Genomic DNA, 288358 nt, shown 5'->3' with positions numbered 1-288358 from the left:
GTGAGGAATGTGGACTTGCAAGGGAAGAAAATAATCATCTCCTGCCTGCAAGATTGTTTGAAATGATGCCACCGGCATCCAATTCACTCTGCACCAGTGCTCCTTCTGTCAGCAGCCAGTGGAGGACAGTTGCTTTTTTTGTTTGTTTGTTATGAAAAGATAACGTTTCCTCAGATTTCGTGTAGTGTGTAGGTAGTTCAAGGGTCCCTCGTCACGTCACTTCTTCCTGATTTGGCTTAGGGTGTAAAATTGTAGATCTCTGAGGAAAAAAGCTGATCGGGTCTTTCTGAAGATAAGCACTTGCCTTTCTCCTGAACAGGTGTTTTTAGCTAACTGCAGAGATGTACATGCACTCAAGGCCTGGGTTCAGATGCTCACAGCAGCATTTCTCAGAGGAGCCCAAGCTTATAAACCGTTCATCGCGGCCTCTGAACAGCTTAACATTTCCTTCACAGGAGGGAGTACAAGTCGGCAATAAAGAGGAGTGCATTTCATGAGTGCTGGCAAACGCACATGGATCTCAGAGGCCCGGTGCTAAGAGAAAGAAGCCAGACAGAAGAGAACAAATGTGCGATTCTGTTTTACATGACATTCAAAAACAAGTCAAAATGAAAACAAGCACATTTGTTGTGACAGCTCTTTGGTTGCCTGGCTCTGAGGGTGGGGTTGACTGAAAGGAGCATACCAAAAAGCTTTGGGATAAAGCTTCCTAATTTTAGCTTTTACCTTTAGGTCTGTGGTCCACTATGAGTTAGAGTTTGTGCATGGGTATTCGGCTTTTTCCAGTAACAACGGTTCAAAAGGTTCTCCTCTTCCCTTCAAATTTCTTTACAACTTTATCAAACACCTCTAGGTTACGCGTATGTCTGATGGTTGTAATTATTTTTTTAATTATACATTTTATTTACTTCTGTAAATAAATTATTAATTTTTAAATTTCTTGTCCAGCTGTAGCTACCGGTTACATAACACAACACTGGTGTTTTTCTTTCTTTTTCTTTTGAGACAAAGTTTAGCTACTTATTTGAGGCGAGCCTCGAACTCATAATCTTCCTGTCTTTTTCCTCCATCCATAGTAAGGCTCTGTACCTGATCATCACAGCTTCTTTTTTTAAAAAAGAAAAATATTTATTTTATTTTTGAGTATGTGTGTGGATATGTACACAGGAGTATTCTCCCCCCACCCCCACCCCCGCAGAAGCCAGAAGAGGGCACTGGGCACATGGAACTGGAGTTAGAGGCAGTTGTGAGGCGCCCCACACAGGTGATGGGAAGGGAACTCAGGTCTGGAAGAGCAGTGTGTACTCATAACTGCCGAGAAGTTTTCTCCCCGTCACGCTTCTCACTGGACGTCTTAGGCGGTGTTCCACTGCTGTGAAGAGACGCCATGACCACGCGACTCTCATAAAGGAAAGCATTTAACTGTGTCTGCCTTACAGTTCCAGAGGTTGAGCCCACAGCCACCACACAGGGGGGGTGGCGGCGTGCAAGCAGGCCTGGTGGAGAAGGAGCTGGCAGTTTTATCTCTGGATCCAGGAGCAGCAGGAAGAGAAAGCAATGGGATTGGCTTGAGCTTTTGAAACATCAAAGCCCCGCCCCCAGTGACACACTTCTTCCAGCAAGGCCACACCTACTCCAACAAAGCCACACTTCCTGACCCTTTCTAACTAGTTCCAGTTCCTGATAACCAAGCATTTAAATATTCCACTGACTTTCCATGGCACTAAGATTCTACATTGCCGCCCCAACCAAATGCCCTTCAATTCAATTCCAGTCATTTCCCCCCATATTTTCCCCTCCTCATTCTTCCCCAACACCTGATAAAATACAAATAAATTTTAAAAATCCAACCTGTTTCTCTTATCCTGATTGCAGATGTTTGTGGCCTCTGTGTAGTAATATATGTGTGTGTATGTGTATCAGTGTGTGTGTGTGTATGTGTGTATGTGTCTGAGTGTGTGTATATGAATGTGTGTGTGTGCACATGTGTGTGTGTGTATGTGTGCATGTGTGTGTGTGCGTGTGTGTGTGTGTGCATATTCACCATAGCATGCATGTGGACGTCAGAAGACAACTTGTAGGACTTAGGTCTTGCCTTCCGTCATGTGGGTCACAGGGATCAAACTCCAGACTTGTCAGGTTTGGCAGCAGGTGCTTTTACCTACTATTATCTTGCTAGTCTGTTCCTGGAATTAATAAAGGATGAAACTTCTAAACTCAAGGTTCAATTCAGATGACACTTGCTCAGGAAAGTCTGTCTGGCACCCATGTCTGCAGGAGCTCCTTTATAGTGGAGCCTTTGCCTGCTTTGTCTTCTTAGTTTTAACACAATACTCTATGTTAAACATACCATATTGCATTGCATATATTTACTTACCCATGTTCCTCACCCAAATGCACACTCTTAATGGTGCACAGCAGATTGTCTGTTGAATGAATAAATAAGTGACCAAGTGAGGATCATGCCTGTTCCCAAAGCCTGGACAAAAGGTCCCTGCAATATGGCTATGTTTGCATGGAAATTCCATCAGAAATCCATGTGTCACTTACACCTTCTGGGGCCGTGTGACCACACCTCTCTGTGCATAGTTACTGGCTGAGCCAGGTATCGTCATGGAGACCTGCCATCCCAGTGTTAGAGAGGCTGAGGCAGGAGGACCCAAGATCTCAAGGCCAGCTTGGGCTATGAGACTCTACCTTAAAAACTAAATAAATAAGTAAGATCTGAGGCTCCCTGGATCTATGAGCCTGATAGGTCAAACTCTTTAGCTGAGAACTAAGGAGGAAGGAGGAGGCCTACACTGGGTAAAGGTTATGTGGCAGCAGGGCATGCGCCACACACCTCCATGACACAGGATATTTTTTCCCTTTTCTGAATTTTAAGGAGTCTTGGAATCAATAGCGAGTCACAGCTAGTCTGGGCCAGACGGCACTCAAGACTTATCGTCTTAGCCTGTCCTCATGACAGTTCCATGTTCACGAGGACAGACCAAGGTGCTTGTCAAAAGCATGTACAATTTAAACATCACTTGAGGAACTTCCTTTGATATTTTCTGATTGGTCCGCAAGATCACCAACATCAAACATTGCAGAATACATGTCTGTGGTTTGGGAGGAAGCCTGGAGACTGCGGAGAGATGCTTGCTTGGTGGCGCCTGCAGGAAGGCCTAGAGTGTGAGAGCACACGACAGTGGGGACGGCAGTGGTTCTGAGTGGAGGAGCCAGTTAGACTGCTAGACTTACTGTGTAGATGATTGAGAGACACCAGCAATGACTAGCACAGCATGTGTCCTCGCTTCCCTGCAGGTGCAAAGGCCACCCACCAGCCATTCAGTCCACCTGTCTAAGGAAGGCTGACATGTGTGCTCGCTTCCCTGCAGGTGCAAAGGCCCCCCATCAGCCATTCAGTCCACCTGTCTAAGGAAGGCCGGCAGAACTTGTTCTCTCTAATAAATGTAGGGCAGCCGTTCTGAACGTGTGGAAACTTCACTGGCTGAGATGCCTTGTTTTGTATGTTAAATAAAACAGCTGCATCACAGAATCCACGAGGCCTCAGATGTGAGACGAAGCTGTAAAACGTGCTTCAAGTTCTGAGAGAACAGAATGGGCTGGGTACTCGTAACCTGAAAACCCCAATCTGAAGCGTTCTGAAAGCAGGCAGGACTCCACGGCAGAAATGCCGCAGCAGATCTCACTGATGGCTCGCAGTTCAAACACAGACATGCCGTAGATATGCCTTCCGGGCTGTGTGTATAAGACCTACATTTCCTACTTAGATTTAGGTCCCACCCCAATACACCTTACTATGCATATCTAATTATGCCACAATATGAGTAAAGAATCCAAAACATTCTGGGTGCAAGCATTTCGGATAAAGGATGCTAGCCTCATCACAGATAAGATGAGAGGTGGGGATGATAAAGAGCAGTGACTGCAACCTAGTGCACCCTGGGAAGAGTTACAGTAGTCTCAGGCTGACCTAACAGCTGTTTGATTTTTCTGAGTCTCAGTGAACCTTCCTCTTAACAGCCCTCCACGCGGCTCAGGCATAGGAGTTGCCTTGCTCTGACACTGAGCAAAACCACATGGCACCGACACACAGCGCCTACTCTCCAAGTTACTCCAAATAAATAAATGAATAGAAAAATGTTATAGGCACTTTCGAGATACCGAGGAGAGAGAGAGGAAGGCAGCGGCCAGTCCAGTTCCATGGGCGGGGAGAGGAGAGGTCTGTTTGTCTCTCTAGGTCATTGAAGATTTGCAAGTGGTAAATGATTTGTTTTCTCATGAAAATGTCAGCTGAGAGTTTGAAGTGAGCAAAGCTTTTCTTACGACCTAAGAGGTGGAGGCTTTTTAATGTTGAGCCCTTGGGACAAAAGAGGCATTTTGTTCTTGCTCCATATCTGCAGTTTGCTGGCACCTTTCACATTGGCTCACACAGACCAGTATCCAGGTGGAAGGCAGTAGGTGCTGTCAGGCAGTGTAGGAACCAGCGACCTGTGGGACTCCTGGGAGGGGCTTCCGTGTGTGTTTGCCTGTTGCGCAGGTGAGGTCTGTGCAAATGATTTGCAAATGGTTTGCATTGCAAGGCCAGGGCATGAAAGGGATATGGGCTGCATAATTCTTGTTAAGAAGTGTCTAGGTTAGTTACCTCATGTTAGCTAATCTCTGAGTATGGCAGTTGTCAGAGTTTGGGCAGAAGGAGAGGATGAAAATGAACTTGTGGCTCTTGTTTGAATTCTTTGTTCTTCTCTCCCCATCCATCCTCCTTCCTTCTCCATCCATCTCCCCCTCCTCTTCCACCTTCCTCCTCCTATTTACTTTCTTCCTTCTCTTTTCTTCTTCCCCCTCTTCCTCTCCCAACCCTATCCTCCCCTCCTCCTCCTGTTCTTCTTGTCCTCCTCCACCCTTGTCTTCTTTTTTCCTTCTCCCCTTCTCCTCTCCCCCTTTCTCCTTCTCCTTTCTCTTCTTCCTCCTCTTTATTCTCCTCTGCGACCTCCCCTCTTTCTCCCCCATCCCTTCCTTTACTTCTCCCCTATTCATCTTCTTCCTTCTTTGCCTTCTCATTCCCCACTTTCCCCCTTTCTCCCCTAAACCTGTTTCTAAGAGCAGGACAGAGGCTTATTTACTTTTCTGGCAAGGGAAGGCCGTATCAACTCCACAGCTGCAAAGGATGCCAGATGTTCCAGAACATGCTTTGCAGAAGACTAAGAAGGTCATGAATGAAACCAAAAGGCATGCTGGGCAGGGCTCCCCTCAGACTCGTTTATAGGGACTTACTGTTAATTTTCATTCTCTATAAATGATTTCTGCCTCCGGCCTTGAGTAGAGAGAGTCTTTACAAGGTCTGAAATCTGCTGGTGCAGATCAAGAGTCTCATTTGCAGTAGAGGAAACTGCAGGCACAAGAGTGAAGGAAGGCGGCTGGTCCCAGGTCGCAGAGCTCCTTGGTGAAGGAGTATGGACAGGGATTCTTGTCCACTCCCACTGCACACTGTTGGGTCAGGAGCCCACAAATGGTCAGGAAGTGTTGAAATGAATAAACAACTCACAAGTCTCAGAAAGTCCCTAAAACTTACCAGATACAAAAGACTCTTCTCTCTCATTAGTTATATAAGCAATGAGGATTTCTGAGGAGACCCAGACCATCCCAACCGCCTTGAGGAAATTTGCTGATCTGGAGCATCCTGCACGTCACACGGAGTGCTCCAGAGTTGCGGTTTTAATGAGTTGTCACCCATGTTGGGGGTAGGATTTTGGTGATACAGCTGCCGTTTAGTTATATCCATGCTCTTGTTAGTAACCGCCCCCCCCCATATTCCTCTAAGTAACCCTAATAAACTCATTGCTTCACTAAGCTGGACTTCGGTGGTATCATTACTTTGATAGGTTGTCAATATGCTAGCTGGAGTAAGTAGATGTTTGCTCACAACTCCCCAGGAAAATTGTTGTGTAACAAATGTGTTATCTTGTACTGGGTATGTTAAATCAAGTCAAATTTATTGCCTTATTATACCAGAGGTCAGAAGTCTGAGCTGAAGGTGTTGGCTGATCCATGCTTCTGCAGAAGCCTCTGGAGGAGGAGCTTTCCTTGTCTCTCCAGCTTCTGCTATCCTGAGAAATTTCTTGGCTCGTGTCTTTGTATCTACAAAGTTATCTCCCCTCTGTGTTTGCTCTCTGTGTGTACAGTGCTCAGCTTTCCCTGCTCTTATGTGGATACCACTTGTACCGGATTAATAGCGCTCCCCCCTCTCCCTCCCCCCTCTCTCTTTCTCTCTCGCTCTTCTCTCTCTCTGTTCCAGGATGACCATATCATAACTACTTCTACATTTGCCTCATTTCTATGCAGAATCACTTTCTGAGGTACTTGGATAGCTCTTTTGGAGGGTAAAGCAAAGGTAGAAAGGCATTTCCCCCTAACTCAATTGGTCTGCTTCCACTTCCATATTTCCTCCCTAGCGGGCAGACCTTCCTCTGTTCTTGACAGGAATGGGGACTGTGTATTTATGCCTTTTCGTTCAGCACACAATGCGTCTCACATATGTTGAAGGTTTGCCTTAGCAGCGCTTGCCTTGACACTTTGGATCCAGCTGCGGGTGTCCAACTAACGGCCATTTTCTGGTCACCTACTAGAGGGTTTGTAACCTTGAACTGGACAGAGTCCTGCATGAGGAAGTTCTCAGGATGGAGGCTGAGGCTGTCAATACTTTTCCTTCAGGTTTACTATGACAATTGTACACGTTTGGCAAAGAACACAGACCACTGTATGTAAGGCGTATATAAGTGTATATAAAGCTGTTGAACAAACACTGTCTATGAACAGGCTTACACATGTGTGTGCAGATGTATATGAAGCTTAACCGAGGCCCAGAGTTCAAAGATCTTTGAACTAATCTTTTTTGTTTCTCTAAACTTGCTGGTAAAATGCAAGGAAACTCTTTTTAAGGCTGGAATGGAGACGGATGCAGGAGCCCTGACTAGATTCCTGAGGATTCCCCTGAGAGTCTTCAGCCCAGAAAAGGAGCTGCACATCGATGCTGGTGAAAGCGTTTGACAGAGCCTTACTGGACCGAAGCAAGTCATGTCATCTCCCTGCACCTCAGCTTCCTTGTTTGCAGAGTAAAGGAATGAGTGGCCTGCAAACTCCTTTTAATGTCCACATTCTGTTGATTAAAAACGATAAAGGAGAGAGATGGCTCAGCAGTTAAGAACACTGGCTGCTCTTCCAAGGGACCCTAAGTTCCATTCCCAGAATTGACATGGCAGCTTGCGCGCGCGCGCGCGCACACACACACACACACACACACACACACACACACACACACAGCTTCTATGAATCTGGAAAAGTTAAAACCTTCAGTTAAACTATATGAAATTCACATGTTTGTTTTTTCAGCACATAGGCCAGTCTAAACATTATTTTTCATTGGAACATATTGTCCGGAAATATCTTAAGCTACCCCTTCATGAAGGAACGGGGCCAAAATGCCTTTCTCCCTGTAAAGCAATTCTCTAAATCAAGACCGACTCTTTGATGACTCAGAGTCAAAATGGTATCCACACGTGAGAAAATGCCTCTCATTGACACTAATGAGGCCATGATAAAAAGCTGGGGAGCTCAGCAAAGAACACCGCCGCGGGGTCTCTGTGATAGAACTATTCCAATCAGGGTGTGCACACTGACAGTTCTATTCTAATCTCTCTCTCTCTCTCTCTCTCTCTCTCTCTCTCTCTCTCTCTCTCTCTCTCTCTCTTCCTCTCCTTGCTCCTCTCTCTCTCTTTTCCCTCTCTCTCTCTCTCTCCTTCTCCCTCTCTCTCTCTCTCTCTCACACACACACGCGCACACACAAATATCAGTGTTTTGCTTGAAATATTATATTGTCTTAAGTGTAAATTTATACAGGAGGTAGTGATTTGATCAGAACGTGTGCAGCCAGCTCGGGACTCAGGTGCAGGGTGGTTTAGAGGCAGATGGCAGTTAGCTGGTAGCTGTGGACCAGCATGGCTTGTGTGTTTGGAATTCATCTCTCTGCTCCCCATCCAAAGAGGCAACCAGAAGTTCTGCTGGGGGAAAGCCCCTGCCTGTGTTATGTGGGCTACCCTGGATTGTTTTATTTATTTATGTTACATCCTGATCATTCACAGCTTCCCCTCCCCCATCCCCTCCCAGTCCCTCCCCCCCCCAATCCCTCCTTTATTTCTTTTAGAAAAGGGGAGGCCTCCCATGGAGGTCAAGCAGCTTCTACATATCAAGTTGCAGCAAGAGTAGGCACATCTACTGAGGCTCCAGGAGGCAGCCCAGTTAGAGGAAAGGGATCCAAAGGCAGCAATGGAGTCAGAGACAGCCGGGCTCATGCTGTTAGGGGTCCCACAGGAAGACCTGGCTAGACAACTGTTACATATGTGCAGAGAGCCTAGGTCCGTCCCATGCATGCTCTCTGGTTGGCGGTTCAGTCTCTATGAGCCCCTGTGGGCCCAGGTTAGTTGACTTTGTAGGTTTTCTTGTGGTGGCTACCCTACATTTTGTTTTCAGCTCCAGCTCTGTTTAGCGTAAACAAGTCTAGAAAATTCCATCTCACTGGTATCGGCCAAGCGTCTGCTTGAATGCCTGTGTCCCTCACCTCCCCAGATTCATGTGTAGAAATAGCCTGATCCCTATCGACGGCAGTAGTATGAGGTAAGGCTTTTGGAGGATGGTCGATCTTAGGCCAATGAGGTCAGGAGGGTAGACGCCCCCTGTGAGTGGAATCAGGGTTCACGTGAAGACGAAGACGCAATGAGAGGCGCTTCCACTTCCCAAGTTGTGAGGGCGCAGGAGGAAGTAACCATCTTTGGGTCCTTATCAGAAATGTGGTTCTCTGCTTCCTTCTTCTTGCATTTCCCATCCCCCACTGTTTAGAGACTACAGCACTTTGTGATAGCAGCTTGAATGGGCTGAGACACAGCTATAGCCCAGCCTCAAGCACCGGAGCAGACACTCAGGCAGTATGAGAGGCAGTGCTATTGTGGGAAACTGGCAGGCATCAGGAACATTTGCTGTGACAAAATCCTCATTTCTGCGCTAGGTACCGGGTCCCCCATCCCATGGGAAGCAACACTGATAAGCACACAGATGGACAACCATGCCAATTACAGGGAAATTCTGTGGTAACAACAGCAGGCCAGAGTGGAAGCAGGGAGGGGACCCAAAGTCAACACAGACATAAACACATGAGGTTAGCTACAAAGGAATGAGCTGTGTGCTGCACGGGCCAGGACGAGAAGATGGGATCCTGCCTCCACTGCTGAAGCAGGCCAGGCTGGGCTACAGCTTAACCACCAACATCTGGGGCCCGAATAAGGGTTTGCCGTGAAGGAATCGTCCTTGTATTTTGGCAATACTAAAGACATATACCTTTCCTGGCTCCTGGTCCTGAAGACCCAGAGCAATGTCTGTCACACCTCAGTGGACCACAGTTTACAACATTTGTTTTCCAGTTTGCTGCAAAGGGATGCAAGAGTAAACGGAATCCCTCCCCCAGATGCCTCCTTTGGCCGCATTTGCTGGAAGAGAGGGAAGCGCTTTCACCTTGAAGCTCCTGCTCCACACAAAGGCCTGCCAAGGAATGCACCAGGAAATGAGACTGTCCACAGCTGTGAGGCGGGTGGTACAGCAACAGCCAGGCCCTGGATGATGATGTTGGCCCACAGGGAGGACCGGCCTTTGCAGGGAGGTCAAGGAAAACTAGAAAAAAAGGATGAAAGGAAAGAAGGCGAGGATGGAGAAGTATGAAAAGAATGTGGACAGTGTCTCCTCCAGGAGAGCTGTCTGGATGCAGATAGCGTCTATGCAGACCTCATCGTTAGCGCTCTCTTTCTGGGTCTCAGTTACTCATCCAAAATTATGAGCCGTGTAGCTGCTGTCCGCTCTCAGTTCTGTGATTCTAGGAATCACTTTTGGATATGCAAGGGAGTCTTTTAATACAAGCTCTTTTTATTTTATTTTATTTTTTAAATAATTGTTTCTGAACAAAAGAAGGAAAAATGAAGATTGAGGCAATACTTCTGGGTTTGAGAGTTCTTTCACTGCTAAGAGAAGACAGTAGGGCTGAGGACACCCCAGTTTCTAGGACATCATATATAAATATATATATATATATATATATATATATATATATATATATATATATATATATATATATATATATAGTTATTTTCCTGGGATGGAAAAATTCAAGGAATTCACTCCCTAACATGTAAAGTACATGAGTTGCATGGCTAATATATTAAAATGTAAACCATTAGGTCTTAAATACCCTGAAGAAGCCTTGGACTAGCAAGGAGATGTGGGGACTTGCTTTAGCATGCAGTGTCTAAAGCATTCTCAGTCCTGATCGTCGTTCATGGAGAAGAGAGACCTTGAAAACCAAATGGTAGACTCCATAACCCCTGGGTAAAAACACTCAGGAGCATTAGGTCTGTAGTTACTACTAAAATAATGCTCCAAGGTTTTTGTTTGTTTATTTCATGAGTCAGGGTCTCTCTAAGTAGCCCTAGCTGTCCTGGAGCTCAATATGCAGATCACGCTGGTTTTGAACTCACAGAGATCTGCCTGCCTCTGCCTTCCAAGTGCTGGGATTAAAGGTGTGTACCATTACACCTTGCTTAATGCTCTAAATTTTAAAAATACGCTAAGCAGAAGAAATGGGCCAGACCCTTTACTACCCAAGAAGCCCAAGTCTTAACTCCAGGGACCTGGGGTGTATGTTCATGGCTCACAAGCAATTTCAATGGGATAAACACTGGGAGAGGATCCTCGGATACCCATGTAATCTTTAAAGCATAAAATAGAAAGAAGGAAGGTCAAGAAAGGTACACAATGGTGGAAACAGGCTGAGTGATGTGGTCACTGGGAGGAGCACTAGCCGTGGAGCACAGAAGTCCCCTAGAACCCAGAGAAGGCACTAGAAGGAATCGCCCCTCAGTGCCTGGAAGCCACGTTGTCTGTCTGTCTGGCACTTTGATGACCCTGAGCACACACTTTAGACTCTTGGCCTCCGCCATCATGAAGTGATGTGTGCTTGCTGGTTGAAGCCACCGCCACCGATGAGGCTTGTTACAGAAGCAACGGCAAACTGAACCACGGAACACTTGAAAAATTGAAGGGGGTGTGGAGTGACAAGAGAAACAGGATCAAGCCAGGAGAGTTGAATTTACACAGAGATGACTATTGGTAGATCCTAAGCACACGGAGTGCTGATCTGCTGGAGCCTGCAGGAGAGGGGCAGAAGCGCAGGAGGGGAGAAGGGTTGGCCAAGACCGCAACATCTCCTTCATGGCACCTCAGCCTGCATTCCCTTCAAAGAAGAGGCTGGAGTGCTCATAAGAGTGACAGTGGTGGAACCAGAAAAGAGAGAGGGCTAGCCTCTGGAGACATCACTGAGGTGTCCACTGATGCACACGGCTGGTCGCTGACCAGCCCAGTCTGTAGCAGAGACAACGGGGCTCTTCTTGTGGCCTGAACACAGCTTCTACACAGTCTTCAACTCTTCACATCCATTTGCATCAAATTGATTATTCCAGGTGCCACCCACACTCAGTACCAACCACGTTCATCTAATCGTCACCGCAAATGGCGGCCACTCTGCTGTGCTGAGTGAAGAAGAAGAGTCTGACCTGGATGGATTATTGAGTTGAGAGGAGGGAACCTTGTTTGAGAAATCGCCTCCACCAGATTGGCCCGGAGGGCACTTTCTTGGTTCTTGATTGGTGGGAGAAGATCCTGTCCATTGTGGGTGGTGCTAGCCCTGGGCAGGTGGTCCTGGGTTGCATAAGAAAGCAGGATGAGCAAGCATTGGGAAACAAGCTAGTAAGCTGAACTCCTCCATGCCCCCTGATGCTTGGTTCCTGCCCCCAGCTCCTCCTGCCTTGGCTTCCCTAGATGATGGACTGTAAGCTGTTAGCCAATAAACCCTTTCCTGCCCAGGCTGGTTTTGAGCAGTGTTTTATCACAGCTTCTCTGTAGGAAAACTAGGGCAAGCTACGACGCACAGGTTGACTGGACAGTGGGAGGAAATAGACAGATTCACACAAAGGGAGGCTGTCCTCTAATGGCCACTTTGCCTGGGGACCACAGTGGCTGATGCCTAGCTCTGGACATTATATCTCTTCAGTGGAACTCTGCCCTCCCTGGGCCTTCTTCTAGAACCCTCCCTGGATGGCTTATGAGGCTCAGAAGAATGGAGCGATCTCAGATGTATACAGAGAGCTACTGGCTGCAGGAAGCACATGGGTGTTATGGGGGACAGTCATAATCACTCAAATTTAGTCACAGGGGGTGGCTTTGTTTCTTGCCCCCTGCTTATCACTGTGGCAGGCTCATAACTTCAAACCATTGCATTTGGTTGCTCTCCACAGCCTTATCCCTAGGGTCAGCAGGGGGTGCTATCTAGACAGAGACAGAGGGGAGACAGTTCAAATCATATATATAATGTGTGTGTGTGTGTGTGTGTGTGTGTGTGTATATATAATTTTAGTTATTTTCACTTCCATTCCTCTCCTCATCCCTCTCCTCTCTCACTAAACCCTTTTGCTCCAACAAGTCCCCACTCTGCTTTCATGTCTGTTTTGTGCATGTGTGTGTGTGGTATGTATGTGGATGGTGTGTGTGTGTACGGTGTATGTGTGTGTGGTATGTGTGGTGTGTGTGTGTACAGTGTATGTGTGTATGGTGTATGTGTGGTGTGTGTGTGTGGTGTGTGTGTGTGTGTGTGTGTGGTATGTGTGTGGTGTGTGTGTGTATGGTGTGTGTGTGTGTGTGTGTGGTGTATGTGTGTATGGTGTGTGTAGTGTGTGTGTGTGGTGTGTGTGTGTGGTGTGTATGTGTGGTGTGTGTGTGGTGTGTGTGTGTATGGTGTGTGGTGTGTGTGTGTGGTGTGTGTGTGTACGGTGTATGTGTGTGTGGTATGTGTGTGTGTGTATGGTGTGTGTATGGTGTATGTGTGGTATGTGTGTGTGGTGTGTGTGTCTGTGGTGTGTGTGTCTGTGGTGTGTGTGTATGGTATGTGTGTGTGGTGTGTGTGTGTGTGGTGTGTGTGTGTGGTGTGTGTGGTGTATGTGTGTATGGTGTGTGGTGTGTGTGTGTGTTTACTCCTGAGACTGTCTAATGACAGTTGCTTGCATGAACATGAGTGGAGCTTCATTACCAACTTCTCAGTGACTGCCCCACCTGGAGAAGTGTCCCCTCCCCCAGCAAGCATGAAGTAGACCCTCAGGGTCAGATGGGTCTCATGGGTTCCTCCTAGTTTTTAATTCTCACCACTACTCCATGTTGGTTATGCCAACATCCTGTTTCCCGTCTCTTTGAGCTCTGTCATTCCTCATTTTTACTTATATTTACCCCGATGTGCCTTAGAACACCAAATCCCTCCCTATTACCTAACTGTAGTGTTGTTCCTAAGGACTAGCCTAGTCTCGTCTCCCTGTTCCTCAACTCTCCCAGAGTCTGGTAAGCACCATTCTACTTCCTACTCCGGCAAGATCATCCATTTTAGATCACACAGATGAATTCAGTCACGGAGCAGTTCTCTTTCCATGCTGGCTAGCTCCACTTAACATCTTCCAGGCATACCGCCATTGTCAGGCATGACAGAATCCTATGCTTTTTAATGGCTGTATAATATTTTACTGTGCATACATACTGCATTTTTTCATCCTTTGCTTCGTTGGTGGACATTCAGGCTGATGCTGCATATGGAATCCTGCACTAGCCTTGAGGTTCTGGATCCGTCCCCTCTTCTTTTCTTTGCTTTCAACACATGTAAACACTTAGGTAGGGCCAAGAGTAGTAGTTGGAGTGGGAGAGATAATCCCTGGAAGGAAAACAGACACTAAGAGAGATAATGTTTTGCTGGACTGTTTCCAGGTTTGACAGCCTGTGAGTGTAAATGGCATAACTAGGGAATGACACAGACTTTGGTCAGATAATGCCTGTAGGAGGGCTGCCTAGGGCAGGGTGCGTTTAGGCTGCAAAGATGGCATTTCTGGTCACAGTGGCCCTCTTTCCTTTTAATAGCCTCTCTGCTGCCATGCTGTATAAAACAGCTCTTACTCACACCTGCCCTGTGTCTTTAGAGCAGAATGACAGAGAGTGGGCAAGGATTGTTTAGTTAATGTGTGGAGTGCTACAGGCTTGGGTTTTGGCATTCACTTTCAGGAGGATGTGTAAGCAAACTGTATTCTTCTCTTTCTCCCTCCCTCCCTCCAATTCTCCTCCTTCTACCCCTCTCTGACCTTCCCCTCCCCTTCTCTTCTAGGAGAGGGTCTCACTATGCAGTTCAAGGTGGTGTTAAATGTACTACATACCCAAGGCTGACCTTGAACTCCTGACCTCCAGTCTCAGCCTCCAGAATGCCAACCAGCTCCTCTCTTCTACTTTTCTCTGCTTCCCAGCAAGAGGGTCACTTTACCTCCTGCCCCTCCTCAGGATTTGCTGTGATAGTTTCCTCTATTTGTCCTTTCCGACTGCACTTCAAAGGCCTGTTTCTGGTAGCTTCCTTCCTCCCCACCCCCCACCCCTTCATTTTAAAGGCTTCAGTGCTTCCAAGAATTCAAAACACGAGCTCTCAGGAGACATTTAATATGCAGGAGGCTGCTTCCCTGTGCCCAGACTGTGGGACACACAGAAGGTGCTCAGTGACAATTCTGTTCCTCTTATGGCACAGTGGGAGGGACTACAGAGATCCTTTGCCATCACTGGTGATTTGAATGAAAGGCTCAGAGGTCTACACTTTATATCTAAAAGCCATTCTATTGAGGGACAAATGACACCCAGCCCTGTGCGTCTTTGGTGTGTGCAGCCTGTTGAGTTCGGGGCTATATGTGCACTGTGGAACTATCATCCCCATCAAGGCCCCAGTCATATCTACCATCTGCTAGAGTTTCCTCCCTCTCCATTATTAGTTTGTTAATTATTCTGGGAAGAGTATTTAACGTGAAGTCAAGACCCTCAGCAAATAATACATACACGATGTACATGTGAACCACAGTCGCCCCGCTGCCACACACTAGCCCCAGAGCTCTTTTGTCCTGCCTAAAGCTTTGTGCTTCTTGATTGATGCTCCCTGTTTCTCTCCCTCTCCATGCCCTGCCAGACACCGTTCTCCACTCTCGAGTGTGACTGTTTTGGATTCCACATGTCAGTGAGTCTACACAGTATTCCTTCCTGTGCCTGGCTTATTGCATTTAGCAGATTATGTTCCATGTTCAGCCATGCTGTCAAAGATAGTGAGACTTCCATTCGTTTTCAGGCTGATATCCTCTTGGGATAGGGATCACCTTCCCGCCTGTGTTAGGACATTTTGGTTCATTCCCATGTCTGGCCTATTGTGAAGAATGCTACAATGAATCTTGAAAAAAAATCTAATTAAGAAGCAAGCAATGTATAACTAAACAACTTTCAAGCCTTGGGAACGGTCGCTGCCCAGCCTGAAAGAAAATTGAAAATTCTCTTGTTATCTGGCTCCCAGAATAGCCGACTCCTCTTCACTTGAGCCCTCACAACTAATCTCTGGCCCCAGAGTGGGGCCTCTGGCTTGAGAGCTCTTGCATGGCCTTATCAGGGCACAGAGTCCTTCGCAGAGCCACTTTGCCTGCAGAAAGGACTGCGCCTCTGGCAAGAAAACATGGAGTGGACTGTGCTCCCACTTGCTCTCTGCTTCCTTGGGCTAAATTCTCACCACAGCGTACTTTTCCAGGGAAAATGCTCGCTTATGTAATTGAATATTTTCCTACCTCCTATTGGACATTGACAAGTTGACATTATTTTTTAGGGAGGAAGCCACTCAGCGTGGATGTAATCTGAATGGTGCTGTCTCTGTTGGTAGGTTGGCTTAACCAACTGGTTTTCCCTGTGTCAGAGCATGAACACATGCCAAGCCAAGATCAGCTCTGCTTCCATCTGGGTCCTTGGAGAAACCCTTGCTCTCCCAGCTAGGAAGGGTGTGTGTGGCGTCATCGGGCAATGACTGGCTTGCATTTACCACTCAGTTTGGATGGGTCTGGGAATGGAGTCTTTCGTCTGCATAGATATGAGTTACTGTAGGGGAGCAAATTCTGACAGAAGAACAAAATATGTATCTCTATCCATCTCTAATCTCTGTCCATCTCTAAAGGTAACCAACTAGCCATCATTTGAGTATCTATCATGATTCCATCATGCATCTGTGTATGTATTATTTATTTATCTATCCACCTACCTTATGTGACCACACACCATGCACATATTTACATATCACCCATTACCATCTATCATCATTTACCCACATATCAGCTGCTCATCACCTATCTATGTATGTACTGTACACTCATCCACTAAATTCACCAATATATTATGTATTTATGTATATACCTACCTATCCATTCATGACTGTGCTGGCTGGTTTTATGTCAATTTGACACCAACTAGAGTCATGTTGGAAGAGTGAACCTTAATTAAGAAAATGTCCCCATCAGATTTTCCTGTGAACCAACCCATAATGCGTTTTCTTGATTGATGATTGAGGTGGGCCCAGCTCACTATGGGTGGTACCACCTATGTACATGGGCACTGTATGAAAGCAGACTGAGCAAGCCTGTAAGTAGCATTCCTCCATAGTCTCTACACCAGGTTCCTGCCCTGTTTTAGTTCCTGCCCTGAATTCTCAGTGACGGACAGTGATGTGGAGCTGAAAGCTGAAATAAACTCTTTCATTCCCAAGTTGCTTTTGGACATTGTCTATCTAGCTGTCTGTCTGTTTGTCTGTCTATCTACCATCTACCTATTATCTATCTATCTATCTATCTATCTATCTATCTATCTATCTATCTATCTACTCACTCATGTTCCCACCCGTCTACCCATCCATCTATCCATCCATCCACCTGTCTATCTATCTATCTATCTATCTATCTATCTATCCATCCATCCATCCATCCATCTATCTACCATTAATTTATCCATTCCCACTCCATCCATTTATCTATCAGAGATGAGATTTGTCTGGAGAACTGGATCACATGATTATGCCACTGAGCACTTTTGTTCCCTTGTCCCCGTCACCATCTGCAGGCTGGAGAGCCAGAATGCATTCCAGTCTCAGAACCAGGAATAGGTCGCTGGAGGCTCCAGTCAACCTGGAAGGCAGAAGCTCATTCTCCATGGTTGTGGGGAAAGCAGAGACTGCCTCTGACATGAACTCTGGTGGCCCCAGAATGATTACTTCCCCTTGGTGGGGAGGCCTCCTGGTACACAGAGGAAGGGGAAGCAGTCTATCTGGATGAGACCTGACAGTCTTATAGTCGAGGAGGAGGTCTTCTTTTGTCAGAGGTCTAGGGGAGGGGAATAAGGTGGAAGTGGGAGGGACGGTGGGAATGAGAAGATACAAGTGAAAGGATAACAACCGGGATAGAATCTGAATAAAAATAAGTAAAATCTTGCCTTACCTATCAGAAAAAAAAAATCTGGATGTTGTAGCTTAGACAAAAAGACATTGCCTTTCTCTTCCCTTGCTTTTATCTGGACCATCAGTGCTCTGGGTGGTGCCTTCTTGTGATCAGTCTATACATTCAAAGCTGATGTCTTCCAGATACACCTCCACCCTGCCAGACACACCCGGAAGCTTCATTTCATCTTTCAGCACAGTTGATATGTGACGTTAACCACACCACTAAACATCTGCTGTGTTCAGGCCACGCTTATCAGGGAGTCAGGTTAGCAGCAGCAAGGTGTGTTGAGCAGAGCCTGGGTGGAGGGTCGGAACCCCTGGCTAGGGGCTTGGCCTCCTCGCTTTCTGTCCGTGCTCATCTTTAAGTGGAAAGAGGCCTCGCCTCCCTCCTGAGTCTTGGCTGTCTCCTTGATACCAGGCTCTAATGTGTATCTTCCTGAAGCTCAGCACATGCTCAGACGGTAGCAAGTGCAGAGAGGGTGCTCCTGTCGCCTTCTTGCAGGACCAGACAGAGGAGTGTGGGGGAATGAGAGGCCTCAGGCTCTCAGCTGCAGCAAGACGATGGGGGAGCCTTGTTGCGGCGACAGGCAGGAGATGTGGGAATGCTCTTTGTATCTATCCTAAGTGACAACAACCGGCCATGTGTCCTGGTCTCATTGCCTGGTGGCCCTTCACTGTTCATGCTTCATCTTGGGAAGTTGTTGTTTATTGCTCACTCATTGGCAGGTGGCCCTCTTATGTCCAAAGGGACATATTGGGCTCAGGTGAGGATTTAGAGTGTCCTGAAAGACCCATGTGTTGTGGTGTTGGCTTTGTTTCTTAACAATTAAACGGTATTATACAACCCAACTATCTTACACAAGAGGGAAAAAGGTTAAAGGGAAACAAGAGTGAACCTAGGTGTCTCTGGCCTGCATGCTGGTCCAGCCTGTTTGCAGATCCTTTTCCCGATCCATGTGCGCTCAAGCTCGGTCTGAGCCTGCTGCCCCTCTTGTCCTCTCTGCCTGTCTCTCTCTCACGTGCAAGGGCCGGGCTGGTCTCCTCCTCCCATGGAGGGTCGAGGGTCGATTAGAAACACAATAATCCAGGTGGAGTCCCTTGGTTGCTTCCCGAATTTCAGGCCACCCAGTCTATCTCAAGGTTAATCTCAGGGAGTATCTGAGGTGTGTCCAAGGGCAAAGCCCACTAAGACTGCTTTCACTTGTGACAAAGCTTACAATCCTTCTCACATTGTGGCATTGGCCCTCTATGTGATCTGGGGACTGTGAAATCTTGAGAGACGATTCTGAGAGATCCTTAGATTTGGGAGAATTCCCTTTAAGAAAACTGTGGGATCTTGGACTCGTCAGCTCTTTTTTGCTCCCTGGCTGTGAGGTTGGTAGTTTGTAGTGACACGTCTTCCTGCTGTGTTGTGGTTTGGTTCTGACTGTCCTTCAGAGGCTCATCTCCTTGGACACTTGGTCCCCAGGTGGTGGTGTTGTTTTGGGGTTTGTCAAACCTTTGGGGCATAGGGCCTTGCTGGAAGAAGTCGGGTACTGAGGGATGGCTCTTCGGGTTGTGTCTGGCCCTGCTTTCAGCTGAGCTTTCTGCTTCTTCCTCTGCTGAGATGTGAGGAGTACCAGTAATGCACTCTGCTGCTATGGATTCAGCTAAGCCATCTCAGTCATGATGCACTGCCTCCTCGGACACCGCAAGCCAGACGGCTTCTTCCTCCCTTAAGTTGCTTCTTGTCAAACATTTGGCTATAACAAGAAAAACATAATAACGTATGCCGCAGTGTCCTACCTCACACAAACCCAAAGCAATGGGCCAACTAACTGACCATGAACGGGAACCTCAAAATGGTGAGCCCCAAACCTCTTCTCTCTAAGTGATCCTCTCAGGCCCTTTGTTCAAGTGACAAAGAGCTGATCAACTCAGAGTGGAGCTGAGGTCCTCCCCTCGTTAACTTGATTCTTTCGTTTCTGAGTAGCAAAGCATTCACATAGGTGGGACATTTGCCCTTTTTTAACCATGTGGATCTGTGTTTCTAAGGTCATAGAAAACATGCACATGGTAGCATTGCTGTTCATGGTGTCTGGGTGCTGGTGACTTTGTTGACCTTTCAGGCTGATCACTGGCTGATGGGAAGGGTTTATGTCAGTGTGTGATGCTGGCTGGCTCTGCAACTTGGTCGGGATAGATGGACCACAGTTATAGAGGCGTCAGTGACCACAGTATGCTCACAGGTGGAGAGTGATGGGGCTGTAATGGGATGCCTGGTTTCCCTAGTGCAGCTCACAATGCTCTCCTCCCTGCCATGCAGCTGGGCACACACAGAAAGGAGAACCCGGTCTGTCTGTCTTTCTGGGATGGATCACAGTGACATCCACGTAACTGGGTTAATGTGTCCTAAAAGATTAGGGCTGTCAGGTACAAGACAGGGTGTTCAGTCCAATCAAGTCAGAGGCACACTTACGCTGAAAATTTATGTGTGTCTTATCTGGAATTTGGGCTGACCTGAGCATCCTGTGTTTTTATTTGCTCTAGCTGGTAGTTCTGTGGGAGATAAAAATTCTCCTGGAGCCACTGAACAAACTGAGTCACAGCAGTATAGACTTGTCCTGGCTCTCCACTGTCAAGCTGATTCCTGGTGCTTTCTGGGAGTTCTCAGGAGGGCCACAGTGCATCCACAGCACTGCGAGGTCTTGATACGAAGCCAGAGAAGTTCAATCACCTTTTCATAGCCTAGATGCTTGCACTGGGTAGACAAAATATCGGGCTTCTTGGCGGAATGGCTTGCCTGTCCTTTGGAAGTCTGGCATCTTGCCGCTGTGGCCCTGGATTCCTCATGTGAGGAGATAGCAGCTTGACCTTGCTCCCTGATCTGTGATGACCTTGTGGACCCTCTCCCATCCTTTTCCAATGTGGCCCAGGCCTTGCTACTAGAAGTTTCGAGGACTTGTCTGAAGTCTGAACGGGCTTTGCATTGTATTCATTTTTTGGCCCGAGGCTCTCATGCACGGGCAGGTCTCTTACTTCAGTCTGCTGATAAAGCTCAGACTTCTGCAGACTTCTTTTCCTTAGATTCCGTTCTGCAGGAAATCCAGCAAGAAAATCAACCCCCCCCCCCAAAGAGCACAATGAACTGAAATAAGTCCTGTGTGTGTTGTAACATTGCGACCCCGTTGAGATGGACGTGGGAGAGGGGGCTGATACTGAACAGCGTGAGGAACCCCCCAGCCACCCTGAGCTTCTTCAAGAGGTACTTTCATAAACTGATTCCGCCGCTCATTTGTCCATTCAGCCAACTTTGCTGGTTCTTTGTGGCCTTGAGAGACAAGAGCAGCCTCAGGAGCAATGGTGGAGGCAGAGGGCTCTCTCTGTCCCGGGCTGGCTCTGGCTTCCGTCACCTGTGACTTGTATAATCTTGGCCAGTTTCTTTGTGTCTCTGTACCTCGGTTTGTTTGTTCATCTGTTAAGAAGGGTTCATAACAGTTCCTACTTCATAGGGGTGTTGGGAGCCTTAAATGAGATTTCATGTAACTGCTTAGGAACAACGCCTGACATTTAGTGGGTACTTAGAAATGTTAGCTTTTGTGCTGGACGCAGAGCTGTGGTGTAGCTTTGATCTCAGAGACGTAGCATCCCACCCTAAAGGTAATTCAGGCTTATTATCTGGCAGAGCTTCCTCTGAGTCCCAGCCGAAGAGCTTTATCTGGGCCTTTAAGCTAATCGTCTCATTCCTCTCGATTCGCAATTAGTCTAGGAATGGCCCTGATCCCTAGGATAATGACACTATAAATAGAAACTTTTGGCTGGGACTTTGAAAAATAATTTTTTTTTTTGTTTTTGCTTTCTGATAAATAACAGGAAGGAAGAAAAGAAGAAAGAGAAAAAGAAAGAAATCAACAAGGAAAAAGTGGAGGGGAGAGAAAGAAGGAAAGAGAGGGTGAAGAGAGAGAAGAGAAGAGAGATGAGGAAGATAGATGGAGAGAGAGGGAGGAAAGAGAGGAGAGAGAGAGGAAGAAGAAGAAGATGATGATGATGAGAGAATGTCCTTTGGTCTGGATCACATGACACCTGGCTATCTAGCAGCCACTTTGTGGTCCTGGAGTCACAGCATATGAACAAAAGCTGAAAGAAGTGAAAAGGAAAAACAAGGCGCATAGGTGGCTAGGGACATGTTGAAACGCCCTGGTGACGCCCTGGTGATGCCCTGGTAGGACAGCCTGTCTTTAGAGTTAGTAAATGACGGGTGTTGACATCTATCTATTTTCCCAAGGCATTGTTACATTTTCTATCATCAGTGGCTAAAATAATTTTTTGGTATTGATTTAACTAAGTAAATAAAAAAGGTACTGTGTGTGTGTGTGTGTGTGTGTGTGTGGGTGTGTGTGTGTGTGTGTGTGTGTTGGAGGGGGCAACATTCCCCAGGTCAGCAAAGTGAACTAGGAAATTATGTGAAATGCTTTGTCCTCAGGGGAAAAGATTGAATTGAGGGAGGAAAGAGAGGAGAGAGCGAGAGGAAGAAGAAGAAGAAGAAGAAGAAGAAGAAGAAGAAGAAGAAGAAGAAGAAGAAGAAGAAGTGTTGTTGTCCGTTTGTAGAGAGACCCAGCTCCATTGCTTTAACACATGTCTCTTGTCTTCAGTGTCTGACTCTTCACCCCTGTCTGGCTCTCAGCCAGATTACTTTCCTCAGGATGGAGGAGTCCCCACCTCAGTCCAGTGCCGGGCCTGGTCCCTGAGGTCCCCTCACAGTGCCAACTCTGTCCTCTCTGACACAGAAGTTCCTACTGTGGCCGAATCTTGTTCCATGCCCATCCTTCTCTTTGCTGCTGCAATCTCTGGCCTGCAGGGCGTGAGACCGCTGCTCATGGCCTGTGTGTGTCATACAACAAAGTCCAGTGCTCATGGCCTGTGTGTGTCCCGGCTATACAGCAAAGTTCAGTCCGTCCATGGGGGAGGCCACAGTGCAAAGGAATCTAAGCATCGTTGAGGTGAGGATGCTCAGAAGAGGTGGGAGTGGATGGCGGGCAGTGGAGAAGGAAAGAGGGCGGAGCTGGGATGAGCCAGAGAAACGATGTAGCTTATTTCCGCCATGGCAGGACCAGCCGCTGGGATCCTGCCGGGTTCCAGAATTAACTGAGAATGCTCTGGATGTGAGAGAGTCCTTGGATGGCTGAGGCAGGCTAGCTTGAAATATTATCAACAGAAGAATTGAGAAAATTAGTCTAAAGCTTTACAGTAATGAAAATGGGCTTCTGGTAGCTATGCCTGAGTTGACTCAGACAGCAAGTCAATGGAGCAATAACGGGAGAGCTGCCGGGCCTCCTCCCCCTTCTCTCTCTGCTTGAATACTGAGTTGGGCCCAAGGGTTTAAGCACAGCCTGAGTCTCATTGCTGAGACAGTGAGTGACCTGGGGGACTTTGTGGGGCACTGAGAAGGACTTCGTCCCTGGGAAGCTGTCAAAGTCTGTGTGGAGGAACTTCCGATGGCTTAAACAGTACTTGCTAAACATTTGTTCCTCACACAACAAAAAGGCACGCTAAAATAGGATTGTGCTTAACTGTCTTGCCACTGAATGTAAGTCACCTTTAAGAAAGATGTGGAAGATGTCTAACTTGGCACTCAGGTGATCCTTGGAGTTGTTAGAGTCTATAGGTGTGTTCTGTGAAGCATATGGGACAGATCGTACGCTGAAGCGGATCATAGGCTGAGTCAGATAGAGTGGGAGGGAATGCAGTGCTGTGAGACGGCATCTTGGCACGAAAACAGTATCTCTTAGGTCTCTGAGTGCAAGCCGTGGCAGCAAAGGGCCAGACTGCAAGCTTACAATAGAGAGCCTGCTGTACAGAGTCACACTTTAAAGGACTCTGCAGCCATCTTTCTTCACTGTCTGAGTTCCTTTGTCACTGTTGCAATAGCCAACAGAGACTGATATTTTCTTTATAAACTACCCAGTCCCAGGCATTCCATTACAGTAACATGGAAATGTTTTGTGATTTCTAGAATTCTCTAGGATGGCTTGGAAACTTCTCTTTCTTTTCTTCCTCCTACCCTGAAAGTTGCAGATAATTAACTAATAAAGCTATCTGAAAGTCATCTAAAGTCTACCTGAAAACTATACAAAGTCTGTCTCAAGTCTATTGAAGGTCTTGCTGACAAATTTCCCCAAACTTTTTGAGATGAATTGCCTATTAAGGTCTTCTACATCTTTTAACATCAGAATGTTTGGTGTTTAAAATGAAAACATAACATCATTGATTTCATTGTGACTTCAGAACTAAGCAGCGTTGTACCTGCATTGTCTGTTCTTGTATACGTGTTTTTTTTCTTTTATCTTTAAGACAGCTAAGTGCTTTTTCCTTTTTTTTTTTTTGGTGAGTAGGCCTGCTATTTCTGTGATTTGCTTCACTCAGGAAATGGTCAGTCACTCCAGGTTTGTGAGGTATATATAATGTCTAAAAGCTCAGAAGTGATCTGGAAGGATCGGCAGATCTGCTGCCGTCAGAGCAGGTCTAGAGGAAGGAGGCATTTCTGTTCCTGACTCTTCTAGGCTCAAGTTGAAAAACTCTAGGAGAGGCAGCACAGAACTCTGGGAGAGGCAGCACAGAACTCTGGGAGAGGCAGCACACTGCTCTTGGCCCATACCTAACTGCCAGATTTGGTTTCTGCCGACTCTGAGTTTAGGGGTTACGTGTATTTTTGCACTGATTTGCTGACGAGAGTAGCTGTATTTGGATCTTGTAGCTGAAAAGCTAACCTAGAATGTGAAGTTTGTGTGGAACCTCAGGGTTGAGGCTCTCCCCTGCCTCCATATTTCAGGAATGTGGAAACTGAGGTGAGGTATCCTGGGAAACTTCTGAGACCTTGGGGAAAGCCAAAACTGAGGCCTGGTACTCTGGGAAACTTCCAAGGCCATGGGCAAAGCCGATGTTGACAGCCAGACCAACTCCAAGTTCTTTACTCCCAGTGCAGCTCTCCTTTCAGCTGCCGTGCTGCCCTCACGTTTGACCTAACAGATGCAGAAGCCACATAGATGGCCGGAGGAAAGGTGCCCCACAAGCAGCCCTTTGTAGCAAACGCCCAGGCTTTCTGTTGTTGGCCACAGAAGCACTCAGGTCAAATGTCTCATAAAGGAACTGACGGCTCAAGCCTCCATCAGCCACACTTTCCGAATCCCCACAGACAGCACAGGACCTTGGAGGGCTTGCTTTCTCTCCTCCATCTACTTCTGAAGTAATCCTGAACTTTCAGAGTGTGGCCAAGGGCTGGGATCCCCGCCAGTCCATACACACGCTGTCCATCTGTAAGGGATAGACCAGGACCCGGGCTAAATGGAGATTCCCTCTTTTGGCTGCTGTGTGCTGTCTCAGACTGTGTATCTTGAAGTGGGATCCACATTCTTGGCAGGTCAGCCGTGAAACGTGTTTGACGTTGGTGGAAAGGGCAGTTCTTGGATGTAGGAGGTTTGCTGCCGTGTTCACCCTCACTCCTGAGGAACCCAGTGGCAGAAGCCAAGTTTCTGAGAGTCTGTTTGGCTCTGTCGTTGACACTGACAGAGCAGGGTAGAGTGACTACAGGCTCTGAGAGGTCCTTGTGTAGACCGCTTACAACCTGCCTATGTGTAAAGAGTATATCTGTTGGAGTTCGTTGTTATAGAAAAAGGTGGCATAGGAAATGAAAAGGTAAGTTAAGCTTTCCCCATGGTTAGACCATGGGATGACAGCAGTTTAATGATGGGGTGGCTGTTTATTTTCTTCTTGACTCTAGGGCCCAGGATAATTGAGTTGTTCCCAACACACACACACACACACACACTTTATGTGGGAAATCAGCAGAGATGTTAGACCTGCACTTTGTGTTCCTGGTATTGAGCCCAAGCTGCATCTAGATACTTCCCCTGCCTTGTTTGTTTTTATGAATTCTTTGTTTTTAAAAGAAAGATTTGTTTGTATTTACATATATGTGAATAAGTCCGTGTGTGAGTTCCCAGAGTCTAGAGGCTTGAGATTTCCCGAGAGCTGGAGTCGTAGGGGTTAGTGAACCACCTGATGTGGGTGCTGAGAACTGGACTCTGAATCTCCCGCAGAGACATTGCTCCAGGCCTGTGATGTTATGACTTTGGAGGGCCCTTCTGAAGTTGTCTTAAAGGTCTGTTCTTAAGGTAAATAGCTGTCTTGGAGTAGAAGTCTCCAGGAAGCACAGATGCAAACCCAGAATAATCAAGGGAAAGTGGGAAGAGCAGTCCCCAGGTGTTGGCTATGTTCTGTTAGGTCTGTTTCCAGTCACTCCTGGGGACCTTCTTAAACCAGGTCACTATGTCTTCCTCTAGCCCTGGACAGACAGGTTAACCGATGGGGACCACTATTGTGTTGAGAGACACAAAACACAGGCAGAGGCTGTGCCATATCAAGAAAAGCCAAATTGGCATGCGTGGCTGGACATGCCTGTAATCCCAGCAACTGGAGAGGCTGAGAGGGATTGTGAGGGAAGGCAATCCCGAGATACACTAAAGGTCTAGCCCACTCCTCAAGCCACACAAACAAAACCAAAGAAAGGGCAACTCATCCAGCAAAGTTTATGTAAAGTCAAGTGAGGGGAGAGAGAAGCAGTGACTAAGACGCTTCTCTTGACAGACATTTGGTGCCATCACGATTAGTGATACACACTGAAGCGCTTCAACCCCATCTTCATCCTTCTCTGAGAGAGAGAGACACAGAGAGAGAGAGAGACAGAGAGAGAGAGAGAGATAGAGAGATATGATATGATGATGGTGATGATGGTAGCTTCCAGAAGAGATATGGCGAGGGAGGGACACTGTTGGTGAGGGACACTGAAAAACCTGAGAGGTGATTCTCCCAGAGTGCAGCTTTAGCTCTGTGAAAGCCCTCATCTGCTGTAAGAATAAGAAGGTCCCTTGTGCTGGCGGTGAGTGGTGGTGGCGGCGGCAGCTTGTGCAGCAGCATACTTATTCAACGAGTGCTTTGAAAAATCCGTAAGGGGTGCTATGTCAGTTGCCAAGGGAGAGTACATCGTGCAGGAGGAGGTGGGAGATGGTTTTAAGATCTAGAGGACAGTGAAGCTGCACATGTGCAATCTCAGCACTATGGCCCCATAAACAAGAGCTGAACAGCAGCAACGCTGGCTGTGGCTGCCATGTCAACATGAATGGGGGAAATCTCACAAGGCCACACCCTCTCACGAAGAGCTACAGGCAGCCGACAACTGCAGAGCAAGGGAGAATCAGTCTTCCCCAGGCATGAGCCCAGTGATTGGTCATCCAATATCAAGCGGTCAGCCCTAAGCACATATGCATATGAACAACAACAACAACAACAACAACAACAACAACAACACACACACACACACACACACACACAAAGAAAAAAAACAGTAAGGTTGTTTTAAAAAATATTCTTGTATCTTTCCATATTTTCATACTTTCTATAATTATTTATTCAGATCAAATGACTGATGAGAGATATATTCTTGTGTTTTAAGTAAAATGATTTAAGATGTGCTTCATCTTTTAGAGCAGTTTTCGATCACTGATTTCTTGACCTGTCAACTCAGAAAGGTTGGCTTTTCTTCCCACATCTTGGAAGAAAGCCACTTCTCAGTACAAGCTCTGTAAACTCATTTTTCTCTCGCTTTCCAAGTGAGAACCTGTCTCCATCATGCTGAGAGGCTTCAGCTGAGTAGTATTGGTACCCAGAATGTCCCTGGCACATCGCAGATGCTCAGCAAGTTCTTAGCTCTGTAGACATGGATGGCCACAGAGGCGATGAGGTGCGACAGTCCCTAATCAGCCTGACCCGTACTGCCATGTTCTCTAATGTCCTCCTGCAGTGTCTGTCCTATCAGAATGGTTGGCTTTAGCAAAGACCTTAGTAATGTCTTTAGTAAATAAAGTTATTAGTAAAGATGCTGGCTCATAAGTTTTACACTTCTAACCCCATCAAACACTCAGAGGAACACTGTATCACTTTATTTCTGTCAGTTCCTTTGGTTAGTGGCAAGGGACTTGTTACAGTTTAGCAAACTACTTACCTTTCCACAGTTAGCTTCAGCCTTAGGGAGAATCATTCACCTGGGTGAAACTCTAAAAAGAGCAAGCAGACAACATTTTCAGCTATCAATCATGAATTAGTGTAAATAAATATATCAGCAAAATGCGCATGTGTATTCATTGAGCTCAGTGGATCTCAGAAGACAGTATTTTGGGTATTTTGTTCCCTCTAATATGTCTTCCATCTTTCTCTCACCCTACTTTTCTATTCTTTCATGATTCTAAAGCATATATAAAGTTCTGCCCATGCACCGCTGTTAAAATTAACTGTAAGGATTTCTGTTTTGTCCTGAATGGGCTAATGAGAACCCAGAACAACTTTACCAGTTGAAACTACAAGACAAGATGGAATACATGAAACAATGAATTTTTTGGTAGCAGAGAGCAGGGGTTGTGGTGGAGGGACAAAGAACCGTAACGTTGTGGGTATCCTGGGGAGGCGGAAGCATGGGGTGAGAACTCAGAGAGTCGATGGACCATGAGTTTGAGCAGACACATGTACGGGGACTCGAGAACATCTGTTGTTAGCTGTGAAGCACATTGATGAGAACAGAAAGAACTCACAGAGAAAGATCTGGAGAGTTATGGTGAGTGACTCCTTTGTACCTAAGATGAGAGCTGGAAAGTTGGCATATATGAAAAAAAAATGTTCTCAATGCTGGAGAAAGAGCTACCCCAAAACGTTAGGGCTAATCGACTGCTATGCTTTGACACTGAGGGGAGTGTTAGGAATAAGCAGAAAGAATTAACAGGGGCAAGGAAGCAGTTGTGGAAGGCCAGTCTTGAGCACAGTGGACACTCTAAGTGTTCTTAACAGAAATGTGCACAGTCCCAATGTGATCTTCAGTAATTGTTACCGCTCTCTATAAAACTCAGGAAGAACCTAAAACCTGCATCTTTGTCTTGCCTATTTCCATCTGCTAGTCCCTGGAGTACCATCAGCCCACTGCGGCCACTACTACTACCTCCCCACTGCTAGTTCCGTCTCTTCTACCTCTACCACCACCTCCATCACCATCACCACTCTCACCACCATCTCCATGACCACTACCCACTCACCGCCACCTCTATCACAACCACCTTCACGCCTCCGCTCCACAGCATCTCCATCTCCACCTCCAACTCTACTACCACCTCCACCACCATCTCTATGCCCTTCATCACCACCGCTTCCACCCCCCCCACTACTTCTAACCACCTCTACAATCACCACCAACACCAACCACCTCTACTTCTGCCTCCTTCACCACCAACTCTTATTCTCTGATCCTTCTCCATGCTGTGTTGCCAAGCCAGTTATGAGCTCTGTGTCATGTGGCAGGTATGAAAACACTGGCTGTCTTGGAGGTGCTGCCTGATTCTTTGGAAAACCCTGTGTGGTCTTCCCCCACGGCCCAACTCCCTGGCTCTTGCCGAGCATTTACTCTCCATCCGTTCTGTAAGGAAGGTCTGGCTGCTAGTAGACAGTCAGTCCTCTTGATTGGGCACTGGGAAAATGGCTCAGGCCCAGCTACATTCCACAGTGTCTGCTTGACCCTGTGGGAAACTCTTGTATCCTGGCCATGCCAAACAGCTACGGCTACTCCAAAAGGCCCTGTGGGCTTCTGTCTCCTTCTGGTTCTTCTTCCTCTTGTTGGCAGGCCTGTGGGGACAAAGACCTGTCACTAAAGAATGCAGTGCTGGCCCCTTACTACAGACCCCCAAGTCATTACTGCAGTTATTATCCTGGTTACCTGAATTAATTACTTTTTGTTTTGTTTTGTTTGTTTGTTTGTTTTTGATAAAATACCATGACCTAAAGCAACTTGGAGAGGAAAGAGGGAAAACTTTTGCTTTAGCTTATAGGTCTGAGTCCACCATGAAGAGAACTCAAGGCAGGAACACGAAGTAGAAATCACAGAAGAGGGCTGCTTAGTGCGTGCTTATCCACAGCTGTGTGCATCCAGCTGCCCCTCATTGGTGCCTGACTCAGGGGTGTTAGAATGGCAAACTAGAGGCCAAAAGTATGACAGCCAGAGGGAAGACCTGGTTAGAGATATGGGCCCTGGGGTCGGTTGTGTGAATTTGAAAGCAGTGGCCAAGGCATGTCCTTTGCTGTGTCTATGAGTTAGCTGCCCGTGGAGGGTCCAATTCAGGGTCAGCATAGTCCCTACATACCAAAGCATCAGAAGCCAGAAATTTGGAAGCATGGCTAAGAAAGCCGCTTCTCACTCCTTAGCGCCAAAGGACGTTCCTGGTTGATTCTGTTTACAATAATACAAGCTATCCCTCCCCTTTTTTTTCACAACTTTGCATGCTGCCTGTCAGTTCTGTATAGATAGCCAAAAGGCTGATGGAGAAATGGTCTGGTTGTCAACTCTGAAAAACAAAACAAAACAAAAACCCAGGAAATATCCCATCCAACCACCTGCTAGTGATTAGAAATTAAAGTAACAGATGCCGAAATGGACTGCAATGTGCCCATGCACATGCATTTGTACATATGTGTGCGTATGCTTGTGAAGGCCCGTTCTGGTTGTCTTCCTCTATATAACTTTGTTCGTTTGTTTCCCAGTCAGAATCTCTCTGAGTGGATCCAGCCATCCTGGAACTTGATCTGTAGACCAGGCTGACCTTGAACTCCCAGAGATCCACCTGCCTCTGCCTCCTGAGTGATGGGATTAAAGGTGTGTGCCACCATGCCGGGCTCCCTATCACTCTTTGTTGCTTGAGAGTCTTTTCACTGAGCTGTTGGCTGAGCTGTACTGGGGGGACAGCAAGCTGTGGGATCCTCCTGTCTCTACTTCTCCTGCTGGGTTACGGTCTGTACCTCCATGGCTGGGTTTTTCATGAGTTTTAAGGCTCTGAAGTAAGATCCTTACGCTTAGTCAGCAGAAAACACTTTACCCACCAAGTCATTGCCTCAGGCCTGGAAGTGTGCTTTTGACTGAGGCTTCTGCACAGATAGATTCTTTGGCGTAAGCGGTAGAATCTGTCCAGATGATTTGAACAAAACCAGACTCTGTTGAGTGAAGTCAGAAAAGGTGGCTGCTGCTGCTGCCATCCGTCTGTCCCAGCATCCTTATTTTCTCTTTCTTCTTTGGACACAGGGTCTCATTATATAACTCAGGCTGGTCTTGAACTTGTGATTTTGCTCCCCCAGGTTCCTGAGTACTTAGGGGAATCACAAGCCTGAACCCTCACATCTGGCTTCCCTCAGAAACTTGTGCACCCGAGAGTCACAGCCTTGAATGGAAACCCCTTAGAGGGAGGTGTGGGGGAGGGGCTTTTAACTAGCATGCTCATCAAGAATGTTTCAAAAGAGGGGCCAGTGAGATGGCCTAGTATCTAAAGGCACTTGCCGCCAAGTCTGATGACCTACCTGAGCTTGATCCGCCGACCCACACGGTGGAAGGAGAGTTGCCCCCTACCCTCCCAAGTTGCCCTCTAACCTCCAACCATGTGCTATGGCATGTGCTTTCCCCCAACAAAATCAATCACCAATCAACCAATCAAACAATGTAATAAAAATAATAAGCAAAGAATTTTTCCAAAAGAATAGACATGGTTTCCTATGCTCCCAGAGTACAACAAGAGCTGGTACCAAAAGAAAGAACGAGAAATGTGTTGCAGCTAAAAATAACATCTGTTCACTACAGAATGATGATGGAGGATGAGGAACAGAAAGGTCTAGTTTCACCAAAAGCCGTGTTTGAGTTCCGCCTCTGCTGTTTATTGTTTTGGTCACAGTGGCTACATGTTCCTTGTCATCTCACCCATAACACACAGGGAAATGACACATGACACCCACCTTATCATCTTAGTGGGGACCTGCTAACACAAAAGGGCTGTAAGAACAGCATCTCACTATTGTTCACACACGTTGGTGCAGAGGGTGGTGTTCCTTCTGTTTCTGAGTCCCTGCTGTCTTTCATATGGCATATGGGTTACTGCATCCTACTGAACACGTGTGCGGACTCGTTAGAAAAACATGGAAACTTTAAGGATCCCAAAGAAACGCATCACACTCTAGTTTAAAACATGTCAGTGCCCACAGCCCTAAATGGAACGAATCGGACACAGTCCTCAGTATTTGTATCATTAACTGTAAAGTACTGCACACCCAAAAAAATTCCCTTTATTTACCTAGATCCTGTATTTATCTTGAAACAGACTGTCACTGAGTCAAGAGGGCTTCGTGCTTCTCAGCGTACGAAATGCCAAACAGATCTTATCTGACCCATTGTTGCCCCTGTGCGCAGGCCTGAGCCGCTCCAGACTCTGTGTTGACAATATCGAGACGTGTTCAGTTGATGTGCCAAAACCTTTTGAAAATCCGAGGCCTGGACTGTGCTAACAGCACCTTTTCAAGTCCTTGGAATCCAGGCGCATACTAAGAGGAAAGAGGCAGGCCTCCGCTGTGTCTCCCTGCTCTTGCAAGAAAGATGGATAAGTGGGGGATCCCAGCCTTGGCCATCGTTAGGTATGACCTTCGCTAAGGGATGAAAGATTGTGTCTGACTCTTGAGCTTTGTCCTGTAATAGAATGTGGGCCTTTCAGCGGGGTCTCTGCTTGAAAGTCTGCGACCTTGCAATGAGCAAACAGATTTTATCAGGGTCCAGAACATTCCTTATTGCTTTTAAAAAGACTTTGAAGGACAGGGTACTTTTAAGGGTAGTGTGGTTGTTTGTATTTATTTTGTAGCCCAGTTTCTCCATGGGTGAGTAGATGAAGGGTGCCAGGCATCTCTCATGGACTGTAGACATAAAATGCACGTGAGGTACCTGAAGTCTCAACCAAGCCAGGGAGCAGCAGATCTGTGGAGAAGAGCGAAGTGGCTTCCGTTCTTATGGCCATTCTATTCATAGGAGACACTTTCCTCCAGCCCTGTGGTCTTCTGACATTCCTGCAGCACCATCCACACTACCTATGCAAATAGCTTTTTCCTACACACACACACACACACACACACACATACACACCCCTTGTTATACATTGCACATAGCAGGAGACTGAAAATAACAAGTATAAAACAGAACAATGTTGTAACAGCATGCTTAGGTTACTTTACGTTTTGTTTTAGATCTATTTCTTTCTAGAATGTTAATATTATTAGACTGCCATTGTCTGCGGATAACCGAATCTGATGAAAGTGGAATCACGGGTGAGGGGTATTGTTCATGTTGCTGGGTGACACTATTTTACCAGTTCTCAAAGGTTTGTGGGTTGAGCAGTTAGGTAGGCTTTGATTGGGAGATCCTTTGATCTCAAATGACATGAATTGGGTCATTTGATAGCATCCAGTAGATGTTTTCTACTCAAGATGGCTTCAGAGCCCTGGCCCATTGCAGAGACAGCTGGCAGCCCTGGTTGTCACGGCTCCCACATGTGGTGTCACCAGCAGGCTAACCAGACTTCAGCGTGGCCTGTCAGTGCTCCTAGCGTCTGAGACAAGAGCAATGAGACGGTGTAAGGGGAGTCCACCTCGTGGTGAGATGAGGTCCTTCCTACTCTGGTGCAGGGATGGAGGAAAGAGACCTACCGTGGTTGGGCCAGACAGCTACCTGCAGTTTGTCAGGGGTGCCTCCTTTACCAGTGGGCAACTTGGGACAGCTACTACTCCGTGATGCTTGGGAAAGCACCAGCCTCACAGGAAGGAGGGCAGGGCAATGCCCAGCATGCAGCACAGTCCCCATCCTGATACAGTCCTGCAGTCAGGTAAAGTTAGAGAGCACATGAGAGTCCCAGGATCCCAAGAGCTGTTTGGGATCTTGTCCTTGCTTGGGTCCCCCACTGTGGACTCTCAGGAAAGAGAGGCCCCATCTGCCTTTTGATGTCACTTCCAACTTTACTCATGGGGTAGGAGAGGTGGTGTGTGGAAGGAAGGAGTATTTTCCAGCTGTCTGGTGTCTCCGTAACCAATCGCCTCATCCTCACTGTTGGTGGCACCCACTCTTTCTGGCCATGGTGGGTCCCCACTGGGAAACAGGTGTAGTCATGGATAAGAAATACTGTTTTTTTTTTTTTAAGGGTGTTCAACTCCAATGTGGCATGCCTATTGCTGTTTTCTGTCATGGTCACTTAAGCCAGTTTCACATCAGTTATATATATAGATGGACATGAGCTATTTCCTGTTTATAGTTTGGCCTCTTCCAGAAGACAGCTTGGAGGAATTCTACCTGCTGTTGTCTGGGATGTCCTAAAAAGGTTTAGTTGCCAGGGTGTCACAACTGAAAGGTGGTGGAGCCTTGAGGTGGGGCCTAGTAGGAGGTTTGGGTCACTGGGGAATGCTCTTGAAGAATAATATGGGAGCTCAGCCTCTTCTCTCTTCCTCACTCTTACTTCCTGGCCATGAGGTGAGCAGCTTTACCCTACCATGCCCCTTTCTTGTCATGACTTGCCACCTCACCACAGGCCCAAAGGAATGGGCCAGCCTATGAGCCAATTGGACCTTTGCTCTTTATATGCTAACGATCTCAGGTATTTTGTTATAGTGACAGAAAGCTGACTCACACTACTGAGCCCACTTGCGCTCACATCAGTACATCAATACCCTTCCTCTGTTACCTCCTTTTTGCACCTTTCCACTCACCTCACAATAAAAGAAAAAAAAAAAAAAAAGCCAGTATAGGGTGTGGATCCTTGCTTAACACTGAAATTGTGCTCCCATCACCTGCTCTTTGTGCAGCCAGCCTGACCTCCCACATCTGCCCCAGATTCATCTGGTTGTTTTTGCACAGCCTTGAGTGTGTGCCTCCTCTTTGAGAATCCTTGTGCATTTGCATGTGCTAAAGCCCCCAGGTTTTTTACAGAGCATCCTAAGCCCTTGCTGTCTCTACTCAGCTCACACCAGGGCAAATCAGGCAAATCACCTTCTCCCTGGGTACTGTCACCCTCTGAGTCTTGGCAGCAGATTACAATGTTTTCCCCTGACAAGTGTGGCTTGTAAAAGTATACTAACTTTCATAGACATGCACAGGGTTTTGTTTTCTAGGGGTGTCTGTCCCAGAATCTCTGATGCTATAAGCCTCACCTTCCTGGGGTCTCATAGAAGCACTTATCTGGGTAACTTTCTTACAGGCCTTCTTGTACTCTATGGGGGTGCTGCAGGGCTGGATTTGGGCATGTGCGTTGAGTAGGAACGGCCTCTTCTATGCAAGAATATTTAATTGATCACTGAAGTTCACAGAGTAATCTTTCTTACTGACCTTAAGAACTTCCTAAAACCAGAGTTACAAAAGACAATTGTAAATTATTGTATGTATGGAAAGACAGTTTTCAATTATTGTTTGAAAGCTTTATTTTGCTATTCAGAAGCAGCAGCTCTTTTTTTTTTTTTTTTTTTTTTATGTATATGTTGCCTGATCATCTGAGGCAAATTTGGTTTTATTTTTTTAATGTGACCAGGACATTTACCACTTGGTGGCAGTGTCCCCCAATGACAAGATGCCTAAGTGAATACTACAGTCTGATAAGTGCTCCAAGCACAAGCCAGAAGCTATTAAGTGGCAGTGCCGCCCCACATCTAGATTACTTTTTTGTAGTGGATATTTGCATATGTATATACCCCAATAAATACACTGTATACCCTAATACCAAAGGTAATCTCTTGGGGTGAGCCACTGCAGTGGTGACATGTCTTGGTTCGCTTTTTCCTGTGAGTCGAAGAATAGAAATGTGAGATCTTGTCACGGAAAGCCAGAAAGTGTTAGGAGTGAGAACGGATGCTCACACACAGCTAGGCAGGTTTTATTTCTCAGTGTGATCCTTGACATTTGTGTGGGAGGAAGAGTTTTAAGGCAATCAAGTACATCCAGGGTGGCTGCAGACGGAAGGAAGAGTTAGTTCCTTGTAAAATGTTCTGTTCTTCCCGAAGGTAATGCAAACATAATTCATTTCTGGAAAATCCTAAGCCCATGAGTCTAGAAAGCACTACAACAATTTCCTTACCTTTCCCCTGTTTTGGATGCCTCCATTGGCCCCATAATGTAGCTACTCAAACAGTGCTTCAGTTAGCGCTGATTTGCCGGTGTCTCTACAGTGTGGTCACTTGAGGTCCTTTTGGCAAATACCAAGGGGTGGCAATGCTGGGTCATAGACTCATCGATTTCCAGTTTTGTGTTTTGGTCTTTTGAGAAGCCACCATGCTGGCTGGCTAAGTTTCCATTCCCACCTCGCAGTGGCTAAGGGTTCCCCATTGCCCACATCCAGCACGGTTGTTACTCATTTTCAATGACCACTATTCTGCCTGGATACAGTGGACTCTTAAGGTAGTTTTTAACTTGCATTTCTCAGATGACTAGTGAGGCGGAATATTTTCTCTTGTCTACAGATCATTCCTATTCCTTTGATAATTGTCCATTCATTTCGTTAGCCCACCAGTTGACTGGAGTGTTTGATTTCTTGTTGCTTAGTATTTTTAGTTCTTTGTATAGTCTGACTTGCTTCTCTGATAGAGGTGGGGCTAGAAAGAATTTCCTCCCATTCTGGAGTTGTGTTTCTTCATGTGATTAACTGTTTGCTTTGCTGTACAGAAACTTTCTGACCTCATGGGGTCTTGTTGTCAATTGCTGACATTATTCCCTGAGCAACTGGAGCCCTATATCCTTTCTTTCTGCTAGCTCTGGAGTTTCAGGTCTTGCATTCAAATTTCTTGTTCCTTTGGAGTAGATTTGGGTACAGAGTGAGATATGGGGTTTATTTTTTTTCCTCAACATGCGAGTATCCTATTTTCCCAGTGCCATTTCTTGAAGAGGTTATTTTTTTCCCTCTGATGTGTATTTTTTATCCTAGGAAAGATCACAACCACACTAGACTATAAAAATCCATTCATGCTTGGGCCTGGTGACAAATGCCTACATATAGTCTCAGCTTCCTGGAGGTTGACGATCACTAATACAGCCTGGGCTACGTAATGAGTTCTCCAGCATTCTGGATGGCAACATCCTTATACAGCTTAGGCCCTGGAACCTGGACTAGGGGCAACAAGGGAATGAAGAAAAGATGGACGCGCAGACCAGACACGGGTACAGAGAAACTGAAGTCAGGTGATCTAGACCTTAAGTGAAGAAGTCTCAGTGCCTTAGAATCTCACCATGTTTATTGTGTAAAGTTCAACAAGGAGGCAGCAGTTTACGGTGTACAGATGGACAAGGAAGAGGCAGGGGTAGCTAACATTTGTAAAAGCGGTCACGATAGGGGAGTGATCTTCAGGCCTCCATATGTGGGTAAAGAAAGCTGCAGTGGACATTTTCTGTGTGCATTGTCAACATCCATACATAGGCTAGAGGAAGGCATTGCCGTCCCTCTGAGCCTTATCCATTGGGGAAGGCTTTGGCGTTCCCATGGAGCTGAGTCATTGGATCCTTTACATGGCCACGCCCACATCAACAATAGACATCACTCAGCACTTTATGCATGCTACACATTCATTCAAGGCTTCCTCAGCTCCCCACATTGAACTATATCTACAGTAAGACCTTGTCTTGAAATACCCACCAATCAACCATTCAACCATGGCCAGCCAACCAAGCAATCAACCAATAAACCACCACCGAAACAAAAACAAAAAACAAACAAACAAAAAAACAAAACAAAAAACCAAAACCAAAACCAAAACAAAACAAAACCCAAGATAAGACAACCACAAGAACCTTAAAAATAGACTCCTAATTAGCTATACCATCCAGTGCTCATTATTTAAATTGCCCTTGTCTGTTTCCTCATCTGTAAAGTAGAGGTAATAGTGGTAACAACTTCTTAATGTTATATGAGGACAAGTGGTATATGTATGTAAAAAGACAGAATGCCCAGCATACATCAAGTGCTTAATACATGTTCACAGTCCCCATCCTCATGACGTTGTGTCGTAATGATTATTTTTAGATAGAGTTGTGTTTTAGTTACTGCACTCAAGAGGCAAGAAGGAACACTGGACAGTAGAATAAGGCACAGTAACTGTGTATTTCTGCTCTTTGACATGCAAACAGGGAGGCTTTTCAGGAAACAGTAGGAGGAGGCCCTAAAGTGTTTCATAGTGTCCCCAGCACCATCCTTTTGTCCTAAGTTCAGGTGTACAATTTCCTGTCTTTTTGGCAGTACTCCATCACTGCCTGGGACCAGAAGCTGTGAGGCTGTCATACCAGCTTCCCTGTTGGGAAGTGTTGTGAGCATTTCCACCTGCAAGTCAGCTTGTCAGAAAGAAAAACCCCACCAGAAGCAGCTTTCCTCAGCTACCTGGAGCTCATTCGGGCACTGGCTTTGTTGCCATTTTCTTAGGCATGACATATAGCAAGAAAAAAAATCTATAGACCTGTCCTTCAGGAAGTCATAGGTCCAAAGGGAGAAAGATGCCAGTAGGTGATGAGGAAACAGCTCCTGTCAGCTATTGTGTAAGGAAGATGTGCACAGCAGGAGGTGATGGGTTTTACTCTGGCCTTTAAGTGGAAAACAAGCTTGCACTATGGTGCCATCTGTCATATCCCTGAAGAGTACAGGCTGCCCTTCCCACCAGCTTGCTGCCATGATGGTCCCCTGTTGGTCTTCAAAGGACCTACCATGAACCATAACCTTTGCAAGATCTTGGAATTTATAGAAGAGCCCTCCAGGACCTGGGTGTTAGGTCCCACATCCCAACCCCCCACAAATGGCAACGCCACTGAGAATGTTTTCAGTGACAGTCTGGGCCCAGCTCAGGCTGGACTCTAACAGAGTAAAACAGGAAAGGTACTGAAATCTGAGCTCTCAGGTTCTATCTTTTCAGTTTCACTGATCTGCATTATTGCTTTTGGAACTTAAAGAAAATCTAAACTGTATCACAGTACATATAACATAAACTGTATATTCTTTAACCATTTTAAGGGTCCAAATATATACCATAGACCTCTTTTTGGTGCTATTTATTTTCATTTTATTTTAATTATTAACATGTTAATATACATAGTGACTTTATTATATTTTCAAACTTGCATATAATGCATTTTCATCATATTTACTACTGTTAGCCTGTGTTAGTTAGGATTACTATTTCTGTGATGCAACATCATAACCAGAGCAACTTCGGGAGGATGTTACACATCCGTATCACTGTTCATCATAGAAGGAAGTTGGGAAAGGAACACAAATGGCACAGGAACCTGGAGCCGGGAGCTAATGCAGAAGCCATGGAGGGGTGCTGCTTACTGGCTTGTTTACTATGGCTTGCTCAGCCTGCTTTCTTATAGTATTGGGGGCCACCTGATCAGGGATGGTACCACCCACAATGGCCTGGGCCCTCCCCTATTGATCACAATTAAGAAAATGTCCACAGCTGGATCTTATGGAGACATTTTCTCTTATCACAGTTCCCTGCTTTCAGATGACTATAGCTTGTGTCAAATTGACATAAAACAAGCTCAGTGGGTAATGGTACCCCACCCAAGACCGTCGACAGGGTTTGATCCCCAAGAACCACAAGGTGGTAGGAGAGAAATGCCTCTCTCAAGCTGTCCTCTGACCTCCACCTGCATGCTGTGGCACGCGCTTCTCCAATTCACAAACAATAATGCAATACAATAATTAAAAAATATATACAAGTAAATGTCCCTTCCTCCTTTAGGATCCACTAACTGTGTCTAAATTCCCAGGGAGCAGTAGGGTCCCACGAGCCTCACCCAGTCTGTGATAGGATTTGGCAGACTCTTTTAAGAGGGGCCACTCACCTGTTGTGAATGAAGAATGCAACAGCATGTCCCTCCCCGGAGTTGCAGTTGGTGTTCCACACCACTTCCCTGTTCTCTGCCTTCTTCCTGTTCCTATAGTCTTTCCACCCTTTCTTCTAAAATGTCCTCTGGGCCTTGGTGATGTAGGTGACATAGATGAGCAGTAAGTGGTTGATCATCTGAGTATCGCTTATTCTCGGCACTATTGTGACAGGGCAAGACAGCGCAGAGATTCCTCCATCTTGTATTCTTTCTGTGGCCATTTCAAGTTTAATGAGAATTCGATCTCCTTGATGGAGAATACTATGGGAAATTACCCAACTCTATTCCAAGACATGGGACCATGGTGCCCTAGGTAGCTTATCTTAGCTTCTGTTAAACTGCTTGCTTGAGCAAACTTCTCCCTGCAGCTGCAGGATGTGGTTTTTGTTTGTTTTTTGTTTGCTTGTTTTTTTTTTTTTTTTTTACTTTAAAAGCCCCTTGGTATAAATGCTCCAGGCTATATTTAGGTCTGAATATCTGAGTGTACTCCCAGCCCGCTAGAATAAAGACTTTCAATTGGCTATATATCATGTGAATTGTCATCTCTGGTAGGCTTCCCATAACCTTATGAGCCACTGCAGTTACTTCTGCACACTGAAAAACAAAGCATCTCTGACTGAAGTTGACAGCAGCCATAATTTATAGGTGTAAACAGTTATTTTGAAGGCAATGTGATGAGCACATCATATCCTTTTAGCAAAATAACGGCTGTATCTCCCCTGACTAAAGCCTATGACTTCCCTAGTCGTGGCCTTTTGATAAAGCTTACAGTGCCAGACAAAGATTCCTTTCTGTAGAGTAGACCTCAAATTCAACCCAAGGGCAGCTGGTTACTCCACTGACAAACCTGCCATTACTGTACCAGGCATGATGCAACTTGCCTGGCATGTTGGTGGTGCTGCTTACAAGGCTGAACAAGACTGTTGATGATAGTTCTTTGCCAGAAGCCTGCACAGGACTCATCTCGTCTAGCGCTAGGAGACAAACCACCAAGGAAGAAGCTTTCATCCCAGTTCCAACTTCATTTCTCAATGTCCTCTGACCAGAGTGTATTGTGTCTTTAGCAACAGGGTTTTACTTTCTTGTTATGGTGGGCAATCAACAGCAGGCTAATCACTTGTATTGGTTTGGGGCCTCCTCCAGGGTGCCCTGAGTAAAAACTGGTAGAGACGTAGCCAACGCTGGCAGTAGGATTTTTAATTTACTAGCCTATGGCTTCTGAGAACAGTTTAATACATCCATGTAGGGTATCTGTATTCAAGTTATTAAAATACTTTTTAACCTCTTAAGCTTCATTTTTATTATGTTAAGTGTGTGTGTGTGTGTGTGTGTGTGTGTGTGTGTGTGTTGATCATATCTCCCTGAGCTGGAGTAACAGATAGTTGTGAACCACCCAGATGTAGGTCCTGGGACCCAAATTCAGGTCCCCTGCAAAAACAGTAAGTGTTCCTAACTTCTGAGCCATCTCTTCCCACCTCTTTAAAATTTTAAAATTAGCTTACCAAGTCTCAGATTTCCTTACACTCTGGTTGATCCTCACTTCCTCCTCTCTTCTCCCCGCTCACCCTGTCTACACACTCCCTTGAGCCTTCCACTCCCAGTATTTCCCTTCCTGCTCTCATATCTCATGAGCTTTACTGCTCCCCAGCAATGGGTCCCGCTTAGTTTTCTAAGACGCGCACTCCAACATAAATGCTACTTTTTGATGATTTTGTTTTTCTGAAGTGTGGCCTCATACCACATCCTAAGTGGGCTGAGACTGGTATTGAACTCATGGTAATTCTTCTGCCTCGTAGCTTCCCTCCTGAGCACCTCACTTGGAAAGTCTAGAAACCCCAGGGGCTCCCCAGGGCCTGGCACAACAGGTTTTGCATCAGGGGAGGCAGACTTAGCACTGAGGGTTTATTTTGAGGTCTGCTTGTAGCAGCCCTTGGGTGACTGAAGACTGTGCGGCAGAATTGGAGGACAAGCGGTCAGTTTGAAGAGTCTTCTGGAATTGGTAGTGGTGAAACTGATCCTCCATGCAGAAATGGATCAAGAACAAAAGAAAAGAGCAGGCAGTAGACCTCCAGCCAACAACCCAGCAGATGGATACGTGTAATCTTCTCAAGTCTCAATCTCTTTCACTTTCAAACAGAATTTGACTGTGTAGCCTAGGCTGGCTTTTAACTTGTGATGTTCCTTTTACTAGCCTTCTGCTTACCTACCAAGTCTTTGCTGGGAGTCTCCTCCACGCTCACTAAAATATGTTTTAAAGGATGACTCCATTTTTTGCGACTTTTCTTATTTAGAAGTAATAAAGTAATCACAGTCACTACAATCGAACTTGCAGAAGACAACAGTTGCCACAGCAGATCTGATTAATTCCACGTTGCTCAAACTCAGTGGCCTGAACTCAGATGTAATTCAGGAGGCCACCTGGATGAGGAAAACATGTTTTCAGAGGAATCCCTCTCTGTACAAGGATATTTTTTCTTAAAGACCCTGATGATTTCTCAACCAGGAAAAGGGTGAGGCGGGGGTGGGGGGAAGCACATTACAAGACTTGACTGCGTAACTGCAGTGCTGCTGTGACTGGGTCAGAGAGTTGACCTTAGAGCCTCTTGGGTTCTTTTGCACTTAAGGTTGTGTCGTCCCAGCAGACTGCAGTGTGTAGGTGCTGAATTTCAAACCTTCAGTGTAGCTGAGAAACCTCACCACACTGTTTTTTCTTCATCCAATTTGTGCATCAACAATTTTTATTTGCACCAGTCTCGTCTTTGAATAGTAATCCACTGGTCTTGAGGGGTCTGAGACACGAAGGGCTCCAGTAGTGATGCCTCCAGAGGGTTGGGCAACAGCTAAGAAGCAGAGTTCCTAGGGTGGAGACAAATGCACAGTGCGTGAAAGCCACGGCAGTCTCCATAGAGAACGAACAATGAAAGACTCTCAACAGAGATGAAAAGGAAGAAATTGAGATTAGTTTATTTATCTGATGCCTGGTAGGATAATTTAAATGAAAAAAATAAGAATGTGGCACTGAGGATGTGGCTCAGCGGTACCGGAACTTGCCTACCATGTACCAGGCTCTGTGTTCATCCCTGCAACTGAACAAAAGAAAGAGTGAAAGAAACAGGAAGGAAAAAGAAAGCATGCAACCTGGGTACCATATAGCAGAATTCTCCATGGGCTTCTGTGTTTTAAAACATGGGCCTCTGTTGGTGGCCATGTTTTGAAAGGGTTCGGAACCTAGAGGAGGTGGAGCCAAGCTGGAGGAAGTGAGTCACTGAGGGCAGGCCTTGAGCTTTGATTTCTTGGCTCCGTTTCCAGTCCCTTCTCTGATGCCTGACAGCACACAGGATGTGGAGCAGCCACCACCTGTTCCTGCTGCCATGCCTCTCTCTATGTCCTGGAACTGGAAGCCAAATAATCTCTTTTTCTCCTTAAGTTGCTTCTTAGGGTGTTAGGATGGTCTGATGGTCTAAGGTGCCTGATTCAAGCTCTGCTTGTTTATAGCAACAAGTAAGGTAATTAGTACACATAGTTAGGAAGCTCTCGAGTTCAAGGCAAGTACGGCCTTGTCTCAAAGATAAAATGAAATCAAATAAGATGAGACCAATAAAAATAATAAAAATAATGCTCCACCTCCTTCAGAAATGTCCCTTAAAGGGAAACAGGATGATCATATGTAAATGTCAAGGGAGGGATTAAGGTTATTGTTTTTCAGATGGATGAGAATAAGAGCTTCATAGTTAATAGAGATGGTGGAGTAGAGGAAAGTTACTAAAGGGAGAGATAGTGGAATTGTTAAGGCAGTAGCTGTGAAGCCGAGTCAAGTATCCAATGGGAGGATTAGCTGAAGGGCACAGTAGATCCATGAAAACAGGGAGGGGAGGCAAGAGGGACATCTGAAGTACTCATGCAACAAGTCTAGTTGACGAAACCCCTCTAAGAGGATCGAGAAAGGGTTTTGTTGCTTCTACTTATTCAGAAAAAAAAAAAATAAAGCCAAGTTCCTAGAAGATATTGGGAGGGGTGTTTGAATACAGAGGTGTAGTGTAGAACTTACTAGGTGCATGGAAAAATAACTGGAGTAGGGTTCTAGTGTAAGATGGCTAAGAAGCTCCAGGTACCAGCTTATAGTTGGTGGCCATGAGTTCCAAGTAACTGGTCATAGTAATGGGTGGTTTGTGCAGCCATCTTGGGTTGAACAGGTTCAAGGTCAGAGAGGGCAAGAAGTGCAGTCAATGAGAGAGGGGAAGGAAGGGAGTTGACAAATATATGGTTAACTGACTGTGTGAGGGGAAGGGAAGGGCAAATAAGGGCCAGATGTGAGAGATCAAAAGCTGATTGGGTGAGCACCCGAGGTCCTGGTGGAACTGAAAGGTTTCCATCAGAGAATATGCTGAGAAAGTGAGATAGTCATGGTAGCCACTGGACACAGGCATCTGGGACTGTGGAGTAGTGGATGATGGTGGGTGTGGGTTGAGTATATGACATCTCCACGAAGTGGGTGGCAGAAAGAAGGTGGAAGAGGCAATTAGAAGTAATTAGAGGCAGGGAGGAATGGGAGGATACAAGGGATGGGATAGCTATTGAGATGTAATATGAATGAATTAATAAAAAAAAAAAGTAGTAATTAGAGGCATAGAGGTTAGGACCTGGCAGGCTAGGTTTCTGGATGACCACTGACTGAATATTAGAGTAAGCAGAAAACTTAACAGAAGTATGTTTTTTTTTTTTTTTTTCAGAGAGAAATCAGAACCAAACCTTCAAGGACTAATGGAGAAGCTGCCGTGGGTGTCTGTGGAAAGGCACCTAGTAAAGACAAAAGCATGAGCTTTGTGGGTTGAGGATGCTGGGGCAGAGAGGGTAGTGGTTAGAATAGTCCAGTGCAGGGGCCTAAGGAATGGTATGGGGAGAAAGCTGTTAACATTGCAGAAAAGGGAAACTGAGTCCTCAGCAGTGATCTGGGTTCTAGTAGGGCATGGTGATGGGCCAAGGAGGGCACTGGACACAGTCTGCATTGGTTTGGAGAGCTCAGAAGCTTGAGCAGCAGGGTGGAGCTGTGCGATGCAAGTTGGCAGGGCGACAGGAGGTAGTGGGGAGTCTGACATCACCAGGGATGCAGGCCTCCACAGCCGACTAGAATCTTGAGGCTGCTGGAATGCTTCGGACCATGGACCGGAGTCTTGGGGGAGCAGATGGCTTTGAAATCTCAACTGCTACTCCACCTCTGTGGTCAGCAACCCGGAGGAGGTGGCTATCAGGGTCTCTAAGAGCTTCCTTCATATCCTCTGCTGGCTGAGTCATGGATGCCTAATTTTCTGCAGTTACAACGTGGAGTATCCAGGAGAAGGACGAAGCCCTTCCTTCTCAGTTTAAAATACTATGGCTCACTCAAAAGGAACACATGGCTAGGTCAGGAGGTGAGCTCACAGGCACCTCATCTCAGCCTGGTATTTAGTTATGAGCCATTGTAACCTGGCTTACGCTTTTGGGTCCGCTATCTGAATATATTCTAATTATCCAAACAAATTCATGATTTTGCTTCTCCGTGGAAAGATAAAAGACCATTTTTTCCCTACAATGATAAACAAAAAGATTGTTTTCTTAGCTGACTGAAAAGTTAAACTGCTGTTCACCAATGTTTTGTCTGAAGCTGAAGATAGAAGTGCCTTTAGTCCTTACCATTTATAGCTGTGGGAGAAAGGTAGCGTTCAGGGAAAGCATCGTTTCTGAAAAGGTCTTTTTGACAGTTGTGACTTGAGGAGAAACAAGAGAACAAGAAGCCTGATCCACAGAAGGGCTGAGAGCCTTTCTGGGGGTTTTTGTTGCTGCTGTTGCTTGTCTTTTAGTGACCTCAGAGAGAGGAGGTGCTGCACATCACCCGAGGAACAGGGGATGGGGAAGATCAGAAGGCGAATTCTGAACTGTGCCTTGCAGGGTGGGAGACACATAAGGCAGTTGGAGAGCTAGGAAGAGGAAATGTTTCACCAACTCTTGAAATAAGACACAGGGGCCTGGAGAGACGGCTCAGTGGTTAAGAGTATCAACTCTTCTTCTAGAGGACCCAGCTTGGATTCAAAGCACCCACGTGGCGGGTTCCAACTGTTTTTAACATCAGTTCCAGGGGACTCAACATTCTCTGATGGTCTCTGAGCACACGAGCACTTGCACATATGTGATGTACAGACAGATATGCAGACAAAGCATCCATAATACACAAAGAAATAAAGCCCAAAAAATCCTAGACACATATGAAATATATATGTGTATATACATATGAAATTCTTTCCTTAATAGAAAAACATTATGGAGATAGCTTCCCAGTCCAATTGCAGATCTAGTTGGCTTGAAAGAGATGTTCCTTTCTATAGAAGTGTGTGTGGGGGGGGGGGGGGGGGAGACCTAAAAGGTGTAGAGAGTGGTGAGTAAAAGAGAATAATGGGCAGGAGGGGATGAATAAATATTTCATTTTTCACTCATAGGAGAGATCCAGGCTCAGCAATATGTCTACTTCTACTTATATCTAGGTGAGACATGAAGGCTGAGGGGGACTATTCGAAAGAGAATAGACCAAGGGAGGGCAATGGGGTCAATTTGAGCAAAGTACAATGATATTTCTATATGAAAACGTCAAGAAGGAACATTACCCAACAAGAAAAATTATCTACTGGTACATACGTTCCACCCCCCCCCCCCATTCTATGGCATCTATTTCCTTACACGAACATAAAAACATGCTGTGTACATGATTGCAAATGGTATTTTTATAACCTTTGCTCAAGTTAAAAGAAAAAAAAAAGAGAGAGCCACAAAGTGACAGAAAATAAGGTGATTCTAAGGAGAATGGGAGGCCTTTGAGGCCCCAGGGTTGGGCGCTCCAGATCAGTGGACAGAGAATGTGGGGCTTGTACCTGCCTGGCATGAAGACTGAGCCACCAGAGGCTACTCTGGGCAAGTGTCATTAAGTCACCTGGAGACACTCAACTCCAGGCTTGGTGTGAGAAAATAAGTGAGAAATGAATGCAAGCAAGGAAGCCCTAGATCTGTAGTGTAGACCAGTCCATGACCACGCTATAAAGCTAGTTTCATAACACACAGCACACGGAGCGTGAATGAAAACCCACCTGTGAGAGGAGATGAACAGTCACTCTGCAAATAAATGCTTTCAGTGGCCATTTGAAAATGATCGTTTTTAACTATTATTATTGTGTATGTTTGCACATGTATACAGACACACATATGCTAAGGCACATACACCCACATGTGCATGCATGAGTGTGTGTGCATGTGTGTGTGTATGTCTGTGTGTGTGCATGTGTGTGTGTATGTGTTTGTAGGTGAGAGGACAGCTTTAAGAAGTTGGTTCTCTTGCTCTGTCATAGGTTCTAGATATCACACTTGAATCACTGGGCTTGTGAGGGAAGTGCTTTTCCTCACAAGTAATCTTGCTGGCCTTACAATCAACACTTTTAAAGACTTTGCTCACCCTGACATGTCATCCTCTAGTGCCATTTAAGGATGCCCATTCATGCTGCAGAGTTCAATGTTTACACTCAGGTCTGGACCCCTTCTCTTCCTTCCAGAGACTGCTCAGCTCTAGACTACCTTCAAAACATCTGCACCCGAGGAGTCTCGTGCTCCCTCAAGCATGTTGGCAGTAGCCAGTCCCTAGGATGACACCTAGGGGCCTCAGACTCCCCGCATCCACTCCCTGGTCAGGCTCTCCCACACTGAGTGAGGGTGGTCTGTACGGCTGAGGATCACGGTTGAAGCATTTGAAGAGACTACAGACATTCTAGGTTGGTGACAAAGACCTAACTACAAAACGAAAACTGGACAGAGTTATCGTGCAAATGAACATACACGGAGGCAACCTCTGTCAGAGATCAATAAATCAAGAAGACAACTCATGACATAGCCAGTAAACACACTGGTCTTTGACCACAGGCATTAAATAAAACATAATTTCTGTGGTTTGAATATGAAATGCTCCCCATGTGCTCAGGCTTGAGACACTTGGCCCTTAGCTGGCGGCACTGCTTTTGGTGGGGTCTAGCTGGATAAAATGGTTCACTGGGGACATGGCTCAGAAGGGACTAGCTGGTGTCCAGTCCCCTCCTCACTGCTCGTTACCTGCATGCCATGAGGTGAGTGGGCTTTTCCTTCACGTGCTCCTGCTGTCTGGATATTCTGCCCAAGCACATGAGGCAAAGTGACCATGCATGGAACTCCCAGACACCATGTGTCAGCTGTTAGCTTGTCTGCGGCAGGCCCTCTGTCAGAGGGAAACAGAAAGCTGGTCGACACAATACACGTTCTTGTAAAAGACACATGGGGAAGTAGAAGACATCACATCAGAACACATGAGGCATTCATAGAGAACCATGCAAGGATCATGGCCCTACAAGGGAGATGAAAACACACGACAGAAAAGACAATGGAGTGCTGAACGTAAAAGGGATGGGCTATGTGACTAACGGGGGACCTGGGCTCCTGGTATTTCTACATTGTGTGATTCCGCCACACTGGGCGAGGCTGGTCCGTTTGGTTGACGAGTTTGGAAGAAGCGTTCAAAAAGCAGTAGTAAAACGGAGAAGAAATTGAAATAAGAGAAACGGAAATACAGTAAAAAAAAAAAAAAATGAATGAAAGTGAACCCAACAATATATAGAAAGATAAAGTCACCGAGCACCGTCTGCACAATGGTCTGTGCTCCTCTCACTTCGTACACCCTCCTGTTCTGTAGAGGTGCGTCAGGGGCGTCAGAGGCGTCAGGGGCGTCAGGAGCGTCATGTGCGTCGGGGCGTCAGGTGCGTCAGGAGTATTGGGGCGTCAGGGGCGTCATGTGAGTCGGGTGTCAGGGGCATCATGTGCGTCAGGGGTGTCAGGGGCATCATGTGTGTCAGGTGCGTCAGGGTTGTCGGTGTGTCAGAGGCGTCAGAGGCGTCATGTGCGTCATGTGCGTCAGGTGCATCAGGAGTATCAGGTGCGTCAGGGGCGTCAGGGGCATCAGGGGCGTCTGGGGCATCGGGTGCATCAGGAGTATCAGATGTGTCAGGGGCGTCAGGGACGTCAGAGGCGCCAGGGGCGTCAGGGGCGTCAGGGGCGTCAGGGGCGTCAGGAGCGTCAGGAGCGTCAGGAGCGTCATGTGCGTCAGGGGCGTCGGGGAGTCGGGGTGTCAGGTGCGTCAGGAGTATTGGGGCATCAGAGGCGTCATGTGAGTCGGGTGTCAGGGGCATCATGTGTGTCAGGTGCGTCAGGAGTGTCGGGGTGTCAGAGGCGTCAGAGGCAGGGGCGTCAGGGGCATCAGGGGCGTCATGTGCGTCAGGTGCATCAGGAGTATCAGGTGCGTCAGAGGCGCCAGGGGCGTCAGGGGCATCAGGAGTATCAAGTGTGTCAGGGGTGTCAGGGGCGTCAGGGGCGTCATGGGCGTCAGGGGCGTCAGGGGCGTCAGGGGCGTCAGGGGGCATCATGTGCGTCAGGGCCGTCAGGGCCGTCAGAGGCGTCAGGGGCGTCATGTGTGTCAGGGGCGTCATGTGTGTCAGGGGCATCAGGGGCATCAGGTGTTAAGGCTGTAGCAGAGATGAACGCGGGGGCGGGGCGGGATGGCTGTGTCTTCTCATACACAAAGTCTGGATGATTGAGGCAGGGAACATGGCTTGTATGCAGCAACAGAGAGAAAGCACCAACTTGTGAGAGATGTGGACCCAGCATGTCACGAGCCAGCTAGGCTTTAAGTAGGCTGTGGAGAGCAGGCACAGGCTATCAGAGAACAGCCTGGGGACCCGAGGGAGCCTGTGCAGCTCAAATCAGGAGAACCAGGGAGAACACTGGCAGTGTGGAGAAATCAAGGCGCGAGGCCTTAAGATGAAATAGGCTTAAGGGAGAGTGGACACCAGGCAAAGCAGGCTAGTGGTGATGGATCTTTGTAGCACACCTGAAGTCTGTAAGAGACTGTCACAAGGAGGTGGGTTTTTTAGGGACGTGGAAGTGATCAGTTTAAACTATGCGCTTGAAGCTTGGGCAAGATGGTGAGGGAATGCTCTCTCCTGAAGCTCAATGGCCTTGATGAAGATGGAGCTGATGGGAGGAAGGCTCTCCTGTGCTTTCTAGGCTCTGAACACCTGCTGTCTCTTGTCTTCTCACTGAGAGCATCTCGTTTCGTTTGTTCATATAACTATGAGCTCCCGTCATCTCCCACCTCCTTTATCTGCAGGGAGCTACATTTCAAAACTCCCAGGGGATGCCTGCACCCTGAATACCGGCTCTCTGATACAGAAGCACTGGATCTGATAATCAAGGAGGTCGCTAAGTGACTGGCAGGTGGGTCACGTATATACAAAAGATACTGTGGACAAAGGGATGGCTCTTGTTCATGGAGGGGTGGCCTAGTCAGAGGAGGAGGGTGTAAGATTTCAACACACTGCTTCACTGAAAGCTTACGAACTGTTTATTTGTGGAATTTGCCATTGGTATTTGGGCCCCGTTTGACCACGATTGTCTAAAATTGTTGCTAAAATTTCTTCTGTGAGTTTTTCTGATGGGGTGGGGTGGGGGTGGGGCAAGGCTGCAGCCTGAGTCTGGTATTACACCTAGAGCTGGCAAAACAAAACAAAATAAAACAAAACAAAAACCACCTTGTCCTCATTTCCCCTAGACTACTGGGTCCGAGCTCTTCCCTCTGCTCGGCTACTTCATGAAACAGTTCTTATAGCTACTGATGAAAACCACCCATCATGCAAAACAGAGCAGGGTACATATAAGAAAAATGTTACATGAATAGGACAGAATGAAAATACATTGGTCCTTCTACCAACCATGGTGCCCATGTTTCCCCATCCTTTAAGTGGACTCTGACACCAGTGGGACAGACTTAAATCTTTCATTGTACACTCTGTGACTCCAGAAGGAGTCTTGTCCCTTACCTCAGAAACCACCTTTGATCAAAAGTTCATTTCTGTAACTCAAGACGACATGCCTGTGCTGTTTTACAGGTAACGGTTTCCCCCAGGGGCCTCCACACCCTTTGTATCACAAGTGCATTTGTTCCTCTCAGACTTTTGGCTGCCCTATAAACCTCGGGCCGAGAAGGAATGGTTGATTCTGGTTATCAAAGCTTTGTCTAAATAAACCAGGACCTCACTAGATTCCCTCTTGGCTCTGGGGCTAGGTAGAAGGACAGTCCATCTTGGAAGCATTCCAGAGTGGGGGTGGTTATTCAAACATACAGAAAACAGACCTCCTTATTAGGAAGCGTCACGTAGGAGGAGGGCCCCCAGCACAGGCTTTGTGAAGAGCATGACAGAGCAGCTCCAGAGTATTGGAGCCAAAGAAGAGTCTCTCTTCCCTCAAGCAAAGGCCCAGCTTTGGTTTTTATAGGCTAGACATAAATCTGAGAAAGTGTTTATGAAATAGACCGGGTCTATCTGGAAGGCTTAAGAAACAACTTTTATAGGTTAATTCTTAGGAAATCAATTTGAGGCTCTTTAGAGACATTGCTTTCCTGGAGAATGGGATTCTTCTCGCCCTGTCCATCTGGGACACATGGTTCATTCAGCGAAATAGCACCCTCACATGTAGGTTCTGCATACTCATTTGGGGCGGGGGTAGCTATCTCCTGGGCCCATTATGAAAGAGTTGGATGACACCTTAACGCCATGCATTTGTCACTGGCCCACAGACTGCTATGTTTGCTCTTATACCCTAGAACAGCATTTTGAGCCTGTGCCCTGACATGGGATTCCAGCCTCCAGTGGGAAGGCTTGACCCACAGAAGCTTTTCCTTGGGGAGACTCAGCAACAGAGTCAGCTGTCAGTCTAACAGAGGAGGGTGGTGTCCCAAGCAGTGCACTCTCTCTCTCTTCAGCAGATGTTACCATGAGCAAAGCACCATGCTTGGCCCCATTGTGAGACATTAAAAACAAACAAACAAACATATGGGTCATTTTTTTTTTTTTGTCCCCGTAGAGGATAACTCCTTACAAGGGAGGGAAAAGAGTATTGTAGGAGCGGTCGTGTAGGGTGGAAGGAGGGCTTATGGTGAAAGAAATAATGAAACGCCTTGTCCGGAGTCTAGATAGTTGGAAAGAAGTTAGTGTGTTTGGGAGGAGGTGGGGGGTGGACAAGAGAGAGGAAACAATGTGATAATTACCAGAACACTCTTGGTATGTAAGAGTAATTTTGGTGACTTGTAAAAATTTTGTCAATGGGACCAAAGAGTCACCCTGTTGTAATGGGAGTTCCCTTGGCATGGAAGGACACACTAAGCCAGAGAATAAGTTATAACAACGAAAAAAGTAATACCACTGGAGAGATGGACGGAGGCAAAGTTCTTAGGCCTTAAAGGTTACTTGGAATGAGCACTGTGAGCAGTTGAGAGCCAGTGCTGGACATGGTGCTGGGTGCTAAGTCGGAGGTGACATGACTGAGATAAGTTGGTAGTTGGGGCAATAATAACAAGGAAACAGGGTAGGAAGAGTCAAGGAAATGGAATAGAGGTGTGTGTGTGTGTGTGTGTGTGTGTGTGTGTGTGTGTGTGTGTGTGTGTGTGTGTGTGTGTGTGAAGTGTCAGTGAGAACCCTGGCTCAGAATGTTGCTGAGCACATGGAGACTGATGTGGGTGTTTTGATGGATAGTTTGAAGATAAGAACAAAGATAATGACAGTTCTGGGTAAAACAGGTTGGTAGGATCGATTAGAACTAGGGAAGAAATCCATTATAGCAACAAAAGCCAGAAGTATTTTGAAAGCTGCAAGCAATCTGCGTGAGAGTGGCCTCCATAACCTCATCTCAGCTACTGCTCCAGCAGTAGGCCTTTTTGTTTACTGCAAGACCCCGATTAAGTGCTTTCTTTTATTAGAACTGTCTTGGTCATGGTGTCTCTTTACAGGAATAGAACAATAACTGAGACAGAAACCTTGGGGGGAAATGGAGCTCCTGAACATGTCACTGCTTTGATAATTTTCTCGAACCCAGAACCCTCCAGACGAGGTTTCATCTTCTGTCTCCGTCAGGAATGTAGCATCTAGAAATAAGCCTTCATGGAGTCTAGCCTGGAGATGGGGACTTGTGGAGGCTGACAGGCTGATAAGACATCCAGTGGGTAGTCTCTCAGCCAGCCTCTGGGGACTCCCAAGCTGGAACCTGTGACATCAGACATTTATAAGCACTCATGGATAGGGCAGAGAGAGCCTTGAGCTACCCTGGCTATCCATGTCAGAGCCGAGAAGAATGAATCAGAGCGTTGTCTCTCTTTTCCCAAACATTTGATAAATGGGGCCATGTCTACCTGGAAAACTTAAAAATTCTATTGACAGTATTTTCAGTTTTGTAGAATTAAAACTAACCCATCTTTCACCTAATTGTTTTTGTCTAAATTTTTAAAAAGCTGGGTCATTGTGGGAAATTTAATCGGCCTGTTTACATTCATTTGGCCTCTAGTCTCCTCAAGTTTGTCTTTGGAAGCACGCGTTGCTGCCTGAGAAGCCTTTTAAGGTTCAAGAGTTTGAGAACCAGATAGTTATTTTGCTAGGTATGTCAAAAAACACATAGCGAAAAGTTCTTAAGAAATCTAAACTCAAGAATGTAGTCAGTCATTGAATGTAGCAAACTCTGGGTGCTCACGGCAGTGGCTGTGTAGGCTGGCAGCCTAAGTGTGGAGTGTGGCTTCCCCAGGCAGGGAGAGGAATCTGTGTCTACAGAACTGCCACCCTAGTGCTGCTCCAGGTGTCCAGAGACAGGTCCAGGAGCCTCACACCCATGCTCACACCCATGCTCACATCTAGTCTTACACCTGTGCTCACACACATGCCCACACCTTTTTCCACACTCATGGTCACACCCATGGTCACATCCATGCCTACACTTTTCTCACACCCATTCTTACACCCATGCCTACACCTTTTCTCACACCCATGCTCACAATCATGCCTATACTTTTTCTCACACCATGCTCACACCTTGCTCACACCCATGCTTACACCTATGCCTACACCTTTTCTCACACCTATGCTCACAGCCATACCTACACCTTTTCTCACACCCATGCTCACAGCCATACCTACACCTTTTCTCACACCCATGCTCACAGCCATGCTTGCACCCATGCTCACACTCATGCCTACAACTTTTCTCACACTCATGTCACACCTGTGCTCACATTTTTCTCACACCCATGCCTATACCTTTTCTCACACCCATGCTCACAGCCATGCTCGCACCCATGCCTATACCTTTTCTCACACCCATGCTCACACTTTCTGGTAGGCCCTAGTGGTTTTTAGAGCTTCTGATGACCAGCTCACTGGCACCACACAGAACATGCTGGATCATTCTCAGATAGTTCAACTTTTTTATTTTGTAGATAAACACTGAAGCTCACAACCATCAAAGGTCTTGCTCACGTGCTCTATCACTGGGGAAAAAATCTTCAAGTTGCTACACTCCTCTGCCTGTCCCTCCGTGTTCTTTCCCCCTAAGCTCCAGAAGCCAACACCTGTCTACAGCTCCTCATCTGGGGCCAGGCGCTTGTGACCCCTGTTTCCTTCATGCTGGAATGTTGACTGACTTGATCATGTTCAGGTCTTATGTGGGCAACTATAGCTGCTGTGACTTCACGAGTGCAATAGTCTTGGGTCGTGTCATGGCCTGAAGATGCTGTTTCAATCAAGTTTTCTTTGACTTCTGGCTCTTACTGGCCCCTTTTCTTCAAAAGTTCTTGATCTTGGTGTGTGTGTGTGTGTGTGTGTGTGTGTGTGTGTGTGTGTGTGTGTAGATTTCCCACTTGTGGGTTCACACTCCACTGACACTCTCTGTACTTTGACCAGTTGTGAGTTTTGGAATAACCCAAGACCCACTGCAGCTCCTGATGTGCTCTGGGAGGTAGAAATTTAGAAGTCTGGTACTATGTCCATGTAGCAGAGTAACAGTAGTAGGCTTGCCCCTGTGGTATGTGAGTTCCTTGGCCAAGGGTTCCGGAATGTATTTATAGTACCAGCTATGTGTCTGATCCTGTGGATTGGGACTTAAATCTTACCATGCTACGTCTTAATAGCAATGAGAAGAATCAATGATGGGAGCCAGGGTCACTACACTGGGACCAGAGGCCAGGAGTGGGCAGTTTGGTGGCACTAGGCTCTGGTGAGTGCTAAGAGAAGGAGTGCATTCCCCCTTGAAGACCTCTGCTTTATGGATTAGCTGTCTCTTGTCTCTTTGGAAGCAGGGTTTTTTTTTTTGAAGAAATGGAATCTTAAGGTCTGACCCCAAAAGCACTGTTCCCGTGAAAAAGTGGGACCCTGTGATACAAATGCCTCTTCCTACGATGGAATTCAATGCAGACCCTGGGGCTAAGCGGGTGGCTGTGTGAGCAGAAGCCTTCCTTGCTCAAGGGGACGCACATTTTCCTTTCCAGAGCACTAATTGCTGTTCCATGAGTCAATGAGTGATCATTCTAAGTATGTTGGATTGGCTCCCTCACTGCAGGGGGAAATCTATTGACCTTGGATACAAACTTTGGCCCAGAACAGCTACATTTGGTTATTTAGTTTAGTTGATAAAAGAAAAAGAAAAAAATACGTGGGAAAGAGATATGTATCAGCAAAGGTCTTGATCTTAGCGCTGCAGGGAAACCAGTGGTGAAATGTATGAAGGTTTTTATCAGGCTAAGGTCAGCAGAACATATTCACACACATGCCATTTAAAATTGGATATGTTTGTTTCACAAGTGATTATAAAAACTGCTATATGTTCATTATGGAAAACTTAAAAATGGGAAAATTATAGAGGCTAAAAATAAATCATTTATAATTCCACTATTTTAGGGAACAGATTTGTAATATTGACATTTGAGACTTTGCAGACTCTTTTAGATGCATTAAAAAATAAAAAAACGTATATACTTTCATAGGTTACAAACGGCCATGTTCTTTTATTTGTAAACCTTGAAAGAGAAAAGGATGTATCTTTGTTTATCTAGGGCCCAGGCTATGTGTCTTGGTCCACTTTTGGTTATGAAACATATGAGACAAGCTAGCTTACTTTAAAAAGATATTTATACAGCTCGCAGTTGTCAAAAGTAAAGAGAATCCAGGGCCTGAGGTGTGGTTGATGTCCCAGCGAGACTCCATTGGAGAAAACTGATTCTCGCTTTGACAGCAGGTATCAATGGCAGATAGTCCTTGGTTATCCACAGTCAGCACTGGGACAAATTCTCCCTGTGCACGCACCTCCATCTTATTGCTCGGTGGCATCTGTGGATACGAAAGCAGCTGCAGGTGGATCTATACCCTGCTGCCATCTCCTACCTACCTCAGTCCTTCTGCCCATCTGTCGTCCTGCTAATGTAGCCCTGCATTTCCTTACCTTGTGCTTCTCCTCACGGGCAGTTTCTCCTTTCTTATATTTTTTGACCTGCTGTGACTCCCAAACTTTGTCACTCTCCCTGGTGACCTCTTTCTGCATACCACCGTGTAACATTTTCCCAGTTCAAACTATTTAGGGAGAGAATCTGATTTATTCCACCCATAAATCTTATTTTTATTTGAGTACATATTTGTACAAGGGCTTTGCTGTAGAATGCTAGCCAGTTGGCTCATTTCCTTCTCTGGCCAATTTGGGGGGGGGGGATCAGGTAGCATTTAGAGAATAATGTGGGAGACACTAAGCATCACCCCAAATCCTGCAACTCTGGAACAGATCTGTCAGTAGCTTCATAAATGTTTGGATCATTTAAATAAGAAACTGTGCAGTACATACATGAAGGATACATGTGTGACTACGTGCCTTACAGCCTGACCATACCCTACTTTTCACTGAGTGCTGTATTTGGACATTTTGTTTACCTGTTTTTCTAAAACCTGATTGGTGCCAGTGTACAACAGTCCATCTTATGGACATGCCAATGCTTTGTCTCAGAATGCAGATATTATTGGGAACTTTTTGGTGTCTTCAGCAGGAAAAGTCTGTACCCAATAAGAGTCATATAATGGTGATGTTTTCCAATGATGGAAGGTGTACATTTGCTAATTGGTCAAAATATTGCAAAGTCTATTCTAAGATTATTTAGTCTTATGATAAAGGACACTTTCATTCTTCTACTTAAAAACAACTTTATTTCCTTAGACCTTATGAAATTTGTTTGTTTATTATTTTTGAAATAAGGTCCCATTCTAAGCCCTCGTCTGGCCTGGAACTCACTATGTAGTTCTCACTGGGTTCAAACTTGCGATATTCCTTTTACTTTAGCCTCCAGGGTCCTGGGAGTACAGGCATGCACCAGCATGCCTGATTGAAATCTGTTTGCTGTAGGTCCTGGGAGTACAGGCATGCACCACCATGCCTGGTTGAAATCTGTTTGCTGTAGGTCCTGGGAGTACAGGCATGCACCACCATGCCTGGTTGAAATCTGTTTGCTGTAGGTCCTGGGAGTACAGGCATGCACCACCATGCCTGATTGAAATCTGTTTGCTGTAGGTCATGGGAGTACAGGCATGCACCACCATGCCTGGTTGAAATCTGTTTGCTGTAGGTCCTGGGACACCACATGCCTGATTGAAATCTGTTTGCTGTAGGTCATGGGAGTACAGGCATGCACCACCATGCCTGGTTGAAATCTGTTTGCTGTAGGTCCTGGGAGTACAGGCATGCACCACCATGCCTGGTTGAAATCTGTTTGCTCTAAAGTATGAGGAAGGAATTTACCCCTCATTTTTTTTCTTAAAAAGGTAACCTGTAGTTCGAGAACCATTTATTTGTTAATCCATTTTCTCTCCACTGACTTGAAAAGTGGGATCTCTTTTCTCCATTCTCAGATGCAGCTGACTGTGGGCATCAACACTGATTTGGAAACCATAGCAACATGACATTTTTGTGTCATATCAAGATATCAGAAGTGTTACAATTAAGGAGATGAGATACTAAGTTACCACACATACTTGGCTATTTATGGGATTTTTTTCCCTCTCTCACACCCCATCTTTTAGAGCATATTATTTTAGTAATTGTGAGTTAAAATTTATGTTGTTAGCTGGTACTCTTTTCATTAAAATATTTTGCTTTAATCTTGACCTCACTGTGTAATTTTCAAAATACCCCTGTCCCCGTCACATTGTAGTCTTCAAAGGATTGCATTAAATTCACTCTGTTATTTTGTTGTTTTATTTCGTTTTGAGATAGAGTTTCATATAGGCCAGGATGGCCCCAACTCATGGCTGAAGATGGTGCTAACTTTTGATCTTGCCCTGCCTCCTGAGTGTTGGGATTATACGAATGTGCTGCCTGGCCCTTTTATGTGCTGCTGGGATCTCACTCAGCATTTTGCACATGATAACGAAGCCTCAATAGCTTTTCAAATAGTGTGATACAGTTGGAAGAATTTATGTAATTGCAATATCAAGTAGGTTTTTGTTTTTTTGGTTTGGTTTTGTTTTTTGCGTTATTTTGAGACAGAGTTTCACTATGAAGCACTGACTGGCCTGGAACTCACTATGTAGACCAGACTCAGAGAGATTCTCCTACCTCTGTTTCCTCAGTGCTGGGATTAAAGGTGTGTACCACACTACTCAGCGCAATACCACGGTATCAAGTGGTTTTATGTTTAGGGTAACTGCTGATTCTTCTTCTTCTCCTTCTTCTTCTTCTTCTTCTTTTTTTTTTTTTTTACATTTTTTAATTAATTTATTCATATTACATCTTGATTGTTAGCCCTTCCCCTGTTTCTTCCCATTCTTCCCTCCCTCCCACTTCCCCCCTTCTCCCCTCCCCTATGTCTGTGACCGAGGGAGACCGCCTCCCCCTATATATGCTCTTAGAATATCAAGTCTCTTCTTGGTAACTTGCTGTCCTTCCTCTGAGTGCCGCCAGGCCTCCCCATCCAGGGGACGTGGTCAGAAAACGGGCACCAGAGTTCCTGTGAGAGTCAGATCTCACTCTCCACTCAATGGTGGAGAATATCTTGTTCGTCGGCTAGGTCTTGGAAGGGGTTCGAAGCTTACTACCTATATTCTCCTTGGCTGGTTGGTACCTTAGTTTGAGGAGGACCCCAGGACCCAGATCTGCCTGTCATAAAGTTCTTCTTGTAGGTTTCCAGGACCCTGTGGGTCCTACTATTTCCTCTTTCTTCCATGCTATTCTTGCCTAAAGTCTCAATAGGATGTCCTCTCCTCTGACCCACTTTCTTGGTAAGTAAAGATTTTCATGGTACGTATCCCTTGGACTAGTGTTTTGATATAAGTGAGTATATACCATTTGTCTCTTTTTGCTTCTCAGTGAACTCACTCATTATGATAATTTCTAGATCAATTTATTTGTCCACAAATTTCGGGAATTCCTCGTTTTTAATAGCTGAGTAGTATTCCATAGTGTAAATGTACCACAGTTTCTTAGTCCATTCTTCTACTGAGGGACACTTAGGCTGTTTCCATGTTCTGGCTATTATGTATAGAGCAGCTATGAACATGGTTGAGCATATGTCCTGTTGTGTGGTAGGGCATTTTCTGGGTATATTCCAAGGAGTGGGATAGTTGGGTCTTGAGGAAGCCCTATTCCCATTTTTCTGAGAAAGCGCCAGATAGCTTTCCAAAGTGGTTGTAGTAGTTTGCATTCCCACCAGCAATGAAGGAGTGTTCCTCTCTCCCCACATCCTCGCCAGCATGTGGTGTCATTTGAGTTTTTGATCTTAGCCATTCTGATGGGTGTAAGATGGAATCTCAGTGTCGTTTTGATTTGCATTTCTCTGATGACTAACGAGGACAAGCATTTCTTTAAGAGTTTCTCGGCCATTTGATATTCCTCTGTTGAGAATTCTCTGTTTAGTCCCAAGCCCCATTTCTCAATTGGGTTATTTGGTTTGGTGGTGTTTGATTTCTTGAGTTCTTTATATATTTTGGATATTAGACCTTTGTCAGATGTAGGGTTGGTGAAGATCTTTTCCCAGTCTGTAGGCTGTCGCTTTGTTCTCTTGACAGTGTCTCCTGCCTTACAGAAGCTTCTCAGCCTCATGAGGTCCCATTTATTAATTGTTGACATTAAGGCCTGGGCCGTTGGTGTACTGTTCAGGAAGTTGTTTCCTGTGCCTATGTGTCCCAGGCTCTTCCCCACTTTTTCCTTTAACTGAATCAATGTCTCTGGTTTTAAGTTGAGGTCTTTAATCCACTTGGACTTGAGTTTTGTGCATGGTGACAAATAAGGGTCTAATTGCATTTTTCTACATGTAGACATCCAGTTAGACCAGCACCATTTGTTGAAGATGCTATCATTTTTCCATTGAATAGATTTGGCTTCTTTGTCAAAAATCAAGTGAGCAAATGTGTGTGGATTCATATATGGGTCTTCAATTCGATTCCATTGACTCACCAGCCTATTGCTTTGCCAGTACCATGCTGTTTTAATTACTGTTGCTCTGTAGTACAGCTTGAGATCAGGTATGGAGATTCCTCTGGAGGATCTTTTATTGTATAGGATTGTTTTTGCTATTCTGGGTTTTTTTATTTCTCCATATGAATTTGAGAATCGATCTTTCAATATCTTCAAAAATATTTTGTAGGTATTTTGATAGGGATTGCGTTGAATCTGTAAATGATTCTTCATATTTAAAAAAGGGTATATAAAATAGTAGAATTAATTCTAGTGTTTTCTTTTAAAAACTTTTATTTATGTGGCAATGCACATATGCGTGCAAACACACACACATACGCGCACACACACACACATACTCACAGAGGAGTGAGGTCAGAGGTCAGAGGTCAGAGGACAACCATTAGGAGTTAGTTCTCTCCTTCCATCATGTGATGTGAGCTCTGGGGATTGAACTCAGGTTGTGAGTCTTGTCAGGAGGCACCTTTACCTGCCAAGCCATCTCACTGACCCCACTGTATCATCTCTGTACACATTTATTTTTGTTGGTCCTCCTCCTCCTCCTCACATTATATGTATATATAAATTAAAAGCTGAGGCTTTATATATGAAACAAAATATTCAGTATTTGTCTTTCTTGGTCTGGATTACTTATTTAAGGCAGTAATTCTCAGTCTCATTTCATTGTTATCTCAGGGGTGGGATGCAGATCAGTGCTCCTCATATTGCTTAACTCCTTGATCCACGTTTGGGCTGGCATTGTTGTTGTGCTTTTTGCATGAATCTAACTGTGATGCTGAGTGTACCAATGCTAACTTGCTAATGGGAGTGCTTCTGGGATTTAGAATCATTTACTATGAGTCTATATTCTGTTAGAAGATACTAATTCCCCTAAGAGTTTTAATCAGGGTTGAATTTTGAAAAACTGTTTAATATTAAGTGTCAAGAGACACTTTCTTTTTCTTTTTGAGCTTGATGGATGGGCTATGAAGAACGCGTAACCACACTGTACATTCTACGTCGCCCACTTTGCTTTTGTGGATTATATTAATATTTATTAGTGTGATTTTCTCGTTTTTTTTTCCGTTTGTCCTCTAAATACTCTAGTGTGGTGAGAGCCACCAAGAACCTCAGTTTATGACATATTGTTTACTTTTTTATCATGTTTGTTTACCTCCACCTGTACTGTGGTCTCCTCCCATTCTCCTCTCTTCCACCTGCAATGAGAGCGACTTTCGCATTTTTAGAGCTTACTTAGCTTTTTGCAGCACTGGACTGACTCCAGGGCTTCCCATGTGCTAGGCAAGCCTTCTGCCGCTGCGCTGTGTCAAGCCTTCCTGCAGCACTCTAACCATGCTGGGTCCGCTTAAGCATGCATCACTGTGTGCTGCCGTCTGTCCTCTGAAGGGCTCCCTCTGTCCTTGCGGTAAGAACTCAGCCCCGTGTGTTACAAGCCAGGCCACCCTGTTGTGTCTCTGCCTGCTGTACAGCGTTTGTGTGATCATGCACTGAGTTTCTTCAGCTCTTTGTATTTTGTGTCATGGCTGTGCCAACTTCACCCCACACATTTTTAGATCTTTCACTTTTTAATTTTAATATGTTGAAAGGCTTCAATTTGTAAAGAATAACAACTTATTGAGAACTTGAAATTTTTTATCCGTAAAACTATTTACATATAGGTGTCAGAACTCACACACACATACATGCATGCAAATATAAATACATATACATATTCATATTCACACACTCGCATGTACTTACATACATACATATGTGCACACACATATACATACACATAGTCACACACACATAATTGCATATATATGTTCATAATAGATACATATATATACACCATATACACACATACACACATCCACACATATGCACTTATATACACATATGAATACACACATGCACACATGCATATATACATGTACACATGCATATATACATGCACACATGCGTACATACACACATGCACACACACACACACATCTCTATCATCAGTGACTTTTTGTTTTCACCTCTTATAGTAAAATTTATTAAATAATTTTTAGAAATTTATAGATGAGCAGTGTATTTACACCCCTTTCTCCCTCTTCAACTCCTGTGCCCTTTATTCCCTCTTCTTTAGTTATTAATGTTGTACACACACACGCACACGCACACACATGCGCGCACACACACACGCGCGCACACACACACGCGCACACACACGCACGCACACGCACACACACACATACGCACACACACACGCACACGCACACACACACACCCGCACACGCACACACACACGCACACGCACACACACGCACATTTACTGAGTCCACTTAGTGTTGCCCATCTGTCCATGTGTTTAGGGCTGACCACTTGAGATTGGATAACCTGTTAGTGATCCTGACACTGGAGAAAATGGATTATCTTTCTCTTAGAAGCCATTGATTATCTGTATATCCTCATCCAGGGTCTTTGTGAATTTTTTAAAAATTTAAATGTATTTAAAACTTATTCATTTTAAATCCCAATTATAGCCCCCTCTCTTGTCTCCTCCCAGTCCCATCCTCCCTCCCTCTTCCTCTCTATGCCCCTCCCCTAATCCACATAGAGGAGTAGCCCTTCTCCCCTAATTACTATTTTTTGAGAAAATTCAGAGTTTTCAAATGTATTAACATTTAGTTCTTAACATTTTCTAATAAATGCCGAACAATTTATTTCATACTGTGATGACATTACTTTTATATTTTAAATACTACATATTTTGTTTTCTCTTGACTATCTATTATCTATCTATCTATCTATCTATCTATCTATCTATCTATCTATCTATCTTGTTTTTTAGACAGAGTCTTGCTGTTGTTATCTTGCATGGCCCAGCCTGTCCTTGAACTCATGGCGAGTTGTGAGTCAGCCTTCTGAGAAATGGATTACAGGCATGTACTACCATACCTGGCTTTCTCCTCCTCCTCCTCCTCTTCTTCTTCTTTAATAACGTCCTCCTTTTTTCTTATATAAAATAATATATGCTAAGTTAGTAGGGGACTTTAGTGAGTTTTTTTTGTGCAATTACTCTTGCCTAGAAGCCATTCTGCTTTATTGTTGATGTTGTTTTTGTTATTATTATTATTATTATTTTAAAACAAGTTGTTTAAGTGGCTTTAGTTTTACTAAAGAAAAATCTAAAAGTAATTGTAGAGAAATGTTAATCTAGCAACATGACTGCTCTGGCAAGGGATCACATCCAAAGACCTTCTAGGTCTATGTGAGCTGGCTGGAGTGCAGACACACTCTGGATTACAGTTTGATCTGTCTGGAATACAGACATGCCTTTAGTACACACTTTAATCCTAAATAGTGAAGGTAAGGTTAGTTTATAGAAGGATGCAGCCATACTTGAAAGTGAGGTCTAGTTGAGGGCCAGACAAAGTGATGAATCAGAGAAAGATTTGACAGAATGAGTCAGAGATAGGATACGAGCAATTCTCATGAGAACAGGACAGGAAAGAGAGGCTTCTTAACTGAGAACTTTTGTTTTTGTTTTCATTTTTGCTTTTGTTTTAAACTGAGACTTTCTTTCCAGGACAGTTTTACAGAGACAGGTTGCAGAGAGAACATGTTAGACACAGGTGAAGACAGAATAAGCCAGAGAATGATAAGGAACTAGAAGATTAGAACATATTGCTAGAATTATTTTGAAGCCAGGCAGAACAATTCAGTCAGAAGTCATGAGAAGCCAGTTTGAATCAGTCAGCTTGGAGAGGAGTTTAGGCCAAAACAATTGAGTTGAGCCAGCTAGTGAGAGTTCAGAAAGCGCTAGAAAGGCGTGGGAAATGGCACCCATCTCATCCCCTCATCTGAGGAAATAAAAACAATTACAAATAATTTTACTTTTGTACAATAGAAAAATAGAAAATAAATCTATTTTTCTTAGTGTTTCCTTGGCTTGAGCCCCAGCATTTTATATTGTCACGATTTAAAATATAGACTATTTTGTGGTTTCTTCTATTTTTATTTCTTCTTTGTCTCAAGAGTCTTTAAAAGAGTTAGACATTGCTAGTGACTTAGAACTCTCTGTTATAAACTCCTGGGGTACCGTCAGAGAACTTGAGAATGACCCATATTGCTTCTACGCCTCAGAAAACATACAATTTCATTGCTGGATGAATAGGAATATTCCATAGCACACAAAAAGAATATGCCCCTCGGGATCGTGGTTCATAGCTGAAACTTCAGCACTCAGGAGACTGAGGCGGCAGGATTGCAAATTTGATGGAATCTCTCTCAAATAATCACAGCCTAGGAAACTCCACAAAATACCATGTACTTCCTGAGTGTCTCTGAGGTTTACACTACCTATTGAGTCAAGTAGAAGAATGTGTGCATGCCCTTGCTAGCCCTTTACTCTGCCTGCCTCTGTCAGCGTGTGCGCTTTGTCTGCACAAAGCATCAGCATCTGAATCTGTTGCCACAGTGACTGCTGCCGACTTGGCTGGTTTCTTCAGGCACCTGTACATTTCTTTCTGTCTCAGTATCATTAGTAGAGTTAGCGAAGCCCATCTCCGTGTTTCTTTGCTGTATTGTATAAGGGGAGGGGAGGAGGTATTGTCCAGAGCAGAACACAGCTTTATCATACTGCCTGGTTCTCCCAAGTCCTCAGTGTCCCGCCGTTCCTCCCAAAGCTTCAGGGTTGGGAGCGTCTGGGACTTAGGAATTTAAATTAGTGATGCTTGACCTGTACAGTCTCTTTTCCTTATGGTGTATGTAAGCCCCCGCGGCTGTTATATGGGCCATCTGCCGATTTCTGCATTTGTAGATGTCATCTGGGTGTTCTGCTGAGCTCCCGCATTCTTATCACTGTTGAATCATCCATTGGACTTCCTAGGCGTATGATCATAGATCTAAAATCATTGTTCCTTTGCAGTGATTTTATACATAAGTGTAAATAAATATATATTATATCTCATTTAATTGTCCAGATTTTTATAACAAACTTAATAAAAATGCCTTTTCCTGGTTTTAATAGGACAGTGTTTGACTTTTAGAATATGACTCATTTGTTTAGCACAAAAGTCTTTGCCTTTTTAAGAAGAATGTTCTCTGTGTCTTTTTAGTTTTCATTTGGGTATCTATAGCATTTTAACAAGGGTCTCAAAGTGACTACTAAGGTTACCACATGCCTAGTTATGATGTAGTTTGTTAATAGATTTCTTAATATGAAATGTTTTGTGTATTTCTGGGGGTGGTTCTGGATTATAATGGATGGTCCTTTAGTGCACAATTTCATTCAATTGTCTTATATTTTATTGAGCACTTTGGAATTTGTGTTCATAATTCATTAGTTCAACTACAATGTTTGTGTAGCTGGCTATCTTTGTGAGGCCTGGTATCAGGATTATTCACATAGCAAATACTTTAAATGTTCTTTCTTTCCTTTTCTTTCTTTCTTTTTACTGTTTGGAGACAGTTTATATTGCACGGAGATTATCTGTTCGTAAAATTTTGAAATGATAATAGAACTCCAAGCGAGCCTTTCCTCAGAAGGTGAGATTTCAGTGACTTCCCAGTTTTTATGTTTACTTCTGGAGTCAGCCTGAGAGCCTAGTCCAGCTTTGAGCCAGGCGTCAGCTCAGTTCCATCAGTGAAAGAAGTCTCCATCCACCTGACAAACAGCGCTGAATTCACTTCCAGAGTCAGGTGTTTGCCTTGAGTTAAAGCTCTGCATTTGGTGCTTATTAAATTCCCAGGGCAGAAAGCTGGCCCGTCGCCATTGGTATATATGGTCTTGCTTCTGGTCATTGGTGCCGACTTGATGGCTCTAGAATCTGACTTGAGATCAGCTTTCACATGATAAACAACAAGAAATGAGGTTGGTTGTGGGTAGAACAGACCTGATCGCTCTTCACTGCAGCTGGCTGGGGCTCACCAACAAGAATTCAGGAATTGTAAACAGCCAAATAGGCTTAAGCTGGTATTTTCTCAATAATCCTCTTGCTGTTCCTGAGTCGGTACAGGAGTATTCTGGCTGCCGTTGTTACTAACCAGAAGTGTCTGGCTTGTAGTGGTATCTTGACACGGTTATAGCAAAATAGTGCAGGCTGGGTGCTTTAAAACAACCGGTACTTACTGTGTAGAGTTCAGAAAGCTGGAAGTACAGATCAGAGAGCTGGAAAGTTGTGGCCTGAGGTCTGTGATGGGTTAGTCTTTATTGTCAGCTTGATACAACCAAGAGTCATGTGGGAAGAGGGTATCTCACTTGAGGAATTTCCAGCGTTACCGCCCAAGGCACCTGTCTGTTGTGATTTGTCTTGATTGCTGATCGACTTGGGAGAGCCCAGTCCACTGTGGGTGGTGCCATCCCTTGACAGGGAGTCCTGCACTGTGTAGGCCTCTCTGTGGCCAATCAGGAACCATAGGGAGTGAGCAAATAAGCAGCCTTCCTCCATGGTTTCTGTTCCAGATTCCTGCCTTGAGTGCCTGCCCTGACTTCCTTTGGTTCTGAACTATGACCTGGATGTGTAAGCAGAAACACACTTCACTGCCCTTCACTTGTGGGGTTTCAACACACCTTTACAGAGGGAACAGAATTCACCCACAGCACTAGCAATGGTGCCCATGGAGGAAAGTCGGGTGGCCTGTCCCCTGGTTGCCAGGATTGGTGACAGTCATTGTTTCATGAAACAAATATGGGTGTGTAGGCCACCGGCTGCCTTTCTTAATCTGGTTCATTGTCCATCTGAAGTGTGAGATAATCCTTTTGAAATTCTATTACCAGATTGCTCCAACCTTCCCCATATTAAGTTTCTGTAGTAATATCGTACTGGCTTGAGGAAACAGGGTATGTGAGGCCCTTCAGACAGAGCACTGGGGCATCACAAGGCTGTGTCTCTTGCTCTTTCGGCCTTTTTGCTTGTTCTCTGTCTGAGGACCAGCATGGTGCTACCTCCACATCACTAGTTTTAGGCATGGTCGTTGTGGCGGGACCCATCTGTAAGGGAACACGGTTCACATAGACTGCCAAGACAGACTTCCTCGTGGGGGGCCAGCAGCGGCGGAGAGGCCTTACCACCGATTACCTCTGTGTCAGCTCTTCAGGCATCCCTGCTGCCTCTATCGCTCACAACTTTATCTCCCAAAGGCTGGATGGAGGCTTATAAAATAGCTACTCTGGCCAAAGCTGTACAATAAAGAATCGTATTTGACTCTCACATTTCACCTTCTCTTCTCGCTAGCTAAATAATGTGACATTTCGAATTTGGAATCTTCGTGTTGAGCTTACATTTTGGGCTTTCCCTAACTTTATCAAGGTCTTACTGGGGTGCTCGTCGGTTTCCACAGTGCTTTCATATGATCTCATCTTAGTCTCACCATAAGTTGCCTCTTCTGCTCATTTTTCATGGCGATAACTCACAGAAGTTAGTGCAGGCACGGGAGTGACTTGGCCAGCGCCGTACAGATAGCAGGGGAGCCAGGCCTCCAGCTCAGGTTTGCTGCCTCTCTGCTCAGCAACTTGCATGAGGTCATTCTGCTCCATACCTCTCCTGGTCCAGCCAAGTTTCATGGTTCCCTCAAGACATCAGACCACAGCTACATCCTCCCCCAGAGCCTTCCCAAAGCCAGCAGAAGGCACAACCGACAATCTTCTGCCATGTTGCTCCATTTCTCTAGATCAGGAGCTGGCAACCTGCTTGCTCCCTGGCCTGTTTTTGCTAGTTTATGAATGCTCCCTCACTCTCTTTGTGTGTGTGTGTGTGTGTGTGTGTGTGTGACTTTTAAAAGAGTTATAGAAGAAGAAGAAAAAAAAGAATGATAATATTTTCACAGTGACATATATATATATATATATATATATATATATATATATATATATATATATATATCTAAATAACCTCAACAATTTACTATGAAGCCCTTCCCAGAAAACAAGTTCCAGCCCCTTCTAGAAAAAAGAACCTCCCACCGTCTTCTTTAAACCTAAGCACATTCACAACCACAGTTTGAATAGTCCATAAACTCAGGTTCAAACTTAATCCCACTGTGGTGAGCTGAGAGGGGCCCTTGCAGGAAGTGACTGAGTCATGAAGGCTCAGCCCTTAGGAAAGGAGTGATGCCTTATACAGAGATTCTCAACCCGTGGGTCGTGACTCCTCAGGCACACCTCTATACCTGTAACATTGCGATTCATAACAGTAGCAAAATTCCAGTTGTGAAATAGCAATGAAAATCATTTTGTGGTTGTGGTGGGAGTCACCACAGCGTGAGGAACTGTATTGAAGGGTCGCAGCATTAGGAAAGCTGAGAACCACTGTGTTAGAAGAAGGCTAAGGGTCTGGCTTAGCTCCTTTACTCCTCTGGCCCCCCTGCCATGTGAGAGGACCAGCAAGAAGTCACGGAGAATAGCCTTTGCCAGGCACAGAGCTTGCAATTTTTGCACTTCCCAAATTCTGGAACTGTAAGCTATGAAATGCCTCTTTTTTTTTTTTTCCAGGCTCAGGTATTTTTGTTATAGCAGCACAAATACACTACATATCTCTATTAAGTTATGTGGTTTCTGTGGCCAATTTGTTTATGTATAATGGGCCTCTGGTAGTTGCTTTGCAATATCCAGCACTCTGTCTTGTCAAATTGTAGAAATCCTGGATTAATAGAATTAGCTCAGGTGTTGTTTTCAGTGATTCCATCATATCCCCAGGTATAAAAGCCTACTCTGTATATGACCTCTTTTCTATTTAGCTTGATGCATTTTCCCTAGTTTTTAGCAAGTGTTTAGCTAAAAGAAACACTCAGATGTATATATATCATCTTATAAGTTGCTATTAAAAAGATTTTTGTTCTTAGGGTTGTAGTGTGGGAACAGATATGACTGCTGGTAAAACTTCATGATTGTATTACTTTAGCTTATTATATCAGGAGAAGTTTAAAACAAGCCATAAATAGAGTTTTCCCATTTTTATGTCAAACTTTTTTTTTTTTTTTTTTTTTTTTTTAACAAGCAGATTGACAATTTTCTGTTAAAACCCAAGGGACAATTCCTTTTTTTAAAAAAATTAATTCATCAACCCATTATTTAATCATATATTTATGCACCATCTATCCATCTGCCATCCAAGGTTGAATTGAACACCTTTTTTTTGTACCTAACAATATTTTAAAAAATAACAGAAGATGTTAGTAGAAGAGCCCACCGTGGAAGGCAGTGTAGTTAAAAACTGCTGGTTGGTTACAGTTGTCAACTTGACACAGCCAAAGTCATGTGGGGGAAAAAAAAATCCTTAATTAGGAATCACCTAGATCAGATTGACCTAAGGACCAACTGTCTTGCTAGTTGATAGAGGAAGACCCAGCTCATTGTGGAAGGCTCCATTCCCGAGGCTGAGCCCCGAATTGTGTAAGAGGAAGCTAACAAGCCAGTAGTCAGCACGTGTGAGTCCGTTTCTCTCTGCTCTTGGCTGTGGACCTGTTATGATCAGCTGTCTTAAGCTCCCACTTCAGTGACTCCCCCCAAACAAGGAATGATTTGCTGTCACCTGGAAGACAGGGCTGTTTAAAATCCTCCCTCTCCTACATTGCTGTTTGTCACAGCAGCAGAGATGAACGTAGAGCAAGCATCAAGCCTTACGCAGGACTAGATGTTAGCCGCAGCGACCGACAAAAGGTTGAATGAGATGTAAGCGCTAGGGTGCTTGGTCAACCTGTGCTGGCTTTTGCCCACCCCATGGCTGTGAGGACGTTGGCTCACTGCTCTGGCCCTCAGTTTCCTCATTGGCAGAAAAGCAGAACTGATTTGGACTATAAGTAAAACATCATGGACCTACTCAGTTCACCCTGCAACCATCTTCCTGAAAGCTACACAGTTTAATGATGTATTTATTATAAAAGTATGTAATTGGGGTAACTGCAGGAAGACCTTTTTAACATGTTATCTAAGTGCCAGTTACATGGGCTGAGGCTGAGTAATGGTTGCCTGCCTCAGACAAGAAGCCCGTTCTAGCTACCCCAGCTGCCATTTTTCCAAGGCTTTCCTCAGGAGGATGCCAGTGCTCAATCATCACTGTGCAGGGCAATCGACTTTTCCTTTGGTAAACTGACACGTCGCTTGTAAATGTGTCAAAAAATGGGACCATAAAACAGAACAAAACAAAACTAGTCAGAGGGTCACATGCCGAAAGAAAACAGGAGGCAATTGTCCTAGCAATGGAGAGGCTAAGGAACATTCTAGATGCTTCCTGAGCCAACAGATGCTCTCTGCCTCAAACTACACCTGAAATCCAAGGAAGGAGGTCCAGCCAGGACTACTGCCGAGTCTGAGTGGCAACTGGTCCCTCCCCCACTGTGTGGGCCCTGTCACTGCATGTTAGACACAGTACATCAAGCTACACCAGAGGAGAGCTTGTTTGGAGCCAGCTCTGTCCAGGAAAAGAAAGAAAGAAAGAAAAAAAAAAAAACCAGCAGAAGGAGAGCAGACCCTGCTATTCAAGGAAACGTCTTTGCTCCTGCAAAGACTGTTAGCAAGCTTGTGGCCTCAGATTTCTATATGGCTTTTGGCACATCGTTTTAATCAAAAGAAGAGGAAACACTAAAACGGCTTCAAACCCTAAACACAGTGATCTGGCAACGCGAGGCAAAGTTAAGTCATTCCAGTACTATGCCAGGCTTGGAACATCTGCTCCTGCAGGGCAGCCTGCAGAGGCTGAGACACAAGAAAGAAACCTTAGATTTTAACGCAAGAAGATTTACTGACCCGAGACTTCAAACGCCCGTCAGAGAGCTCAGAGCTGTTGTTGGGAGCATTTGGGTTCATGACTCCCAGCTGCATGGGTCTAGTCACAGTGGAGAGTCATAGAGTAATCTCTGATGTCCATGGTTGAAGATTTGTGTACAGAAATACTCTCGCACACCAGAAAGTGCCATATACTCTGGTACAGGCAAATTCTAAAAGACTTCCCTCACCTCTTATAGGAGGGGTTCTTATCTGCTTGGTAAGGCAATCCCAGAATGTTTGCCTGTAGTGTGAATATGGGGCATGACCTCAGAGTATTTCCTTTCTATTTTTTTAGTCCACCCAAGAGATTTCTCATCATGAGCACATAATTTTCTTCTGTAGAGCAAGCCAGAAAAATCAAATCTGCGGAAGTGGGAAGTTTGTAGGCATAAGGCCTGCACTCTCCAAGCCCCTTCTCCTCGTCAGCAGCGTACAGGGCAAAGAACCCTCAAAGACGGCAGCATCTGGGACAGGCTGTGTTTTACCTGTATGTGTATTTTGCCTGCATGTAAGTCTGAGTACTTCTTAAGAGCTTACTGTCCACAGGGAGCACCGGATCTCCTAGAACTGGAGTTACAGATGGTTGTAAGTTAACGTGTAGGTGCTGGGAGTTGTTATGAGCCCACATGCAGGTGGTGTTAGGAGTTAAACTCAGCCTTTGGAAAAGCAACTAGTGCTATTAGCCACTGTTCCATTGCCCAGACTCCAAGTCTGTGTTTTGATAGTTCTTCTAGATAGCTTTAACCATTAACCTGGTGCAGCCTAGAGTCACGTGGGAAGAGAATACCAGCTGAGGGATTACCTTGGTTCATGGGCATGCCTGTGGGGGATTGTCTTGATTGTTGACTGATGGAGGGGGTGCCCAGTCTACTATGGGCAACACCATTCCCTTGACAGATGGCTCTGGCTACATAAGAAAGCCAACATCCTTCTACATTCCTACATGGTTTCTGCTATGCTGCCTTGGCTCTGTGTTCCCTGTTAGAGGTGATGCTATGTGGAACAGCAAAGAGGCCTGCCTTTGGCTTTCTGCCTTGACTTCCCCCAATGGTAGACTGTGACCTGGAAGAGTAAGCCAAACAAAATCCTCCCCTCCCCGCAGTTGCTTGTGGCCAGGGGTTTTGTCACAGTAGTGGAAAAGGAAACTAGAACAACCGTCATCTCTTATGAAAACATTTATCCTCGATCCCACAGTTGCTCGCTTCTATCCACTGGTACATCCAAGGATCTAACCAACCCTGGATGGAAAATGATTTTAAAAAGTTTTACGTGTACCGAACACATAAACACATATACATTGTAATCATTGTTGCCTGAACAATAAGGTGCAACAATTTACGTAGTGTTTATAATGCCATAGGTATTGTAATCAGTCTGGAGATGGTTTACCACACGCAGTAGGGTGTATGGAGGTTACCCACAGGCACTATTGACATTTTATATGAAGGGCCTGTGCAGCTGTGTGTGTCCCGTGTAGGTTCTGACATCAACTTCCCTCGATGGGAAGGGACGCATATATTTCATTTGCAAGTGGTATTCCTTCAACCTGGGTCACCATTGCTCTTCATTCGTGCACTCCCTGCATGCTCATCCAACACCCTTGAGCGGCCCCAGGATAGGAACCCCTGTCTCAGCCACAGTGATGTCCTTCTGCCATGTCTCACCAAGGTACTGGCTGCACCTACGAGGACACCTGATGTCCACACCCATGGTGGATTCTCCCGACAGCTACTGTGGGAAGTGCTGCACATAGGCTAATTGGATAATTTGCTAAGCATTTATTTGGTGGCTTGCTTCCTGCCTTCCTTCCCTTTGCCCTTGGGTGTAAAGAACTGACTTCCTCTCTGCCCTTTACAGGTGAGTGAGCATAGCCCCACCTCCCATCATTAAGAGCACAGATACTTTGTTGCCAGGCAAAGCAGGAACCACAGTGCAGTAGAAGTAAACTCGTTTACCTAGTGATTCAGGACGCCTCCCTAATCTTGTCTGTAACATTAATACCTATTTCTTTTTCTTCCTCTGTTACCTGTAAGGCAAGAGAGTCCTAACCCTGTATAACCCCGAAAGTCTGACTTTTGATCACTCTTTTAATTGCTCCCCGTTTCTCATAAGGAAATTGTCCTTGCTTATGGTGGAAAAATTTCATTTCTGCTGTGTACATGTTGGCTAAAGCTTAAATTCACAGTACTCAGCTGAGTCCTCAAGTATGCTGTTTCATTTCCTGAATTGTAGGGCTTAAGCAAGCCTAGGTTTAATTTTGATGTAATAGTAGTTAATCAGGTGATCTTGAATGAGATTCCATAAGCCTATTTGCTCATTTGTTAAATGGGCATAATCCTAGTCCACCACAGTTCATAGCATTGCTCCAATATTCAAATAAAAGAAAAATCTTATATAATATCTAGCACAAAGGGAGTGCGTCACAAATGCTAGCTTTTCTATCAGCATTGGGACTTCCCACACCAACAACACTGACAGAGGCTTCACTGTTAGTATTAACGCACTAAAATATTTTATCACTAGTATTCTTGTGTATAAGAGCACAGTGTGTTTCATCATTAGCCAGTGAAGATTTTAATCCAACTTAATACTAGGCTTATCAAATAGTTACTTAAAATTATAGAATAGTAGGGCCAACTAACCTTGCTTAAATAATATGCAAGTCTAGGCCAGTCATACACTTGTGTGTCACTTAATGTTTTGGGTCCAGAGGCATGAAATTCACCTCACCTGGACGTCCCACTACTTCGTGACTTTCCTGGGCATGTGGATGCCTTTCTAGCCTTTTCTAAGAGACAGATCCACATGAATTTGGTAGGAGGCACTTTAGTCTGCCTGCTTAAGCTATCGAAAATTGTGGATCATCCCTGCTCATCAATAAACTTATTAATTTTCATCTCTGTCAGTGCTTCTCGACTGTGGGGTGCGACCCTTTTGGATGTCAATGACCCTTTCACAGGGGTCGCCTAAGAACATCAGAAAACACAGATGTTTACGTTACAATTGATAGCAGTAGCAAATTTACAATCATGAAGTAGCAATGAAATAATTTTATGGTGTGTGGAGGGGAGGCGGGGTCACCTCAGCATGAGGAACTATAGTAAAGGGCCGCAGCATTAGGTGGGCTGGGAACTGCTCGCTGCTCTAAGATGCGGTCGTAGCTGACTACAAAGTTGTGGTGAGAAGAGGACTAGGCACTCCTTTCCAGGCAGCAGCAGACTCTCCAGCAGATTCTTGACATTGCCTGCTTGGTTTGAGCTCGTTGTTGCACCCAACTCTTCCTCCATCACTTGCTAACTCCTGGCTTTAAAAAATGTATTAAAAGTACTGTGTATGTGTGTATGCGTGGTGTATGAGTGTAAGGAACTGCAGTGTCTAGGTAGGTGCAGCAAGTGCTTGCACCTCCTGAGTCAGCTCATCAGTCCCACACCTCTTAAGCAGTTAGGTAGCTTTCACCTTAAAACATAGGTTAACTTTAACCAATGGGGCTAGTGACTCAGTGGTTGAGAGCAATTGTTACTCCTGCAGGGGACCTGGCTTCACTTCCCAACACCCACATGGCAGCTCACAACCATTTGTAACTCCAGCTTTAGGGGATTCCCTCTTTTGGCCTCTGTGGGGATCAGGTGTGGCGCACGCACACACACACACACACACACACACACACACACACACAGAGAGAGAGAGAGAGGAGAGAGGAGGAGGATGAGAAGAGAGGGGAGAGAGAGAGAGAGAGAGAGAGAGAGAGAGAGAGAGAGAGAGAGAGAGAGAGAGGGAATCTACAAATTAAATGAAATTAAATAACCTTATTTTCCATCTTTCCAGCCCTTGCAGGCTTCTCATCCTTCTTCAGAGCTGGGACTTGAACCCTGGGAGTCATGAATTCATACAGTGTACAACCATGGAGTTATACCCCAGCCCACGACAAACTCTTGACGCACTCCACAGGCATTAGAGCATCATACTGACAGAAGGTAGTCGATATTATTATATTTACTTTACTTATTTGTTTGTGTGTGATGGTCAGAAGAAGTGTTGGTTTTCTTCTTCTACATGAGGGTTCTAGAACTTTCACTCAGTTGGCCTGCTTGGTGGCAAGGTCCTTTTTCCTCACTGAGCCAGCTCACTGGCCCTCTACGTTATTATTGAAAAAATAAGAATTTAGATATTTATGAAGATTGTACCAACAATGTTAAAGTATGACTTACAAGCTTAAAAATAACTAATAATAACGCAGACACATATTTTATGAGAAAATATCAGGATTTTTCATGTATTTAAAGGATTTCCGTTGAAGTAAAATAGGAAAGAAAATTCTCACTCACTCTCACCCAACCCTAATACCTACTAGCACCACCACCCCAGTTTATGTTGGCTGAATTATCTGTAACTCATTTACTGATTAAGTAAAATATTCTATCTCACACAGGTACACAAACATAGACTCTGAGGTAATACAGAAGTCAGGAGTAGCTGGTATAATTAAGTAGAACTTTACGGGACGGCTTCCTGTAAACAAGCTACTGAATTTTACGATGACAAGACACAGAATGATCTATAAATACAGCAATAAAGAACCCTCACAGCAACCGACTTCATGTTTAAATTCTTCATTGGTCAGGGTCAGTGTCCAGCCAGTGAGTCCCAGCGTCTGTGGCCGTCTGTCCAACAGTGTAGAATTGGGGTTTAAACCCTCATGTGAGCATTTGGTGACCATTGGCAGTTGAGTCCCAGCGTCTGTGGCCGTCTGTCCAACAGGGTAGAATTGGGTTTTAAACCCTCATGTGAGCATTTGGTGACCATTGGCAGTTGAGTCCCAGCGTCTGTGGCCGTCTGTCCAACAGGATAGAATTGCGTTTTAAACCCTCATGTGAGCATTTGGTGACCATTGGCAGTTGAGTCCCAGCGTCTGTGGCTGTCTGTCCAACAGGGTAGAATTGGGTTTTAAACCCTCATGTGAGCATTTGGTGACCATTGGCAGTTGAGTCCCAGCGTCTGTGGCCGTCTGTCCAACAAGGTAGAATTGGGTTTTAAACCCTCATGTGAGCATTTGGTGACCATTGGCAGTTGAGTCCCAGCGTCTGTGGCCGTCTGTCCAACAGGGTAGAATTGCGTTTTAAACCCTCATGTGAGCATTTGGTGACCATTGGCAGTTGAGTCCCAGCGTCTGTGGCCGTCTGTCCAACAGGGTAGAATTGGGTTTTAAACCCTCATGTGAGCATTTGGTGACCATTGGCATTCTGAAGTTTCGCGTGCTGTATGTTTTCGTCATAAAGAGTTTTTGATGAAGCCATTTCCAGTTGTGGCATCCTTCCCCTGTCCTCCTGCACCTGCCCAGGGGTAGCTTGACTGAAGCTCTCTAGACCAGTGGTTCTCAGCCTTCCTAATGCTGTGACACTTTAATGCAACTTCTCTTGCTGTAGTGACCTCCAGCACCATTTGTCGCTATGTCCTGACTGTGATTTTGCTGCTGCTATGCATCATAACGTAAATAGCTGCCTTGCTGGATGGCTGATATGTGAACTCCGGGAAAGGGGTGCTCAACCTCCAAAGGGGTCGCTACCCACATGCCGAGAATCACTGCCTTAGAAGAAGAGTCTGGGAGCTGAGTGGTTTTCACCTACACATTTGGAAGGGTCACGATTTCCTCCTTTTCTAGAAGTCACATTCCTCCAAGTGTCCATCTTGTGGCTCTTCTGCTTTTCACAAGGCTGGTCCTCATGAGGAAAAAAAATGTGTGTGAGAAAAGGGAGTCCCCTAAATAAACATGTCAAGGCCTTTTCCCAGGAAGCATGCCACCCCATCCCCAGAGCCACCATAGTGGCGCACGGTATTGCCCGGTGTTGGTCGGCAGTGTGCCTGGGCAGAGGACGCTGAAGTTCACAGATGCTAGCTATGCACATTGTCCAATATTAACACATAATTCAAATTCTTCCAGTCTGCATGGTACAGTAGCCAGGTGGATGGCCTCAGAGGCCACCAGACACATGTGAGCCTCTACCTCCTGTCTCCGAACCCCATTCTTCTCCCTTCTAGCTCTCTGAAGAAATTAGAGAGAGCAGGACACACTGCCCGAGAGGACTTTTTACATATACTTCGATCTATAGATTCCCTATCCTAGAAAAACATTGTATGTGTTATACTGTATGGAATAACTTACATCTTCAAATACCCTCAAAAATAAGCAACGGATGTGGTATGTCACTGGAACGATGAAGGGATTTAGCCACAGGCTGGACGCTTCTTCAGGTGAACTCCAAGGACCTAACTTGGTGACACTGTCAGACTCTAGAGGAACCTTTTCTGAGATTCTTAACTTACTGGTCTGACCACTGTCTGTTCTGTTCCTTCCCAGACTGCCCATAGTTTGAATTTTCCTAGGCATCACATCTCATTTTTCAGTAACCTGCTATTGTAGCAGCACTGCCTTCCTTAGCCAGCGAGCCTGGGAGTTTGCTTTTCCAAGTAGCCAATACTTTTGATCACAATCACAGATGCCTCCAGGGCTCTGATTGCAGTATTTTAAAATAGCCTCTCGGATTCCCGGGGGTAATTAACTTACAGTGTGATGGTCCAGGCACCCTGTAACCTCCATGCCTACATACATCTTTTTTCCAAAATTTTAATTTTCAAACATCTTTCCACAGGATTCTATTCTACAATGAGGCTGTAGACAGCCTTTTGGGCAGGCTGGGAAGGGCATGGTTGGGGTAATTGAGTTTAAAATGAGTGACTATTTTAAAAAATTGTACATACATATCCACCAAACACACATGTAATCTCTCTCCCTCCCTCCCCCCTCTCCTCTTAGGTGTGTGGCTACCTATTGAAACATGTTGGACATCTTTAAAGACAGTGAATTCTCACTCTCCTATTAGCTATATTGTGTCCAGAAAACACTGTTTCCTTGTAGTTCTCTATCTACTGCCGGTGCCTCTTAACAGTCTTCCCACTTTCTCTTCTGCATTGATCCCTGAGCCTTAGGAGGAGAGCAGCATGATACAGATTCCCACTTAGGGCCATAGCCATGTATTCTCTGCACCTTAGGGCCACAGCCACGTATTCTCTGCACCTTAGGGCCACAGCCATGTATTCTCTGTACCTTAGAGCCACAGCCATGTATTCTCTGCACCTTAGGGCCACAGCCACGTATTCTCTACACCTTAGGGCCACAGCCACGTATTCTCTGCACCTTAGGGCCACAGCCATGTATTCTCTGCACCTTAGGGCCACAGCCACGTATTCTCTGCACCTTAGGGCCACAGCCACGTATTCCCTGTACCTTAGGGCCACAGCCACGTATTCTCTGCACCCTAGGGCCACAGCCATGTATTCTGTACACCTTGACCAGTTGTGGATCTCTGTGTTAATCATTGTCTATAGCTAAAAGAGGCTTCTCTGGTGAGGCTTGAGAGAGAATCTGATCTATAGAAATAAGGAGGAGCCAGAGTAGCAATTAATTAAACACTGTGTCCCACGAGCAGAATAATAGCTAGGTTCTTCCCTATGGCCTCTGACTTTGTCTAGCCCCCCATAACTATGCCAGGTGTGGGATCCATGTTGTGGGGCAGGCATTAAATTCAAGCATGAACTGGTTGGTTGCTGCATGATACTCATGTGAATCTTGGGCCAATGCACACATGTGACCTGGCAGGCCTTTATTATTGCTTGCAAGGCTTCACAGATGGATAAAGTTATTGATGATAACTTTTCTCTGGGAGGATGCATAACATCTTCCAGCACTACTATAAAAGGTAGCTTAGTAGCTGAAACTTTCAGGTTAATGCCAGCTTGACTTCCTCATGTTCCATGAGTAAAACATGTTGCGGCTGCAGCAACAGAGTCTTAGTGTCAAGTTCTAGAGGTCATCCGAGAACAATGGCCATAGCTGTGATGTTTAGGGATTCATGGAACCTCATTGGTCAACAATTCTAATATGTCTGTTTAGAAACCAGACAAAAATAAATAAACAAATAAAGCCAAACTAACCAGAATAATAAATAAAGAAAAAGCATGAGAAACACACACATTCCATAAAAACACAAAACCAGAGACCATGCTGTCTACTTTTTTGATTGTTGCTTGTTATTGCTTTCCCAAAGCCGACATGTGCATCATTAAATTATTAATATGAGGTCTTTCACATTTTTTTGATGTAGGTACATACTGCTAAAAACTTTTCCTTGGTTGTATTATTTTACATTGGTCTACATGTCTGTCTTTGTGCAAGTACCACACTGTTTTTGTCACTATGGCTCTGTGGCGTAGCGTGCAGCAGGTAATGTGATGGCTCTAGCTGCATTACTTCTGCTTAGAATTACTTTGGCTATTTATGGTTTTGTTTTTCCACATGAGTTCTAAGATTTATTTATTTATTTATTCATTTTAGCTTTTTCTGAGACGGAGTTTCTCTGTGTAGCCTTGGCTATAATGGACTCGATTTGTAGACCAGGCTAGCCTCGAACTCAAAGCAATCCACGTGCCTTTACCTTTCCCTGGGTGCTGGGATCAAAGGCATGCACCACCATGCCTGGCTGGCTTTTTTTTTTTTTTAGTTTTGTGAAGAATATCTTTGGAATTCTGATGCAGAGTACATTGAATTTGTATGTTTCTTTGGATAATACAACTTTTTTTTTTTTTTGGTAATTATCTCAGTACAGCAGTGTGGAGGGTAATTCTATCATATAGTATTTTAATTTATTTTTCAGTGTCTTGAAGTTTTCTTTATAAAGGTCTTTGATCTTATTGGTTAGATTTATTTCTAGATTATTCTAGGCTGTTTTGCATAGCATATTTTTTCTTAATCTCTTTCTCTGTATGATTGTTACTAATGTTTGCAAAAGCTAATAGCTTTCATTTGTTGATTATGTGTTCTGCAAATACACTGACAGTGTTCTTTAGGTTGGAAGGTTTTCTGATAGAGCCCATAGGATAATTTAAGTACAAAACCATGCCATATACAAAAAGCACAACCAATACCTTCCTTTAAATGTTTTATCTCCTTTGTGCATTATCTTAGTTATTTCTCTAGCTGAGACTATATATGTAATGAGCACCCTGAACTCATTCAGGATTTTAGCAGAAATGGTCTTGAATTTTTTTCTGTTTAGTATAGTTTAATATATGTTTGTCACATATAGCATTTTTTTATGTTGAGATATGTTGTACATATTCCTGTTTTCTTTAGGATTTTTAATCTGAAATTCTATTGAACTTCAACACATTCCTTTTCTGCATTTGTCAAGATGAACATGTGATATCCGTCTCCAAATGTATTAATGCGGTGTACTCTGTTTATTAACTTGTATATGTTGACCCAGTTTCTGCAGGATAAAGCCACTTTCATCATTATATACCATAGTTGAATTCATTTTGTGTTTTATTATATATTTTTGCATGAATGATAATTAGGGAAATTGGTCTGTAGCATTCTTTTGTAAATTTATTTTGGAAATGTATTTTTTTGCAGAATGAGTTTGGTTGCGTTCCTTCCCTTTCCGCTTTGTGAAACAATTTGGTGAAAGTGTTACATCTAAACCTGGGGCTTTCTTTGTGGAGAATCAATTACAGGTTCTATATCAGTGTTTGTTATGGGTCTGGCTGATTAGGTTGCTGTCTGGCTTTAGTTTCTGTAAGTAGCATGCACTTAGACATTGATTCATTATGTCTAGATTTGTTGGGATGTAAGTTTTTATGGTTGTGAGCCTAGCCGTTAACAGCTGAGCCATCTCTCCAGCCCGGGATGTAAGTTTTTAAAGTATCCTCTGATAATCTGGGTATCATTAGAATATGTTCTAACCACTCTCTTTTCATCTTACATTTTATGCCTAGTTTTTTTTCTCTTTCTTTTGGCTAGTTTGTGTAGCTTGTGTTTGCTACTTATGGGTTCCTTTTTCTCACTTCCGCCATTCTCCACGCCTATATTTCTTTCCTTGCAATCCCCTAACACTAGATAGGAGAGAGAGAGAGAAAAAAAAAAAAAAAAAAAAAAAGACAGAGGGGAAAGGAGACACCGGTTTGGCTAGACTACTTCATGCTGGTTAGAGGCGTTGACCTACTTGGGGCAAGTTTGGTCTTCCCTATCAGGATTTCTAAGCTCTTCTTTGTGTGTGACTACTTGATAAACTGCAACAAACTGCAACCACTAGCACCCACCCACTAACTAGCCATCCAACAGCAGCAACCTCACCTCTGGGTCCTAGCACTTAGATATCCTCTGAAAAGTTCCCAGAATTCTAAACACACACTCAGAAACTATTTGCAGCTGGCAAAGCCACACCCCTGCTAGAGCATGAGGCAAATCATAGTCACCTGCTGTGAAGCAGCCTCTTATCCCTACAGCTGGGATTAAAACAGAAACATATTCACATAACATTTGTGTTCTTTAAAGAAACCAAAGTTACAAAATTCTCACTGCGAGTCTGTCTAAGAGCTTGTCATTAGTCTTAGTCTTTTCAAAGAACCAACGCCTTGATTACTTTTATGCATTTTTGTCTGTTATTAATTTCTGCCCTAACCGCTATTGCCTGTTGCTATCTGCTGCATTTGGGCTCTGCCTTTTGCTTTTCAAGGGCTTTGAGGTGTATCCTTGGGTCATTAGATAGCGCTCTGGGTGTTTAGTGTGAGCACATACAGCCTTCTTGTGACTACGGTGCTTTATCTCAGAAGTTCTTGTAGGCTGTGCTCTCATTTTCAACCAATTCAATGATTTTTTTTTTTAAGAACCACTGTTTGCTCAGTGTGTATTGTTTAGTTTTCAAATATTTGTGTGTTTTCTGAGGCTAGTCTTGCTATTAATTTCTCGTTTTATTTCACAATTAGCTAATAGAATGGAAGGAATTATTCTGATTTTAAAAATCTGTTAGGGCTTGCTTTTGTGGAGTGGGAGGTGGTCCATTTTGGAGAAGAGTCTGTGCACTGCTGAGAAGAATGAACAGTGGAATGTTCTGCAGATATCTGTTAAGTCCACTTGATCTATGGTGCAATTTAGCCTTGAGGTTTTCCTGCTGCTTTTTGCAGATGTGAGATGTAAGAGTGTGGTGTCAAAGTCTCCCATTATTATTGGGCCCAGACCTATGTGGTCTTCTGTGTCTCTTCGTATTTGTTTTATGAAATTGGGAGAACCAAGATTTCTTTATGAAATTGGGAGAACCAAGATTTGTGTGAAAAATTTTAAAATATTTCCAGTAGTTGCATCCTCTTGGTGAATTGTTCCTTTTATTAATACACGGTGGTCTTCTTTATTACTTCTGATGAGTTTGGGTTTGAAGTCTACTTTTATCATCTACAAGATTTTCCATGCCAGCTTTCTGTCTGTGGCTATTATTTGTATGGCAGATTGATTTCTAACCGTTGGCTTTCAGCTCATGGACAGCTTTCCTATCTATGCGAGCTTCTTAGAGACAGCAGAGAGTTGGGCCATGTTTTTTAATCCCATCCCCAAGTCTTTTCATTGGTGAATTAGAGCTATTTGCATCTGAGGAGGTAATTGGGAAGGAGTTGCTATTGTTTAGGTTATTGTTGTTTTGTTTTAGTAGGTTGGATCATTAAGGGCTCTTTCCTCTCTCTCTTGGTAGGGCTACGCATTTGCTGGTTTGCTGTATTGGATCTCCTCCCCTAGTTCTCTTTGCATTTGTTGCTTTAATGTAATGGATTTTTGAAAAGTGTGAAACTATCTTTTTTTCTTCCTCTTTGTATAATAGTCTTTACCATTTTTTTTTCCTGCAGTGCTGACTTAGCTGACATAAATGACCTTAACCTGTGTTTGTCTCAGAATAGTCTTATTTGTCCTTCTGTTTTTATAGGTAATTTTACTAGGCATAACAATCTTGGTTGACAGTTATTTATTTTCAAGGCTTGAAAAGTACCATCCCATGCTTGCTGCCTAGCTTTTTAGGATTGCTGACAACAGATCTGATGTTAGTGTGATGTCCCTTCCTCTGTATGTTAACTGGCACGTTTCCCTTGCAGCTTTTAGTATTCCTTCTTTGCTTTGAACTTTTGACATCTTGATTATGATATGCCATGGATAAGTTCTTCTCTGGTCATGTCCAGTTAGGGCTTTAAATGCTTTCTCTGTTTAGGTGTCTGTTTTCTTTCTCTTTGGGTAATTCTTGGCTACTATTTCATGGAATAGTTTGTCTAAGTCATCGGACAAAACCATTTAAATATCTCTCTCTCTCTCTCTCTCTCTCTCTCTCTCTCTCTCTCTCTCTCTCTCTCTCTCTGTGTGTGTGTGTGTGTGTGCATGGAAGTAGAGAACAAACCATGTTGGTCTTTGCCTTTCGTCATTTGAGACAGGATCTCTTGGTCTCTGTTGTGTGCTCCATGTTAGCTGGTCTGGGTGCCTCTGGCCATTCTCTTGTTTTCTCTTCCCACCCTACTATAAGATTTTTCTCTTCCCACCCCACTATAAGAGTTGTAGTATTATAGATGCACATGTTATATGAGACTTCCTACTAATTTGTGAAAAAATGTCTACACATCCCAGATAGGGCTCTGTGGACAGACCCAAGAAATGATCTCACCGAAGCCCAACTTGTAGAGCTAGTGAGCTCAAAGAGAGTTGCTTACAATAACATGAGTGAGAGATTACTTACCGACATAGGAGACAGAGGGAACTGTATCACCAAAGAGCCAACCCCGGGGCGGGTGATGACTCACAAAAGCTACAATCCCAGACTTCTCTGCACAAGCTAATCTGCTGGAAATTGGCAGAGACTTTTGCAAGGCTCTTGGTAGAGTCAGAGCCTTTTCGCCCCAGCAAGTGTTTGTGGTTTCTAGAACCTTAGTGAGGGGCCTTTGGAATCCTGTTAGTTTCTATTTTCCTGGGCCTGTCCCTCCAATTTGGAGAAGCTGCTACACAACAGTTTTATGTAGGTTCTGGGATTTGAACTCAGGTCTTTGGGCTTGCCTAGTGAGCACTTTACCTTCTGAGCCTTCTTCCCAGTTGCTTTCCAGATTTGATCTGAATTTCAGCCTCTTCCTCATTCTCATGGATTCTTAGGTTTTGTCTCTCGAGTGCATAACAAGCTCCTTGAAAGTTTTGGTCATCTTTATTGATATTTTTCTTTATGTTTTGTCTATGTGCGCTACCATGTCAACCTTGTGCCCCATTCCCGAGGTCTGTGCTTGTGTTTGCTCTTGCCCGTTGTGATGCTTTCTGGTATTTATTTGATTGATTCTTTTATTTTCATAATTTCTGTTTACATCCTTTTTTAGTATCTCTATTTTCTTTCTGAATTCTCCCTCACATTCTAAAACATTCCCTTTAAGTTCCTGAACCTTTCACCCATTTTGGTCTCGTTCTTGCTTACGTCTTGAGTCGAGCTTATGGGCTCCTTTTCTAGGTCTTAAATTAAATCTCCTATCTGTTTATTTGAGTTGTCTATCTGGTCCTTGAAACTTGTTAAAAATAGGACTCAAAAACTCTGCAATATTTTTCTGGCATTTCTGCTTTCTCATCTGTCTAGTGTTCTGAAGCTGTCTGACTGAGTGTTGTCATTTTCCTCTATATTTCTTTGCTGTGTTTTGCTCGTCTGTTGGGGTATATTTACTCACTTCATAGCTTCTCTTTCCTTCCCACTGGCTTTGTTTTTCTTTATTTTATGTGAATCCTCCTGGTGCCTTGTCTTCACTTGGATTTATATTCATGGGGTGAGCCAACCTCAATGACAACTATAATGGTTTGACAGAAGTCCCAGTGTTAGCTGCAGAAGATACTGTACTCTCAGCTCATGTCCCTTATAAGGTTTGGAGACAGGAGTATTAAGACCCCTAATTCTGTCTGTCAAGACACTGCACCAAGTTCCACCACAATCTTCCTGTAGTCTGTGGAGTTTCTCCCTGCTACAGTTGGTGTGTGTGTGTGTGTGTGTGTGTGTGTGTGTGTGTGTGTGTGTGTGTATGCTTGAGCATTTCTCACCTTCACACTTGCTCTGGTCTTTTTGCAACAAGTCCTTTCTTCTACTTCTGGTGCTCCCAAGGGTCGAAGTGTAACAAAGCTTCCCAACTTTAGTGTCCTTACCGTTTCCCTGTGGCAGTGGGTTGTTAAGCCATTCTTCATTGGTGGCCAATTCCTGTGGATTGTGGTGAGTCCCTGCAGAGCCCTGATCTCTCGCAGCCTGGTTCACTCATGTAGCCCTTCACTTGTTTTTCTGGTCTCTTGTGGAGGGGGCAGGGTAGAAATCCCCAGAGTCGGCTGGGGACAACTCATCCTCGAATTTGGGCTCTCAGAAGTGCTATGCCGGGTGTTGGAAGCCACAAGGCGCTTGCCTCTGTGGCTGCACACCGAGAGCCCCGTGCAGGTGTGGTGTCAGGCTTGAAGCAGTTGTACCCATGATTCCTCATACCACCAATGCCACGGACGAACAGGCTCTCTGCAATTGTGTGTCCTTCCCCCTGCCCTATTCAATTCTTTCATTTCTTTGTGGATTTAGGAAGCTTTCCACAAGTTCTCTCTTTTGAGTATAAAATGTATTAAAACGTACATAAATAGACGCTTTGACCTCAAGTTGGCCATCTTACCTGTTTGTTTATTTGTAACTCAGTTGAGTGTATCTTGTGTTTTTATGATGTGGTTCTAGCGGACTTTCTCCACAGGTGTTCCCAGGTGGGAGGAACTTTCTCACTGCTGGTGTTGATTGAAGCTGTTTTCCTCATTGTATTTTCTAATGTCTTGCCGCTTTTAAAATGGAAGACACAATATTAACAATTTTTTTTTTAACTATCATTGAATTTTCCTAATGTTATAATAGTTATCAAGTAAATCCCATCCATGTTTAGGCTTGCCCTGATGCTGTCAATAGAAGCCTTCCTTCCTTCTTTCCAAGCTCCGTAAGCTTCTCTTGCTCCAGGCTAGGCAATTAGTCAGGGCGTCTGTGTCAGAATTAAACAGGACGGTGACAGGCCTTATTACCCTTTCTCTAGTGCAGTCCTAGTGTTTCTCCATCCAGTGGGAGTGACATGTGTGTGGAGACAGACTTTATTTTTCACTTTTCTTATTGCTGTGCAAAAAAAGCCAGATAGAAGCAACTTAAGGAAGGTTGACTGTGTGTATGTGTGTGTGTGTATGTGTGTGTTTGTGTGTTTGATCTTTTTAGGGGGCTCAGACTTGAGGGTGCACGGGAGGGAAGTGATCCCAGCAGGAGTGAGGCACCTGGTCACCGTGCATCTACAGTCAGGAAGCAGAGAGACAGAGGTGAGTGCTGATGCTCAGCTCACTTGCTCTTTTCTATTCAGTTTCTAGCCTATGTAAAGGTGAATCCCATGTCTACAAACCTGATGTAGACCATCCCTCACAGGCATGCACAGGGGCCATCCTTGTCAGAGAATCTGCCAAGGGCTGACCCTTGTATACAGTGCAGCGCGATTGGTTCTCTTTGATCCAGTTGGCATCTTCTTCTTTTGTAAGCTCTCCGTTCATTCTGCTGCAGTCTGTCATGTGTATTTTTATTTCTTCTTGCTCTTTCAAAGGAAATAGGAAGAAGAGAAGCACACAGAAGAGTAGTCAGTGCGTTGCAGTGTAGCCCTGCACTGGCCTGCCTCACTCACCGATTCACGGCTACCCCCCTCCATGGGCCTGCCTCACTCACCGATTCACGGCTACCCCCCTCCACGGGCCTGCCTCACACGCAGGTTCACAGCTCTCCCCCTGCACGGGCCTGCCTCCTACGCAGATTCATGGCTGTCCCCCTGCACGGGCCTGCCTCACACGCAGATTCACGGCTCTCCCCCTGCACGGGCTTGCCTCACACGCAGGTTCACGGCTCTTCCCCTGCACGGGCCTGCCTCACACGCGGATTCACCGCTATCCCCTTGCTGTCTTCTAATTGTGGAGAAGTCTGTAGCTAGCTTAATGCTTTCTTCCTTTTACATATCTTGCTATCTTCTTCTGGCTGTCCTAGTGCTGTGTGTCCCGTCTGAGGTGTGGCATAAATTTTTAATATGTAAATTCAAGTCATCTTCTCTGAAATGTTTTCTTGAGTTATATCTTCCAATTTTCATTTTTTAGTGTTCTGCACTTATTTTCAGGGACACCAACTTTGAAGTGTCTGCCTCTTGTTAATTTTGCTTCCTTTTTCTTAGTGTTGTCCTTCATGTTTGCTGTAGCCCTGTCTTTCCACATGGTGCATTTGGGGTGGCCCGTGTCCTTTTGGTGACTCCTGCTTCATCTTCTGTTTTTTTATTGTGTTTCCAATGTCTCATTATATATTTTCTGGATCTGTGTAGTCTGTTTGTGTAAATAGTTTCATGATGGAAATGGGCTTATGCATGTGGTTAATAATTTCATGATATAACTTGGTTTATATATGTAGGTGATATTGTTGCTTAGGTTCATGCATGTAGTATATTTCAATGGCATCACCATCTAGTAATAATACATAATTATACATATCACTACATTATATTGCATATGAAATATATGACATTTAGTATATGTAAATATTAAATATATTGCTCTATTATAATAATGATAATTTAGTGAGTCATTTCCTCCCTGTTTTTCTAATGGGTTTCTCTTTCTCCAGATCTCACCATCGATCCTAGACTGGTTTCTTTCTCACGGTCTTCTTTTGATTATATTCTCAACAAGTAGAGATTATGTGTTGAATGCAAACCAGGGAAGGAGGGCTGCGGGAATCCCGCCTGATGAAGCTGATCATGCATTTTACCTTTAAAAGCTGTAACTTTGTTTTATATGATTATAAGCATTTGCTTCCTTATATTTCACCAAACTCTGGTATGCTTTTCAGTGCATGTGGTAGCCATTGCTTAAGGCATATGGCTCATACTGGCACTTACTAAGAACTGTAAAAGGTCTTAGCCCTCATCCTATTTGGGACATAACATTTCCTCCTGGATGTTGACAGAAGACACAGTGATTTCTGGGCACAAGGAACAGCATAAGCATCATATTTGCACCAATTCCTTGGTACCCAGAGCCATATTAGTGTTCCATGGAAAGGCCCAGGTGGATGCTGGGTGTGTTCTGGGTTTGTATTACAATGGAACCTCCAGGGAACTTCGAGGACCCAGGTTTTCTAATTGATAGGGTGTGTGTGTGCCCTATGCATCAGATGGAGACACTATTCTAATGTCCCAGGCTGTTTGCAGTGAAAACATACTATAAAAGATTGTCCATTTCATTGTCCAAAATATGTAGAAATATGAGAGACACAGATCATGATTCCAACTATGAATTTTATTGAAGTTAAAATTTATACTTTAGAATGATCTTCACTGACACTAGCTGTCCTGAGATGACCTTGCAGAGATGTCCTTAATTTTCCATGTTAAAGTTGTAGGTGGATCTGTAGAGTTGGCTCAGCTGGTTGGAGACCCTGCAGAGCACCTAGGTTCTGTCCTCAGCACCCACGTCCAGCAGCTTACACCTGCCTGTAACACTAGTTCCAGGGGCCCCAAGTCTTTCTTCTGACCTGCACAATAACCTGCTTTTACATAGTGCACATACATAGTTCAGGGACACCACATACTAGAAAGAACCAGAAGCTCTGTATTTAGTGCTGACATATATTGGCCATGCCTCTAGTTTATAAGCATGTTGAGGAGGAGCCTTCTTATCAGATAACCAAATGAGGAATTGTGTAATTTTTTTTTTAAATTAAGCCAGGAGCAGTGGTGCAGTCTTTTAATCCTGGTACTTGGGAAGCAGAGGCAGGTGGATTTCTGAGTTCGAGTCCAACTTGGTCTACAGAGCAAGTTCCAGAACTGCCAGGGCTATGTAGAGAAATCTTGCCTCAAAAACCAAAAAGTACGAAATACAACAATTAAAGATTAAAAACTTGTAAGTGGGGACTGCAGGTATGGTGGTGGAGTTCTTGTCTATATGTCTACACAACCCTGACATAAAATAAACAGCTACTCTCAAATTGGAAAGGCATACACCTTTCTTTGAACACACGCAGACAGGCACACAGTCAAATCATGTTTATAGTATGTTTGCGACTCATTGTACCATGTCTCTTTCATGTCTTTATTTTTTTAAATAAGGTTTAAAAATTTTACATTTATGGGTACTTTAAATTTACTTAATTCATTTGAAGTTTGTTGGACATTTTGATTGTTTCTAGTTTTATGTTTTTGTTTATATGCTATTACGAAGCAATGCTGTGATTATCTTAAATTCATATGTCTTTTTGACCAGATTTTATTGTTTTCCTTTAGAATAAGTTGTTAAATGTAGATTTTTCCACATCAAAGAACATGGAACATCTTAAGGATGTACATTTTTATTTTTGTTATCTGTAATTTTGCAGGTGTGTGTGTGTGTGTGTGTGTGTGTGTGTGTGTGTGTGTGTGTGTGTACAGGTGCCTATGGAGGCCCGGGGTATAAACTAGTGTTAACAGGCAGCTGGGAGCCATTCTAAGAGGGTATAGCGAAGTGAAATTGGGTCCTCTGCAGGATCAATGTGTGCTTAGAACTCCCGAGCCATCTCTCCAGCCCCATGCTAAGGACTGGGATAGACTCCGCTCAGTTGTCTTTCTGAATGCTTTACACCCACTTAGAAAGCACAATGTACCCATTGCATTTCCTTCCCGTTGACGCCTCTAGGATTAACTTCAGTCACCACGGACAGGTAATGGTGTTGTGCCGCAACTATTCATTTCTTTTACTGATTTTCATTTTCCACATCCTAATAAGCACTGCGAGCTCCATGAGCCCATGTTTACTGCTATGGCTCAGTGTTTGGCACTTGTTAAGTAAATGTTTATTGGTAGCATGCATTTATATTGTCTATTGATTATCTGCTCTGCCTGTTTACAAGCAGTCTGTCTGTCCCTTACTCCATCAGTCATCTTCTCTTTTCGTTATGTGTGGTATACAGAAGCTCCACCGTTCTCTTCCAGGCAGTCTTCATTATTACTGTCTTTGGAAACTTTCTCGTTGCTTTTGTGCTCAGTGTTGCTTCACACTGAAATCAGACGTGCACCTAGCAGTGTGTTTCCAGTTGTCCTGAAGTTTACTTGAAGGGCGTTGATTTGTCATTAGAATTCCCTTTTCTCTGTTTTGTTTTTTGAAAGCCTGTTCTGTGACAGCTGTGATGTGACTGTGAATTCATCTCTGCCCAGTTTTTTTTTTTAATTTTATATTTTTCAAAATACGTATTACAAAACAATTCCATTTTGTCACTGACAAAAACGCTGAACTGGAAGGTTTGGCGAAACTGTTGGGGAATATTTAGTAAAACATTGAAGTGGCCTTATCTTTAAATAGCCAATGAAAAACATAGAGCATAGGTTGTATTGGCAACAACCATGTAGATGAACCTTATTGACACAGGGGCAAAGCAAATGGGCCCATTTCAGCCCAGCAACCTTACATATGCTCTAAGCAGCCTAACCATTGTCATTTGACAGCTGAATGAAAACTAGGATGCTAAGTAAAGAATGCACTCACAGATCCTGCTGGATTATGGCTTTAATCATCCTTTAGTTTAGTTGTACTACATATGAGACGCGATGCCAAATACATGACTCCTTTTGAACCAAGGATTATAACCCAGAGAGTCAAAACAAAAAAAAAAACCCCAAAACTGCTCATAGTTAAAACCATCTCTCAAAGTTGTCTTGCGATGTTGCCATCAGGGTTGACAATGCTTTTCTTCTGGTGTCTTCCTTATGCTTTGGAAAAGAGTATATATTTTGGCAACAATTTAAAGAAATTTGAAGTTTTGGGACAATGTTTGAGGGCACAGATGATTAGTACAAAGTGAAAGTGGTATGCTTTATAGCACTGAGTGCAGTTGCAAGTCATACAAAAATGCCTAAAATGAGCGGGTTAGTATTTCTTATATACTAAGCCGACCAGCACTGCTGGCGCTTGTGAGGTTGATGGATGATGTCAGGGTTGGCTAGGTTGTAGTTCTTTGAGTCTGTTATCATGGTTACTGTCCTAGGCATCAGTGCAGCAAACACTGCCAGTACTTTCTCTAGTTATCAGGACTCACAGTAACTGCTCCAGAGCCATTGGTAAGGATGGACTCACAACGACATCCTATTGGGTATGATATTAGGAAAACAACAAATGGTCTTGACATGACAGCTTGGGCCAATCATATTGGAGCTTTGGTTTCTCAAATGAATTTGGGGATGAGGTGGGCAACCAGCTGTGTTCATTACAAGTATGGTTGGTGGTGGGCTGTGCTGACGGTCCTGTAAAAGCCAGGAAGTGAATGGTGGCAGCCTCATCATCTCAAAAAGCATCAGTTTGGACATCCATGCTCTAGGGCCACATTTTAAAATTACTAGTAGTATGCCCATATTTTTTGTTAGTGTTTGGTCTTGTGTTTTGTGTTAGATTTGGTTTCCCCTTAAGGTTAGAATTGTGTTTATACTTCTGTGTATTTTTGAGGCAATGTGTTTTCTGGGAACTAAGGCTGTATCTATTTACTTATTAAACTGGAATCAATTTAATTCCTCACTTTTTGAATCTCTGCAAAATGCAGTATGCTGTGACTGGCGTTTCACACATTCATGGACACTTAGTCATATAAGATGATTGCTGAATCATCTTATATGATCTAACAGAATCATGCCAGAGTATGCCAGGGTGTTCTTAGGAATAGAGGTTTTTCTTTTTTTAGAATAGCCTCCAAGTCAACTACAAAATCCTAAAATTATTGGGATCTTAGAACTACCAAAAAGATAACCTCATTCTTGTGTTTTGACTAAAGAGGCCCATTCAACTATGAGAGGCAGGGTCATCAGCTTTACATTAGTAAGGAGGTGCTACATGCTACTGATTTCAGATTTCTTTTTTTAAAAAATTGTGTGTGTGTGTGTGTGTGTGTGTGTGTGTGTACATTACATGAGTGCAGTACCCAAAGAATCCAGAAGAGAGCAACAGATCTTGGATTCTGGAGTTAGAGAGTGTTGTGAGCTGCTGATATAGGTACTAAGAACTGTATTCAGATCCTCTGAAAGAGCAGCGTGCACTTTTAACCCCCTGAGTCATTTTCTCAGCCCCTGACTTTTGACATGTAGTAGCACAGAGGACTGCATGCTTCTGTGTTAATCCAGGAGGCACGCAGATATGTTACGAGCATGGGTGTGTTCCTCTAGAGTCTAGACAGAGTAATGGAGTTAGGGTTAGGTAGTTTGTTAGGACGATAGAAGTTTCTGGGTTATGTTAATTACTGAGAGAATAAGCAAGGTAAGGAGATAGCATATAGGTAAAGAGATAGCATACTTACAAGCTTGAGTTACTACATATGAATTTAAGGCAATTACATTGATGGCCTCCTTTGACAACACTAAATAATAAGAGCACTAATAAACATTAGAATTTCTGAATCTTAAAAATCTAGAAATCTTAAACTTAAAAGTTCAATAAATAGATGTGTTATCCAATATTTTTTCCTCAAAATGGCACAGAACCCATCTGTGGTGGCTTGGATGTCATATGTGTATCATAGTGTCAGGGATTTGAAAACTCAGTCCCCAGATGGTGATGATGTTTCAGGGAGTTTAGGAGGTGTGGCCTTGCTGGAGTAAGGATGTCATTGGGGGAGGGTGGGCTTTGAGGGTTTCAAGATTCCCTTTGTTTCTAGTTTTCTCTCTCTATTTCATCCTTGTGGTTCAAGATGTGAAGCCTATGCCAGAATCTGTGCTTGCCTCCTGCTGCCTCTGTTCCACCAGACTCTAATCCAGAGAGGCTCCTTTTTAATTAAGTTGCCTTGCTTATAGTGTTTTATTATAGCAATAGAAAAGCAACCAACATAAATCCCACATCCTTTAATAGAAAAGGTAATTAACTGCTTGACATTAGCGGTAACATTGGGGTCTGGTTGATGTGACAATACGAACAATGGAATTGGATTCTCCTGGGCACTATGTGGATGTCTGAATTGCTATATATGTTTGCTGTTGCCCAGGTTGTGCTCACAGGGGCAGGACATGGTTGACTCAGATCTTTGTTTCATATCTGGGAGCAAATGGAATGTTTCTTTCTTGAGAATGGAGCCAAAGCTCAGTGGCATTTCTATACCAATTCCAGAGCTTAAGATGTAGGACAGGTCAAGGGTCACATTGGCTGGTTTTACCTTTCAGTGTTCACCCCAAACTCCAGAATCCCCAGTCACACTAGTGCATCCTGGACTGCACTCTACTTTTGTTCTATGAGTGAAACAGTGATGACAAAATGTGGCCCTTCAACCAGGGGTATCTGCTTTGGGCTGGCTGGCTGAAGACTGGGTGCCCCGATGATGCAGAGGAACTTGTGCCTGTCCTCATAGTTAGGTCTCTGTCCTGTCAATACTTTTGGAAGTTGCTTGCCTGCCCTTCCTTCATATTAGATAGTTTTCCCTTTTTGGGGCTCTGATGGGGTTGTAGACTAGATAGCCACAGTATTAATATAATTTTAGTGAAAAAAAAACTTTAGACATTAGGATAAGGATCAGTAGCATAGGACAGATAGTGGAATAATTTCTTAAAAATTGTTAATTACAAATGGACTGGTCCTTGTAAATGTGACTTAATGGATAATTCTTATAATTATTTTGTTGTATATAGCTTATTTTATTTAATAGAAAGGGAGATGTGAAGGAGAGGTAAACATATTTTTAGTTTAGATCACAAGTGGGGGATGAGAAAAAGACTTGTGAGAGAGCAGGTGATGTTTATCCCCTTAGAAGTCAAACCACCATGTAGGGGAGATTGGTTATTAAGCAGCTGAAAAACATCCTTGAACAAATGCTGAGAGGAGGTATAAATGTGAGCCAAAAACAAGAGGTGGGGCCTTTGGAGACTTGGGGTAATTTTGGCTGTTCATTGCTCTACTTCGAGAGGCTTCTATATGGGCTGGATTTCAAACAGACCTGTATGGCAGAAGCAGTGGCCCTTAATACTCTTAAAGAGAACCACTCAAGGGAAGGCTTCTGGGCTCTGGCTCCTGCTGTGGTTCCAGGTTCTGGTTACTCCAGGTTCCAGCAGAAGAAATCCTGCTGACTACACCAGGAGAATCATTCCTCAGAACTGATATCTGTATGGTTTCGTTACTGTATTCTTTTGTTTCCTATTGTTTAGGTTAGTCGGGTTATAAGTGAGGTACTCTTGGCTAATAAGTTCGGATTAAAATATATTTATTAAGAAAATTGACCCTACAGACATCTGTGTCACTTTGCTAGCCCCACAGGAGGGCTTTCAATTCAGAAACCCAAAAGATGGGATGGATATCCGTTTGACAAACTCCCTAGGTATTTCCACCATATAGTAACATTGGTGCAGAGGAACTGATGCCTCATGACAGCTGCGGGGAGGGTATTTTTTAAAAGAGCAATATTGGTAGTTTAGCCAAAGGTTGGGTTTGATGAACTTCTAGAATCCATCAAATGCCAGAAAAAAAGAGAGAAGAAAAATAACTGCAAGAGAGATTGTCGTGTGCTGTCTGAACATGGCTATTTTGACCCTGAAAGAATGCAAATGCATTTTTGTTCCGTTAGCACACACTCTGCAGTCCAGCAACAATGCATTGTAAACAGACCATATTAAAACAAACAGTTCCCTCTCAATCTTTTTTCAATATTTTCTCTAAATAGTGATTTGGTAATACACATTTTTTTTCTGTTTTGTGGAGTCCCTAAATAGCAGAGGTCTCAGTTTGGAGGAGCTAACTTATGCCTCAGAGTGCCAGAATGTTCATGGAGCTTTCGTTTTACTAAATAAAGAATTGGAGCTAATGTCAACCCGGTGGTGGCACTGGGCCTCGACCCAGTAGGAAAAATAGGGAACTCATAGTTCTCTTCCCTTCCTCTAACCAGGGTGAGTCTTAGACTAAATGGCGCCAAAGGGGAATCACATCTCTGGTTTTCTGTTTCCTCCTTTCTAGTTATTTATCCTCAGGATGTCCATTTTGATGGACTTTGTCACAACATTGGCTGCTAAGTCAGGTGGCAGGGCCTTCGTTTGTGACACACAGCCAACACATTCTCCAAGGCTTGAGCTTTCTGATATAATAGTTACCTGAAAAGACTAATCTGGAGGAAGGTGACTTTTCAGCCAGACGGGTGGGCAGAGCTGGTGATTGGCTCTTCAAGTTCACAGATTCAGTGCCTGTTACTGGGTCAGATTCCCTAGTGTTCCCAGGCCTCACTTCTCCCACCAGGCTTTCTCAGAGTCAGTGGCTTTGCACTTTGAGCCTCATTGAGTCACAGACTGGGAAGCAGCAGGGACGTTGGCAATTGATCGATTGTTAGTCTAGTACCATGTGAGTACTTCAGGACTCCCGCCCCCCTCTCGTGTGTGGGTTAGGTGCCTCTTACTACTCGCTTTTGTTTCCAGCACCCCTCAAAGGGCACTCTTCTCTCTTGAAACTAATCTTAAATCCATCCAACTTTATGTTCAGGCTTGCTTTCCATGGCTGTGATAAACACCCTAAGCAAAGACAACTGGGGGGGGGGCAGGGAAAGGGAGGGTAGGGAGGAAAAGAGAGGTAGGGGAAGGGGGAGAAAGGAAGGGAAGGGGCTTTCCTCTTAAAGTTCATAGTTCATCAGGAAGGGAAGTTAGTGCAGGAATTCAGGGCAGGATCTGAAACAGTTCTTGGAGGAACGCTGCTTACTGGCTTGCTCTCCATGGTTCGCTCAACTTGCCTTTCCATGCAACCCAGGACCCCCCTTCCCAGGGCTGGCACCATCCAAAGTAGGCTGCGCTCTCCCACATCAATCATCACTTAAGAAAAATGCTCCCCACAGATTTGCCTACAAGCCAATCTGATGGAGGCATTTTCTTAATTGGGGTTCCCTTTTTCCAGATGACTTTAGCTTGTGTCAAATTGATAAAACAAAAACAAAAACAAAACAACAACAACAAAAAAACTAACCATCGAAGCCTACCCCCAGCCAGAGTCACACGTTCTGTAAGAACTAGCACAGTGCTTCAGTGTGAGCTCTGGCAGCAGTAGGTATTCATGCCTGGGACCCGCTGTCTGCTTGCTTTGCCACGTGGGCAGGTAACTTAAGCTTTGGTCTTAGTTTTAAAATAAGCGTGAAAAGAGTAAAGGTGGCTGAAAGAAACAAATAGACGCCAGCTGCCTGTGCCCAGCTGCTTGTGCTCTTGTGGATTCACGGAGCACACTCAACTGAGTGTTGGTGGCTATTCGCAGCTTTGTCTGTGGGAACACCCTTCTCAGTCTCCTATTCCGAGTTAAAACCAGGATTCCTGCTCTCTTCCAGCGGGAAGGGTCTTCACGAGGGCAGGGCGCTATCGTCCATCAGTTAGCAGTGTCTTGGACTCAACAGAAACTCAAGAAATGGATTTTGAGTAGAACTAAAGTTATTTTACCCCAGTGAATTCTAAAGCAAGAGACACCGTGGTGGATGCTCCATTCTCTCTGCTGAAGTGAAGCGCCGTGCATAATCTTCAGTAGGATCACTGGCAGTGTTTAACTCTCTACATTCTGTCTGTAAAAGCATTCTTTCCACACCAGGGCTCCTGCTCACTTTCTTTCCCCCGGCTTCCGCCAACAGAAAACTTAAAACACTAACAATCCTTCATTTGGTCATCTGAGGAGAAGTCTTCCCAGTATGTTTAGGGATTTCAAGTTTTTAAGCTAGATGCATGGCTAATGTGCCAGGGCTGGCTGCAGGCTTCTGAGTGTTCTCGGCATGCCGTGGAGGCATTACCAGCAGAGCCTCCTCTCTCTTTATATGCTCAGCTCTCTCTGTCCACACTCCGCATCTCAGCCTCTCACCCAGCATCTAAGGAACAACCAGGATGATGAAGAATGTACTTCGTCACCCTCCCTGCTGCTCCCTGCCTTCACACAGTCTCCTCACAGTCTCCTCACAGTCTTTTGTCTCATTGTCTTTGAGCCCACCTTACTCCAGTGTGACACCACCCTGGCATGCCATGGCACTTCTTGATTATGTCTATTTATAATGGTGCGTTCATAGGTATGGAGAGTTTAGGATTTCAATGTCTCTGTGTTAGGGGCTAAAGCCAAACCCATCATAGAAGGCAAGAGACAGTCTGACATCATTCATGACACAGCTTTTGTATTCAGATGAAATCGAGTTTTGATATTCACACACATAACTGTTCTGTACAACTTGAAAGCACCGGAAGAAATTAGCCTTTGAGATGTGCTAGAGCATGCTCAGTGCTCCTCCTCACACAGGACACACTAACTTGTTGTGGAAACATAGAATCCAGGCTGCTCATAAATTCAGATTCCCACTTTCTTGGATAAGAGGACTATGGCCAGCAAAGTATAAACTCTGACATAGCTAGATTAATATATATATATTATATTATATTATATTATATTATATTATATTATATAAAAGACTGCTTGTATTTCCTCTGTTATAAATAGAAGAAACGATCTTTTAGGGTTCAGATTTTATAGGAGGTAGCTTCCAAGACTCATGCAAATGACAGACACTCAACAGAGAGAAAAGTTTCCTGAAACAAACAGTCCAGGGCTGGAGCTAAAAGCACTTAGATGCACTCAAGTCCGAGGTCTCAGGGCATCCCTGGGACCTGGTTTCCCACATAGTTCTACTTTCTCCATTGACTTTCTTTTCTGTCTTTGGACCATTTCTTCCTCAAATGTGACTGACACGCAATCCTGCTTTCAGTCTTCACTGACTCATTTGCCCTGGTGCATTTAAACGTCTGTTTTTGGGGAGATGGTATGTTTGGAAGATGAATGCCCCCCCCCCCAGGCTCCTCTGTTGAATACTTGGTTCCCACCCTGTTGTGCTCTTTTGGAAGGCCGTGGAAACTTTAGCAGATGGAGCCTGGCTGGAAGAAGTGGGTCACTAGGTCACTAGGGTATGCATTACAGCCGTCTCTGACACATGCTCTGGCCACCACAGGCTTCTACCCAAGCCCATGGGACCTAGGAACAATGAGCTCAGTTGTCTGAAAAATGAGGTTGAGTAAATCTCCCTTCCTTTAAGTTTTTCTCTCAGGAATGTTGATCACAGTTACGCACAGCTAATGTGCTGTGTTACATTTGTGACTGTCAACCCATGTCATTAGTTGTGATGATGGCCATTCAATTCCAGTGGTATTTCAATAGCCTAAGAATAGACCCAGACCATACCTGGTAGAAGAATGCACCACAGCTCACAATCTATTTCCATTATCATGGCAGAAATGGTTTTGAACGGTTTTTATAATTATCTCAGGGGCTGGAGAAGCAGCTCAGTGGTTAGAGCGTTAGCCGCTCTTCCAGACTCAGTTGTCAGCACCTGTAACTCCAGCTCCAGGAGATCTAACCCTCTCCTCTCACTTTCATGTACACACATGTGATACATAGGCTTACATGTGCATGGCAAAGTGCTTGTAACATAAAAAAATGTAAGTATATCCTACATACAATTGTTTTATATACAAACATATCTACAATTTTAAAACAATTATGTTTAGCTGTTCATATAAAGACCTGTTATCTTTCTGGAACATGTGTTATGTGTTATGAGAGATAGTGGTTTAATGCTTTATTTTGTACGGATACACAACATGATGCACCTTCTTCAAGACTGATTATGGTCTGGGTGTATTCTTACGCCAGCACCACACTGGTTAGTTATGGCAGCGTTATAGTGTCTCATACGCTGACACATGAACATGTTGTTCAAGGTGAACTTTAACATTAGAATCACCTCAGCACACACACACACACGTGCACAAATACGCATATACAAACACAAGCACATATGAACACATGCACACATGCATGTGCACACGCACCTACTGGAATAGTAAGTGGGACTCTGTTGAGTGCATAACAAAGCCTGGGAGAGTACATATACACCATATAAGTGCTGCTGATACAACTCTGTGGTTAGAACACACTTGCCTAGCATACACAAAGCTTGGGTTCGATCCGGGTGTGGCCAGAGATATGTTTGCAATATGAAGTAGCCAATGACTCATTCTACATACATGGTATATGTCTCTATTTATTGTTTAGATTATTTTGCTTCCTCAGTAATAATTTCTAATTTTACAGGAATACTGGCATTTCCCATCATCCATTTAGTTTATGCCTAAGTATTTAAAAATAAACTTTTAGTGCTGTTTTGTTACTGTTTTAGTACACCTTTTTTTTTATCATTTGTATTGCTTTTAAATAGTAGAACAATGTGATTTAACATACTGTCTTTATACTTAATTTTTCCAGGTTTACTTACTAATTATAATAAAATATCAGTTCCTTGGTATTTCCCATGCACACAATCCTTATATGCATAAATAAACAAATTTTCCTACTCTTTAAATCTCTTCCCTATCTGTGGCTAGAGTACTTGCTGCCAGGAGCCCACTTTGCCATGATATGTTATTTTTGTACTGTGGATTTTGACTCACTACCCCTTGTTTAAGAAATGTTCCAACAGTGCTCATGAGAGAGATTGGCTATGATTTTACCTCTTGTTATCTCTTATACACTTGCCAATTTCTGGTAATGAGATTGTACTGGCAAGAACATTAAATTGTTGGCAAGTGCTCCCTGTGAGTCCCCTTTGTCATTTCTTCCTTAAATATTTACTAGGTCTACTTCTTCCGTAAGTATTTACAAAGTTTTAGCAACTAAGCTCTCTGAAACTAAAAATTTATTCAGGAGGAAGTTATAAATTATGTATTTGAAGGCCAATTGTGGTGGTATACGCCTGGAATCCCAGCACTCAGGGAGGCAGAGGTAGTCAGATATCTGAGTTTGCCACCAGCTTGGTCTACAAGTGAGTCCAGGACAGCCAAGGCTACACAGAGAAACTCTGTCTCAAAAATCAAAATAAATAAATATAAAATTATTTGATTTCTTTATTACATTTAGGATTGTTTAAAAATTTCTTTTCTTATGTCAATTTTATAAGTTATATTTTTCTAGGACTACATGATATTATTTCAGATTTTAAATGCATCTACACAAATTTGTTAAAAAAAAAAACCTCTCTTGCTCTATAGCTATCTATAGGGGCTGTGGTGATGTTTTTCTTTTCAGGTTCACATTGGAAATGGCCCCCTCCTCCTGCTTCATAAGTTGTATTGGTTTTAAAATACCGTTCTTCTATTTTTTCCCTGAAAATGCTGACTTCTGACTTTTTACATTTGTTTTCTAGGTCACAAACACAGATTGTCTAGTCATAATTTCCTTCTTTTTCTTTCCTTGAATTTAATTTGCTTTTATCATCTGTATGATCTTGAGACAGACACCTAGAGATTTTTTTCACTTTTTAAGTATTTTATTAATTTATTCATATTACATCTTAATTGTTATCCCATCCCTTGTATCCTCCCATTCCTCCCTCCCTCCCATTTTCCCCTTACTCCCCTCCCCTATGACTGACTGAGGGGGACCTCCTCCCCCTGTCTATGCTCATAGGGTATCAAGTCTCTTCTTGGTAGCCTTCTATTCTTCCTCTGAGTGCCACCAGGTCTCCCCATCCAGGGGACGTCTGACATTCACAGGAACTCTGGTGCCCCATATTTGACCACCCAGAGCTTTTCAACCTCTTTCCCTTCCACATGTGTCCAACGCTTCAGGTTTCCTGCAAGCACCATGTGAGTGATGGCCCAAGGGTTTAATATGCTGTGATTCATCTTTTCTCTACCTAAAATGTTCTCTGATATTCAGTTTCACTTCTCCTTTCACACTGGTCATTTAGAAAAAAAGCTTGATAAGTTGTTAAACATTTGTAGAATCTATCATTATGTATTGATGGCGTGATGCAAAACCCACAGCTCTTATTTTAAAGGTAAAAAGGGATAGTTGATTTTAGAGCCATTTTGGGTGACCATGGCCCAGGAACACAGATTTAGGTTACCCCAAATCCCATATTCCACCATGTTTCGTGAAGCTTTGTAGATTCAGAGGACAATGAAAGTCGTAAGTCAAGGCAAGTTTAAAACACATTGGTGGGTTCACCAGAGAGGCAATTACAGCAAGATGAGGGAAGCTTTGCTGTGGGCTCAAATGTGATCCAATGACATTCTCAGCTTTTCAGTTGGTAGACGCTACGGATCTGACAAATTAATAGGTTCTAAAAGGTTTGTGTTTATTAGTCACAGGATGTGAATTCTGACACACAGGTGGGAAAGGAGGCCTACAGCTAGTCCAAGGTAAAACGATTGGCTTCCAGCATTCCATCCTCTTCAAAGCACTGCAGCCCCAATCAGCCAACCAACCTCTGCTGGCACAGCTTCTTCCTGGGAGTTCCCGTTCACAATTTATAATGTAATTCTTGTCATCTCAGAACATGCTCGGTATAGCTTCTTATGCGTACGTGTACACATGTGGTACACCTGCATGTGTGTAGGTGGGGTCGCATGTGTGTGAACACACATGTATGTGCAAGGGTGTGTTGAAGTCCAAAGTTGACTTCAGTAGTCTCTCTCAGTTGCTTTCCGCCATCGTTCCATTCGTCGGCTAGGAGTGGATGGCCTGGGTTTGGTCCAGGTGTTGTGTGCGTCCAGAGGAGAATGGATGGCCCTTGAGATCCAAGGTCCCAAGGTCCCTTTCCTCACTCAGGGGCAGCTTAGAGCCTTCATGGTGAGGCTTGCCAGGAGTGCAAGCAGTGGTACAGTTCCTCATTTACATGCGCTGGCACAGGATCCTATCACAAGAAGGAGAACACATCCCTTAATTACCCTATAGGCGAGGGAATAACTTCTAGGTCTAGTTAAAGATTATTTGCTGGAGGCTAGGATGTTCTCAGCACAGAGTGGAGTTTGCTAAACCGGTTTTCTTGTCAGGAAAGGATCTGATCTGTGATATTCCTTGAGGACTATGTGGTGCTCCTTACAAGATCAGGTGGAGTGGGAACCCCACTGAGAAAAGGGGGGTCCACCATCATAGAGCACAAACACCTATCTGGAGATGTTGGACTTCAGCCTTATCCAGCAGAGTTCCATGTTCCACCTTATTCGTTGAGACAGGTCTCCCAGCTGAATTGAACCTGGAGAGCATAGGTGGATACAATCTGTCTGAGTAGCTCGTTCAGGGTTTCTTTTGTCTCCACCTTCAGAATGCTGGAGTTGGAGCTGGCCCTCCAAACACACCTGATGTTTATGTGGGTCCTGGACATTTAATTCTGGTCCTCATGTCTCTGTGATAGTCATTTCAATAGGAGTCATCTCCTCACTCAGCAGACTCCTTAAATTCATTGAAATCTGTTTCATGGACTAGGGTATAGCCCATGGATTAGCTTTATGGTGCTCCATGTCAATTTGAGAATGCGTGTCCTCGGTAGATGCCGAGTTCGGTGTTTTATGTAAGCTCGTTGTATCATCTGTACACTTTTTTTTTTTGGTTTTTGGAGACAGGGTTTCTCTGTGTAACAGCCCTGGCTGTCTGTTATAGACTCACTTTGTAGACCAGGCTGACCTTGAACTCAGAGATCTACCTGCCTCTGCCTCCCGAGTGCTGGGATTAAAGGCATGTGTCACTACCATCTGGCTTGTTTTCCATATTTTAAGTAATATTTTATAGTCTCATCTTATCAGTTATTAAAAGAAATGAATTTAAATCTTTTATTTTCTTTATTTTTGAGCTCTGTGATGAACCAGCATTTTTATTAGTTTATATTTCCACTATAACTTGTTAGCTACTAGTCCTCTTACGTTCCTCCAGTGACAGTGACATGATCTCATTGTGCAGAAGAGTACAGACTGGCCTTACAGATCGAAATTAGAGCAACTCTATCTTCTCTGTTAGACTTTACCAGTGAGTTCTATTGCTGATCCTTTGAAAGAGAGATTTTAGCCCCCCCCCCTCTCTCTCTGTCTCTCTCTCTCTCCTCTTCTCCCCCTCCCTCCCTCCCTCCCTCTCATTTCTAGCAGGTCTATGAAGGTATAATTTGTTTCTTTTCTGATTGGACATCATTATATTTCTTGAGTCTGTGGCTTGATGATGTCAGCATGGAAAATTTCACCTCCACTTCTCCTTCTGAGATTTAACTATACACGTAATGTGCTCTCTATGGTCTGGGAGCACAGTTTTTCTTCCCATTGTCCTTTTTCTCTGTGCTCTTTGCCTGATGTTGAAACGACTGACTGAACTGTTAATGGCCTATACCAATTTTTCAGTTTTGTGTTTTACATTGGAATGTTCCTCACAGGTGTCACGTCTCTACTCTTCTTCCGACCTTTTTCCTGCTTCACCAAACATCTTTGTGTCAGTTGTTTTTGAGGCCGTAAAAGATGCCTTGTACTATCTGCATCAGTGTGGGTTTGTTTCTAATAACTGCCTCTTCCTTTCATGTTCCGGTTCTATATCCTTATATCTCTGACATTTTCTGACTGACTGTTGGACACTATGTATGAAAAATTACAAGCAGTCTCAGCCCCATTCTTTGGCAGGTTTTCCTCTGAACACATCAGCCCAGATGTGCTGATGAGGTAGCCTTGATTCACTTCTGTCTGTGGCCCTGAGTCATCTCCTGGCTGTTTCTTATCTCTCTGACTCCTTTAAACAGATGACATTTTTCCTTTATAAAATTGGTAGATTCTGTGTGGGAGATACAAGCTAATGTATCACAGCTAAAAGCAGAAAATCTCTAAGTCTTCAGACATGTGTTATATAACCCTTTCTGAGTATGGCAGGTTCCTGATACCATAGACCCAGTGTCATTAATCCTATTTCCTTGTGCTTAAACAAGACTACAGATTACATTTGACAGGAAAAAATTGAATTCCTCTTTCTTATTGTGCATTGGTTTTCTCTGAGGAGGCCACAAAAAATAAGCATATACCAAATTTCATATACATATATGTAACATAGATACACACATATGCACCCTTGTCACACAGTTATCCTACCTTAGGTCTTTTTAATTCTTCACACTAGTGAAATTGCTTACATTTACCAAATTCCACTGTAGTTTTTGAGATTTTTTGTTTAGAAATAACTCTTGTGGCTTTCATTAAGAAGGAACGCAGTTGTGGTTTTTTTTTTTTTTTTTTTTTTTTTTTTTTTTTTTTTTTACAATTTTTATTAAATATTTTTACATATACATTTATATTATTACATATATATACAAGAAATTATCTATAGAAAGAAGAACCATGAAACAAACAGGAATTATATATATGTTACGTATATAGTGTTTTGGCTATTTGTATTTGGTAGACTTAAAACATCTATCTTACCTTGGTGAGTCTAAAATTCTGAATGTAAGTCAATATCTATCATATCTCATCATTATCAACTTAATTTTTTATATTTATTTTTTTACATATACATTTATATTATTCCACATATATACAATAAACTATGTATGGCAAGAATAACCATGACACAATCAGAAATTATATAAATGTTACATTCTTAGTGTTTTGGGTATTTGTATTTGACAGCCTTGAAGAAAACATTTTTCCTACCTTGGTGCGTTTAAAATTCTGAATGTAAATCAGTCTCCATTACATTTTGTCATTATCAACTTAAAACATCTATCTAAACCTAAAAACATCCTAAACCCTAAACAACTAAGCTTCATTGTAAAAATAAGCTACCTTGTCTTCAACTCCATCAGAGACATGAGAAGGAATAAACTTGATTACCTGAGCATGCTGGGAGTACAGGTTAGTAGCTTTCCAGATGAGAAGATGACAGAGACAGTTTTTTACCTGAACAGTCACCCAAAACTCTCTATTATGTTGGAGCATCTTCTTCAGCCTTTTGGCCCAAGATATCTGACAGACATATTTGTGGGGCAGGAACTGTTGAGAACTTGTTTAACCTGTCTTGGCCGAGTTTGACCGTCGACTCTGCCTGCACCCAAGCTTACCCTTTTTAAAGGCAGAATTCTGTCTATGGTAGAAATGCGGACATTTTCCCCAGTGGCTTCTTTGCCACATTTGAAGCCATCTTCATTAATACAATACATTTTGATTCTTTTCCCTCCCCAGTTCCTCCCAGATCCTTCCTACCTCCCTATCCACATGACTTCCTGTCCTGCCCCACTTATCACAGAACAAAAGCATAGCACCCGTCAGCTAGTGATATGGAGAAGTGTTTGCACATGATTTTTGTAGCATGGTGGGCAGATAGATTCGTTTCTGAAGCTTGTCTTCTATAGAGTTTAGTCTTGAGTTGGGTTTCCAAGTGGGAATATGTTGGACTCCATAGTCTCCATGTCTCTATTCATGTAAATGGGGCTTTTCTTTTTATGGGATTATAATCTTTTGTTGACTAGTTTAGAAATAAAGGCGGCACGTCAGAGTTGTATTTAGGTGTCCCCTACTATTTGGCTGCTGGTGGGGACCCTGTGGTGTGGATGAAGAATAAAGAGAATTGCCACATCCTAAAGGCTGATTAACCAGAGAAGTCATTGAAAACTAGTAAGAGTGTTGTCTGAAATCTCCAACAAACTGCCTTTCTTAGCATGGTTGAGATGTCAGCTGGCAAGGATGCGCAGTGTGGCGTGCTTGTCAGGGAGAGAAGCTGGCTTGGCAAACAATGGCAAGAGCCCCAAACAAACACTAAAAACAAAACAAAGAAACCTAACAACAAAATCCCCTAAAAACAGAATAAAACTCCCAAGCTTGTATCCTGGGTCACTTCTCATGGGTAGATGCTGTGAATGCTTCATCATTCCCCAAGATGAGGAGGAGGGACCGGAAGGAACAGCATTCCCAAATGGATCTGAACTTTGTTAAATCCTAACCTTTTTGCTAGTTAAAACAAAACAAACCAACCCATGTTTGTTACACACATGGTGTAGATGCAGGAGTGAAGCTGAGGGAAGGCTGTTTAGCAAGGCAGCCCTTGTGAGAGGATGAATTTCTTTCTGCCAGTTCCCCTATTTTTGTTGTTGTTGCCATGTTTTAAAAAAATATTTCTTCTTGTGTGAATTTATATATTTATCATATATGCTAACAATCAAACTTTGACTGGAAACCTTCTATAGAAACTAAGCAGCCAGCCAACCAGAGTGCTCCAGAGTGACTTCCTTTGAGAGCCGCGTGTGGGTGTTGGGGAGACAGCAGAAGCATCTTCCTTGGGAATTGTCCTTGTCTAACACTGGATCCTTCTTCTACCCAGAATCCCATTGCCTTGCCTCCCCAGCAGTGAACACTGGAGGGGTTATAAGACCTCTGTGACACAGAACCGAGACAAGCTCTGCTCTAGAGAAGGGTTTCCATGGGTCAGCCATACCAACTATAGTTCACCCTTCCCCTTCAAGGGCAGTGACTGGGAAGACTCAGCCTGCGATGAGGAGTGGCTAGTTAGAATTAAATGTCTGAATTTTCATTTTTTGTTTTTGCGCTCTCTCTCTCTCTGTGTTCATAGACATGTGTATGTGGGTAGACATACACATGTGTGCATGAGTGTGGAGTCTTGAGGTCAGTGTTGAATATATTCCTTAATTAATCTCTACCTTAGTTTTTGAACTGGACCTGAGGCTCAGCAGTTAGGCTAACCTGCCTGGTCATCGAGCCCCAACGATCCTCCTGCCTTTACCGCTCACGTGGTGGGATTACAGTGTACACTGCTGTGGATAGCCTTTCCACACAGATGCTGGGGATCCAACCCAGTAACTCAAACTCACACAACATGTACTTTAGCAACCAAGCCACCTTCCCACCTTCCAATAAACCTCTCTGAAAAATATCTTTGAGCTCTTCTGCTTCTTTTGAGACTATGACATCTATAAAGTTATTAAGCATCCATTACTGGTAGTGTGTGTGTGTGTGTGTGTGTGTGTGTGTGTGTGTGTGTGTGTGTGTGTTGTAAGGGTGGGTGTATGTGGCTTAGATTTATTCCCCTTTGGTTCTGCATAGAATAACAGTTACTTGCTTTCATAGTGAAAGTCAGAGGAATTTTACAGCCCTGTGCCTTATGATGGCATTGCCACCTCTTTAAGGAGCTCCCACGTTTAGGTGCCTATTGGAATAAAGGGAAAGCTCAGAGAGTTAGAAAAAGACGTTACAGATAAAAACCAGTCCCTTCACAGCATTGTGGCACCCAGGTCTCCTCTCCAGTTGCTCTGAACGGAGTTACTCCAGTTAACTTTGGTAATGGTGGTGGCAGGGTTCGGGTGCTGTTATTTTCCTTGACTCTTCCAGAGAAATTTCACACATAGTTGGCTCAGTGTGTCAGCCTGTGCATCTGGGAAGTATAATGCGTTCTTGGCACCACAGCCCATGGTGACGTCTGTGGAGTGCCTCCTGCAGAAGGAGCAGGGGTTGAGTTTGTCTATTTAGAGTTTTGGATATTTTGGTGTCTATTATTTAGAAAGTTGTGATTGGGATCTCTCTTCAAGCTGAGATTATTTTTGTCTCCAAGTAATCAAAGCCAGACTCCCCACAGGAGGCTGCAGGCTAGTGGCTGGTGCCCTTGGTTAGAGCCGTGGTGCAGACCTCATCCCCACACTGGGAAGGAGAAGGGGATGGGAGAGGGTGATTGCCCCAGAGAGGTCTGCCCTTATGGTTTTGATGATGCATATGACAATGATGGGAAGGCAAATAAACTTTCTCTAGGACAAACAACAGAAAACTGCAGCTTCTTTGACAATGCTTTGCCTTTGTCCTGGAAAGGGAGATGACAAATTAGACAATAAGGGTTACAACCCCAGAAACCTAGTTTCTAACCCTTCCAACCCACTGAGAACATATGTAATTTTGAAAACAGGGAAAGAAAACAACCTATTATATGCTCCTTTAGACTTGAGGGTACCTAATCCAAACAGTATGAGGACATGTTTTGAAAAGTGAGTGCACTTCATGGTGACATTATTGTTTATCTCCCTTTTCCTGCTTCTCAAGATGATTTTAGTGTTCCTGGTCAGCTGCGCCATCGCCTAGGCAGCCTGTGACACTGGTGCCTGGCCACCAAGCCTTCACACCACCACTCAGGGTATGCACTATGCCTGCACCCACCTTGTGACAAGGCTCACTCCTGTCTTCCTCCATTGAGATGCTCAAAGTCTGTGCGGTCTAGATCCAGCCACTCTGTAGCGTGGTCACCTTGTACTGCTGGACGTGGAGCTGCCTCACTTTGCTTGCCACACACCCTCATAGCTGGCTCCTCAGATCTGGGAGCTCCAAATTCACAGATCCAACCTGGAGCAGAGTGAAAGCAACAATACAATCTGTACCGACCATATATGGACTTATTCCTTCTTGTCCTTAAACAATACAAAATAACAACCATCTACATAGAATGTGCCCTCCTCATGAGTTCTTTGTAGATAATTTAAAGTATTTAGTCAGTGATGAACACTTCTGCATTTTGGTATTCCTAGTGAGGTGTGTCCTGCAGTCCACCCTCTGTGGGTACACAGGGGCTGTGCTTGTCTTTGTCCAGAGTTCTTCTGCAGCAAACTGTTCTGTCTTTATGTAGACACAGACCATCCAACTTTTATGCTGGAGTTGAGATAAGACTGTCACCACCCTGGGGCAATGCCTTCCTCTTCAAGCTTCTGTGAAGACTTGTGAACAGGCTCCTTCATTGTTCATGGCATGTTTACCTTATAGTGTAGTTTACAGCATATGGCTTTCTCTTTAGTGGAGTTAGAATTTCTCTGGGAACACATCTCCATGTCCCATGCTTCCACTTTGTCCACTTGCTCACGTGAAGGAGAATTCCTGACAGGAAGCCGTGTCTGCCAAGGTGGACTGTCAGAGTGTGGCTGATCCAAAGCCTAATTCTAATTTACTTTGGGTGATTGTTAGCCATTTTCTGTACCTGCTCTGTTCAGATACTAGCAGACATAAAATCACAACAAACAGATAAAAAAATTGAAAATTCTTTTGGACTAACCCTTGCTTTCCAGCAATCTAAGTCCTAAGGGATTTTTTTTTGCCAGACAAAATCCAAGGCCTATAGCTGAGACTCTCTCCATCTTGTTGTAAGCCTCCTCTCTGATGTTTCCACTAATGGATTTTTATGAATGCCTTGATTTATAACTTTCTTTGTTCGGTCACCATAGAAATGCCATGAAACTGCCTCCAAATTGGAATGGTGGAGCTGGAGGTAACCTAAACCTGTGTTCCCTGGCCGCGTTCACTCCAAACAAAACAACAGTGGGGGGAGATGCTAATTCACTGCAATTAGTGGGCATCAGAATCTTTTGTCCCAAGTACAGGGTCACCTTCACATAGGCATAGCAGTTATAAAACCTGCCATTAAATTCTGAGGCACAAAATGGCAAAGGCTCACGAGGAGCCAAGAGTAAGAATTGTGGAGAGTGAGTCACAAGCCATGGAGAGTGGAAACCAAGTAAGTGGTCTGAGAGTGCACTGTGATGCATGGTATGTGCTCACAGGAGAGCTACAGGCAGAATTTGCAGGAACCAAGTCACCTCACCGGGGGTTCATGACAAGGCACAGCCAGCTATTGACTCTGTCTGAGTCTAAGAGACACCTCAAGATCAAACTGAATCATGAGTCCTGGCCACAGTAGCCTGTGCTCCAGAGAAATCCTCCCTATTTAACCTGAGCGATGACTTTAGGGTTTGGCTTTAAAGGGAAAGCAGGAGAAAACTCTGTCCAAATAAACAAGAAGAACACAAAGGAAGAGGCACGCATAAGGCCAACCTTTAATGGGCTTCTAGGAATGCAATAAATATGGTATGGGATGAGTACCCAAACACATAGACCGGCAGGAGCACAGGAGAATCTGCTCTATTTCACATATTCAGGGGGAGATGTCAGGGCATTTATGGCATTTATGTGGCTTAATTGATTGACATCAGATTGTAAAGCAAGTGAATTCCACATCGATGCAAGAGTTTAAAACAAAAATCACAAAAGATGCATTGCCGTGTGATGGAATCTGCAAGGATATGTTCCAGGCAGGTGAGGTGGCCTTGCCTAGCCCAGTGACCTCGATTTGGCTTCATGTGGCTTTCTACAACTGTCATCTTAAACATCTTAATAATTATTTAATGAGAACAGTAGCTTGAATGAATCCCTGCAAACTTCTTGTTTTGGAAACATAAATCTTTAGATTCACAGCTAGAAGTATTTGGAGGAAGTAGGGTTAAGATGAGATGAGGTGATGATGACCGGGGGTCTCCAACACATACATAATCAGCGCTTTTCTCCCCATGTAAGGCCCTTCTCTACGCTGGGGGGCTCTCACTGGAAGCCAAGGGGCGTGGGCATCAGGAGCCCAATAAACTTTCATTGGTTTTTAAAAGAAATATTTAATCTCTCTCCAACAATTTCTTATATGTACATAATGTATTTTGATGGCGCTCCCTTTCTACTCGCTTTTCCTGTCCCCCTCATACTTTCCATGCAACCCTTCACTTACTCTTGTTAAGCTACCCCCTCTTGGTGGTTTGGCATAGCCACATAGCATGGACTAAGACAACCATGCATTTTTATTTTGCAGCTCCATGCTGACACTATATAGCTGGCCCTGCCTGCTTGCAAAGATGGAGACCACAGCCTCCATATTGCAATTCAAATTAAGTAGGTCTGGGCTGGGGAAGATGGCTCAGCAGCTCAAGGTTCTAGCCAGGCAAAGATGACAAGCAGAGCTCACATCTCAGAACTCACATGAAAAAAAAAAAAAAAAAAAGGCTGATGGTCAAAGGACATGAGAAGGAGCTTCACATACTGGACACAGCTGACCCTTAGCCTCTTTGGCTACCACCCTTCCATCCCCACCACCACCACTACTTTGCTCCCCCAGTCTGTTACCCTCCATGCCAGTTTGCATCTGACCTTTAAGGAATGATGCATGAAGCAAAGATATTGGCATTTGGGAGGGAGATATCTGAGACCAGGGGGTCCTCAAGGCCAGCTGCGCTGGAAGGAAGGATCTGTTCTATGGAGCTCCTAGCTTCTCATGAGTCTCCAGTCCTTGCTTGGTGGAGGCCCATCTCCACTCCCCCTCATCCCTGCATCTTTCCTCTTCAGCTTCTTTCTGTCTGACATGTCCAAATTTACCATTGCCTTTTTTTTTTTTTTTTTAAATAAGGTCACAAGTCAACTGGATTACAACTTATCCTGACCACTTCATTTTAAACTTCATTACCTTGTTAAAGACCTTATCTCCAAATACGATCATATTCTTTGGCACTGGGGGTTAAGGTTGCAATATATCTTTTTTGGGGGGTGGTGATGGAACACCATTCAACCCCAAACAAAGGCCAGCTTGGGTTTTCCTGTCTATGGTTGATTTAGCCCTGCAGTGAAGTTTCCTGACATGGGAGTTGTTTCCCACACATCCAGAGTGAAGAGCAAAGGATGTATGTTTTATAGAGAAGGGTTCTCCGTTGTTTTTGGAGGTTGCTCAGATGTCCCTTCCAGCTCACCATGCCCTCGGGGCGGGGGGTGGGGTGGGCGGACTGGGAGGTACTCTGACTGTTCGGAGCTTCCAGGCTGCCTCTCATAGTTCAGATCACACTAGCTCAGAATCTCTGAAAGTCATTCTGAGAAACTGCAAATCTGAGAAACTGAGAACCATTTAAACCCAGAAACAGGAGCTAGGGGGTGGGTGGGATAGAAAACCTGCAGAGCCTGGGTGCAGGTGTTGTGCCAGTTGGAATCAGGGCTCCCAGCATCTGTTTCCCAGCTCAGAGCCTCCTGTATCACCAACCCTTCTTCCCCATGTCCAGCAGCTATGGCCTTGGCCTCAGCATGCCTGAAGAAACTATTTTAAAAAGTTTTTTTTTGATGGGGTAAATACAGGCACCAAAAGAATGAAAGATTGTCTCGGGGCTCATGTGAATTCTGATTGCAGAAGAGAAGGCTCCTGGCAGCTATCAGCCAGGGGCAAGGTCAGGGTACAAGGGAGTAGAGTGGGGAATATTCCATGGGTGAAGGTAGGGGAGTGCACATTTGATGTGAATCAAAGCAGAGGGCATGTGAGTAACAATGCCCTGATGAGAGCAAATCAGATGGCTCGGCAGTCTCTCACTTCTGGGTGCTCAGCTTTTCTGAAGCCCTTCATCTTTCTGCTCTTCTGCAAACTGGACCTCCTCACCACCTACCCTGTCTCTCTTACTTGTAGAAAGGACTCAGAGCCTTTCTCTCTAGTTCACCACTATCACTGACTAGAAAATGGCACCTCATATTTTTTTGGTGTACACAGTCGCTCATGTACGCAATCTTACTTTGTAAGTAGCTAAAGGGATCCGTTTTACAAGTGGATCTTTATGGATGGACTGGGATTTGAGGAAGAGAAGTGACACCTGAGATCATCCAAACTGTGAGATGGGCTTGGGAGATGTGGCTTAGAAGTAGAGTGCTTGCCCAGCATGTGCAAAGACTGGGGTACATTCCAGGCACCACAGGCATTCACATGCATACTTGGCTGTGGAACAGCAGCCTTCTTCTGTGGGCAAGATGTCTTCACCACAGAAAAACTGGGAGGTCCCAGGTGAAGATACGGTGCAAGTCCTTCCTCACACTTAATCAGTTATGCTCTTTTGGTGGCCAGTGGCTGCAGGGAAGTCATCTAAACATCTCTCAAGTGCCAGCAATGGCGTTAGTCTAAGAAATATGAAGCTGGATGGTTGTGCCATTGTGAGAACACTACAGAAACACACATACACACAACACACACACAAAGATGGAGGAGACACCACTGAGTGTTATGATTCCATGGGATAGCCTTGCATATACTGTCCATCATTAATGAAAACCTTGTTTTTTTGGAACAAGGCTTTGTTATAGAGCTGTGTTTTGGGGACATTGGAGACCAGACTAAAGTGCTGAACTACAAAAAGAAGCAAGGTGCAGAGTCTTCAGGGACTAGAGAGGACAGAAGATTCACCTTCCCAAAAGCTACAGAGCCACAATCAAGGCATCTCTGACTCATGAGAAATTTGTGGTCCCAAGACAGGCATGGCAAATGTACACATGTTGCCTGATGCCCAACCGATTGGAAAGGCTGAAAGCATATTACCTGGAAAAACAATTATTTGATATATATATATGTATATGTGTATATATATATATGTATCTGTATTATGAACAAAAGCTTCAGTCTGTTTTTAGGACCCTTTTCCTGCAGTATCTGGTCTGTTTGGCATCACTACCATGAAAAAATCGAGGTAGTCCACTTTATAAAGAGGCGCAATTTCAAGGTTGCTCAGGGTATCAAATGTTGAGAGCTAAGGAACATGTGTTTGTCTGCCTGTCTATCTGGTTTCTTATAGAAACCAGGTCCAATTACGAGGTCCACCTTGATGATTACCTTTATCTATCTAATTCTAATTACCTTGCAAGCGTCTTACCCCTAAGCATTGTCTTTGTGTTAGGTTCCCTCTGAGCACCTTCTTGAAGATTTACATTTCTGCTCATGAGCTCTTGGCGGAACATACTCAAATGTTATGCAAACCACACTCCCGGCTTGAGCATTTCTCTCTTGCTTCTGATGCTTCTTCTCAGCTCCTGTGACTTTGATGACTCCCGCTGCCATCAGACAAGCCATCATTCTTTTAGCTACTGTGTGGGTGGCCTGGACATGGGCACGGTGACTCGTGACTCCATCTCTTCCTGTCCTTCCCCTGGGGTGGTAGGAATGTCTCTTTTGCTAATCTTGGGGTCTTTTCTCTGTTCTCTTTGGCCTCTCACTTTTCTGTCTCCTGGGGAGACACAGTCTCTGTCTGCTGCAATATAGCCTCTTTAAAGGGTCAGATTCTTGTGCTTCCTGGTCAGATGCTGAGAGATAAATCCTCCCCAAAAAGGAAGAGCCAAACTCCTAGTGCACAGTTTCCAGAAGACTCTCTGGTCTGTATGTCCCTACTCAAGTGCTGCCCCCACCAGAGGGGTGAGGGCCCCTAGCTCAAGGAAGCCTTTTCTTGGAAGGAAGGGTTGGAAAATTGGACTCTGTGATTTGTTGGACACATGTTTACATGGAGGGCCTTGCAGTCCTACAGATTTCATGACTCTAAGACGTTTACTGACTTCCAAGTTTTATATATCGGAATTAAAAAAATAAATTTGGCCGAGAGATGAAAGGCCTGGGAATAATTTTCATGTCTTTGTTTGTGTTGCCTCAGATACTGCTACTGACATTTTATAAATAATTCTAACCTTTCTTCACCTTCTATATGTCAAGTTCTTTTGTTTTTGTTAGAGACATTGTAGATAAGAATGAGGTTGTGGTTGGAATCTTTTCTTGATGGGGGACTGGTGACCCTTGAGGACACACACAGACAACCTTCATGCAGCAATACTTTTCAAAGCTCATGGGGCAGAGCAGCATGCACGTTAGTTAGTGGTCGCAGAATGTAGCAGTATAAGAACTCTTTTAGCTCTGAACCCTCTTGCATCCTCTCTTTCCACCTTCGTTCAGTCCTATGATCTACACCTGCATCCAATACCAGCTCCCTTGACTCCCCACCCAATGCCATCTCTTTATCCGTTTGGTCTCCCTTCTCCCTCCAGCTCTAAGCTTCTTCCTCTTTGTTCTTTTGTGGCCTGTGGAAGCACATTAGGGACTTTTAAGCTTACTTTTTTCCAAATAATGAGCCTCCTCCAAAATTATCTAGCAAAATTGAGAGGCTTCTGTGGAAGTCAATACATTATCTACAGTATCAACAGTTCTACTAACGACCATGGGTGAAACTCTGAGAGGCCCTGCTATAGCCTGGAGCTTTATCCCTTGGCCTTAAGTGAATCACCTTGTCTGTGTGTTACTTGCCAGTCTCTATGTAAATCTCTCTTAGAGAAACTCTTAATTTCAATTCTGTTTGATTCCATTTCATTCCTAACGTAATTGTACTGTGGTTGAGAACATTGTACAATTTCAGTCCTTTTCCATCTATTGAAGTTGGTTCTGTGTCTTAGCATGGTGGATACTGCATAGTGTTCCATATGCTCTTGTCACTACTGTGTATGCAGCTGTGGATAGGTACACTGCTCTATGGGCATATGGTGTTAATTAAGATCGCCTACATCTTTGTTAATCTCTTGTCTCTTCTATTTATTCTTGAGAATGGATTATTGAAGTCTTCAGTTATTACTGAACTAACTTTGTCAAATTGTGCCCCCCCCTACATTTCTCTCAGTGTTTTCTTCCATATATTTATGGAGTTCTGTTGTTAGATGTATAGCTCATGATTCCCAAACACCAAGATAGATAATACTTTCATCATTACAAAGTGGCCGGCTTCATCTCCAGAAACAGCTTTACTCTGCAAACTTTATGTGGTCTGATGTAACTATAAACACTTTGTCTTTCTGATAGATGATCCTTATTTAGTGTTTTTGGAATATATATACTCCTGAGTGTAAATATGAGCACCATATGCATACAGATATCCAAGGAAGCCAGAAGATGGCATCACATCCTTTGAAGCTAGAGAGGTAGATACGTCTGAGCTGCTCGCTGTGGGTGCTTGGAACCCAACTCATGTCCTTTGCAAGGGTGCTAAGTGCTTTTAATTGTTGAGCCATCTATCTAGTCTCTAGTTCTATACTTTTAGCCATATATTTTTTGCAGTTTTTTCCCCTAGGGATCACAATATGCATCTTATAAGAACCTACTTCAGAGTTAAGCTACACAATTGTTAAGTGTTACTTCATCAAATACTGTAAGGAAAAAAGCAAACATGTATTCATAGACTCTGTTATATGTCAGTGTCACACTTTCTGGCTCTCTTCATTTTTTTCCCTATGAATTTTAGTTATTCATTCAACTCCATTTGGTCTCTTCCCTCCATGAGGTAGGGGCTACCATTTTGGTTTATTTTGTTTTTGACTTTTAGTTTGCTCTCGATGTTTTCAAAAGGATGTTCCTGATATTTTCAAAAGTCCTGAGTCTTTAGAAATCTCTCACCCACTCCATGGCCATCTCATTGTCTTTGGTAGTATCTCCCCCAAATCAGAATTGCTTTCTTCGTTGAGTTCTCCCATGGCTTAAGTCTTTGAAAAAAACCTTTCTCCATAACTTTGGGTAACATGCAAGCCATTATTCTAGCTTTCTGGGGTAGCAGTTTCTTGGGACTTAAATTTTCTTTTAACTATTCTCCTCGTTCTATCATATATATATATATATATATATACGTGTGTGTGTGTGTGTGTGTGTGTGTGTGTGTGTGTGTGATCATTATTCAAAACATTCCCCTGGTAAATACAAACAGACTCCAGGCAGAACTCCACAGTCTCCTTTGACCCCTTTGGGAACCCACTGAAACTGTTATTCCTGCTCATGGCAGCTTTGTTCCCTAAAACTGTCTGGCTTTCTATAAAACCCCTCATGGACACCCAGGCTTCTTTTCATGGCTAGCTAGTGTAGAACACCTTTTCTGCTGGTACACCAAAATTTTGCTTCTTACCATTTTTCTCTACAAATCTCTAAATCTTACCCTCTGTTGATCATGTACAAAGTATGTTGGTTGATTCCTGACGGTTCAGCATCTACTTACTCTGTTTTCCTTTGGGTGATGTGGGTGACAGTGTGTTGCAGGGCAGTTGAATTCACTGCAGCTTGAAGAGGTAGATGCGTACTTAAACACAACTGATAGGGCTCTAGGCATTTAGAAAATAAGTCGGTCAACAGATGGGTCTTCATGAAGTTAAGGAGCTCTAGCTTGTGTCAACTCTACATAAAACTAACGAACACACAGGGCATTGAACAAAGCTTCCAATTTGACAAGTTTCCAAGTAGGAGTAATTAAGGGTGCTCACCTCAACAAAACCACATGTCTCTACTTTGTAACAATGACTACAAAGTAATTTGTTGTTGTTGTTTTGTGTTTGGAGACAGAGTCTCACCATGTAACATTTGCTGACCTGGGCACTTGCTATGTAGGTCAGGTTGTTTAACGTATAAGTTTTGCTTAGTAATTAATAACATGTTTTTGTTATTTGATTTGGTTAAGAAAGAACATCATTGAATGGACTAAAGAGTTGCCAAGGATGAAAATTGCAAAATAGTTTTTTTTTTTAATTAAAACCATTTGAATGCCCAAGTTGTGGTGGTGGGGGCACTCTGTTAAATAGAAAGGTTGCATAATAAAGTTCTTGGTCTTTTAATCCCAGCACTTGAGAGGCAGAGGCAGGAGGATCAGTGTGAGATAGAGGCCAGCCTGGTCTACAAAGTGAGTCCAGGATAGCCCAAGGTACACATAGAGAAACCCTGTCTCGAAAAAAACCAAAAAACCAAACAAATAAAGTTCCTGGTCTTAAACTCCCAGTACAGTGGAGGCAAACAGTTTCCAACGATAGACACAAAAATGTAAAATGCCATTCTTGTTGACAGTGGGTAGAAAACCACAAGAGGTGATGGGCTTTTGGGAAAGTGCATCCCAGAAAGCTGTATGGAGAAATTAACATTTGAAGCAAGTTCTGTAGGTAGGTTGGGGAAGGCCCCAGGAGAATTTTGGTCTGGTGGTATGTACATGCCTGCTTGGATGTCATAGTAAAAACTCAAGAGAGGACGTGGGGTGGAAAGTGTCTAACCCTTGCTGAGGCCACTCTTTGGGCCTGGCTGTCTGCCACTACGCTGGGAGCTCCTTTCTCTCCAGAGAAGGCTGGCCTGGAAACCTTGCCTGAGGTCCTCAGGGTGGTTGGCTCTGTGTTGTCATTCCTGGGAGTTCAGCTTGTGGTCTGAGCGTGTTTTCCATCAGATTTATCTCTGCAAAGAGTCAGGGGCTAGGGACTTGGGAGGTGGAATAGAAAACTAGGAAATTCTCTTTAAGTGCCTTCTGAAGAGAACTTGGTGAGATCTCCAGAAAAATTATGTATAAGCCATGAGTTTGTCAACAGGCCTGGTGTGTGTGAACTTTCCTGCTCCTGGGAAAAGCTATGGCAAGATTAGCAAGCTGTTCCTCCCACAATGCCTTATGCTTTTGGATTAAGACCCAGAATCATATTACTGCATCATGTAACACAGAAGATCGATTGGTGTCTTGAAATGGTGTGCATGAGAGCACAGTGACTTAGCAAGATCTACAAGGAAAAGCAAGAGATGTGACTCGGAAATTCCCCGTCCTAGGAAGACTCACCGAATAGGCACAGTGTGCACACTTGATTGCAAGTGAGACTTGGAAATACATGATCCCTGTTTTCTTATCAAACTTGGTGTTCACAACCTGTATACCAAGTCAGATTCAGCCATCTGTTCCCAATAAGCTAATTAGATGGACCAAATTAAATGTGAAAAGCAGTAAAAGGAGATTTACTCAATGTGGTCACATTGAGAAGAGAGACAAAGAGATTCAGAGAATCCCCCAAGTCCATCTTCGGGGTCCTGAAGTAAGATCAAAGTTTTAATAGAGGACCAAGGATGTCCACTTCTAAGCAGTCCTGGCCAAGGTGTGTGGTCACACCCAACACTGGCACACACTTTTCTGGGCTTCAGTCCAGTCCTATAGAGTGTCTGACAAATTGTTAGAACTGTGTGAAGTCAGGGAGACAAGTTCCCCTTCTGGCTGGTGCCTTTCCCATTTCCCAACATGAAATTCCTGCGGAAATTCTTATTTCTTTGGAGTGCATCATTTCAGTAGTCTGATAGCCATATTGAGATACACAAGTGTCCTCATTCCTCCCAGGCAGGAAGAGGAAACGATGATTTTGGCCAGTGTCTCCTGACATTGTGGTTGTGCCCCCATAGGGTGCCATTTTTACACGGGCTCCATTATAAGTGGTGCCCTAGGAGTCAGGCAGCGTGGTTGGCCCTATGTTGCTTTTTTTTTTTTTTTTTTTTTTTTTGCCATGTATGACATTGGGTGGGTCATTACAACATAGCCAGGAATACTTAGCATTGGTCTGATCAGCACGGTTTTTTGTTGTAGGCAGGACTTCACGGAAAACAAATAGTAGCCCATGAATTCTGTGTGTGAGAGCAGTTACTGGAGAGTCTTATACGAACAGGGAAAAAGCCACAATGTGATATGAATGCCCGTCTTTACCATTATTTCCTGCTTAACTCAACAACTGAGTCCATTCTTAAGAGTTATGAACGGGGGACTATGACCAACTCTGATTCTGCAGGGTGTTTGGATCTGCTGTGCTTGCTTTTGTGGCTGGCCTCTCAGACTGCTCAGCATGGAAACCTTGCCCAGTGGAAGTCAAACCTGAGTTTAGTAATTAGAAAGCACTCAGCTGTTGACAATGGCACTGCTTGATCCACAGTGTTCTATCCATTATACAAGGCTGGATGGGAAATAAGGCAGTTGCCATGACCCGTATTTTACAGACAAGCTCACAGAAATGTGACTTGCTCAATTCACACAGGAAATGAATGTTTTCAGGTCCCACTTTGGCCTGTACCCTCAGCTACTACTTCTCTACTTGCTCCTTAACCTGAACATAGAATTTGCTTTGGTCACTTTGATCTTAACGAAGAGAAAGAAACACTCTATTATTCTACATGTCCTTTGTTTTCTGTTGCCATATGATGTCTTGTCTGCTCCTTTTTTCCCCCTAAGATAAAATTTTGCTCTGGAACTCACTATGTAGTTATGTAGGCCTTGGGTTTGGCCTCCTCTCACCCCAGTGTCCTGAATGCCAGGATGACAAGTGTACACTCTGGCCCCCAGCTCTTCTTGTCTGCCTTTGGTGTCCATGTTTCTTTGCCATGACTCCCTTTTACCTCCCATCATCTGTATCTCAACTCATGGCGATCGATCTGCTGCCACCACTGCTGTGTCCCTCTTGCCCTCAGTTAGGTAACCCTTACTGGCCACTCACTCTGTGCTTTCATTTGACCACCGCCACTCCATCTTCTAGAAACACGGGAGCTCTCACTAATGATTATTGACTCCATTATTGATTCCCATTAAAGAAGTTGAAAATATATGGTGCATTGGCATTCTTCGGACAGGCGTGGACTTCTGTGTGGATTAGGTGTTCAGGATTCATCTTAAAGTTTCCTACATGTGGAGGCTCCATGAAATGTCACTTAGACATTTCAGACTCTTTCTGTTTACTACTTAGTTTTGGTGTCAAGTGCTACAGGGAAACTATGTTTTGTGATATAACTCTGTATGTACATCTTCCTGTTACAATTCTTCCTGTTACAATGCTGAGTTAGGAGGACAGTGGGCAGCTAGTGTAGCCAAAAGGTCATCCCCATGCCAGGATGGTGAGCAATTACCTCAGTATACATGGGAATGACTGTGGACCACATGATTAGACTCCACTAAGTAAAAGCCAGTTGTATCTCCAATTACTATCTTTTAACCCAGTTCTTAAAATGCCACCATAGGGAATACAACGTGTATCTGATTGGGTGGGTAGGTTTATGGAGTATGCGACTGCACATACACAGTGCTAATCCTCCAGCAGTGCTGTGCACAGTGCCTGCCGATGACGTTCCCAGGCACTGAGTTTGCCGAGCTTCCTCATGAATGGACTCTGGGTTGGTTCACACATTACCAGGAATTAATGGAAGGAACAGAACTGACTTCTGACTTAACTGAACCAAGCAGAATGGGCTGAGTTGATTTAGTGGCTAGCAGATTCCTTTACTTAAGTATTGAAAGCCCCAAACACAAAACAGTCCTTTGTTGCTAAGGTCTGGTGCCAGTACTAGGCCTGTCTGCCTTTGGACCAATTCCTATTTCCCCCTCCTTAGCCTCCTCCACTGCCCATCAGTGGCTGGCAGCTCAGGCCCTCCCTGCTCTGGCTCTCCCTTGCAGTGGACAGGACTCCTGTGGTTTGGCTTGCAGAGGGCCCAGCTTGCAGTTCCCACATTGCCACCTTCTCTGATGTGTCTGCTACATAGGGTTAGTCCTAGCCTCTTGCAGCCAGCCCTGGGTTAACTCCCTCAATCACCTTGTAGCTGATTGACTGTGCCAAATGCCCTCTGCGGATCCCCTTGACTGAAGAGGCCCTGCTTCCCAAGATAGTTGGAAACTATTGGCTTTGAGATTTAAGCAGACTGCTCTGAGCTTAATGATGATGGAAAAAAACAATTATTAAATTCCATAAAGAATATGGAAGGAAATTGGGTGCCCAGTCTCAGACACTCCTCTTAGGTGGCTAGGGAATTCTTTATAGACACACAGACAGATGGACACCCTAGTTAGTCAGGCCTCCATCACTGTGAGAGGACTCCCAACCTGTAAGGAGAAATGTTTGTTTTAGCTCATGGGTTTGGAGCTCTCACTTCATGGCTGCTTGGTCCCACTGCCTCTAAACCTGTGGTGAGGACGTTTGCCATGGCAATGGTCTGTGATGGAGGAAGATGCTTCAGGAGACAAAGCCTGAGACAGCGTCTCTTCTAACAGCTCTTCAATGTCATGCTCCCCATGATGTAATTTCCTTCTACTGGGTCCATCTCCCAAAGGCTCTACCATCTCCAGCAGCCTCACAGGCTGGGAACTGAGCCTCTAACACAAGGACCTTTGAGACCTTCTATATCCTGGTGATGCAAAATGTTTACATTATTTGAAGAAACGGTCCTGGAGAAAAATCTGCATAGGGTAATAATTACATAATATCATTTAGTTTGTCTTATAAAGATATATTAACTACAGCATATGTTACTGTGGTTGCTTTTAATGCCAGCTTGCCACAAATTAGAGTCACCTGAGTAGAAAGCCTTACCTGAAGTACTCTACTAGTTTGTTTTACCAACTTGATTCTAGTTACAGTCATCTGGGAAGAAAGAATCCCACCTGAGAAACCGTTTCTATCAGAGGGACCTGCAGGCAAACCTGTTGGTCATTTTCTTCATTACTGATTGATTACACTGGAGGGAACTGCCCAGTGTGGATGGTGCCACCCCTGCACTGGTGGTTCTGGTGGTAGCAATGGCTGAACAAGCCATGGAGCAAACCAGTAAGCACCATTCCTTCACGGCCTATGCATCAACTCCTGCCTCCAGGTTCCTGTCCTGCTTGAGTTCGCGTCCTGACACCCTACGTCACGGAATGCAATGTGGAACTGTGAGTCGAAACAAACCACTTCACTTCCAAGGTGCTTTTGGTCATGGTCTTTATCTCAGCAGCAGAAACCCTGACTACAACAGAAATTGGTACCATTCCTGGAGTATTGTAGTGACAGAGCTGTTTGTGCTGTTTTAGGGAGGATTATGGAAGGACTTTGGGACTTTGGGCTAGATAAACCATCAAGTGCTCAGAGCTCAAGCGAACTGTTCTGTGGGAACTTGTAAGGTAATATTTTTTGAGCAATGCACATTATGGAGGGCTGGTTTGTGAAGTCCCAGAGCGAAGTTTGAAAGGCTCTTAAATATCCCACTAGGGCTGTTCAGTATTTTCAATGAATAGTCTGTGGTATCAGGCCAGCTGGGCTGAAGAACCATTAATGGCTAACAAGAGACCAGAACCACTGAAATAAAACCTTTGCTTTTCTGGGCCACCTGATGCTGGTCAACTGGATATGTTGGTGATGATTGAGAAGAGACCAGCATTGTTGAGGCAACATTTCTAGGAAGTGCTTCTCTGGGGTCAGCACACAAAATCTGTGGTACAGAGGCAGTCAAGGCTACATGTTATGCTGACAGCCAAACTTGGTAGTGTAAGAATCTCCCAGATGGTAATGGTATTGAAGGAACGAAGGGCTCACGGGCAGTAGCTGACACTTGGCTCCATGAAAGGCCAGGGGAGGCCATGGCAAACGTATAGGCTCCGTGGCAGTGAAACCCAAGCCCTGAAGGCATCATGAAGAAAGGCTGAGGCTTGGGACCACACAGCAGGGTCAGAGTCCCTGAAGAGAGCCTGGGAGAGGCTATTGGTGAGGGTACAGGCCAGTTGCAATGGGGACTCAAGCAATTTGGAGATTTGATGGTTGGACTTCAGTTTTGCTTTGATTTGGATGTAGCTGTGCCCTGGTTCTTCTCTCTAGAAAAAGAAAGTTTTGGTTTGTTTGTTTGTGTTTGTGTTTGGTTAGCTTTACAGGAACACAGTTATGAGACCCTGGATATTTTATTAAAACTTAGAAAAATGCATTAAATGTTTTAAAGAGACTGAAATCTTAAAGTGCCCAAATTTTTATAGACTTTAAAAAGTTGGACTATGTTTTATATTGATATATAGATATTAAAATGAAATCCTGGGGATAAAAAAGAAAAGAAAGGTTATGGCTTAATAGTAATGGATTGGTATGTCAAATTGACAAGGGATTAGTGGTACTGGTTGACTTTTTGCCATTTCGATACAAGTTAGAGTCATTGGGAAGTGTGAACTCCAATTGAGAAAAATATTTCCATCTGATTTGCCTGTATACAAATCTGCTGGGCATTTTTCTAGATAGTGACTGATGTGAAGGGCCCACCCACCGTGAGTGGTCACACTCCTGGGCAAGATGTCCTGAGCTGTTTCAAAAAAGGAGGCTGAGCAAGTCATGCAGATCAAGCCAGTATAGGTCATTCTACCATGGTCTCTGCTCCATTTCCTGCCTCCAGGTTTCTGCCTTGAAATTCTGCCTTGACTTCCCTTCATTTTGGACTATGAAAGGTAAAACAAGCCCTTTCCTCCCCAAGTTGCTTTTTTGTCACGGCATTTTACTATATTACTCATATAAAAGTAACTAAGGCACATGTCTTATAAATATATATTATTACATCTTATGCAAAAATAAGACTATATTTAAAACCTGGCACATGCCTTTAATCCCAGCACTCGGGAGGCAGAGGCTGGGAGATCACTGTGAGTTCGAGGCCATCCTGGTATAAAAAATGAGTCTAGGACAGCCAAGGCTGCCTTGAAAAACAAAACCAAAAACAAACAAACAAACAACAACAACAAAACAACAAGAAAGAAAACCTGTGCTATTAATCAATGTTTTTATACACATACATATAACACTGCAGGGAAAGAACGCATACTCTATTCTTTTAGGAACTTGGAAAGGGAACACAATCTTCTGAAAAATACAACTAATGACAGGAATGCTCCATTATAGGCACAAGGAAATATGGGTCCAGAGAAGAAGCCAGAGAAGGAGCGGGGCAGTGGGAGCCAAGGAGGGGTGGGGCAGTGGGAGCCAGGGAGGGGCGGGGCAGTGGGAGACAGAGATGAGCAGGGGCAGGCACATGGGGTTATGATAGCAGAATGAACCTCGGTGGAGGAAACCAAAACACGCTGTGCTTACAAGGCAAGACAGTCTGAAAATCTCTGTTGCTGAGGACTTCCAGGCCAGCCTGGGCTACTTGGTGACTATCTTGGGGTCTGGGTAGACAGAAAGGGAAAGAGAGGGAAGGTGGGAGGGAGAGAGAGACGGGGAAGAGAGGAGAAAGAAGGAGGAGGAGGAGGAGGAGGAGAAGAACAACAACAGGAGGAGGAGGAGAGAGGAGGGATAGAAAGAAAATGCTGTCTAAAAGAAAGCATACACAATGTTTATACCCCCACCCCCACCCCAGATTAGTGCCATCTCACAATCCCCAAGGTAAAAATAGAACTACCTGACTAAAGCCACTAATGCAAGTTTGGAAGAAAGTCAAAGGACATTTTGGAAGGTACTCCTGTGACCCATGAACAAAACTTCATATTAGCTTCATGACTCTGCAGCCTATCAAACTGGGACTGTTTCCAACACAACAAAATCCCAACACCAAAGCCAGAAACAAGTAAAACACCCTCCCCAAGAATAGCACCCAGCACCCTCTTCAAGCATAGCACCCAGCACCCTCTTTAAGCACAGGACCCAGCACCCTCCCCAAGAATAGCACCCAGCACCCTCTTCAAGAATAGCACCCAGCACCCTCTTTAAGCACAGGACCCAGCACCCTCTTCAAGAATAGCACCCAGCACCCTCTTCAAGCACAGGACCCAGCACTCTCCCCAAGCACAGCACCCAGCACCCTCTCCAAGAACAGCACTCATAACCCTCCCCAAGTGCAGCACTCATAACCCTCTCCATTTGCAACTTGTTTGAAGCCAAAACATAATAAGATCAGGGAAAACGTGACAGATAAAACAAGAAAGAAAAAAAGGATATGAGAGGAGCATATTAAATATTAGGAAGGAATTAAATTAAGTTGTTGTGGCTTTGCAGCTTGACTCAACTTACAGAAAATTCAAGAAAATCAATGAAAACAACTACTTTTGTGAGAAGAATCCAATAAAGTGGTCAGGTAGAAAATAACCATATTGGAGCCAGGTATGATGGCACACGCCTGTAATCCCAGCACTCAGGGAGGCAGAGGCAGGTGGATCTCTGTGAAATCCAGGCCGATTTGGTCTAGAAAACGAGTCCAGGACACAGAGAAACCATCTCTTGAAAACAAAACAAAACAAACAAACAAACAAAAAAAAAAAAACCCAAAATAAAACAAAACAAAAAATATCTGTATGAAAACCCATAGCTTTTCTACATGTTCACAGCAGATTTCCCGAGGTGGTAATTCCAGTCCCAGTAGCAAAAGAATACAACACACCTAGGGTCACATTCAAGGATCATGTCTTCAGGACACCTAAGGAAATCCTGACCACACACTGTTAAACAGCAAATAGTTCTCACCTCTCTGAGGATAATATTAGTGTGCGCAGTGCAGTGTAACTTCCAGAAGATATCTTATAATGTTTTGTGGGTTTTTTGTTTTTGTTTGTTTTTTAGAATTTGAAACAATAACTAAAAACGTTTTCAAGATAAAACATGTAATTCATCAACATAAATTAAAATAGGTTGTAGAGATACAGTTAAAAAGGAAACAGCATGCGGTTAGCTGGGAAGGAATATAGATTTAGTATATGCCTGACATTCAACTCCATGCATTGTCTAATAATGGTGGTAAAGAAACACTTAAAAATAATTTGAAGAAAGCTTTTCAAAGCATAGTGAATTACACCAACATTAAGGTTTTAGCACAAATAATTCTAAACTCAATGGAGAAATTAGAAATGTAGAGTAAACATTATCTAGAAGAATGATCAACATTTTTGTAATTGGAACCAAATGCTGTTCCTGTACAGACTAAGACAGCATGGACAGTTAGCAGGACGACCTACAATATAGCCACCAAAGTACTTACTTACCTGGGGGATTGAATATTTCTAAAGGAGAACAAAACCAGACAAATGTGAGTCTATGCACAGCATGTGCCATCCCAGAATACACCTGAAGCCAGAGGCAGAGGCACAGACCTGTATTCCCAGTATTCAGGAGGAGCCTCAGGAGGACTCAGGAAGACTGAGTTTGATTCCAGCCTGGGCTATGCAGTGGCTTTTAAGGCAGCCTAGGACAGAGTACCCTGTCTACAAAACAAAAGCCCGAAAGCACATGCTGTCCCCACTCCCTTATCCTCCCCCAGCTCAGTTCTCCCCCTCTTTCTGTCTCTGTGGCCCAGAGTTCCAGCTAGTTCACATACATGACAGCGCCATGACTGCTGTGCCATCCAACTAGCACTCTGCAGTTTTAAGTGGAGTTAACGTCAAGACACAGAGACATGACCTAAGCTATTTAAAGGAGGGTTTCTTGCACTGTGAGCATCCAGAAAAAGAAGAGTTCAGTTTCAACGGACTCCATCACGTGATGGGAAAGTTGGCCTCATCTTTGTGTTACCATTTGGAGTCAAGATGCTTGACAGGAAGCAGCTCCCATAGTGGCCCACCTGCTCTCTGCTGAGGGTGTACAGAGACACCAGGCACTGTAGGGTCACCTGCTCTCTGCTGAGGGTGTACAGAGACACCGGGCGCTGTAGGGCCACCTGCTCTCCGCTGAGGGTGTACAGAGACACCAGACGCTGTAGGGCCACCTGCTCTCTGCTGAGGGTGTACAGAGATACCAGGCACTGTAGGGCCACCTGCTCTCTGTTGAGGGTGTACAGAGACACCAGGCACTGTAGGGTCACCTGCTCTCTGCTGAGGGTGTACAGAGACACCAGGTGCTGTAGGGTCCCGCATGCTCCAGAGTGGTGTTGGTCCGTGTGGAGTTCTGAGGACGAAGACTTTTTGAATTTCTCTTCTCAGCTTGCTTCTCAATGAGTTTTGCTCTCCTCTCCCATGATCCTCCAGAAAAAACAAATCAATCAACTCTCTGTGTTTCCTTTTTTTCTTCTGAGGTCTGACTTGTTTGTTTCATGTTCCTGTGAGTGAGTGAGTGTTTCTACCTGGAGTTTGGGTCAAATATGGAGTTAATGCTTCATGGACACCAAGAGCAAATAGAGAATAAAAAAAAATGCATGGAAAAAAGATTTTTTTTTTATCCTCAGCAAATACTTCAGTCAGATAAAACAGAAAATATCTTTATGAAACTATTAATAAATCCCTAAGACATCTCAAATTAAACAATGGCAAGGAATGTTATGTTTGTAAAAATACATAAAATTCATCTGAGGTCAGGACACTTCATGGTGTCAGCCAATAAAGCAGATGGGAGATTCCACTCCTTTGAATGGGTCTGGGATGAAGCTGTCTGGACTTGGAACCGGAGCACTGAGATTTCTGCTCTGGCTCAGGTGACAGAGGGGCAGATGCTGAAGTCACTATGGTAGCAGTTCTGATCAGTGGCCTCTGAGGTGTGGGAACCTGGGAGAAGTCTACTGTGATACATTGCAGATGGCAGAGAAGCTATGTGACAGGCCTGGAGAACAGTGACCTGAGTGTCTGAGATCTGGGCTTTTCTGACCCATGGCTATGGAGTGTTTTATTCACCAGGGCAACTGCTAGTGGCTGTAACAAATGCACACTCATTGTTCAATGACCCGGAGACTCAGGTGTACTCTCATGGCAGTCCACAGTGGTAGCTGCTAGCTGGTGGGTGGCTTTCTTTCATGTGGCATTTCAGGGACCCAGGCTCATTGCTATGTTACTCTCCCAACCCCGCTTCCACAAAACGAAGAGCAGGAAGAAAGAAGGCCAACTATGTCTTAAATGCTTTGTTTTTCAGTTGAGTCAGTTGAGTTGACTTTACATTGATGAGAGCCCAGTCACAGATTTGTTAACAGCAAGAGGGTTATCTTAGTCCTGTTTCTATTGCTGCGATGAAATATCATGGCCAAAGGCATCTTGGGAAGAAAGGGTTTATTTTGCTTACAGTTCCGTGTCACAGTCCGTCATGGAAGGAAATCATGGCAGGAACTCAAAAAGGGCAGGAACCTGGAGATAAGAGCTGATCCAGAAGGCATGGAGGAGTGCTGCTTACTGACTTGCTCAGCCTGTTTTACTACAGCACCCAGGACCACTGCCTAGGGGCAGGACCACTCACAGTGGGTTGTGCCCTCTCACATCAATCATCAATCAAGAAAATGAACCACAGGCTTGCCCACAGGCTGATCTTGTGAGGACATTTTCTCAGTTGAGTTTCTATCTTCCCAAATGACTCCACTTTGTGTCAAGTTGCCATAAAACTAGCCAACACAAGGGTCCTCTGGTCAATAAGCACAAGGTATGTGCCATATAGAGAAAGGTGGATGAGGAGCATCTTTAATAGTGTTGATACTTATTAGACAGACAAGGATGGCCTAGATCACAGCCAAAATCTCAGACTTGAATAGAAAGGATTGTTTAGATAGAAGGTCACAAGTTCAAGCAGTCCAATCTGCCCCAAGTCTGTCTTAGTGACTCTGTCATATACACCAACCTGGGAAGTGTGTTATCCAAATAATGTTTGGGGAGATAGGTTTTCAGATTGGTTGCGGGTTAATTCATTTCCTCTCAGATACTTTGCCTACAATAAGAGAATCTCTTCTCAGATGGAATTGAGGCTTCTGAATTGAGATACTGTGATCATTTCATTGGGAGGCGGAGGTTAGAGACAGGATTTCTCTGTGTAGCCTTGCATGTCCTGGACTCGCTCTGTAGATCAGACTGGCCTCGAACTTACAGCAATCTGCCTGTCTCTGCCTCCATGAGTGCTGGGGTTAAAGGCACGCGCCACCATGGCCAGCCCTATAATCATTTCTTTCTTTTTTTTTTTTTGAATATTTTTTTTTATTAATTTATTCTTGTTACATCTCAATGTTTATCCCATCCCTTGTATCCTCCCATTCCCCCCCCCCATTTTCCCATTATTCCCCTCCATTATGACTGTTCCTGAGGGGGATTATGTCCCCCTATATATTCTCATAGGGTATCAAGTCTCTTCTTGGCTACTTGCTGTCCTTCCTCTGAGTGCCACCAGGTCTCCCCCTCCAGGGGACATGGTCAAATGTGAGGCACCAGAGTACGTGAGAAAGTCGTATCACACTCTCCACTCAACTGTGGAGAATATTCTGACCATTGGCTAGATCTGGGAAGGGGTTTAAAGTTTCATTTCTTTTAAAAAAAAAAATGACTGCAGAAACTAAAGATGCAAAGAGCCACCATGCTGTACACCTCTCTGGGTAGAGTGCTGTGGGTGACTGTGTCATAGAGCATAGTCAGACGTCTGCAAAGAAGCAGATTGTGAATCTTGGAGGAAAAGTGGGCCACAGAGTGTCTGCAGTTTCTAGGATGGCCACCTGTGTCTTTGCATGATTCCTTTTCTCTAGCCTAGACTGTTATTATAATAATGTCCATGCATGTATTGTCATAGGAACACCTCTTTGATGTGTAAAGATGTACACAATACCCAAAAGCCACATAAAGTTCTAGGTATGATTGTCTTGAGATGACGTCATTCATTCGACCATCAAGCTTTGATTTCTCTCACTCGAATGACATTCAATGTGCACTTGCTATATGCTGCAGATGGTTCTCGGCACTTACCCCCGATTCTCTCCACCAGTGCCCTATTGGTATGCACTCTTTTGGCATGGCTTGGGTTTTATCCGTATATTAGCCTGTGTGTTTTCTTAGCTATGGGTTCACTTCCCCCATTACACTGACAAGCCAAAATGGATGTTGACTGGCACTTAATTAAACTATGCAGTTCCTAGGATTATCAGTGATTCTTTCCCCTGGAGGTTTACAAATAGGATATAGGACAGTTAAGGAGATGGCTCAGTACACTGGAAAAAAAAAAAAAAGAAGAAGAAGAAGATGGACTTTGGTGACAGTGTTTTTCCAATCAAAAGAGAGGAATTTTCCAACCAAAACAAAGTGAGAACTTTCATCTCTCGACAGGTAGTCCCAAGGAAAGCGAGGCCACAGCTGCCAGGATTTTACATTAAACACTTAGTTTCTGTTTAATGTTTTCTTTATCAAGATTCTAATACTTCATCTGACACTGGACTCCAGCAAGGAGTCCCTCAGAACTGATTTCTTAGGGCTGGCCTCCCTTCTAGAACCAGAGCTGTTTAAACAACATTTAAACACAACAAAAGAAAGCGTGCGCGCGTGCACACACACACCACACACACACACACACACACACACACACACACACACAAAACTTAACAAGGATTTTTAAACAGAGATTTATAGTAGTTTCATCACAGACTCATTCCTCCAGCTCTCTGCTCCGGTGGCCAGCAGCTCTGCCAAAGCCCTTGTGGTTTGCTGTCCCGCTGGGCTTCTCCACACTCTACAGCCAGCCCATCTGAAGAACCCCAACGCAGGCGATGCAGAACAGCCCAGACTCCTCTCGGGTCCTAAAGCCATAACTGCAGAGGCCAGAATGATATTTAGAACATGCATTCCACTGTAGACACGCAGCTGCTGCTGCTGCTCTTTACCCATTCCCCCAGCCGCTCCCCCAAACACTCTTGGAGAAACTGACTTCAGGGAAACCCCTTGCTGCAGCTCAGGTTGTTCCAGCACCTAAGGATGGGGGCGGGAGTTTCTTCTGCAAAGATGGTGATGTCTGCTAATTAGGTCCTTCAAAGCATTGCCTTTTAAATAAGAGGAAGTCTTACGGGCACAAACAAACTACATCACATTATTGCTGGTTTTATTTAGCTTAGACTAATATGTGGATATAAGATGCTTCATCTTTAAGTCAGCCTTAGACCGACCAACTCGCTTCCTTTCACTCTGGCCACGAGTGGCTGAGGTCTGTGTTTCTGGACCACAAACCTACCATCTCTTCCAGGTCTCAACTGTCTCTTGTTGGTAGTCTAAATATTGACATCATGTTTCTCTTCCCTCTTGCCTAGCCCTTCTTTATCAAGTCTTTTTCTTTCCAGCTCTTGCTGAGGAGCTGGGCACATTTTCCTCACGTCTGCTCCATTTCCCAAGGCTTCTTTGCTCTTGACCTTTGAATGCTGTTCTGTTTGGTGTCTGGGATCCCAGTTGTGTTCCACATCTGGCATCACAGGGCCCTTCAGGATTTACTGTCAAGTTGCCTTGAATTCCTCCTCTGTGCTTTGCCGTCTGCTGGGTAAGGCATTCTGCCTTTTTATCAAATAACAATAATGCTATTATTTTTAATGGCTCACACACCAAAACCAACTACAGTTGAGAAAATTATAGACTACATTAAAAAAATTGAAACAGGAAATCAGTACCATACAAAGTAGATGTTTAGGAAAGGGGTTTCCACACTGCCTTTGGCAATGTTGGCTTCTCTTCATTTGCTGCCTGGCGCTCTCAAAATGCAACTCAGTAGATTCTAGGTGGATCTAATAAAGGGTCCAGTTCCATTCTTCCTTTTGCAGTAAGCAGTGTGCACAATTAGAAAAAAAACTCAATAAACTAAGGCTGTTTGTTTAGAGTCATCCTCACAGGTGATGTATTCAGGGCATTTACGGGAGGATCTGATAGCGGGATGACTCAAAACTTGATAACGGGAGCTGCAGCACTGACATATGGAGAATGTGCTCACTGCACGGTATGCCTTGGAGAGTTCTACCCTTATGGAGCCTGGGTCCACTTCTTCCCCTCCGGATACCCGGGTACAGATGCTGGAATGAAGCTTAGCCCAGCAGGTGGGTGGATTAGTAGGATCTCGATTTGGCAGTGGGTGCTGGACATGAGGGTAGGGATGTAGCCTTCTGTGACACAGCTCTTTCAGTGACACAGCTCTTTTTCAATGACACAGCTCTCTTCATCGAAGGGAGTTAAGGGCTATATAAACCTTGGGGAAGAAGATAGGGGGTTTTCAGGTGAGTGTATGTCATTGGCTGGCGCTGAGGTGCTGACTCCTCATTTGCACAGAGAAGAACTCCAAGTGCTAGCTGGACATGTCCTGGTCGCCAGGCTATGTATGTGACTACTTTGAGGATGGTGGAGGTAGAGGTCACAAGACTGTATGTGCACCAGGGCATACAGGCACAGAACAGGGAGGGAGCGATCTTTATTCCTGCCAGTCTCAAGATTGAGATTTTTTTTTCAGGGTTGGACACTTCTCAACCTCCCTGTTGCTCTGAGCCAACTCCTCCGTTGCATGGTTCACACACCCCACAAGTTCAGAAGCTGAGTAGGAGGGAAGGGCATGGGAAAGCATTTTACAAGGGGCAGAGAGAGATAGCAGCCCCACAGGATGCCCTTACCTAATTCAACCGTTGTGAGCAGGCGCCATCGATAACTCCCTAAAGAGGAGCAGGACAACAAAGGCAGTGTGGAGACAGACAGCAGATATTTTAGCAGAGAGTATCAGGTCTCAGAGATCTAAGGAGAGTCTACAGGGGAGGCAGTGTGAGCCTGGCTTAGGTAGAAGATGGAGCAGCTGGGGACTTGGGGGAGAGATGGCCTCTGCTAGCAGGCACAGTCTGTTGTTTGGGTTCCAGGCTGCCTAGCTCATCCCAGTTGGTCTTGCTTCAGAAGAATAGCTGAAAAGGAGTTTATTCCACTGGCTTGTACTTTGCCTGCTGAGGCATTGGTATTTTTGTCCCACCAGAACTCATGATAAGGCCTTATTTCTCAAGGCAGTAAAGTTGGGAGGTGTTTTCACAGTGGGACAGAGTCTTGTTGCAGGACTGGGTTTTCTAAGCCACTCTTGTGCTCTGTGTGTGCACACTGACCTGCTCTGGACTCGACAGGACACCACTAGGTGTGGCCCACTGATGCTGATGCTTTAAACTCCAGGACCTTGGCCCAAATAATTTTTCCTTTTTATCTTTTGTCCTTTTCTTCTTCTCTTTATGAGTGTGTATGTGCACGTGTGTGTGTGTGTGTGTGTGTGTGTGTGTGTGTGTGTGTGTGTGTGCATGTGCCAAAGGTTAACTTAGGGTGTTTTCCTCAGTCCCGCTCCACCTGTTATTTGAGACAGAATCTGGCACTGCCCTGGAGCTCACTGCATCAGCTAGGCTGCTGGCCAGCGAGCCCAAGAAATGTTCCTGCCTCTGAGTCCCCAAGGCTGGGATTACAGGTGTGTGGCTTTTATGTGAGTACTTGAAGTCCAAACTCAGTACAGCATACCACCCAGCAGACACTTTAGTGAATGAACCATCTCCCTAAAACCCAGCCCTTTTTACTTCATAAATTACTCAGATGCAGAAAACTGGTGAAAACAGTGGACAAGCAGAGATAGGCATGGCAGGTTACCATTATCTTGATCAAGAATTTATCATTTCTGGTCCCTCTGTTTTCTCATTTGCAGTCTATCATTTCCTTTGGTTCTATCCCCTTGTATGGCTTATACTTCATCAATTCTTTCCTCCACCCTCTGTTCTTCATGTCTTGAAGTACTCTCAAGTATAGGCTTATATATATTTATTTTAATTTAAGTCAGTATTGTACACACACACACACACACACTTTATTGCATGTAGCTAAAACACCTGCTGTCCTTTGCTGGAGACCTCTTGAGAAAGCCTTTTCATTATGAGAGTTCATGAGAAAAATTCATAATGAATCTTCGTGGTAAATCTTTCCATTTTCTGAGTCCAAAGTTCTTCAACTATTCACTTTGTCCAGAGAGTATTAATAGTGCTGAGTACTGGATTCCTAGGTCTCCAGATTCTGGGTACATTTAAAAAATGTCCCCTGTGGATCTCTGGAAAAGGGGATGACAATGTTAGTTTATCATTTTATCCTCCTTTATGGCCCATCACTGTGGTGCAGTGCTGTTATGTAATAACCCAAACCCAGCAGCTGAAGTCTCAGTTAGAAGCACTAGGCTTCATTTCTATCTGTGTTGAAGCTTGGAGAGAGAATCTGTATTGGTGGAAAATGAGCAGCCATTAGAAATATTTAGTAAAGGGCTGTCAAAAATCAGCATTCAGATCCTACACTGCTGTGTTTTTAGATTCATTATTTTTATTTTCTCTGTATGGGTGCTTTTGCCTGTGTGTATGTCTGTGCACCATATGCATTTTTGTGCCTGGAGAGGCCAGAGTCACAGAAAGTTGTGAGTCACCATGTGGGTGCTGGGACTTGAATCTGGGTCCTATAAAAGATCAGCAAGTGCTTTTAACCACTGAGCCATCTCTCCAGCCCTCCAGGCATCTTTCTAATACCCACCTTCAGCATATGCTTGGAGTGTCTATACTAGTTTTTCCCCCCTGGCTGTCAAGATCAAATGGCTTTCAAGTTCTTCTCTAAATCTTTCCTCTTAGGACCCATCTTTTCTAGCCTGCTTCTCTCACAACATTTTTTTCTACCTGGGGTAGAGTCAGTCTGACAATGCATTACTGAATATAGAGTTCATCAGGATGACCAGGGTGTATGTGTTCATCCAGTTATGTGTTGCTACTTGTTTTATTTCTTGTTCATCCTCTCTTGAGCTCAACTCACCTTCAACTTCCCCTTTCTAAAGTAATTTCACCTCCTATTCCGAGACAGCCTCTTTTTAGTGCTGTCCAAGCAAACACTAGGCACAGCTTAGCCTCTCTCTAAGTATGCAAGGTTAATTCATAGGAGAAGGTTATAATAATGGCTGAGGCAGAAAAGGAAATGCATAAGTGAAGAACCAGAGTGATCCATCTGCTGGGTCATGTCATCTACATATGTGGATGATCCAGGAAATGGCCTTTGCAGTGGCCCATATTGAGAGGAGGAAATTTTCTGGAGTAGACGTGATGCTAAGCCTGGCTCTGAGGACCACCCACAAGAGAAGATCCTAGAGAGAGATGAAAGAGTCTGAGGAGGAAGAGACTGGACAGATGGGTGGAGGACTACAAGGTGATCCAACAGATGGCTGGAGGACCACAAGGTGACCCAACAGATGGGTGGAGGACTACAAGGTGATCCAACCAGGGAAGAAGGAAGAGGCTGCTGTAGGTCTGAGCAGCAACAAGTTTATATGGGTCGGTTTATATTGTCGGATTAATGCTGTTTGGCTAGGGAAAATAGTGTAAATAAGATGAATATAAGCCATCTGGCTGGTATATTGACGCACAATGGAGAATCATATAGCTAATTGGGAGAAAGTTGAAATGAGTAAGAAGTGTGTTTCAGCTTCTTAAGAGCTAGTGAGGGTGTGTCCCTTAAAACCCTGGGAAGCAGACTGACACAGCACTGTGGTGACCTCACACACAGTGAAGAAGCATCGGGAGGCATCTCAACTCCTTTCCATGATTGCCAATGTTCTCCCAAGATCCTCAGAGTCAGGAGCCTTTGACCACAGTCCAGGGACAGCCCTCAGTCCTGATGACTGAGGGCATGCCAAGTTTTGTGTTGCCATTAATTAAAATTTACAACAGAGTTAATCTGGCTGCATTTACATATTTAACAATATGGATAACTGTTATTGTGTTGGGAAGCGTTCACGAATGAATGGTGACCAGATCCCATAAAGGCCTGTAATTTGTGTTTCTTTGCATAGTTCAGTTGAGCTTTTACAGATTTTCGTCCTCTTTGTGAGGGCTCCAATAACTCAGAATCAAAGCCAATGTTAACAATTTTCTCTGACACCAAATTAATCCTCTAAATGCACGCGCACACACGTACACACACGCACACACATACACACACACACACATACACACACACACATACACACACACATACACACACACATACACACATACATACACACACACACACACACACATACACACACACATACACACACACATACACACACATACACACACATACACACACATACACACACACATACACACACACACACACACACACACACACACACACATACACACACACATACACACACATACATACACACATACACATACACACACACATACACACACATACACACACACATACACACACACATACACACACACATACACACACACATACACACACATACACACACATACACACACACATACACACACACACATACACACACACATACACACACACATACACACACATACACACACATACACACACACATACACACACACATACACACACACACACACACACACACACACACACACACACACACACACACACACACACACACACACACACACACACAGGCCCTGGTTTGATTTATCAGCAATGACTTCTCAACATCTCACTGTCCATTCTGTCACCTTTTCCCCCTTACATCATCCCTTCTCAATTTCATTCCTCAAGCCTCTCAAGCAACTGCACCTCAGCTTTTAATCTCATTAAAAACCCAAGGCGGGGGGCTTTCTGTAGTTGTAAGGAATGTCTCACACCCTTAGATTTCTTGGTCCTTTTTGGAAAGGTGTGAGGTGTGTGTTTTGTGGGGGTGGGGTGATATTGCTGTGTGACAAAGTTGCATGTATCCCTGAGCCTCTATCCTTTTGGGGAAACATAAGTTCATTCTTTTGACCTGCTTGTTTCTAGAATTGCTCTTTGAGAGAAAGATATTATTTCACTAATAAATGAGTTTGAAGTTATGATCATGGGTCAAAAATAGGCCTGTTCTTTCATTTCACAAAATGAGAAACCCCAGAGTTTCTGTTTTTCTTTCTGTACAGTAGCTTCTGAATTGACGATAAAGCTGTGCGATTGAAGAAGAACCTAGAATCCCTGAGGAATAGATGTAAGACTTACTGCTGAGGATAGAAAAAAAAAACATGAGCTGATCTTAGAAAGGAAAGGCACATAATGTGTATCAGTTAGCTACTGCTGTGTAACATACCACTCCAATAGTCAGTGTCTTGAAACATCCACCATTCATGCTTGTTCGCACGTCAGTAGATCTATTGGGAATTGACTTATGTAAGCTATATCTAGACTATTCTACCTGGACTTGGCTTCTTGTTGCAGGTTATACTTAGGTCTTTTTCAAATGTATTTCAGGCCCTACACTAATGGACAGCAGCTTCTCAGAGGAAGGAAACTCTTTGCAGAGAAATGCTAGAGATATAAGGCCTCAAAGTCTGCTTGTATCATTTCTGCTAAAAATCTCAGTGGCTAAAGCCAGTTATATGGCTTAGCCCATAAATAAAACCAGAAGACTGCTTCATGCTGACAAAAAGCACTTAAGCTTTCTAAGGACATTCTAGGTCTTTTTTTTTCTCCTTATCACTTTTTCCCTTTTTTTATTAAACATTTTTTTATTTTTTACATATATATTTATATTATTACTTATATATACAATAAACTACCTACAGCAGGAAGAACCATGACACAATCAGGAATTACATAAATGTTACATTCTTTAGTGTTTGGGCTATTTGTATTTGACAGCCTTAAAGAAAATATTTTTTCTATCTTTGTGCATTTAAAATTCTGAATGTAAATCAATATCTATCATATCTCATCATTATCAACTTAAAACGTCTATCTAGACCTAAAAACATCTTTACCCCTAAACAACTAAGCTTAATTGTAAAACTAAACTATCTGGTCTTCCACCTCATCAGAGACTTGAGAAGGGATAAAATTGATTACCTAAGTATATTGGGAGTGCACGTTAGTGGCTTCCCAAATGAGAAGATGGCAGAGACAGTTTTCTACCTGAATAGTCACTTAAAACTCTCTATAATGTTGGAGCATCATCTTTAGCCTTCTAGCCCAATATATCTGACAGACATATTTGTGAGGCAGGAACTATTGAGGACTTGCTTACCCTGTCTTGGCAGAGTTTGGCCGGAAACACTGCCTGCATCCAAGCTTGCCCTTTTTAAGGCAGAATTCTGTCTGTAGTAGAAATGAGGACATTTTGCCCAGTGGCTTGTTTACCACATTTAAAGCCATCTCCATGAGGAGGTTCTTTGATGCTCATCATCCTCTTTTTTTTCATTTTATTATTTTATTCATATTATATCTCGATTGTTAGCCCTTCCCCTGTTTCCTCCCATTCTTCCCTCCCTCCCACTTCCCCCCTTCTCCCCTCCCCTATGTCTGTGATTGAGGGAGACCTCTTCCCCCTATATATGCTCTTATAATATCGAGTCTCTTCTAGTAGGACCCACAGGGTCCTGGAAACCTACAAGAAGAACTTTATGACAGGCAGATCTGGGTCCTGGGGTCCTCCTCAAACTAAGGCACCAGCCAAGGACAATATAGGCAGTAAACTTCGAACCCCTTCCAAGACCTAGCCGACGATCATGATATTCTTCACCGTTGAGTGGAGAGTGAGATCTGACTCTCACACGAACTCTGGTGCCCCTTTTCTGACCACGTCCCCTGGATGGGGAGGCCTGGTGGCACTCAGAGGAAGGATAGCAAGTTACCAAGAAGAGACTCGATATTCTAAGGACATTCTAGGTCTTAGCCATGTCCTGGGAAATCTGCCAGCTTCAAGTAACTTGCATGGTTGGTACCCCAGGAAAAGTGTACCCTGACTTTAGTTGGAGCATTGCTAGGTGTTACAGTCATAGGACCATGAACTAATGTTTAGGAGGCTTATTCAGTTAACCTGGATACATATCACTCCAGAGCCAGGAATTTGGTATTGATCTGGCTGAGATAGCTTCATGTCCTACTTAGATATGTCGTGGGCCTACGTAGCATTTACTTGTAGAGCACATTATATCATGGGGTTGGTGGGTGCAAGAGGTATTTTAGGTAATCTTAGTTCTTACATGAGGAAGGTGTGGGTCTGGATCCTGCTATCTTGTCCATGTTGGAGAAATCCTGCCAAGAGCAAAGTCAGTAAATGTTGGAGATTGACATTGAACCAACAGTCCTGTTTCTGTAGCCCAAATCCTACCTTTGGGCTTAAAAAATATCATTTTGATTTAATTAAAATTTGAGGCTTACTGGATGGTAATAGCAACCCCCAAATTCATCTTCTGTCTTTCTTACCCAGCTGTGTTTGCTTACCTCTTCATACTTGAGCAGGGAGGAAGTGAAACTCCCTGGCCAGCATTAGGAACTATGATCTGGTCCCAAAGTGGCTGATGACAGTAAAGTCTTCCCTCTATGCCTGGGACTCTGAGGAGCATCCTGTGAGGAAGTGACAATGAAAGATTTTGCCAATAGAAAAGGATTCTTAATTGTAACAAAAATCTATGTGGCCTGAGTGAACCCAGCCAGGAACAGGGTACACCCTGCTTCTATCCTTCCAATTCAGGGTGTCGTGACAGTACCTAAAGAGTCTGTGTTTGTGGAATGTGGTACCCCGTGCCTTGGCCTGCTCTGTGGTGTTCTTCTAACTTAACTGACAATGAAGGGCTGAGAGATTGCAGCCTTGGTACCTAGTGCTATCCAGCATCTGAGTCAATGTTTCAAGGAAGTCAAAAGCAGCCGTTGGTGGTTATTTATACCAACTGATGTAATTGCTCCTTACAAACCATTTATTGCTATTTAACTGAAAGCGATGAGCTCATGCCTGAAAAAAAGAGAGGGCAAGAGAGAAAAAGAAAGAGAGAGAAGGCTTTAATGAAATGATAGAGCTTGGGAGTACTTCTTCTGGAGCCAGTTTGTTCTGGATGGAGGAGGAGGGAGTTAGCTTCAGAGTCCCTTTCCAGCAAGTTCACCACAATCTTCTAAGACAGGGCATTGGCTACATATTCCAGGAAACCGGGTGACTTTACTTACATGGCAATGATTTATGAAACAAGTCACCACTCAGTGACTATGACACAGAGTCCCCTTGACCTCACAAGTATTCCCTCTGGTTTAAATTATTTTCCAAGCTTGTACTCTGGATTCTTAAAGAATGGTCCTATTTAAGGATGGATTGTGTCTATGAAGTTTGAGTCTAATGCGAAGTGAATTGCATGCAGTTGAAGCTTTAATATTCATGACTTTTCACAAGTGTTGGCAGCCCAAAAATAATGTTGGCATCTTTTGAATCAAGAAAACAACCTGTCCATTTCAGTTGCCTCGTGAATTGCATAACATAACTTGTGTGTGGATTACAGACAACCAAAGTCTGGGGTATTTAATAGGAACTCTTACACACATATACACACAAGTACACACACACACACACACACACACACACACACACACACACGGGAGGAGGGAGACTAGAACAAATAGGAAACATAGATTTTCACTCAAAAGTTTTTATCTAGGAAATCATTAACTTAAAAGCATGTAACAGTTTGGGCAGTGGTGGCGCATGCCTTTGACCCCAATATTTAGGAGGCAGAGGCAGGCAGATCTCTGAGTTTGAGGCCATCCTGATCTATAGGGCAAGTTCCAGAATAGCCAGGGTTACACACAGAGAAACCTTATCTCAAAAAAACCAACCAACCAAACAAACCCCCCCCCAAAAGCCATGTAACAAATAGCAGAAACATAATTCAATATTATGAACAACTAAGAAATATAAGAAGGACAAACACTATTAAATAGGAGACATATAAGAAAGGGGGCAATGTACATTACGGGGGGATGCTCAGGGCAAAACAAGTAAATTATGGTGAAAATGAGAGCTTAAAGACCTGCTTAGCTATTAGATCCCACACAACTGATAACTGTCTGCTTCACCTACAGGAAACTGGAAATCATTCTCTGGAAATTTCAATACATGTAATCTTTTTAGTTCTCACAGAACAGTCTTTGCTTCTGAGCACAGAACAATATAGATGTTGGTCGAAGACTATGGACTTTCAGGTTAAGTTCTTGGAGGCTGATGAATACACAAGAGCTGTAGACACTGTTGCTGTGTTGTTCACTGGATTGTTAGTAAGAGAAGTTTCTGTGTCCTCTGCCCCCCTTACACAAAAGTGGTAACTGTGGCGGCCATGTATTTCTCATCAGCTAAGCACACAATGTACACATATCGAATCTCACATGGTGTGCTTCAACTATGTATGAGTTTTATTTGTAAACTAAATATTTGCAGAGAAAACATTTTGGAATGATTATTACATGTGGCACATGTGTGCCTGTGCGTATGTATCTGTGCATGGGTATATGTGTTTGCTCAGGTGCATGACATACCATAGAACACGAACTTGAAACATCTAACTCAATGGATTTAGCATGTTCCGAGAGTTATGCTACTGCTACCGCAGTCAGTTTTAGGACATTTTCAGTGCCTCCAACACATAGACTTAGCTGATGTGTTTTTAGGAATCGCCTTTTTCTTATTGGCTCTGAAGTCCTCTTCTACGCCGTGTTTCTCAAATTATTTTTGGAACAATTTTTCTGCTGATACTATATAAATAGAAAAAATAAATAAATAAATTCAAGTCTAGAAAACATTCTGCTTGTAAAATGGAAAAGTGTGATCACTCCTCTCTGGATATCACAGTTACATTTTATAAAGGTAAACTTGGCCCTGTGACATGCTGCATATGGAGAAGACATGGCTTCCAAAGTCTCCTCTGCCAGCCACATTTGCATATTGCATTCCTCTGTAAACGCCTCTTTGTTTAGTTTCTTTTTAATGCTTGAGAGTGGATCATGGAAGCCTCTGGCTATTTTAGTGTGTGCTTCACATCCTCCAAAGGGATTACAACAGTCTGACTCTCCAGGTTGCTTCGCATTAACATTCGTCCCTGTCTCAGTCTGTCAACCCAAACTCGGGCTTTACTGTGGCTCTTCTCTTTGAACATGAATAGCTTTTATAAAGGTTATTTGTGTGTGTGTGTGAAATCTCGTAAAATCGGACATTGAATTTTATTGTGAAAGTTATCTGCATATCAGAACGTCAACTCTCTGAGAGAAATCTCTGTACCTATTTTTATGCAGTAGGTAATGTTTTACGGCTTCCAAGACATTTGCAAATACAATATTCATGTTTCTGCCTCATCCCTACACTTCTAGTGTATTCCATCTGCTTGACTTCCAGCTTTATTAGGAAGCCTCAGCCCTCACATGTTAATTTTAAAATTCGGAATGCGATGAGTTTCCTAGGCTGATTCCAATGCCAGCCTAAAGGCTGGGACCCTTTTTATTTATATTTCCAATTTCAATGGCCATGAGAACTGTTTACAAAAGCGTCTCAGCATGGACAAACCCAGAAGAGCAAGGGAATGGGCAGAATGAAAGCCATATTTTATTTTTCTAAGCCAGTTATATTTATTTCCAAAGGGTTTAGTAGTAGAAAAAAAATCCAAGGAAACTATGTGTAATACAGCTGTGGAGAGCCAAGTGACTTTTATTTACCTAAAAAAGGGTCTACTGAAGAAGAAGTTTGCAATATGCTTCCTAGTTCTGTAATCTGGCATTTTCTGTTCATTTTCTAAGATTAGCGAGACAAACCAGGCTCTTGATCCCTGGAAAAATTTGTCAAGTTCGGTGCTCAGAACACAGTTGAAGATAGCAGAGGCTTAGAACTCTTCCTTGGAAAGCTATCCGTGTGCTGTGAGAATGTGAAGGTCTGTGCTCTTTGCAGCTTCCCGTCTCCTCCTTTCTGTCAGTGACTGCTGCGCAGCTCAGCGATTAGGGGGATACCTGTGCGATGCCTCACCTCCTGCAAGTGATCCTGACTCCAGGTCTTCAAGAACCATGATTCAGTCTTGCTTGGTTGCTCATCGCTGCAATGATCCATAACTGACTCAAAAACTGACTGTTTTTATTTATGGTATCCATGAAGCAAGAAAGACTGCAGCATTCACTGTCTACAGCTTGGATCCTGAATGTCCTCCCTGTCCCAGAAGCCCATGTGTTGAGGTCATGGGTCCCATCTAGAGGCACGCCTGGGAGGATGTGGGACCTAATTAAAGGAAGTTAGGTCATTGGGGCCATGTCCTGGGGCAGCTTATTGAAATCCCAGCTCTTTTCTCCTGTGCTCCCTCCCTCTCTCCATCCTGCTCTCTTTCCTTCCCTCCCTCCCTCCCCCATCTCTCTGTCTCTTTCTGTCTCTCTCTGTTTCTCTATCTCTGTCTGTCTGTCTCTCTCTCTCTCTTTCTCTCCCTCCCTCCCTCCTATTCACTATGAAGCCAACAGCTTTGCCATACCACACATTTCCTGCCATGATGTACTGCTCACCACAGGCCAAATCAAGAGGGCAAGTATTCGAATCCTCCAAACTTGTGAGCTGAAATAAACCTTTCTGCTTTTTAGTTTGACTTTTCTTAGGTATGTGTTATAAAAGGAAGATGAATAACACACTAATAGCTCAGATGTTCATTGATAGTTATGACATAAGGAAGGGATGAGAGAAAGAGGAAAGACAGACAGAGAGACAGAGACAGAAAGAGAGACAGAGAGGCACAAAGATACAGAGACAGAAAGACACAGACAGACAGAGAGACACATACACAGAGATTATACTTTCTGTTAAAATCATCCCCAATCCCATGTTTGATCTGAGAAAAGTTGAATATTTCATATATATACTGTTTGTGTGTGTGTCTGTGTGTGTCTGTTGGGAGGGTACACACATGTCATGATGCGTGTGTGGAGGTCAGAAGTCAACCCTGTGTGTCAGTTCATCCTTCCATAGTATCAGAGGCAGGGTGTGTTATTCAGAACAGTTTTTTTCAAGGGGACTAGAGAAAAAGCAGTTGGGAAAAAGCAGATGGAAGGGAATGTGAGCAGAGGCAGCAAGAAGTACAAGACAATTTGAGAGAGACTCAAGAGTGGGTGGGGCAGGGCTGAGGAATACAGAGGAAAATCTGAGGACCCCTTCCCCCAACTAATGTAGGAAAATGGTGGGTGTCCATGAATAGTGAGAAAGATACAGTCTCTAGATAGAACTGACTCAGTTCCTCACTTTCCCCTTTTTTCTCCTACCCTCCCATTCCTTCTTCTTTTGTTAGCCTATTTTCTGTTGCTAAAACAAACTGCCTGAGACTAAACAGAAGTCTATTTATCCCGTGACTGGAAATTGGATGTCACATCTGTTTAGCATCCAGTGGCATCTTTCTTACTATGCCATGCCCTGGTGATGGGCATTGCATGGTGAGACAGAGCGTGCATGCTAGCTCAGGTGTCCCCATCCCTTCCTATAATAAAATTTTTCATGAAGGCCTTACATTCATGACTTCCTCTAATCCCATTTGTTTTGAAAAGAGCACTCCTTCAAATGCCATAAATATATGATTTTAAGGAGTAAGTTACTGTCTGGCTATTTTTTTTCAACTTGCCACAAGCTAGATTTAGAAAAGAGAGAATCACAATTGAGAAAATGTGTCCATAACATTGGCTTATAGGCAAGCCTGTTGGATATTTTATTATTTAATAATTGATGTGGGAGGGCCCAGGTCACTGTGAGTGGCACCACACTTGGGTAGGTGGTCCTGGGGTGTACAAGAAAGCAGACTGAGCAAGTCATGAGGAGCAGGCCAATAAACAATGTTACTCCATAGTTTCTGTTTCTGCCTCTAGGCTTCTGCTCTGACTTGCCTCATGATGGAGTGTGACTTGAGAATTGTAAAATGAAGCAAACACTTTCCTACCCAGGTTGCTTTTGGTTGTGGTGTTTATTGGGCTCAATAGAAACCCCAGGTAATACAGTTACCAGAAGGTGAACTCCAGGGAACACATTAGAACCCTTGCTCTTTTCTTTAGACCTCTGTCTTTGGCAAGAGCAATCACTGTACTGACTGGTAACACACATGCATGCGCGTGCCTCTGTGTTCTCCTTTCAAATGGCCATCTACGAAGCCGACCTGAGTCCATGTCACACCCCAGGTCAAAGTTACATGGCTCTCAATTTTCTGGCAGGACAAAGATCTAGCCTGAAGGTCTTTCTGCTATTGTTCATTTTATAGCCCTGATCATCTTTCTTGGGAAATGCTCTTTCCTTTCTCTTGTTGATGTCTGACATCTGGTCCCACCTTCTCTACCAATACAACCTGTGGGGGCTCCATCTGTTCTGAAACTCAGCACCATTTTTTTCTTTTTAAATTTTGTTTTTATTTATTTATTTTTAAATATTTTTAGTTTTTATGTATACATTTATATTATTATACATGCATAAAATAATCTACATACAGCAAGAAGAACCGCAAAAATAATTAGGAATTACATTACTGTTACATTCATAGTGTTTTGGCTATTTGTATTTGGCAACCTTGAAGAAAACATCTTTCCTATCTTGGTGAGTCTAAAATTCTGAATGTAAATTAACATGTATCATATCTCATCTCTATAAATTGAACACATCTATCTAGACCTAAAAACATCTTAACCCATAAACGACTAAGCTTAATTGTAAAACTAAACTTTCTGGTCTTTGACTCAATCACAGACTTGAGAAGGAATAAATTTAATTACCTGAGTAAACAGGAAGTGTAAGTTATCAGCTTCCAAAGTGAAAAGAATAGAGACAGTTTGCTGTCTGAACACTAATCCAAAACCCTCTGTAACATTATAGCAACACCTTCAGCCTTCTAGCCCAATATATCTGACAGACATATCTGTGAAGCAAGAACAACTGAGGACTTGCTTACCCTGTCTTGGAAGAGTTTTGAAAGTGCTATTGCAGGCTGTTTAGGGTAAGTGAGTTATACAAGTTAATCGGTAGTTGATCAAATCATGGACATGTCACTTACCAGTCTCTATATATTACAAGAATATACATACTCGGTTTAACAGATAGATGTGATTCTATAGATAGATAAAGTAAAATAGTTAGATAAGGTCTTCAAAAACATCAGAGACCTACAGAATATGACATTTAAAGAGGTTTCTATTATTTTAAGGATTCTTTGACAATAAGACAGGTTAACTCCTGGCAACACCTAGCCTACTTCAAAGAAGATGATGAGCACCAAAGAACCTCCTTATGGAGATGGCTTCAAATGTGGCAAACAAGCCACTGGGCAAAATGTCCTTGTTTCTGCTGTTGGCAGAATTCTGCCTAAAAATAGCCAAGCTTAGCACAGTTTCTTTATGGATCATTTATTTGGCATTACACATTTAGTTCAATGGCTGAGCATTTTGCTGGGTACCTGCAATGTACATACAGAAGTTTGTATGAAGCCATATGAAGGAGGAGCCTTACCTGGGACTGCTCAGCCTGCTGTGTCAGGGAAATTCTTATTGCTAGTTTTTACATTTATTGATTTTATGACTATCTTGTCATAAAAAGAAAACAGGATGTATGCAATTAAATTTGTTTTTTATAAAATTATTATATATCATATGTATCCTTTAGCTAAAACTCACTTCACTAAATAATAATTTTAAAATCTTGATGAAGCAATTTTCTAAGAGAGGGAGGGAGGGAGAGAGAGAGGTAGGGAGAGAAAGAGAGAGAGAGAGAGAGAGAGAGAGAGAGAGAGAGAGAGAGAGAGAGAGAATGTGCCAACCAGAAGACATTCTGTCTACCACCTTTCTCTCCTCTCTCCCTGTCCCTGTCTGTCCCTCTCCCTCTTCTACCTTCCCTCCCTCCCTACCCCCTCCGTCCATCTGTCTCTCTCTGTCTCTCTCTGTCTCTCTCTCTCTCTGTCTCTCTCTGTCTCTCTCTGTCTCTCTCTCCCCCCTAGAATCTCCCTAGCAGGCTCCAGAGATCCACTTGTCTCTGCTGCTCCAACTCTGAGATTACAGCTGTGTACCATCACACTTAGCTATGTATTTTTAAATATATTACATTATATATACTATATATTTTATATGTATTAAATGTATATTTAATACATGTTATATTATATTATATATTTAAAATATGTCTTGGTATTTTACCTGAATTTATATCTGTGAGCCATGCATGTGTAGTGAGTGCCCTTGGGGGCCAGGAGAGAGTCCCAAACCCCCTGAACTGGAGCTACAGAGGATTGTGAGCTGCCATGTGGGTGTTGGGAACTGAGCACAAGTCTTCAGGAAAAGCAGCCAGTGCGCCTAACTGCTGAGCCATCTCCCTTCCCTCCTTTAGACATCAGTGCTCGGGACTGAACTCCAGCCTCATGCTTGCCTAGTAAGCATATTGCCCATCGAGCCTCTCCCTGGTCCTATGTGTATTTTGCTGACTTAAAAATCTTTATATATTACATTGTACTCTAACCTTCTTTCCTACCACAGTGATCCGTTTATTCTTATAGTGTCTTGGAAAGCCTGGGTCCTTCACAATGACTTAAAACTCTTAGCTCTGTCACATGGTGAAGCCTTTGAGAACCATCTCAATTCCTTCCACTCTCAGAGCTTTGCAGGGTTTCTGAGGGGGAGTGATGCAGTGATTCTATCTATCTATCTATCTATCTATCTATCTATCTATCTATCTATCATCTATCTATGTATCTGTATGTATGTATGTATGTATGTATGTATGTATGTATGTATCTCTCTATCTATCTGTTTGTCTATCATTAATCTCTGTCTATCTTTCCATCTACATATTTTAGTACAGTTAACCTAGAAACCTTCTGGCTTGATTGGAGCATGGAGTCTAACTTTGAGTTCTCATGTTTTGCCTTTATCCTAATTAGATACACTCAAAGCTTGCTTTCCTTAGTTTCTATTTATTCCAGAAAATTCAATTACTTTATTTTTTTCATAGTTATACTTCCAAGTAAATCAATTCTACCTTTTTATCCTGAATAATAAGAACATGTGGTGTTACTTGTTTCCTGTCTCCTGTTCCAGTATTTGCTTCTATCCATCTTCTATCCAGATGACCTGCTGCACAGTTTTGATGATTTCCTTCCACAAATCAGTCAGTTTGGTGACTGTCTTTTACTTAAAAAACAAAAAAACAAAAAAAAACAAAGCTAATGCTCTTTCTATCTTGTTTTTTCCCATTTCTAATTTGATTGATTTAAGCTCACAGATGTACCCTAAAATACCTCTTCGAATTTGAGACACTTGCTTTGCAGCAACTGTTACTGTAAAGGATTGTGAATAAAGAGGAACAGGCATGTCTTTGGGAACAGTTTGACCTCTCTGTTCAAAAATGTCCTTATTTTTAAAAATAATATCCTGAGCCATTGCCCTCTGAAGGAAACACGCCAGTCTTTCAAGATGGCTGTTTGTTTTAGAATGAAAGCGTCTTTGAATGACTAATAATTAATATCACACACTTAGGTGCCGTGTCTCTACAGGACATGCAGCTTTATGGCCAGTGCATCTCCTCCATAAACTGTCTTTTATTATCACACAGTGTTCCTCTTTATTTCGCTTGGTGCCTCTAACCTTAAGTACTAGTCTATGTGACATGAATATTGTTATTTCTGCTTTCCTTTTGTTTGGGCTCTCCTGACATCTCTTTGCCAGGCCCTCTGTTTGCAATGTTTCTTTTCCAGTTTTAAGAGTGTTCCTTATAAACAAGGTATATCTCGTCTTCAGCTTTTATTTTTTTAACGCAAAATGACAATCTCGGTTACTTAACGGGACTATCCGCCCTGCTCACGTTTAGTTGAAGGAATGACCCTCATTTCTCTGTTTACTGTGCATTTGCTTCGTGTATCCTCTTCACTTATTTTCATTTCTGGGGTGATTTTCTTCATGATTTGTTCTGTTCTACTCTTATTTGTTTGGAAGCCCCTAATGCATTGCCTGATCCCTTCGGTTCATGGTTGCCTTCCATTTTCTGACTCATAATAAAACATTTTTTTTTTTTGTGGCTGTGGGGGCTTCAAATTCCCACTTTTCTCCATGATGATGCTCTATTACTGATGTACAGCAACTCTATTGCTAATTAGGATATTTTATCCTCTTCATTCTCATGGTCCCCAACTCCCCTGTTCTATGACAGCTTAGAACTTTGCATTTTGGATCCACATTAGATATTTTCTTACTGTTTCTTTTGTCCCATCTCTTCCCCAGGAATCCACATTAGCAGTATATTGGCAGAGCATGTTGTGGGAGGACTGGCTGTCCTTCAGGAACCCAAAGATTCTGAGGAACACGTTCAATAAAGTGATGCTCCACAGCATCAAAGAAGTGACAAAATAATCAGAGGCCAGGGGTCCTTCATCTGGAGGATGCCAGAGGTAAGCAGAGCCTGAAGCAACGTTGGCAGCAGCATGGCTTCTCGAATAAAGAAGATGCTTTGGCCATAGAGTGGAGTTCCCTGGGGTGGGGTTGGGGAGGTGGGGGGGTAATGGAGGGAGGTGGAGCAGGGGAGTCCTGAGGACTACAAAGTCTGTTTTGTTTGGTTTTGTCTTTTTTGGTTTGCTGTCACTTTAGTTTTGATTGTTAGGTGCTGAGCAGAATAGGAGGTGGGCATCCGCAGCCAGCAGCAGCCACAAGCTCCACCCAATTTAATGAGGCTGCTGACAGCCTAAGGCTCAGCAATGCCTGATTCAATGGATCCATAGACAGCTGGGGAGCTGGGAGCCCTCTGGAAACCTCTCAGAGGGAAAGCACATGGTCTCTGCATTGCAGCAGTGCAGAAGTTTTACAGAGTCTTTTCTAGGGAAATGGACTGTTAATTGTAATTTTAACTAAGCAGAACAGGAAATTACTCACCGTGAATCAGAAGCAGCAAGAACAACCAGCAGTTATAGAGTTCAGGTATTGTAACTGCTTGACATAAATAATACAGTAAACATACACTATGGTGTTTAAAGGGGGAAAAAAAAAGACAAAATTATAAATATCTCCTAAGAATTAAAAAACCCAAACAAGTCTTAATAGTCTTTATTTAAAAAACCAACCAAATAGTACAGCTGAAATACAAACTAAATAACTGAAACAAGAAGTAAATGTGTTTCCTGGCAATTAGGAATGGCTGGAGTGTTTCTAGGCTGTATTGTAAGTCTGACCTAAAAAAAGCACAAGATAGTAGCGATAACAAAACTCATCAAAATAGAAAATTAAAAAAAGGGGGGGGGGTGGATAGGAATGGTGGAAAGAGCAAAGCAGAAAGGGATAGAGGGAAGAGGAACAAAACAGAAACTTCTATTTCCTCCCAAGAATTGGGAAAGCAAGTTTGGGTAGAGCAAGCCACAGGGAATCAATAGAATGCATAGCCAGTGGCTTACACATGGAGAAAGCTGTTCATTCATTTAACCATCGACTGCAGCATGTTTGGTGTGTGGACAGCTCCCCTCAAAGCTGTAATTCTGGCTGCCCCTCTCTTAGGACTTTGCATATCCCAGCTCTTACCATAGCATCCAGCTACTGCAAAGGAGGAGACAGTGTGGACAGTATTCTTGTTTTGCTTCTTGTAGCCTAAATGGCTCTTGTCATTCGGCCTTAGCCAGGAATGTTGCAAAGGAAGCTGGGAAGTGTCTGTAGTTTCCAATGTCCTCCATGGCCAAACATAGTCTGTATAGCAGCAGAGAATGGGGACTTGGTACTGCAAACAGCAAGTTTTGTTTCTCCAGCAGTCATACAGGAAGAAACACGATAAGTGTGGTTGCTTTTCAAATAAGTGTTTAAATTAGTATGCTCCACACACTCAGAAAAGCAAAGCATCAAAGTAAAGAAAATACCCACATTTTGTCATACAGGAAGCTGAGAAAATGAACTGCAAATGGAGGGAGCCAGTAAACCATGGGTAACCAATGTGCTTCCTCTAGCAAGGCTGCATCTCCTTAAGATTCCATAACCTCCCAGAACAGTGCCACAACGGGGGGTGGGGGCAGGTGGGGGGGCTGAGTGTCCATGTATGTGAGCTACGGGAGAAGGGGTTCTCATTCAAGTCACTCAAAGCATCACAGATTGGTTTTGTCTGTGTTTGAATTTTATGTAAATATCATACCATTAGCATCTCTCTCTCTCTCTCTCTCTCTCTCTCTCTCTCTCTCTCTCTCTCTCCCTTCCTCCCTCCCTCCCTCCCTCCTTCCCTCTCTCTCTCTCTCTCTGGCTTCTTTTACTCAAAGTTTTCCAAATAAAAAAGCCTCAGTGGAGCAGAGAGAAGGAGAAAATAAATTACTTGCATCAAAAAGTTGTCTATCTATTCAAGTATAATACCCACCAGTACGTTCTCAGTCACGCCCAGATAGAACATTCAGCCAGAAAACCAGCGATCCCATGGCTCAGATGGAGCAGTCTTAGCATGCTGCTGTGCAAGGTCACATGGAACTGAACAATCCTTCGCTCAGTAAAGTCTCAGCAGCGACAGCATTGTTGTCCCATGCATTGCTGAGGTGTCCGTGGTGGTGCTTGCAGGAACAATTGTGTAGAATATATGGTAGCTGATGATACAGTGGAGTTTGCTGACTGAGCCCAGTGCTCTGAGTATCATCCATTCACATATTTTAGGGGGAAGACATGGTGGCGGACAATGTAAAAGTTCAGTTAACTAGACGTCGGTGAGAAATGTTCCTGAGCCATCTGATGTGTGTGGATACCTGCCCTGGACCCCACTCATCAGTGTTCAATATGTGGCAAACACAGGGTAAGAATGCACCTCAGTATCCCAGCGTGCACTGCGCCTCATGACTTCATGCCTCTGGTCTTTGGATGATGTGCTCCCCATGCCTTCTTCATTGCCTGGCACTGTTCTGCTCATCCTTCAACACACATCTCAAGCACCACCTCCTCAGGTAAGTCTTCCTGTCATGTCACTGGCGGCTATCTTAAACTGTTTGCTGTGCAGTATGGTGCATCCTTCTGTACTAACCCTTGCCGATCTGTAATGTGAAAAATGGCTTTTGTGGTGTATTACGGTAAAGCCTTATCACGCCCACAATCTTTTGCATAAAGTGAGTGTTCAATAATGTTCATTGCAGAAGGACAACAACATCTCAAGATAAAGGATTAGGCAGGGGTCCAATAGCTCGGGAAATGATGTCTTAGGTTTTCCATTGCTGAGAAGAAGCACCTTGGCCACCGCAATTCTTATAAAGAAAAACATTTAATTGGGCTGCCTTACAGTTTCAGAGGTTTAGTCTATTATCATCATGTCAAGAAGCATGGTGGCGTGCAGACAGACTCAGTGGTGAGGAAGGAGCTGAGAATTCTACATCTTTATCCACAGGCAGCAGGGAGAGACTGTGAGCCACACTGGGCATAGCTTGAGCATATGAGACCTCACAGCCCGCCTACCCAGTTACATACTCCCTCCAACAATGCCACACCCACTCCAACAAGGCCATTCCTCCTAATGGTGCCACTCCCTATGGGCCAAGCGTTCAACCACTTGAGTCTATAAAGGCCATTCCTATTCCATCTACCACAAATGATTACCAAAAATTGACATTACATAAAATTTAAAAAGCTTTTTTGGCACTGAAAAGCTGGCTCAGTGGTTAAGAGTACTGGATGCTTTTCCAGAGAATCCAGATTCAAATCCCAGTACCTAGATGGTGCTCACAAGTGCCAGGGGAGCCAGTGTCCTCTTCTGAGCTCCAAAGCCAATGCACACTTACAGTATACACATAAATGCAGGCAACACACACACACACACACACACACACACACACACACACAGGAAAAAACACTCTTTTGTCATATCTATCTATATTTAATCTATATAATTTATATCTATATCATCTAGCTATATGACCTATATCTAATCTATCTTTCTATATAAACTAAGGGTTAGTAACTAGAGTCTATTTTTTAAAAGCTAATAATTTAAACACCAAGAAAACAAAGCAGCACATAAATGGGCAAATACATTGGACAGTTCTTAAAAATAGAAAATACAAATGGCCAGTAAACACATGAAAAAAGTTCACCCTCCTTAGCCATCAGTAATATGAACATTAAATGGTTTTGAGGCTCCACATCACCCCTGTCATAATGGCTATCACTAAGAAAACAAATGACAGCCTATGCTGCCAGAGAATACTATGAGAGAAGAGGAACTTCTGCACACTGTCAATGGGAGTGCAAACTGGTGTGGCCATCATGGGAATCAGTATGGAGGTTTCTGCCAAAAGATCAACATAAAATATAAAACACATGACCCAGCCTTCCCACTTCTGCCTGCAAACCAAAAGGAGTTGAGGTAGGCACACACAGAGATATCCAAACACACACATTTATTGCTCTGTTATTCACAATAATCAAGACATGGAGCCAGCCTAGTTGTCCACAATCAGATCAATGGGTAAAGAAAATGCCCAGTGGAGTTTTATTCAGCAATAAAGAAGAATGAGATTATGTCATTTACGGGAAAATGGATGCTCCTGGAAATCATCGTATTCAGTGACCTGAAAGAAAACAAGCATTGCTTGTCTCCTTGTGTACAAAGAATCTATACTTAAAGAAAATATAATCAGGTCATTAAGTGGGAAGAAAAGGAGGGGAAAGACAAGATACCACATTGGTTTTCACATGCGGGGCCTCTTATTTACATGAACACATGCGCACACATGTGCAATCATGCTGTGTGTGTGTGTGTGTGTGTGTGTGTGTGTGTGTGTGTGTGGAGATGGGGAGGAGGAGGAGGAAGAGGAGATTGGGTAAGGGGAGGCGATGTAGGAGAGCAGATGATGGGACAGTAAGAACAAGAAGCAATGCTATATTTGTATAAAATGTCACAACAAACCCATTATTTTGTATGGTAGCTAAAAAAATAATAAAGAAAAACAAAGTCCCAAAGGTTTGTTTAACAGTGAATGACAAAATTAATATGACAAAGAATCATATCAGAAGGCGATCTGGGCAGACTGTGCGCATCTGAGTTTTATCTTATAAATGTTTAGTAAGTCATAAAGCAGACGGAGGGATGTGACAGTTGTTCTTAACAAATTTGCTCGTGCTTTCCCTTCTTGGCGATTAGTTACTTGTCCTCCACATTTATTTTTTTTGAAACAAAAAATAATGTAAAATAAGCCTCCATGGGTCAGTTAGCACTGCACTCTGGGCATGTCTCCTTGGCACACACCTTATATTAATTATCAACTGTTACATGACAGTATCAACACAGATTTTGTGGCTTAAAACAACATGCCTTTATTGCCTCTCAGTAGGGCCAGATTACCCCCAAGCTCTCTGTAGGGTCTGTAAGGCTAACCCAAGGTCACTGACATGTGAAATTTTAAACACAATTCCCCAGCCTTCTTAAATCTGGGGGTGGCGGGGAGGGGAGGGGAGAAAGAGAGAGAGAGAGAGAGAGAGAGAGAGAGAGAGAGAGAGAGAGAGAGAGAGAGAGAGGGAGAGAGAGAGAGAGAGAGAGAGAGAGCGATGAGAAAGATGGCTGGGCCACACCTATAATCCCTGTACATGCAAGATGCAAGGCTGATGAAGAAGAGTTGTCATAAGTTCCAGGTAAGAAAAATCAAAATCAAAATAAAAGTCTGATGAAATAGCTGGGGGGGGGGGCACTTGCTGCCAATCTTGACACCTGACTTGGGTCTCTGGAACCCACATGTTGAAAGTAGAATACTGACTCCTGTCCTTTGAACTCCACATATACCATGCAGGAACACGTATCAACATACATGTGCAAATAAATAAATGTAATAATTCTTCTCAAAGAAAAAAAAGATGATGGAGCCATGTTAACATAATATTCTGTATGCAGTAGTGTGTAGACTCTTTTCCATATTTCTTTCGCTGAAGGCCGGCTAGGGAATACCCATACACTTGTCCCATGACAGTATGAGCAAATTGAGAAATTACCGCTATAGCTTATCACATTGTAGCCATTATAATGTCATAGGGGAAATGTTAGTGAAAATAGACCCACTGACTTGTGGATTTTATAAATGTACAGAACATATGGTTAGGTACAGTATACAATATTTGATACTGAAAGTAAGTGGCCATGTTGCCATAGTATATATTTAACTCTATTATGTTTTAATGATATTTTAGAGTCAAGATCAAGATATAACAGGATCTAGGATTTGGTTTTGGTTTAATCAAAAGAATGCAGCAAGCCATACATGGTGGCGCATGCCTGTAATCCCAGCACTCAGGGAGGCCGCCGAGGCAGCAACACATGTTTTTTTTTCACAAAGCATGTGTCATGTTACATTGACAGAAATTCATACATCTGGCACTGAGTCTCTTGATCCTGCCAAGTGGCCACATACAGTTACAGACCTCCTCCATACAGTATGGTGAGTGCACCGGTGATGTTCACTTGATGAGATGCATGCTGACTTAGCATCAATGGTAGAAAAGTCTTTTCTTTCCTCTGGTCCCTTCAAAGCGGTGCAGGTGTCTTGGATGCACTTGTCTCCTTATGAGTCCTCCCTTGGACCATTGCTCAATAACAGGTAATGACTTCTTGCCTGTGTTGGCTGTATGCAGACTTTTATATGATTAGTAGTTTTTACACAACCTTGCTGGAGTTTTATTGAGATGCCAGTAAGCCTACTCATATCTCTAATACAAACTGAAACTTTATGTTTGTGAGTCTTGTAATTTTCTACTATGTTATTTCCTTTATAAAAATTTTTTTTTTACTTTGGTTTCAATGTTTTGTAGTCTTTCATGGATTTTTTTTTTCTTTCATGGATTTTAACAAATTTAACAATAGGCATCTGATTACTGAGCTTATCTTATGCTATTGTAAACACTGTTATTTAAATTTTATTTTCTAATTATTCAGCACCAGTGTAAGGAAATACATTCAATTTTTATATATTAGCCTTGTATCTATCGACATTGAATCATTCAGTTTTTAGTTATGGTTACTACCTGTAAAAACCTGTAGATTGTGCTAGATTTTCTAGTACAACGTCACGAGCAGTTTCTTTCTTCTGGTGCTTGTGTCTGTTTCCTCTCTATTTTACTATCGATGTGATGCACGTGCCTTATTTAGATTCCAAATGTCAGTTCTCCATGTTTTGCCATAGAGTGTGACACGCCATATGGTTTGATGGATGGGCAGCTTCGGTTAGATTAAGAAAGCTCCTCTATGCAGGTTTTCCAAATGTTCTTTTTTTTAAACTGCGAAGGAACGTTGAATTTTATTTATTTTTTCAAATGCAGCATCAGTTGAGATTATCGTGTAATTTTTATTATGCTAATGATGTGATTTGGATTATTTTCTAATGTTAAGCCAACTTTACGTTTCTGAAATGTACTCAGTTCGTGTATTGTTCATTCTCTTGTCTACGTTTACTTATTTTCCCCTAATGTTCCATCTAAACTACTGTGTCTGTTAATGGGAATTTTAGTTCCCATAAACCAGGCTGGGCCTTTGTCTCCCTGCGACAATTAAAGAGACAGTAATGAGAAGGCAGAGAAAGGAGATTGAGTCAATGTGACACAGTGGGAAGAGGAACCCCAAAAGGGGTCTAGTGACCTCCAAGTCTGCCCATCTGTCTTCAGGGAACTGACATGGGCTGTAGGTCTAAATAGGACAGTTGGGGTCTCCTGGTCATTGTGTGTCTGCCTGATCACTGTCTCCATTTTGGATCTGCAAGGCGCTTCACTGATGTTGTCCTTACTGTCACCTTTGACGGGGAACAATCTGGCATTTTTGAGGTGACTACTCCTGCTTCAGGGGGCGGGTGATTGCCTTTATCAAAATGGAGGTCTGTCCTGGGGGGGTGTTCATTGTTTCAGGGTAATTTCAGTCTCTTGCCGCAGAGATTCCTGTTGAGCACTACTGTCCCTCCTGAAACCCGCCATGACTTCGGGGGAAAGGCTAAAGAGGTAGAAGAAACAGTTGGTGAGGCCGTTGACTGGTGCCATTTCTGTGTCTGTGTTCATAAAACATACCACCCAGGAGACTTTCTAACATTGCTATGGTGGACTTACAGAATATGGAACGGTGTATCCATTTTCTGGAGGGACTTGTGAAGTTGGTTCGATTTCATTTCCTTACATTTGAAAATATTAGGTGCTGACCCTATTTAGGCCTGGAGGTTCCCATGCTGGAAAATGGGAGGCATGCTGCGTATAAAAGACCTATAATGCTTTAGACCAGCAATTCTCAACCTGTGGGCCACAACCCCTTTGGGATTCAAAGGACCCTTTCACAGAGGTTGCCTGAGACAACCTGCATATCAGATATTTTTATTATAATTCATAACAGTAGGATAATTACAGTTATGAAGCAGCAATGAAAATACTCTTATGGATGGGTGGGAGTCGCCCCAACATGAGGGCCTGTATGAGAGGGTCACAGCTTTAGGAGGGCTGAGAGCCAATGCTTTAAATGCAGAGCACACTTTAAGGCTGGTTAATAGGGGTTTTCACTGGAAATCCTCCTTTTTGGCTTGATTTTACCATGCGTTGGTGTATAGGTTTTGTACCTTTTCTGTGTGTGCGTTGCTACCCTCCTCATCCTCTGTCTTCATCTTCGCTTCCTCCAGCCCTCATTTTCTTTGAGGTTAACTTGTTGCTCTATCTCTAGCATTGTGACATGGATAGAGAATTGGATTTTCGCCTTCATTCTCTTTCTAACGTGTGTGCTTGGGCAGGCTCTGCATGTTTGACGCTCCCTTTAGCTGCTTGCATCTCTCTGGAGTTTGTTCTTAATTAAGTCTGATTGGTCCTTCTTAGCCATGGTCAAATCATACAAGGAATGATGACTATAGAGTCAAGAATTTTATCATTTCCAGATAACAGTCAAGGCCTTTAATATTTTTTCCATTCGAAGCAAGCAGCCAGATTTTGAATATTTTTTAAAATTAGCTTATGGTAATTCTACATAATAATAGATTTTATTATGACATCATATGCTCTGTATTACAGGGATGTGCCAATCTAGTGTGGATGGCACAAACCCTATATTGCCTAGTGATATTGCAATCATCTTATTTCGTGGAAGGAAGCACTCTATAGTGTCCACAACACAATGATTAAGTCGCTTGATGACACCATTCTCATAATGTGTCCCTGTTGAAAGTGGCACAGGAGCATGGTCTCCTTTGCAGGCTAAAAGATATGCTGAGCTCCAGAGGCATTACCACTTAAACTGTGCTATTTGTAACTTGCATTGCTTCTCTGTGAGAAAGCAGCGACAATAGGGAAAGTAGCCAGGACTGAGGGGTGTCAAAGAAAGGCAGAATTAATTAAAGGACAACTGAGATTTAAGGCCAGGAGTGGTGATGCACATTTGTCACCACAGTTCATAGAAGTTGGACAGAATAATCTCACGTTCAAGGCTAGGGGAATTGTATAGTGATGTTCTGAATAAAAAAAACCAAATATCAAAACCCACCAACAAAACAAGGAACTCAATTAAACACCCCGTCGCCAAAAAGAGGCTGGCAAGCAGTAGCATCATATTTATTCCCTAAGCATTTTTCCTAAGTGATGGCAATATACAGAACACTGGTTGGTGGTGTGGTCAGCATGAGCAAGAGAGAGGAAGTACCCGGATCATGGCTCACAGTGGACCGGCTTGCTTTCTCAACTCCTGCTGTTGTCAGATGTGAGAAGGGAATAGTCTTATCTGAGATATTCTAAAGTAGCATTAGCATATGGACATTTCCCAAGACACTTATCTATACCTTTCTCTTTGTCATTTCATGTTTCAGCTGTATAAACTGAGGCACGTTTTCTATTTTTTAAACGATTTAATGATTTCATAGATGTATACAGTGTATTTTGGTCATTTTTACTACCCATACCCCTTTCCTGTCCTCCACCTATTCCTACTGGGCTACTTCCCAATATGTCCCCCCTTCCTACTTTCATGTCTTTTTCTGTTTATGACCCACTGAATTTAGTTAGGGTTGCTTGCATAAGTAAGCTTGCTGCTTCCTTCCCTCCCTCCTTCCTTCCCTCCCTCCTTCCTTCCCCTCTCTCTTCTCTTCTTCTTCTCCTCCTCCTTATTCTTCCAATGAACCATGGGCAATTAACCAGAAGTTACGCCACTGAAGACAATGACTCTCCCTTCCCCAGCAACCATTAACTACCAGTTGTCCATCTGCTAGTGGTAGGGCCTCATGAATTCTTCCCCCATCCATGACAGAATCTTATGTGGGTCTTGTTCAGGTAACCATGCTCTAAGTTTATGGGGGTGATAGCTATGTCATGCCCAGAAAACAGCATGTCACAGCACCACTCTCCCATTTTACACTTTTTACATTATTTCTTCCCCCAGTTCTGCAGTGTTTCCTGAACCTGGAGTGAGGGGTGTGATAAAGACGTCCTGTTTATTGCTGATCACTCAGTAGTCATTTATACTTAACATTTTAGTAGGTTATGAGTCTCTCCCTATAAACTGCTGTGTACTGCAGAGAGAAGCTTCTCTGACCAAGGCTCAGAGTAGCATTAATCTAAGGCCATAGACATGAATATTTGGGAGGCAGTTTTATTCCATGAACAATTAGCAAACCGACAGGATCAGGTTCCTTCCTGTGGGCTATCACCTCCCCAGGCTTGAGATTTTGACCAGGTTTACAGTAGCAAGCACAAACTCCTCCTGTAGAGCAGACCTCCAATCCAATCAGAATGGGGTTTGTTATCTCTATAACAGCCATGCCACTATTTCATCCACATTATCATCCTGTGGCTCCCAGGGCTGACGTCTGGGTAAGACTGCTAGTGACTTTTCTTCTCCAGCAACGAGATTAACATCTTCATGGACTATGAAAACTAGTCAGTGGGGAGGAAGAGGATTCAGCTTAGTTCTAGCTTGGTTTCTCTGTCCTGCAACCAGAGCTGATGTGTCTTTAAAAAGACTTTATTTTCATTCACACATATGTGTATGCATCCGTATGGAGTATAAGTTCCATGTGTGCGGTTGCCTATAGAGGTCAGAAGAGGCCACCAGTGTTTCCGGTGCCTGTGAGCTGTGGAACACGGGTGAGAACTGAACTCGGGTCCTCTGGAAGCTCAGCACCTTTTCTTAACCATCAAGCCATCTCTCCAGCCCCAGAAGGCAATGGCAACAACCCATGGCGCTTGGGGAGCCTGCAGGGCCTCCCTGACCAACACCTCGTGTGGAGGTCTCTGTGCCTGGCACTGGAATTTTCATTTGCTGACTTATAATGTCTGGGAGCATTATCCAGCCCTGCAGAGTGCCTCTGCTCAAACTTATTTTTTTAATTATCTATTTTTAATTAGCTTACAAAACAACAATTTTCCATATGACTTTTTCATACATTTTTTGTCTTGGTTAGTCTCCCAAAACTTCTTCTCACCCTTCTCCATCCCCTCATCCTCATGCAAACCTTTCTGCACCTGCCTTCTCCCTGTACTTTATTTCCATGTGTGCTGTACTGCCTACCCATCCTGAAAGACTTCTCTCCACCCTGTAGCCTCTTTATAGCTTTATGGCCAGCTGCAGCAAATTATTAAAAGCCTTTATTGTCTAATGTTCCATATTCTCTTTGTAAAATACTTTCCTTATGTTTTAAATCACAGTTTTGAGGAAAATAATTCTAAAGAAATCTATGTTTATTGACATGGTTGGTAAACCTGCATCAGACCTAACAGGTATTCCTCTGTCTTTCCCTGACAATCTTTTATGTCTCCTTTCTCCATTTTTTCTCAACTTCTCTTTATAATCTATGGAAATATAGAACTAGTGATTATTTCCCCTAGTGTTTCAAAAAATTCACTAAGAAGATGCATTTTTCCATTCTTGCTGTTTTGAGCTAATATGAAAACCTCAGGGGCTGGGGAGATGGTTCAGCTGAGAAATGGCTACTCTTGTAGAGGACTGGGGTTTAGTTCCCAGTACCCACATGGCAGCAGTTCCAGGTGCAATACCCTCTTCTGGTCTCTGCAGGTACTGCACATTTGTGACACATAAATTCATACAAGCATGCACACACACACACACACACACAAACACACACACACACACAAATTAAAAACCAAAATTTAAAATAATAACAAAATAATAAAATTTTCTGGTAGAGACAAGATTTATGTCTTGAAACCATACAGGTATTTTAAAAAGTAAATATAAGAATATTTGTAAATAATTTTTTAAAAAAAGCATTACACACACAAACTCACCAGAATCAAAGTCTATACAACTTAATGAATTTATATACAGTCAGAATTGACATTCAAAATGGAAACTGTGAAGCTTCACATTATAATTTACACTTTTCATATTGAATATACTTCACACATTTATTTACCACTAAACCCGAAAACTCCAGGACAGAACTAGAACTAAATAAAAAATTAGCTTCATATCCTTTTTCAAAACTCATGTCCATAACCTTTGTTCAGTCCTTCCTCATGCTCTAGTATGTAGCCCAGCTTGTTCTCTTTCTACATGTTATAATGTACCCATATGTACATTTGTTTACATACACACATGTTTTATAATCTGGAGTCTGCATACAAGAACGTGCTGTTTATCATTTTATAAGATGCAATGACCTTGCTTAATGATATACATTCTGAGCCCATACTTTTATAAATATAACTTACTAGTGACAAGTCTGTACACAAACATGTTACTTTCCTTCAGAACTGATGAATCAGAACAAAAATTAAAATACGTTTCAAATATATGCCACCAAAAATATGCAGTGGTTATGGTCCTATATGTTCATATTAAAAGGCTTTTGTCTGCACAAATAGAGGTTCTAAGATAAATTTCAGATTCCTGACAGTGAAGCAAGCAAAATACCAAAAAATTCAAAATAATAACAGAGTAGATTATAGGTATAAAATCACATTCATTGAGAAGATTCAAAACATATCCTTAAACTTACATAAAAATGATGAAAAACCTTTCACTTTACTATTATTTGCTATTTCATAAATGTTATGAGAGACGTCCATTTGTGCTGAGACTTGGGGATGTGTCCTGTTTCCCAACATATCTGTTTTATATTCTGAATTTATTTACTGAGGGCTGATGAAACCTTGTTGATTTGGGTATCTCTTTAGAATACTGATATAGTATTAACTATCTAATAAACATTGTGAATTTTAACATACAAAAAATGTGGTGGTTTGAACAAGAATGGCTCTTATGGGTTCATAAATGCAAACACTTGGTCCATGGTGAAACTGTTTGGGAAGGATTAGGGGGTGTGGCCGTAATGGAGGAGGTATGTCCCCAGGGGGAGAGCCTTGTGGATTTGGTTTAAAGAAAAAAATAAAAAACAATGTCATTCACAGCTACTGCTTCCCCCCTCTCCTTGTGGTTGTTATCTCAAGGTGTAAGCCCTCAGCTGTTGCCCCAGCACCATGCCTGCCTACTTGCTGCCATGTTCCCTGCCAGAATGGTTATGGACTAACCCTCTGAAACTGTATGCTCCCAATAAACTCTCTTTAATAGTTGCTTTGGTCATGATGTCCCTTCACAGCAATAGAAAAGTAATTTTAAAAAACAAATGCAGTGTTTTAGGGATATGAATCTTCCCAGGGAGAAGAGAATGTTTTGTAATTAATAGAACGGAAGCACTGAGGAAATGTGCCACATACTGGGGTATCATGTCTGTCAGGCTGTATTCTCACCCTCCCATGCATATGGCAGATAATATTTCCATCATATTTGTGCACATGAATTTTTGTGTAGAGGTGCACACATATGAACACACACCCCTGTATGATCTGGAGATGATGACATGTCTGGTTTTGCAGATGGAAGAAGATTGCTTTCTGTGAGTTCCTGCTGGAGTCTGTTCAGTGCAGTAGAGTATTCATTGTTAGGGAACCTGCTGTGCATGACTCAGCCCTTCTTCCACTAAGGGATGTAGATGAAAGAGACGAGCTTATCGGCAGTCATCACGTTGCTCCCTCACTTTCAAAGACATTGCAGCCATCAGTTTGGAGGGATTCAGGGAGAACGGCTGTGAATGTTTGTTCACTGTACATCTAACTGTTTCCTCTGTGAACGGTCCAGTCAGATCTCAAAACCAAAATGCAAACAAGGAATCTGGGAATATCCCAGCAGGACGCCAATGTTAGGAGAAGAAAAACAGATTTTTAAAAAATGTAATGTGGCCAGTTTGTGGTCTCCTTTTATTACCCAAAGATTTATCACATTCGCTGTATAATTAAATCGCTACATCTGTGGGGCACAAATGTTTTATGTTTCCAACATTTATGGTTTGACATCGGAAACATCTGTGCAGGCCCAGTATACAACATCTGGAAGGCATTTCTGAGCTTTTATGACATGCAGAGTGATCTTTGTTTTGGAACAAGTGTGTGGTTTCCTCCGGTAGCTCTTCCTGCTGGTTATGTCCTTCTAATTGGCATCTCGCTGGAGGATTGAAAGGAGCCTAGCTTCCTGACCTCCCTCTCGGCGTAAGGATGGGCTTTGTAGGACTCTCCCCTGAGCTGAGAATCAGAGGGACAGGATGCTCTCATGCGGTTAGCTGGTTCACACCAGGATTTGTTCATGCCAGGGAGCAGGTTGAGAGAAGGGAAAAAGGCCTACCCAGCCCCAACCTTTCCTGGATGGTTCCTTTAGAGGAAGCCATTGGTGGCAGAGTGAACATCACTGTCCCATTTAACAGAGGGGCAGGGGGTATACAGGGTCTTAGGGAAGTTAATTCCTGCCGAGTCACCCAGGTAATCAAAGGAAAATTTGAAATTTTGAAATGTAAACTGAGTTATCAAACACTACATTGAAGTTTACTGTGTTGGTCCCAAAGTGTAGAAGGCTGTTCAGCATTCAGAGAGTGTTTGCTGGCATCTACTCGGTGTTGGGAAGTCTCCTCACTACTGCGACAGTTACAGTAAACAAAATCTATGTCCATATGAGCATTAATGGCAAGGTTTATGTAATACAACAGCGTGACAGCACATGTAGTAGAACCTCACACTCGGCTTCTCGTGTACAGTGGACTAATAACAGGTACATGCTGCATGATAGGAGGGAAGTTGGCGAAAGAGCTAGCGTGGACTCAGGAATTCCCAGGAAGGGTTTGTTTCAGTCTGGGATCCCCTAAACTGAGCCTGAAAGCAGGCCTTGAAATGGATGCTTTATCTAGCAAGTGATCCCAGGATGCAGAACCCCAGGCTGGAGAGTGACCCAAGGTGAGGAAAAGGTCATGAATGAGCTGCTTAGGGCTGGGTGTCTGGTCCAGTGGTAGAGCTCTTGGCAAACATTATCAGTTGCCTTTCTCATTGCTAGGACAAAATGATTTACATAGGAGGGAGGGGCTTACTTTGGCCCATGGTTTGAGGAAAGATGCAGTGCATTGTGGCACAGATGACAGTGGTGGGGAACATGAATGAGAGGAACCTTTGTGCTCAGCTCATGTTTCCCTTCTTATCTGGTCCACTGTCCTGCCCCTCAGAATACTGTCATCTATTTTAAAGGTGGGTCTTCCATCTTCAGTTAAACCTCCCAGACACCAGAGCTGTGTGGTCTTGGTGATACTACATCCAGTCATGGTAACCGGGAACCGTTGCGTTGAACAAGCACAAGGCCCCAAATCTCAGTCCTTGCACCATAAACAAGCAAACAACAGAAGTATCCCTTGGAACAATAAGGAACTTAGGACTTCCATTCTGGTTACACTGAAGGTGTACACTGGGGCCACATGCCTCCTGAGGAATCTCCACTCCTCTCAGCCTTCTGGTGTGAACGGTAGGTCTTCCATGACTTCAAAGCAGAAAATGGGAGAGGTGTCAAAGGACCATGCATGTTGCTAGAGTAAGCTGAGCTCCCTCAATCTACAGGCACCGTGTGATGACACACCACGAGCTGTACCCAGTGGGCTACAGGCACCGTGTGATGACACACCACGAGCTGTACCCAGTGGGCTACAGGCACCGTGTGATGACACACCACGAGCTGTACCCAGTGATCTGCAGGCACCGTGTGATGACACACCACGAGCTGTACCCAGGGGGCTACAGGCACCGTGTGATGACACACCACGAGCTGTACCCAGTGGGCTACAGGCACCGTGTGATGACACACCACGAGCTGTACCCAGTGGGCTACAGGCACCGTGTGATGACACACCACGAGCTGTACCCAGTGGGCTACAGGCACCGTGTGATGACACACCACGAGCTGTACCCAGTGGGCTACAGGCACCGTGTGATGACACACCACGAGCTGTACCCAGTGATCTGCAGGCACTGTGTACAGCTAGCAGACATGCCTTTGAATCTGCCCTGACAGCCTTCATATGCTAACCTCACTTTCTTCTGTTCTCCACGGAACCCATCTCCAACTTTAATTCAGAAGAAATTCTATGGCCAGGAATAAATCAAGAAGAAATAAATGAGACACAGTGATTTTATGTCTGGTAAAACTGCAAAATTGAAATAACAGGAAGTATTAAAAACTATCTGTGTGTAGCCATACTCAAGAGCTATCAATATTTTATGTGTACATACTTAAAGGCATGGCTTTTACTTGAGTGAAAAATGTCAATTACAGTGTACAAAGTTTCCTGAAAGCACACTAAAATGTTCAATATGAACATACCTGTTTGAAACATAGGAATACTTTTCTGAGCAGCTGCTGAGATTGCTGAAGTGGAGCAGAAAGAGAAGTGGACCTTCCACAGGCTCATCTACTGTTGCATGGCCCTGGACCAACGGCCGCATAGGTCACATGAGCAGCTGATGTAGTTGTACTGTGACCTGCAGCAGAAGCAGCATCTGCTCCCCTGGAGCTTGGGGAAGGCCAAGAGGGAGGTGGTGAAGACCCATCTGAGGGACGTGATCATCTTGTCCGAGATGGTAGGCAGCATGGTGGGTATGTACAGTGGCAAGGCCTTTAACCAGGTGGAGATCAAACCGGAGATGATTGGCCACTAGCTGGGTGAGTTCTCCATCACCTACGAGCCCATGAAGCATGGCCATCCTGGTATCAGTACCACCCACTACTCCCACTTCATCCCTCTCAAATAGCCCTGGCCAATAAAGACTTGTGCTTAAAAGAAAGAAAGAAGAAAGGAAGGAAGGAGGAAAGAAAGAAAGAAAGAAAGAAAGAAAGAAAGAAAGAAAGAAAGAAATGAGTACTAAGAGACCCTAAGAAGGAATCACCCGACGTCTTCCATGTGGTTAATTGGTGTTAAATTATGGTGGCTTAACAGTTCTTCTCTTTTTGCTCATATAGGCTGTCTTATTTTTAAAATATATTTTATTAATTTATTCATGTTACATCTCAATTGTTATCCCATCCCTTGTATCCTCCCATTCCTCCCTCCCTCCCATTCTCCCCTTACTCCCCTCTCCTATGACTGTAACTGAGGGGGATCTCCGGTTGTCTTATTTTTATATGCTGATCATAAGTTACTTTTGAAATATGACAATGGAAAATGCTATTGTAATTTGGTGGGGGGGGGGACGTCCTATTTTCTAATAGGAACCAATGGAGAAAACTCCCAGCATGGGAGTAGAAGCCTCAGTCACATGCACAGCTGATACCCCTGGATTCTAGACCTCAGAGGAAACATTTTGTGGTTTCATGTGGATATATTTGTGTTTCTGAAACTTAGGATAAATGGTCTTCTGAAAGGTGTTTGTGGTGATCAGTATATCTATCTCAGAGATGATCTCACTCCATTTTGGTTGCTAAAATGTCTAAGCTTATAAAGCAGTTTACTATATCTAGAAGTAGTTGGGAGTGTATTTGAACTGAAGACATTAAACAATATGGCCTCAGTGATCACTACAAATACAGATATTTCTATTCTTTGATATTTTTCTTTCTTTCTTGTTTGTTTGTTTGTTTTTTTAAGACTCTATAGCCCTGGTTGTCCTGGAACTCACTCTGTAGACCAGAGTGGCCTCAAAATCAAGAGATCTGACTGTGTCTGCCTCCTGAGTACTTGGGTTAAAGGCATGTGCTACCACCACCCGGCTGAAAATGTTTGATTTTTTTTTTGGCGGGGGAGGGCTCTATTTTATCATAGCAGACATTTGATCTTGAGATGTTGTCATTCTGATGTTTTGTTGTTGTTTGTTTGGTTGGTTGGTTGGTTTTGTTTTTTTCAGTGATTCCCAGCTTCACTTGTCTATAGGAGTCCTTCATGACTGTAAGCATGCACCATCTGTAATGTTACTTACACATTGCTTTTCCTTAAGTAGACTCTTTGTAGACATGGAAGAACTTCCTTAACCTAATTCCAAGTAATAACATTCACAATAAAACTGACTTAAGTTACAAGTCATAATTTTTAGGTACACATGAAAATAAGTACGTATCTATCAAAATAGAAAATGTTTGTCCACATGCCTCTGAAAAGTCATCTCTCATGTTTGTGCTGGGCTTTGGGAACACACTGCTCCGGGTTGTCGGCATCCGAAGGGACAGGCATCTCTGGGAGCGTCTACAGTCTCGCTGAGCTGAACAGAGAGAGGCAGGCACTTGAAAACGTTTGGCCTGGCCCATTCTCAGTACAGGCAAACCCTGACCTCTGCCAAAGATTTATTTGTAAGTCAGTCTTGTGGAGCAAGAACACATTATATGTTAAATGGGTTTTTTATGAGCTGGTGGGAGAAGGTGATCGCCACAGAGAAAGTCGACTTTTATGGCCCCTTCTCTCAGGATGCCAGATGCCACCACAGACTTGATTTGTGTATTTATTTTGGCCAAGGATGAGCCGCCCATGCTGACACCTGGTAGTTAGTGGTGGATATTTCTTGAGTTTAATTGAGTAAAACCCATTTTAAAACGTTTTCTTTAATTATCTTGGAAAATTCAGAAAGAGAATGGTTCTCATTTGAAACTGAAAATGAATTCAGAAGCTGCATTGGGACCTGGGCCAGGAAGTGAGAGAAAATACGAAGGAAGCTATTGAGAGAATATTAGATCTCTGTTGGAGGGATCCACGCCCCCCCCCAACACACACACATAGGTTCTAGCATTTAACATGGATATTCACACTGTAGCATGCAGTCAGAGGGTCTGCCAACTGTATGTAGCATGTGTCAGAGTGGCTCAGTGTTTTCTTATGGATTCACATCCTTGTGGGCAAAAATATATCACTAAAATTGACTTAAAATTTTATTTGTAAAAAATTTTTTATTTGTGAGAATCCTCATTTGAGAGGCTCTCTCATTTTCTAAGCTATTTTTAATTGCTTTTATTTCTTACTGAAACCTAAAGCATACAATGAAAATGTTTAGTTACTGGTATTTTCAAAGAATTTTTGGTGTGGTACAATGTGCCACTCCCAACACACTTTGCTGTTTATTCTGGGGAAGTACTGTATAAGAGTTCACATCAGTATATCATATACAAATGGTCTTAGGAATGTTCAAGGATGAGTCAAGTCAGTGAAAAATATTTACAAATAGTTTGTCTATGTGCGGGTATTTGCCTGTGGGCATGGGACATGGGGCGGCTTCAATAGCACAGCACTTGTAAGTTACCATACGTCCATGCAGATGTATAGATTGATTATTACTGTCTACCTTCTCAACTGATCACCCCTCTTGCCTGCCAGTTACTTATTAACTAACTAATTTCCTGTTTCTACTGCTCACATGTACAAAGTTTCGAACTCCGATGTGTCAATGGATTCCTGGTACCCACGTTGCAGAGCACTCTCCTCGCACTGAATCAGTGGTGTCCTGTGATGTGCTTTGGTCACTAGGCTATGGAAGAAATGATGCAGATCTGGTCCTTGTCTGTGTCTACAGAGAGCCTGGCGTCTTTTACTTTGTGCCTGAGAAGGCCGTTGCCGTCTGAGAAGTCCTGCCACCTTCAGATCGTTATGCTGTGAGGAGCCCGTGGCAGCCATGCAGCGCTCATGTGGACAAAGACAGAGGCCTGCAGCAGGCAGACTCGGGTATTCCCAGCTGTCAGCCGGCGCTGACTCCAGCCAGGGGAGTGGGATTCTCTTAGAAGTGGATCCTATTGCCTCACTCAAGCCTCCTCTGGGGTGCCATGTGGAGCCCGATAAAAAGTGCTGGACTGCTAGCGTGCCAAAACAAAGAGACACAAAGTAGGAGACTCACATTTATTCTCTCATATAGAGGCTAGACGTCTGAAGTCAAGGCCTTCTATGTCAGTGCCAGGATCCCTTCGAAAGCCCTAGCAGAGAACCCGCCTTGTCTCTTCCAATTCTTCATAGCCCCTGCCACTCCCTTGGCTTGTGGTAGCAAGTTCCAATCTTTGTCTCCATCTTTACATGGCTCTTTTCCCTCTAGCTGTGGCCCAAACTTCTTCCTACAGGGATGCTGGTCACTGGACCAGGGCCCACCATAATGACTTCATCAGAACATCACTGCATCTACAAAGACCTCATCTCCAAATAAAGTCACACTTACAAATCCCGAGAGTTAGGATTTCAACATTTTCCTTTTGGGGTGGGCAGGAGGGTGGAGACACAGTTCTCTCCGTAACAAACTGTCCACACTGAGCCCTGCTGCAATTGAAGAATTGCACAGTAATAAATAGCCTGATGGTTTTCGGCACCGCGTTTTGGGTTGCGGGTGTTGTACAGCAGTAAGAAACAAGATGCTAGCTTGCGGGCCTTTGATACTTCCTTCTACAGGGCACCTCATTCCCAGACCGCACATCCTTCTGTCACCTGCCCCTTCCTTCCTGTTGTATAGATCACTGTCATTTATAACCATGTCTGCTTCTCCCACTCCCAAGCGAGATCACAAAGGGGGCTCAGTTCATCTCATCCATTCCCAATATGACTGACTACTCATGATAATTTGCAAGTTCTGTGTTCTGTGTTCTCCGTCGCCAGTGTTTTCTCCCTTTTTGTCTTTCTTTTTAAGATCTCTGCTGGATGCCTGACCCTATAATACAGTGGTTCTCATTCTGTGGGTGGTGACCCCTTCACAGAGGTCAATTAAGACCAACAGAAAACACAGATATTTATGTTACGATTCATCACAGTTATAAAGTAGCATCAAAAATAACCTTATGGCTGATGCTTACTGCAGCATGGGGCCCTGTATGAAAAGGTTGCAGCACCAGGAAGGTTGAGAACCACTGCTGTAAAGCTACAAACTTCTGGGTGGCTCGCCTTTCCCTCCTGCTCGGTGCTGCCTCTCTCTGAATAGAAGTTTGCCACTGAGCAGAGCCCTGTCCCACAGAGCTAACTCTCTGGCATGCGATGGGGTTTGATACCTCACTGGCTTGTGCTGTGGATTGTGACCTGGTCCATTTTTATAAGGAAAGAGGATTTGGGTCTCAACAACTGTGTACCCAGCAGCATTATCAATCTATACTTCCTTAATTGTGGGTAAGATGGAAAGGATGCAATATTAGAGTAAAAAAAACAACAACTGTGAGGACCCTGCTAAAATGTATTTTATACCTCTTATTAGTTCTGCTTTTTTTGTTGTGTGACGAAAATACCTTCAAGAACAACTTAAACAGGGAAAGATTATCTTGGCTCATGGCTTCGGAGGCATCGGTCAATTGTGGCTCAGAAGAAGTAGCAGAGTGGAACAGTTTATGCTGGATAGGAACCAGAGAGGGCAATAAGAAAGGGGCAGGAATAGTGCATTCCTAAGAATCTGCACCGCAATAGCCTGCTGCTTTCAGCTTGGCCCCACCTCCAAAAGTGTACACAATATTGTATAACAGCACTGCCAGCTAGGGTGGCTCCCACTGAAGCCATGAGCTTGAACAGGCATTTTACATCCATGTCAGGTTTTTTTCCCTTGCGTGGGGGTGGGTACCTAGGCAACATCTACTTCCCAGTCTTCTAATGCGCCTAGTAACAAACCCAAGTGTAGTTCCACCAATGCCACGCCTTGGAACCAATGAGTTTGTTAGACTTGAAAAAAGAGTGTGGGTGAGAGGTTACTGGGAGGATGGGTGGCCCTAATACAGCTGCCCTGGAAAGTCTGCCAGCTTGGAGGGTAACTTTCCGATGGCTGTGGATGGAGCCCGCCTCCCAACTCTTCCTTCTCCAATACCCTCTAGCCCCTCCCTGAGATCCTTAGGTTATGTGAAATTGGAGTAAACTGCATAAAACTGATTGTGGGAAGCACTGAATACCAGTGACCTTCCCTGACCATCCTTCTATAAGGGAGCATCAGCAATCAACAAGCCCAGATGTGGAGGTCACGTGCAAGCAGAAACAGCTGGGCTTATGAAAATGGCAGCTGTTTTACTCAGGGGTGACTGCTGTACGGTATACAAATCCGAACAAAACTCAACTTTCTTGCACTCTTTTATGTCCACATCATGGTGCAGATCTTTGCTAGTTCTGGTTATTATGACCCTTCCACATTTCTATCTTCCCACATAATCTTTTCCTTCAAGATCTTTGCCAATAAATTCCATCTTTTACCCTTATATTTCAACCCTCTTGAGCCTCTTTCTCATTCCTTGCCCTGCTGATATCCTTGCATGACCTGCCCCCCCTCAGAGAGGGGGGGAGGGACAGGGAGAGGGAGAAAGAGAAAGACAGGTACACATGGAAGTAGGCTCTGGGGCCCATCTGCCTTGGAATTACAGCTCTTCTGCTTTAAGATATTAGGAGTTGATGGTAGAAAAGAGCTGTTAAGTGATCAGGTGCCTGGAGTGTACATTATAGAAGGGTCTATGTTTCAAGAGTTCAGAGTGGATAACTCCCTCATGCAAATAAACAAATTAAACCGCAACTCTCTTCAACTGTGTGTATATTATCATAAACCCCAATGTTTTCAATCAGTGGGTACTGTTACCAGGTGACACTGAGACTGGCCTGCTTGAGGTGTTTAATTTTTAGACAGAGTCTCGAGCCCAGGCTGGCCTTGAACTCCTCATATAGACAAAAATGACCTTGAACTTCTTAGTCTCCTGTCTCTATTGGGATTACAGGCATTCGCCACCACACCTGACTTCTAACGTCCTGGGGCTCTAACTCAGGCCTCCTGAAGGCCAGGGAAGCCTTCTGTGTACCACGCTACATCCCTGGCCCACGAGGCTGAGTTATAAGGAACAACAATCACTCTGATTATTTTCAGTCCTCCAGCAGAAATATGCTGCCTTTGAACTTGGAAGGCTCACATTGCTACAAAAATAGTTGATATCCTGTTTGTTTCCTAGAAACCCGAGTCAAGGCTTTTGTGTAAACCTTTAATTCAGAAATTTCTCCTATGATATCATGTAAAAGGGAAAAGGGAGTGGAGTCTGGGATATCCCGAGGTGCTCACTGGACAGTCTGCCATTCCCCACACCCAGAAGTTTCTTCTGGGCTTTGAATTGGAAAGGGGGAAAACTGACAGTCAAAAACCTTCAGTCAGTACTCTCAATTAGTTCTCAAGCTTCGCTAAAAGGCTTGGAGCTAATTAAGAAGTAGAGCACATGACATTATGCAGATGCCCAGGGAGGACCTTCTAGGCTAAGGTGGGAAGATTAAATCACAGCACTGGGCATTCTTGCTATTGCCCTATTCCCAGATGTGATAATAGGCCATGCATCAGCTGTGGACCTGGGTCCAGAAGCAGCAGGTTAGTGATGTGGGTTACAGAGGTTAATGATATGTGCCAATGTGGTAGGGCCACAGTGTCTAGATATGTAGGCAAACATTATCCTGGATGTTTCTGTGAGATGAACATGGGTATCTCTGGACTCTGAGTAAAGCACACCGGCATCCATACTCTAAGTTTTCCTCCTCAGTGATAGGCCTGAAAGGAACAAGACTAACCTTCCCCAGAGAATGAGAATTCGGCTAGTAAATGCCTTGAACTCTTGAACGGCAGCATTTGTTATGCTCCACGTCTCTGGCTCCAAAGTGCACCTGTCCAATTTAGGAGGGCCACATATGGGGGCAGATTGACTGGGTTTAAGCGTTTAAATCAATCTCTGGCTTCTGGCCTGATCTTTGAGCACAGAGAGGTTAAGAGTCAAGGTGGAAAACTGTTTTAGGAGACAGCGTAATAATTCAGGCAAGGGGTAACAGAATCAACACCCAGATGGTAGCAGGGAGGGGGTGAGAAACTGTAGGCTTCCTTCAGTGTCATATTTTGCAGGTAGAGCTGCCTGCATCTGCTGTTAGAGATGTGACGGTTTTGCTGCCATTTATTATGGAGATTTAGGGCTTCGTCAAATCAAATGTGAAGTTAATGATTTATTCACTTCGGGGCTTGTGCAGAAGATGCATGGAGAACATTAACAGACACAGGCACAACATGAAAGCCTTGGTCCCTGGAGAATTCTGGCTCCGACCAAACAATTCAGACACTTTCAAACATGCTGGAATAAGCAAGAAACAAAACACACTTTGATAGGAAATTTATTTCCAAACTGTATGTATGTTAAGTGTAACTGAATCCAGCTGTTTCTTCTTTGCTTTCCTCCCCACGTGTGATGAGGCATGACAGAGGCAGAGCAAGTCAGGAGCAGAGCTCCCCAGCGGGACAAGATGTTTTGTTATTCGCAAGGACTCTGACCTCAGGAGGGCTGGGCTTTCAATCTATAAATCATCACCCAGACGTGCCAGGGCTGCTGTGTTTGGCAGGGACCCACTGCCCAACCGCATCAAGGCCAAAGTCGGGCATGCATGGGGAAAACTAAGGCTCAAGGTGAAAGATAGAGCCCGCGGTGACCCTGAGATGTCTTTCACCCTGACACACTCATCTTAGGAAATGCCTCTTGCTTGGTCACCTCAGGCAGCAGAAATAGCCTGGTGGTCATTTTCCCCATGACCCTGAGCCACCTGGGTCAAGTCCTCAGTGTTTCCTGTGGGCTTTGCAAACAGTAAAGTAGTTGGTGTTTTCTTGAAACCCTGTTTGAGAGCTATCTCTGTCTTCCCTTCCCATTGGTCCCTTAGAAAGTGCTATGGTTTGAGTATTTACATACCCCACCCAGGAATTCACCTGTTGAAGTCTTCACCAACCCCAGGAGATGGTGTTTTGAGGTGGGGCTTCTGGGGAGCCATGAAGTCCCAGGGATGGATGAGGAAAGGGACAGAATTGGTTTCCTTATAAAAGATAATTCTCAGGCTTTCATAAAAGATTCCCCATGCTTCCTCCATGTGAGGTCAGAGAAGGAAGCTGTCTACGGGGGCAGGTCCTCCCTGGCACCCATCTTCTGTCTCTAAGATACAGCTTTTCCTAGAGCCCAGAGCTATGGTACCTGCGTTCCCATGGTAACTCTATAGGGCACCCAACCTACCATGTTTTCTATAGCAGCCCAGACTAGTAAAGGCCCATTTTATCCAATAGCTAGTATAGTTGTAAGCATCTTGTCATTCCAATTCTACCTTCTAGGCTACAAACACTGTAGTAATGTAAAAACATGCCCACGGCTACCTGGAGTCCTCATGTATGTCCAAGTGTCAGTGTAGGACCTGGTTCTGCTGATATCCATTTTTTAAAGTGCCATGTGCCAGGCTCTGAGTAGTTAATGTTCAATAAAGACTGTAGGCAAGGGGTAGATTTCAAAGGCACAGAAGTAACTTTGTCATCACGTTTCTAAAACCAGATTGCATCCCGAAACTTTTAAAAAAAAGACATCATTATGTCCCTAGACCTCCACGCCAGCGGAGTTCCACACTCCTTAAACTCACCACAGCAAGTCCTACAGGGTAGGTCTTCCAAGCAGGCCTTAGGCTCATCTCTTCTTTGTTACTTCTGGCACTTGCTGGCTGGAGGTATTTTTCATGTGTGAATTACTAAAACAGCAGTTTCCTTCTTTCCTGTCCAGGGGTAAGTCTCACTGGAAACATACACGTATTCAGCCTGTGGTTGTGCACTTTTATACTATAATTATACCGCACACACACACACACACACACACACACACACACACACACACACATGTATATTTGGGAGCATGTTTGCTGGGTAGTTTGAGGTCAACTTAACACAAGCTAAAGTCATGTGAGAGGAGAGAAACTCAAGAAAATGCTTCCATAAGACAGGGCTGTAAGCAAGCCTGTAGGGCATTTTTAAAAAATATTGATTGATAGCAGATGGGGTGTGGGGGTTTCCCAGCTCACCATGGGTGTGGCCATCCTGGGATTTTATAAGAAAGGAGGGTGAGCAAGCCAAGGGGAGCAAGCCAGTGAGCAGCACTCCTCTGAGGTCCCCGGCCTGGTGAAGTTCCTGCCCTCAATGCCTTTGGCGATGAACTGTATATGGAACTGTGAATGATATGAACCCTTTCCCCCGAAGTTTCTTAGGGTCATGGTGTTTCATCACAGCAACAGTAACCCTAACTAAAACAGCTCTTGTAACTTTAAACCTATTTTACATAAATACAGTCTCACATTTTTTAGACAAGGCATTGCTACACCCTCCAGGCAGGCGGTGAAACTTTTTGCCTCAAGCTTGCAAGTGTGGAGATTATAGGCATGTGCCGCTATGCAGGTTGTAAGACAATAAGAAGCAAGGTGGAAAACACATATTTGTAGAGAGGGAGAGGATCGGCTGGCGGAATTCAAACTTAGGACTCATTAAAGAGGCAAACTAGTAGAACAACCTTTCACTCTAGAACCTCATTATTTTAGAAAAGGAACCAGAAGTAGACTTATGTCCAGCCCATATACCCAGGACTGTAAAAAAAACAAAAACAAAAACAAAACAAAAAACCACGCCTGGCGTGGTGGCACACGCCTTTAGACCCAGGACTCGGGAGGCAGAGGCAGGCAGATTGCTGTGAGTTCAAGGCCAGCCTGGTCTACAAAGTGAGTTTAGGGCAGCCAAGGCTACACAGAGAAACCCTGTCTCGAAAAACAAAAACAAAAACAAAAACAAAAGAGGAAAGAAAAGTCAGTGTGGCTGAGAGCAGAAGTCGGGCAACGCAAGCCTGCAGGCCAATGGCTTTACTGCTTAGATTCACATCCTCTGGGTGGTGAATTTTGTTTATAATGTTCCTGGACTGGCGGTTCTCTGAATGCTTGGTAGTAATGAAGAAAAATTGAAAACAATTGTGGTCTACTGGAAAAACAAAGTTACATAAAATATATTCAGTGGAGATCTACATTTACCATTTAACATAACAAAGAAACTGAATATAGAGTTCACAAAAAATGAGATATTATTTATCTTGGGATAGTGGACAGATTATAGAAGGGAGCAAAGGGTGTTGGATAATAGTGAGCCAATAAGTAATAAGTTAAGTAGTTAAACAAGAAGAAAAATTCTGTAATTCGAAAACTTAGATTAAATTAGCAATAAAAGTTAAAGTTGAAACCCTTTGAAGGAATTGCTTTTTGGAATATGAAGGGCAAGAGTAAACTTGAGAAAAGTTTTTTTTTTCTTTTCCTATAAGGCTTTAATACTATTGGACATTTTAAGTTATTAAAACGGCATATAATCTTTTGTTTAAAACAAACTCTAAGCATAAAAGATCATAAATAAACCATAAGCCACTCAAATCCAAGAAAAGCAGAGACATGGGATGCAACCTCGAAGTAGAGTTCAGGGTGAAACACGCAAAGACAGCCACACCAGCCTCACATGCTACAAGGAAAAGAAAGCCATGGATGTCCCCGTCACCAAACCCTAGTCAACAGATAAGTCAAAAACCATCATAAAGCTGTGGGAAGAGCTGCCAGAATAAACAGAGCTTGAAACATTACGTGTCCCTCTCACTCACTGCTAAGCAGGAGGAGTAAGAAGGAGAGGAAACGTGACTAATGCAACTGCTCAGAATAGGTTTACCAGATGAGCTGTCCATTAAGCAGAAATTACAGGATCCAACTATTTCAATTATAAATCTGTAAAACTAAAGAGATGTAATATCACAATGAAATAACCCTGGTCAACTGGGAATATTCGGGAATTACCCTAAATATCTGTTGAAAGACAAAGAACCATCACTCCACCAATACACCCGTGTTTTGGGAGTCACTAAAGCGTATGAGAAAAGCCACAGTAAAATACAAATTGCCTTAGTTCACAAAGTGAGATGAAAACAAACTATCAGAGCAAGAACTAAAACAAATAAACAAATTCACATACAGAAACCCAGAAGGAGGGATTGGAAAAAATGGAGCTATAGCAAAAAAAACTTAACAGTGGAAATTAATAGATTAGAATTTGTAAGCAAAAGAATAACAAAATACTAAAGAACTTAGCTTGTCTAGATAAATAAAAAAATCAAAATAAGGATTACTCCAAAAACAGCCTTAGATGCTGCAAAATATAGAAAGCACTAAAAAAAATATACATTTAAGTATTCTGTAAAGTATATCTGAAATAAGTATTTAATCCAGGAGGAAGAGAAGTCAGGGTCTGACAGCGATACAAGCGTTCACTCTAGACTTGCTTGCTTTTGGAGAGCCCAGATGTTTTCAGGGGACTAACAGCTGCCACACGTGAAGCTTGCTTCCCTTCATATCAGTTTTTGTGTGCTTAAAGAACATTCAGTCTCTCTGGAACTCACTTCTTCAATTATTAAAAAAAAAAATCAAAGAAAGAACAGAATACTTGACTGTAAAAAGGAAGCAAAGATACATTTAAAGTCCTAGAGTGGATAGGCACCTACTTCCATGGTCAGCTAAAATCGGGATATAAACATTGCAGCATGGTAACAACAAGACGATTATGGTTTGAAAGTGCAACAGGACAGAGAACTCATCACACGAGTAGCCTCAAGAAAGCACAATAAAAATGGTACGAGATGCACCATTTCCTGACAAACACAAAAGAACATTTACATAAATAGACACAGGCTTGGACCAGGAGATGGTTGACATAATTATGATTGTGGAAAATATGATGCTCGTGGGCAGTGTGGTACTTAATTTATAACTTTTCTGTGGCGTTTACTTCTTTGTATCCTAAGTGAATTCTGCTCAAATTTTAATCAAGCTATTTTCAATACATGGGGATGATTTCTTCTCAAGCAGTTCTCTAGCTTTGATGAAGTTTCCTATGGAACATGAATGAACACACCCATTTTCTATGTTCAATTTCTGGTTCTGCTTCCATTTTCTGGAGAGATCTCTTGTCTTGCCTAGTGGTGAGTCACATAAATTAAATACATGAGGACTTGGGGACTAATGCTTAGGTCACCAAGGAGGCATGAAGGACCTCCCAAGAGGCCCGAACAAGTAAGCATCTTCACAGTGAGTCTGGCCCTTGGGCAGGGAGAAGAGGACATGCAATTAGACATAACATGTCTCCACGAAAACCTAGGGTGCATCTCTTTTCCCAGGGAGCTGGGCTTCTAAAAGCACCCTTGATGTCAGCCACTGCCAGACTGCAGCTGCCTCCCAGAGCTCTCTCCCAGCTGCTGTCTATCAGATAGCAGTGATGGGGAAAACTCCTCCCCCCTACCCTGGAATTTGGTCCAGCAATAGGGTCAACAATGTGAATTACAACAGTAAGCGTCTTAGGATTTTGAATATGTTCCTGACTTCCAGAGCAAGTCATGCCACCAGTCAATGGCTAAAATGAATTTTAAACTCCCCCCACCCTCTCTCTCTCTCTCTCTCTCTCTCTCTCTCTCTCTCTCTCTCTCTCTCTATCTATCTATATATATATATATATATATATATATATATATCATGTGTCTCCCTGAGCTCTTATCTGGATTCCTTTGCATTTTGTTTTAGGAATGGCTATTAATTGACACCTATGCTGCTGAGCAAAGGCCTGTGTACTATTATCCAGACATGTCAACAGTCCATTCCCCGCCATCACAGAAAGGACACATACTGAGAGCCTTTCCTGGTCATGGCTGCCAACCTGAGCTCAGAAACCCCTAAGAACATTTCTTCTAAGGAGTGGTTGACATTTTCAATTTTAAAATCCTGATTTGGGGACAATACCAATGTAAAATGGTGAAGGCAAGGCCTCTTGAGGGGCTGTTCATTGGGGTCCATACAATAGGGAGGGAACAAAGAGGTGCGAGGGAGTGAGTGGCTGTATCGGGTACCCGTGGCATATGAGTCATATTTTATCAGTGCATATAGAAACAAAAGAAAACGAGAGAGAGAGAGAGAGAGGGAGAGAGAGAGAGAGGAGAGAGAGAGAGAGAGAGAGAGGGAGAGAGAGAGAGAGAGAGAGAGAGAGAGAGAGAGAGAGAGAGAGAGAGAGAGAGAGAGGAAGGAACCTCAACACTATCTTGCATCCCAGTCACCCACCTGCTGCCAATGAATGCATAGCCCACTTCTACCCAGAAGTGAGGTTTGGTTTTTTTTCCCCCTTCAATTTAAGATGCTCTGACCAGAAACTCACAACAGATCCTGGCAGGAGAAACTGGAAGAGGAAAGGAGGGTAAGCGTGTCAGGGGAATGAGGGAGTCGCAACTGCATTTAAAATCTCAGTGAGCCACCTACCCAGCAACCTATGGTCCTAAATGTCAGAATTCTGACCAGTTGGTACTCTTTCTTACAAAGAAGGCGGTACACAGAGAAACATCTAGGAGGCTCTGTTCTCCTTCTTTTGTGTGTGTTATATAACTCAGCTAGATAGTAGAGTTATTCCTGCCTGCAGCTAGCTCAAAGACAGCCCCTCCTACATTGACACCAAAATTCTCAGGTGCTTAAGTCTTACTTAAACTAGCGCAGTACATGCATATGTCCTGTGCACATGCTCCTATAGACTTTAAATCATCTCACGGTTACTTGAAGTAGCTAAGAATATTCAAATGCTATGCACATAGTCGCTTTACATTGTGGACCAGGGAATAACAGGAACAAAGGTTGAACATGGTCAGTGTAGGCACAGTATTTTTGTTACTAAATATTTGCAGCCCATCCCAGCACTTGGGAGGCAGAGGCAGGTGGATCTCTGTGAGTTCGAGGTCAGCCTGGTCTACAAAGTGAATTCTGGACAGCCAGGACTTGTTACACAGAGAAACCCTGTCTCGACGGAAACATATTAACAGCCCACATCAGAGTAACATGGACATGTGGGACCCGTAATAACAGGTGTGGCATGGTCTTTCCCTGAGTGTCCAGCTGCTGTGCATTTGGGATCAGGAGGCCTATCACCCAACAGATACTCAGCTCTGGGTTTGTGTCAGCTGAAGCAGGAGGCAGCAGTGTCATGTGATGGGAGGGAAACTTCCCAGCCGCTAACACAGCGACATCCTCTGTCCGATATTTCCTAGGGTACAGTGCCTATGCATTGGTTTTGAACTTCCCTCTGCCCACCTCACCTTCATTCACCCCAATGACCATCCTAGCATCCCTGCAGATGCCTTAGCCTCTGTGGCCTTCACTGCACCTGCAGGCCTTGTGTCACATTGGCTTTACGGCACATGAGAAGTATAGTGGCCCAACAAAGAGACTAGAGATGGATTCCTTCTGCCACTGTACGGTTTCCTCATCTGATACTGATGGCGGAATGGTGGAGATGATAATTCTCAAACTTCACCCAGGGTGAGATCATATCACCATATGGTTAAAAAATGTTTTAGGTAGATTGTAATAGGTTAGGTTGAAGTTCTGTATCCAGAATTAGCCAGGAGGAAAGTTTTAGAAAGGGAGAGTAATATGAACTATTATGTGGAAATAGTAATCATATGGCTTATTGTAATACCACTGAAGTCCAATTTGAAAACCAATGAGCTTACGAGAGTTTTTTATATCGGATCATGGATAACTCAGAGGCAGTTGTATTACTGAAAGCCTATCCCAGCATTGGCGAGGACTCATGAAACTTTCTGCCTGACTCCCAGGTTGATGGACAGCAGTCCTTACTGCTTGTATAACCTTAGGGAGAAAGGATCCTTGGGCATCTGGTCTGTTTCAGGGACTTCCTGAGACTTTTAAGTTGTTTACTTCTAGAGTCTTTTGGTTGTTTTTGTTTTTGTTTTTTGAGACAGGGTTTCTCTGTGTTAGCCTTGGCTGCCATGGACTCGCTTTGTACACCAGGCTGGCCTCAAACTCACAGCGATCTGCCTGCCTCTGCCTCTCGAACGCTGGGATTAAAGGCGAGAGCCGCAACACCTGCCTCTTGGGAAGTCCTTATAGAGTCTTAAGGACATAAACCTTTCTGAATATTAAGAAACTTCACTCCAGGATACACTGTTTCAATTTGGAGGAAATTGTTACATAGCCCTAGTTCTGAAAGCTTTCAGAGAAAAGAGGTCATGATATGGAAGATTATAGAAAATTAAGGCTCCTCTGAAGCTGAGGACGCTCCTGAAGGGGAATATGCCAGAGATTCTCTGAGCTGTGTCTTGATCTGTCCATTCCCTCCGAGGCTTGCTACAGAAAGCATGGCTTAGACCTGAGAAAATACTGTAGTAGTGTTGGTGTAGAATCTCAGGAGCCACCCCAAAAGTTTCAAAACAGAACCTATTTTAACAAGAGACCCAGGTGACTTGTATACGCATTACAGCCTGACAAACTGTGTTAATCATGCAAGTTGTTAAAGACACTAAGTGTTCCTGTAAGTCTCAAGCAGGAACAAATGTCTTCGCAGTGCAGCTGGCAACTGGGTTCTGCCTCATTACCTTTAATTTCATTGTATCAGCATTGTTCCTGAAGATAGCAGATTAAAAAAAAAAAAAAAAAGACAGGCGGTCTAACGCTTCAGTGAGCTCAAGAGCAGCCTTGCAGGTCTGGGCTACAAGCTCCAGTTCATGGTAGGTAGGGGGATCCTGAGGCTGATTGTACACGGGGGTATACTGGGCTGGGAGGACCACTTATCATCACCAAGGAGAGGATGCAGGACAAAATAGCAGGTTTGACATGTGCATATTTCCTTTTTGGATTTATTGTCTTGGTCTCCAAAGTGCCCCAGTCCTGCTTCAACTGGACGTTCATCACAGTTAAAGCAAAAACACTACTATTGGCTTTCTATGCCGTGAGGCAATTAGCCGTGTAAACAAAGCAAGGAACGACCTTTGTCAAGTCTCTTGCTGTTACTGACCTGACACCTACTAAGAACGTTAGTTAGGGCTCATGGGAGCAGGAGGGCAAGGGAACTCCGGGGACCAGAGTCTCCCTGTTTACTTCCTGAGGTCTTCAGGCACAGGCTGGTTCCTAAAATGCCTGCAGACGATTAGGCTCTGAGTATTGAGTTCTGTGCCAAACTCTGTCACGGTTATTTTTCTCCAGGAGGGAAAGTTCCTTCCAACTTACAGTGTTTTTATTTATTTCTTTTCTGCTGTTGATACTCTGGCTCCCGAGAAGGGAGCACCCTCTCCGGAGCTTCAGAGAGGCGCCTGCAGCATGAGAGACTGGCCACCTCGGCAGCTTCTGGCCTTTCTTAGGATGTGCTTGGTATGTGCACATGGATGTATAGCGGTATAATTGGACAGACAGGGGCATAAGCTCCACCTCTCTCACATACCTCTAGACCAGTCGCGTCCTACATAAGCGGCCCGTCTGTTTGTCTACAGTATGGACTCACCACCTGGGATGTTAATTTCTTGAGACAGAGGCACCAAATAATATCTCTTGTCTTCTTCTTTGTAGAAAACAGCCAAGGATGTGAGGCAGACAATATGGCGGGTGTTGTCTTGCTTTTACTATGGCAGGGAAGGTAATATTCCTATTCGGCTTTGGCTCTGGGGGCTGAACACACTCTTAACCAATGGTAGATGGGAGACACTAGGTGACACTAGGCCCTAGGCACACAATAGACACCATGGTGACAGATGAGTACCTGCTAAGCTGTAAGTTTATACATGGAAGTGTGTGCTGGGTATATGTACACATGTGAATGTGTGTGAATATATGTGTGCCCGTGTGCACATGGACATATATCCATGTATAGTTAAGATGCATGCATGTGTGCTCCTGTGTGCATACACATGTTTATGCATGTATCATTTTTATATATTTATGCATATGTAAGCTTGTGTATATATGTGTACATGTGTGATCATATGTGTGTATGTACATATATGTGTTTCCCTGTTACCTCCTCCTCCTATGTACACTTACATTTCCCTTTCTCTCCTCTCTTCTCTTCTCGTTGGCTTTTTGGCCAATGTCTACCCATTCCCTCCCTATTCCTGCCTCTGGAAGCCTTGTTTTAATCTGTACTTCTGAACAGCCATCCTTCCGTATCCATGGGGTTTATTCCAGAACCTCAGTGGATACCCAAATCTGACTCTCAAGGTTTGAGTACTGAACACAGAGCCTGAAGGCACAAGAAATCATGTCCCTGCCTTCTCATCGCTCTCCCACCAGACGGGCAAGGGCTTACAGGAGATTAGCGCAAGCTAGCCCACTGGAGATTAGTCCAAGCTAGCCTTCTTTACCAACAGCAGATAAAGCAAATGGATGCCCTGCCCTGGCCCTTTACACACACATCCTCTCTGGCTCCTTTTAAGCTATCCTGAGCACCTTACTCTAGCATTAGTGTTTTTAAGAATTTGTACCAGGAAATGAGCCCCGGGTCTACCTGCCTCTGCTTTTCACATCTAGCTTGGGATGGCCTCCTGGTCTTGTACCATCCACCAGCCCTGGAATCTCAGCTGTGCCTGTGACATCTGCTCTTTTCTAGTGCCCATCTCCTAGCAAATCACATAAGCACTCGGAAGTATCACTCTTTTACTCTATAGCAATGGTCATCGTGGTGATCATGTCTATGGTGACAGATTTAAGTGAAGTGACACATTAGCAAGTGCTTGACAAATGTAGCCATCACATTCCAAAGAATAGGTCTCCTGCCTTGGTCCTCAGGCTTATTGGGTTTTCTTCATGAAACAGATACCAAATCCTTACAGAGCAGTTGGCTGATCAGACTGCCAAAATTTCTTACCTATACATAGGTGAGTCAATGTACCTTCTGAAAAGGGTCTCCCTATAGCACCCAGGCTGGGTTTCAACTTATACAATCCTCCTGCCTCTGCCTCCCAAGTGCTGAGATTGAAAGCTACCATACCTGATGGTTTTGCAGTTTTAAAAAGAGGTGCAGTAAGGTGGATCTCTTCTGGTGGGACATATGTGGCAATTCCCAGTTGATCCCCAGTCATCTAAGAACTTAATCTGCTGGCCTTTGAGTCCTTGGAGAAAGCACTGTTAACTAAATCGGGATGGCTTGGCTGACTCCTCAGAGTGCTCTAACACATATCGATTGACTTTTATGTTGTATGTGTTTATGGAGCATTTGACTTCAGGAACATATTCTCAATATGGAGCAAATGATGAGTACCCCGTAAGACTTCTCCCGTGAGAAGGAATGCCAGCCTCTTTATCTTGTCTATTGAGTGTTCTGTGTGCAAGTGCAGGAAACCAGACACTAACAAAGAGGACGATTCCCTGATGAGAAGCCCCCAGGGAGCCTCCCTCCCTCTGTCTGGTGTCACTGCACTGTGAAGCAACAAGCTGGTGTTCAATTTCAGTGCACACAAGTGGCTGCAGAACAAAGTTGGAACTGCGCATAGCCCAGCACCCTGATTCAACATTGTAAGATATCAAAACTGGTAAAAAGTCCCCCTAGGAACTCAGCCCAAGTACTTATAGTTTCTCTCCTGCTTTCTCTTTTATGCCTGCTACTTGTCCGCTAAAACAGAAACAAACCTAACCAATCAAGTTAACCTTTCTCCTATCCTCCCTTCTCGGAGTCACACTGCCCATATGTCTTCTTTTATTGTCCAGTATCAGCAGCTGGGACAATCAAACATGGCTTCTTTTTACACGGCAAATTATATTGGCTGTATTTGAGGTTTACAATATGATTTTTTTTTATTAGCTGTGTGTAGTAAGAAGTAGTGAAGCAAATTCACATATTTAACATCTCACACAATTAACTTTTATTTTTGTGATAAGTACCTGTGACATACTTGTGTTTCAAAAGCCTTGACAGAGCAGCGGTTCTCAAACTGCACACTGGTCCCTGGGCACATCATCCTATGTGTCGTCTCCTTTGCATCTTTCACCGCTATGGCCTCATTGTCTCCCCCATTCCTGCTTTACTATGCATCATCTTGGTAGAGTCATCCTTCACTAAAGGGCTTCATTCTAGGGCCCCTATAGATACCCAAATCGGCAGATGTTCAATCCTTATATAGAGCACTGTTGACATATAACCTATGAACACCCTTCTGTAGAGGTCTTTGTTGTTTGGTTTTCTGTTTTTGTTTTTGAGACAAGGTCTAACCCAAGAAGACCTTGATTCCTAATCCTCATGCCTTCACCTCTCCAGTGCAAGGATTTCATGTACCACCACACCCAGCCACTTCCGTGTACTTTAAGTCATTCCTACATGACTTATGCCTAATGTAAATATTACATATATACCTGCACTGCATTGTTTAAGGACTATATAACCATGTCCAATTGTTCTCATAATACTTCAGTCAAGGTTTATGTTAATATTCTTACAATGTGGTTTAGCTGAATTCACAGACACAAACCTGTTTCTAGGGAATTGATGCTTCTTTCTTCTGGTAGTCATTTCTGTCTCACCAGTTAGAGGTGAAGTCCAGCAAGCACACAGCGATTCAATGCTTTTCCTTGGGCTTCTTTATATGTGGGCCAATGCTGGGAGGTGCCCTTACTCTAGGGAAGGGTGTTCTACCATCAATACCCTCATAGACCTGATTTTAAAAAGGGGGGCATGTCTTTTAGTTGAGTCCAGATCCAATCAAGTTGACAGTCAATATTAACCATCATGCATCTGGCCACCATCGCAATAACTCTGGCACATGTCCCTCCAGGGATAGAACGTGGGAAGAGAAGAGAAGAGTGTTATTGGAGAGGCTGCAAAGATGGATCCATGGGCTAAGAGGGCTTACTTCTCTTCCAGAGGACCCTGGTTACCTTCCCTGTACCAACATATTGGGTGGCTCACAGCCACCTGTAACTCCAGCTGCAGGGGATCTGACTCCCTCTTCTGGCCTTTGAGGGTACCTATACACATGTGCCCAAATTCACGTGATTAAAAATAGAATAATCTGCTTTTAAAAGAAAGGATTCTGGAAATACCTCCCTTCCCTGATGAAGCGGCTGGATGGCTCTGTTCCTGCTGGTCCAGATGAGGACCGAAGCTGTCTGGTGCTTTGCAGCTCTCTGGAGGCTGAGGGTGCTGGGCCCTCGTATCCTCTTTTGGGGGGCACTACACTATGAGGAAGAGATGCTAGAATACTGGTTGTCCACTCTGTAAATATTTTCCCTGTTAGTGTCCATTGTTCTTTTATGCATCCCTTTCAGAAGGGGTTTAACACAGCTCAAGGCTGCTTTATCTCTTCCATCATGAGACAATAAAGCAAAGCCGTGCTGTCTCAGCATCAGTGGGCAAGGGCCTCCCTAGAGAAGGCACCTACCGGTACCTTAATCTTCTTAGCCTCCTGAATCAAGTGAAAACAATTTCAGGAGAAGAAAAAAAATCGCTGTGCCACAACTTTCACCAGCAGGGCATAACACGGTCACGTGCATGTGGGCACTACCACCACTTCCCAGATGAAGGCTTGCACGCTGCCAGCAAAGCCCGTTTCTTCTCCTGTCACCCAGGCTTAGGATGCTACAGTCCTGCGCACAGAAAACACATTGAGCCCCTATAGGGATTGCATTTCTGGCCCTCTCCCCAGGCTTGGAAGACCTACATGTCCTTGCCTGCTTGAAGAGCCACTAACTTCAACATGGCAACACCTCTTTCCCAGGAACCCTCCTCCTTGACTCTAAAGCAGAGCTCTGGACATGGCATCTTGTGCTTTCCTCCAAGCCCCCTCCCCTCCCGCATCCTCTCCAAGTCTCACCATCAAAGCTTTCTCTTGAAGATCGTCTTACCCAGTATGAAGAGTTAGAGGAAATCGAGAAGAATTCCTTGGTGACTTTCATATAGCTGTTTGTCATGATCGTTTGGTTAGATAAGGGCACTACATGTTTTTAAAATTACACAGGCAAGATAGGCATTAAGGATCGTGTTTCTTCTCACAGATCTATTGTGACGAAGAAGAAAAAAAAAACAGACGATATTTTCAAACACTTAGTTTTCTGTGCCTGTGCAAAATCTCTCTGTTTGGACAAGGCGGTGATCTGTATTAGTGATTCTCAAGCTTGGCAGCACATCAATAAAACCTGAAGAACTTATTTAAAATTCACATGTCGGACTCTCTTCCAGGTCCACTAAATCAGCCCCGGGCCTGCAGCGTCCAAGCTTCACCTGTGAGTTTTCTTGAACAGCTAGGTGCGTAGCAGCTCTTCCTGGCGGTGGCTGGTCTGAGGCAGCAATGGTGGCAGAAGCATGACTGATGGGGGAAGTCCAGATGGGGAGATAGTGCACGAGGAGATTTAGAGAGTTTTATCTCCCCTAGAGGGCCCATTGGGAGGCAGTGCCAGCAACAGCTTGTTTTTATTTATTTGTCACCAGGGCTTCATCCTTTCCTTGGGGTTCCTTGGTGCCCCTCCATAATGTCCAGTTAGATCCACTTCCAGAATGGCCGGCTCCCTGTCCAATCTGTCACTATGGAACGGCTCTGTTTAACAGAGGTTGCTAAGAAAGCCTGACTCAACCTTCAACCCCACAGCGACTGGGTTCCAGTGCGAAGTCCTCGCTAACCAGTTTATCCGCGAGCTCTTCACTGGTCTTGACTATGTCCGGCCCTGCTGCCAATTCTCTTGTTTTGTGTCTTGGTAGCCTTGGGGATTTTAAACATTTCACCCCTTTCTACTCCTCCTTAATCAGAGGACTGAAGTTCTCCATGGTTCTCATCAGTAACCTCTGGGTATGAAAAATTATATCAAAAGTTCACGACCCTGCAAATGTTTTCCTGATCTGCTCTTTTGATTTGTCCTCTTCGCCTTGGTAAAGGATCTTCTCTCCTTCTGTTCTCATTTGCATGCTTGGCCTTGGCAGCGGGCTGGGATGAGGAGGATCTTGGGTGCTAGTAAGAAGTTAAGCCTTCCCTTCCCGTGGCTCACGGAGTCTGAGACAACTGGGAGAATTGTAACTCTTTCCTCGGGGACCAGCCTTCCTCATGCTCATCCTCTTTTACAGACACTAGAGTTATTCTTATAAATTGTAGGGTACCCCGACCTGGTTCCCCATCATATCCTTCCCTCCAGCTCCCTTTTGGCTTTCTGTAGGCTACAGACTCACAGCTCCAGAACAGCCTGCTGCTAATGAGCATTTTCAGTTTTGACTTCCATGTCTTCCTGATATACTCCTAAATTATTCAGATTTCTCATGATCTCCCAAACATGAGGTCTTAATTCATTTGGGTTTCCATAACAAAAATGTCACAGTCTGGGTGGTTAAACAAACATTCTCACAGTTGAGAAGGCTAGGAGTCCAAGATCAAGGCAGAGACCCTTGGCCTGTATGGCAAGCACCCACTTTGAGTCCATAGGTGGCTGTATATTTTCTGTGTCCGTATGTGATGGAAGAGGCTGAGGCTTCCGGGGGCCACCTCCCATAAGAACATTTATCCCAGTTGTGAGGGAGGAGCTAATTAACTCCCAAATGACAGCAGCTCTCACAGCAGCCTCTGAAATAGTTACTTGGAGTCCTAATTCTATAACTAATGAAGTAGGTTCTTAAAGTAATCCTATCTAAAATGACAAAATTCTTGAAATCTATCTAGAATGAACCTGACCCTTCAAGAGCCCATCAGCCTCAGAGACCCGTATTCACCTGCGTCACTCCAGAGCCAGTTCTCACACTTGAGCACCTGCCTCCCGCTCCTTCTGAAGTCCCTTCTGTTTTCTCACAGCCATTGTTCTCATCCCCTAGTTCAGAAACAAATCTTTCTGAAAACGTTTTTCTTGACAGACACTGTGAACAACTTAGAGCATACCCTTATCCTTCTGGATAAGACAGACAAACATGTGGATGTAAAAAGCACTGGTGTGGAAGTGCTGTGACTGTGATCAACAGCCATAGCAGATGGCAAGTCTACTTAAGATTCAGAGAATTATTTACCTCCTCCTCCTCCCCTCTTCCTCCTTCTCTTCTCCTCCTCCTTCTCCTCCCCCTCTTCCTCCCCCTCTTCCTCTTCCTCTTCTCCTCCTTCTTTTTGAGACAGTGTGCTAGTATACAACTCAGGCTGACCTTGAACTCAAGTTTTACCTCTCACTTTTCTGGGAGTTGAGATTATGGACAACTGAGAGCCACAACACCCAGCTGAGAGGTAAGGAATTTGGAAATCTTACACGTGAAGATGAAGTGATCCTTGAGTCTTGGAAAATGAGAAAGAACCAAATAGATGAAGTTAACCAAATAGATGAAGAATTTTGTTTAGAAAATTAGTGTCTGTATGATTTTCTTGTAAATCTTTGTCTAGGTTTGCTGTCTAAGAAATGCTAGTATCATAGAATGTGTTCAGTGCTCCTTAGAAATTTGTCCGAACTTGGTCTCCAGTGATGGCTGAAGCCTCCCTGGGAAGCATGAAGACTTGAGTGTGATTCCCAGAACCCATGTAAACCTGCCAGGTGTGATAGTCCCATTTGTAATCCCCTTGCTGGGCAAGTGAAAGATGAGAGTTCTGCAAATCTCTGGCCAACCAGTCTAGCTGAAATGGTCAACTCAGATTAATTAGAGACCCTGTATCAAACAAGATGGATGACACTTAAGTACACACATGCATGTACACCTGTACACTGCACACAACACACACATATACCACACGTACACATATACACATACCACACACACATACACACCCACCAATCACACACATACACATATATATACACACACACACACCACACACACACACATACATACACATCACACCAGACACACACACACACACACAGACACACACACACACACACAGACACACACTTGTCCAAACTGATTTAATTCCTTATTAACATTTAGGAGATTTCACTAGGCTCGGGGCTTATGTTTCCTTTAGTAGAAGGTTTTACATATGAAGTCAGTTTTCAGTTTTCTAACGTAGACAAGGATTATGTGTTCAGCTTACCTACTTTGTTCTTGAGTGCCTATTGGTCACGTGTCCTCTGCGGAATCTGTTCTTTTCTTCTAAAGTGTCTAAACGATCATAAATTCATTCACAGCGGCCTTTGACATCCCTTTTGTGTCTTAGTGATGCCTCATTTTGTGGAGGCTCATGAGTGTCATCTCTGATTCCCGAGACCATTCATTTATGAATCCCTCACCTCTTCCATGATGGGCCTGGCTGGAGCCACAACAAATTCATTGATCTTTTCGACTCCCAGCATTTGATCCCCTTCTTCTTCTCCAGTACCACTTTAAGAGTCTTATATATGACTGAGATTCGCTCTGCTCTTAGCCTTGCCTTCTTTGGTTACTTTGCGTTTCGTGTGTTCATTTCTATGGGAAGGGCCTCAGGCTTTTGGGATTTTTCACTCCAGCTGGGGGGAAGAGGCGCTGTGCCTGGTTCTGCACGATCTCTGGTCCCTTTAAGTCAGGGTTAGAGACTGCAGAATGAAGTCATCGGCTCGGAGTGCTCAGGGATCCAAGACTGGAGGGCCTCTCTCAGGGGGAGAAGAGAGAGGAAGATGAGGACCCCACCTGAGTCTTGAGTCTTTAGCACCTGAAGGGCAGGAAGCAGGAAGAGCTGGAAGGCAGTGCCAGAACAGGCCCTCTCATCTTGGCAGGCACAGTGCCTTTTTGAACCACACACAGAGCACCACAACTGCCATTCACCATGCTGTCGTATTTGTATTGCCCAACTCAGATCAGTGCCTTGAAACTACAGTGGCCTTTGGTGAATGAATGAATGAATGAATGAATGAATGAATGAATGAGTCAGTTAATGAATACCAAGGAGATAATTGGTTAGAGAGGTCAAAAGGAAAGAACCACAGAAGATAATTACAGGACAATGAACTGGACAGACCTAGTCTTCTCTTGGGTACCAATCTTGTGCGCTGTGAAGTCCTGGAGAAGAGGCCTTTCCCATCACTTCCCTGAATACAATGAATGCAGACTGGAACCCTCTGGCCTCCTGCTACAGAACCCATGAGGAGACAAAACAATGTATTCATGTTCGGCTTCCCGGGTTGACTTTCTATTCCTTTGGTCTCTTGTCTGTTTTCACACAGATCAAAGACTGCATGTGAAAATGTTTTGGCCCTGGAATAGAATTTAAGATTCACGAAGGGCAAGAGCAGACATTAATAAAAAACCATTTGGACCCTTTGGAACTGGGGACCACTATATGGGTCAAAGAGTCCGGGTGTATCCCTGCCAGCCCCCAGAGACATAAAGCTGTTGTTCCAAAGAACTGGGCTCGGGTTAGTGGCAGGCTCCATGGCTACCCCCTGCTGCGCTGGAGCGCCAAGCCTCCTCTCTTGACTCACAAGACTGGCAGAGACAGTGACAGGCGCCTGGCCCAGGAGCCTGGCTGACATCCGGGCTGACTGAAAGCCGAACAAGAGAACTGCAGAGAAAGGCACCCTTCCGAGGTTAACCGCGATATTTACAGTTTCATAATTTCTGTGGAGAGCTGTGGCCTTGTGTTTTATACATTCAGCAAGTTGAACAGACCCTGGAAGGTTTAACTGTCCAGTTGAACCTATAATAAAGTTTATTTTGATTAAAACCTGCAACGAGCCTGAGCTTGGAGTTTGCAGCCTGGTGGCTTTACATAAACAGTTTACTTAATATCGTTTTTGGCTCTTGTTCAATAAACCACCACGATAATCCCATTCACAGACAAAACAGATCGCAGATTAGCAGACACGCTGCTGTAAAACAACTGGGTACCTGTGCTTTGCAGGAAGGAGAGTGTCTGTTTGGAAGAGGGCACTTGTCGGCTTTCGGAGCAGAAAGCATACTTTCTTTGGATCGCTAAAGAAGCGAAGAACTGTTAGATTGTTCTGCTTCTTTTTATACCACAAAAATAGATTTTAATTAAGCACATAAAGTGAGCCTGGCTTGGAGCTGTTACTTTCCAGAGAAGGCAAGCTGGCTTTATTCAGATTGGAAGAGACCCCAGGCGAACGCCAAAATCACCTATGCTTACATTTCATTTTAATGTGCTCAAGTTCAATAAAAGTTTATCATCTCCATTAAACCAGTACCTATTGGAACTGATTTAATCTTCTTAGTGCATGAAACCACATGAAAGAAATCAAGACCCCAGAACAAGATTGTGTCCATGGGGGGGCAGGATTACATAAGAGGAAGGAGGCAGCATGGATCACTGTCTCTCTCACCTGGTCTGTGTATAGCACTTGTGTGTGCGTGTGGATGGAGCTCCAACCCTGCAGTACCCTGGCCGCCTGCCACAGCGCAGCACGCCGGGGAGTCTGCCAAGCTTGGGAGTCCTCAGCTGCTCAGTGTCACAGCACCGCCACGATCCCACACAGAACATGAATTGTGTGACATTTGAACAAACAGATGTCACGTGTAGGGGTGCGAGTCAAGCGTCTACTGGCAACAGTGCAACAAGGACATAGATCTTGATTCCAACCACAGAGAACTGAGGTGCACACACACACACACATACACACACACACAAACACACACATGCACACATACATACACACTTACACTGAAGCACTTATATACATGCCTTTTTCTACAAGGGACAGAGTCTCCTTTCCATGTGGTTTTGCTCATAATCCATATATCAATCAATCAAATCTATACTTCATGGCTAGGTATGAACAGAGTCCAAGACTCATATGTGTTAGGTCATTGATTCAAGCTATGGTGTGACCTTGTCGCACAACCATAGAAGACATGCGTGATGGTAGGGATGAGTGAGTGACCACAGGTGCCTTCTCACTTGAGACAAACCTTGGCCTGTGCATACTCTCAGTAGCGATAGGACTGCAAAGGGAAGCTGTAGGATCCATTTCCTTAGAAGATACAGTGAGCACCAAGGCGGGAGGAGGATTTTGTAGGAGTTCAGGCAGAAAGTCCCTGAATGGAGGAGTGCATGTTATCTGGGGGGAAGCTGTAAAGACCACAGCTCTATGTGGGCATCTTAAATATTTTTTAGCTTTGGGGCCAGAAGGTGACTATTACTCTTAGATTGTCCTTAATGTCTTAACAAGGAGAATGAGGCCAAAAGCCATAGGAGCCTAGTGTGGAACATGGAACAAAATCTTTTTGGACTGCTGCAAGATTATCAAGATTTCTGAAAATATATGGGTAAACTTTGAGAGAGGAACTAGAGGTCCTGGTTGCACAGGCTTACAGGAGCCACCAAAGGCTGAGGGACAGTGGCACATCTCCTTCCTCTATTACTGTTCATTGAAGGGCTATTTGCAGCTCCTCTATTGAAGTTAGACTTAGTGGCCTGTCAGTCAGCTTGGGTTACTATAGCATAATACCACAGACTGGGGCTGAAGGGTGGGGAGCTGAGCTCCAGACAAAAAATGTATTTCCCAGCATTGTGGAAGCTGCAGAGTGAATGATCAAAGCATTGGGCAAGTAGGTTTTATTCTGAGGCTTCTCATGACACATATGCACTGCTCTCTTTCTGTAGGCCTTTGATTTTTAAACATACTTAATTTGGGGGTTCTTAATGCCTCTACATTCCTTCCAGCACACCTACCCTAGGTAGGAGAGAAAGAAGGTTAGTAGGGACAGGGGATGTAAACCTTTTTAGACTCAGTGCCTCACTGTGATTCCACTCTTCCTCAAGATTTCAACAGTTCAGCAAAGCAACAGCAAACAGCAACAGTGGCAGCAAACAGCAAATGGCAACAGTAGAATGAACCAGAAGCAGCTTTCTGGAAACATTCTCTGGGGCATTTCTCTCTAGGATAGTTTTGAAGTGAAGCAAAGGGAAGTGAAGCAATGTTAAGGGAAGTGAAGTGCTGGGAAGCCAAGTGAGTTGAAGAGATGCAAAACATCTATTTGGGGGGGGGCGGGGTTGACTTTTATTTATACCCTCTCAGAGTCCACAATAGGATGGTTTCCAGCTGGCAAAAGCCGTGCCCCTGCATGAGGCAGTCCCTAGGTGACAGAGATCACATGCCTTCTCACAAGTCTGTTCCCAGCTGACAAAAGCATCATCACATTGAGGTGAGGAGTTCAATATATAAATTTTGAGGGAGAAAACACATAAAATGCATACCAAGACTTTATCAGTGGGCCAGGCATATTCAAAATGCTTATGCAGCAGGCAGGGAGAAAACCAAAGAGGACCTTTGAAAAAGAGCCCTTCAGCCATCTGCTTCCATCATTTTTAACTTGAGCTCCGAAAGTACCATTGCTATTGCCTTGTGCATGCTCCTCAAAAGTACCAAGTTCATCTGCTCTTCCCGTGTCTAGAAGACCTATCTAAAGTCTCAGAACAGCTGACTTTCTTAGTCTGTGGCTCACAGAGTGCCTCTCACCATCCCATGCACAGTTCCTTCCTGTTCCATTCATTCATCACCACCTATAATATTTAAAACAAATGAAAACATTTTGTGTGCTTATTTTACTTATCATCTGGCATTCCCTAGTCCTTAGTAATGTGGCTTCTATGACATCATGACTTTCTAAAGTAGAAACATACTTTGCCATGGCAGACATGCAATAACATGCACTGACAAACCTGAAATACCATTGGGAGGGTAAAAACAACATATTGGACCTTGGAAGATGGGATGGACTTTGACAGGTGAGCATGCCTGGCAAGGAGGTGAGGCAACTCACCTTTTTCTTTCATCACCTTCAGCCCATCTGGATCTTCATCACTGGAAGAGGTGTAAACTCCGTGATCCTTGCACATTTTTTTCATTTGGAAACATGGGCTATGCAAGTAAAAAAAAAAAAGTAATTATCATATTTTCAATGTTATCCTATCATGAAAAGATACTGAATGATTCTGGAAAGCACCAAATTATAATTTGGTCCATGGTAGCTCTGTGTTGTAGATGCCTTTCACATGGATGAGAAGAAATGAGAAGTAATAGGGAAACAGTGAAATGACAGCTAAGTTATGGAATCAGTTTAGTTGCCCATCAACAAATGAACAGTTAAAGAGAATGTGATGCGTTGAATATGCACACACGTGCATGTATATTCATGCATATGTGTATGTATGCACACATGAACACACAAACACACATGATGGAGCTGTATTAGTCATAACGAATGAAATTAAGCCACTTGCTGAAAATGGATAAAATTAGAGATCACGTTAAGCAAAATTAGCCAAATTCAGAAAGACAAATATCCAATGTTAAGTTTTATATTCACAATAAAAGTTCATGTGCATGCATGTATGCGCACGTGCGTGCGTGTGTGTGTGTGTAAAACTAGAACTGAAACTATTTGAGAAGAGGAAGAGGATCCTTTAGGAAGGGAAGCAAGAAAAAGCAGCATGAGTTGAAAATGATCATTTTTATGATATATATATGTATGAAAATCTCACATGAAGCCCATCATTTTGTACAGTGCATATACTGTAAGGAAAGAAAAGGAAAGCAGAGGGGAAGACATTGGCAAGCACCATTTCCTTAGGTGCTGTGTTTAGAAGCCTGGCTCCTTAGGCCATGAGCTTTGTGTGTGAGAGGTCTGCTATGGCGCCCATTCAGCAAACATGTACCGACAATGTCTAAGAACAAGACTTGTGCTTGATACTGCCCCATCAACTAAATGGCACCTGCTTCCATACACAGGCAATGAACCTGATGGCATAAGAAAGTGTCCAAGGCAGGCTAAAGAGGACCCTCCCAGAAGCCATGCTTGGTGGTGCCCTTGACCACCAGGCTCAGTGATAGCCTGGAGCACATTATTGCTGGGACAGGGCTGTGCATGTCTCATAGGACAGTGCTGAGGGAACATTGCTCTTCCCAGGAGTAGTGGCTACACACGAGTGATGTGTGCTCTGTGAGACCTAGCCTTCTGTGTACCCCAGGACTTGGAGCAGCTCCCTCTCCAGGCCCAGGATCCTGAGGTCTTGTTGGTAGGTTAAGCTTGGTCTACCTCTCTTCCTGCAGAGACAGCATAAATTCAAGTTCAGAGACCAGACGGCAGCTGACTTTGAAGTTTAGGGCCTTAGGTTGAAGGGAATTCTCTTGGCTGAGTTACAAAGGGAATAAAATGCCATTGTAAGGAGAGTAGCTTTAGATTTTCACTTTATCTTCAAAATGAAAGATTAGGGACACAATTCTAGTTGAGATGGCTAAGCGGGTGTTTTTATAATTGAATTTCATGCTCACTATTTTCCTCTGAAGTGGTGTACACAAGCAGTCACTGGAAAGCAAGGTTAACAAGCACACTGGCTCTGCTGAACTTTACAACTTCCTTAAAGTTCCAGGTTCGTGCAGTCCTTATGGTGCCTGTCATGTAGGATGAAGGAGGTAACTCTGATACAGCTGGGAGGGGACAGGAGAGGCGAGCGCCTGGGTGATAGGCCTCTCTGCCACCAGCAAATGTGATTAAGTAGTTTGGGGTTTGCACAAGATCAAACACAGTCCTGGCAATACTTTAAGATGCGCTGGATAGGCTAAATCATGGAGTTTCAGCATCTTTCCATTGAACCATGTCAGCATCCATATACACTGTATCACAGTTCTTCATGATTCTGTGATGAGGGCTACATGCCTTAAGCCACCGGTCCAAGCTCACAGAACCCACAGCACAAAAGTGAATCCTAACACTCAACTGGGGGTTCTCGGCAGCAATGATATATTAATGCAGGCTGAGAGGCAAGGAGGTGCTGTGTTCTCCATGGATTTGGTGACAATAGTCACATGATCATTTTTCCCCTTCAATCAAACACTTCTACACAACACATTAGTAGGGATCATTTGACTTTTCTATTGGAGCAAGCCAGGCTTCCTAAGTTCTCAAGCACTGACTGCAGATCTTGAGGTTGTTTTGTTTTGTTTTTTAAGACAGAAGAGTGAGATGAGAAGGCATCTGCTGAGCTCTCCGGTACAGAGGCATCGCTCTGATGCTTCCTGTGCCTGATTTGAGAGAGACGGAGAGCAGAATCCTTCTCTGAAATTCTTAGGCTTCCTTCAGGAAATGGCCAGGCATCTCTTGATTAGTTCTTTCCTGTACAAGTACCCTGTTCAATAAGGGGAGCCCAAGCCCCTGTGCCTTAGTGTTGCGACAATGATGCTGCCCTCAAAGTTTTTAAAGCTTCCTCTCGGGTTGCGTGCCTTCCTCATTGTGAACCGCTGTTGTCCATGTCGCGCTGTCTGGGCAGCAGAAAGATGCACAGCATATTCAGAGAAGGTAGACCAAGGTCATGCCATAGGTGAGAGCTGGGCATCTGCACCAGGCTGCAGAGCTTCAGGCACCTGTGCATTATGGGTAGAAGCTATAAAGGGTTGCTTCTACAGCTTTCCCTAATCTAGTGCGTTTCAAACGAAGGGGCAGATTGTCGCTCATGTCGCTAAACCCACCCTGTCCATTCTCTCCCAAGTGATCTGGTTTCTTTCCCCAACCCAGGGAGCCAGAATCTTGCTGACATTCCCTTCCCGTCCTTTCCAGGATGACAATGTCCCTTGTTTGCCCCTTTTCCACAACCCCCTCAGTCCAGAGCAAGGATATCAAGGTTAGGGGGAGAATTAGAACAATGAAACAAATTACAGTGTCCAAAGGACTCTCAGGAATCCAGACAGAGCAAAATTATTATGTTTAATATAAAAACCGGACTTAAAATAATTCTGCTCCATGTTTAATAACAGGTATGGCTGAGCTAAGCCAAGTCCTCTTGGTCCTCCCAGCCAGGCAGCCTGGATTCTCTTAGGAAAAAAAAAAAAGATAAAGCAAATGAGAGCTTTTGAAAGCTGATAGAATCTATCACCTCTGCAAGAATGCAAACTGTACAAATACTCAGGTTTTAAAACAAAATCCCTCAAAGCCGGCATTGCACAATGAGGTCAGCACGATCTGGCAGGGCCCGCTGGCTTGTCTCTCAGCTGTGCAGTGCTGTGTCCTGTGACCAGGACATCCATGACATATAAACACAGCCGTTGCCTCTGCACTGTATATTGAACCCGGGAAGGCAGAACCCCCATCGCTCAAGTTTATAGAACTACGTGACAGTGTTTGAAGTAGCTTAGCTGAGACTCAAACAGTCTGACATCACAGCCTTTGGGAGGATGATGGAAATTTCTTAATTTCTTTGGAAAATTGGAAAAACAAATTCTTTTCAGGTACTGTATTGGCCACCCAAGTGCGGCTGTTGGGCTTCTGTGTGTGTTTTGGGTAAAGCACACAGAAATGCAGTCTGTGGAAGGTGCCATCCACTCTGGATGGCCCATGCTTTGGCACATGGCCTGTGTTTTGGCAGCAGCGTGTGTAAGTGGTATGTGCTCAGCTGCATCCAGCGCTAGCTGCTTGGTCCCTGGATTCGTTCTCTTTTCTACCTTTTGTACTTTTGGAGGCTGATGCCACTGAACCACAACACTTACGCTTAGAACCCTCTGACTCCCAGCTGGACTCAGCCAATCATAGGCATCACCGGGAGACAGCAGAGCAGGGGGAAAGTCAGGCATCTTCTGCCACAAGGGATCCCTCTTCTAAATCTCTATCTCCCCCTAAGGCTTCCAGACACAGTTGCCTCTCTTGTCTGTTTTTGGCCAAGGTCTGATATCAGCTGGTCCCTGGGAGATTTACCTTCTTGTCCTTTCTTCCTTTCTGTGGTCCCATCTGCTTGTAATTGGAGCCAAGGATGCTTGTCAGACTCCCCCCTGAGTCTGATCAACTGGTCCAGAGCATCTCTGTTGGGCTGCACTGTGTGAAGGCGTATCTCTGTATATTTAATTGTTAATTCTGTACCAACAGAGAGCTATGGCCCATCACCAGGCTCACATTTTGTAAATGTACATTTTCCCTCTCTTGCCTAAGGCAATCTAGGATTGTATTTGATTGGCTTTAATAAAAAGCTGATGCCCAATGGCTGGGCAGTAGGGAAGGTAGAACTTCCGGACAGACAGACAGACAGACAGACAGACAGACAGACAGACAGAGTCTCTGGGAGAAGAGCAGATGTAGGGGATCTGCCAACATGACTCAGGAATGAACAGACCTATCAGGGCTGAGTGAGAAGTAAAGAACTAGCTACGTGGTGGCTTGTGGCCTAGAATAGTGGGATTAACATGGATAAGCTAGCCCAGTCAGCTCTGCCCAGAAAGCCTGCCCATCTTTAATACTAATGTTAATGTCTCCATGTCTTTTTTTTAACCACTGGCAGGTCCAAAGAAAGTGCCTCTATATATCTGTTTCTATTTTATTTTGAATGTGCTAATATTATATTGATAATGCTGAGGACAAATGAGATAAGCTGCCTTGAAGAACAAAATAATTTTTTTATGTTTTTAATTTTTTTTTTTTTTGGCTTGCTATGGTTCAGGCATGTGCTTCATGAAGGTATATGTGATGAAAACTTGGTACCCAGTCAAGTAGGGTGGCCTAGAGACAGGCCCACTCTTGGGGAGGATTAATGCTGGTCTTACAGAGTGTGGTAGTAATTCCCATGAGAGCAAGCGTGGCCCTTGAGTCCTTGCTTCTTTCTATTATTCTAGCCATGCTGCCACCTGCTATATTGTGGTGTGGCCAGATCTGGCATCTCATTCTGGACTTTCAGAGATCTGTTTGTGAGTTAAGTCTCTTTGTTTTTTGTTTTTTTCTTAGTGAATTGCCCAGATTTTCATACTTTTTTGTTTCTTCTTGTATCTTAGTGGCTTTTAAAACTACTCTCCAGCAGCATATCAGCCTTTTCTAGACAAACGTTACCAAGTGACACACTGCCCTTCTCTATGTTTAACATGTTTAGCCTACAGATTGTTCTTGAACTTTCTTTAAGTATGTAAGGAACCTTTACATTGTTTGTTCATTTGAGGAGCAAATGCATCAACATGCTTCTTGTCATCAATAAATGTTAAAAGAAAATATTTGCTTTCTTCTTTTTTGTCTTTCTTTTGGGAGAGGTTGGGTTGAGACGAGCCCTTACCATAGAGCTCAGGATAGCTTCACATTCATGTTGGAGGGCCTTCGATTCACAATCCTCCTCTTGGCCTCCCCAGTACTAGGAAGGATACTACACCTACATGCTCTGTTTCAGGAATACTTCAGTCACACTTCAGTCACTATAATTTTTCCCCAAGTACTATTATTTGGATCTAGTTTGCTCCCCAAGGTTCATTATTGGAGCTTGTTCCCTGAGGACTGGTGCTAGGAGACCTTAGGTGGTGACACTGAGTAAGAAGTACTTTCGTCACTGAGTAGGTGTGACCTTGGAAGGGAACCCATGTTTCACGGGAACCTCATTAGTTGTCAACAAATATTTATTATTAACATGGTTACAGACATTCCCATCCCAGAAACCTAGAAACCACATGATACCTCCACATAAACCATCAGATGACAGCCAGGGGAGGATGCTCTCAGAACTGACACCATGCTGACTGGACTTTCAGCGTCTAGAACCATGTACTCAACCATTTTCTTAGTAAAGGTAACTGCCTTCAGCAGTATGTTATAGTAATGCAGAATGAGCTAACGTGTTTAGCATGGTCAAGCATAGGTCATAGGCTCTTCACATATTGTTATTCTTGCATGGGCAGCCACAAGTAAGTCTTGAGTTTCTACTGCTCCTGATTTTGCTCCAAGAGTCAGGTAGCCTCTTTGGGTTGACAATAGGCTCTTGTTAGGGAGATGGCACCTTACATTACTTCCTGTCCCTATAGTATTATGTTGACTCTGTTTCTTAGCAATTAAACTTTATTATGCAACCCAACTAGCTTATAAAAGAAGGAAAAAGGTTAAAGGGACGAAAGAGTGAACCTTCCGGTAGCCGTTCCACGGGACGGATCCTTAGGTGTCTCTCTGGCCGGCGTGCTGATCCAGCTTGTCCGCTGCTCCTGCACGCTCTCCCTGCAGCCGACTTTGTTTTTCTCCCTTCCCCAACTCCCTCAGTCACGTGGGAAGGACCGGCTCCTTCTCCCGGTGAGGGTCCATTAGAAAGACAATAGACCAGGTGGGGTTCCCAGGTCTGCTTCCAGAATTCCAAACCCAGGATGGCTCCACTCAGTCTGTCACAAGCTATTCATGGGGTGCCCAAGGGTAAAGCCCACCAAGACTGCTCCCACCTGTGACAAAGCTTACTCCTTCCCACACAGTATTATGTCTGTGGTGCTTTGGGACTTTGGGTTAGGAAAGCTGTTGAGTGCTTTAAATGCAGCTTAATGGGTCATACTAGTAGGAGCATGAAACAAAGTGATGCTGAGGGTGATTTGAGCTGTGGGGTCCCAGATAAAGAGGTTTCAGAGGAGAAGAATATTCATGAGTGATGTAGAGACTGCACTTGTGATACTTTGGCAAAGAATGTGGCTGCTTTTTACCCTGGTCTGAAAAGTCTGCCTGAGACTGAATTGGAAAGTTTTGGATTAATAGTATTAGCTGAAGTGATTTTGAAACAAACTGGTATTGACTGTGTTTCTTGGTTATTAGTGGTCACACTTATGATGCTCTGTGGCCAAGCTAAGCAAAACAAACTACAAAATGTAAGATTTGAGAAGAAAAGGAGGCAAGTCTAGTACTCAAGGACACAATGTTAAGTGGAATAAAGGGAGTGGTGACATCAAGACAAGAGCTCACCCAGCTAAGCTTCCAACTTGTAAAAAGGAATTAATGAAATATTTAGGGCTGGGTGGGCATGATGGCACACACCTTTAATTCCAGTACTTGGGAGGCAGAGGTGATGGATCTCTGAGTTGAAGGTCAGTCTGGTCCGCAGAGTGAGTTCCAGGACCTCCAAACTTAAGCAGTGAATGAAACCATTTGAAAACAGAAAGCTGGTGAGGATGTAATTGAACGAGAGGGCCATATTCCAACTCCAGCAAGCAGCAAAATTTGGCAGCATTGGCCATGTGGTTCTGAAGGCTGTGGAGTCAAGGATAGAAGAACTGGGTTATGGAATCTCCCCACAGCTAAGGAGAGCCACTGAGGCCAGGTGTGTGTCAGGGGTGTCCTGGCATGGAGGGCTGGAGAGGCCATTGGGTAAAGCTGTGAAGGTGAAGCCTAGACTGCCTTGGGGACCCCAAGATGTTGGAGATGCCAATGAAGACCTGCTAACAAGGAGTGGAACCAGCCCAGGAGAGAACAGTGTGTTGCGGTCAACAAGGATGAAAGGAATTGGAGATCTACAGGGCACTTTGCCATCAGGCATGAAGATTCAGAGTTTGGAGTTTGTCCAGCTGGTTTTTGGTCTTGCTTTGGTCCAGTATTTCCTCACTATGCTTCTCTTCCTCTTCTGGAATTGTGATGCATTTCTATGCTGCTGTATGTGATCTGCTTTTTCATTTTGATATTACAGGGGTTCTCATTAAGAGATTGGCATGAGTCTCAGAAGAGGCTTGGAACTGTTTAACAGCATTGAGACTGTGACAGACTATGGGTAGAGACTTTTGAATTTGGCCTGAATGCAGTCTTGCATTATAATATGGCCACAAGTCTATGGGACCAGGGAGTGAAATGTAGTGGTTTGAATGAAAATGGCCCCTATAGGCTCATAGAGAGTGGCACTATTGAGAGGTGTGGCCTTGTTGGAATAGGTGTGACCCTTTGGAGGAAGTGTATTCCTCGGGGTGGGCTTTGGGTTTCAACGGTCTAAACCATTGTCAGTGTCTCTCTTCCTTTTGCCTGCAGATTCAGATGTACAACCTTCAGCTCTGTCTCTAGCACTATGTCAGCTTTCATGCCACCATGTTTCCCACTTTGATGACAATGGACTAAAACTCTGAATCTGTAAGCAAGCCCCAATCAAATGCTTTTCTTTAGAAGAGTTTGTGGTCATGGTGTTTCTTCACAGTGACAGGTTACCCACAAAGACAGACAATATCTTCATTTGGATTTTCAAGGTAGTGAGAGCTCTGGGGTCCATAACTGTCCCTGGGCCCATAGTGGTCCATGGCCTGGCTGGATGGTCTAGTCTCTCTGGGTATCCATAACACAGGTCCAATCCCAGCTCATACTTTGGAACATAATTCTTGTGTCTTCTGCTGATACCTTGGTCCCCAGAGGTGGTCATGCTGTTGCTGTGTTCTGTTCTGGATGGTCGTCTAATCTATTGGCCCACTTTCCCCTTGGGGTCTGAGGCAGATCAGTCCTAGCATCCTCCATAAATGCCATGTTAGTCATAATTTCTTGTTGCCATAACAAAACAGAACAATTAGAAGGAAGAAATACATTCTTCGCTCATAGTTCCAGAGGCCTCAGTCCATTCTGATGGGGAGATGTGATGGAGCAAATCACATCATAAAAGACAATGGGTGAGCAGAGTAGAATGCCAGAAAACAGGGGCTAGGGCACTATGTAGCACCCGAGGACACACAGGGACCACATCCCTCCATCCAGGACTCACCTGTCCCAATTCCACCACCTCCTAACAGTCTATTTTGATCGATCAAAGGATGAAAACCATTCATTATGTGAGAGCCCCCGATCTAATGCTTTCTGGAAATTCACCTCTCAATCCAATCAAGTTGGCCACAAAGAATCCAAAAATCCATAGGTGCTCAAATGCTTTATACAAAAGGAGGTACACACATCATATCCAGGGCACTGATATCATCCAACACATATAAATACTAGATAGTCATTGCATTGTATTATATTGCCCAGGAGGAAAGGGCAAGAATAAAAAGCCTGTTTGTGTTTGCTGTTTGCGAGTGTTCCTGGTTTTGCTCCATGACTCTCTGAGCTTGTGGACAGGGGCACAGAGGGCTAACTGTGCTTTCAGTCCTTCGCTTGCTCTCTTTCCCATTAATGCTTTGATGAAGATTTGAATTCAAGCGGTGAGTCAAATGCCCGGCTCCCCGTTTCTCTCTCTCTCTTCTTAACTCTTCCTTATCTCCTCATGATAATATAGTGATTGTTGGTGGTTGAATCCCTAGACTGCTTTAACCATGTCTGGAAAAGTTTGGTAACCTTTTCATTTCTTAATAAAGACTGCCTGTTGTTACTGTTGTTGTTGTTGAGCTAGCCTTTGCTATGTTACCCAGACTATAAATTTATGAACTCCTAGGTTTCAGTGATATTTCTGTCTCAGTCTCCCAAGCAGCAGGTACACAGGTACACATTAACATGCCCTGTTTCTAGATAAAACTAAAGCAAACACACAGTCAAAACAGACACTGGGGAAAAATCACGGAAGCTGAAAGATGCCACAATATGCCATCTTGAAGCTAGGAGGAAATTAGAATAGCTAGTGATGCCATCATGTCTGACTTTAAATATCCAAGGATTGGAAGCTCTGAAGTTCAAGGGAAGGAGATGGATGTGAGATGGTTGGTGGGCAACACTCAGTCCACCAGAGACCTGGAGAATAAAGGCTGAGAGTGGATGAGGCGAGGGTGAATTTTCTGTTTGAAAACTGTTTTGTTTTTTAAGGTTGGGTATTGATATGTGGCCAAAGTTAGCATTGAAACATTTTTTAATGTGTGTGCAGGTGTAGTGAATTGTGTTTGTGCATGCTTGTGTGTGCAGGTTTATGAGGGCACAAGATTTATGGTAGGTATCTTTCACTATTACTTTCTACCTTTTCTTTCTTGTGTTTCATGTATGTATGTATGTATGTATGTATGTATGTATGTATGTATGCATGCAGACTTGATGGATCTCCTCCTAGCTTGAAGATGGCATACTGTGGCAACATTCAGCTTCCATGACCATGTGAACCAACTCCTACAGCAAAATGCTTCCTGTACACACCTCTCCATATCCCACCAGTTCTACTTATCTGGAGAACCATCACATGCATAAACATATTAAATATTTGCAAGGTTCTATAGCATTGGGGTTATTATTCTTTTTAATGTACAGGTAAGGACACCAAGACATGTAGAGATTAATTACTCAAAGTCACACAGCAACAAAAGGACTTGAGCTAAGAGAATGTCGGAGGTATAGGAGGAAGGGTAGGTGGGGCTCAGAGTAGGAATGTAAAATGAGTTTGGGGGTGGGAGTGAGGAAGAGAACAGCACTGAGAAGGTGTTCAGGAGTTTCTGCAGAATTGGATGTGTTGGAGACAGAACATGAGGAGCAGGCATTAGCGAAGTTGTGTGCCCGTGACTAGAAGGTAGAAACATGTAAGTTAAATGGCTGAAGAGGCCAGAGTCACATGGCTAGTAGAAGAAAGGAGAGGAACCCAAGCTGGGTGCTCTAACTTTGGGGTCCTCACGCCTTAATCAGATCAACACACCATGTCTTCTTTTTCTGCACTACTCATGAAAACGTGGGACAGCATGCCCCACAGAAAACAGCACTGAGTCATTATAAAACGTTCCCCCCGCCCCCCCGCCAAATTTTCTTGAACCACAAGCTGTCCATAATCTCTCTCCAGATTCTCCCTGCCACAGTCTCCTTACTCTCAGCACAGTGAACACAGCTCTCCATTGATTTCCCTCAAACTCCCTTTGTCCCCTATTCTTGGAGGGGAAGGGGGTTGGTTTAGGTCTGGCCTGGTCTGTTTGTTGTTCCCTCTGTAACCTCACATCCTGTCCTTCGTTCCATGGGGAGGAGGGGAGGTGAGACAGAGGATGGGATGGGGACTAAGTGGAGATGGGCATGGAGGGAGATGAGGCTAGAAAAGGGGGTGATGAGGATAGGATGGAGATAGGGATGTGGTGGGAGCTGTTAGTGGACATGGGTATAGGGTTGCTGGGGCCAGGGCTGGAGATAGTGCTGAAGGTACATACAGATGGTCAACCATATGTCTTACAATGAGACCTGGCTCGCTGTAATGTTATACAAAATCATGGTGTTATTATTTCTGTTGTGGCAATGCTAACATTTGTTTTTACTCTGGTTGTGTTGATTTCTTTACTATCCAAGCCCTCCCTTGTTCTATTTTCTAAGAATTGTGTTAACATCTGTTCCCAGTACTCCCACGCCCCCCATATTGTTTTAGGATTTCTCATTTTATGAGGCTTGTTTATAAACTTACTCATGTTGGTTGTCAACAGTCTAAATGCCCGAGGGAGGTCTGATATTGTGGCTATGGTTTAATCCAATTCTTAAGCTATTCTAAGTGCTTTGAATCTCTCTTGACTAGGGTGATCTAGAATTCTCCATGGCTTCACAACCAGTGAAGATATGAAGAAGTTAACGTGCTCTGTCCACTCAGTCCTGAGGGATGCCTCCTCTCTGACTCCAAGTTCATGTCCATATTGATCCAGTGAGTGAAAACAAGGACACTTCTTTGCAGAATACCTAATCTATGCCATAGAGACACTGTCCAAAAATTTCAGGGTAATATGCAGGAGGCCACAATTAGTGAATCTTATTTTATTGTTTTGGTTTTTCAAAACCCTTTTTAGAGGAGAATAATTAGCTGACATCTCCTGAATCCCCCCTTCCACTGCTCGACAACAGGTAAGGTAATCAAGGTAATGTCCCACAGGCCCACCCAGAGGCGCTTCTCCCAGATGGTTTTAGGTTTTGTCAAATTGACAACACATGAAGTGATCCATTAGTAAAATTTAATCCGAAGCTATGAAAGCTGGGAAGGCTTCATCTTGAAGCAGAACAATGAGCCACTAAAACCATTAAGATATGATCTTTACACCTAACCATATTTTATTATTAATAATTTAACCAAATCAGAAGCTACACAGAGGGTGGAAAACATAATAGGGGAGTTACAGAGAAATAGCATGGCTATGCTTAAACCCAGGGCATGGGGTTAAGGCAAGAGAAGAGACTACATGGATGAAAATCAGACAAAAGCAAACACAGATAGCTTGTTAAGCCTGACCCAACAAGAATTCAGTCTCTTCAGACAGAGGTTCTTCTTGACCATCAAGTTGAAACGTAAATTGACAGATCTCGAAAACCAGAATGAACAGAATTAATTTGTCATCTTTACTGGAAGGGAGATGGGCAGGTAAGTCCATTAGAGGTAAATATCTCTAATGCTAAAGTGAGATTGGTTAGACTTGAGAGACAAAAGAAAAAAAAAGAGTTCAAGACATACACACACACACACACACACACACACACACACACACACACACACACAAAAGCACGTTTCCAAAATTGAAAAGAAACACCACCGAGCCTCTTGCAGGTTAACTTGCCCACTATCATGAGCCATTGCTGGGCCCTTCTGCTCTTGTTTCTGTTGTCTGGAAGAAGATGAAAGGTGTGGGAGGGGATAAGCTTACAGCTCTGTCAAAGCTAAGCCGCTCCTATGACATTTTCTATAATGGGGGCAAAATTCTCAGACATCAGCATACTACTTAGTCATGGATATGTCCTCAGCTGGACCAGGAAAATACAAGCATCAGGTGTTTAAATAAAAAACAATGCTGGAGAGGTGGCTCCGCAGTTAAGAATGCTTACTGCTCTTTTAGAGAATTCTGGTTCAGTTCTCAGCACCCATACAGTGGCTCACAACTGTCTATATAACTCAAGCTCCAGAGGATCCTATGCCTTCTTCTGGCTTCTTTGGGAATTGCATACATGAAGTACACTTACACATTGGCAAGCAAAACACCCAGACACATAAATTAAAAACAAATACATCTAAAAACAAGTAAATAAATAAATAACACAGACAAAGTCACCCATTATTACTGTTGATGTCACAGACAAATCCTTCCCTGTTCTGCTCAACCATCAAACCCTGCCATCAAACAAGTAGTGTAAAAGGTATAATTCCACACTAGAGATCCCAGACGTAGCTTCTGCTATGGAAGAGTGACTGCAAATCACAGTGGCAGGCATGCAAACATGTATGTACTTCCAACCTTTTATACTGCTTAAGAAGCATAGGGACAGAAGGCTGGGAGAGCATCCACTCCAATGTGTGCTCCAAGAAACAAGAGCAAGTATTCCACAATCACACCTTTCCTAAAAGAATATAAATCTGCAAGAAACCCACGGAGCAAAGCATATATGATATGATCAATCTACTGAATGAGATGGGAAAAGCAAGCTGAAAGCAAAGGAGATACTAGGGTTGGGAGCAAATTGGGGTGTGGGGTGGGCAGCATCAGAAACCAATAGACTGAGTTTACATAGACAGAAATTAGACACAGCTGAAATGTAAGTAGCATGCTAGAAAGGCTTGAGATAACAACATAAAGTAAGAAGCAAAAAATACTGCCTGCGTTCATGTAGAATTTAAGAGAGCCATTCTCATAGAGAATAACATGATCTCTAGAGCCTGAAACAAGGGGAGAAGGTCTAGAGGGATGTTGTGGAGGGATGTGTACCAAAATACAGTTAGACAGAAGCAAGCTGCTCTTTGACAGCAAGCAGAACAGGTGATTGTGGCTTAAAATATTCTATTGCATAGTTTAGAAGGAACTGGAAGAAATAAGTTTGAAGATTCGAAGGAGGAGGGAAGGGAGGGGAGGGGAGGGAGGGAGGGAGAAGTGGGGAGAGACAGAGAGAGAGAGGGAGAGAGAGAGAGAGAGAGAGAGAGAGAGAGAGAGAGAGAGAGAGAGAGAGATTACTGGTCTTTCTGGGATCATAACACATCGTGTTTGTCTGGAATTATCACAGTATACCCTGCCCCAAACATGCAGACTTATTATACACCAATTAACATTCCTTAAAAAGCAAAGAGTTGCAAAGCAAGTAGACAAGAGATAGCAACTACATAGGACTCAGAGAATAGAAAGCGCAGTAAGAACCTATCTGTTGAAAGAGTGGAAAAAAATTAGTTGAGTCTGCAAAGGAGAGGGCGTACTGTGTTCTAGGAAAACACTTGGAACAAACAAATTGTGGTGAAACAGAGCCTAAGAATTCTGAGCTCCAAGGATAGAGAAAGAATTCTGTAGGCATCCAGCCAAAAGAAGCAATCTGCCTCTGGTGGGGGTGGGTAGGCAGAAGGGCCTTGTCCGGCTTCGGAGTCGCATGAAAGCACTCACTGTTGAGAGAAAGGGGAGCCACATCTATAGGACTCTTAAGTGTTTTTATAAAGTGACCCAGGAACTTTCTTTAAAAACAACTATGTGTGTGTATAACTACATGTATGTATGGCTATGGAGGAACCCACAAAGGCAGAAGAGGACACTGGGTCCCCTAAAACTGGACTCACAGGAGGCTGGCAGCTGCCTGATGTGGGTGCTGTAGAGAGCAAGTGCCCTTGACCACAGGGCCATCTCTCTAGTCCCTGGAGCTTCCAATACGAGCTAACCTGGCATTCAGCCAGGTTAGAGCAGCGTGGTCTGAGTAGCCATACAACCAAGGGCCCACTATGATCCAAACCTGGTAAAACTTCCAGACAAAATAGAAAACAGCCACTAAGTTCAAACTTTAGGTCAATTTAACAATAGCTACCACACTGCTTCTAATGACAACATCCCAGGAACATGATTATTCTTAAAAAGTATTCTTCTTTTTTACTCTAAATATCAAATTTCATTAGGAGATTTGTATTTTTGTTTGCTAATGTTGGCAATCAGAAAACAAGACATTTGGGGGGAAACCAATGTTTTTGAGGAAATGTGTCAATGTAAGAGGTAATTTGTGACCAAAGAGGAAATTTTAAAATGAATCTGGACCTTGGAAGCACAAGTGTGTGAACCAGTTATTTTAACATAGACGTAAGGAGGAAAAGTGAGAAGTGTGGTTCTAAAGGAAAAAAAAAAAAATCACAAACCTGTATCATTGAGCTAAACCCAGTGGTTCTCAACCTGTGGGTTGTAACTCCTTTGGGGGAATGTTGAACAACCCTTCCAGAGCGATCATCTAAGAGCATCAGAAAGCACAGATATTTACACTATGATTCATAACAGAAACAAATTACAGCTATGAAAATAACTTTATAGCTGGGGCTCACCACAATATGAGAAGTTGTGTTAAGGGTGGCAGGGTTAGAAAGGCTGGGAACCACTGCCTTAAACAAAAAACGACACAACATTAACGTGCAGCTATCCATATAAATGGCACATGTACTTAAATTCTCAGCAACACCAGCAACACCAGAAGAACGAAGGTGTAAGAGTATACATGAGCCGACAGTCATATGACTTCTCCTCAGGATCTGACAGGCTCAGCTCTCTCCCTCACATGGTCTGTGAAGAGGTGGAACCGGAGTTAGCCGGATCCCACGTCTGTGGCTGGGATAGGCACTCAGGCCAGCTTTGCCCAGCACCGTTGTCCAACCAGTAAGGCAAATTTAAATCTATTTCAACAATAAGTGAGAGCCACTGAGTCACTAGACGACCACCAAGCACATGCTTGTGAGCCATTGTGGTGGATTTGAAGCAGGGCACAGCCTTGTTCTCAAGGTCCACGTCTCCTTCAGTTTTATCGCTTCTGGTTTGTAAGTCAGCTTTCGGTCAGGAGATCAAGAGACCTGGATGTAAGATGGCTTCCTGTCTGCACCCTTATCCAAGGATCTAGACAGACCATCTTCCTTTGACTCTTTCAAAGAAAAACACCTACTAGCTGTCCTCTCCACCTGAACCCCAGGGAGCTCTCAGCAAAGCCCTTAATTTTTAGCATGGACTGGATTATCCACACTGTTTCTTCTGTAATGGAGGTGACCACTAATGCAGATCAATGCAAGTGTGAGTCAGCCTCTCACGTAGAACTGGGAGTAGAGACAACTCTGAGCATTCCGGAACCGTGCTGATGCAGAACAGATTTGCACAAAGAAAACGAAGCTCATTATTGAGAGAATGGGAACTGAACTTGGATGCTGCCACAATGCCCACCACAGCCTTTCTAATCTAGGTTGCTTAAAGCATCCAAAGGAAAGTGTCTTACTGGAAACTAGTCTCTCGTTTCTCTGTACATTCATCTCAGTGATAGTTTTTTCATCATCCTGAAGTTGGGTCTTTCACTAGAGAGAACAGAAGGCTGGTAGTGGTGGTGGCGGTGGTGGTTGGCTAATGGGTGCTAAGTCATAGACTCATAGTAGAGGGATGTTCTGGTGAGCTATTGCACAGCAGGGACTATAGGTAACGATGACATATTGTTTATGTTTTTTAAGCTATAAGAAAGGGTTTCCAATGTTTTTATTGCAAAGATATGATGGATAGGTTTTTCTCTGGTTTCAATTTTACACAAAGCATATACACATCAAAACATCACGTTGTGCTTCATAGTATTTATAATTTTTATATGTCAGTTAAGATTAAAAGTATATACATTGGGCCTTTTCTTTCTTAAGCACCAGATAGGATTGTTGGCTTTCTCTAACGGGCCGTGTAATATCAAAAATGTGTATTCAGGCTGGGTGTGATAGCACTGCCACTAATCCCAGCACTCGAGCAGCCAAGGCTGTAAGAGCACGAGTTCAAGGCCAGTACCAGAAACACAGGAGAGCCTGAAGAACAAAATGGAGTTAGAATCCAAAGAAGTGGGCCCAAACCCAGCGCGACAGGAACACAGACTGCTATTCTATCATCTTTCACTCTCCTTCCACAGTTGAGGGAAGGAGTAAAAGTTACCCTCCCCTGCAGGGCATGGTAGTGCACACCTTTAGTCCCAGCACTGGGGAGGCAGAGGCAAGAGGATCTCTGAGCTCGAGGCCAGCCTGGTCTACAGGGCTACACAAAGAAACCCTGTATTAAAAAAATTACCTTTTCATTCCTCTTTTGGGTCATATGCCAGAAGTCTGGCCATGGAACTAAAGTGAAATACACACACACACACACACACACACACACACACACACACACACACACACACTGGGTAGTGAGAGAAAAAACAGAAAGCAATAGATACTAATGAGAGGATAGGAGCAGGGGAGAAGTATTAAAGTCATAGCTGGATTAAGAGTGAGAAAAGAAGCCACAGGAAGAGCACGCTTACAGTCTCAAATCCGGCAGGATGTGTGTGGACATAAACTGAAGACTGGAGGAAGGGCCATAGCAGGGGATGAGGATGCCTGGCTGCTAACCCTTTCCCCAGTCACACTCAGTACCCAGGAACTCTGATAAAAAAAAAAAAAACTGCTAATGAGCAAATGTAGAAGAAACTCCAGATGCCAACAAGACCAACAGACATTTTACTGGGTGCCATTATATTAGACCATTAAACATTAAAACTCAATGAATTATGATGAGTTAGCAGTAACACAGATCTACTTTTTAAAACTATGTAGTAATAAAGCATGGAACAGTAAAAACAGAATCAAACAAACAAGAATTCCAAGTACTTGGTAACTTAAAAAAAATGTGTCTCTTTTAGGTTAAGGGCAACATTCAAATTAGAACGTTTCATGTTTCATGTTCTTAACTGAAATACCGCTAAAACCTTAGGAAGAGAGAATATGATTGCTAAAGAAAAGACCTTCAGAATCTCAATCATGTCATGAAATATAATAATAAATAAGGCGTCCAAACCACAGAGCCAAGAACAACTTTAGCTTGATAAGTGGAGCCATTTGTGGATGGTGGGTAAAACTAAAGTGGATTAACCTAAAGGAAGGCAAAGCTGAGGAGAGAGAGAGAGACGTCTTCCACAGTGGAGAGAGGGAGACCTGGTAACAACGTAAAACATTGCATTGTTAAACTCCAGAAAGAATGTGGAAACTTGCTGTAAATGAAAAGCCCTTTCTGGGGAAACTTCAATGAACAAAATCAACTCTTCCTTACTCCCAAGATAGCATGGTTTAGTAATCACGTATTAAAAGGGAACTTATCTCAATTCTTAAAGAATAGAAGTAAGTAATGGTTGCTGTGTACCAAGGCACCCACCTGTAATCCCAGCAGATGGGACAGGGAGACCAGAGAGGATCTCCTTGGGGACATGGTGAGCTTGAGCCAGCCTGGGCTACCTGAGACCTTATATCAATCAGAAGGAGGCAGAGTGGGAAGATGCCTACACTAGCATGGAGGGTACACACCTTGTCCCAGCCACTAGGGCGGCTGAGGTCTACTGCTCATGCTCACGTGAGCCCAGAAATTTGAGGCTAGAGAGGGCAGGAAGTACAGGGAGAACAGAGGGGAGAAGAAGGATCGGAATCCAAGCAGAATGACACGTGTGGAAGTGAATGCTGCAATGAAACCCGTTGTTACTTCATGTGTTAACTTGATGCAGTAATAATACATAAATACATTTATAATTTAAAAATCAATAATAATAGCGCCCCCCCCCGAAAAGCCAAAACGGACATGCCTCAGAGAAAGGAAACCCCAGAAGTTTGCTAAGGCATAAGAATTCTTTTCTACTCTTCAACATACACGCTAAATCTCAACCCCCAGCCCAAGCTATTGGGGGAAGCGGTGCAGCCTTTAAGAATGAGGCAAGGATTACATTGATGGATTTCCGTATGTTAAACCATCCCTGCATGCCTGGAATGAATCCTACCTGGTCATGGTGAATGATGTCTTTGATATGCTGTTGTATTCGCTTTGCGAGTATTTTGTTGAGTATTTTTGCATCAATGTTCATAAGAGAAATTGGTCTGAAATTCTCTTTTTTTTGTTGGGTCTTTGTGAGGTTTAGGTATCAATGTGACTGTGGCCTCATAGAAGGAATTTGGTAATATTCCGTTGATTTCTATCTTTCGGAATAGCTTGAATAGTATCGGTATTAGTTAGCTCCTCTTTGAAGGACTGGTAGAATTCTGTGCTGAAGCCATCTGGCCCTGGGCTTTTTTTTCACTCAGAGGAAGAATAGCAAGTTACCAAGAAGAGACTTGATATTCTAAGAGCATATATAGGGGGAGGAGGTCTCCCTCAATCACAGACATAGGGGAGGGGAGAAGGGGAGAAGTGGGAGGGAGGGAAGAATGGGAGGAAACAGGGGAAGGGCTAACAATCGAGATGTAATATGAATAAATTAAAAAAAAAAAGAATGAGGCAAGGGGAAGACTTCCAGTTGTGGGATGTGTGGCCTTGAAGGGGCCTGTGGGACCAAGGGCTCTTCTTCTTCCTCACGTTTGCTTCAGTGCTGGTGGGGAAAGGCTTCTTTCTGCCTTGTACTCCTCACTCTAAGTGTACTGCCTCCCCCACTGGGGGAAGCATAGGCTGAAACCTACAAAACAGTGAGTCACAATTAATCTTTCTCTTTTCACTGGGGGTGTTTGTTACAGTAATGGAAAGCTGACTAATATGCATTTCAATTTATTAATATAATTTAATTTCCACAGGTTCTTGAGACACTAAGTATTGAGTGTGATTCACAGTGTCTAAGAGACTGTAAAAGAAGTGAATGTGAGGTGACCTCCTGTAAACCCAGGGCTTTCCTCACAGCACCTGATCAGGGAGATGTAATTCCCAGAAGAACAGAGGCTCACAGTGTGAAGCCAGAAAATCTTAGTGAAAGTATTTCCCTTTCTATGCTTTTTATGGCCCCAACAGCTACAGTGTTATTTCTTTGTTATTTTTTCATTACCCCAAGAGGCCAGTCTCAGTTAGGGTTTCTATTACTGTGGTGAAACACCACGACCAAAAAGCAAGTTGAGGAGGAAAGGGTTTTTGTTTTGTTTTGTTTTGTTTTGTTTTGTTTGGCTTACACTTCCAAACTACTATGTGGCCCATCATTGAAGGAAGCTAAGACAGGAACTCAAACAGGGCAGGAACCTGGAGGCAGGAGCTAATGCAGAGCCATGAAGGCATGCTGTTTACTGGCTTACCTCCCATGGCTTGCTCAGCCTGCTGTCTAACAGAACCCAGGCAGAACTGCTAGCCCAGGGGTGGCTCTCTCCCACCAGTCACTAATTAAGAAACTGCCTTACAGATGCAAGCTATGGAGGCATGTTGCTTTAATTGAGGGTCCTTTCCTTCAGATGGTTCTCGCTTACGTCAAGTTAGCACAGACCTATCCAGTACAAGGCTAGTCTCACTTTTACAATAGGAGCTTTTTGATACTTTTTTTTTTTTAGACAAAAAAGTTTCTCTATGTAGTTCTGAGTGTCCTGAAACTTTTGCTATAGGTGAGGCTGGCCTCGAACTCAGAATCAGCCTGCCTCCCAAGTGCTGGGATTAAAGGCATGTGCCACCACTGCCCAGCTTAATACTTATTTTTTTTTTAACAGACTTCATTTTCAGAGCAGTATTAAGCACTGAGAAAAATTAAGCACAAAAACCTGCCACTAAAAATTCTGATAGGAATCCCATTGTATCTATAACCATGGACTAACTAACGTCCCAGCCCATGGCCAAGGAGTGTCTGTCCATTGGCCTCTGGCTTCTTTAATTAATTTCATCAATGTTTTGGAGTTTTCAGCATACAAATCTTGCATCTCCTTTGTTTTTCCTGTATGATTGTAAAATATTAAGAAACATGTATTTCCTTTTATCCCCCTGGAAATTTTAATCCCTGGGATTTTAATTTTTGGGGTTCTGGGGTGACAGGGAATAGGGAGGATATCTTACAATTCATAGTGAGCCTCTTACCACCTTACTGGGGTTCTGCCAATGAAGTGGGTTTTGAGGGATGATAAGCCTTTGTCTCCAGAAAAGCCAACCAAGTACTTTAGAGCAAATCCTAGTGTCAGTGGGAGTGGGAAAACCAGTCACCCTGAGCGGATGATTAAGCCAATCTCAACTACACAGCAGAGCCTCACAAATTCCCACACGATTGACAATTTCTTTCACAGTATTCATAATCACACACATAACATGCCTCTGTGGCTTTCTCTGGGTTCATCTTATTTGGGGTGCTTTGGGTTTTCTGGGTCTGTAACTTCATTTCCTTCTTCATATTTGAGAAACTTATAGCCATTCCTTCTTTTAATAAGCTTTCTCTTGTTTTCCCTCTTCCTTTTGGACTTCTGTAAAGAAAAAACTGGTTGTCTTTGTTGTCTCCAAAGTCCCTGTTATTCACTTTCCTTCTACCATAATAAATAACTGATACAACAAACTCCCTACAAAAAGTGGGCAGCCTTGGTGTTTCCAGTACATGGTCAGCTGTCCTATGTTGAGACATCACACCACATCCAGAAACCTGTGGAAGAGAAAAATATTCACCTGAAGTCTGGAAAACAAAACAGAGAAAAAATGAGGGTCTTTTAAAAAATTATTTATTATTATACGGTGTACTACCTGCATGTATGCCTTCATGCCAAAAGAGAGCATGAGCCCTCCTTAGAGATGGTTGTGACCCACCATGTGCATGCTGGGAATTGAACTGAGGACCTTTGAAAGAACAGCCAGTGCTCTTAATGTCTGAGCCATCTCTCCAGCCCCAGGAATGAGGGTCTTATAATCCCCTTCAAAGACATGTCTACAATGACTGACAACCTCCAACTCAGTTCCACCTCTTCCAATGTCCACTATTTCCGAACAGCAAGCCTTTAACTCATGGGCCTTTGGGATGTCTTCAGATCCTATCTCTAAGAGTCTTTTAGTCTTCCTTCTCTTTTTTTCTTCATCTCCCCTCCTCCTTTCAGCCTCTTTTTCCCTCTTTCCTTTATCCTTCCTCTCCCCTTTTCTCTCCCTATTCCTCCTCCTCCTTGCCTTCTTCCTTCTACTTTTTCTTTTCTCCCTGCTTCCCCTTCTCTTTTTCTCCCCTCCTCATTGACTCCCTCCTCTTCTTCCTTCTCTCTCCTCCTTCCCCTCACTCTTTTTTCTCTTCCTTCTCCTCCTCTCATTCCTTCTCTCCCCTCCCCCTTCCTCTCCTTCCTTCTTTCCTTCTTTTCTAAGGAAAATTCTCAATGACTTGTCTCAATTTGCCACCCTTCTGCTTGATTCTGTCTCCTGATGAATTCCTCCAGTGAGTTTTCTAGTTACTACAGTCTCCTATTCCACACTTTCTGTCGTTGTATTTTAAAGAGTTTTGTTGGGATTCTCATTCATACATTGCTTGCCTGACTTTCACAAACATCTTTAGGATGGCTCTTTTGAGTTCTTTATCTGATCGATCACACATATCAATTTCATTAGGGTCAGTTTATAGAAATTTGTTCTTTTGTTTAGAAAATGATCCATGGTTCTTCATTCTCCTTGATTCTCTGTTTTGGGGTGTGTGTGTGTGTAGTAGACAAAACAGCATCTTGTCCCAGGCTTCATAGGCTGAAAGTTTTCACAAATCAGCCTGGCCAATGTTTCTGGAAGTTTATTGGACATTTGTGTTTGACCAGTCTATTCCCTTAGTCCTTACTGACATCCAGATGTCTATATTCTTCAACCTTTCCTCAGTGCTCTAAAATATGTAGAATGAAAATCAGTTTTTCAGGGAGAGAGCAGAAGATATCTGGCAGCATGGTGCCTCTCTTCCCTCCTCATATAAAAACTGGGAGTCAAGAGTCAATCTAATCGCCTTGTGCTGAGGAGCTGGAGGAAATTGCCACGACAAATGCCACATAGAACCTGTGCCCTCATTAGTCCTAGGTAGCTAGAGGATGCCACGGCCTAGCAGTACACCAAAACAAGCCTACAGAAATCACCCTACTAATGATGACATCATGTACTTCAGACACAAAATCCAGAGACCCCTGCACCTGAGATGATTTGAATGACCCCTCTCCCAGTTTTCATGGTATCAGAAGGCACCGTGAAAGCTTCCAAAGGATGGAGGCAACAGTGCTACTTAGCTATGATACCTATGAATCACACCAACAACCAACATGACACAGTGACCCTCTGGGTGCAGTATTGGTACACATGTATTGGCAGTAACCAACAACTCTCTAATTGGCATTAAGAATCCTACTCAGGGATAGTTAAAGCATAGTTTTTGGAGAAGAATTTACAATCACTAATTTACTAAACAAACATAATTCCTAACAATGACTTATACACATTTTTCTTTATGCCCACAGATAAGTGTAGTCTGTATCTCTCACCGAGGAAACTTCTTTTTGCAACATTGCAGAAGAGTAAGTGGAAAGATAGTAAGAGCTGGAGGATCAGAGACTTTGCCGTGAAGTTGTGTCTCCTAGTAACAGAAACTACACCCATAAAGTCTCATTAACATGACCACCCAAACATGAGCTAAAGAAGGATGACCCAAGTTACCTCAGCCATACACAAAGAACTACAAGCAACTGAATAAATCTGGGCTTGGGAGGGGTGATTCTCCTCAGGGAAGAGGGCATGAATTGACTGCTCAATGCCAAAAGATCAGCCATGAAAACATACATACAAGTAACATTATATGGACTCAACAGTTTACATTTACAAATGTACATATACATATACAAATACATAGATACATTCAATAATTAGTGAAAAGGGCGGCCTTGAATTTGAAGGAAACCTGGGAGGGGTATTTGGGAGGAGTTTGAGTGAGGGAAAGGGAGAAACCATGCAATTAAATTACAACCTAAAAACAAAACAAAAAACACTTTAAGGCTAGCTATAGACTCTCAGTGTCCCTAATAATTACATTATGTCACTCTCTCTGTTTCATTAGCACTCAAAACTCTACACTAAGTAGCCTTCAAAATGGCTGCTAGATGTGTGGTGCACATTATCTACTTTTATTTCCTTTGCTTATTATATTCTTATTCTTTTATGGTTTGCTCATGTTGTCTTATTATATGTAAAAGCATTACATGACTTTACAGTAGAATTTGTACTTGTAATTCATGACAAATTCATCCTGTTTTCAATAAGTCATTTTGTTACAGTAACTATTTTACTACAACCAACTCTCAATAATCTTTGATGTGATTTTGTTGTTGTTGTTTGTGAGACAGGGTTTCTCTGTGTAGCCTTGGCTGTCCCGGACTTATTTTGTAGACCAGGCTGGCTGGCCTTGAACTCACAGAGATCTGCCTGCCTCTGCCTCCTTGAGTGCTAGGATTAAAGGCATGCGCCACCACAAACTGTCTGGCTCTTTGATGTGCTTTTACACTTGGATGTCAATAAAATGCCTTTACATGGCTATTAGCTTTATATTCTTATTTTATTACTTTTAATTTTCCTAGTGGATTATCGTATTTTACCTCTTTTATCTGAATAATTTTACAATGAATGATATCACCTTTCAAAAAGTTTGTATTATACCTTTTTTAAAAAGTTATTTTCTCTATTCACACAAAAAGTATTGATATCTGATTTCCACTTCATAGCACATGTAAAAAATTATTTGCATATACTCTAGGACCTTAAATCTAGACTAGCTCTCAGAAGTTTCTAGTCTTAAGCTCTTATATGGAGTACCATCTAAGAGTTATCATCAAGCATTTTCTTAAATTCCTCATATTCTTTGGCATAGAAAAAGTCACTGGAAGCTTACTTACTTCCTTCTTAAGGAATCTGTACCTTTTAGAAGGTCCTTCAAATCATGTATGACAGTGTGTGCCTGTACTCCCAGCACTAGAGAGGCTGAGGCAGGAGAATTGTGAGGTCAAGTTTAGGCTGGGATAGTGATCCCTTAAAATAAAATATGGCTCCCAGACTGAAAGCAGATAAGTAGCCCCTGGGAAGGAACTTTGAGGAATAGGTGAGCCTTGATGCCTTGATGCCCTGATCTCCCAGATAGATGCTCACTCAGAGAGGCTCACACCGTGGATCAGATGATACTGAGAAAGTCTTCTAGACATGCTTAATCTGTAGCCAATGCATTTGGAGCTCTGAATTGGTGCCACGGATTCGAGAAATGACATTGTACTGTTCTTTAGGCATGAAGGATATAGCAAAGTGCCACAGTGGACTTCGGTATGTGGGTGGGAGGAGGAGCTGCTGGACTTTATGACACCCACTTCCCTCCTAATAGCTGATGGACCAAAGAGAGACAAGACGCCAATTTGGGAACTTGATTTAAGAAACATGGAGTGTGTGTATACACCCCGACACACTGTGCTAGTGCTTTTGTTAATATTTTATTGTGACTGCTTTTCTATATGCACGAATTACATCATTCAAAGCACAGCTAACAACGTGATCTCTCCAAAATAACGGAAGTGAAGGATTCTAATAGTTTAACCTCTGTTTTTATGTGATGAGGTGGGAATGCTGACTCGGCCAAAGGTCCTCTAATTGTCAGCCCTCAAAGGACTCCAGCTATAGTGAAATCTGAATTCACCCTTCCCTTTAAACTGCCTTCATGTGGGGCAACATGATGGAGAAAAGCAGGGAGGCGGTGAGCAGACGCACAGAGGAGGCAAGGAACTGGAGAATCCCGGCTTCATAAACTTTACATTCCTCACTGCTCCGTTATAATTCTGTCTCAAGAGAGTCCACTCCGAGGAAGTCATTTTGGTGACTTGGATGAGATCCATGGGAGATGTGCCTCACCATCTAATTTGTGGGTGTGTTAGAAAGGGATGCTATTAAGATTCTCACAGCGCCTCTGGAATGTGCGGAGGGAGGCTGTGTTTATTTTATAGTTCCACACTTAAAACTGCTGGTGTCTAGAGGCATTTGTCCATTCATTCATTCATTCATTCATTCATTCATTCATCACTCATTTATTCCAGCACATTGGATGAATTCCCACATCGACTTTATGTAACACGCTCTTACAGGTTTTGCATTTAAAGTTAAATCGCTCAAGAATTAAGTTAACCATTAGAGAAATCAGCTCTTCACTGGGAAATAAGCAGGCCTCCCCTTTAAAACTAATCTATAAGCTGATGCAGAATACTGGTGCACTGAAAAAAAAATTAGTCCCTAGAAATTTATTGTCTAGTTATCGAGAAAGAATTTTAATGATTCATTTTGTAAGAATTCATCAGGAATGTGCCCTTGAAAACATTCAAGTGTATGTATATGGGATTATGTTTTTTTCATTGGTTGTCATAAAAAAGAGTAAGCGTCACTTAAACGCATTTGGCCCCTGTCTTAGTTGAGAGTTCTATTGCTATGATGGAATACCATGACCAAAAGCAGCCTAGTGAGAAAGGGTCTATTTCAGCTCATCGTTCCGTTCTACATCACAGCCCATCCCTGGGAGACTCAGAACAGGAACCTGGAGAAAAGAGCTGAGGTAGAAGCTTTGGAAGGTTCTCCTCCTGGCTTTCCCCCCATGGCTTGCTCAGCCCCCTGTCTTGTAGAACCCAAGACCACCAGCCGTGGGATGGTACTGCCCACAGTGAGCTGGGCCCTCCTACATGAAGTAAGAAAATGTCCCACAGGCTTTTCCTATAGGCCATTCTGATGGAGGTGTTTTCTCAACGGAGGTTTCTTCTTCCAAAATGACTGTAACTTTTGTTATAGTGTCATAAAATTAGCCAGTGCGGACTCCCATATCTGTGGATTTCACACTTACTGGTTCTTCATCTGAGAATTTAAGCAACTGCAATTGCATCATATTTGGAAAAGCTTGAGTGGTATATACCTTCTTTTTTTTTTTTTTTACATTATCTCCTCAACAGGATATTCTAGCTACAAAGTATTTATTTTATATCTGGTATTGTGTGTAATGAAGAGATGGTAAAGTATAGAGGATAATGTTAGCAGTCTATATGAAAAATGTGATGCTATTTAACATAAGCTGCTTGAGTGCCCACTGACTGCGGCAACCGTGGGAGGCCAATAATGAACCCTTTATGGGTATTAAAGGATGGCTGTATTTAGAAGGCTTGATTAAATGATGGCACAGTCACACAGAGGAAACCATATAGTTGGGAGATGATTTGAATTGTAAAATCCCTAGACTGTCCCTAGCTTCTGTCTCTCTTCAATGTCACAATATTAGTTACTAACCTAACAGGTAATGAGGTAATCATTTCCAAACTAGAATTTTGCTAACTCCATTATTTGGCATTACACACCTCTCCTCTCTGATTTTATAATACATAAAAATCAAAGGTCCATTATTTTGGCTGCTTTAATTTAAAATTTAATCATTGGATGTTCTTTCCAGATGGATCCTGTATGTTCTGTTGTGTCCATCTTGGTCTTTCTAACATGTAGTAGAATGTTCTGGAATGATTTTGCTCTTTTTTTTTCTTTGCTTTTGACCTGTAAATAGCCATTTCTCCAACATTTCCTGAATCTTCTTAGTGGATGAAACATTTAGAATAAAGATTGCATTCAGAAGGAATGTAATGTGCCCCTGCTTCTGGGGTGTCTGATTCTGGGGTGCAGTTAAATTCTGTTGTGCCTTTTCACACTGCAAAACTCTACTTTTTCTTACTATACTTCCTTTTAATCCAGCTGAAAGGTCGCTCTCACTTTCCTTGGTTCCTACCTTCTTCTCATGTCGTAAGCCCTGTCTCTTGACTGCACTCAGTTTTCTAATTTTTCTCTTTTCTAAACATATCTAAAATAGCTTCATAGTAACCACCACCTATCAGTCCCACCAACACAAACTAAAGGAAATTCAGATTTTTTTTCTAATTCTTTTATCCTTAAAGCATATCCCACTGAGAGTGTAGGGTCAGAAAATATTGCTCTCAAAAGCTGTTTGTATTAATTATGTTTTGCCTTTTCCCTACTTATATCTGACTGAGGGGGGGTTCATCTTATTGACTTTCATGTGAGTTGCATTTTAAAAGTCAACCCTAAACTGCACTTTAAATTTAAAAAGCAAGGTGCAGACTTAAGCTACAAGTTAAGATTTAAGTTAGGGGCTGAAGAGATGGCTCAGAGGTTAAGAGCACTGCCTCCTCTTCCAGAGGTCCTGAGTTCAATTCCCAGCAACCACATGGTGGCTCACAGCGATCTATAATGTGACAATAGATAAATAAATCTTTTTTTTTTTTTTTTAAAGATTTGAGTTAGTAGGGAAGAAAAACTGAAAAAAAATACTTATTTGTTTGCATTTGCAAAAAGAATGTATGTAGATTAATATACTAGCAATATATCACTGGCTCTAAAATAAACTGGATGCCTGGAGAGGGGATGGGAGGATTTTCATGGAAGCATTTGATGTCATGTTGCTTTATACTTTTAAAATTGAATGTTTAAAATTTTAAAGGAAGCGACACTCTTCCATTCCATTTGTCTGTCTCACCCAACTTTACCCAGATGTCTCATTATAGGCACAACCTACAGGCTTTTGTCTGATCCCCAGAGACTCGCAGTTACGGTTACCTTGACTTCCTGCTGTCTCCCCATTGGTGAGTCATGCACATGAGAAGACCGCTTTTTCCAGGCGCTTGACTACACCCGGGATGTTCTTCTGAGCCATCTGTGCACGTGAGCACATAGTTGCGCAGTGCCTCGATGTACTTAGGAAGCTTCTTAGGAATCCTTTAAATGATTCAGTGCTTTCTCTCCAAGCTCCGTGCTGTCACTTTGAACGTTCAGCAGATGTGTTTGGCTCATGCGCAGCTTTTGACTCTCATAGATGAGGAATTTTTCATTCTCGTTGTTCGGCCTGCCTAGTGCTAGAAGCATTTTAAGTCACATGCTTCTCTCTCAAACATGGTGCCACAGCAAAAGTGGACCAGAATTAAAAAAAAGGAGCAGCCTATGGCCTCGCCACCCCTGTTTGTAGTGGCCACTTTGGCCACCATCAATTTGATGCAACCTAGAGTCACCTGGGAAGAGACAGTCAAGAGGGGTGTGCTTAGATCAGCTTGGCCTGTGGCTGTGCCTGTGTGGAGATTTTTTAATTGAGGTGGGAAGACCCACGCAGAATGTGGGTGGCATCATTTTAATGGCTGGACAGTCAAAGAGCGAAACAAACAGAAACAGAGCAGTAAGCACACATGCGTTTCTTCTCTCTCTGCTCTTGAAAGTGATGTGACTAGTGTCTTTGCCTTTCTGCCTTGACTTTCCTGCACTGGTGGGCTATCACCTGGAATCCAATGTCAAACAAGTCTTTTCTCCTGTAAGATGCTTTGTGGCCAGGGGCGGGAATCAGGGCATTTCATCAGCAGAAATGACACAGGGACACTATTGCACTGCTTTTGGTAGCAGGTGTTTGTCTGAATTCTGGAAATCATCATGTCTTCCCACTACCCTGCGCTATTACAGATCTTAATTGTGGATCAGTTGTGTCTGGTTTGCCTCTCCTCTGGGTTGGATGTGTATATATTTGTTTGTTTGTTTTATACAACACTGACTGCCGGCTGGCCATTGTTCTGTGTCCTAAACCAGGAATTTAGTATATTTTTATACTCACAGCAGTAAAACACAGAAAAGTTCTTAGTACACAAAACAGTGCCTTGCACACGGTGAGAACAAATGAGTGAAGACATTGAAAAACTCTCTCTATATGTGTGTGTGTGTGTGTGTGTGTGTGTGTGTGTGTGAAGGCCAGGTTGCACATTCAGGTGACTGACTCCCAATGTAAGATCTTTTCTGTTTATTGAAGCGTGAGAGTTCTGTGTATGCTTTATGTAGAATTCTTTCACCAGCTGTGTAGTTTGCAAATGATTTCTTCAGCCCCGTGCTATGTCTTTCCATTCTCTTAGCAGCATTCCAAGAACACAAATTTTTATTTATCTCTGTGTGTTTGTGTTCATGTTCACGTTGCATGTGGGGGAGAGAGGCCACTGGTGTCCTCCTCAATTGTTCCTCATCTTATGTTTTAATTTATAAAAGGTGTGTGTGTGTGTGTGTGTGTCATGTGCATATTTCTCTCCTCTCTCTCTCTCTCTCTCTCTCTCTCTCTCTCTCTCTCTCGCTCTCTCTCTCTCTCTTTCCTCTCTCCTCGCCTCTCCTCTCTCTCTGTGTGTGTGTGTGTGTGTGTGTGTGTGTGTGTGTGTGCAGACTCTAGCCTACTCATGTCACAGCGTACCTGTGGATGTTAGCTGGTTGTTGGCCATTTCCTTTCTTTTGGTTTGAAACAAGCGCTTTTGTTTGCTACTGTGCAGACAGGTTACCTGGCCTGCAGGCTTCCAGGAGTCTTCTGCCTCTACTTCCCTCCTCACTGGGGGAGTGATGAGGTCACAAACACATGCTACCATGTCCAGCTTTGCACGGGATCCAAGGACCTGAAGTTAGGTCCCATGCTTTCATGTAAGTGCTGGACCTACTGAGCCGTCTCCCCAGCCTTCCACCTTACTTTTTGAGACAGTTTTTCTGGCTGAACCTGGAACTTACATTGTCAGGCATACTGGCTGGCCAGCAAGCCCTAGGGATCCTCCTGTTTTCAACCCTCCCAGCTACTGTTACATATGGGGGCTGCCACACCCGGCTTTCTTACATAGGGGTTAAGAGATCCAAGCTTTTGTATCTCTTAACTTACATTTGTGCAGCCACTTTACCAACTGAGTCATCTCCCCTGTCCCCCAGAAGCTGAATTTTTAAGCTATTGTTGCTTCACATCATTGAAGATTTTGAATTGTTTCTTAGCATCAACTGTACTACTGTTTGTTACGAAGAGCCGTAGATATTTTTCACTGCAAAGCACATTGGCTACCATTAAATGGAAGGTATGGATGGCATTAAACTGACAAGCTGAGTGAGCTTGGGGAATACATTGTCCAGATAACATCTGTCATGCCCTGGGCAAACGAGTGGGATGGGCATCACCCAGGTTGGGTGCTAATGCAATGCACTTGGAGGACTTATCTAAGTGAGCAGACAGTATTGGTTTCCATGAATTCTTTCAAGCCAGTTCTTTAGTACAGGGCACAGTATGAAAGATGGGTGCTGGAGGAAAGCTGAGTAATTCTTGCTTCCACACTCAAAGACAGAATGTTTTCATTTCCAAGAAGCTCTCCCAGTTCTGGGGAAGTGGGAAGAAAGAGTATGTCCAGGGACAACCATTCCTGTGCATTGAGTCCCATGGAATTCTCTGGAAGGCAGGTATGTTTCTGAGACTGATGAGGATGGGAATGAGACAGCCTATTTATTACACACTTTTTTTAATGCACCAGGCACCACTGCAAGCTTTTGTATATTATCTCTCAAGTGTTGATGCCAGAGCTCTTCTTCCTAGGAAAACAAGACTCATTGCAGTTTCATGTGGTAAATGATAGGACAGAATTCAAACCCAAGTCTGTGCATGAATTCCTGAGCCTTTTATAGAACCATTTTTTCTTTCCCCCTGAGTTTTTTTTTTTTTAGGGGGGGGGGTCTAAAGTGTAAGGAGACCAAAGGAGAAATTATAAAAAAAAGTTTTACATAATGAATATGCTACTTTTCAGAGCATTTAAAATACTCTAAATCAAGGACTTAGATGTTATTTCTCTGCATCTAAGTACATGACATAAGATCATCCCTTCAGTGTGCTCCAAAGGAGGGCTTGCCAAAATTACACGTGTTGGCGAGCATGACAGATGTGTGGTGGCACACACTGGCTTTGACACAGTGTGTGAGGTTATACTCTGTGACTCCTTTGGAGTGCACAGTTGAACACCCAAGCAAGGTAATACCAGCACTCCTATTTGTTGTGGGGTTGGGGGACTATGGATGATGGTGTTATTCAACAAAGGAGAGACTAGACTAAACTATGCTCGCACATCGACATAGTCAGACTTCTGCTAGACTCCTTGGGTATGGTGCCAACAAGCATTCTTCAGGGGCAGGTTTGTTCAACAAAGTGTTGCCTGATTCTTCTTTTTTTTTTTTTTTTAAGAATGACAATAAAAGTAAGAGGGGAGAAAGGTTCTATGGGTAGTAAATCCGTTTGTTAGGCTAATAACAAACTCATTAAAAGGAAATAGCACAAACAGCAAGGCAGACTCATCAAGCTAGAGGCCCCGAGTGGCTCCTAAGTGCTCAGTAATTGTATAAATCCTCCTCCGTTAAGCAGAGTTCTGAGAGAGAGAAACTAACAACTGCAACCAGGAACCTTTTGGAAGAGATGAAGGCTTCAGCAGTGGCACACCTCCAACTTTCCATCTTTTATTTAACTTCTTTGAACTTCTACTACTTCCCAGCCAACACTTTGGAATTCCATTTTTAGCTTTGCTTTTTGAATTATTATTTTTCCCCCTTGGTGTACAAATCTGTAGATGGAGATGGCCTCTCTTTTCATTAAAATTTTTTTTTGATTGTAGAATAATGCTCATCGCCAGGACAATTTAAAAATAGAAATTAATTTGAGGAAGAAAATAAACACGATCTGGAATCCCACCATTCAATGAGAATCACTGTTAAGGGTTTTGTGCGTCTCCAGCTGGGATGTTTGCTAAACATGCATTGACTTTTCAAAACGGGGAAGGGTGGGCTGATAGAAGATGCCTTAGAGAGAGTCCTATAAAGAAGGTTGTCAAAAACACCGGGTTTTCATGAGGTAGCCCTCAGACATGGCCTGGCTCAGCCATCTAGTGATTTGTTGGGTATAGGACACACCATAAAATCTGACTCCTTGTAGTAGGTACTGGTTGATGATGCATGTCCTGAAGGGTGAGTGATAAATAGATCAAAACATGAAGAAAGGACGCTGATACTAACAAGACACTGAGCAAGTGTAACCTATAGCACTGGAAAGAAGTCTAAGCAGTTCAAGCCACTTGCTACCAAGGCCCATGACCTGAGTTTGAATCCTGGGACCCAGCCAGATGGAGAAAACCAATGCCTACAAATTGTCTTCTGGCCTCCAAATGGATGGTATAGCATATGTGTGTCCGCGCATGTGCACTAAAAGAATACTTGTAATTAAAGCATCAGCTGTTATCATTGATTCATTCTTTTGCCCTTAATATTCTGGCATAAAGATTTCCCACAAGAATCTCTTCCAGAGTCATAGCTTTTAATAGACCTTTTATCGCTTGTTACTCAGCTTCCCATCACTGTGGCAAAATATCTGAGAAAAACAAGTCAAAGGAGAAAAGAGGCATTTGGGATTATCTGCCAGTTGATGGTCCCCTGGCTCCATAGCTTTCGACCTGTGGTCAGGCTCAACATCACAGCAGAAGGATGTGGTAGGCGCAAGCTGCTCACATCATGGCCAGGAAGGAGCAGAGAGGTGAGACAGAAGTGGCCTGGAACAAGATGCACCCTATAAAGAGGAACCTCACCTCCGAATATGATCATGTTAGCAGTCACGTTCCAGGTTGTTAAGATTTGGAGGGACACATTCAGGTAGCGACAGTTATCACTGAGCTCTTTAAACTCTTTAACGTTCTGTTTCTCAGACTCTGTCTTAACTCACTGTTTTAAAGAAGGCCTCATCCTATAACTCCTAATTATTTTTTTCATAAACCGAAAGTGACTTGACTTGGTATGTAATTCTTGAGTTTAAAAAAAAAAAAAAAATCAAAAATGGTTTGTTTCCACAATGCCAAATCACCTTATAAAAAGAAAACTGTATAAACAGACCATTTCTTCTTCCCCAATAACAGCTACCAGAATCCATTGAATTCTAGAACAGTGTTCATTGGGAAAGTGTTCTGAAAAAAGGCCAGACTATTCTAGAGTCTGCAGTCAGTGTAGTCTCTGCCTCTTATAGCCGTGGTGCTTGTAATATGTCTAGTGCAATGGGAGAACTGGGTCCTGACTGTTTTTAAAGTTCAGTTAATTTAATTGTGACCATTGGCTTCTGTGTTGGGCAGCACAGTTCTAGATATGAAGAATGGAAAGGCACCGGCTTTATTCCCGTGAACAGCTCATCCTACCTTTCTGCATCTTGTGTTCTGCATGTGTGAGGTTCGGCAACTTTCTCTGAGCTTAACAGTATTAAGGCGTAGTGTTTTGAGTAGCTCTCAGGCTCAGGTCTGTGTTCATTGCTAAACACCACGGCGCAATTACACATTTACTCTTCGAGTCAGGAAGTTAAAGAGAGTACGTTAGACTGAAACAATGTTCTTGACTTCCAAACCTTCTAAGCTGAGATCTCTAGATTATCTGACTACCCTGTATAAAGGGATAGCTAAAAAAATCTCTGTTCTTGATCCAATAAATGGCTTAAAAGGAGTCTGTCACCCAGCCTGATGACTTGAGTTCAGTGCCTGGGGCCTACATGAAGGAGAGAACTGACTCCCACAGTTGTTTGGCTTCCACACGCCTATCATGGCCCACATGTGCCACCTCTCCAAAATAATATATATATATGTAAATGAAAATTTCCTTTTTTAAAAGACTCTTTTGTTTATTTTTATATAATTTCATACATATAAACAATGTGTCTTGATCATACCCATCCCTAATCCCTACTTCCAACTCCTCTCAGACACCCTCCACCCTCCACTCTTCTTTTTCTCTCCTGACCCCTGTGCACCAAGTCTAATTAGTGCTGCCTGCTGGACTGGACTGCTGACTGATCTTGCTGGCTTGGTTTGTTCAGATCATGTGCAGCTAACCATAGCTGGAGTTCATGAGTGCGATGGCTGAGTCATGTCCAGAAGGCAGCATCTCACAGCATCCCTTCCCATCATCCATCTGGCTCTTAACCTCTTTCCTCACACCCACCGGTATCCCCCACTTTCCTCAATCTTTCCTGAGCCATGGAGGGAGGAGTTGATGTAGATGCCCCAGGTAGCTATAAGTATAGTCTCTCTGATCCGTTCTAAGTCCCTGAACTAGGTGCCGCCCAGTTCACCAAGAGGATTCTCCAGCCAATACTGAGCGCGGCACTAATCCACACGAAGAAGTGTAAGTGTGTGTAAGGCACTTTGACAATGTGTTCATTTAGCAACGGAGCTGTAGTAGGTTTCACCCTAGAGTCTATGACCCCTGGAGCCATGGCTGTTGCCCAAGTTCATAATCCCAGGCCTGTGGAGCAGACCCCAAACCCAACACAAAAGCTCTTCTTTACCCCTAAACCCTTGCACAACCCTTGTACCAGTGAGTACCTCTTACATGGCATGCCAGCATTGTAACCTGCAGGGTTCACCCGTAGGTACCACCATTGATGGGTTTTCTTCCAATGCGGTCCACTTAGCACAGTCTAGCACTGTAAGCATTATCTATGCTTCTGCCTTGCTTTACTGTTCCCTCCTTCTCTCTTGTGAAGTCATGTTGAGCATTTCCATATCCAAGCATCTCCTTCTGAGCCAGGCGGATGTTCAGGTCTGTGGAGGTAGTGATTGCCTTATGTCATTGATGAATTCTCTTTGTCTAGAGATGCTGTGAAGCATGGTAAAGGCTCACATCTTCCTTACTGAGTGGGATACATGGAATCTGTTCATCAGATTCAGCTGGGAGAGGCTGTGTGTATGTGTGTGCCAGGGAGTCACTCTGTCCCATCACAGGGGTCTTAGTTTGTTAGAGGGCTTCTTTCTGAGCTCTCTTCTTGTGGAGTTGGGTAGACAGGTTGCCATGCTGTTGTATTTTCTCCCCAATCCAGTTGTCGGTCCCAGAAGTCAGCTGTCCTTTTATCATTACTGTTTTCTCTCTACAAGCCAGCACTGAGAGGCAGTGCTATGTTCATTTGATGAGAGGTGCAAGGAGAATCACTTGTGTGAGTCTTCCAAATGGGGAAGGGCTCTCTGCATCCTTGCATGGACCACACATGAAAGCATCTGTGACAATGCCATAGTCTACAATGTCCTCTCCATAGAGCTCCTCCTGAAGATAATGCTCAGTGAGTAGCGAACCAGCCAAATCCAGACTTTTTGTCTCAAAACACTGTGTTCTTTGGATCAAACCAGGCTTGTTCCCAGCCTGTCTGCTGATCTCTATTCAACGTAACTGGTTCGGGAGTCGGGAGAACTAGGGGGCACTTTTGATGTTAATGTGTATGGACTATTCCAAGCCCTGTCACCCCAGCCCCCATGTGGTTTGCATGCTTACATGTGGGATCAGCAGGCTTTGGTCATTCTGACCCAGAATCTTGCCTTGTCTAGCTCCATATCTATACTGAGAGTCTGTAAATGCCGAGGAGCCCTTACAATGAAACCTTTCACAATGGAGTGCCTGGATTTTATTGAGAAAAGCCAATTCCCTCCCATCTGTCATTTGGCACTTAGCACTGTAGTTATTCTAGATGAGTGAACACTTGTGTTATATTTTCCAATAGCAAAACTGGGGTCACCAGGGTGCCTGCTGTTTTAGCCGAATCCAGATGGGGTTTTCCTATAAACAAGGGCACATGGAATATTTATGCCGCCCGTGGCACCTGACGCCTTAATACTTAGGACTTCTATGTAGTAGCCACTCTTCCTATAAGTCACTTTAGCACACTAAGTAAATATTTTAATATAGCCATGTCACTGTTTATTATAGAATGGCTTGGGCCCAGATCTTGCCTAATGCTTGGTTAAAAAGTCAGTTTATACCATCCTTTAAAGTGAATCAAAGAATGCATAAACGCCACTCTTTGTTACTCAGAATCTGTAAACCTTGTGAAATGCTTGCTTACAAAAAGCTGACAGATGCCAGATTTGCTCATTAGCTGAAGGTGTTTTCTACATCAGGAAGGTGAGGTGCGAATGTGGGAGGTGGGGTAGCTTCTCCCCTGCCACCTTCAGATGTCCAGTGGCCAAGGGACCTATTGAATTGCCAGGAAGCATGGCCGTAGACACCATATGATTGGATTGAGAAATATTGAATAATCATATCTATGTCCACTTGTGTCCTGGGATGATGCAGACCATTTGGGCAGTCTGAGCCTTTGAATGATTTTGAAAAATTAAAAGTTCCTCCATCAGGTAAGTGACAATGTTTGCTTAGTTATTTTTTTATTTACTTTTTTTGCCACAGTCAACAAACACCTGACACGAAAGACTTGAAGTAAGAAAGAGCTTTTTCCCCATAGGTTCACTCACAGTTTCAGCCTTTCTGGCGGTGTCCAGAGCACGTTTGCCACGGGGTTGGAAGCCCATTCACACTTACATTACACCAGAAAACAGAGTGACCTGAAACCAGGGGTCTGCTGTAACCTTCAAAGGCCCTCCTCTAATGATCTACTCCCATCAGCTAGGTCCCGCCTCTTAACGGTTCTGTAGGCTCCCAAAATAGCACCACCATCTGAAGGACATGCATTTGGAGCATATGCCTATTGGACCATTTCAGAGCTAACCCACGATATTCCTGGTTTAATGGCCTTGTGATGTTTGCCAGCTCTTAGAAGCATTTAATTGCTAAGCCTCACCCTGAAGACTACGGCAGTTTTTACTGGCTGGCAATTAAAGTCTTGGTGCGGACTTCTTGATGCCTGAGGGATGCAGAGTTTCTGTTCTCAGGGTGGAAGGGAAGATGTATTGATACAAGACATAAAAACCAATCATCCCCTCAGTTAACAAAGTTGTCTATGAAGTAAACAGAAATACAATCTATGCCCAGGCTTAAAGTGTAAAGTCTTTCAGAATAAACCAGCAGCCTTTCCTTAGTGTGTTATCACCCATTTCTGAGACTTCTCTCTTGGACGTGGCATTTGCCAGGAGCAACTTTCAAAAATGACCAGTGGGCTCTTCTGGGAAGTAGGAGACTGGGTCATACTGTGGATTTTTAATTTTCTTCCTCAGCACAAAATATCCCTTTTGATTTGTTAAGCTCTCTTTGTGAGTGCTTGAAATAGACATTTTGCCATCTCTAGTAAGCACAATGGTGCCCTCCTGTACCCACCACCCCGAATGTCCACAAGCCGAATGAAACTTGATGCCTGAATGTGTTTTATCCCATGACAAAGGGAAATCAAAGTTTAGACAGAGGTTAGATTCTCAGTCAGCTGATCTTCTAGTAGACTGTCTAGTAGGCCTGGTGTGGCGGCAAGCTCCCGCAGCGGTTAGAGAGGCTAAAGCAGAGGTGACGATGGTGTGCTGAGGACAGGACTCAACTCACTGTAGCTGTCTTTGCAGCTGGGGGAGGGGTCCTCATCCAAGCATGAGACTGGTCTGAAAGCTGCAAAAGAGACGGAAGGGGATTCTCTAGAGCCTCCGGGAAGGCAGAACACTGAGGTCCGTGACTTACTTATTATTCTGTGTGTCTGTGTGTGTGTGTGTGTGTGTGTGTGTGCGCGCGCGCGCATGCGCACACTGGTCTGTGTGGATGTTCATGCCATGGTGTGTGTGTAGGTCAGAGGTTGATTTTGTGGAGCTGATCCTCTCTTCCTACATTAGCGTAGGTTCCAGAGATAGAAGTCAGGTGGCCAGGCATGTACGGCAAAAGCCTTTATCTGTTGAGCCATCTTGCCTACCCCAACCCCCAAATTGGGCTTCTATCTTAAAGAACTTAGAAAACCAGTCTGTGTTAAGTGCTACACTTATGATAATGTTATAGTAACAATAGGAATAGGGTCATTTATGAGAGAATGATAATAATTCATATAAGAAAAAACCCACGGAAAATAGCAAAATGTAGAGTAAAATAAAAATTGCAGTTATGTAACTACAGAAAGACTGTAATCACTGTTTTCTTTTGCTTTATCCGTGTTGTCTTGTATCAACAATGCAGTTGTTTTATCTTTCCTTACCACAATGCATTATATTTTGTATTTTCCTCCACTTTCAGGAAACATATGCTTGATCAATCATCTAAATTTGGTTTTGGTCTCAGACATATTTATATATGGCTGGTGATTTTCTTGCTAAAAATTCTTAGAATTAGCCAGAAAGAATGAACAATTGTTGGTCTTTAACAACAGTTCCCCACATGGTCTTTGGGAAGGAGTGGGGTGATCTCCTGTGCCCAGGCTGCCTCAGGCTCACACTCACATCATCACTGACCAACAGCAGACATAGCTGGTTTTTTTTTTTTTTTTAACACTGCCACACTGAGGGGTGAAAAGAACGTTTAGACGCTGTAATTTGTATGTCTTTGAGACACAGGCATCTACTCTTTTCTGTATAGCTGACCACCTGTGTACCTATGAAGTGCCCGAACAGGTAATGCTGCTTTACAGCAGTGCTTTTCAACTTTCCTAATGCTGCGACCCTTTAATACAATTCCTCATGTTGTGGTGACCCCAATCTTAAAGTTATTTTTGTTGCTACTTCATAACTGTGATTTTGCTACCATTATGAACCATAATCTAAACATTTTTTGGAGATAGAGGTTTGCTGGCAGGGGTAGGGGGCCTGGTCATGACCCATGGGTAGAGAAACACTGCTCTACAGGTTGTATCTTCCTGGTGTCTTAGATATTCAAAATTGGAACTGATTGCCTATACTATAGCTCACAAATAATTTTTCATAATTGTTTCCTATTAACTTATATTACTTGACCATATATTATTTAATGTCTGTGTGTGTCTATGCTTAAATAAATAAATGTATTATTTATATACAACTTCATAACAATACTACTGGAAATCTAAAATTGTAATGCTGGGGAAAACATCTATGGCTATCAATTTTTTCTACCTCTTTTTGAACTGTTTACCCATAGAGTTATATGCATATGTGTATAAAATTGAGCCATATGTACCACTCAGAGGTGGTTTTTTTTGTTTTGTTTGTTTTTGTTTGGTTTTTCAAGACAGGGTTTCTCTGTGTAGTCCTGGCTGTCCTAGAACTCACTCTGTAGACCTGGCTGGCTTCAAACTCAGATATCTGCCTGTCTCTGCCTCCCAAGTGCTGAGATTAAGGTGTGGTTTTTTTTTTAAAAAAACATAACATTCTAAATAAATCCTAATCACCAGTTATGATGCTTATGTTGCAGCCTAGATTCTGAACTTATTCTGACCTTACTTTATTCAACATGTGATAACTCATTTGTTAATAAATACTTGTTCTATTTTGGATATTTTTATGTTTTGGAATAGGGTCTCACACACCCCAGCCTGAGCTGGCCTCAGACTCACTGTATAGCTAAGGATGGCTATGCTGAAGCGATCTCCTGAGAGACGAGACTATGGACATAAATTTTAACACTCAGAGTTACTAACAGCACCACAGTGATGCACAGGGAAATCTGCTCCAAGGCAGAGGAAAGCTAATACCTATACAAAGAACATTAGGATTTTAGATCTTACCTTTTTTCACTTAGCTTAATACCCTCCAGATTCATCTGCATCGCTACAAATGGCAGCTGTTAATGGCCCCAAAGGCCAAGTGTTGACACCTTGGTCGCCAGCCTGTGGTTCTCCTGGGAGGTGGTGGGAATGTTAGGAAATGAAGCCTAGTGCAAAAAAAAGTTAGTTCACTGTGCCTGTGCCCCTCCTCTCCCTGCCCCCTTCCCAGTTACCATAGGTGAGTGGCTCTGCCTTATCGCATGCCTACCAGCAGAGTTCTGCTTTGCTACGGTGCCCAAACAACCATGATTTGAACCTTTGAAAGTGTGAGCCAAGAAACCTTCTTTTCTTCTAAGTTGACATTCTTGGGTATTTTCTTACAGTGATGGAAAGCTGAATAACATAGAGTGGATTTCCTCTTTGTTAACATCCTACCATACAACGTACATACCAATGCACCCTACTGGATACCTAGTTGCCAGACCCTGGCTATTGCAAACCCTGCTGTGCAGGCAGGTAGCTCTGTGCAGTTCCTGTTTCCTTTTTCGTTAAGTGTATACCCAGAAGAGGAACTGCTGAGCTACATAGTACTTTCTGTTGTTGACATTTGAGAAACCACCGAAACTAAAGTAGAATGCTGATTTATCCAGGTTGGGAGAGGGTATAAACAGAGAGAACACTCATCAGATGAGAAAGTCAGAGACTCTGATAGGTAACAGAACAAACACAGTTAAGAAGCCTGAAATGTACAGTCTGTCTTCTGTATGTGTAGACGGCACATACATAGACTGAATCCCCTGAACAAGGTTGGAAAAGATTGCTCACTTGGTGGACCTGGTGGTACATTCCTGCATCCTCAGCACTCAGGTATTGGAAGCAGGAGGACATATGTTTGAGGCCATCCTGGGCTATGTAAATAAGCTCCCCCCTCTCTTTTGTATCTGTACTCAGCACCTTTAACTTTCCTCTTGCCCTTCTGTGCATTCCCACGATGGCTTGCAGGGTTCTCCATTAGGAACAGAAGAGTCATGCATGGACAGTAGATTTCAGTTCTGCCCTTGCCCTTGCCTTTGGTCTCAGTCCATCAGTGTTTACTCAACACCTGCCCTCTATTGGATTGGTGGTTTCCCCTGGCTGATAGTGATGGTACCCTTAAGATTGTTAGTCTTATTGCCTGGAAAGAGGTTTCCTTGGTCTCTTTTGGGGAAAGGAGATGGAGTGTGAGTAAGCAGAGAAATCAAGGTTCTTTCTGTTTGAACAGCACATTGTCTTGAGGCTACAACACTGACTCCCAGCTCTCTAAGCTGCAAGGGAAAAAAACCCCACCAGTTAGTTCCTCAGAATGGCCATATGCTCATGAGAATTTTTAAAGGAAGGATGAAAGTTACATAAATATAATATTTCGACTAGTTAAGGTTACTGTGTCTTTCTATTCCCACCTATCAACTGTCACCTGTCTCTAATGGCATGACACCTAAGATTTGGAGACTTGGACAGTGGAACTCAGTTTGAATGGAGTGACATGTACATACGTGTGAGCCTTCCCTTCTACGAGTGAGGCCAGTACTCACTGTCCCGTATGGGAATGCCTTGCTGGTAAGCTCGCAGTATCAACATCATCCACACTGAGTGTTCAAGCTTGAAAGCCACCTCATGTCATGACAGGACTGTGTGCTATGCCACCCAGCACCTGTAGACAGAAATACATGGAACCAAAAGTTGGTCAGTGAAAAGTCCCCATGCATTATAAAATATGAAAGAAACCCTATGTGGATTTCTTAAATTCATGATGATCTTAATTTACCTAATTCAGACTGTCCCCAGTTTAGGGTGACTTGTCTTTTCTGTTTCAAAATGCTATGAAACCTAAAATTCTGAATGTAAATCAATCTCCATCACATCTTGTCAATACCAACTTAATACATCTATCTAGACCCACAAATAGCCAAAACACTAAGAATGTAACATTTACATAATTCCTGATTGTGTCATAGTTCTTCTTGCTATAGGTAGTTTATTGTATATACATGTAATAATATAAATATATATGTAAAAATGTTTAATTAACTAAAAAATTAAAATTTAAAAATGCTATGAAACCCTACTCATTCAGTGTATGACTGCATTTCAAAACTTGAATATCTATCTTTCTTCCCTGTTTAAATTTTTTGACATGTTGAAGACTGAACCCAGGGCTTTGCTGGGCAAACATTCCAGAGCTGAGCCACATTCTCAGCCCAAGTCTTGAACTTTGATCTTTTCCTAGGCAAGTGATACCTGGTGCCATATTTGATGTATTTTCGATGTAAAGTTTGTTTGTAGGGACATACTCCCTGTTATGTCAAGGAACAGCTTTATTACTAATGATAATATAAAGCCAAAAGAAACTTCTAATAGTTATTATCTGAGAAGATGATAAAAGAGTCAAACAGTCTAGAAATGCAGGGAAATATTACAGAATTGCTTAACTGGCCGATTATTTCATAATAGTATGCACATTCTGAGGTCTTTATCGTGTTTGCTATATATGTTAACTTTTAAGTCTCTAACTTGTTGTGAGTTAGTCTCACCATAGACAAAAGTACATTTGCAACCAGTTTCCTATTCTTTCCCTTAATGAATCCTCCAAGTTGTATATGTTTTGAACTGAGGTCACCCGCTTCTTTGCATCCAATTCTGTGTCGGGGTCACTTCTTGTAGTTCTGTAGCTCTGATGTGCTGGTTTTGTTTGGGGTTGTTTGTTTGTTTGTTTGTTTCAGATCCTGCTTTACAAAGCAACACTACAGCTACAAGACATGTTTATTTCCTCACCCTAACTCCGTCTCTCTTGTACTAAGCCCGCCCCTTTCCATACCGCAGACAGTAACTAGGTCTCTATTCCTTTGGTTTCACTTGCTAACGTGTCTGCGAGTGACGCCCTCTTCCTCTTTGAATCTTGCTGCAGTTTTAGTGAGAAGTTGGGACATGCTTCAGTGGGAAGATGTCACATGGATGCCATATGAAACTAGTGGCATATGACAGTGTGCTTTCCAATCTAACGGGAGCACGTCTCAGGCATCTTCTGTGACAGGAGCGATGGGCCATGGGAAGGCAATCAGTAAAGGTTTTCAATCTGGATGAATTCACTTCTGTTAGCCTGGGTTGTTGCTGTCATTCCAAACTGCACAGTCCTTCTTAGGCATTTGGTGGCTTCATTTTCTATTAGCCTGGTAAGGAATGGGGCCTGGGAGGGAACTAGCACTGACTCCGTATTGGATGTATTTAATGCATCCAATGATGTGAATTCTAGTTAGACATTCCTGGATGGAAGAAGAACAGAAATGCTCAGGGTTTTGATAGTTTTAAGTTTATGCAAGTTCCTAATCGACAAATCACAAGTCCTAAAAACCTAGGGAAGAGGACATAGCCCAAGCTGAATGGAGCATCCTGGGTAATATTGCCTCTCCCAACCCTCCCACCAAGAGAATTGTCCTATGGTATTTCTTGTAGAGCTCAGTAGCTACCTGGGGCAGAGGCCCTGTCCTTCACTGAGCAAAGTCTCCCTCACTGAGAGCCTGACATTGTGGTGATCTTACTTTTTCCTAATATGTCAGCCAGGGTCAAGAACAAGTAGCATGAGTTCCCCACCCGAGTCACCTCAGGGCCAAGCGGCTGATATGTCCCAGATGTGTCTTTGGCTACACTACAGGCACCCGTCACCTTCAGCACACTCCCTCTAAGTCATGAAGCGTTCATGGTCTCTTTCCTTCTCTTTCATAAATGCGACGGGAGTTTATATGTCATAATGACTTTTGTTTCCCTACAGACAGTGGACCTTCCAACAGCAATTCCTCAAAGTTTTTTGGCGTGTACTGAGATGTTCCTGGTTCCCAGAGCTCGCTAACTGAGCCATTCATTCACTCATTTGTTTGGCAAGATTTTATTGAGCAACTACTCTGTGTCAGACTCCCTTCTGCAAGTGATTATGCAGAAACGGATTCTTGGGATACAATAAGTGCCTGCACATGCAGTCCTCACATGCTGGTGAAAATGAAACACAACAAATAAACAGCAGTGCAAGGTGTCCCCCTATGTAAGAACTGTATGTTCTAAACCCTGGAGCAGGTGTTGAAGTGACATAATCCCAAAGCTCTCTGTTTTGTCGGATTCTCCCCCGGCAGCCCATGCCTATGATAAAGTTAACGTTAGAAATTGGGTACCATGAATACTGGCATTCGGATCTGGAATATCCCTCACGCCTCATGTAGTAAAGGCCTGGCACTCGGAGGAGGCTGTAGAGTACTAGGATCTTCTGGGAGGTCTTTGGTGCTCCCGAGTGTGTCCTCAAAGGAGACTGTGGAGTCCCAGCTCCTTCCTGTCATTCTCTTTCGGGTTCTGACCACGAACAGAGCATCTTTTCTCTCCCTCATGGTCATCCAACTCTATGCTGCCTTCCGCCTGCCCAAAGCAACAGGACCAAGTGGTTGTAGACTGGAATCCCTAAAACTGTGAGCTAAAATAGTTTAAGCTTAATTAGCTCAGGTATTTTATTTTAATCATGACAAAGCTGACTGACAGTAAAAAATTATCAAAAATAATAAAAAATACTTGGTGATAACAATGTACTGTAGTACAGGTGACACTCTCTCTCTCTCTCTCTCTCTCTCTCTCTCTCTCTCTCTCTCTCTCTCCTTCCCTCTCTCTTTCATCTTTTTCATGTAATATTTTCAGGCCACAGTTGACCACAGACAACTAAAGCTGTGGAAAGTGAAACCAAAGATAAGCAGGAAATACTGTACCTGTATTTGTTCAGCACTCTCATGCTTTTGAAATGGACATGTATTTTGCAACAACTGCTGGCAGACAAGAAAGCCTTTTTGTGTGTATGTTTGCAAACATGAACAAAACTATTGTTTTGTCATCAGTTTAGCTAAATTACAGTCTACAGTTGCTGGTGTTAAACATGTGGAGTTTAATTACCTTCTAATATTTCATGAAGGGGATTGAATTATGACTTGGCTTTGAAACAAAGGGTTATTGTGAACTCCTCAAAGCATGGCCATGGGGCATGGACATGCTGTTGAGATGCAAATACTTACTTTTGGAGGATTGATGGGATTCAATTTTCCCTTGAAATCAATGGCCCAGCTGAATGGGCCCCAAGGAAAGCTCACACTGATAAATAGATGGATGCTATAATAAGCCAAACAGCACAAGTGAATCCTGGAGACATGACCCCGGTCCTGCAGTAGAGGGGCTTTGCCAAGTAGATTCTCATCTTCCTTCCTGCTCTCCCCAAGGCATCAAAGGATCATTTAATAAACAGGTTTCTAAATATGTATTTATTTGTGTTGTGCAGATTAACAGCATGGCTCTTTGTCACCTAATAATCTGCTGCTACTTCTGAGTTTCTGTTTCCTAGAAATGAACTATTACTTAGATTAAAGAATTGATCATTTTATTCACACATCTTTACTATGTGACATACTACAGCTTTCACAAAGAGGTTTTGCTCATCTGTTTGTTCATTTTTGTTTTTGTTTGAGGGTTATCTTTGTTTTTGTTTTTATTTTGTAATTTTCTTTGGCTGGAAGGTTGCAAGAGCAGAGAGCAAATATGAAGGGATGAGGAGGTGAGTGGGATTGGGAATACATGATGTGAAATTCACAAAGAATCAATAAAAAGTTTAAAAAATATAACAGGGTTGAGGATGAGCAGAATTGTGTGGAATGTGGTGCCCTGTGCCTGTAATAACAGCACTCAGAAGCCTGAAGCACAAAGGTGGGGATTCAAGGCCATCCGTGACTGCATAGTGAGTTTGAAGCCAACGTAGACCACATGGGACCCTGACCTAAAAGAAGAAAGAGAGAAAGAAAGGAAGAAAGGAAAGAAAGAGAGAAAGAAAGGAAGAAAGGAAGGAAAGAAAGAAAGAAAGAAAGAAGGGAAAAGAAGAAAAAGAAGAAGAAAGAAAAGAAAAACACTAGATTTAGGACTAGCAACCATAAGCTACTTCTGTGCCCATTTCAGAGCAGAATAAAGCCTCAAAGAGAAGACTCAGATCAGGAAACTGTTGAATCTTGGATGTGTACACCAGTGCACACACCCAGGAACAGATGTGAGGGGCAAAGCATGGTGTCTTTAGAACCTTATTCTTATTTCCAGTGGAAAATCACCAGGATATAAGGACAAGAACACCAACTTACAACTGTTCTCCACTACTGAATTAGTGGCTTCTTTTTTTCTTTGGTTGTAGCTGGTGTGTGTGTGTGTGTGTGTGTGTGTGTGTGTGTGTGTGTGTGTGTATACATGTCTCTGTGTGCTTCTGCATGTGTGTGTTTGTGTAGTGTATGTGTAATGTATGTATATAGTATGTTTGTAGTGTGTGCTTTATGTGTCTTGTGTGTAATGTATGGTGTGTGTGTGTATCTGTGTACATGATATATGTGGGCGTGTGTGTATGTAGATTTCAGATATGCATACATACTAGTCACTGTCATCTTTCTTTTTCCCCAGCTATAAGATTTAGTTATAAGACTCATACATATTTATGGCACATAATGTGACACTTTTTAAACAATATCTTATTAATTTTTTGAGGATTCCATTAAATGCATTTTGATATTATTATTCACCCTCTATCCCAGTTCTTTGAAGATCCACCATCTCCACCCCTTCCCCTCTCCACTCACACAGTTTTGAGTTTTTCTCCTCCACCACCTGTTCTTTCTTTTCCTCATCTTCTTCTTTCTCCTTTTCTTCTTTTAACCTATTGAGTCCAATTTGTGTTGCCCAGCCACTCTAGAAGTGGAGCCATGGTCACGCTGCTAAAAAAAATATCGGTTTCCCCCTTCCCAGAAGCCATCAAATGCCAACAGCTTCTCAGCTAGTGGTGGGCCTTGTCCACCCTCAATGCTGGGAATTTTGTCTGGCCAGTGGGGTATTTTGACATGTGTACATATTTTAAATGACTGTGACAATCAAGCTAGTTAGCATAGCCACCCTTTCACATAGTCATCTAATTCTGCATGTGTGGTTAAAAAAAATATAAAAGACCTGTGTTACTCACAAGCTGCAGGCACACAAGATGACGTCGTTAGCCACGGGCACCATGCTGCACAGTGCAGCTCTTGTGTCCGTGCATCTGGCCTGGCTGGTGTGCTGTGTCTCTTGATCAGTTTCTTGGGTGCTTTCAAATTTTTCACACTAAGCTCACCTTTGCTTCCTTCTCCACTGTTTGCCAAGTCTCCTAAAGAAGAGCCTTATTTCTAGCCTGATTGCCACTATAAGTTTTCAGGTAACCAGACTTTGGGCAGAGCTCTAAGTGTGTCATCCTCCTGCTCAGAATTCTAAACGTTTCAGAATAGAATCCACAATTTTAGTTCCAACCCCACAGCTGCCTCCCATTGCCCACTGGCCTCTTTGCTCTTTCCCTTCTAGAAGCTCCCAGAAGCCCATCTAAAAGGACACTGCTAACTTACACATTTCTAACAAATACTTTCTGGACTGACTTAATTTTATGTCTATGAATGCTTTGTCTACAAGTATTTGTGTGCACCACATGTGTGGCTGGTGCTGCCAGAGGCCAGGAAAGGGAGTTGTAGGCCCTGGAGCTGGAGTTTCAGATGGCTATGAGCCACTATGCTGGGAAACTACAAACAGCGTTTCTGCTCTTAAGCACAGAGGTGCAAACTCGGGTAGGCCCTCCTGTTGGTGTGGCCAGCACTCTACTGCCTGAGCCATCTCAGTCCTTGAACCCTCTTTCTTTTAGATAGTTCAAGCATATTGAAACATCCAGAGCAATTGGATAATAATCTACAAGGTGGTTTCCTCACAGGTCTCTCTGAGAAAACCCCAGAAGTTTCTACAATTGCTATTGTCCTCCTGAAGCAAACGTTGAGTTTTCAGCAACTTGCTCCTGAGCAGCTTGAGGTCGGACCCGAGACAGCGTGAAGGCCTTTCACCCCGTGTCTCTCTCCCTTCATTCACTCACATGGTGTTAAAATCTACATTAAGCCTCTTACCTAATAAACCCCAACTTGTAAACCAAGAGAAAAAGAAGTTGTGTTTTTAAAATGTACTGAGACCTTGGTATAGTGAGTCATTCCTGTCAGACCAGCATGTGGGAGGCGGAGGCAGGAAGGTTGTCACAAGTTCAAGGCCTGTCTGGATTATATAGCTAGACCCAGTCTCTGAGGAGTAATGGCTGAAAACATAATGTCATGACTGAGGCCTTGTTGGGTATTCAAGAGGGCCTGGCTTTCATGTGCTTCACTCTAAGTAAGTAAATGCATGAATAATGAAAGGAGTTGAGCTACAGACTGTACTGTCTGTCCATTTCCCAACTTCTATCAACCATATTGGGTTTGGATTTTTTTGTTTTTGTTTTTGTTTTTTGGATGAACTTTTCCCTATTCTCCTGCAGTCTCTACTCTTCATCTTTCTGACTTGTTCTGGAAGCAGAAACTGGAGTGGGTTCAGGTGTGAAGTGTACACAGAGAGAAGCACAGCTATTCAACTCCTGGTGGCTATCTACAGCCACACAACACTGGTAAATGTAGTGTGTGTGTGTGTGTGTGTGTGTGTGTGTGTGTGTGTGTGTGTGTGATGTGCACACATATTTGGCTTTATCTCTCCTTTCACTGAAGCTTTAATACATGGTCAATTTGCAGTTGCATGACTTGAGTGAGTGCCTTAAGGGGAGCTCAGAGAAGTTATCTTAGACACAATCATGTTACAGACACTTTACTTGACTTTTTTTTTTTTTCACTTTCCTTTCAATGCCTTGATCCACAGCTGAGAGTTTCCAGTTTGACTATGACCCTGCCTGTACCCCACTTACTGCACCATTGTACAGGGAACCCTCCCTTAAGCTGAGGTGGATATGTTAGTTGGCATATGACAGATGCCTGCTTCCAGATGAACTAGCCTCTGGATGTGCTGCAAGACAAGATCACTGGGCCCTTTCATCACTCTTTGGGGCCTGGAGAGGCACGCTGGAGCTCAGAGGGCCATGGACAGGCAGGGTTCATTATGACTGAGTGAGCAGTGGAGGAGGGCTCTGGGTTCTGGGCCAGAAGTCACCTGCTCTTGCCTGCTGCCCCCTTTCACACTCCTTTGTCCCTCCTTGTCACCCTGCCCTGTCCTCAGCAAAGTATCTTCTGTCCTGAACAACCTGTCATGCGTTTATGGAAACACTGCCTAACCTGCGCACCTCCCCCATTTCCCATTGAAGTGTCCATGCTCTGGGTCTCATCTCCTCCTGTCAAGTGTCTTTGCTGAGAGATAAGTGCTGACATGAGGTTGTCTGTTAACGTTCCCACATGTTCCTCTCCAGGGTGAGACATTTGCCTTCTCATTGAGCTTTCGGTAGAAAACCAGCAAAACCAAATTAGCACCTCAGGTTCTCTGAGAAACTCTTCATGGTTAAAAAAACAAACAAACAAACCATGGATCAGGAACAAAGCATTGTGGGATGTACTGATTGCTCCATCACTCGCGGACTCTGTGAGCCTGGAAACTACAGATATTCACTTGGCCATGCTTCAAAGAGTTCCTATCTTGAAGTCTTTCCTAGCCACTGGGGATGTGGACACTCAAAGCCACATCCCTCCTTGGATAGACCATAATTCTCCAAGAGAGGTGAAAGGTTTTTTTTTAAAACCACATGAAAATATCAAGTTCTAGGCTGGGGTGTGGTATGATCAGCATTTGACTGGCATGGGCATGAGTCCCCAGGTTCCAAGCCCAGAACCAAAAAACATTAGAAAGAAAATAGATGCCTTATACCTATATTTCTGTGTGGAGTTTTATGACTAATAACGATTTCTTCCCAACGGCACCATGGAAATCACATAAAACAACAGGTTATATTAGGTACATACTCAGTTGAGTTCATTACACAGCAGGCAGTTGGTGAGAGCCATCACTCCTCCTGGGTGAACATTTCTAAGGAGATCTTTAAGGGCTTGTGGCAGCTGTGGCCTTGAGTGTCCAGCAAGCTTTCCTGTAGGCCCGTTCTCTCGCCTCCACAACCCACTTTACCCCCAGCTTTGATCGGTGACCTGGTCCAGCGTTCCATCTTTAAGCCGTGCTTGGACTGTGATGTGAGTATCATAGCAGGTTAGCCTGAGACTTGTTCTTAGAGCTCTGTGTGAACTGTGAGTGAAAGGAGCCCCCTTTTGCCATCCTAAGGTGCAGCTCCTTGGGAGCCTGGCATGCAAAAGCCTCTCTCCAGAGAAGAATGAGGTCCACAGCCTACACCCACTCTAAACGCCCCATCTCTACTTCTCCAGGTCTCTCCTTGAGAATTATCACATTAATATGATTTTACCCATTTAGTTGCTTTTCTTTTTGTAACAAAGCCAGTACCCAATTTAATTAATGTAAGTTAATTAATAATTAATACATCTTAATAACTTTAATTAAAGGAATTTAATTTACGGTATAATTTATCCATGGTTATACCTTGAATTGAATTTCATTTTAACACATACAATTCCCATGACCTTGGACAAGGTAGAGAACATCCAAGTGCAGAAAATCACTGAGAGGTTCTGGACCATGTCTGGAACCTTGCTTACGGTCCTGTATAACCTTTTATGAATGGTATTTCGCCTCGGTGATTATGTTGTCAGCCCTATCTACACCACAGTTACAGCCTAACCTGGGAAAGGAATTCTTTTTTTTTTTTTAATTTTTTATTTTTTTTATTAATTTATTCTTGTTACATCTCAATGTTTATCCCATCCCTTGTATCCTCCCATTCTTGCCCCCCCCCATTTTCCCATTATTCTCCTCCACTATGACTGTTCCTGAGGGAGATTACCTCCCCCTGTATATGCTCATAGGGTATCAAGTCTCTTCTTGGTAACCTGCTGTCCTTCCTCTGAGTGCCACCAGGTCTCCCCCTCCAGGGGGCATGGTCAAATGTGAGGCACCAGAGTATGTGAGAAAGTCATATCCCACTCTCCACTCAACTGTGGAGAATGTTCTGACCATTGGCTAGATCTGGGTAGGGGCTTAAAGTTTACCACCTGTATTGTCCTTGGCTGGTGCCTTAGTTTGAGCGGGACCCCTGGGCCCAAATCTGCCTATCATAATGATCTACTTGTAGGTTTCTAGGACCCTCTGGATCCTTCTACTTTGCTATTCTCCCATGCTTCTCTCATTTAGAGTCCCAATAGGATGTCCTCCCTTCTGTCCCAGTTTCCTGGTAAGTGAAGGCTTTCGTGGGACATGCCCCTTGGGCTAGTATGCAGATATAAGTGAGTATATACCATTTGAGTCTTTCTGCTTCTGGGTTAACTCACTCATTATGATCATTTCTAGCTCAATCCATTTATCCACAAATTTCGGGAATTCCTTGTTTTTAAATAGCTGAGTAGTATTCCATAGTGTATATGTATCACAGTTTCTTTATCCATTCTTCTACTGAGGGACACTTAGGCTGTTTCCATGTTCTGGCTATTATGAATAAGGCTGCTATGAACATGGTTGAGCAAATTTTCTTGTTGTGTGCTGGAGCATCTTCCGGGTATATTCCAAGGAGTGGAATAGCTGGGTCTTGAGGAAGCCCTATTCCCATTTTTCTGAGATAGCACCAGATAGATTTCCAAAGTGGCTGTACTAGTCTGCATTCCCACCAGCAATGAAGGAGTGTTCCTCTCTCCCCACATCCTTGCCAGCACGTGGTGTCACTTGAATTTTTGATCTTAGCCATTCTGATGAGTGTAAGATGGAATCTCAGAGTTGTTTTGAGTTGCATTTCCCTGATGACTAAGGAGGTTGAGCATTTCTTTAAGTGTTTCTCAGCCATTTGATATTCCTCTGTTGAGAATTCTCTGTTTAGTTCCAAGCCCCATTTCTCAATTGGGTTATTTGGTTTGGTGGTGTTTAATTTCTTGAGTTCTTTATATATTTTGGATATTAGACCTTTTTCAGATGTAGGGTTGGTGAAGATCTTTTCCCAGTCTGTAGGCTGTCGCTTTGTTCTCTTGACAGTGTCTCCTGCCTTACAGAAGCGTCTCAGCCTCATGAGGTCCCATTTATTAATGGTTGACATTAAGGCCTGGGCCGTTGGTGTTCTGTTCAGGAAGTTGTCTCCTGTGCCAATATGTTCCAGGCTCTTCCCCACTTTTTCCTCTAAGTGACTTAATGTCTCTGGTTTTATGTTGAGGTCTTTAATCCACTTGGATTTGAGTTTTGTGCAAGGTGACAAATATGGGTCCAGTTGCATTTTTTTACACATAGACCTCCAGTTAGTCCAGCACCATTTGTTGAAGATGCTATCCTTTTTCCATTGAATGGATTTGGCTTCTTTGTCAAAAATCAAGTGACCATATGTGTGTGGATTCATATCTGGGTCTTCGATTCGATTCCACTGATCAACCAGCCTGTTGCTGTGCCAGTACCATGCTGTTTTAAGTACTATTGCTTTATAGTACAGTTTGAGATCAGGTATGGAGATTCCTCCAGAGCACCTTTTATTGTACAAGATTGTTTTAGCTATTCTGGGTTTTTGTTTTCCCATATGAAGTTCAGAATTGAACTTTCAAGGTCTTTAAAAAATTATGTAGGTATTTTGATAGGGATTGCATTGAATCTGTAGATTGCTTTTGGTAGGATGGCCATTTTTACTATGTTAATTCTACCGATCCATGAGCAAGGAAGATCATTCCATCTTCTCAGGTCATCTTCAATCTCTTTCTTCAGAGTTTTGAATTTTTTTTCAAACAAGTCCTTCACTTGCTTAGTTAGAGTAACTCCTAGATATTTTATATTGCTTGTGGCTAATGTGAAGGGTGTGGTTTTTTTAATTTCTTCCTCTGCAAGCTTGTCATTTGTGTATAGGAAGGCTACAGACTTTTTTGAGTTAATTTTGTATCCAGCCAATTTGCTGAAGGTGTTTATCAGCTGTAGGAGTGCTCTGGTGGAATTTTGAGGGTCACTTATGTACACTATCATATCATCTGCAAATAGGGATAATTTGACTTCCTCCTTTCCCATTTGGATACCCTTGATCTCCTTTTGTTGTCTTATTGCTCTGGCCAGAACTTCGAGTACTATATTGAAGAGATATGGAGAGAGTGGTCAGCCTTGCCTTGTTCCCGATTTTAGAAGAATTTCCTTGAGTATCTCACCATTTACTTTGATTTTGGCTATTGGCTTGCTGTATATAGCCTTTATTATGTTGAGGAAAGTGCCTTGTATCCCTGATCTCTCTAAAACTTTAAACATGAATGGGTGTTGAATTTTATCAAATGCTTTCTTTGCATCCAAGGAGATGATCATGTGGTTTTTTTATTTTCAGTTTGTTTATATGGTGGATTACATTGATGGATTTCCGTAGATTAAACCATCCCTGCATGCCTGGAATGAAGCCTACTTGGTCATGATGAATGATATCTTTGATGTGTTCTTGTATTCGTTTTGCAAGTATTTTATTTAGTATTTTTGCATCGATGTTCATAAGAGAAATTGGTCTGAAATTCTCTTTCTTTGTTGAGTCTTTGTGAGGTTTAGGTATCAATGAGACTATGGCCTCATAGAAGGAATTTGGTAATTTTCCACCCATTTCTATCTTTTGGAGTAGCTTGAAGAGTATCGGTATTAGCTCGCCCTTGAAGGTCTGGTAGAATTCTGCACTGAAACCATCTGGCCCTGGCCTTTTTTTGGTTGGGAGACCATCGATGATTGCTTCTATTTCTGTAGGGGAAATGGGACTATTTAGCTTGTTTATCTGTTCTTCACTCAACTTTGGCAAGTGAAATTGATCAAGAAAATCGTCCATTTCCCTTAGATTTTCAAATTTTGTGGCGTATATGCCTTCAAAGTAGGATCTTATGATTCTTTATATTTCTTCAGTGTCTGTTGTTATGTCTCCCTTTTCATTTCTGATTTTGTTGATTTCAGTACTGTCTCTCTGCCTTTTAGTTAGTTTGGCTAACGGTCTGTCTATCTTGTTGATTTTCTCAAAGAACCTTGAGCTCTTGGTTTTGTTGATTCTTTGGACTGTTTTCTTAGTTTCTAATTTGTTAATTTCAGCCCTGAGTTTGATAATTTCCAGATGTCTACTCCTCTTGGGTGTTTCTGCTTCTTTTTTTCTAGGGCTTCCAGTTGTGTCGTTAAGATGCTTATGTGCGATGTTTCCAATTTCTTTTTAAAGGCACTCAGTGCTATGAAGTTTCCTCTTAGCACTGCTTTCAATGTATCCCACAAATTTGGGTATGTTGTTCCTTCATTTTCATTGAATTTCAGAAACTCCTTGATTTCTTTCTTTATTTCTTCCCTGACCCAGGTGTCATTTAGCAGAGAGTTGTTTAGTTTCCACGTACGTGTAGGCTTTTTGTTATTTCTGTTGTTGTTGAATTGCAGCCTAAGAGCATGGTGATCTGATAGGATACAAGGTATTATTTCAATCCTCTTGTATCTATTGAGGCTTGCTTTGTGACCTATGATGTGATCAATTTTGGAGAAGGTTCCATGGGGTGCAGAGAAGAAGATATATTCTTTCTTGTTTGGGTGAAAGGCTCTATAGATATCTGTTAGATCCAGAGAAAGGAACTCTTATCCACAGAGACAGTCCTGCGTGATGCTTCCCGCTTGCAGCACCGGAGAACTGCAGCACAAAGGACTCACATCCATTTCCAAAGGAGAAGCCACGGTGGTTAATTTCAGTACAGAAAATTCCCAGATCAGAGCATGTCTAGATGGCCGGAGAAGTATGTGTGAGGATGTCTTCAGAGAAGCCCCTTGTGGGCTTGGTGGACTTAGAAAAAGTGACATACCTGAGTGCTTGGCTGGAAACCCCAGAGGCAGAGGGGGTACTTGCTGGCAGCTGGGAGCAGACGGTCCTTCTCCTGTCACTGCATGCCACAACTCTAGGTGCTTTGATCCTGTGCTTTGGGACTTGTACCAGCAGGCCCCTTGGGTGGAGGTAGCAGGACCTTGGGCCTTTCCCCTTTCACCCAAAGTGGTGCCTTCAGTTTTTGAGGCTCCCACTCATTGAACTGAGCTATAATGCCAAGTCCTGTGGTCTGTCTGCGATGTCTTCCTGGTGCTGAGAGGCAAGCCCTCTATCGTGCCTCTGTCAAGAATCCCGTGAAACCCGTTTCTGTGGGGGGGGGGGGGGGGGGGAACCTGGCCTGCAAGACAAAGAGGATTCCTGCTAGCACTGCTCCTGCTGCGATGTGTCTTCCCATCCTGGTGACAGTCACGGGAAATCAGCCCCATATAGTCTGAAGTGTCTTTATCCTCCTAAGAATGACAACTGTCTGGTTTATGTAACTACGCCAGCCGAAATGTTTTTTTCCCCATGTGTGAGTGCCCAGGGTTATGTTATTTTTTTAATTTATTGTGTATAATTCTGTCTCTGCTCCTATGTACTGATGTCATTGCCGAGGCAGCTGGCTCTAGGGAGGCCTAGCTAAAGCTAGTTAGACCAGAGATCCTCCCACATCTACCACAGCCTTGGTGTTTTTCACTGGAAAGAACTCAGTACAGGGAGCCTACATACACAAAGCTTCATAGACAGCTTTACCTGTCCTCTGACACCGCGGAAGGTGCAAAGAGCCAATGGCATTGTGTGCTTCCACCTAAAGAGGGCAAGACAGTTGCGGTGGATCGGGGATTGTCAGGAGAGAGCTGTGCCTAAACTCTCTCCAAGGAGGACGAGAAGAGGCCTGTATTTGTCAGCAGCACTGTCATCGGCAGACTTGCCACCCCCTTTACTGGCACAGAGTTCAGATCTCAGATGTCAGTGGGTGAATTTCATGTCTGGAAGGAGCCTGGGGGCTATTTCTCACCATGATGAACTTACAAGGAGGAAAACAGAAGTGTCCACTCAGAAAGGAAGAATGGCCATGGGCTGGGGACTGCCATGAAGTGAGCCGACCCTTAGGGAAGATGCGAAGCGGGTCAGAACAGAAGACTCTCCTACGTTCATGTGATTTCAAAATGCCAGACATATAAAACAGAGGAGGAATGCTCAGGTACAAAGCCAGTTCTAAGGACGGGGCTAGACGGGAAGCTCAGTGGCAGAATATTTGTCCAGCATCTGTGACTTCCGGGGCTTGACGCCCAACCTCACAGAACACAAAACCAACCAACGAACCAAACAAACAAACAAACAAACTGAACAAACAGGTTTCTTAAAGTGACCTGTATATTTGGCAACCTTGAAGAAAACATCTTCAAGCTTGCCAAATACAAATAGCCAAAACACTATGAGTGTAACATCAATATAATTGCTGATTGTTTTGTGGCTCTTCTTGCTGTATGTAGTTTATTTTATATATGTGTAATAATATAAATGTATATATAAAAAAATTTTAAGGATTTTTCAAAAGTGACCTGAGTATGAGGGCTGCATCCGTACCTGCATGTGAGAAGAATGTGGAAATCCATTAGAGATGTCTGTGGGACCACGATAGCTATATTTAAGGCAATACTAACAATGGGGCTAAGGGGACGTAGCATGTTACAGTGGGTGGAGAACTATATGTCCAGCATATATTTGGCAGTGTGAAGCCATGTTTAATGCTCATCAGGGTTTATTCTATTTAAGTGATGATGTCATTTATAAGAACCGCATCAAGGCAAGATAAAGCATATTCCAGGGTTTTAAGTCACAGTCAGTTACTGGTAAGTGCCACTCGACTCACCTGTCACAGGGGATTAGCATGTAAACAAACAACAGCTTTTCATCCAAACAGCACGGAATCAAATGTGAGAGAAGTCACGTGGTCTCTATACTGGGAACTCAGATGGCAAAAAGAATAAAGAAAGAAAATCACTGTAGAGATACACCGTGCATAGCAACACCAGAAAGAGATGTCTAAAACAGGTTGCAGAACGCTGTCTCTCTTATCAGATCTGCTTAAGGAGCAGAGTGCCTACCTGTCCTCAATCTGTGCAGCTCACAGTAAGGCTGCTTAGTCTGCAAGACATAATTCAATCGTGTAGTGTTTGTTAAACAACGTCATGTGTAAGATTGTGTCTTGGGTGGATTTGAGGGTAGCTCGCTGGTAGACAGTTTGTCTAGGGCAGAAAGAGAAGTGGGAAGAGGAGAAAAAGGAGGAAGACAAGAGAGAGAGAGAGAGAGAGAGAGAGAGAGAGAGAGAGAGGGGGAGGGAGGGAGGGAGGAGGTTATCTTGGTTTTAAACACTGTCCTGTCTGGCACATTATTTTTAAGGAAAAAAAGTTGATGTTAAGGTAAACTTGTCAGCCAATTTAGGAGAAAAACAATTTCTAGTAGTGCACAAAATGATATATTTCTTTATTTATAACATAAACCAGGGAGCAATAATTTTAACAAAGGGAGTGAAAAATAAGCAAGGGGCAGGACCTGTTCCTGGTGTGCAGATCTCACTTTAGTATCTAATCACTTACTTTCATCTATAACCAAGTTTATCCCTAGAAGGCTTTGAGAAGATGTCATAAATGTATTATAGTAAGGACAGACAACCAAAGCCAATAAACAAGAAACCAAAGTGGCAAAAAGGAAAAAGTCAGACGAGTCAAGCCATGTCTAGTATTTATGTCTCAAATTTATGTCTTATTTTTCCTGGTGAGACACACGATTTGTTTCCTACCCCCACTATCAGATATTTGAGGAACACTGAATTCTGAATTTCAGTTTCTTGAAGCATGGCCCTTGGACCATCAGCCTTAGTATCAGCTGGAAACTTTGTTCAAACTGAAAATTTCCCAGCTGACCCCAGACTTACGGAATCACAGCGTCAGCTGCAACAAGGCCCTGGGTGATTTACACGCACGCTGCATTTTGAGAAACACTTGCTTCAGACACCATCTTTCACCTGTGCGGTTACGCGGTTCTATTTAACAGGTGATGGGGCAAATGCAGGAAATACCTCATGCATTGCCTCGTACAGGAATTCTGAAATCAGTAGGCAATGTAACAATTAACTATAAGGCAAAGACTTCTCAGACATGGCATACCAAACGTATAAATCATGAAAACAAATTAGTAAATTGGATTTCATCAGGATTTAAAACTTTTGCTTGGAGAAGAATCATGTCACAAAGGTGAGAAGATGAGATACAGACAAAAAAAGAAAACATTTACATGGTATACTTCTAACAAAGGACACATATCTCAAATATATAAAGAACTCAGAAAAATCAACATAAACCAAGCAAGAAATGCAACAGCTTTATTCATAGAAGTCTCAAGGTGGAAATGACACAGATGCCCTCCCCTAAGGGTGTGGTTAAACAAAACCCCCATATTCACATGACGTCACACTGCAATAAAATAGGTGGCTCCTTGTTAAAGAGCACGCATTGCCCTTGCAGAGAACGTAATTTGCTTTCCAGTATCTGTATTAAGTGGCCCCTAAACGTCTCTAACTGCAGTTCAAAGGAGTATAACTCTTTCTCAGGCACTTGTATTACATGCAAAAACCCACATGCACATTAACACACACACACACACACACACACACACACACACACACACACACACACACTGGTGTATGGCCTGGTGCTTTGCATTTGTTAATTGCTGAGCCCCCTCCCTGAGATTCTTACTGAAGACTATCATATATCCCAGGTATTGGTGCTTAACGTTGCCTCCCTGTTTGACTAATAAAGAAAGCTGAGACCTGGGCAGGGGCAGAGGAATGTGGGAAAGGCAAAGGTTTGCAGGCTTTGAGGAGAGAGGGATCTTGGGAAAAAGAAGCAGCCAGGACCAGAAGAGGAGGAAGGCAGAGAATGGCCATGGGATAGGAAAAGAGCCACGTGGGCCCAGAAAAGGAATTCAAAAGATCTACGTGGGAAGAAGATGGCCCCAGTGAACAGCCTTGGCAAGCATCTTGGGATTATGGATGGGAGGTAGTCCAGATAGAAACTGTTAGAACGGATGGCATGGGATGGAGCATGAGAGATATTGGAAGGTAGTTTAGAGAGTTAATATCTGCCCAGCTCCAGGTAAAATAAGCCTTATTCTAAAATAAGGTGTCTGTCTTTTTGATTATGTAAGTGGGTAAATAATACCACCATAATAACTATAAGCCTAATAATAAACATTTATTAGGCCATACCATTAAATTAACAGCAACCTACAATTAAAAAAATTTTTTTAAAGGAAAGGACTGATTGATACATAAAACAACTTGTACAGGACTCAAGGGCAACAGCTGAGGGAAGAGCATCAGCCTCAAAGCTTTCCCATGGCGTGATTTCTCTATATCTCAGGATGACTAAAGGTAAAGATAAGCAGGTTTGTAGGTTCCATGGCACAGAAGCAAGGACAGAGGTGACTGTGGCATGAAGGGAGAGGAGGAGTCTTCCGTGGTGATTGTGAAACCATGTGTCTTGATTAGCGTGGGGGATGCACAACCTCATACATGGGAGCAAATGGAGGCAGAGACAGATGGAGCTCTGTGAGTTCAAGGCCGGCTGTGTCTATAGAGGCAAACCAGCCGGGGTTACAGTGTAAGACTCTGTCTCAAACCAACCAACCAACCAACCAACCAACCAACCACAAACAAACAAACAAACAAACCCACTCAAAGACCAGGAGAGACAGTTCACAGTTTCCCTCATTCCTTCAAAGTGATGTTTTATCTAAATAGTAATGCCTGCATGCACACACGCGCGCGCACACACACACACACACACACACACACACACACACACACACTGAGCTTACATTAAAAAAAATTGTAAGCCCTGAGTAAATTCTGCAGTACAGACAACAGTACACATCTGTGCACTGGTGTCAGTTCCCTAACTTTGCTGCTGTGCTGCAGTCACCATCTAAGAGGTTGTTGCCATGAGAGGATCTGGGTCAAGATCTTATGTGCTACTTTAGACACACACACACACACACACACACACACTACCACCACCACCACCGGTGGCTGACCTTGTGGCCCTGGACATGCTTGGCAAGCATTCTACCCCTGAGCTGTCGTCTCAGCACTCTAGTAACTTCCTGGAGGCTCAGAACAATAAGACATAAAGGATGAAAATGGAAGACTGCAACCATGTGCTCCTGGAACTTCTGCAATTCAATTGTCCATTTTCCTCTAGCAGTGCTGCCGGCAGCGAAGGCTGGCCCTGGGAACCCAGCCTGAGGAACTTGTAAACTTTAGATTAGTGCCAGGCATTGGTAAAAAGAAAACTGTGAAGAAAACCAACAGATCCAAGTTTTAGAAAGAAAAAAAAAAAAACCCCAATACTCAAAAGTAAGAGATGCAGCTGAGAAAAGAGTGAAACCAGCCACTGACCTATACTAGGTTGCTCTAGCTGGCGATGGAGGGATATTTTCTGGAGGATGCAGGCCTTGCTCTGGAATAGCCTAAGGTACCGTCTGGCATGAGACTTGGAACATTAAAGAAGTGCAAAAGGAAGGATTCTTTTCTATGTGTCCCAGTTCACTTACTAGAAAATATGTGCTAGATAAATACTTTGCGGTGCAGAAAGGAAAATACCAGAGGGCTAAGCAGACCAAGCCCCGCCACATCGTTCTGAGGGATGTGGTCAGGTGGAAGGACAGACTTTGACATATACGGTGATCGTAGCACAAAGTCCCACATGGTGCTGGTCAGCGTGTCATGTGGCACAACCACTTTAGAAAACAGTTTGGCCTGCCTAAAATGTCATTGTGGCCTTACCGTAGGTCCCATCAATCACAGCCTTTGGCAAAGTCCATGAAAATAGTAAAGACAAATTAATACATGCGAAAAAAAATGAAGCTAAACAGTTCTGAGCAGCAGTCTTCCTCATCCACGATTCAAATTCTCTGCAGGCAGCGTAGCCACAGAAATAAAACATCCAAGACCATTAAATAGAAAGCACTCTACCTTGAGAGAGCATGTTTGTGTAACTTTTATTATATTACAGTGTTATATTTTACAATCAGTTATTGCTGGTAATGTCTTGTTGTGCCTAACTTATTAATTAAATTTTACTATAAGGAGGCACGAGGGAACACAGTATGCTTGGGGCTCAATGCACCAAAGATGTATACACCAAGTGGAGTTCTTACCATGAACGCTGTGCAGATGAGGGGACCACTGTACTTCTGAAACTTCAAAACTCATCACGTTGTAGTTAAAGCTATCCCTGCAAGCAGGTTAATCAGTTACATATCCCACATTTAAAGTAGATTAAGACACAGAATGACGTGAACACTCTGGGGCGTAGGGGGAGGCTTATTTCTAAAGAAATCATCGTTGTTGTGTTTGTCACTGTAGGTTAGGTATCACCTCAGTGAGTCCTACAGACCAGCCAGAGTGACAAAGGGTTCTGGGATCCTGTCTTATGGGTAACCATGTCTATTTGGGAGAATTTGAAACTTCTGTAATAAACACTGGGGACCCTGGGCTTCCTCATAAATACTCCAATACATCATTTTCACGTGTCAGAGTCTTCAGATGCGATCCACAGGGCTGGCTAGGTGGGGACTGTATCCACACTTTAAGATTCACAGCCTGTCTTTTGATATTTTCTGATGCCATATGCCCCTCAGGGACAGAGAGAACATGATTGATTCACACAGCTTCCTTTTCGTGCCCTCGAGACCTAATTTGTTATATTCTAATAGTGTGAGAATTGATTTTAAAACCTCAGTGTTGGGTGCTAGCTTCGGGATCCCTCCCAACGGTCAGTGCAGATGGCTGCTTGCTTTGTGTTCTGTTGTTCAGCGCTCCTGTTTATTGGAAACTGGTCTCTGGACCTGCTCACTTGGATGCCACCACCGGCCTGGCATATCTCACCAGGTGGAAGTGAGTGGATTTTCCATAGTGCAAAACCTTGTCACCACATGCCAGCTCAGGAATCTCATTGTTTAACCAATACCTAATGTCAGAACCCTTTGCAAGGTAAATATTTAATCTCTTGGCTCTGTATTCCAAACTATCAAGGGCCCCCAACAACTCCCCCAGTCTTCTTAAAAATAGATGCATCGTATATTGGTAGCGCTGGGCAGAGAGCAAGTTGTGAGCAAGCTTTTCTCTGCTGTAGTTTAAGCATCTGAAAAAGACCAGGTCGTGAAACTGGGAACTTCAATGGAGACTTTGGACTCTTTCCTCTGGCTGGGTTTCAGACGGAGCAGAGGGCAGAGCAAGTACCCAGCAGAGTCATGGACTCCAGAGCAAGTTCTATATGTGCATGTCACCCTCCCACAGTGGGGGATATTTCCTGATTCTGGGCATCAATGCAGAAGGTTTGGGTTTCTTTGCTTGCTTGTTTTCAGCCATGGAATGAAAGTGTTCATCCTAGCCTTCCTCCCCACCTCTCCTCTCCTCTCCTCCCTAGCTTAAAAAGACAGGTCTGATATTCCACATGGGATTTTTGCTTTGGTTTTCTTTTACCCCCAGGACAGAAGAAGGAAGCGTGAACTATGCTCTCAGCCACAGTTTCTATGTTGCAGTGTTTGCAAATGTTTTAAAGAAAAAAAAAAAACGGAAATAAGATCTGCACAACATAAAAGTTCGCCAGTGATCATTACAGCTTTCACAGCTTTGCGTGTTCTCCACCTCACCGAGGCCTCATCCACCTTTCCAGAATGACATCAGTTCCTCCTAAGACCCCTTCCCCTCAGCCCCTGGCAGCCACTCACAGACTTCCACCTCTGTGCCCTTGGCCCTTCTCACTGCTTCATGTCCATCAGTGGCTCTCACCCTTCCTAGTGCGGCAGCCCTGTTATACCGTTTCCCCATGGTGTGCTGACTCCCAACCATAGAATTAGCTCAGCTGCTTCATAACTGTAATTTTGCTACTGTTATGAATCATAATGTAAAGACCTGTGTTTTCTGATAGCCTTTCTACCCTCAAAGGAGTCACGACTCACAAATTGAGAAGCTCATATATATATATATTCATGCACATGTTGCTTTGCTAACCCTCTTGTAATTATTTATCACATTTTATACACATAGCTAACAACTCATAGACTGATTATTTTCCTTCAGGTAACATAAATAATGCTCATACAAAAACATAAGGCATATGTTTTAAATCATTCTGGATTTATTTATCTTATTTTATGTGCATTAATATTTTACTTACATGTGTGCATGTGCACCATGTAGGTGTCTGGTGCCCACGAAGGCCAAAAGAGTCCATCAGAGCCCCTAGAACTGGAGGTGCAGACAATTGCCAGCAGCCATGTAGGTGCTGGATGTTGCACCTGAGTCTCCTGCAGGAGCAAGAAGTGGCCCCCTAAACTGCTGAGCCATCTCTCTAGCCCCACACAGATATAGTTTTGAACTATATGTTTGCAGTTCTTTTGGATCTAATCTGAAGGGTGGCATTGCTGAGTCACTAGTAGTATTTCTGTGTCAAACTCTGGGAAGGCGTAGCTAACTTTCCCACAGTGGCTGCATAAACGTGATAGGAGTCTATTAAAGCAAATCACCCCAAAACAAAGTTCTGGCCCATAGTGAGGGAATAAGTGTTTGGAAGAAGAAGAAAATGGGAGGTAGTAAATAATTAAACAGCAACAAAAAACAGGCTTCTCTGACTAGGAGTGATCAAATGACAAATTAGGAACATAAAAGTAAACTTCGGGGCTGTAAAGATGGCTCACCAGGTAAGAGAGTACACGGTGATCCCTGCAGAGGACTCAGGTTCAGTTCCCAGAACCCACATCAGACAGTTCACAACTGGCTGTGACTCCAGCTCCAACGCCATCTTCTGGCATCCACGGGCATTGCACTCGTGAACATACATACAAACACATGGGTAAAATTAAAAGTTACCCAAAACTTCTTATATTCTAATTAGGGAAGTTTTATTCCAGTTAGTTGCCCACTGGGGTATCTGTCTTTTGTTGCTGAGGCATAAAAATTTTAACGTATTTTCAATATTATGCCCCTTTCCAATAGATGATATCCAAATAATTTCAAGTATTTTACACTGTTCTGTTGGTTTACTTTTTTACTTTATTAATAATGTTCTTTTTGAGAAAGAATTTTTAATTCAGGTAAACTTTAATATACAAGTTTATCTATTTCCTTTTGTTGCTAGTGTTTTTAAATCAAATATGGAAATTCATGGACAACTCCAAGATATATAGACTTAACTATATTTTCTTCTGATTCCTGAGATTTTTAATTATTAGAATCAGGTTGTTGATTCCACTTTGAGTGGATCTTTAGACTGTAAAGGGTGGCTTTAACGTTATGCTTTTGCCTGTGAGTATCCCCTTGAATCTTCATTACTGTGGCAACTGTCTCACACATGTCCCATAGGATGTGTCCTATCACCACCCTGCAATGGTCTTGGTATTCTGATTGTACATTGATTCCCAATAATCACAGTGCCACACATTTGTAAGCGAAATTGTAAAGAGATTGTGGCACATTTACACTATGGAATACTACTAAGCTATTAAAAACAAGGGAATCCTGAAATTTGCAGGCAAATGGTTGGAACTAGAAATGATCATCTTGAGTGAGTTAACCCAGACCCAGAAAGAAACACATGGTATATATTTACTTATAATTGGACACTAGCCCAATAGAGATGTCCCCTGAAAATCTTCACTTAGCAGGTGATTGGGATAGATACTGAGACTTCCTATTGGGACTCCAGGTGAGAGAGGTATGGAAGAATGGGGAAATAGAAGGATCCAGAGGGTCCTAGAAACCTACAAGAAGACCATCAAGGCTGGCAGATCTGGACCCAGGGTGGGATTCTGCTCAAACTACTGTACCAACCAAGGACAATGCATGCAGTAAACCTAGACCCCCTCTTCAGATCTAGCCAATGGACAGCACATTTTCCACAGTTGTGTGAAGAGCAAGAATTGACTCTGACATGAACTCTGGTGCCCCCTATTTGACCACTTCCCCTTGGTGGGGAGGCCTGGTGGCACTCAGAGGAAGGGGAAGTAGGCTACCAAGATAAGACCTGATAGGCTGTGATCATATAGTGGGAGAGGAGGTCCCCTTCTGTCACAGGACTAGGGGAGGGGAATAGGGTGAAAGAGGGAGGGAGGAGGGAAAGGAAAGATACAAGTGAGGGGATAACAATTGAGATGTAATCTGAATAAATAAATTTTAAAAATTTTTAAAAGAGAGAAACAAAGAAACAAACAAAAATAATTTCTTTCAGTAAATGACATGAGTTTGGCACAGTGTTTTGTGTTTATTTGTTGGAAGGTATTTTCTGTTTCTTTGTGACTTATTCTTAGACATATTCAATGCATTATCCAACTTCCATGCACCTGTGGATGCTTTACTTTTGCTACTAATTCTAGCTTCCTTTGATTGTGGTGAGAATGTCTTAGTTTCTTCTTTGCTTTTGAAAGAACATTATTCTAGATCAGGAGTTTTGGTTGGCAGTGAGCCTTTCCCCCCTTTCCTTTAAGTGTCTTAAGTGATTCTCTTTATTGTATATAGTCTTTAAAGATTTCTGAATGAACTGTTTTATAAATACTTGATTTGTTTTTCTCAAATATCAACTTTAAAAACTTTCATTATACTAGAAATCAACTCTGTTCCGTATTTGTTACTTGATGGACATTCCCAGCCAAAGCCCTGGCTTTATCTTAGTTACTCAAAATTTCATTTCTTCTTTTGCTCTAATTATCTACCACCTCCCTTTTTTCTATTTAACAAACATTTACAAAATGACTATGGTCCAGAACTTGTTGTAAGTGACTTACTTGTCTTAGTTAGAGTTTCTGTTGCTATGACAAGCACCATGGCCATAATTGAGGTTTTATTTTTCTTACGTTCTTTTACACATGTATATTTCAGTCTGTCAATGAAAGAAGTCAGGGCAGATGTTCAGTGGAGGATCCTGGATACAGGCTATGGAGAAAGGTGTTTACTGGCTTGTTCCCATGGCTTGTTCAGCCTGCTTTCTTATAGTACCCGGGACCGCCGGCCCAGAGACAGCACCATCCACAGTATTCTACTGAGCCATCCTACATCAATCATCAACCAAGAACATGCACCACAGGTGTGCCTGCAGGCCAATCTAATAGAAGCATTTTCTCAATTGAGGTTCCCTCTTTGAAAATAACTCTAGCTAAAAATAGACTAGTAATTGACATGACCATGGTTTGCTCAACTAACAATAAGCTAGGTCTAACAGATAGATATGATTCTGTGGATAGATAAGGTAAAATAGTTAAATAAGGTCTTCAAAGGCCTCAGAGACCTACAGAATATGGCATTTAAAGATGTTTTTATTATTCTAAAGATTCTTTGCCAACAAGACAGGTTAACTCCAGGCAACACCCAGCCCACCTCAAGGAGGATGATGAGCATCAAAGAACCTCCTTATGGAGATGGCTTCAAATGTGGCAAACAAGCCACTGGGCAAAATATCATCATTTTTGCCACAGACAGAATTCTGTCTAAAAATGGGTAAGCTTGGGTGCAGGAGGAATCAACAGCCAAACTCTGCCAAGACAGGGTAAGCAAGTCCTCAATAGTTCCTGCCTCACAAATAAGTCTGTCAGATATATTGGGACAGGAGGTTGAAGAAGATGCTCCAATGTAATAGAAAGTTTTTAGTGACTGTTCAGGCAGCAAATTGTCTCTATCATTTTTTTCATTTTGGAAGCTGCTAACCTGCATTTCCTGTTCACTCAGGTAACTAAGTTTTATTCCTTCCCAAGCTTCTGATGGGGTTGAAGACCAGATAGTTTAGTCTTACAATTAAGCTTAGTTGGTTAAGGATTAAGATGTTTTTAGATCTACATAGATGTTTTAAGTTAATAGAGATGAGATATGATAGATATTGACATTTCATTCAGAATTTTAGACTCAACAAGATAGGAAAGATGTTTACTTTAAGTTTGCCAAGTACAAATAGCCAAATCACTATGAGTATAACATTTATATAATTCCTGATTTTTATGGTTCTGCTGTATGTAGTTTATTTTATTTATGCATAATAATATAAATGTATATGTTAAAAAAGAAATACAATAATAATAATAAAAACAAGCTCCAAAATAAATGACTCTAGCTTTTGTCAAGTTGACATAAAACTAGCCAGCACGGTTGAACTGATTTGTCTTAAGTTTACAGCAACCCAGTGGGGCAGGCGTTTTTTGCCACCTCCTTATAAAGCCAGAGTGGTCCTGGGGAAAAGGGGATGTCATTTAAGGGTACAGAGAGCTGGAAGCCCATTTAGGCATTCAGACATTGAGTTCAGTGTATTGTTCCATGATTTGGTCATGGTGAGAACATTAGTGAACTCACATGATTGGTTATTATGCTGTCACTAGCAAATGAGCTGATGGGCCCATTGTACAAACAGTCTATCAGTAGCCAGAGTAATGTTATATATCACTTAGCTATATAGTCACACACACACACACACACACACACACACACACACACACACACACACACGTCCTTTCTCCTGCCCTGGAATTAAAAGAACCTACTGGAAAGTCTTGTGTTAATCTACTATCCTCTCTCATTTGCTGCCTTTGGGGACACGCTGTTATGAAGCTGAAGACCCATGTATTTGTGATATCTGTAGTTTATGGTCCCTGTTAATCTGTGGATATGCTAGATGTTGGACACAGTCTTCCTGTAGAGTTTACTCAACATAAAGATGGGGTGTATATGATATTTCACTGTATATATCTGTGAAGTTTGCAAAAAGAAACTTATTTAGATGTAAGGAAGTACATTTTATAGACATGACCACTATTGCTGCTGAACATATATGGCTGTTGAATTGGTATGTGGGAATTATCGCATTAGTGACCCTGAGACACATGTAAAACACACTTCATTCACTCACAGGGAAACTTACTATTCTGACAAACTAAATGTTGCTAAAGGGAACAAAAGACAAGCCAAATATACTATTCAGATGTATTTGGAATGCCCATCTCAAACAGAGTCTATAATATATAAAGAATATATTAAATTTTAACTATAATTTATCTGTTTATTCATGTATATATGGGCCGTTGTGTATGGGTGCCATGGACTGAGTGTGGAGGACAAAAGATAACTTTCAGGAGCTAGATATCCATGTGGGTCCTGGGAATTGAACTTAGGACATTAGGCTTAGCAGGGAGTGGCTTTGCTTGCTGTGCCATCTTATCAGCTCTGGAAAAAAAAAAAAAAAATATATATATATATATATATATATATATATATATATATATAAACACAAAAAGCTAAAGAAAAAAGCACACCCTAAAAATACTTTATTTTCTTACAAAATGTTGTAATTTTGGTTTTTAATTACCTTTGAATTAAATGTCATATGTTGAAAGTAAGATTTGGAATTCTTCCAGTTTTCAATAGGTTATCTTTTATTTGCTATGCATAAGGTGCAATAGGTGGCACACAGATGTTGGTGGCATTGGATGGCTGTCTAATTGAACTTAAGGCCCATGCAACAGAGAGAGGCCGTGCTTGGGACTGGGATCCTAGCCAACTTCCCATGGCTGGTGAGAAAAGAATCCATTGCAGTCACCTTGATGGAGTAGCATGAATCCTTACTCCCTTCTAAGTCTTATCCTTACACTTCTAGATGAGCATAGCTCTCGACTCTCATCATGAAAACAAATGAGAAAGTCTCTAATCTACATCAGTAAGTATACACATGTTGAAGGCAGTTTGACAAGATAACAGTAGCACCACAGGCTTTTGACCAGGATTACAGTACCAGGCATGAGTTCTCTCTTGTGGAGCAGGCCTCAAAAAAAAAAAAAAAAAAAAAAAAAAGAAAGAAAGAAAGAAAGAAAAGAAAAGAAAGCTGACCAGACATGAATAAGGGCTGCATGAGAGGCCATCCAGTCATCCAGTGAGCAGATCCCCAGGATTGAAAATCCCTGGAACCCCACAGAGAAGAGAGATCACAGGAGTCCCTGGGATGAACTACTTTACAGCCCAAGCACCCACATTTTCTGCTCCTGTTTGGTGCCCCAGGGTCGTCCATCTATCTCCTTGCTCTGAAGGCAGGGTCTAACCCAGCACCACAGTCACTTGAGAGCCTCCTCTCAGGGTTCTCACGACTAGAGAGGCACAGCCACACCCAGAGTGGCCCTGATTCTCAGGACACACCCTCCTCTGCTTGTGTCTCCCCAGTGCTTTCCCAACAATAAATTGAGCCTGCAGTTCCCCCTTTAGGGATTGCTCAGCCTACCACCATGAGCACTGGCTTTCTGGGTGAAGTGTGAATGGTTCTGTGAATAGGATTTCCTTCCCCCATTTCTGGGAACCTGGCAAACATAGAATGTGCTACAGACATGTTCTGAGTTTTTAGGTTCGACTCACACTTCTTGTGGCTTCTTTTCACACAGAGACAAAATGGTCTTGTGGGCTTTTACATTTTCCTTTGGCCCATTCTCACACATGTGAGATCTTGAGACTCAAGACTTTCAGATAAAACGGCTTAACGGCGTAAATAATTCCCATCGCTTTTCTTAACTGTTGCTGGTTTCCAGAGCCATAAAAGTGAAGAATAAGGGATCAGATAAGTGAGACAATAACTTCGCGTCAGATCCGAACTGGTTCTTATGCCTGGGACATGTTTTCTCCGCGTCTCCTCTAAAGGTTTCCAAGTGCCTGGTCTTTTGCTGACTTTTTCAGCCATTTGGAGTTGATTTTTGTGCAAAGTAAAAGACAAGGGTTTATTCTTGCTCTCCTATATGTGAATGTTCAGTTTTCTCAGCCCCATATGTAAAAGAGGCTGTCTTTTCTCCAATAAGTACCTTTGGCATTTTGCTCAAAATTCAGGTGGCTGCAGCTGTGTGAGTTTGTGCCTGGGTCTCGCATTCTGTTCTAGTAATCTTTACTTCCAGCAGGATTCTCTCTTTTTAAAGTTCTTTTCTTTTATTGTTTTATGTGTGTGGGTATTTTGCCTACAAGGAGGTCTGTGCCCTCTGTCTGTGCCTGGTGCCTGCTGAAGCCAGAAGAGAGCATAAAGTCCCCTGGAACGGGAGTAACAGATGGTTGTTAGCTGCCATGTAAGTGCTAGCAATAGTATCCAGGTCCTCTGGAAAAGCAACCAGTGTTCTTAGCACCTGAGCCATCTCTCCATCCTCACCACTATAGTGTATTTTAGCATCCGTGTTATGATCGGAGTTGTTTCATGCCTACAAATAAAATTGTAAATCTTTCCTCTACTTCTGTGAGGAATGTTATTGGTATTTTGATGGAGATTGCCTTGAATCTATAGGTTGGTTTAGGCAATTTTTACAATATTGGTTCTTCCAGTCTCATGAGCATGGACGTTTTGGGGTTTTGTTTGTTTGTTTGTTATGGGGGATTGTTTGTTTGTTTTTCTTCCTTTCTCGTAGCATGTTTTTAAATTTTCGTGTGAGTATTTTGAAGTTTTTATTCCAAGGCATGTTCATTTCAGAGGCAATTTTGAATTTGGGGTTGTTTCTGTTATATCTTCCTCAGCAGGTTGCTATTGCTGAGGGAGACTAGGGATTTTTGCATGTTAATTTTATACCTTGCTACTTTGCTAAAATTGTTTATTAGTTCAAAGAATTTTTCTGATGAAGTGTTTAGGGACTCATATAGAGAATCATGTCATGTGAAAATAAGAATATTTGGACTTTGTCCTTTCCAAGTTGTGCTCCTTTTGTTTGCATCTTTTGTCCTATTGCTCTAAAACTTCCAGTACCATGTTAAATAAAAAATAGAGAAAGTGGAGGCTCTAGTTTTCTTCCTAATTTTAATGGAAATGCTTTCCCCACCCCCCACCTTGACATAATGTTGACTATAGAGTTGTAACCTTTACTATGTTATGGTGTGTTCCTTCTATTCTGGGCTTCTTCTGAGCTTTTATCATGAAAGGGTGTTTGGAACGATGGCAGAGTTTGCTCCCTGAATCCATTTGTGTGATGTGTTACGGGGACTTACGTTGCACTTTGCCTTGCTTACTACTCTATTCTGAGGAGACACCATGACCAGACCAAGGCGAGTTTTAAAAAGGAAGCGTTTAGTTGGGGGCTTGCTTACAGTTTCAGAGGGTTAGACCGTGACCATCATGGTGAGAAGCATGGCAGCAGGAGGCAGGCAACAGGCATGGTGTTAGAGCCCTAGCTGAGTGCTCACATTTGCATAAAAACTGGCCCTGTCGACATCCAGCCATGGCTGGAGGAGACATCCACTCACTGCTGAACTATCTCTTAATGATGGATTCAGGGAAGTGGGGGTCATTGCTGTTAGTTGTTTCCACTAGTGGCCCCATTGGCTCCATTGGATAGTCTTAATCCAAAGGTCACAGATGGCCGTGGTTCAACTCAATGGGGTTCAAAACAGAGCCAAACAGTTGTGAACATGGGAAAGGGACAGGCAGAGAGGCAAGGCTCTGAGCAGCATCTGTATTTAGTCTAATTTGTGAAAATGTTTTGCTCATGAAGAGGTGAACCAAAAGCAATCTCACTCACTTGAACACTGCCACATTACCATCAGCAGTGGGGATTGTATCCAGTAGTAATTGCAGGGAAATGCATGCATGCTGATCAACTGCTACTCACTTCCTAATAAAATGTTTTCTCTATTAGAAATTTGGAAATATTGGTGTTAGGATAATTGCTATCTTAAGGGAAAGAGGAAAAGTACTGCTGTGAGAAATGCAAAAAATAATGTTGCTAAGTATCAACTTATGGGTGTAGCAAAACTACAGCTAAATAAATGGTAATGGGAGATACCATTCACATTTATAAATAGTGTATTTTGTTTTCACCTTACTCAACAGGTCCTTCTGATGACTGAGACCTACATAGGAATGGAGGCAAGATGGCATAACCTCTGGAGCTCTGGATATTCAAAGCTACATGAGACCCAGCTAGCCCACTCCTCAGCATTTACTCAAAGATGAAACATGCTACAAGCATTTTATATATACAAATGCTCTTAGCAGCTCCATCCACAGGAATTCCAAACTGCAAGTAATACAGATCTCTATCTTAGTTGAAAAGATGAACACAGAGCCAGGTGCAGTGACACGCGCCTATAATCCCAGCACTCGGTGAGGCAGAGGCAGGTGGATCTCTCTGAGTTCGAGACTAGCCTGGTCTACAAAGCAAGTCCAGGACAAAGGCTACACAGAGAAAGTAAGAACAAAAGGAAGGAAGGAAGGAAGGAAGGAAGGAAGAAAAGGAAGAAAAGAAAGAAAGAAGGAAAAAAGGAAGGAAGGAAAGAAAGAAAAGATGAACCCATTGTGCTGCTCTGGGATTACATAACTCTACCTAGTCATTTAATGAGCTATACATAAGTGTAAAAAAGGGGATCTTTCCTTAAAACACTACAGTCAATGGACAAAGCCAGACACAGACACTATCCACAGAACGATTCTATTTTTACGGGACCCTGTAGAAAAGAGAAACATCCCAAATGTGTTAAGGAAGAGACCAGCAGTTGCCTACAAAGCGGGACCCATGGGGGTTGGTGAGAATAGGGAGTCTACATACTGACTGTGGTCGTCGTTTATGGAGACATTGTCTTTGTCAAAGGTGACACAACTCAACACCACTGCTGATGGCTGTGCTTCTGTTTGCAAACCGAATCTTCACAAAGTTGACTTACAATGAAAACCACAAGGCAAGTGGCAAGACAGTGGCCTTCTGGGAGGGCCTCCATTGTGGTTACTACAGTGTGGACAATCTGAGGTCCAGGCATATCTTCTAAGAGAGAAACATGAAAATCTCCCAGATCAGGTGAGTGCACATGTTAAGCAGTAAGGGTGGATATGGTAAGAAAACAGAGCATGCTGCATGCTTAATGCTGCAAATAAGCCAAGGGGTGAAAAGGAAGACCCCACTGTGTCTAGTATAAATTCCTCTAGGACCACACGTTGCTCTAATTCCAGGCCCAGTTGGAGGCTCCTGGTCTCCCAGAGGCCTAGGGCACACATGGGAGACAGCAGCCATCTGCTAACACACAGGGACCTGAGGCCCACAGTCTTCTATGTGACCATCTGCAGAAGGAAGCAGACAGGGCCTGATTTACATCTCCATCTGTCTAGGCTGGCAAGAGCCTCTGAGAAACGTGCTGGGCGACCCAAACGTGCTCGTGATTTGTAAATAAAACAACGTCAAACAACTGCAAGCAAACTGTGTGGTACGTCTTGGGTCCAGATTCCACCACCCAATCAGCAGAGGCTGGGTGTGCTGGGAGGGGGGTGTATGTGTGTGGGGGGGTGAGGAGTGGGTCACATAGGGGTGAGGGGTGGGTCAGCGTGGACTTGGGTTTAGAAGCTGAAGACCTTCATCTTCTCTTTGAAAATGAAACTGCTAAATGCGCAAAATTGACTTCACATAAATAATAGGGCAGCCCGTGTAGAAAGGCCTCTCCAGTGCTGGTGGTCTCGGAATACTCACAGTCTGGCACTGTCATGCTACAGTTCAAGACCACAGATCACGACAAGCCACATAAATCTGTCACAGCCCTTGAATTTGTACATCACCAAAGCCCTGACTAATTTTTCAAAGACTGTACTCTGCTCAAGTGGAGTCTGGGCTCTGTGACCCAGTGGGGCTGACTGAAACCACAGCATCCTTGGTGCAGATCGCGCTGCTCTTAATGTGAGTGAAAATCTCCCCAGAAAGTAGGGCACCGTCTTCCTATGTTACAAAGAGGTCACAGGATCTGTGGGTCCCCAGATTATCTGAAATGTCTCTCTAGAGACCATTCCTCTCAAGCCCACTTAGTAGGCCACTGGCTGCCACTGTTCCTTTCATTAAAAATGTGGCACAGTGTAGGCCCCTCTCGTCACTTCTCCCTGGAAACTCAAGTTCTCTTTACTCTCTTTAGGATATGCAGAAATCTACCCCGCTGAGTTCTTTCAATTTGTCTCCCTCTTTTCCAGCCTGTCTTAGTTAGGGTTTCTATTGCTGTGACAAACCACCATAGCCAAAAGCAACTCAGGGACAGAAGGATGTATCTCAGCTTCCGTCTTGTGGCCCACTAGCCACGGAAGTCAGGGCAGGAACTCAAGGCAGAAACCCGGAGGCAGGGAGTGACGCCGAAGCCACAGAGAGATGCTGCCTACTGGCTTGCATTTAATGGCTTGCATTTAATGGCTTGCTAAGCTTGGTTTCTTACAAACTTCAAATGTACCTGCCCACAGATGGCACCACTCACAGTGGTACATCAACCATTAATCAAGGAAATGCCGTATAGATTTGTCCATCAGTGAATCTTATGGAAACATTTTCTCAATTAAGATCCCCTCTTCATGTATGTATGTGTGTGTATATATATATATGTGTGTGTGTGTGTGTGTGTGTGTGTGTGTGTGTGTGTGTCAGCACACAACCCTTTCTGACTATATATCTACTGTCCTAGATTGCGTTATTAGCCATTTTAGCCATTTTACTGAAATAGTGTACTATTACAATTATATTATGAAAAAACCCCACTGCACATTTATGGATGCTCCAAAGGAATAAGAGAGAGGCACCACCCCCTCCACTCACCTTTCCTTTCTATTCCCTGCTTCTCTGTCTTCTCTTGTTAGTAGGAACTTGTGTCTCCAACATGGTGCCATTATCTGCTGGTTTCCATTGTCTTCTGAGACACCAATCAAGATCACTGGACCCTGTCCTGGGCAAGGATCTCCCCCAACACCACTTCCTTCCTCCCTCTTCATGAAGGCACGTCCAAGGCCCAAGCGGGCATGGGGGTGGGCATCCCATCTTTCCCTTAGATCACTCTCTATTGATAAGGACATCAGATATCACTATGTCCAGTTTCTGAAGATGCCATTGGACTGCCCCCTCCCTATTGAAAAAAGAGCTCAGACACAGGACTCAGTGGCTTGTTTGCTGAGTGCTGAGTCTGCTGGTCTAGCTCCTGTAGACCCATATTTTGCACATCAGAAAGAATTAATTTTTAAAAAGGCCAGTTTGCTGTTAGTTCCTTTAATTACTCTCTTACTCAATGGGCTCCTTTTCTTGGAAAAACTGATACCTTGTTGACTTCAGGAGCAAGCTCTTTCCTAGATAACCTTGGGCTCAATGTAGCTTAGTAACATGGAGAAAGACCCTAGCCCTTACATATGAGATTTTTGTATAAGCTTCCAACTCAGACATCTTACAAACTTCTATCTATGAGTGATGTTCTGGTCTCTAAATATATTTATTTTTTAAAGAATATTCCTACATAGTAGAAGCAGGCCTCAAGTTTAAGACCCTACCATCCAAATTCCTGAATGTTAGGATAATAGGCACATGTCACAATAGCCACCTATTTAACTACTCCTTAGGTAAATATTTCTATTTTTCTTTAATTTTGGTCCACACACCTGATAATTCCAGGAGCGATCTTGACTTGCTTTGGTTACGCTAGAGATTGACAGAACGTGTTTGCAATGTCTGGGGCTACTGTGGACACTATCAGATGTGTATAGTCTCTGATGGTCTCTCATGTGGTGAACTAGCCAGAAAGAATGGTGAAGGTGTTCTTATTTGTCCAGCGGAAAATAGGCAAGGCTCCGCTAGGGAGGTAAGCTTGGCAGACAACGCTTCCTCCCTTCTAAGGAGGAAAAAAATTTTTTGGAAGTTTGCCTTGTAACTGGGTCACCTTGAGCTTCTGTGGTTAAGTTGTCATAGACTGGATGATTTCAGTATCAGAAGTCTGTTCTCTCAGAGTTCTGGAGGCCAGAAGTACAATACAAGACTATAAGGCTACCTTGCTCGGGTTCTCTTCCGGGCATTTAAACCACTGCCTTCTACTCTGTCTGGAGATGAGGAAAGAATGGAAGGAGGGAAAGAAGAGGTGAGGGAGAAGGGAGAAAAAGAGGAGGAGGAGGAGGAGAAAGAGGACTCTAGCTTTGTGGCAATCTCTCCTTATACCTGCGCTAACTCTGTCATCAGGGCCCCAGGCAGATGATATCATCTCAACTAACTAGTTCCCAGAGGCTTCATCGCCACCTACATTGTGCATTCTGTTCAAGAAAGAACTCAGGCATGGGGCTGGGGCACAGTTGGCTCTCTTCACACTGGAGGTAAAATTTCAAAGCATACAATTTTGGGAGAGGGGCATGGATGAAACACACACACACACACACACACACACACACACACACACACACACACAGTCTAGCCCTGAGCCATGGTGATCCTGATGGTCACAGATACTTCACTCTTGAAATCTAAGGAGACATGTTTCCTAGGAATGACACCCGCAGGAAAGTGTTAGAGTTGCCCATGACGACCACAGATGTTGACTCACTCAAAACAAGCAGGTCAAACTGCTTGTCTTATTCATACAGAATGTGAATTTTTTCTCACTATCAAAATGAGATTACAAATATGCACTCAGCTGGAGTTTAGAACATTCTTAAAACTTGTTTGGGAACCCGATACCTTTTCAGATATGAATGGTTTTCAAATTAAAAAGATAATTTTCTGCATGTTTTCTGAAAAATAGTCAGAGAATAAGAATTTATTAGTGTTTAATCCAGCATGCTCTTCAAGGCATTTAGTTACAAGTCACCAGAAATGTACTCTACATTTAAACATGAGTGCTTCCCATAGCTTCATCTTTAAAAACGGCCCAAAGGATTTATTTAGTCTGCAGCTATGTATCAGGGACAGCTCCATGCCAGACACTCTGCTAATTATTGGAGGCCTAGTAGTGAGCAAAATGGGAGCCCCAGTCTCAAGCCTCCATAGATAAAGGACTCGCAGGAAAGTGGAGGTGCATGAGAGACGGAGGGCACGCAATGCAGGAGCTAAGCGCGTCTTGGGGACTGGTCATCTTTGGGGATACAACCATCAGGCTGAGATGGAAGAATGAATAAGAATATTTCGGGTACACAGTGGAATGAGCAATAGTTCAGGAAAAGAAAATAATGCATCTTTAGGTTTGGAATGCAAACAAATGCAATAAAACAGTGAGAAGAGAATGGAAACCAGAAGGCCAACATAGTTGGTGGGGGGAGGGTGGCGGGTCTAAGGGAGTGGACAGGAGACAGAGCATAGGGCGGGAGTCTTACAAACCACACAAAAAATGTCGCTGTACCCTGAAGGCATCACATACGCAGAAGATGAAGATAAGACAGCTCAAGAGGTCTATTTGTAACATTCCTGATTCCTAAACAAAATACAAGTGGCAAGAACTATAATTGGGTTGTAGGAGGCTTGGTAGCATAGGCATGTGTGTGCGTATACACACACACACACACACACACACACACACACACACTTCACGTTCCAGGTTTTGAGGGCTTTGATCTACTTCTTTAAGAAAATCATTTAGAGATACTGGTAAGATTAAGTAAAAGGTTTTACATGAAAACATTTCTAGTATTACAGATAAACAGACTGAACACAAAGTTCTATTGTGGTTCTATAAGTGGCATGGGGGGTGCATTTCTATTGGTCGGGAATTTTATCATGCACATAACAAAAACCCACAATAACTATTAATAATGAAATTAAGGATAATTAACAATAACTAAACTAGTTGATTCAAGTCAGAAAGTCAGTTTTCAAGGTCAGCAGAGGATGGATTCCAGCTCTGTTTCTGCTCCGAGCTGGCCAGATTTCCTCCTTATGGTAAAATGGCCACAGCACCACTCACATGCCACCCGGAGAAGACAGAGACATTTCCTAGTTGGACTCTATTAAAAACAAGGCAAGGAAACATTTCCCAAAATGCATGAGCAATCTTTCCCTCATATGATTTAAATTAGAGCTCGTGCCCGTCTTTGCAACAGTCCCCCTGGTTAGGAGCTTCCTCTGTGCTTACTGGCTTAGGCCTATGCTCCCTACCTCAATCGATGTGACCACATTTGGGACATTCCAGTTCACCACCTCCCACCACCAGCACCCAGTGCTCAGAGATGGTGCACAGACACCATCTAGACACCTAGACAACCAAGCCTTCAAGGGGAGGGGTGGGAACACAGACAAAGAGATGGAGGAATGGATTCTGGCAGCAAGTCGATACTCCTGGACCTGGAGGATATCAAATCCTCTCTGCCAAAAGGACAAATGGTAAATATTTTTGGCTGCTGGAACTCTGCCACTGTGGTGAGGAAGACTCTTAAGCAATATGTAAATAAATAGGTGCCACTACCCTCCATCAAAACCACGGCGGTAGGTAAATAAATAGGTGCAACTACATTCCAACAAAAATGCATCAAGTTTGGCCCTTGGGACATCATTTGTGAGTCGCTGTCCCCCCCTACCCCTCACCCCCTCCCTGTTATCCGCACTCATTAGTATTAACCATTTCAGCCCTGCCCTCTAGGTTATTTTCCAGCTGGAAATTGCCATCACTGCTAAATTTTTACCTTTACATCATGTCTGTGAAAAATGCGGGACTAGTGTGTGCGTAAGACTTGTCTATGAGAAGGGCTCAGAAGTTAAGGAGACAAGGCAAGCCTACAGTACCAGCTACCTACTCAGGAGGCTGAGACAGGAAGATCACCATCCAAGGTCTGGTTGGGCTACAAAGTGAGTTCAAGTCCAGTTCTGGGCAACATGAACCTGCCTCAGAATTAAAAGTAAAAAGAGGGTGTAGGTACAGCTTAGTGGTGGGCTGCTTGACTGGCATGTGTGAGGCTCTGGGGTCCGTCGCTAGTGCTGGGGACAGGGGAGGAGGGTAGCAATGCTTTACCCCCTCTCCCACCGCCTAGTTTTTGATCCCTGGGTTAGGGTCTCTCCCAAGGGGAGGGCTGCTTTGTCATGCTATAATGTTTTCAGATGGTGTTCTTTAAGCTTAATGCTTTTAAATTTAACCCAAATAAAGAATGTAGACCTCATCTCATATCCATTTCACTGCATAATGCCACGCTTTAGAAATTTTGCTAAATGTGGAGTTGGATGCGAGTCATATAATTTTTACAAGTGGAATCATGGCTAAATTAGAAAGGCAAGAAGCAAAGACATTAAAAAGTGATAAATATGATATGTTACTGAGACGGAGTGTCCAGTATTTGCATGTTCTTTCTAGTCTTTTCTATTTTGGAGTGGATATCGGGGAATTAAATTTCAAAGAAGAGAAGGGAGGGAGGCCTTGCTTTTAAGCTACAAACAATGCAGAGATAGTAGGTGTCTTTTCGCCGAGCACTCTGCCGCTCACTTTCTGGCAGGGTGCTTGACAAGAAATGACTTCTGGCTTGCTGACTTCCTCCTGCTTTCAACTAAGGGCCAGGAGCTCCCAAAGGGGGCATCCAGGGCCAGAAGAGCAACTACAGGAAGGAGGGGCATATGAGGGGGGCAGAAAAGGAAAGCTGAGACAGGAAACTGCAGGTATTAGCAACTGGAAGCTGTAAAAACTCAATGTGCAAAGCAAGACACTGAGCAGCAGCAACTCATGGTCGCTGAACGTTGCCAGTGCCTGAAATGAAATTGGGTGCCATATATCCTGAAGTTAGGTTTTTGAATCCAAAAAGTGAACAATGAAAAAAATGGTGAACAAAAACCACGGTTATAAAAACTGAGGCAATCTGTTGATAAATTTAAGCTGGAAAAAAAATATTATGGAGAGGTAGCATTCGTCATTAGATATGAGTCTCAAAAAGATTCTTTTTGTGCTTTTGTCACATTGAAATGCTTTCCAAAACGCGTGGCAATGAGAAGATGGTATACCTTGTAGGTCCCTGGACATAGCTGCGTGAACGTTCAATTAAAAGAGATACTTGAAAGTAAAATCAACAAGAGGTAGGGCATGAGAGATGGTTCAGAAGTTAAGAGCACTTGCTGGTCTTGCTCGCAAAGCAACTGAGTTCAGGTCCCAGCGCCCAAATGGTGGTTTGTAACTTGTCTGTAACTCCAGTTCAGCAGATCTGATGCCCTCTTCTGGCCTCTGTGCTCATTCCATGGACGTGGTACACATATATGCAGTCAGACAAAACTTCCATGCACACACAAAATGAAAATAAATAAACAAGAGGAATGCCAGAATTTGGTGTTAGCTTTCTTATTGTAGAGTTATAAAGGTCCTGGGGATTTGCTCAGTTAAGAGGTATGTTTGCCTCAAATACTCGAAGCCCTGAGATGGATTCCCAGCACTGCAAAAATTGGGCATGTTGCTACATGCCTGTAACCCCAGAACTCTTAAGAGATGGAGGTAGAAGGCTCAGAAATTCAAGATCACCCATGGCTATGTAGACACTTTTGAGATCTTGTTTCAACACACACACACACACACACACACACACACACACACACACACACACACACACGCCCCCACCCATGCATGCCCCCACGCTCGCCTACATACATAGCTAGATTGACAAGACTTTTGCTCAGGCTTTACTTTGCTTCAGCTTCAGCTCAAAGCAAACTCAAATTTATGCAGCACAAAGTTATCTTCATAAAAACTCTTTTAAAAGGGTACTTCAGTGAGGAGCCAGATGGCCACTCTTCACACACAGACCTTTGTGTGTTCTCCTATGAGTCAAGAAAATTGTTTTTACCTAATCTCATCTCCATTCTTCTTAGTCTCTATGAGCTCAAAAATACTCGGGCAGATATCTGGAAAAGCTAGAAGTGGCTTTGGAAAACCCAGCAGGTGGCAGCTCTCAGAGTAAATGTGTCTCCTCAAAACCCCAGACGTAGGCAGTGGGGAGATGAAATGGCATCCCCACAAAACAACTGAAAAACAGGCCGAACTCCTTCCCAGGAGCCAGCAACAGTCCACGCTGAGCACTGAGGTTTAGCATCACACAACGTACAAACATCGAGATCCAAACCCATGATTTCACTGAATCTCCGTGTGTGATTTGAGTAGGGACAGGTTCCATCTAGTTTAGGGAGGTGAAAAGAGCGGGCTCTTCTCTAAACACTTACAACCAGGGGTGCATTAGGAGGCGTGCTCCAGAGCAGTGCGCCAGGACACCGCTGGACGAATGCGGAGAGCCCATCTGAAGATTATCAAATGCAGAGGCCGTGTGGTGATGGGGACAACTGTTTAGCCTTCCCCACTTGGGTAAAGATGCCTTAGTCCTAGGCAGCGCCGGACAGAGGCTGAGATAAAAGCGGGTTTGCGATTGAACAATGAAATCGGAGAAAGAGAAGGCAGACTTGCTTTCAAGATATGGAAGCTGTGATATGGAGGTCTGCGAGAAATTAAAGACATGGTAGTAGAATTAAAGTTAACCTCAAGGGCAGCAAAGAGCAAAATAAAGTGACGTCATGGAAGTCAAATTTGCAAATTTCCAAGAAAAGGCGTGATCTGGCTTCCATCTAGGCTGCTGGCCTTTAGCCCCTTTTACCTTCGCTCCCTGTCCCTCAGCCACGGGCTTCTTTTCTTTCTGCACATTCACCAAGCTGCTGTGACTTCTGGCTAGGACACATTCTTCCCTACCCTTCTCCTGGCTGGGCTGGAAACCTAGCTCAGCTAATTTACAAGACCCCTTGAAGACTCCGTCCCCTTATCTGCAAATCTGATTGGTAACAGATCCTTCCTCTGTCGAGAAGAATTAAATGAGATAATGAATAGAGAAACCTCACTCCAGAGCCTGGTGCCTGGGAAGTATCCACGCACGTTAGGTGGACTTGCAGCCTAGGAAAGACAAGTCCCTTCAGTGGCTATCTTGGTCACTAGATGACTAGTAAGTGACAAAGGTAAATGCCTGGACACATGTCTTATATATTCTGCACCTAAATTGGAAAGCAAATGTTAAGTTACACTGGGTCAAAAAAAAAATATATATATATAGAGAGAGAGTATGTGTGTGTGTGTATGTGTGTGTATGTGTGTATGTGTGTGTGTGTGTGTGTGTACCTTCTGAGAACATGTACGATCTACCCTCTTCACAAGTTTAATTCTATATTACTGTCAACTTATATAAAAGAACTTTATTTTTTTTTTTTAGCTAAAAGAAGAGTTGACTATGTAGAAAAGATTTGATACTTTATTTTATTTCACTTTTAGAACAATCTAGAAAACTCCTCAATGGCAAGGATAGAAGCAATTAAGCTTTTATATAAGGAAGTAGTAAAGAAAAAGGCTGGTGTCAGGCTTCTCTGGTTTAGTCCCGAGATACCAGAAGACAACGTGACTTTCGAAGTAATGCTGAGAGGCAGAGGTTCTGGCAGGAATTTTACTGTATCGGGACATCTTTTGGATGTGCAAGCAGCATAAATACATCCTCAATAAAAGGCTCAGAAAATATTAGACATGTGCTCTCCATCAAGAATGTTCTTATGATAGTCAGTTAAGACATCAAAATTGTTTGCATCAGGAAAAGTAATCAGTTTTGCCGATGTTCATTAAAAGAAATTAAAAGTAAGAGAAATCTCACTTGCTGTGTTAGTGTAGCTCCGGCACTTGAAAGGCTGAGGCAGGAGGATCAAAAGTTTGAGATCAGCAGGGGCTACTGAATGAATTCAAGTCAAGCTAGCGAGACGCTCTGTTAAAACAAAGCAAAAGGCAGCCAAGCAATTGCAACCATGTTCTAAAACTGAATACAGATGACAAATATCTTTCAGCACAGCAGACAAAGTATGTGGTACTCAAGCTATGGAGGCAGACTCTATAAAACCACATTCCATCAGTAAGGATGAAGATGTGAACAGAGCAAAAGAACCTCACAAACGTGTGTTAAATGCTGAGGTGAAAAGAGAGATGCAGATTTCTCCGTCTAAAATATGTGACATGAGAACACATTTGAAAGTCAGAAAAAGGCCAAATTAAAAGAAAAAATGTTTTTAAAGTGAGAATAAAGTGGGCTGGGTGTGGTTGCACATTCTTTTAATCCCAGCATTCAGAAGGCAGAGGCAAGTAGATCTCTGTGAGTTCAAGGCCAGCATGGTCTACATAGTGAGTTCCAGGACAGCCAGAGCTACATAGAGATAGCTTGTCTCAAATAAAAAAGAAAGAGAGAATAAAGAGAAATATAAAGGAACAAAAGCAGATAAAAGGGGAAAAGAAGTGTAGAAACACAATGTAACTCTAAAGGAAATAAGCTAGTTTATTAAAGAAGAGATTCTCCAACTGAAACATTAAAAAAATAAAGCCCAATGTCTTATGTCTTTTGACTAAATACTTGCCTGAAGTATTAGAATGTATGTTACATAAATACAAGCAAAGAGAGAAAAGTAGCTACAGAATTACCAGCAGACTGTGTAGATTTGATAACGAGATCTTTAAAGGAAGCTAAGACCAAGAATATTATCAGACAATATAAAATCCCAAAGTCTACGTGCCAATAGGGGATGCACTCAATCCATTTCATCAAATTAAATGCATGAGAAATGTCTAGTATGTTTAGTCAGCTCTTAGCTGCTGTGGCAAAATATCTGAAAGGATCAATGTATCTGGAAGAAAGGTTTCCTTTCCTCTTGCAGAGATTTCTACACATGGCCACTTGGCCCAGCTGCTCTGGTCCCATGGTAGCAGAGGACTTTATGGTAGCAATGTATGGTAGAAGAAGCCTGTTCACCATATAGTAGCCTGAAAGCTGTGTGTGTGTGTGTGTGTGTGTGTGTGTGTGTGTGTTGGGGGGGGGGGCGGGGCTAAAGTCTCAATAGACCCTTCTAGGCACCTTCAGTGGCAAACATCCTGTCACTAGGCCTCATCTTTTAGTGGTTCCTCACACCCCACAGGTTGGTGACAAGCCTTTAGTATGCTGGCCTTTGAAGGCCACTTAAAATATGAACCATAAGAGAGAGCAAATGGTTTTAAATCACAAGGAGAGATTCAGAGACAAGCCTACCTTTTTCAAAGTAAAGATTAAATAATCATTTAGAAAAAATATTAATAAAATTAATGAGATGCATTTAAAAGGGAACAGTTTGAACAACAAACGTACCTTTTCCAGAGAATGTTGTACTTAAAAAAAAGTATTATATATTAAGCCACAAATAAAATCTTAAGTTTCAAAACACAGAAAATAAATACAGAAAAAGGCAATAGCTTTCCCAATTTACAACCAAGAAACATCTCAGAAAACACAGTGGAAAGAGATCTTAATCACGAAACAATCTCAGATAGAAACTGCCTGGAAATGAGTCTCAAAACTAAAAGTACAAATTAGGGAAAACTAGAAAAAAGCTTTCTAAAGAGCTTGGGATGAGATCTGGGTACACAAGGAAGGTTCCTGCTCCCAACGTGGTAAGATCTCAAGATGAGACAGACAACAGCTCCTCTCCCATAGTTATAACTCAAGGCAGCTTCAAATAAAGTCACAAGGGACTCTAGGAAGAAAACCCGAAATGTGCTCTCTGGGGAGAAATTCTGAAATAGCCATGGAGATGAGGAATGGAGTTGAAAAGCATGAAACTGAAAAACATCTACAAGGGATGTAGATTGGGATGGTTTAGGTACCACAGCTGAGTGGAAACCATTGCAGAGACAAGGGGATGTAGGCAAAGCATCCCACAGCCTGCAAGACACTTCATCAGTGGGACCATTGTTCTATAAGGTTGAGCCCAGGTCTAGATGTAAGGGCCTCATTGTGGAATTTTCTTGAAATGGAAATTCTCATGTCCTCTCCTAGCCCCACTGAACCATAAACTCAAGAGGGAGCCCGAATGTTTATGCTTAATGCAGTCTATAGACCACGGGATATAGACTGAGGTTTGAAACTCATTCTTTGGTCGATAGTATTCTCTTTCCTGTGGATATGTATATGCAAACATGTGTGTCTCAGAACTAGAGGCTTTGGAGGGGGGCATCATGGTGAAATGAAAATTAAGAGCTTGGAGCTCGCCCTTGAGGGCAGACTCATGAGGACCTAGGAGTGAGTGGGTCACAGCTGACTGTTAAGTTTAAGCTGAAAGTTTACTTAGCAGAAGGCTCAGGAGTGGGTTCTAACCCTGTTAGGGTGCATCCACGGGGTGTGAGGGCATCTATCTCAGTGGGGGCCCCTACACCTCACATCCCAATTTTGTGAGACTGAATGGAAGGACATGGAAAGTTCCCTTCTATCCTAACATGGTTCTGACTCTTGATGAAACCCAAAGACTTCTGCTGGAAATGTGCCAATTAGTTTTATTTTATCTAAAATGTAATGTAATTTCTAGCTAAATATTCTATTTTTCTCTTCAGCAGTAAAAACAAAAGAAAAGAAAAGAAAAAAATGGTTAGTCAGTCCTCGGAAAACTCATTTTAGCTGGAGATTAATACTTGATGAAATGGGCTTTATTGGTCAACAAATGAAATCGTTTTGTTGATGTGCCTAAAGGGTGCACCGTGCAACTACTAGGTACAGTGTCCTGAGTGCAAGTGAGGTCAGGATTGCGAGGCTTGGCCTCACCAATCCATCACCTGTTTGCCCTAGGATGGGGAAACAGGTGTTTACGCCTCCACTAAAATTGCACACTTGGATGTTGCTCTTGATATTCTTGCCTCTTGCCTATTTGGCTATCTCACTCAATGTATGCTATTCAGAATTCGACCTTATTGGTGAGCTGCCACATTTTCTCTATGCAAATGCCTCTGCATCTCTCAGAATTTTTTTTTTTTTTTTTTTTGGTCTGAAGAAATCTGATGTTAATGAAGCTGCTCTCCTTTCTTTTGCTTAGTGTCAAGCGTGGGGCAATATCGTCCTTTCACCTTCTGTCACCCTTTCTATAGCTCCTTCTTGGATCCGACTCATTCAAAGATCTTTTGTGGGCTATTCATTCAGATAGACCCACTTTTTATTACGTCTCCGTGTATTTTATGTATGCATTTATTTATTTAGAGATGCATGCATACCAGGATATTCTTGACCTTGATACACACCTAAACATGATATGAACTTGATCCTTCTGCCCCTACCACATGTGTGCAGGAATCACAGGTGTGTGACACGTCCCCCACTCATGCAGTTCTGGGGATGGAGCTTGAGATTCTGTGCATGCTTCCAGCTGACCTACACTTCCAGCCACTTGAACCTAGAATACACCACCTTTCTCTGTTGCTGTGTGTTAATTCCCGTTTATTGCATTTTAATCTTCATCTTATCTTAGAAATACATTGTGGCTACTCTATGGATCTATCAGGCAACCCCAGCGAGTTAAGCTTCATTGATACTTTGGGCCTCTTCTTGCTGGAAGAAAAAACTTTGATTATTTTAACATTTTAAACTCACCAAGGGATTGCTCATATTTATGCAGTCAATGTTCCTGTGCATGCATTCAGTTTTATCTCCTTTATCTTTAAGAAATATCCATAATTAAGGTCAAGTATCTACAGACCTAAGTTACAAGTTCATTTGGGGCAAATGGATGAGGAAATCTGGCTTTAAAAATCTTTAACAAGGTTTTGCAACCCCTTTCATTTCCATCCTGGTGACAGTGGGGCCACCAGAGCAGTTACCAGAATGACTCAGACAACAAAGAGCGTGTGGGACGGCTCGCGTTTGTTTTAACTTGGTCCTGCTCAGCCACTTCATGCGTCTTAATTAAACTTCTAAATTAAACATAATTTTTCTCTTAGAATCATGTGATGGTCCTTTGAAAGGACTAGATGTCTAGGCTATGGACAATCCAAGGCTGGAACTCAAACAAATGGCATAAGCTAGTCAGTGTAGCTGTCCGTGAAGCCGGCGTTCTGCTGAGGCAGTGGGTGCTCCCATCTGTCCTCAATTTCCGCAGCCAGGAGTTGTCACAAAAGGGGTGTTGGGGTGAGGAAAACTGGCCATCTCTCAGGACAAGGAAGGGCTGGCAAATATCTGTGAACTGATAGCGTCTAGCAATAAACCTTTGGGTTCTGGGAACAAGGCCTTCCTTACCCATCAGTTCTGATCAACAGATTCATCTGGAAGCATATTATATAGCAAGGTCTATGACAGTGTTGAAGACTTTTGTCCTTGTTTCCTAGCAAATGCAGTGTAGCAACTATCTCTGTAGCGTTGACATTGGGTCAAGCATTCCACGTGATGCCAAGGCAAAAGTGCCTAAGGAAAATTATCTCAGTGGAATGCGGACACTGCCAAGTTACATGAAGTTCTGAGCTGCTACAGATTTGGGCACTCTGGGGTGCAGCGATCAGTTCCCCAATCGTAGGAGTGCTAGAAAGGGGGAGGAACTGACTTTTCCCTGGGCACTGGTCCAAAGCTACAATGCCAGTTACTGCCCAGCTCCTGCCTTGACCACACAACTGCCCTTCCTCCCTTCTTTCTTGGGGAAGGGACATAAAGAATCCAGCTGAGCTGTAGATCACTTTGTTCTGCAGAGAATCCCTTGGCCATGGCCACACCTGCTGGCCACTGCAGTAAGAGGGTCGTGCCTTGTTGACTTGGTGAGCCCTTTGTCTCTTAGGTCAGGAGAGGTCCTGTGACAGTTTATCTATGGGTTTCATCAACTGAGCCTTACAGTCTGGCTATTAGAAGTGGATTCGTGCAGGGGCACAATAACTCTCACCCAGGACACAGCGACACACAGAACAACGGTAATGCAGCAGGACCAGCTGAATTATTCTATTGGCTCGCTTTGATCTCTAAACCACACAGGCTCTGGGCAGACCTCAGGGCTTGCCCACAAGTGACGCGCCCCATCTAAGAAACACACCATTCACCAGACTCTCCCAAGTCCTCATGAAGCTGAACAGGCGGCACAGATGACTTGATGGAACGTTCAGTTCATCCGGCGTAACCCACTTCCTAGCACTGTGCACAGCAAACTGAAAGTTCTTAAGGGCCACTGAGGACTCTACCCCCACTGCCCAGGCATCTGCCTCGTGGAATGATGCTTTACATTGTATCTCTTCTCTCAGATCCTCAAAGGGACCAGCAAGGCTTAAGCAGGGCAGGACAACAGAAGCATGTGTGACCTTCACATGTGATCCAAAATTTTCCAATAGTGACCTTTGAAACATAAAAGAAACAATAGCTCACTATGTAGTTAATTTATGCAAAATGTTGCTATTTCAATGTGAAATCATAATGAAGAAATTACTAATGAAATATTTTAGGTTGTTTTAACATAGAGTCTTCAAAGTGCTAAATTTAACAATAACATTTCATTTGCATGGATTTCATAAAAATTGTACTTAGATCTACTCACCCAAATTAAAGGTTTCTAGGCACTGGCTGAATCAAGCTTTTTAAGTTTAAATTACCATTAAATCCACCTTTCAAGGACCCAAGGGCCACAATATACCCCCCAAATAGTTGTTGGAGCCCCCAAATCTTCTCCACCCAATTAACAAGCTTCAAAAAACATGCCAACACCCAGACCTGTCTACCCAGCCTGGAGCCCTCACATAACCCACTCTGCTACTCATAGATTTTTGCTCCCCCTCTGAGAAAACTAAACATTTCATGAAGCATTTCCATTTGCAAGCCTGGCATCATCCATGTGTGTGACCTGACATCATCCATTTGTGTGAGTCTCTTTGGTTTTTTTCAAGTCCTAGCTTTAGAGATGTTATTTTGATGAATCAGAGAAGCCCGTTCCAGAAGCATCCTAGAGACCCACCCCCTCGGCCCACTGAACTGCTCTGAGCCAGTCTGAAAACATGAAGGCCTGAACCTCCCCCGCAGTCCAAACAGTTTGTGGACTCTGTCTAAATAGTCTGATGTCCTAACCACAACTGAGGAATTTAAGAGAACATTAAAGTGCTCTAATGAAAATGTTGTCATTCAAAGGCTGGGTGAAGGCGTGGAATATTCCTCCAGCCAGATTCCTAGGCTCTGGCAAGATGCCAGGCGAAGTGTCAGGATCCCCAGGATCAAAAGGTGATGGAGAAGCATTTGAGGAGCCTCTCCGATAGCTGTGGTTTCCATCCTGTGGGGAAATGTGCTGCAGCCTTTGAACAGCTCCCCAGCCAGCTCTGGGCCCTGCAGGAAGAGGCCAAGGATTCCTGGAAGTTACAAATAACAGGGATTGGGCCTTGCTCTCTGCATTTGTCTGGGTTTAGACTTACTATTTTTAATGGCTTGTGCAGCAAACAGAATATTCTGCGGCAGTAGCTGGGGCCTCCTCCTGCAGTTCTTTGCACACCTTAGGCTTAAGTGAAAAATTAAATAAGAAACACAAATAAAAGATAGGATTTTGTTTTGTTGTGAAGCTAGGTTGGCCTCAGACTCACAGAGATCCATCTGCCTCTGTCTCCCAAGTGCTGGGATTTTAAGTGTGTGTGTGTGTGTGTGTGTGTGTGTGTGTGTGTTTGTGTTTGCATGTACATATGTGTACCAAATGCATGCATGCCTGGAGCCTGCGATCAAAAGAGCATATTGGATTCCTTGGAATGGAACTTATGGACCACTGTGAGCTGTCACTGGGCACTGGGAATGCAAACATTGTCCTTTCTAAGAGCAGGAAGTGCTCTTAACTACTGAACCAGTGTTCCAACCACCCAAAAGATGCCTTTACAAATACATATATGTAAAAAAACACTTCAAGTTACCATATACATAGCAACATATGTCTTCAAATTATTGTGTATATTACTAATGTCTTGTTCATTATTCTTGATGTAACTATGTCTCCTTAAGGATTTCTTTGGTTAACTTCCTGGTGTGCTAAAATGTTTCTTTGTTTTTTTGAGGCTCTCCTTTAAGCATAGAGGATGCAAGGGGAACTGAAGCAAAGAGAAAAGACAAGGTCTCTTTACTTTAAGAAATATTATTTTATTTTATTTTATTTTAAGTACGTGTAGGTCTCTGTGTGGCTCTGTGAATTGAGTGCAGTTGCACATGAAGGCAAGAAAATGACGTTGGGGCCGATAGAGCTGGACATCGGGGGAGGGGGGGTGTGAACTGCCTAATACGAGTGCTGAGAACCAAACTCTGGTTCTCTGCAAGAGCAGTTACTGTCCTTAGCTACCTGCTGAGCCATCTCCAGCCCAAAGCAAAGCTGCTTAGTTATCCCCATTCATGCTTGGAAAATATTATGGTCTTATGGAAGAAAAATATCTGTTTGCTTATTTAATCTGTAGTTATGGAATGCTGTGTGGGATATAGGACATACACAGAAAAATGGTAGTGGCTGTACCATTTACTCATCCAGTGACCTAATGCCAATTATTTTTATTTTCATTTTTTAAAATTTAATTTCATGTGTATGAGTATTTTGGCTGCATATTTTTATGTGTATGAGTTTTTGAACGCACCATGTGAGTGTCCACAGAGGCCAGAAGAGGGTGTCTGATCCTCTGTAACTGGAGTTACAGCCCCCTGTGGATGCTTGAAATCCAACTGTGGATGCTTGAAATCCAACCTGGGTTCTCATTCCTGCAAGTGCAGGGAGTGCTCTGACCCATTAGCCCATCTCCCTAGTCCCACATTATTCTGATTTTTCAAAGTTCGAGTGCCTCAATTTAAAATGAAGATAAGAAAACAAACAAAAAAGAAGAAGAAAATATGTGTTGCTAACTCATAGACAGATTATCACCACCCTAGTATCTGTCAGCATGAATTGCCAAGAACGTTTCATTACACCTGGACAGCAGAGAACAGCTTTCACTTCTATTGCTCATTGGCAGCTCACACTCTTCTCCCTTTTTAAAGGTCAATGACTTGAATTTCTTGGCCAACATCAAAAGTATTCTTGTATGAACAAGATTGCCTTTCTACACACAAGAGATAGAGACAATGTGACCAGGGCAACCTCGTCTGTTATTAAAGTTACCATTTTTATATGCATGATGCAGGCATCCAGGCAGCAAATCATAATTTTGGACAAATTTGATGGAAACAGACAGGACTTGGGATGAAGCTTCTGCCTGTGAGCTGCTTGGGGATTTGGGGCGAGGGCGGGTTGGGTCACTTCAGGGTGTTTTCAATCTGATTCCTCAGTTATTGGTGAACTTCAAATACTCTTCATTTCTTTGAAGTGTTTTTGCTGCACTGAGGCTTGGTATCTTGCTCTCAAACGAGTCTATCTTGGAACTGAGAAGGCAGAATGGCTTAACCTCAAGGCAGTCTGTCCAGCAACCAACCCGCTCTGACTGGGCTGCCAGACACTGTGGAGTCTTCTTATGAGGTCTGAAATGTCCCGCCGTGCATACATGATATTCTACCAAGTAATGAAAACCTTCACACACAGAATCTACTCACATTTATTCTGTTGTCTTGAGACCGGGTTTCACTGTCTAGCCCAGACCAGCCTGCAACTCAGCGATCCCCCTGCCTCTGTTTCTCAGGTGCAAGGATAACCGGTCAGCATCACACACTTGGCTGACCTTGTCATTTTCAAAAGATTCTCTTTCTCATGGCTTCCATGTCACAATCCACTTAGTATAGATTATCAAATCTCCTTTATTAATTGCTTTCCATGGTTGTATTGAAAAGCAGCTAGCAGTACATACATAATGATTTTATGTATCTGGTTGGCTTTGATAAATAGTTCTTATACTTTTAAAGATTTTTCCATTGCTTGCTTTCTGCATTTTTACTAGGGTTGCTTGTCCAAAGTCAGCAATATTACTGATACTCTCAAACTAGTCTTTTTGTATTGATAACTTAAACTATATATGTTACATATAATTATATCATATGTATGTTATATAATATATTTTATATACAATGGATATATTATGTCATATCCTGAATTTTGTATTTTATCACCCCTTAGTTTGCTTCTCTAATTTTCCTTAGGGTAATTTTAATTTTCTTTTTAAAAAGAGATAAAGATGCACTTGCTAACCAGACATAGCAGTGCACACCTATAATCCCTGCACTCAGATTGAATAATAGTTCCAAGGTTCGTTCACAACATGACACACACCAATCTGTCACTACTTTTCAGGGATGTATAGCATTCCCTTGTATGAATATACAACCCTCATTTGTTTATCCATCAGTTGGATACTTACATTGTTACCTCCCTTATGACTATTATAAATATTTATGTAGCGACTTTTATATGGACATGTGTTGTCAGTTGTCTTGGACAAATAAATGGAATATTTATCTGGATCTTAAGTTTAATATTTTGAGACATTGTTAGGATGCTTTTACAAAATAGCCATGTGTTTTTCATTCCAAGAGGGGTACATGTGGCTCAGACTTGTCTCTCACCACCAACAGCTGTTCTTATGTGGTTTTGTTTTTTTTTTTACTTATTACTTTTTATATGTATGAATGTCTTGATTGCATGTGTGTATTGTACCATGTGCTTGCCTTTTGTGTTTGTGGAGATCAGAAGAGGGTGTCAGAACCCCTCAAGGTGGAGTTACAGATGGCCGTGAGCTACCGTGTGGGCAGGTGCTGGGAATTGAACCTGTATCCTCTGTGGGAGCACCAAGTGTTCTTAATCAATGAGCCACCTCTGCAGCCCCACTCTCACTTTCTGATTCTAGACATGTTAATATGGATAAACTGTTGCAATTATAATTTGCATTTTCCTTATGCATCCCAATAATGATGTTGGGAGTCCTTTGAAGTGTTTTTTTACCACTTCCTTATGGGAGAAAAGTGTTTTATTATCTGCTGATTGTAAAATTTAAATTCCTTTTTCTCTTTGTGATAATTGTATGAGTTTGTTGTCTGTCACAGGTAGATGACATGTATCGGATGTGAGATTTACATATCCTGTCTTTCTGTGGATTGTCTGTCATTTGCTTGGAAACATCTTTTGATGAACAAAGATTTTTAAAAAGATTTTAAAATTTTGATGGGCTTCACTTTTTGTTCTTTGTTTTTCATATTTTTGGTCTGTCTGGGAATTCATTGCTGAAATTATTTAGATACACCCATATATTTTCTTTTAAGAATTTTGTAATACTAGTTACTACATTCAGGCCATTAATCCACATTGAGTTATAATCTTTCTTGGTTTGGTTTGGTTTGGTTTGGTTTTGCATGTGGTCATTTCCCTGTCCCAGATGCATTGACTATTCTTTCTCTCTTGAGCGATCTCAGTCGCCATGTTAAATACTCCTTGGTGGATGTCTGGGTTTACTTGTCGTCCCTGGTTCTAGTCTATGAGCTGTTGTTTCTATCCACTGTTATGTCTAGTGCCTGAGTCAAGAGCTACTTTTGTACAACCAGCAATGTGGCAGGTTGTTCACCCAGCATCATTGCTTTCCCTTGAGTGATGCTCTGTGCTGCAATGTTAGGTCTCTACCCAACGGGAACCTAGCATCTCTGTGTCACCTCCTGGGATGCCCATCCTATATGCAGTCTGTCCTTAACTATGGTCATGTTCTGCGGGACAGAACCATCTAATGGCCGTAGCTTTAGAATCTCTACATTTTGAAACACATTAAGAGCCTCTCTGAAATCAGTGACATGACCCAAACTTACAGGTATTCATGGGCACAAAGAAACCATGTGCCGTTCTCCATTTGCACATAATGAAGCTCTAGATGTACTCTTCAAATTGATGTTTATTTTCCATCTACCACTAGTATTCGAATATCTAACTAAAAAATTAACATCTAGTTATGTTGTACCATGCTCTCTCTCTCTCTCTCACTCTCTCTCTCTCTCTCTCTCTCTCTCTCTCTCTCTCTCTCTCTCTCTCTCTGTGTGTGTGTGTGTGTGTGTGTGTGTGTGTGTGTGTGTGAGTGTGTATAGGCCAGAGCTTGGATGTCATTCTTCCGTGGCTTTTTCATAATTATTTTAAGAGAGAGTCACTCACCTAGCACTTATGGATTGGCTAGATTTGCAGGCGCGCGAGTTGCAGGAATCCTCCTGCCTCTGCCTACCCAGGAATAGGTTACATGTACATGCTGCCGCAGCTGGTTTTCTTTTTACAAAACATGAGTGCTAGGGACGCGACCTCAGGTCCTCATGCTTATGTGATAACTGCTGTACTAAACAGCACTATGCTCCAGCATCCGCATTTTTGGATTTTTATGGGTTTGTTTGTTTGTTTGTTTGTTTGTTTTTGGTTTGGGTTTTTGGGGGACAGGATTTTTGTGGGTTTTTTTTTTTTTTAGCCCAGGCTGGCCTGTACCTCATTATGTGGCCAAGGATGATCATACCAAGTGCTATAATTATAGGCCTGGGTGTGGCCCTGCCTTTGGCTTCATATATTGTCATCATTATAATGGTGGATTTTAATTGCTTGCTGTTGGTAGACATTTGGGTCACTCCCACTTTCTTTATGTAGTCTCCTAACACATTCTTGCTCATGTCTCTTGAGGCCCATGCACAAGAGTCTCTATAAATAGATATGAGTGGAAATATTAAGTTAATTGCATTTGTGGTCACAGAATGTGGATTTTATTACCCCAATTCTTTGAAAGTTTTTCAGAATTGCTTTATGCCCTAGTACATGATCAATTTCTGAAAATAAACCATGTGAGCTTCAAGGAATGTGCATTCTCTCGTGGTTAAATGCTAAGGGCTATTTCTGTCCATTCGTTCGAGCTCATCAGTTCATATTCTTTCAATCTAAGTAGGACTCTTAATTCCTATCTGCTTTATCAGCGGTTGAGAGGCTTGCAGCCATTTTCTCCTTCGTGTTACTCAGAATCTCCTTGTGTCTTGGTTGTGTTTCTCCCAAGCGGGACACAGTTTGATCATTCTTCAACTTGGCATCTCCAGTGCTGTGTTGTAGAAGGTGTGTTTAGTCAGCTCAACTCGTGTGTGCTTTCTCTACCTTTGATCCAGTTCCTGTGAGCTTGCTTCCTTATTTCTGCTTATCCCAGATTTCTGGGTTAGAGTCTCCTTTCTTCTAATTTGTCCTGTTATATGAAACTTATTTCTTTTTTTTTTTTTTTTTTTTTTTTTTTTTTTTTTTTTTTTTTTTTTTTTTCTCCAAATTGGATTGGTTCTGTGAAAAGCTCACACATAAATAATACACAGTACAAAACAAAATGTATAAGTCAATGACTTAATCTCAATGTGGACATTTGTAAAACATCCAATAAAGATGAGAAATAAAGTCCCAGAAAACTGTCAGTGTCCCTATTAGCTGCATTTCTTCCTTTCCCTCCAAGGCAGCTCCCATTTCAGTTCTTCCATATTACCTACACTTACAGAACCCCACAGTGCAAACTCTTTTCTGTTTCTTTCATTCAAAAATCAGCTCATAAAAAGCATGCTGTTGCCTGTTCATTTTTTTTGTTTGTTTGTTTTTTTCACCTGTATAACATTTGTTTGACAAAGTGTCATCTCTTGCCCATTCACTCTGATCTGCACGAACAGTTAGTGGGGTTCTAATTTGGCTAATTAGGGCTATTGAACTTAGTACTACTGTGAACATTCTTATGCAGTGTTTACATTCTGGCTGGGCTTGTGCCTGGGAAAAGAGTGGCTGAGTTGCTGAAATAAACATCTACTGATTGGTAACAAATATTATCAATTTATTTCCAAAAGGATGATGCTAATCCATGAAAAATTTCTTGCTGTCTAGCCATCTTTGTGGGGGGATCATAGTATTGTTCTGGGGCTTCCCCCATCATTTATTTGATGATTGACAGATTGAATATCCTACCTGTGTTTGGCCTAGTGGATATATGTTTTAAGAAAAGCCTGCTCAAGTCTTTTGGTCTTTTTTCTACTGAGTTATCTGTTTATTAATTATTGAAAAGGATTCATTTTATATTGGTTGTATGTCTTGTTGCATATATTGACTGCATTTCCAATCTGATCGTCTAGAATCTCGGTTGAGTTTTGGGGTTGAGTTGTTTACATATGTGTCTAAAGCTCTTGTAAAATTGTGTGGTTTTCTTTCTCTAGTCTCTATCTGTGTTGAATGTCTGTTCTATCAGTCATATTTCTTAAACCATATTATACAATTTATCTCTGTATAA

Source organism: Acomys russatus, chromosome 25 (assembly GCF_903995435.1).
Source record: "Acomys russatus chromosome 25, mAcoRus1.1, whole genome shotgun sequence".
NCBI lineage: Eukaryota > Metazoa > Chordata > Mammalia > Rodentia > Muridae > Acomys > Acomys russatus.
Note: the sequence above shows the minus strand (reverse complement) of the source record.